We start from the raw sequence: 288,358 nt of genomic DNA, 5'->3' as shown, positions 1-288,358 counted from the left end.
ATAGCTCAAGTTAATAAAAAGAGCCCAACAATTTGCAGGGATAGCCAACTATCTTTCCAGACTCTGCATTCCTATAGAAAGCCTTGACAGAGTTCATTTACCACAGACATGGAGAGGGCTTCAGCAGGCACTTGAAAAATGAAAAAGTTGTTGCTGTCCCAAAGTCTTTATAAACTTGAACAGCAGACTTGTTGTTAGAAGAACAGTTCTGGTAAATCCAGGAAGCAGGATGTGGCCTGCTAGTGCATAACCTTCGGCAAGGAAAGGATCACGCTGAGAGGAAGGTACTGGCCGAGTTCTTGGGACTGAAAGACATCATTAGCTCATCTTTGAATAAGAACTGAACAGGAAACCATCAAAAAAAGGCATAACTCTCCCATTATTCAGTTCCCATGAGGAAGGAGAGATGAAGAAGAACAGGAAGTAATTATAAGTAAATTTAGAATGTAATCCTACATATATAAAGTTATCACATTCATCATGACAATATTATGGAGTGTCTATATACAAGGAGAGAAGAGGTGAAAAGAATAAAGGCTGCAGCATCATGGAAGGACAGATAAGGATTTACACTGACATATCCGTAACAAAAATTATTAGTTTGCGTAGATAAAAGTAAACTGCTATAAAAAACATCCTTTATTTCACAATTTCATAGAAGTTGTTTTGCTTGAGGTTTGACCAATGCTATCTTAAAATATTCATTGTCAAGATTATGCATGCACATGTGCACAAACACTCTGGAAGGATGGTAATTCTGTCTCTACATTTAGTTTTGAACCTTATTCAGGTCATCCTAGCCCCTGTGGCACTCTGCTGTTGTTTACTGTCTAGTAGCTCAGATATTATTTTCTCTGGAGATAGCTGCCCAGAAAGAGCCTTTCAACAGAATGGAAACTCTCTACCAAGAAACCCTCAAGGGAAGACCTTGAAGATCTCCATGCCGACAGGATAAAAATGTATAATAATAGAATACCAGACCTGTCCTAATTGAAAGCATGAATGTGTTTAGTTTCAGTTTATTTGCTCATTTGTTTGCTTAAAGTGACATTCAGAGATGTGTAGCTTGAAAGAGGGAATTGTATAGGGAGATCTTTTCTTCTCCTGCCCCTTTGCAGCTTCAGTCTAATGCTGTATCGGTAGAAGAACAAAGGCTCAGCAAAAAAATCCATACATATCCACACAGTACAGCAGCTTATCCTTAACATCTTCTAAATGGCACTGCAATTAAAAAATAAAGCTCTTGCATTGTAGGAGGTAAGACTGTGATATAAAAAATGGAGGGTATTTGCCTTGATCCCTTAAGGAGTTTTCAGGGTGACAAGCATGTAGGGTAATTAGTGATGATGAGAGGAAAACAAATTCTAAAACATTCCACATCAGGAAGGACCTGCTGGAGATGCTGCAACTTTTTTTTTGCATGCTAGATGTCACTCATCAAATCGTAAAACATGTCCTAAAACACTAAAAGGGCTCTGAAACTGCACTTCAGAGCTGACAGGATGAGTAATTTCTTTCCTAAACTGATTCGTTGTTGCTATTCTTGACCAACAATATCTGTAAAAAATTAGAGATTTATTTAAGATTTGAAAGTTTGCAGAAATCTTTAAAGCTAAACAAATTTAGAGTGGGAACATGTAATGTGATTTTATTTATCAGCTTTGAAACAGTCTTACTAAAATCCCATGCTTCTAGAGGTCTTTTTCTCAGGGTCACTGTTCACAATAGGTATCCTATAGTGTCTAATCCCACGATATTCACCAAAATCACATTTTTGTCTGCACTAGCATCCAGGATAGTTCTTGTTTTTAATTGTGCAAGGAGACGCACTACTTTTGCTGGTTTGTTCTTTTCCGCATGAAAGCATGAAGCACTTAAATCACACCTTAAAATTGTTTATTCCTATACAAATAACAGCTCTCATGAGCTTCTCCACAGGATTTCTTTTTCCCCAGAGGTTCTAAACAGCAATTTAACATTTCCCTTTTAGGCACGCAGGAAAGGATTGACTTCAGAGGTGAAAAAGCTTTCAAGTCAAATGTGGAGCATGTAAAATGAATACCACAGAGCAAACAGTTCATGAGAAAACTTACGTATTAGTAAAATAAATGCATACAGACTGTAGGACAGTTGTAATCAAACAACTTCATACAACAAATTAACCAAACTCAGCTACTTGCCGAAAACAAAAAGCATGATGGTTTCCAGAAATCGAACAATTCTAGATTGTCAATCCCAAAGGGATTATCTACTGTATGAACACATACAAAGAATTTCAAATACAGGTTTGAGAGTGAAGTCATCACTAAGTCAAACACTGGAATATCAGTTTCAAGGAGTAGAAAGGATTTACTAGGTGGTATGCAAAGAAGTAGAAGCACCTTACAGATGTAGTAAGAAGCCTTTCAGCAAGTCAGCTTTAACTTTTCAGCCTTCTGGCCCCAGCAACACCTCCACCACCTCTGCCCTTGCTGTTTCATGGTATGGGAACAACATACTGCTCTGGACCTATGTGCTGAAAAAGCAAGCAAGAAAATGTGAGGAGGAAGCATTTGTCAGTGGACTTTATATAACAACTTCATTAGAGTCAGGCTGATTTCTTGTTGATCAAAGAGACAGTGGTGACAGCAAAAGAAGTTTTGTGAATATGTGTGTGGCAATATCTGTATTGGCCAGCTGACTGAGCTGTCAGAATTCAAAGTACGAAATACTGACTGAATATATAATAGCTTTGTATTCTTGGTGGATCAAAGGTAGAAAAGGCGCTGTGACACTGCCACAACCTTCAATAACGATATATACAATTCATAAACCCAGATTAATGTCTGTGCCACGTGTCACCTCAGCATAAAACAAAGATCAAATAGAAAAGAGAGAGGACAGCCACTCAAACAAACCAAGTAAGTGAGACTACAGGTGAGGTAAATAGGCCAGAACAACTCCTTTAGTGATGACTAGAAGACATGGCAGGTACAGGGACCCAGCCAGGACCAAGGGACTGCATAAGAGAAAGTACCAAGCAGTGGCTATAGGAAGACAAAGATGGGCAGAAAAATGATAGGAGCGTTGGGAGCAGAAAAAAATAAGGAAGAGAAGCAAAACAAAATAAAATAAGAATTTATGGAGTACAGTGAAATACAGTATGAGTGCAGTACAATGCCAGCGAAGACATCTAAGAACCTGGGGAGTAGGTAATGCTGAAGAATGTAAGTTCTTTAGTAAAGGTGCTCCTTTATGTGGACTGAGGGAGCAAGGCTGATGAGAATGCAAAGTGAGCAAATAACTTTATAATCATTGTACGTACCTTTTTAAATGTTTCAGACAGTGATGGGGGGGACAAACAATCTGGTTTAATAGATTCTCCTTGCTTGAGACGCACTGTCATCTCTGTGTAACAATGGAAGCCATTAAAACCTGAAGAAACTGGTAGCCTAGAAAGTCTCTTCAAACTCTCTCTACAGCAGTGTTGGAAAGATAGCCACTAAAACTACAATCTATTTAACTCAAACAGGTTATCTCACTTAAATAGTCTCACAGAATAATTTCTTGAATTCCTATTTCATCTTCTAGATTACCTTGGAGTAGCAATGTGAATACACGAAGATGACAGCAGGCTACATGCTGCAGAATGAACCATTTGTTGCAGCAAGCTGTTGTCAACAGGCCTGGTAAAAGCATATGACCTACCCTGCAGAGCAACAGAGTGTTCCCAGTCATTCACATCTTTCAATCGTCTGCACGCACTGGGATTTCTTTTTTTTTTTTTTTCCTTCATTGCCAGTAGGAATCATCAAGAAATGTTTAACTGTGATACCTCAGATCTACAGATTATCTCTGGTGCTACCTCATTGTATTGAGGTATCTTTCAAAACAAAGAGATTGTGTTGTGTGTTTGTCTCTCTCCCTGTGGGTGAAACACAAGATTAACCCTTTTTAAAGGGGTAAATAGAAAGGGGTGTGAAAAATTAGGGTGTTTCTACACTAGAGAGTTTTCTTACTCTCTGTAGAATTTAATATTAAATACATTTCAGAGACGAGTCAATGTAGTTGCTAAATCTGTTCCTATAGCTACATACCTATATAGACAACCACCTTTGCAGATACCTGTTCATACAGGCAGCAGAAAACAGTACATCTCAGCTTCACATTGAAGCCAAAATCAAGCTAGCAATATTCAACACAGAAGCAGTGCTCTGTGGTCTAGTGACAGGCAATATTTCATTTTCCATCTTGCAGGAAGAAAAGTTGGACTGCAACCAGGGAGCACACGTTAGTCAACCTTCTTTAAGAAAAATTATCCCTAAAATCCCAAATGTCCAAGTACAGAGATTTTGACAGTGGCCTGTGGTGGTAGTGCCAGAGCCAGGAGAAGGTGAAAGTAACACTAGGTCAAAATCTCCTAGCATTCATGTACAATTAAAAATGCAGACAGCATTCCCTAGCTACTGAAAAAGTTTCTGGGGCTTCATGATCCATGCAGCTGACTGTGGCCTACAGGATTACACTGTCCTGTACACTTCCCAGTGGAAAGCTTCAGTGCAGATTTCACTTACTACTCTGGCAGCCACAGAGGACAAATATGGGAAACACTGAAATTGTAATTACAGCCCAAACATGCAATGCAAAGAATCTCTTCCACAAGGTGTTGAACTTATCCCTGTTTTCCACGCACTCTTCAAAGGTCACCCTCCTTCCCTGCATATTTATTGAGCTATAACTAGCTTAGCTGAAGTGTCTCACCTTGGATTTGGATTTATAGCCATAAGTAGAGATATGAGAGACTAGAAGTTTTCCTTTATCAATACTCTTCAAAATTTTCTTACCACTGAAGCAAGGCATGCCACAATCTAGTTCAAGGCAGTATACCTTGTACGCATGACTCAGAAGGATGTTAAATTCAATGGTAAATAGTCCTTCCTTTTTTTGACTGACAGAGAAAAGACTTCAGTTACGAAGACTACAATTCTGCACCTAGTAACACCTGACGCATACCTATTTGTCAGGTATTTTGAGACTGAAGTTATCAGGTAATTGCAGGTAAGATTCTTCTGCCGAGAACTTCTGTTCTGTTCTTCTTTTTCTGTTTCTTGTTATGATTAATAGAGGAAAAATCCCAGTATTTGTTAAAGCCTATGTATGTGTGAAATTTTATTAATTGCTTGAATAGGTATAGGCAGATTTGATGAGCAATAACAAGACAGACAGGGATTAAATCTGTGGGTGAAGGGATTATGTCTGAGGAAATCAGTGTTTCACACAGATACCTTCAGGCTTTGCAAATATTATTTGTGGAATGTATTTAAAATAGATCATTCACAATACACTCACAATTCTCACTACTTCATGAAAATATTCCACTCTGGAGACTGGCCATGTTGTATGTGTCCTTTCCGTGCAGGCTACTGTTGAGTAATAGAATCAGACTAACAATGACCTTTGCCAAATCCTTTACTATTGCTAGCTCTTTCGAGATCAAACTAAAGTGAAATCAGCTCGTCACAAATGCTGTTCTTTTCCTTCATTGCTGCTGCTGATGGTGGTCATGAAATGACATGTGAAAAGAGAGGCTGTAAAATCCTGACCCCAAAGAAAAAGCCTTTACAGAATAAGGGGTTCAAAATGCAGCATCAACTTTCCTGAAGAGAGGTGGAGAAGAAGGAGGTTATTATAGCATGCTGCTGGCTCATTCTAGTAGCAAACTAAACTAGTTTCTGTTTGGCTCTACTGGCCAGCAAGTGAGGAAAGGAGCCCAGAGTCTTCACATTGTTAAAGCACGACTGCAGAGGTCAAAATATGCTTGGCAATCTCCAAAGAGAAATGAAGATGACTCTTCTACTCCTTTACTTTGGCACATAGAGTACTAGAGCCTACTTGCACAGCAAGACTGCACACTAGTGGAAGAGTTTCACCCAGAAAATGAGATTTTTCCTGACTAAAAGTGGCTTTCTGCCAAGTTCTTTATCTCACTGCTCTGAACACATTCTGTTACAGGCAAATTTAGAAAATATTTTGTGATTTTAATATCTATCTTTTAGAAATACACTCTTCAGAAAACAAGACTAAACATGAGCCAAAACTTGTGTCTTACAGCTGTCTCTGATGATCTGTGGATTTCACACTAAAATTGGCAACCAAACATCTCAGGCTATGTTCTGTAATAAATGGAGAGTACTGTAAGTATTCTAGTAAACACTCTGTGTTGGATAACATATTTTTTAGCATTATGGAGAATATTTTTAAATAGAAATTACAACTGCTCTAGTCAGTTCTCTAGGAAAGGCCAAATCTGCATGTAAGTTCTCAGCTACAGAAATGAAAAAATGTTTACAGATGTCAGTAGTCAACTCTATGTTTATTACAACTAGATTTAGGAAAAATTCTGGAGTGAAACAATGTATAAAACTGTTAAAGCTAAATGGACAGTAATGTGTTATTTAATGGCAGGCCTTCCCAGGCTAACAGCAAGGGTAACAGGCAATTAAAGAACTCTAAAATGCCAAGAAATGTAGTACAAAAGGAAAGTGTCCAGAAAAAGAGAAGAAATCAGCTCCCAGGGAAGAGATATATCACTCAGTAAGTGACAAAACTCCAGAAGCATCTGCCTGTGGAGAATCAGCATTTCCAACAATGTCGGTATAGGGCCAGAGGTGGTTCAGCAGTCGCATCAGTTACCTGGGAGCAAAATCACAAGGTATGTAAGTAATACAAAGACTGGCAGGGTGGTACGTACTGATGTACATAAACAACAGAACATCAGTGCAGCCAAATCTAGAACAAGCCAGAATGGTGACAATAATAAGAGGATCACAGTGGACAAGAAATTGAACATATACTCTCAGGTGGAAAACTGAGACTGAAAAAAAATCAACACGGACAAAGCGGATGCAGAACTGTTATGAAATCTCACAAACCCTAGATAGGGAACACCCAGCGAAACTGGGAGATCAGTTACAAACACACAGAAAAAAGTAGATTTTTTTTTTTTTTTTAATATACAGGGGTTAACAAATACTGGATGGTCAGAGAGGTGGACAGTGTCAGCCAGTTCAGAGAGAGAAGTGGGAAATTCATAGACCATAAGTCCATTAAAGAGACACTGGTGGAGTAGGCCATGGATTTTGGGAGAGTACAAGGGGCATGGGCTGCAGATAGTAACCAGGCATGTACCCACTCACATGAAAACACGTGTCCGACTGCCTCCAGAAACATAGTGTGGTTCTAGATGGATCATTTGTATAACCCAACAAGGCTTTCTCATCTGGTCTTTGATAAGCTTTCCTCAGCAAGGTTTACTCTAACCTTTTGTACTCTCAAAACCACCATATAATAACTAGTAATAAAAACTCAGTCTGCTATCACATTTTTTTTTATTCAAAGTATGTAATTGCCAAAAATCACTCTGCTGCACTGCCTGTAAAAGTGACACATCTTCTAAGGACGCAGAAAAAGATATAGTCTCAAAGTAAACTGTTCTGTGGCTTTGTAACAGTAGAAAGCTGTGCCTTACACAGTAGCACTGGGAAAAGAAGACAGAAGAATGCTGCCTCAGATAAGGCAAAGTTAAAAATATAACAACTATTATTAAAAATATATCAACAATTATTAAAAATATAACAACAAGTCTGACATTTAAAACGTAAACTTATTATAATTATCAGAAGTACTGGCAATCAAAATTATTTATTTAATATATTTTTTGTTTAATATTACAATTAACATTATATTACAAATACAATTAATATTAATATTACAAATGACATACATGGCCATTGATAATCACTGGAAAATTATCATTCCAGACTCACTGACAAAGTTTTATAACTGTATTTCATTTTGCTATATACACAAATATGATATAACAAGACTAATGCCTATTTATCCATTCTCCTTACCTTTTGCTGTCTTTCACCTAATAGAATCTATTTAATTAGCAGCATTATTTAGCAGACTGCTGACAACCATGTAGCACATATCTGATAAAAAGCAGAAATCGGGTGCCAGGCGATGGCTTACTAAGTCACACTTCAGTGGTGAACTCAAATAAAGGCAAGTATAATTTGAAAAATAATTTTAAACGACTTCAAAACATGCCCTACAAATACAGAGATGCCATTTTAAAATTAGGTGTACCCTGTTCTTTTTGTCAGTGTAAAAACTGTTAATCTTCTACATCAAAGTGATACTTTCGTGAATGTTCGTGTTAATACATGCAACACGAAATGCATTTTAGCAGTCTAACAGAGAAATGTATGAGCAGGATGGCTTACTTTTCTCCCATGCCTCCCTTATCACTGTTGCCACCAGTTAGGTTCCCACCCAAGTGAGGACTCCCTGGGGATAGGGAAACATGCTTTCTTCCCTGAGACAGACTTCTCCCTTCTTATTTTATAGATTATCTTTCTGGTCAAGCAAAATCAACAAAACTGTGTTACCAAAACTTCATCATGGCATCAACACTTTTCTAGGCAGCAGAAAATAACTAAGATGGGGAGTATGTGGGCTGATCAGGCCCACAGTGTCCTCCCAGTTATGTTCTCTCACACACAGAAACAGCCAAAAGACATTAGATTTGAATGCATTGTAGGTCCTCAGCCCTTAACCACAAAGCAGAATTTGGCAGCTGATATCTTATGCATTAGCAGATGTTCTCAACTAATAAGGGAACTCATTCAAAGATGTTGATTTAATAATATTAATACACTTCCTTTTTATGACAGTAGCTTCTCATAAACAAACTTTTTCAATGCAACTTTTTTCTGGTTATCTGGAAAAACTACAACTTGACAAAAAAACCCACCAGCTTTCAGGCTCAATCCTCAGGTGTTTATTATGCAGGAAAGACTCAATTATTAACAATTTAACAGGAAAGTCAAGCTATAATTATACAGAGAAGTCTTAGTAATTACATCTTTGGAGACATAATCGGACTAAAAATAATAGTGATAGTTTAGCTGGAAGAAATGCGAAAATGAAGCAGTCAAATTAGTTGTGGTCTTACAGATAATTGGCTGTGAAAGGAGTAAATCTAAGTATAACATTTTATGCAATGTAACCGTAAAAACACTGTAACATTTTGAGTGAATAATTACACAGTAATATTAAGCAATAATTGATTAGGGATATAATTTAAAAACTTAATGTGCTGTGGGAAAGAGTGACATATATTACAAGAGTAAATAAATCCTCACTTAATTTTTACCGTACTGAGGATTTTAATTCTGTTCATGCACCTATCTTTTGTTCATTAAAAAAAGAGATCAGAAAAGAAGTGATGCAACTGGTAGGAGAAACCATTATTAGGAAGCTATTGACAACAAAAATTGTCATTTTGTATCCAGCCAAATACCTTAGGCCCTTCTGGGGATAAAACTTTTCTTAACATCTAATCAATCAAAATAAGCTTGATCACACTTATATGCTTCCATAATACTTCTGATTTCTAGATTGAACCAGGTAAGAAAAAGCTGAGCATCCACCCAGAGCATTAGCTTCCTGGCTATAGCATCCTGGTTCCCTTCCATAGTTTTGAGAATGGAAAAACATTTGTATTAGGAATTCTCCAGCCATCATTAAACACGCCATATTCAACCCTCAGTTCCCAGGAAAAACATTTCAGCTGGTGACCAGTAGTCCATCTAACAATTCCTCCACTTTTTCTTTTTCCCAAGTCCTAACTGAATTTTCACTGTAGATATTCTAAAGTCACAAACAATGCAATTTTGAACTGCTTCATACTTAAATGACAGAAATATTTAAAGAAGGGAGAACAGCTGCATTCTGTTATGAGTTTCATGCACAAAACATTAGTGCAACATATAATCAACTTAAACCACCCTCAGCTGCATTACCATGCAGTTACAAATGCTGTGGGGCACTGGGCCATTCAGCTGTGTGCGCATGCATTGAAATTGTAAAACTAAATCAACATTAGCATGGTTTCACACTGTGTAACACCTCTATAGTGTGTGTTCAGACTCTGGAAGTGAAGACAGAAAGTGTTGGACTGAAGTACTTGAACTAATTTCATCTAAGAGGGCTTCAAAACTTCAGCTGTATAAAGATATATTTTAACTTCTGGTCCCACACACAGACAAAATATCAAGGACAGAAACATCGTTCTCTGATGACCTCTGTTTATTCCAGTTATTTTTTTAAAAAGCTTCTTAGCAACCTTGAAAATAATTAGCGCTATGTGCGAAAAACAGGACAACCACAAAAAATTCATATTGGTTTGTAAAAAAAAAGTATTTGTATCACTGTATCACTTCCCCATTGCTTTATTTCAGTTTTCTCCTCTTACTAATCAGCCCACAGTAACACTTACCATATACTTTATGCTTACATACAGATCACAGTAAATAATTTAGCTACCTTACAGACTCATTTCCAGTTAAGAGCCCTATAAAATTATGATGCTTAATTTGTTGAGGCAAGTGACAATTTGTTTTAGTTTATTTCATGATACTAAGGTGCCAAAAGAAAAACATAATACTCATTGCCATATTGTTGGTTTTAGTTTGCATTATAATTTCCTGATGTTCTAAGTCACAGCCTCTTGTACAATTACATGCTGTTCTTTAATGTTTGCAACAACTTGGTATTTGTCATACAATATTGTTTCTATTACCATAGCATATTGGAGCAGTAGTAATGCGTTAGGAATATACCATTCCTTTACAGTCATTCCTAAGCTAAGTTAAATGTACCTTGCCTTTATTATCTTTCTTTATAAGTTAACAGTTCAATAGCTCAACAATTCTTTTTTCTTAGAATTCTAATAATTCTTCGTTGCCTTATACATGAAACTTGAATGCATGTTACATCCAAGACTGAGATTTTTTTATTTTTCTGTTATGAATCATACATTTAAATACGTAATTCTGATGTATAGCTCCTTTTTCTTTTCAAACATGAACCCTGTGAGGGTCATTCCACAAAGAGAGCTGACATAGATTGTTAATAAAGCTAAATATCAGTATCAGAGACATTTCTGACTGAGCTATTTAAAAGTAGATTCCCACCATTGCATTTTATTCTGCCTTTTAGATATTGGTTTTTCTTATAATACAAATGCAGAAACCAAAATCGTTTTCATTCAATAAGTGCAGATATGGAATGGTGTACCTTCCAATACCCAATGTCACATTAGTGCTTTTGTAAAGCACTATCCTGCCTAAATCTGTTAACATCTGCGTAATTAGAAATACCTAGTACAGAGAAAATAGCAAGGGTTTACTTCAAAAAAATAAAGTTAACTTTCTAGGGGAAAGGTAATTTCTTCTAAAGTTCTCTAAATCCTTTCAAAAATGATTGCTAGTAGCATTAAATCAATAAAATTTTAGAGTTCTTTTTCCCCTTCCTCTCAATGGGTATAATTTTCTTACAAGCTGATTTCACCATTGCACATGTCCTAGCTGTACTTCTACACTTTATCTTCAGAAAAAAATCTACTACAGAGTCCAAGAACAAAAAATAGTATTTCCATTTGAAGACTAATAATTAATGAAAGAGTGTCATCATAGTGGAAGACAGGATGCATCTGGAAAAAAACAGAACCAGCTCTGCATGAGAATGGATCCTATGATTTTGGCCAAATGAGTATAAAACATGTAACACACATCAGCTTTTGAGAATGTGGCCTTGCTGAAATAAACAAGTTCTGACAAAACTCTTTTGTAGAAGGAGTATTTATTTTTTTCCCTCAACAAAATGCAAGCATTTTATAAGAAAAACTGAGTCCTGTAAACCAGATGGATTTTTCTGTCATACCACCCACAGTAATATCAATCTGGTACCTGGAAAATTATATGGTTTAAATAATACTAGATAGCTATAAAATAAAATAACAATTACACACTCTTTTTGAGTTGCTTCCAGTTTTCTGGCCTCTAGACAGAAAGCTCATTCCCACTCAAGAAAGAAAAGGAATAAAGTCTCCAATTGTCGTTCTGAGTTCAGTTCTGCTAGAAATTTTAAGAGACAATTCCTCAGTCTGTGAGGCATGGTTCTTTTTCCTACGCCAGGGAGATTTCATCCTGTCCTTAGAAGTACCCCCACCATCAAAAATGGGAACGCTATAGTACTGACACAGAAAGAATGTCAAATATTTTCATGCAGATAAAGTGAGAGGATTTATTACTTAGTCTAAAGCCAAGTTTCTATATAACCTGATTTTTTTAAAAAAACCCTGCTATTATTATCATCAAAGTTCACAATGCCTAGAAGCCTGAAACAGAAGAGGTGCTGTATAAACATGTCAGAAGAGATAAGCCATTTAACCAAAACGGAGTTTATAACTCAAATGTAACAGAACAAAAAAAATAAAGGAACGATAAAGCTGTGGGCTGTGCTTTCAGATGACAAAGGAAGTGAATTGGCTCTGCCCACCCTTGTATGGACTGCGTCTGCAATAAATAATCAACTATAATGATCTTACTTGAGCCCAGAAAAACAGCATCACTGTGTTAACGCAGTTAGCAGGGCATTATTTCAAACACAGAGCTGCCGTTTTGCACCTCTCTTGAGAAGAAGTGATGTGATTTCTGCAAGAATATAGAGGAGTCAGGGTCATAGGTAGAAAAACAGCACGATACCTCCCAAAATCATTGCTGATTAGCTCTAGAAATTCAGTCATATTCACCCACACATCACAGATCATGTTTTTGAGAGGTACATCAGAAAACATTTCTTCATTGTCAGACTCTTTTATCATTTTAAAAATTACTTCAACTACTTCTCAGAAAAGTAGGATATGCATGTATATATCACTTCAGAGCAAACAAGGGGTATGTGTGCCTTGATAAACCTCACAAAGCTCTTCAGTACCTTGACAAAGCAAAAAGAAATTTCACAACAAGGCATGTTTTGCCTTGCATTATTTAGCCTGTATTATTGGAAACAATGGGTAGGGATAATAACATCTAACAGGGAGACAAGTTTTATACCATCAAAGCAGGAAAATTATCCAACAACATTACAATTAACTGAAATCCTACCTGCTTTGACCTACATTTTTTTATCCATCTCTAGATATTACTTGCTTTTGATAACAAATTACTTTAAAAATTTACTGATATAACTGAACTTATGACAGAAAACCACAAAATGCTATTGTAACTGTGTGTTCTCATAAACACTCCTAAGTTTCTTTTTTTATGCTACAAAGCTTCACTTCGGCTGGCTGCTACATTAAGCACAACATTAGTTTTTCAATTTATATATTTCATAGCATTATCAGTGTCATTTAGATATAGCACTGAGAATCAAGTTCCATTGGGAAAAGTTTAAAATTCAGACTCTGATCCTGCAAGATAACCTGTGCATGTAAATCCTGTCACTCTTAAGGAAGTTGTTAGTTGATGAAAACGGGGGAAATTACTGACAGGAAAGCAATTATTTCACTAATTATTTAAAGAAACTCTTGTGACATTTAATTTACACATAAGTAGAACAAATTGCAATATCCTCTCAAACCAAGTGTGCTGATTGCTAAGGGTGCACTGAAAACAGTAGGTTTTTTCAAGTTCACTCCAAATTTATTTTCGTCAAATGACAAAATGAAAAATCCTAGTTTGGCAATAAAATCATATAAAATAGCACATTTCTACCAGTTTCACAGTAAAAAAATATTTGTTGAGTTTTGCAAAAAGTTGTACAAATTTTGTGAAAATGATCAGAAATAGATATACAACTTTTAAGCAGAAGACCTTACAAATGTTCTTTAAAGTAAACAGTAAGCAGATGTCAAATAGAAGAAAAAAATTATGAGCAAACTCATGGCACTGATTGTAGTACTTTCTTAGTCTTCTGCAATAAATAAATGAAATACTGTATTCTTTCCATAGGCGACAGTGTAAATATCTATTAAATGGTTATGTATCATTCTCTTTTTGCAAATGCTGCTCTGTTTTGTTTGGATTCCTATGAAATCACACTGTGGAAGAAGCAAGATGACAGAGCTCAACATTTTCCAGCTAATTTTATTCTGTTTAAAGCATTTCTTTTGTCAGTAGGAGTAAAACTTACTGCCAAAGAAAAACATGGAAAAGTCAAATATGCTCTTCTAAAACTCCTATAACTTGCATATAAATGAGGCCACACCTGTGAAGGTCTCTCTCTTTCTGTTCCCTGCAGTAGTCATCACATACCTGTTGTGGGGTGGAAATTGGAGTGCCCCTTATCATCCTTTTATTCAGCAAGAAAAGAAAAAGAAGGAAGAAAGAAAGAAAAAAACCCTCTCACTTGACAAGGAGAAATTCCTACGCTCAGCATTCACAAATAAAGCCAGTTACACTAGCAACTGCCACATTACATAGGACTTGGCTTATTCGAGGCTCCACAGCATATTACATATTACAGAATTTTATTGCTTTTTGTTCTTGAGCAATAGTTTACATTCACACAATGCAGACACATAAACACACCAGAAGATTGATACCCATGGAAGGAGCACATTAATGTTTCTAAATAATGCTTCACATACTTTCTAATTTTACTACTTAGTTCCAAAATTTTACTACTTAGTTCCAAAACTGATTGCATAATTTGTTAACTCTGAATTTGAGATTAAGTTAGGGCTGTGTTGATACAGAGAAAAATAGCACTATTTGAGAATATTAGGGTAATGGGAAAGCAAAAATTCCAAATAAACTACAGGAATAATATGTACAAGGCTGTTTCAGGATACAAGTATATCAGTGTGCCTCTCAGTTCAAATCCATAATTTTTCCCCAGATAGTTCCATTTAATTACTGTGAGTAAGAAAGATTTTATGGTATAAAATCAACAACATTTTCCCACTAACTATTAAAAAACACTCCCATTTATGTACAATTCTGCTGTTACTAAACTCCTGGATTCACTTACATGGCAACAGCTAAGACTACATAGACATGACTTTACCTCTATTTCCTCCACTCCTGCCCAATAAGGAAATTTTTTTTAGATACTTTACCACATTAAGCGAGGCAACTTTGAGAAATCTGCTTTTACTAATCTCCATTCATCCATTTCTGCATTTGTCTTAGTTTTCATTTGATAACATATTGAAAATACTTGGAAATTGTAAACCTGTATCAGCTCATGTTTCATAGATCAATTTAACAATTTTTGATAGCGTTTCAGTCTTTTATCTAGATATAACCTAATTGCAAATGTTCATTAAATCAAAAGCAGAGAAATTAAAGAACCCATAACACTTATTTAGAATGGCACTAAATTCAAAATGTTTATAAAAACCTCTAGCAGTTTAATATAGTATATTTCATGTCCAGAATCTACACTGAAATTAAAAAAAAATGCTGACAAACTCAGTTGAAATCCAATATAATAAACTCAAAAGACAATGAATACTTAATCTAAATATAGATTTGAATAAATGCAAAATATATCTCCACCTCATTTGTCTTTTTATTCAGTGCATTTGTGTGCATCAGTACTAATGAATTTATTTTTACCCTGTATGCCAAGGATAACATAATTAATTTATTTCATGATATGGGAGAAAATCTAAAATAGATTACATCTACTTTCAGTCCAACACTAACTAAAATCCACTAGCATTTTTTTCATATGCATAACAGGCTCTTCTGACCTTGTCTCATAAACTGTTCCCAGATTCTGTCTTCAGTTATTAAATATTAAAAGTGAAAATAGCACTAAACAAGAAGAAAGAACACATGGCACAATAAATTACTGTATTCTGTCAAGCTGGACATCAGGAAAAATTTTTTCATGGAAAGGGTCATTGGGCACTGGCAGAGGCTGCCCAGGGAGGTGGTTGAGTCACCTTCCCTGGAGATGTTTAAGGGACGGGTGGATGAGGTGCTGAGGGGTATGGTTTAGGGATTGTTAGGAATGGTTGGACTCGATGATCCAGTGAGTCCTTTCCAACCTAGTGATTCTATGATTCTATGATCTCTCAAAAATATGTGCCTGTGTGCACACGCATATCTCCAAAGAAAGCTCTCTCAGCACAATTGTTTCCTTTTTCACATAATAAATACAGTTAATTACAATGTTAGAACATTGGAGCAAAATATCTGAATGTGTGAACCAAGTAGTAGAGTCACAGCAGTGCTTGCTGTTTGAGCCAGAAAAGAACACCCTTGCCCCTGCAATGCTGATAGCTGCAGTGCAGTGGCTGACGCTCTACAAGGCATTTGGATGACACAATGAGACACTCACGGAGTAAGCAGAATAGCATTACATGGCAAAACAAAACTATTTTGACACCAGACCAGCTGGATTACATCCCTTGTTCCCCCTGATAGTCCCATAAAGCAAAGTTTAAGTAATAAAACACGATGTCTTAAAGACAATTTTTGTTAAAGGCCTGTAGCTAGATGTAGTGTCTCACAATCTTTTTCGGAATTCAGTTACTGAAAATAACTGCTGTTGCAGTGACTTGGACACTGGGCTAACCTGAGACCTTGCTGCTGCTGCTTAAAGCCTCTGCTTCTCCTTCCCAGCTCACCTTTTTGCACTAACTCTAGTTCCAGTTGGACTCTACTTAGCCAGTTTAAGCCAATGAAATATTATGGTAGAAAATGTGCAATTTTTATTTCTGGATTTATTTTGTGTGATTCTAGCAAGATAAAGCAGCTAATAGGCAAATGAACATTGTGACAGCTAACACAAAGGGAGTAGTGGGAACATAATGGAAGGAGTCATGAGTTAACATTTTAATTCATGAGAAATACTAACACAGAACAAATAACAAAACTCTCAGTTTTCATGGATTTGGCAGCAGAGAATAACATTTCTTTATGGTTTAACACCTTTTTTAAGCAGATGTGTGTTAAAAACCCCTTTTTGAAATATTACTGTGAGCAAATCTGGTGCAGGCATTAATTTATAAGGATCCAGTCCAAATTTAAATTAGTACCGAATACCCTATGAAACCTTATGTCACACAAGAAATATTTTTAAATATAAAGCTCCCTCCTCTCAGTTAGAAGAATGCAAGCTTGTAAGTGATTATTACATGAGAATTAACCAAAAGAGACTATCTTGTATGTAAAATTTCACTCTGAACTCTATGCTATAGTAGCTGTTTTCATAGGAACAGGGAGTTTTCGAACACGTGTGAAGTGTACTTCTAGCCATTTAGAATACAGACTGCACTGCCATGTAACAAACTCTTGGCTACTTCTCCTCTACTTAAACACCAGCACAATGATTCAGAGAAAACTATTTTAGTAAACCAGACCATGTAGAGTCCTCTGTTTAGTCCATAATTGCTGCTTGAGACTGGGAAAAAGAGTGGAAACCTTTAATGCAGTCCAATGTCTTCTTCAGGCAAATTTAAACCCTAACACTGTGTATTCCTGTCTAAGAAACACCTGGCAACTGTGAGTTTTAAAGTTTTTATTATGAAAACAAAATTCATCTTTTAATGAAAAAAAGTTATTTCAGTTGAAAAAAACAACTACAAATCTATGCTTTAATATGCTTAGAGACAGTGAAGTGAAATAAGAAGGCACAACTTAGCCAATGCCTAAAAATATAGTTCAGTTTAATGTGAAGTTCAAACAGAAGTTATGGATCCAATACAGATATTACTGAATATCATATTAAGATCAGACTGGACAATACAGTGGTCTCTCACAGTCTAAAATCTTTCAGCTTGATAACTGCAAAACGCAAATATATTCCTAAAACTGTTCTTTTTAGACTTTCTCAGAGCAACAGCAGTGTGACTTCAGTTATTTCTCACAACTTTAGGTCTTCTCCTTTTTAGGATCATTCAACTGATTTCTAGGTTTTGCTTACTCTTCACATATTCAGACTATCCCCAAACCCCCATAATATTAACTTCAAAAACCAAACCATAGGCTTTGCTCCCAATCAGATATGTAAAAAAGTCTATGTCTACACTTAGTAGCCAAATCACATACACCCTTCATGGATAGCTAACAAAAGAAGTACTTGTTTTTGTAAGTGCTGCTGAATTTGGTCAAATTTAGCTCAAAGTTTTCAATCATAATTACTTTTGGACTGGTAACAGAACAACATGAATTGCAGTACAAGACAGAAACAATCTGATATGGAAAGCAAGAAAGGAAAGAATACATAAATTCAATCTTTACCAAAAAAGTTTCATCAACCCAAGATCGAGCTAGCAGAAAATACATTTCAACCCACAGATATATCTTTAAAGACACTCAAGAACATTATAAACAAATCATGGATCTGCTTTCAACAGAGCTGCTTGAATTAAAATGTTTCATTCAATGTATGTAAAAAAATTATTAATCACTCAAGAATTTTCCCGCATCTTTATCCATTACCAGAGTTCAAGGCAGTAAGAGCCAATACAACAACCAAGATGTTGAAAATAATTCAAGTTATTAAGTGTGACATGAGATAAAAGGTACAGAGTAAGTTTTACTTGTTATTTTCCATCATAACCTCTAAGGGAGTTTGCACTCAACATTAGTAATTACCTCTTTTCATAACTTGTTACCATATTATTGCAAACATCCACAAAAGTGACAACCAGATTTCTCAGTAGGTAAGAACTGTCAAAATATAGCTCCTCTAGGCCACTGATTACTTAAAGATATCATCAAGTTTACTTTTAGTTTTAAAAAACACCTATGAACACATAGAACCATAGAATCACCAGGTTGGAAAGGACCCACCGGATCATCGAGTCCAACCATTCCTAACACTCCCTTAAACCATGTCCCTAAGCACTTCATCCACCCGTTCCTTAAACACCTCCAGGGAAGACGACTCGACCACCTCCCTGGGCAGCCTGTTCCAGTATCCAATGACTCTTTCTGTGAAGAATTTTTTTTCTGATATCCAGCCTGAACCTCCCCTGGCGGAGCTTCAGGCCATCCCCCCTTGTCCTGTCCCCTGTCACTTGGGAGAAGAGGCCAGCTCCCTCCTCTCCACAACCTCCTTTCAGGTAGTTGTAGAGAGTAATAAGGTCTCCCTTCACCCTCCTCTTCTCCAGGCTAAACAACCCCAGCTCTCTCAGCCGCTCCTCGTAAGACTTGTTCTCCAGCCCCCTCACCAGCTTCATTGTTCTTCTCTGGACACGCTTCAGAGCCTCAACAGTCTTCTTGTGGTGAGGGGCCCAGAACTCAACACAGTACTCAAGGTACGGTCTCACCAGTGCCGAGTACAGAGGGAGAATCACCTCCCTGGACCTGCTGGTCACACCATTTCTGATACAAGCCAAGATGCCATTGCCCACCTGGGCACACTGCTGGCTCATGTTCAGTCGGCTGTCAACCAACACCCCCAGATCCTTCTCCTGTAGGCAGCTTTCTAGTTAGTCTTCTCCTAGTTGGTAGCACTGCACAGGGTTGTTATGCCCCAAGTGCAGGACCTGGCATTTGGCCTTGTTAAACCTCATACCATTGGCCTCAGCCCAGCCTGTTCAGGTCCCTTTGCAGAGCCTCTCTACCCTCCAGCAGACTCACGCTTCCACCCAGCTTAGTGTCATCTGTGAACTTGCTAAGGGTGTACTCAATGCCTTCATCCAGGTCATTGATAGAGACACTGAACAGGGCTGGACCCAGTACTGAGCCCTGAGGAACCCCACTTGTAACTGGCCCCTAGCTGGAGTTAACTCCATTTACCACCACTCTCTGGGCCCGGCCATCCAACCAGTTTTCAACCCAGGAGAGTGTGCACCTTTCCAGGCCAGAGGCTGACAGTTTCTGAAGCAGAATGCTGTGAGAAATTCTGAAGGAGAATGCTTGGCTTTACTGAGGTCCAAGAAGACTACATCCACAGCCTTTCCCTCATCCAGTAGTTGAGTCACTTTGTCATAGAAGGCGACATCTTACAGTCTTGTTCACAACTGCCCAGTCCATCTCGTATTGGCTGCCTTGCCACCTGCATTTAAGTAGGCTTTTCATTTCTTAACGTCAGCATTTCACCTACAACAGCTATGCGAAGTCTTCCAATGAGTCAAACATGGTTCTATTGGATCAATCTATTTGTATGGTTCTCGCTTTTTAGACAGTCTCGTTTTTACATAATTAAAACACATGCTAGATTTATGTGGATAAATTCTGCATGGGTGACATCTGACCTCCACTTTCCTATTACAATTATAAACCTAATTGCATTGTGCTTGTTACTACAGAGGTCTGTCAGTAATATGTCTTGAGGTAAGTCTTCAGTGTCTCCTGGGACCAAATGCAGAAGAGCATCTTCCCACAAATCACCCAAGAATACTTCTAGAAAGCGGGTATCTACTAAGCCCCCAAAAATTTTTACTATATTTAGCATACATTCTAATACATAACTTTTTCCTCAGGTATAGCATTTAGTTACAGTTCATGTTACCTAGTGTTAAGCAGTAGTTAATTAACTAGAACTGAAAAAAAGCAGATTCTTGGTTTTCTAACTCCAGGACTAAGTTTGCATTTGACCACAGGCATTTAATCTTTCCAGCAGTTTATAGTATCCCAATGATGTCATCTTATTTCGATGATTACGGACAGATTTAGTCTTCCAGTCAGAGAAAACATTCAGTCTTAAAGGAAGCTTTAATAGGAAGAATTACTTGCTGTGTTAAAATTGCCCCAAGAAGCAGCAATGTTGACCTTCCATCTGCAGGAAATGAATACTTCTGATAATTGATCAGTCAGGATTACTACCATCTCACCCTGACCAGGATTAAATATGGACTTCTAAGATCAAAGATACAATAAAAATTCTCATTTGTGCAAGTAAAATACTGCACATATCCATTCTTCTTTTTTTGTAAGCTGTCTTCAAAAGATACCTTGGGTATGCCCTGTGGTTCCAGTTACTGTCTGAAGTCATTCCCACCTCTCCTCTGATTAATCATATATGCTTTTTTTTTTTTCTGGTAAGATTTCTATAAATTAGTATTAAGCATTAACTGCGGTTAATGCTTTCTTCTTGCAGCTCACTGTCAAATAAAAATAAAAAGCCAGTTACTGCCCCTGCCAATTTCCCTTGAGACAGGCAAGTCTCAACTGAGAACATTTTTCAAATATATAGGCCAAGTAAGATTTTTTCCCCTTGAAAATTGCTAATTAAGACAACCTATTCTTTCAAAAGATGTATTGCCCTCTGGCTGAAGCTCTCCTAAACTAATCAATGAAACCCTCACAAAACCGGAGGTGGGGAAACAGGCAGCTGATTGAAGATTTGACATCAAAACTAAGCGATACATCTTAATTCTTACAGTCCTTTGATATTCAAGTCAAGATCCTCTATCATTAAAATCAATAACAATTTTCCCATTAACTTGAAGTCTAAATCATACAAGTAGGAAACATCCCATCAATCATAGGCACTTAAAAAAAAGCCCTGACTGAAAAAGGACGATTTGGTTTAATTAATAAAATCAGTTTAAGAAAAAAAAATTCAGACCTTTGGCTTTAGTTTTTTTTCATTCTGTTAGAATTTCAATATTCATTCTGCAAAGCTACCCTCTAAGATAAAGCATCCTAAAATTCACACTTCTGAGCAGTTGTTACAAATCCCATAATTCACCATGAAAATTCCTCATTTTTTATACTCCTTTCCTCTCACAGCTGGCTATTTAGCCTTCTAAGATGTTTTAAAGAGGGTTATTTTTAGTTCATGCTTATAGCTGCTGGAACACCATAGGTACCATGAGGCTACCTTGGGATGCAAACATGCGGAAGCTTGTCTCTTCGACGATTTCATTCTTCGAGAAGGAAATCTTAAAGCTGAAGGAGCAGGCTGTCCCTATGTGCTGGAAGACAATCTGGTGGGGAGTAGTATCAGCCTGGCTGAACAGAGAGCTTTGGCTGGAACTCAGGAATAAGAGAGTTTATGGCCTTTGGGAAAAGGGGGAAGGCAACTCTGCAAGACTACAAAGATGTCATGACATTATGCAGGGAGGAAATTAAAATGCCCAAAGCCCAACTAGAAATTAACCTGAATACTGCCTTTAAAAAAAAAACAAACCAATAAAAAAATGTCTGTATAAATACATTAACAACAAAAGAAGAGCTAAGGAGAATCTCCAACCTTTACTGGATGCAGGGGAAATACAGTGAAAAATGGTGAGGAAAAGGCTGAGGTACGTAAGTCTTTAATAGTAAGGACAGCTCTTCTTGGTGGACTCAGCCCACCTGAGGGGGAAAAGAGAGAAGAGGCGCAGAATGAAGGCCCCATAATCCACAGGGAGATGGATAGTGAACTGCTACACCACTTAGATGCACATAGGTCTATGAGGACAGATGGGATCACCCAAGGGATCTTCCAACTGAAAGAGCTGGAAGAAATGCTCGCCAAGTCACTTCCCATCACTTAACAGCAATCCTGGAAAACTGGGAGGTCTCAGCTGACTGGTTAGAAAATGTGACACCCAAGAAGCACCAGAAGGAGGACCCAGGAAACTACAAACCTGTCAGCCTGACTTCAGTACCAGGAAAGGTTATGGAGCAGATCAGCCTGAGTGCCATCACATAGCATGTACTGAATGAACAGGTGATCAGACCCAGTCAGCCTCGGTTTACCAAAGGCAAGTCCTGCTGGACTTCCTTCTATAACACGGTGACTGACTTCCTGATTGAGGAGAAGGCTGTAGATGTTGTCTACCTAGACTTCAGGGAAGCCTTTGACACTGTTTCTCACAGTACTCCTCTGGAGAAACTGGCTGCTCATGATGCTGGTGGCCACACTCTTTGCTGGGTAAAGAATATGACTGCATGGCCAAGCCCAAAGAGCTGTAATGAATGGAGTTAAATCTAATTGGCAGCCTGTCACAAGCCGTGTTCTCCAGTGTTCAGTGTTGAGAGCTGCTCTGCTTAATATCTTTACCAACAATGTCGCAGAGCTGATCAAGGGCACCCTTGGTAAGTTTACAAACACCAAGTTGAGCGGGAGTATTGATCTTCTTGAAGGTAGGAAGGCTCTGCAGAGGCATCTGAAGAGGCCACATTGAAGGGCCAAGGCCAACTGTTGGATGTTCAACAAGGCTAAATCACAGAATCACAGAATCACAAGGTTGGAAAGGACCCATTGGATCATTGAGTCCAACCATTCCTAACACTCCCTAAACCATGTCCCTAAGCACTTCATCCACCCGTTCCTTAAACACCTCCAGGGAAGGCGACTCGACCACCTCCCTGGGCAGCCTGTTCCAGTGCCTAATGACTCTTACTGTGAAGAATTTTTTTCTGATATCCAACCTGAACCTCCCCTGACGGAGCTTCAGGCCATTCCCTCTTGTCCTGTCCCCTGTCACTTGGGAGAAGAGGCCAGCTCCCTCCTCTCCACAACCTCCTTTCAGGTAGTTGTAGAGAGTAATAAGGTCTCCCCTCAGCCTCCTCCTCTCCAGGCTAAACAACCCCAGCTCTCTCAGCCGCTCCTCGTAAGACTTGTTCTCCAGCCCCCTCACCAGCTTTGTTGCTCTTCTCTGGACACGCTCCAGAGACTCAACATCCTTCTTGTGGTGAGGGGTCCAGAACTGAACACAGTATAGAGTGTAGAACTCAAATGTTGAGTTCTACACTTAGTTGAGTTCTACACTTAGGCCACAACCCCATATTGTGCTACAGGCTCGAGGAAAAGTAGCTGTAATTATGGTGGAAAGGACATGGGGGCACTGGTCAACACCCAGCTGAATATGAGTCACCAATGTGCCCATGGGGCCAAGAAAGCCAATAGCATCCCGGCTAGTACCGGAAATGGTGTGGCCAGCAGGACTAGAGAAGTGATCATGCCCTGTACTTGGCCCTGGTGAGGCCATACCTCAAATATTGTGTTCAGTTTTGGGCCGCTCACTATAAGAAGGACATTAAGCTGCTGGAGCATATCCAAGGAAGGGCAATGAAAATGGTGAAGGGTCTAGAAAATAAGTCCTATGGGGAGTAGCTGAAAGAAAGCTGTTTAATCTGGAGAAAAGGAGGCTGAGGAGAAACCTTATTGCCCTCTACAACTACCCGAAAGGAAGTTGTAATAGGTTAAGTGCTGGTCTCGCAAGTAATGAGTGACAGAACAAGAAGACATAGACTCAAGTCGCATCAAGGGAGGCTCAGACTGGATAGGAAAAAATTCTTCATAGTAAGGGGTGGCAGGCAGTGGAATAAGCTGCCCACGGAAGTGGTTGAGTCTCCATCCGTGGAGGTATTTAAAAGACATATAGATGTGGTGTGTAGAGACACAGTTAAGCAATGGACTTGTCAGCATTAGGTCTAAAGTTAGACTCAATGATCTAAAAGGTCTTCTCCAACTTAAATGATTCTATGAGAGCTAGTAATCCAGCTTTCTAAAAACCCTTCTGAAATGCTGAGACTAATTTTCATGAAACACTTGATCACCACTGCATCTCACAGAATTTACAGATTGGAACAGTCTTTATGTATCATCTTGTCCCACCTCTGCTCTCTGGAGTCATGAGTGATTTTTTTTGCTGTGTTTGCAGTTCTACCTCGAATTATATGAATGGGACTGCCACCATTTACATGAAAGCTAATCTACCATTTTAACTGTTATACCCATCAGCATTTCTTTCCTCCGTCTTCAATCATCTCTTTACCAAAATTAATTCTGAAATAATATCAGCTGAACATTGAAACACTGATAAAAAAATAAAGATAACTAAATTCTATAGAAAACATTAACATAGACAGATAAGTAGAAATCTTGCATACAGCCAGCTGCTTGGAGCTGTAGCTATTCTGGATATCTTCAATCTTCCTTCATAAAAATTAGAAGATGATGGTTGCCCCAATTAAAATAAAAAATGTTAAACCACTGAGACAAGACAGAAAAAAAAAATATGCTTATATTTACTGTGTTCTTCGCCTCACTCTATCTTATCTAGCTTAAAATGTTGATGCTCTGCCATGCGATATTCCAGGGCACTACATTACGTCTCCTCACTGTACTTTTATCCATGTGCAGATTATAGTTAACATTGTGAAGCTCTACACTCCAGTATTTCTGGCCTTAATTAGACTTCTTAAATCACCTTAGTATCTAACTCTTTTCAACATTTTTTGAGTTTCTGAAAAATAGGTTAATGTAAGCCACTCCAGTGAACCACAGCTTGCTCCATTTTTCATAGGTTTCAACCTGTTAATGTTGTTCTCAAAGTTCTTGCATATTTTAGCGCTCATGCCTCCTTCACCTTCACAGAAAGAACAGGTCATCAGAAGTTTCATCAGGCAAGAGTCCAGCAAAATGAAAGAGGGAAATAATCCTACCGAACATCATAGCTGGTATTGACACCAGAATGCATAAAGGAGACTGAAGCTTTTCTCTTTTCCTTTTAAACACAGAATAATAATAAAGGAACATAACATACAAAAGTTTTCTTCTTGCTTGGGCATCTTACAATTTTCTTTGTCAAAGAACTATGAAATTGCACCATCTACCTATTACCACTGTGTAGAGCTGCAGAATACCATCGAAACACACAGGATTTTAATTCAGACCATATCTGAATGGCATGGATGATTATTTCATTCCCTCAGAACTCTCTTCTAAATTTCACTTAAGCTTAGGAATACAAGGTAACTTCGATCACAGCTTTTTGCTAAAGTGTCCCATCAGTCTCCTTAATCACCCACAAATATGAACAATCACTCTCTAGAGAAATCTGAGACCAGTACACCATTGCCTTCCACATATTTACTTGACAATGAAAACATACCGTATTTCACTCTTGCAGCACCGCCCCGCTGAGATTTTCTATTTATTTTTCCAGCCTTCCCCCTGACAGTCTGGTGAATTCTTTCTGCTTTCCCACACCTCACAGAAATAAAAGCACTGCGCAACTTTCTCCATCGTCCTCTGCATCTTTTCACTCCAGATCAATTCTTTGATAGGTAAGGTCAAGCATATGGAAGTTCAGATAACTACCTCACCTGCAAAAGTAACTCACAAAGATTTCTGTGCGTAAGTATCCTATATTTAACGATATCAAACTTATACAAGATCAGAAGTAAGTACTGCAGAAAACTAGAGATCCCTCTTGCTCCTTCCAAAAAAAGGAAGCTTTCCATCTTCTATAGGCCTGAACCTACAGCTGAAACTTCCCTGACTGCTTTTGTGATGTAATAAAGAGAGAAGAGGAAAAGAATATTTCACTAACAAAATCACTGGGGAAATAAAAGAACCAAACCAACATGAGCTGTCTGAAGATTTTCAAGGACTTGGAAAGGCAGAATTAATCTCTGGCTAAAAAGTACGGTGTGATATAGACAAAAAAATTTAAAAAAAAAAAATCAATAATCCAAACTTTATCAGCTGTGTTCTTCTGAGCATCCACCTATCAGATGCATTATTTTTGCCACTCTTTCAGTGTTCAGTTTAATTACCCATCATGGAAACTGATGTCCCAATCAATAAATCACATCACTGAAAAACACTCACGCAAACGGTCCCCAGAATCATCAACAAAACTATTTGCCAAATGCTCAGACAACATGCAACGAAATGCACACTTTTACTGTTGGCTGCCAAGCTTTACACTGTAGTTAAAGTTATTTGCATTGTAATAAATCTACATTTTTCAATTTTATATCTGCATTTTACCTACAACAGCTTAATGACTTAGGTAATTTCTCCAATGTAGCTCCACTTTAAGAGCAGTCTTCCATTAAAGAGTTCGTCTATTTTTTTCTGCTTTTATTCTCACTGAAGACAACATTTTCCTTTTCTTTTTTTTTTTGCATACATTCCTCTTAAAGATTAAGTTAAACATTAATAACTGACTTAAGCCATACCACCCTCCCAAACACCGAGAACATCAACATTTGACTATGTTGGAAAAATTCCGTGTCAGAATCTTTGGTACCAGTGAAAGAGTTAAAAACAATTACTAAGTTATCCATTAACTCCAAGCCCTGAGCTACTGAGAACATTCCTCCATGTCCAGACACTAAGGTCTCTGTTTTCAGTAATTTAAAAACAACCTCTCTCTATTCCTGTTCTTTTACACACACACCAAAAAAAAAAAAAAAAAAAAAATCCAGCAGAGGAATTTTAGAAAATACTATAAGCTTGTCTGTTTACAATACTTATTTTGCATTCTTGTCTAGTAAGCCTAGATTAACAATCCCCACTATGGTAAATATGCTCAGCAAGAGAGATCATCACCCAAGAGAACCTATTAGAAATTAGAATAAAATGGACAAAGACAAGGTAAAAGAAACCATCAGGTCAGTTAGATATTGTGTACAGCTGTAAATACAAACCATAACACAGCAGAATGAGAGTAGTTACAAGCTTATGCCTGAAATAAAGAAAGAAAACACTGAAATAAAGAATGGATTTGATACCACTCCTTTTTAGGTATATTTTTTTTAAAAATGCTAGCCATGTGCCTGAATTTAAGATCTGCCTCAATATCCCAGCTTATACACTGGTACTTGGATCCAGATCTGCCTTGGTGTTAACAACGTGTTAAATGGAAATTTGTGTTACTACACTGTATTATTTCTACCTTCACTCTTTTGATCCTCTGGAAGATACCTAAAGGCAACAAGGAAACATTTTTTTGAGGCTTTTTAAAAATTTTATTTTATTACAAGAACAGTGAGATCTCACTTTGAAAGATCATATTCAATTTCATTTTAGTCATCTAAAGAACCATCTCATCTTTGATTTTAATAGATTAGTTCAGTGGAAGACACAGGCAGCAAAATAAGACAAGATCAAAAGCTTCCATTTTGCCGAGATTTTGCTCAATTTGGAGATAAAAAAAGAAACTGTATAAGAATTCTGATAAAGAACGTTACAAATCAAACTTGCAAAACACTGGATGCTTGAACGAAGATATGCAAGTGTGTCTGAGTTAAGCATTATCACATGCAAGCACCTTCAAGAGCGAATCACCAAACAGATATAATACATTTTTTATGTTTGAACTTAGCTAGATAGTCATCAACCTCTCTATTAGCATAACAATACAATTACAGCACAGGATGATATCAGAAACATGCACAAAACATTAATAATTGCATGGCCTATTACCTGAAACAAAGAAACAAACCTAAGCATCTGTTTCACAGAAGTCCAAGATCTCTGCTTTAAAGTTGTTTTTAAATGATCCTTAGTCTAAAGTTCTATTTTTAAAAAGTCCTCTTCCTCTTACATAGCAAAAGACTCCACAACAATAGGTGTTTATACAACCTTTTTTATTTTTCAGCCAGAAATAGTTTCACAGAGCACTTCAATAACCAGTGGTGTTCATTCCTTAAATAAAACTCCCATCTCTTTGGCATCTGATAATATTCTGTTTTTCAAACTAAAGACTATATAGGAAGATTTTACCTTCAAGATCATTGTTCAATACATTAAACTTACAGAGGTGTAGTTAACTTTTAAAAATACACATCAGTTTCTTGCAAAGAATCCAATAAAACATAAAAAAAGATAACCAAACCAGCAAAATACAGACTATTGGGCTGTTTTCATTTATTAGTGTGGAGTAAGTGACAGAATGAGAACTCTTCATTTTCCACAGTGCATGCGCTAACTAGTGCTTTTCATTAATTCTGACTGATAAACAAACCCAAAATCTTAATACTACCAGAAACAACTGATCAAACAATTTATGTTTCAAACCAATCTTATTTTTAAATTCTTCTGCAGAGGTCATCAGCTAACAACAAGCAGCAGACTGCTTCAGTAAAAGATGGCACCTAAAAGTAAGTCTGAACACGTTTTTTCACTTTCAAACATAATTTACTGAAATGTTTCAAATACATCTAGCAAAACAGCCGTCAAAAGTGCATTTGATGTTAAGTTTGGATAAAAAATTCTTAAGTAACAAAACAAGACAGTATATTAAATCTAGTCTGTTGAATAATCCAGAAAAGTGTTTTCAATGCTGATACAGAAATATTTCACTTGCACTCCACCAAAAAAATCCAGCCTCCCAGATCACAAGTGTTCAGTGCTTCAAATCAATTGAATTTCTAAAGCAATGCTGAAATTGACAGCTTCTGTTACTATACATTATACAGAAATCATAAATTAAAATAAAAAACTATTGGACACACCGATACAGACATTCCAGCATATCCCTTTATTCGGAAGTGAATCCTTGCGTGTCAAGACAATGTGAAAAATAAATCTCACTAACAAAAAATATTATCTTCACTGCCCCAAAGATTTGGGTCTTATAACACAAATGCTTCCTAAACAAGTTTTATAAAGCAAACATAACAAAGCAATTACTTCTATGCAGAAACCAAAAAATAATTTAACAGGAATCAAGTAGCAAAGTTTTGTTTTATGACTGAATCTCAACTTCATTGCCAGTGTAAGCACAGTTTGAAAATGTTTGAGCTGGACTGTTTAAACAGCAAGTGATCCAATTTAGCCAAGCTCACTTTCCTCTCCATGACGTAAAAAGAAATACCATACATTTTACTGCAGAATATAGAAACAAAAATGAAAACCAAAAAACCTCTTAAATTTGAATACTTATCCAAGAGCAGTTTCTAATATCAAGCCAAAATTAGCAACAACCAAGCAGACATCAACAATTTTTCTGTGTTAAATTACTGTAAATATTAGATCTAACTGTACAAAAAAATAATATCCCAAACGTAAAAATCAAAAGCATTTTTTTTTGTGGGTTTTTTTTTGTTAGAAGGCATTCAAAGAAATATCCACCAGTTGCAGTCAAATTTGCATCATAAGCTGCTGGCTCAGGAAAGATTTCTCCCTCTGAGTATTTGTAACACATTGCATTGCCAAGATTCTAGTCAAATAAATTACATTCAGGTAACGTTTAGATAACAACCACCTGCAATGTAGACAGTCATGTACACAGTACAGCAGTGGATTTTCGCAGCAACAGAGAAATTATCAGAAATTGGTTCTGAATTCAAGCTGATAGCTCATGTGTTATTTCTTGCAAACATACGGTCCCCTCTAAGAGTAAGATGTTGGAGTTGGTATTGTAGCACTTCTGTGTCAGCAGGTTCCTTAATGCTCATTTTGTCTAAATTGAGGTAGTCCAGGGATTTGGAGTGAGCCCTTTTACCTTTTAAAAGGCAGAGAGGCAGGGGACTGTGAAGTGCTTTGTAAGGTTCATAAGGTAAAGCCTTAGTGCATTTATCCCCTGAGCTTGGCATCCGCCTCCTCCTCCTTCCATTTACTGCTGGGATCTCATATGGCTGATAGTACCTACTTCTAGTTTTGTACAAACGGGAGGAACGTTTAATTCCTGGATCAAGCTGTTTAGAGCGCAAATTCGGCTCCCCTTTATTCTCTTCACTCCCTGAACACTTCTGGGCTAATTTTAGCAGCTCCTCTCCAGTTGTGAAGCCAACCAGGTAGTTAGAATCCATATGAAGGATTTGATATCCTGCAACTGTCCGTCGCATTGGTGAGCAGGGGGTACTGGAACACCGGGGCTTCTCTGCTTCCATCCTACTGGCAGGAGTCACCTCTGCAAGAGCCACAGGGAGAGCAGACAGAGTAGTTCTAGATTCTCCACTTATGTCAACTTCCATTTTAATCACAATGCTATCCTCCTAAAAACAAAACAGAGCTTGATGAGTAGAGTCTTTTATGCAACATGAGAAGCTGAGACAGGATTGCAGAAATGAGAGTTTGTATCACCCAGAAGTCATGAGCAGTATCTGTTCAGCCCATGCCTTGTATGCTCTGCTGGGTATTGTTGTATGTGTACTATCACCAATATCTACCTTTTAAAATCATCATTTTTTTTTTCCAATAAAAGATACCATAAATATACTCTTGATATTCTTAAATGTTAAAAATATTCTTGAGTAGTATTATACACAAAAAAGAAGCATCTTTCCCAACCATTTTTTCATCTTTTTGATTAATTTTCAATACATTTGATTCCTTACACCCCCTAGCCTCTGAGGTCATCTATTGGGCCAGTACAAAACCAACCCCTGTACTTGTCCTTGGAAGCGGTGATGCTTATTTTCAACTGAGCTTCTATTTAACTGTTCATGTAATAGACTATTTTAAAGTGCACAATGCCCTCTACTTATTTATGCTAACAACCTTTTTTTCACTTCTTTTTTTTACATTGCACTGTCAATTAAATATGAAAACAAAGCAAATTCAAGCTATTTTGTTGTACAAGTTCAAAAGGGGATGCAAAGCAACAGAAACTGCTAGCAACATCAACCAAGCATTTGGCCATGGAACCATCAACAAATGTACAGTTCAATATCAGTCCAAAAAATTTCAGAACAGATGTAAGAGCCCTGAGAATGAGAAGGGTTGTGGGTGTCCTTCTGCAATAGATGACAACCAACTGAGCATCATTATTCAAGTGGACCCATATGAAATGACAAGAGGTTGCAGAAGAACTAAATGTTGACCATTCAACAGTTTTTCAACATTTGCATTAAACAGGAAGATCAAAAATGCTCAGCAAGTGGGTGTTGCAGGAGCTGAACAAAAACCACCATTACAAAATTGGATCCAGGCTTCTTTTACACAGTAAAATCAATTCATTTCTTGGTCACATTGTGACATGTGATGAAACATGGATTCTATGTGACAACCGATACTATTGTGTGCAGTGGCTGGATGAACATGAAGCATGAAAACACTTCCCCAAGCTGAAGCTGTAGAAAAAGGTTATGGTCACTGTTTGATGGTCAGCAAGTGCAATCATCCAGTACACCTTCTTGAATCCTGGTGAAACCATAGTAGCAGAAAAGCATCATGAGAAAACTGACAAAATACACCAAGAACTGCATTGTTTACATCTAATATTGGCTAACCAAAAAGGACCAATTCTTCTGTGACAACACCCAACTGCATGTCTCGCAAATGACTCTGCAGAAGCTGCAAAAACTGGTCTACAAAACTCTTACCTCACCCACCTTACTCACCAGACCTCTCTCCCACTGATTAAATTTTCAAGCATCTCAATAACTTCCTGCAAGAAAAGGTTTTCCACAATCAAGCAGCAGCTCAAATCACCTTTGAAAAATTCATCAGTTCCAGAACTCCAGAATTCCGAGCTACCAGAATGGACAGACTTATTTCTTATTCGTAAAAATGAGTATATTCTAATGTTTCTTATTTCAATTAATAAGTTTTATTCTTGGCTAAGATACACTGCTTTAGAGTTGATGGTTGAAAATGAAAATTATTTTCACATCAACGTAAAACATCCATTAGCACATCCACAGCAACTTCTCCCATATTCAGTTGTGTATTTTTTTATTAACAATCTAGTAAACAAAGCTTTTAAAAATGGGTTTAACAGCTATAACCTCAGCAAGGCACAACCACCAACCACACTTGACCAGCTGAGGGTACTGCAATACTCCCCTTTTCCAGATGCAAAGACTGCTTGTGCTAGATTCAAAGAACTGCATCCTGGCTGTTCAACAGCTGTCTTTATAGGTCAACAGCAATCCTCTCCCACAAAAAATCCCTATAAACTTATTCGCAATCAAACTCACATTTCTTATGTCTTTCTAATAAAGGAAATAGTATACTAGCATTTAATGAACATAGCATAAGATTCTTGTAAAGCATCCTAAGAATAACCAATACTCTGAATTTTATGGTATTTATTTTTCTATTTCTTTTGTAAACAGACTATTTGTCGCCTTCCCTGGAGGTGTTTAAGGAATGGGTGGATGAAGTGCTGAGGGACATGGTTTAGGGAGTGTTAGGAATGGTTGGACTCATGATCCAGTGGGTCCTTTCCGACCTGGTGATTCTGTGACCTTCCTTCCCTCACAACTGTCCCAAATATAGAGTTTGGTGCCTTTACAGACACAACTGTCTGTCACAAGCCATTACCGTCTCTAACATAGAAAGATGAGGCCAATATCACAGCAAGTATGTACCAGAACACAGAGAAGGCTTAATTCTTTTAATTTCTTTGTTTTCAGCATAATGCATACCATCTCAGTGACACAGCTAACTCACAAAACAGGTCACATTTGTTTCAAAATCTATGCCTATGTTGGCCTTCCCTATGCCCTAAGCAGTAGCTCGTGATTCTTCAGCCAATACAGCTCACACAAAAAAAAAAAAATCAGCATACCTTTGAAATGGTTAAAGGTAATGAAACTCAAAGTAAGTAAAGTTGGTATGCAAGGGTCAAGTAGGTATGTCACAGATATGTGAATTTAATTTTAGGTGACCACAAAGCATATCCAAAAGCTCAAAGTTTCACAAATGAGATTGACTTAAAGCTGCTACTTGCTGCTATTCCAAGGCTTAGGAAGCCAAAGGCTGAGGAGCAAACATGCAACAAGCAAGGGAATATTTTCTTCAAACTTCTGCAATTAGACACCCACAGGAAATCCTATCAAGATCAAATTTGATTCATTTGTCTGAAAATAAGAGCAGAAGTTGTGTGAAAATCTCACTTGCAAAAGAAAATAATCTAGCCTCATGCAAAATTTAAGCCTACCTTGTTTCTGTTCATGGACTGGGAAGGAACAATTTAAGTAATGTTCCCACCTATGCTTCCCTGCTTAGTTTCAAATCAACATGCTGCTCCCATCCTACGCTAATAAACTTGGAGTAATCAAAATCCCCATACTTTCCCTGAAGAGAACTTCTATTATGAGGAGTCCATTCTAATGTTCCTTTAGTCTAAATGTACTTTTTCAGCTCTCATAATTGTGATATACTCAGGATTCTTCTTTACTGGTTTTGTGTAGCATCGTTTTTACAGATACACAGGTACATTTCATTCAGTTAGCTTTTAAGCATTTTAAAATTAACAATACAGGTAACACAGCAAAAGCTAATTAAGGAATTAAAATACCAAAGCAAACCAAACACCAAAATTTTTCAGTGAAAAACACACCCACATAAAACTCAAAAATGTTACTCATTACATTGAGTAGAATCTGGAATGTATTTATGGAGTCAGTTAAAACTTTCAGAATATCAGGAACAGCTGCTTCTTACTTAAGCAGTGAAGCAAACATGGTGAGGTATCAGTGACTGAGTTAAAAGATATTCAATAAAATTCCTTACGTAGAAATTACATTTCCTGTAACATCAGAAACACGGTTACTGGAGGCATAGTACTGAAAAAGACTGCATTTTTAAATTGCAGTTAAATTAAAACTTCCGGCTACACGGCCCTTTTAGCCAAGAAAACTAAATATTTAACCTTTCCTGTTCTTTTGATTCCTGATTTTTACCCTGCAGTTCAGAAATCTATCCAGTAATCTTCTAGAAAGACTCAACATGTTCTGTTAAAATGCCGAAATGCTAGAAAAATTACAAATAAATGCTAGAAAAGGTATAAACAAAATATTCACACACCATGGTTAGAAATTAATCATATTATCTAGTCACATATAAACAGCAACAATAAAAAAAACACAACAATCACTTGCCACAGAAACACATGCCCTAAGGAAAGGAAAGGAAGAAGAGATGTCTTCATGCATTTTTTTAATTAAAAAAGCCTTGAGATCTGGAATGCAATGCAAAGGCTCTTCTCAGGACATAGCTTTTAAAGTTAATTTACTTCTGTTTGAACACGGCAACAGAAGGCAATCAACTTTGAAGAGTAATTACAAGAAGGAGGGAAGGAAGCAGGAGTTAGCTGCCAAACAATTACTCCTCACCAGCCAAAAAGAGTACAAAGGAACATCAGAGCAGAGAAGTCTTCAAGTCAGCAAGCTCCAACCTGAAACTGCTGAAACTCCTTTTCCATGCTTCATTGCAAAGAACAGCCTTAAATCCAAGAAATCCAACAGACCTTAGAAAGCAGCAGCTATAAATACCAGAAGCTCAAGTGAACAGTACTGCCAACTGGTAAAAGGAATGACTGGGCAGCTCTACAGGCAGAGGTCCAAAACTCTGCAGGGATGTGTTCCACTGTTCTTTCCCAAGACTTTTAATGGGAGTTACTCAAGCAGCCTTACGGGTTCAACATGCTTTGTCTCCTTATCTCATAAAAAAATAAAAGAAAGTATACAGAATCATTATTTAACAGAATTCTAACAATGAAAATAATTTGAGAGATTCACAGTAGCTGTGAATGTAGACATGATTACCTACAAATATGTATTTAAAAGTTTTACACTGCATTTTTAGGCCACTTCCATGGTTATAAGGCATTATATGACAACTACTAGTCCTTGCTGTGTGACGTAAGCTCATCAGTAATTTTCAGTATTAACTATATTACTGGAAAAAAAAAACCAGTACTTCTGCTTAACAAGACTATTCTTTCAGATGACAGCTGCCTTGTCTTCTCAAATAGAGTGACAAAGTAGTGATGCCAATTCAAGACAATTTATTATTAAAGATTTACTACAGAATCAAGACAAGGAGAAGAGGAACAAGATGGCATATGCTTTTTTTTTTTTCCCTGCTGCTTCACATTTTTAAGAAGTATGGAAAATAACTGAAAATCGCAGTTACCAAGAGGTTTCACTTGACTTATACACTCCAGAAGTACTTCCAAAATACAATTAACTACATTAAGATATTACAAGATTTTATAAATTTTCTTTATAATATAAAGCAGGCTCTGCATATAAATTAATGTGGCCTAATCCAGTTAAATATTGATACAACTGTCTAAAACACAAAGAAAAGGAATAATGACTAGAAATACTAGGTTAATCACTATAAAGGACTGTATTACCTCTAAGAATAAATTCACATGCTTAGTGTAGTTCTTCGAGGGTGAAGACAACCTGTACATTTTGCAGATATAACGGTTTTCTAATTATTGAATCCTTCATGAAGGTGTCATGAGATACCACTCAAATATTAGCATGGAACAAACGAAAAAGACTTGTACGACACACTAAGGTCTAAGATGATATCATAATAATGTATGCACTGTAAATCATTTGTTGTCGGAGTGACTTCTCATCTCTCTTACTGTACCCAATGCCATCTTTTGCTTGGTTTTTTTTTTCCCCTGTGCATTTATTATTTTTTTCTGAAACCTGTATTAGTTACTGTCTTTCTGAGGAGAGAAATGTGACTCGAACTATATCAACTTTAATTATTCAATATTTAAAGAAAATAAAGGTGAAGAGGGGCTTTCCATGAGACCCTTACGCTTTGTAAAAACTCATCATTTTGAAACCACCACAATAACCTGTTGTCAGCAAAAGAACTGGTTCTCTATAAATTGGTATTTCAGTTGTTACTTATCTTCTCAACAAGAATATGAAGTGGTTCGAGAAGATGCCTTTTTTTAGGATGAGCATTAGATGTCTCACTCTCTAACTGATTTTATTTTATTTGCATAAGAACAGATTCTTAGTTTCTTCTACATGACAAGCCAGGAGGTGGTATCATGTTAAGAATCACAAAGATCTGCATCATTGATAAAATTATCATAATCACAACAAGCAACTGGAAGCATGGAAAGATGGCAATAGACTCAGTAATACCAGCTCTCTAAGGGTCAAGCATATTAACGGGAGATACCAAGCCAGTTTTGACACTTCCCCTTCTTTATGCTGCCATTACTTAATATATACAATACCCTTAAAACATAGCTGTTTCTCTATCAAATATCAGGAAAAAGTGAAGTCACACAGCATATGTGAAGCCAGCACACATTTCTTATTATTTCAATTGTTTGTGAAGGGGAAGAATGAAGTCTACATCTTTCCTCTTTCAGTCTGAAAATTAAAATCCACATACGTACAGTATGCGCTCTTGGAAATCTCATCACTCTGTTACTGAAATATGCTGATGAAATTACCTACTTGCTGAGCAAGTTTTCTGGAAATAATTATTTTCAATCTGCAACTAAAAGTGAAATCTACACAGATGCCACATATCTTTTTCTAGGGCTGGGGCAGACAGGCCATAGACTTTGAGATGTATGCAGCTTGTAGGTTCCTTCAGTGCAAGCTGGTGATACTGCTGCACGCACTGGTTGTTTTTAGCTATGCTTGTTATTTTGAGCTGAAAAGACTTAGACTGATGTCTGAGGACCCCCTACAATAATTGTGTTCTATTTTACAGACTGGTACCATGTTTGTAGAGACAGGAAAGAGAAGTCAAAAAACAAACACAGAGAACAAGCTCATTACAGGTATCTATAAACTATGCACAGTTTCTCCACCAGCTTTTGCTGTTTCTTAGGAGAAATTCCAAATTAAGCTAAAGAAAACATGAATGGATGCAATATTACACTCTTGCACCACATGAGACAATATTAGATGGAGTAAGTTGAGTAGAGATTTTTTTCTCTAAATTAAATGCAAGAAAATGAAATTGTGCATAAGGCATATATTATGACCCAGTAGGCCTTAAGAAAATAGATTAATTAGTATTACTAAACTAACAGAGCCAATGCAATAACTTTAGGATGCGATACAAAACAACCAGTAAAAATGATCTCTACAGAATAGTCAGGGAGTATAGGCTGGCTCCTGGTATTAAGCCTTTCAGCAATCTAGTATACTTGACGATAAATACCACATGGTTTATACAGAACAAGGAACTATTAAATGTTTTGCAAAAGAAGATTGTAACATATTCTAATAATAGGTTACTACTGCAAGAAGAAAGCACTAAGAACTACTTAACTACTTTGTTGATTTGGATTATTAATGCAGCCTTAAATAGAAACCAAAAAAACCTACCTTTTAAAAACAAAAATGACCTCAAATGAATTACGGAGAAACTACATCTGGCAACTCCAGTGACTGGCTCACCCTGCAGATGTGGCAGCCAGCAGACCAGATCAGCAACCCAGAGCATACAATTTACACAGAAAAGAGACAGAATTTCAAGAGTTGGTCCAGGCTAAGGAATTCTGTATAAGCAGACAGTGTAAGCATTGAAAGTAAAAGGGAATGGTGGGAAAGAAGGCCATTTAACTTCTATCGTCTCTTCACCAAGCAACTTCACATGGCAGTTTTTAAACAGAGGGTAACTTTTATTTAAGAGTCCTTTAAATAAACAACATGACTTCCCTGCTGGATGGAATCACACATGAACATTTCCCCTGCCACCTCCATCAGTAAGCTGACGCTCCTCGTCAGCATAAAGATAGTTCTTTACTACTGTAAACATACTACAATCTAGCTTGTCAACAAAATTTAAATTGCCTTTCAAATCTAATACAGAAAGGGGGGGGAGAGAAGGAAAGGGGGAAGTTTTTTAAAGTATTACAGGTTTCACTGAATAAATACTGATTTTTGTCTTTAAAACCCAAAATGTTAACGGGAATAAGGGTCTCCATTGCTTTTGTGTCAGACAAGAAATGCACATGTGGTAGCATTCTATGGTGCCGGGTCTGAAAACACAACTCTGCAGATATTATTATAAAACTGACAGTGGAAACAAAACCACAATTATATTGAGCCTTTACCTAGGAACAGGTATTCAAAGATACTACTTAAAAATAAGGCCTACTGGAAGACGTAAGGAAAAATATGTTCAACCAATGCAATTTAGGGGGGTTGTTTGTTTTTCTTGTTTAACTGAAACACTTTAAATAGTAGTTCTTTGTCTTAATGTGATGCAATCTGCAGCAGGTGTTTGTTGGAAGTGTCACATTCACTTAAACCATTCACATTGCTAAAGGTCACTTCAAGCTTGCTATAGTTCCATACATAATGCCTTTAAAGTTATGTTATGCCTCCTCCTCAAATGCTCCTTCCCATATTTAAACAATACCTAAAAATAAATGCAAATACGGAATAAAAATTCAGACCCCAACAGCACATGTAGGTACAGTAAATCTGTATTATATTTATAACTACTGCAAACAGAAAACTTTGACCCTGAACACTCAAGTTCATCTGACTTCACCATAACATACTGTATTTGCATCTGATTATGCAAGCCTGATAGCCAAGAAGAGATTATAAAGAAAGCAATACTATGATTTTAGTAATGTTAGGCATGAACTTAATTTCAGTGATCACACTGCCATTGTCTCACTTCCCTTCGTTGCAAAGTCATTGTGCAAAGCCTTGTTCATTATTCTAACATGCACTCTTCCTCAAGGGGAAAAAATAAATTGGAAAAAAAAAGCACTTCACATAAGAGAGCATATAACTCAAAAGCCACCAACAGGATGGGGTGGTGAGCGGAAAGCTTACAGTAAGGAAATTGGGAAAAGTAGGAAGGAGAATCAATGCTGCACTCTTCTCACCACAAAACAAAAAAACACGGGTTCTCCAGTTCTCACTACATTCCCCCTGGAAATGATCCAAGGACTTCTACTGTATTCAGGACAAGATATGTCAGAAGTCAACCCAACTGATGGTACAAGCAGCAAATCCTTCTCCCCATCAAAGACACTTTCCATCATTACTACTGATATCTGTGCAACTGCAGGCTTCTGCCACCAATTCATTTCCACACATGCAGCTATACCAGCAGGTATGTATACATCTGTGTACTGCACCACTCTAGAGCGTAGACTAACAAGCAAAGACATATTCACAAAAAGCGTTTGCTAGTGCATACCATTTGCTGTTTTCTTTATAATAGGTATACACGCAGTCACACTTAAATGCCACCTAACAGTCCTATCTAAAATACCATACAAATAACGTATAAAGAAATTAAGATCTGAGACTATTTTCCTATATGTCAGTAGGTCACTCAAAACAGGATACCAACTGTTCAGAAACACTGCCTTAATATCTTAAAATGCAGAGGCAGAAGTGGGAAAACATGCCAGATGATACACCAAAGCAGCTTAGCAAGCCTCCTACTCTGCAAAGTAACGCTTCAGTGCACATCAGAGCACAGTCAATGAGTACCATGAGGAATCGGCATTTAAACAGAGCTTTGCACCTCTGTTTACCTTTTACTAAGAAAAACTTGTTACAGAGAAATACAGAGTTGCCGACAGAAAGCCCGGCGTTAGTACACTTTGTTGTTCCAGACTGAAGAGTGAGGTCACGTTCAGTTTTAACACCCTTTTAGAAAGGCACAGAGCTGCTGGTGGTCGTAAGTTACAGCTCAAGAGACGGCTACGAGCAGGAACAGGCGCAAACGCAACTCCGTCTCCCACCGCTTAGGTCGCGGCTGACAGGCTTGGGCAGCCTCGCTGCAGGGCCCAGGTCTCCAGGCTTCCTCCTGCACGCAAGCCCCGGGACCGACCCCGCCCTGGCCAGGCACTGCGGGGGCCGCGCGGCACGCCGGGAGCGGCTTCTGCGGAGGAGAGCGCGGGAGGCGCGCGGAGCAGGCCGGGAGCGGCCACGGCGAGGGGCGGGCACGCCGAGAGCCCGGGCGGTACGCAGCGACTCCCTTCCGCCAGGGCCCCCGCTCCCGCCGCCCCACCCCGGTCCCCGCTCCGCGAGGCGTGGGCAGGGCGCGAGGCCGCGGTGGCCAAAGTGCCGCACCCGCCCCTACCTGCGCTCCGAGGGCGGCGAGGGCCGACACGCAGCGAACGGCGAGGCGCCGGCACCGGCGCGCGCGCCGCCTCACGCACCCCGCCCTGCGTGCGGGCCAAGGGCGGGGCGCGCCGGGCGGCGGGGCCAAGGGCGCCGGGGGGCGGAGCCAAGCGGGGGCAGGGCGGAGCTTGGCCTGCGCGGGCTCTGTCGCCCCGCCCCCTCGCCCCTTCCTATTGGGGAAGCCTTCGGGGCTGTCGCTACGCTGGAGGAGGTGGGAGGTGTGGGGGCGTCTGCGCTGTGAGGGTGGTAGTGTGTTGCTGGAGAGGCGTCCGTGGAGTGTTGGGCCTCGTGGGACCAGATCCACGCGTTGCTGACTCTCTGGCTTAATAAGTTTTATTCTCACTTAACTTTTCACTGTGTACAAAACTACAAGTGCTCAATTAACAACCTATTGGTGATTTTCTCTTCACTGAAACACTGTCCATCTCTATCTATAATCATAGAATCATAAAATGGTTTGGGTTAGAAGGGACATTAAAGATCATCTAGTTCCAACCTCCCACTAGATCAGGCTGCTCAAGGCCCATCCAACGTGGCCTTGAACACCTCCAGGGATGGGGAATCTACAGCTTCCCTGGGCAACCTGTTCCAGTGCCTCAGTACCCTCACCGTGATGAATTTCTTCCTAATGCCTAATCTAAATTTCCCCCTTCCAATTTATAGCCATTGTCCCTCACCATGTCACTCCATGCCCTTGTAAAAAGTCCATCCCCAGCTTTTCTCTAGCCCCTTCAAGTACTGGAAAACCACTATAAGGTCTCAGAACCATCTCTTCTCCAAGCTGAACAACCCCAATTCTCTCAGCCCGTCCTTGTATGGGAAGTGCTCCAGCCCTCTGATCATCTTTGTGGCCCTCCTCTGGACCCATTCCAACAGTTCCATATCCTTCCTAAGTCAGGGATTCCAGAACTGGACACAGGACTCCAGGTGGGATCTCATGAGAGCAGAGGGGCAGAATCCCTTTTCTCGACCTGCTGGCCACACTTCTTTTGATGCAGCCTAGAATACAGTTGGCCTTCTGGGCTGTAAGCACACACTGCTGGCTCATGTTCATCTTACAAATGAGCACCCCCAAGTCCTTCTCCACAGAGCTAATCTCAATCATAGATTGCCAATGTGTAGGATCTTGCACCTGGTCTTGTTGAACCTCATGAGGTTCGCACACGCCCACTTCTCCAGCTTGTCAAGGTCCCTCTGGATGACATCCTATCCTTCTGGCATGACAACTGCACCACTCAGCTTGGCGTCATCTGCAAACTTGCTGAGGGTGCACTTGATCTTACTGTATGTATCATCAATGAAAATACGTATTTCCACATTTCTGAAGTTTGTCCACTGATGAGATATACACTAGTAATGGCTTTGCCAACAACCAGTTAGATAATTTCCCTATTTTATTTTGCTACTCAAAGGTTGAGCAAAGTTGCTATTATTGCACTGAGCTCTGCAAACAATTGCCTAACTTTTCTCCTGTAGATAAAAATAAAAGGGAGGGGGAAGAGAAAGTGTAACATCATAGTCCCTTTTTCCTCCTCTCAGTAGTAGGTTGTTGGGAACTGAACCACGCAGCTGGTATTTCTAATCCTTCTGGTGTGGAGTTGATCCAGTTTTTCTTTCTGAAACTGTGTCTTTGAAGACACATTCTTAAATACATAGCTCAAGTTTATTCCTTGGGAATGCATGGAATGTACGAAGGACATACTGTCTCACGAGGAGCGGCTGAGAGAGCTGGGGTTGTTTAGCCTGGAGAAGAGGCGGCTGAGGGGAGACCTTATTACTCTCTACAACTACCTGAAAGGAGGTTGTGGAGAGGAGGGAGCTGGCCTCTTCTCCCAAGTGATAGGGGACAGGACAAGAGGGAATGGCCTGAAGCTCCGTCAGGGGAGGTTCAGGTTGGATATCAGAAAAAAATTCTTCACAGTAAGAGTCTTTGGGTACTGGAACAGGCTGCCCAGGGAGGTGGTCGAGTCGCCTTCCCTGGAGGTGTTTAAGGAACGGGTGGATGAAGTGCTTAGGGACATGGTTTAGGGAGTGTTAGGAATGGTTGGACTCGATGATCCAATGGGTCCTTTCCAACCTTGTGATTCTGTGATTCTGTGATTCTTTCTCTGGTGCAGTGGTTCGGTGCAGTTCACCTGGTCTTACATTACAGAAAAAGAGTGTTGGCAATAGGCATGCACCCAGACTAGTCACACATTGTGCACCCAGAAGCACCTGGAATTTGCACTTCTTGGAAATTCTCAGCTAGAACAAACAACAGGGAAACAAAAACCAAGGGGGGTTGTGTCTTAACTACTACGTCTTTAGCTCCGCAAGCCCTTAGAAGTCATAGATTTCACAAGTTCACAGAAGTGTTCAAAAAGCTAAATTAGTAGATCTAGTACAGAACATGGAGAATGTATCTGGTTAAGCAACAGTGTAATAAAAGTTAATTGGAGTGTAATTCAGGGTCGTTATGATGCTCTACATTGCTTACAGTAGACAAAATCCTTTGGTTCATCTTCACATCTGCAATACTATTTTTATCCTAAGGCAGAAATCTCATCTTCGTCTGTTGTCCTGCAGAATGAATGTGGCTATAAAATCCTGTGAGTCAGTATAGCACAATTTCTCCCCAACAAAGATCCATCCCCCAACTTCTGCCTGGCCCTTTCTATTGACTGAGTTGTCATTCAGTCCATGGTATGCACTTCCAAGGTTGAGGCAGAGCAGGGAGCAGTTCTGAATGATTTGAGGAGATAATAGATGTTTGGAGGTGATCATAATGTGTTCTAGTCAAGTAACTCTTTAAAATGAAACATGCTTTACTAGCTTTTTCCCCCACAAATCAAGTATTTCAACATTTTTTAAATTTTAATAACGTTTATTGCAGAGACAGAATTAACGTGGAGCAAAATTATGTTTTTAATTTCTAGGTACCAAAAGAAAGGTAGACCCTGAAAACGTCTCCCAAAGATAGCATCCATTCTCCACACTAAATATTTGAAAATAAATCTAGACCTTAATAAAACCCCCATAATTTTCAAAGTTATGCATTTTCCATGCAACAAGTGATGTCATGAAGATTTTGCTAACACTGACTACTGTATTTCACTATTTTTTGCAGTACTCTTCAAGTTATGCGAGATTTTACATGCAGTACAAACATAAGTGTTTGGCCTTTATTTTCCACACTTAAGATCTGGTTAGCACTTTTTAATTCTGCTTCAGCACCAAGAAAAACACAGACAATTATAGACCATTTTCTCTGCATCGTCACTCTGACCAGAATACGATGACCGTGCTTATCAGTATGTTCCTTCAATGACAGTGAACTAGAATGTGAATATAATTCAATTTTAAAAAGTAACATAGTGTTAAAGGTAAAAAACACAGAAAAATGACTCAATTTCTTTTTTTTCTGTAAGTTCTTCCTTATTTTTTATCCTTAGAGAGTTTTATCAAAAGACTTTTTTTTCCTTACTTTTATATATTTCAGGTTTGTATATTGAAAACTGGCTATGGTGATTCGTGCATGAATGAAGTTATTTAAATCACAAGGGGTGAAAGCTGTGCAATTGAAAGAATATTTATAAAATGTGTTTAATTCTTTGTTTTTGTGCATGTGGATTTAATTCCAAAGCATTGTAAGACAAAAAAAAATCAGTTCTTTTCCCTTATTAAGGATTTAGCCATTATTCTGAAAATTTGGATTTTACTGGAAATCCATAACCACATTCAGGATGAAATAAAAGTATGTATTTGGCTGGGGAGAGAATCCCTGAGGTAGTAGTATAACTTTTACACTGAAAAAAAATCATTAAACCTGAAATATTTTTATATTAAAAGACAAAAAAAAAGAAATAATGTATTTTGCCACACAGTTTAACAACTTTTGCCATCCAAAACCAAAAGCTTATTCATTTTTAAACATATCTTAAAAGGCTATTTGGCTAAGTTAAAAGAAAATACAGAGAAAATTTACTTAAGCCTGAACAGAATGCCCTAAGTACACCATTTAGTAAAATCCTACCTTTATTTTTTATATAGCAAGTTAAAAAAATTAGTTTTAGTGAGTATGAAAAGTATCCCTTGATTTGCTTTTTGTGGCAAATTCATGTCTTGCCTAATTAAGCTGATTTCAGTAGGAATTATGGCTCATTAAGCAAGGCTGAATTTGTGTCCAGATGGAAGAAGCACAGAGAAGAATGTGAAAAAGGTGGTGCTTTTAGAGCTTTGTGTGTTTTGCAGATATTCAGCTAGACCAACACTGATCCAGACCATCTCCAAGCAATAAATAGAAAAAAGCAACATGAAAAGATGTGCATTGTCCTACACTATAAACCAGAAGAGTTACTGGGAAAGGGAAGTGAAGGTTTGAACCAGTCTTAGATAAATGATGCATTAAATAAGCATATGTGTAGGAGAAGGCAACAGAAAGTAGTTGTTACCATTTTCTAGGTCTGTTAAGTGAAGCTAAATATTTTTATCAAAATCTAAATCTATTGAATAGGCAAGAGGAGTGATGAAGACGTGTTCATGATTGGACTAGGTTGCTCACAGAGGCAGTGCATTCTTCAAGGTTTTCAACCCCAAAGTGGTCTGGTCTCACAGATGAGCCCAGTTTGAGCAAGAGGTTGGACTAGCAAACTCCTGAGACCCTTTCTGTCCTCCTTTAACCTTATTGTTTTTGGGTTGAAGTAAAAATTTATGGGAATTAAGAATAGTATCCTATCATATAGTATAGTATAGTACAGAACAGAATCCATCAGTTGGAAGAGACCTACAGCAATCATCTAGTGCAACTGCCTGACCACTTCAGGGCTGACCAAAAGTTCAAGCATGTTATTAAGAGCATGGTCTAAAGGCCTCCTAAACACTGACAGGCACAGGGCATTGACCGCCTCTCTAAGCCTGTTCCAGTGTTCGGCCACCCTGATGGTAAAGAGGTATTTCCCAATGTAGTCTGAACCTCCCCTGATGCAACTTTGAACTATTTCTAGGTGTCCTGTCATGGGATCCCAAGGAGGAGAACAGCGCCTCCCTATCCACTTCCCCTCCTCAGGAAACTGTGGAGAGCAATGACGTCACCCCTTAGCCTCCCCAAACTAGATAAAGCCCTTCTACCAGAGTCCTTAGCCATGCCTCCTGACCAGAACATTCCTTCCAGCCCTTCCACCAGCTTTGTTGCCCTCCCCTAGACACATTCAAGGACCTACTCATCCTTCTTAAATTGTGTGGCACTGCACTGCGCGCAATTTTAGTGAGTGCTTACTTATTAATAACTAATATTCAAACTAGAAAAGGCAGGGATCTCCAATATTCTTTTTATTCTATTACAAATATAATTTTACTTCAGTCTTTTGAATTATTTTGGTTTGATTTTCTCATTGCAGACCTTAGCAGTTTGTAACTCTGCTTACTGTGCAAGTGCTCTTTAAAAATTACAATATGCTGTAATACAATATTACAAAAATGAACTGTTTTATAAATAGTTCATTTCCCAGAGTAGCCTTCTAAAATAATTTATAGAGGCTTTCAAAGCAATGTTTTACACCTAAATATATTCCCAGCCCTCAACCAAAAGAAGAATTTTAAAGTTGTTAAGAATCTGAAGACAAATAAGACAGGAGTTCCAAACATGCTTATACTCAGTTTTTAAAAGACTCACAAAGGTTTTAGCATTTATATTAGTATACAATAAATAATAATAATCTTATGGAAGGAGCATTTAGTATACAATTGCATACTAAAATTAGGTTCAAATCAGCTTAGTATAGTCTGCATTCTGCCTTACTGCTAGAACAGCAATAGTAAATAGAAGAGCACTCACAGTGGTTCTGTATTTAATATCACCATGTCGGAACATGAGGAAGCACTGCAGAAAGTCTGACTACCATTTAACTTCAGTATAAAATTATAAACTCTCATTTCTTATAAGTCATGTCCTTCGCTGCCAAAGGAAATTTTGGCTTCTTTGTATATTAATGGCTTATCTGTAAATTTTTTTCCACCAAGAATAACTGAGTCAACTTCACATATATTTTTAAAAGAAAACAAAATGGAGAGAAGTTGCCAGAGACCTTGTTTTTATTTAGAAGCACATAAAAAAAAGTTATTCCACAGCTTTGGTTGACTGGAATGATACGAATACTTAACTTTTAACAGTGTTTTTTCAAAAACAGCAAACAAGTGTACATTCATTTGTGATCCACACCAACACTATCAATAATATAATTACACTACAGAAAAAGAAATGTTTTAAGTATACAGCTCTGAAACCCTTCATATTTTGGTATTTCACCCGCATTTTCAGAATTAGTCTGCTGAAGCCATTTCACGTGTTGTGAACACTGAAAACAGACCTTGTGGCAAAGTGAATGTAATTCTAGTTGCACCGGCTCTAGAAGTAAGAGCCCCTACCTAAAAATTTTACTTAGAAGCTATGTGTCTGCAACTTAAATATAAGAGGAATTATCTAACTTGTAGTTTATGAAGTCAGTTGTTAATAACCGGCCACTGGAAATTACAAAATTGGGCAATATTTTCATACATTTGGGATAATTATAATAATCCAATAATTTTCCATGCCACAGATAAAATCACAAAAACTGCTGAGACTGGAAGATTATTCTACATAATCCAATAACTCAAAGTTCCACTGACTTACTAATGCTTCTCACAGCTCTTATGAAATTTTTTATTTTTCTTTATGAGATCTGTTGTCAACCACCTAGACTGGAAGGGGAGAGGTATGAAAATTCCTAGGCCATGATGAATCCTGAGTGTTTTGCAACAGTAAACACTGAGTTCAGGTAGACCACAGTGTGTCTCTACTCTGAAGGGATGATAACAAAGCATAGATGGAATATTTACAATTTTTACGATAAACTAACTAGCAGACCAGCTGTAACCATTTCTCTTCTTATAAAACCGGCTTTTTAATATCATCTTTTTGTAGAAACATATGGCAAAGCAAATAAAATCATCTTTTTAGTAGACAAAAGAAGTTCTTGATAAAAACATATAAAAGACCGTTTTATCTGTTGGATGATAAACAGGTACCTGTAGACACGCATGTATACTACAGAACAAAAGAGAAGGTGTATTTGAATGTTACAGGTCTGATGTAAACACAGACTACAACTGAGGAGAGTTAAAAGTAGAAATAGATTAACTCATATCATCATGCCTAATTATTGCAGCTTGTATGATACAAAAGAATTCAAATGCAGAAAACATCTGCTTATCTTCAAAACCAGGCAAAAGAGATCTCTTTGGAAATGAAGTTACATTAAAAAAAGCTTCTAGTCAAGATGTGTTACATTTCAGCCCACAGAAGAAGTTCACAGGAAGATTATAAACTCCTGAAAATAGAAGTTTATAATGACAACAGACAATGCCTTCATTACAGTGACATCAACAGAGCCACTGTAACACATACTACTACACTGGTATTTTCTTTTTGTACAAGTTTACAGTAAATATTTGAAGACACTGAAAAGGTTCATGAGCAGCTTTTCCATGAAAGGTGTGCAGTTCAAATTGATAAATAAATGTTTCCTGAACTATTTTAGAAAATGAGAAAAGACATTTGATATAAGTATGTAGTATGCACACTAGTTAACCATGTACAAACTAAGGATGCTTAAGTGCACTATAAATTGCAGACATGAAAGCTTTTGAAAGCTCAGTAATTTAGCTGAATACACGCTAAGAATTGTTTAAGAAGTTGCTTCCAGTTTTGTCTGATCAACTTCATTTCTTCTCAGAAAGAATTTCACCTCTAAGTTCTTTCTACATCTAGTGAAGCCTCGTCAACAGAGAGCTTAACGTTAGATACACAAACAGAAGATCCAAGGGTAGCTATAAATAAAAATAAAAAATATTAGGTTTTACACTTAAGAATATCCATGCTAAAAACATTAAAAGCAAGAAAAAAAGCAATTTACCTAACACAGAAACACATACAAAGCCACATTATATCTAGTGAGATCAGAAATGCAATGGGATTTTGTTCTAGAGGCTCTCAAAACACCAGGACTACCCAAAAGCAGACAATGTAGCTGGCTGACAGTTCAGACTGAACGTACTGATGATTGTATGCTGTCATCATGTTAGTGGCAGCTTTAGTCAGAATCTGATCACAGAGCTCTGTGGTAAATGTTTAGAAAACATCTCAGAAATTCTACCATTTAAATAGATAAGTGAAGGTCCTTTGCTTGTCTTACTTGAAGATACCTGGAAATACTGTCAAAACCAAAACAAAACTCCATGAATTTTCAGGCCATAGAAGTTTTTTCAAACACTTCACAGGATAATAGAAAGTAACTATCAGCAGAGTTTTACTGCTAAAACTGTTTCTGAAATGCTACTGAGTTCTCGCTAGCCAGTGAAATTATGCCACTTGCATAGACAGGGAATGTTAAGAAACAGCTGCCCTAAGAAATTATGTAACATTCAAGAAAGAATCCCACTGCTGGAAATAACGTAATGAAGTTAGCCATTCTACCTCTGACAAAACTTACTTACATAAGTTTGGTTTCTCTGTTGATATCCTTTCAGGCAAAGTTTCAAGTGGTGTTGGCTGAATTTTCGCAGGTGTATATGTATTTAAAGAAATTTTTCTTCCTGACAGTGGAATCATATAAGTTGGAGAAGCTGAAATGAGGCAGGGAAGACAAGATAGACATCATTAATAATAAGAACACTCTCACCTGCGCAAAACATCCAAAATAGCAGCCACACAATTTTATATCAGTCCAGCAATGCAGATGTCACAGTTATACAATCTGCAGCTCAGCTACTGATTGACTGTTGACTCCAGTGTCAAAATGTCAAAGCAAGTAAGACAAATCAAAAAACCTTTTTGCCTCATGAAGTGATGTGGTAACTGCTGCTCAGGCAGCTAAGTTATAGTTATATTTCAGTAACAGCTGCCTTGACAGAAGACTGGCAAAAGCATTAAAGCTACTTCTCATATGTTATTAAGATTGTACTGGGATCAAAAGTGCATACAACAGATTATTTTGTAGAAAACTTCCATATGTTATAGGAAAGCAGTACAAGAAAGCAGCTATGGCCTCAGTTATATCAGTTCTAATTTCCAACCACACCTTTGTATAAAGGTGGCAAATAAACCACCACAGAAGTATGACAGTTTTTAAAATATTTTTTTCATATTTTGTACTCCAAATTTTGAACTAATTTTGAAGAGACACAGACTTCCCTAACCACTGTAACACAGCATTTTAAATAGCTAAGAACTTTAAAATACCTGTAAACCTCCCTGAGTTCTTTTCATCAGTTATCATCAGTTTTCTTCTCTTCCTTCTAAGATATAGGAGGCTCACCATATCAAATTATTTGCTGATTAAAATCTAAACTATATAAAACTAAAATAACAGAAAAAAAGGAAAAATCCTATAACAGAAAAAAAAGGAAAAATCCTATAACAGGAAAAAAAAAAGGAAAAATCCTAACCTAGGTAATGTTTGAATGAGTTCTAGCAAATACAAAGTTTCTGATCAAAGCATGAACCTTTAGAAATATCCTGAAAAAGAATGATTTTCAATCACCTGACACATGAATTAAAAGTATCCTAATACATGGTAAATCTGACCTTACTAAAACTGTTTCCAAAGACACAGCAGCGGGATCACAATGTCTTTTCCTAGACACATGCACATGGATAGAACTCAGTTTGCATTTCATTTCAAGATCACTTAACCATTAAACATGCAGCACAAACTACTTTAAAAAAAAATAACTGCAAGGTACTCCACAGGTGAAATCCCAAGTAATATTGAAATAAGCAGGAAATAACACAGTTTTAAGATGTAAAAGGCAACACTACTCTGCTGAGATTACCATCCAGACAACAGTACAGTGCGAAGCTGGGAGTACTCCATGCTTACTTGAAAAGCATTCCTTGCAATTCAGCAAAGCCCAGCATGGAGAAGTTCTTAATGTGAGGAAATAAATGAATTATGATTTTATTAAATCCTTGATTTACTGCCCCAGTAAACACAGACTTTACTTCAATGAATTATGACAGCATCCATACTACAAAAGGATATTGCAAAAATTAAGATTTTGGTTTAGGGACATATTTTGGGTTCTTTTTAAAGTAACAGGCCTTAGTTTACTTGTTAGCTGTAAAATACTGGAAAGATTAACTAGACAATATTAAAAAATTTTAAATTAACGTAATTACGAACTAAAATCAGTACATGTCTCCTGTAGATTTTCCCTTGATGGAGCAGCAACAGAGGCAAGAAATTCATCCACCTGCTTCAGAGACAAGGAGTTGTGTAGAGTTTCCAGGGGGCAAATAGAAGGCACCATGGAATATAGTTCAAAACCTGAAGGAAAAATAATGTAAAAAAAAAAAATTCTAAATGTTTAAAGACAGGATTTAAGCAACTGTATGGGCAAGTGTGTGCAATATGTAATGCATGATAAAAAGTACTTATTTTAAATCAGCACATGCAGACATAGTACTCTTGAAATCATGGACAGTAAATATTATAGGAGTTAAACAAGATCTGCCAGATTACAGGATATAATAAACTAAAGGTACCACTTAACATACCATGGGATTCAAACCCTTGTACACATAAAGTGATCTTAAAACATCAAAACTGCTCTCTACTCCCAAATCAGTTCATGAAAGTTAACTTTTCTCTAAGACAAACTTAGTAAATCACTAAAATTAGAATAATCAGGAAATGCTGGTATTTCTCCTAATCATTCCCATACCTGTCACAACACTAAATACGTAATTGATTCATGCTAGTCGAATAGGATGGCTATGTTGTCAACTGTTAGCAGATAAGAGGTAAAAATGCTACACCTTCCAAGAAATAAATTTGAAGAATTCACAAATTCTATCTTCAGTATTCTGTGAAAACAAACTGTTGCTTTAAATACCAAAGGAAAAATCACTGTTAGCACTTTTGTACCTTGAGGTTACTTTTTAACTTTGTTAAGACAGATTTAGACCTACCTTTTAGGCATTTAAAAACAGTACTAAAAAGACTGGAAGTCTTAGAACAAGTATATATATTAGAACAAGTAAGTATAGTAACCTAAAATCTAAAAATTTATTGGACTTCGCTTTTCTACATTAGAATCGATCATATACCAACTCTGCATACCCATATTACTAATGTACTAAAAAGCATTTAAACGTCTTGGGAAAAAATTGCAGTTCTCTAAAGTGATGCAAGTTTGATAACCCAATGAACAGCTCTTCATCCAATTGCATTTCAGAAGAGGAGAAAATGTGTCCACTCGTGTGTTCAACATACAGCTGTAACATTACAACTTTGCAATTCAACACCAGAATTTTACAGTTGCTACATTTCTTTTAAGATTGTTAAATGAAGAAACAATAGTGAGTGAAATAATGTTTAAAATTTCAGTTCAAGGTACATTTATTAAAGATAGCATTATGTGAACTGTTCCGTCCCTAAAATAATAAGCATCAATATTCCAGTATTCCCCATTCACTCCTCATTTAGTATTTTGCACAGAGAAGTAACTCAAAATTTCAACCCTCAAATGTCTGTATTTATTTGGATCCATCACCCTGGCCATACTCAAATCTGAGGGACAGTTCCTTCAAATATACGATCAGCTTAAGTGTACTTATGTAGGCTACATTTACATAACAAATAAAAAGTTGCATTTCATGGAAACTTGGTTTTCATATACAAAAGAAACAGCACCACATACTTAATTTCTAATTTCCTATAGAGGCAGTAGCTAAGCTTCAGTGTAAGCACTATGATGTCTGGCATACATATTAATATCCTAAATAACTATGCATGCATGCAAAGCGCAAACCCTTTCTTTGCATTACAGTAAAATATAAGATTTATCTCTTTACCCTGACAGAAGTCACTATCACTTGAATGAAAACTTATTTTTTTTTGTTTTGCGAAGAACATAGTGGGACAATGTCAGGTTTTTAATCACTAGTACTGTTATGGAAAACTAGAAAGGAATTTAACAATACACCCATGCCCCTTAAAAATAAAGAAAAGGAAAAAAGTTTTCTTCTTTCAGGAATTTCCTCTCCATAGTTTTTTGTTCAGTTATGACAATTCTGCTGTCAGATAGCCATATCCCAAAATGTTGTTGTAGTATCTCTACATCTAAGGGATATGACCCTAGAAATTTATCTGCCATGCTTTATCTGAATATTTGAATGACAAATATTTGATGATGTTATGAGAAATAAATTTTAATTTTATTGATGAAGAAGCCTGACAGTATCCCTTTAAAGAAAAACTATTTTCTGTAAACAAAGAGCCTTTGAATTTTGGCAATATTTATTCTTAAAGCACTGTCCCCATATAAAAGGCAAGACAATGAAAGGGTTAACGCAGCATCTAAAAAAGCCACCCTGCTGTCTTACATTTAAAAGCTATAGAGACATACCACTGGAGCCTAGAAATTCCACAGAGGAAATGGACCAGCACCTAAAGAGGTGTGGGTGTTCTGCACAGAGGCCCAGAAAATAAGGTAAAGCACTGTCAGAAGGTACTTGTTTCACCATGTTCCTTGAACTAAAGATGGTGGGGAGGGTAGGCTGAAATGAGCCAAAAGGTATGATAATGACAGAAAAATAAGAAAAAACAGAGTGAAAGGGACAAGGAGAATCAAAATGATAGTCCAGAGGACAGACAAAACAACATCAATATGTACTTATGTTAGTAGAGAACCCTTGGAAACCTGCAATATACTTTGGTTTCACAGGAGCTCACACAGCATGCATTAATGTAAAAGATATGTGGTAGCACTGCTGTATTAAACGAATCAGAACAATCAATGCATTCATTAAAATCAATCTAGATCCTTTTTTAAAGAATGCAGTCACAAAAAAGATAGTGCTAAATGGAACACAAAGTAATCATATTATTAGATCTTGAAACTCAAATGCAATTCTTACTTTCTGACCTTGAATGTTTTAGAATAATATTTGGTTTGAGTCTAAAGATAAAAAGTGGACTCCTAACTTTCCTACTTGGAATAGAACACTAAAAAAAATGCAGCCTTTATGGTATTAATTTGGCCTTCCTATAGAAGTTTCCCTTCAAGAAGCATTGCAGTGCAGAAAGTCATGTACATTCCACATGAATGTAACAAAGGACTACTTTGCCTCTCAGCAAACAAAAACTCAGTCACCTTGTTTCTAAGTGAATACATTTTGTATCTAACGCAAAAATGCTGACAATTTCCACTGCACTATCAATAATATCACCCTCACTATACTCAGCCAGCAGTCATGCACATTTTAAAACTGCAATTAGGAAATCTGGAAAAGTTCCCTTAAGATCTGGTGGATGCTGAAGACTGAGTCTGGTTTTCATGAACAGGATACATTTTGGAGCTATTTAATCATGTATAAAGGTAGGCACAAAATAGTTTGCTGAGGAAGAGAAAGACATACCTCTGTCCTGTGCGTTAACTCAGATTTTTTTTGTAACTATGGTAGACTGAAGACAAGTTAACTCTCACTCTTGAAGCGCAAGAGGTCAATGTAAGCAACAGGCAGCTCTCTTGCTCTGACTTTTAGTGCAATATTTAAGTAATTTGCACATCTGATGAACAAAGAAGTATGATAAAGTAAAATCAATTTTTGTCCGATGCTAAATGTAGCAATTTAGCAGGAATGGAACCAAAGCTTCCTCTTTATTTTTTTAATTTAGCATCACTTCAAGAAGATATTAATAAACTCCTGTTGTCAATTCAGTGATTTATTTTAGAATCAGGAGACTCAGGGAAAGAGCTCAGCAGAAGAAAGACAATGAAGAAGCAGCAGCTATCAAGAAGTGTATGCCCAATAAAGATCAGATTTAAATCTGTTCTTATCTTGTACCATACGGTCTGATCACACAAGAAACTGGGGAGAATAATTTATTAAAGATCACGATTAACAGTAGTACTTCATTTTTTTCAAGGGTTTTTCTAAAGAATGAATTTTGATGTTGTATTTATACTAATGAATGGTAAAGAAGGAATTTAGGATATCTAATGATTACAAATATATTTGGAGTTGTGCTTGAAGTTAGGAACGACAGATGGCTGGATGATACTGTACACCCCGTATTTGAAATAAAAATAAAAGGGATGAGGCAAGGAACCTTTTGTTTTTAAAAAAAAAGCAAAACGTACCATTGGTTGGGTGTCGAGCAAATGAGATAGAAAACCTTTTAACAGCAGAACCGCGTGTGGTGTCTGAGAAAGAGAAAAACAGGTACCTGAAATTCGTAACAACTACCAAAAGAGGGACATTTTAAAAAAGGAAAGGAAGAAGAAAGAAAAGATAGGGAGGTATTAGAGCTGAGTGGCATGCAGAAGGGACCAAGGAAAAGGGCTAAAATCTAAGTAGAGGTTAAAAAGAAGAAAATTTGGATTGTGGTAACTACAAGATGTTGTCATGAAGTATATGAAAACAAGCAGAATGAGCTCGTGATTCTGGCATACAACGTTATATCAGGTTAGAGTCGAACACTGAGTAGTGAATTGGGGCGAAAATAGAATGAATACTGTTTCAACTCAGACTTATAAAGGTGTGCTTTGGCATCTTTCCATTCTGAAATCTAGTCAGAGAGTTTCTTCTTTACCCCAGATTATCCAAATGAGAAAATCTGCTCCTTTGTAATCCAAACTCCACTAAAAAAAGGTCAGGAATCCTAAAATTTTCACCATCAGTATTTAAGTTATTAGTATATAATTTCTCTCATTCCTTGTACGTGCTCCTAGTAATTTATTTAATTTCAAGATCAATGGTACACCCTGAAGTTTAAAATGAGAAAAGAATTTAACCCCCAAAATTTTGATTTACCTAAAAAATGCACTTGCTGAAATCTCCTGGCATGTATTACAAGTCTGTGAGCTAGTGTTCAATTCAAGACAGAAACAAGAATTAACTATGCTATTAAGTTAAACACAAGCAAGCTACGGGCAGTAAAGAAGCAACAGAAACTCATACAATTAATACTAAGGCAAAGGATTCTAGGATTCCATTAAAATCAGTAACCTAGAATTTATCTTTAGAAGTTTAATGTGGCACATGGGTTTGTGCGTGCATGTGCGAAAGTGTGCACATACCATCTATGAAGCCAGAAGAAGTCAGCTTTTTACGATGAGTACGAGCATAATCCTGTAGGTTAGGTGCACTTGAAGAACCCCCGAGCACTGAGGTGCTAAACAGGCCCGCACAGTGAGACCCTGATGGGAGTTAGAGAAAATACATACAACAAACCAGGTGTTTGTCCATTCACATTGGGGATGCATGCAGCATGCAAGCACATGGCTCTTACCACACAAAAGGCAGCTTTTGGCAGTGCCTGGGACAGGTTCACAATATGCTTGTAATGTCAGAGTGGTACTTGTAGGCTGAAACTATCATAATTTATTATGCTTCTACTCATGACATAGCACCCTCTGCTATATGTGCAAAGAGAGGACTGGCTTTAACAAAGCGAGTTCTTGTCCTGTTTTCTCTTTTGGTAAAGAAAAGTTACCAGTTAGCATCAAGGTAAACATAACCAAAACAACAAAATAAAACCGAGATGATGATGATGATGATGATGTTAAAGTTGTGTGGTTTAAATTCTGCATGTCCGAAACAAATATTAACTAGAAAAATACTGCTTATTGCTTTCATCCAAATCAACCTTTGAGATGACAGGCTGCAGTGAAGCACTCATGCATTTCCACAGACTCAATATGGAAATATTTCCCTTCTAACCCCAATACACTGTTAACCAAATTGGAAATACTCTATTTGTATTTCAGCTGCCATTATTAACAATATTGCAAACTGAAAATGCCATCAACTGAAAGTTCCTTCAAGTTGAGCTTGACTTCCTACCCTAAGAAGACTTTTGCAAATCTCCATGCAAGTGAGAGTACTTTTGTTACAAGTCATACATTCCTGCCACTAGGATGGGAGTTTTAACACATCACTGAAAGCCACAGACAGAAATATAAGAATAACTTTTATAATCATTAACCATAAATGAAATTTATATACAACAGTGAGCATAGCGGAAGAAAATGTTCCGTTTTTTCCCTTTAGTTTTTACTACTTATTGAAAGGAGAAATGTTTTTTCAATCAGAACTTATTGTTTACATTTTAGATAAGTAGCAGCAGATTTTTTTTTTGAAAACCAAATATCTATGCAGTGATATTTCCTGTCACTACTTTTAATGACCCATTGAGAGGAAACATTACTAGCACATGTGATCAATCACAGCCAAAATAAGTTGGTGCCTGGTCTGTGGCAAAAGCCTTTCACACCAAGTGTAATACCTTAATCTATGCACAGAAATACATCAACTTCCACAAACTATATTGTGTCATACGTTGGCAAAAGAAAAGTTGTTTAACTTAAACAAGCACATGATAAAAAAAAATACTTTGATAAACAAGTGCACCTAATGTATGCATTTTACAAAGAGAAATATATATAATAGGGAGAAAAGTATCACAGAAAGCTTAGACATACAAAAAAATACAGATCTTAATAAAGAAAAGAAAAGCGTCTTCTAAGTTTATGCATACACCTTATGCATTTTCTACACTTCATTTTTCTCCATGAAAAGACACACTTACAGAAAAAAATTTAATACTGATTTACAGGAGTGCAAAATTTCCTGTCTTTGCATATCAGTCATATGCATGCCTGTTTCCAAGAAGCAACTGAAAAGCACTAATTGAATTAAAAGAATTTGAAACAAATAATTGAATTATAACATGACTCACTCTTAATACTGAAAGAAAGAAATGGATTTTAGGAGAGGGAATGTCTGCAAACCCCCTGGTATTTTGAAGAAACTCGAGGTTTTTTCTTCATCCCCCTACCCTCAGTAAAGCACCTTCAATTCCATCAATTACCCACAGTAGGAAACATTAATTTTCAAGAAAAGCGTTTTAACAGTTTCCAGTGCAGGTCATTTCAATCCAAAAGATTCTTGCAAAACCCAAAACCTCAAGTAATGAAACACATTATCTTAAAAATCTATTTTATGTTAAAATAATCCTGTGTACCTGTTGCAAGCACAGTTAGTAAAGTGAACAGTCTCAAATAATCTACTCTTTTGAGCAACAATTTATTTAAAAACTTTTGCTTTTTCTCCGGTTCATAGGCAAACACTCAATATATATTATTGATTACAAGTACTATTGGGTCCTGTTAACATAAAAGATATTCAAAGAATGTACAACTGTGCAGAACAATGGACAAATGAAACAAAACATCAAACAAAATTTCAATTGTAGGTACGTACCTAGACCGCTCTGCTTTTGTTCCAGAATAGTTCTTGGTGTTCGTAAGCTACTATTGCTTTCTGATAGGACCTGGATGTAAAAAAAAAATAAAAATAAGGTAAAGTAGAACAGCAGCGTGAAACATCCATTTAACTTGATACAGCAGCCTGTTTCAGACAGACAAGTGTTAATAAGCTGTATGATAAGTGTTAGTAAAAATATGTAAAGGAAACATGAAAGATCATGCAATATCCCCTTCTGAAGGGAGTCCATTTCATATATGAGTTCCTTGCAATGAAGTGGTGCAAAGCAAGCATTCAGAATGAGAAAGGACACAGACCAAGACAGATATGAGAACAGACATTTGAGACATTTTATTTCATTTTACCGAATGCACTCTCCTAAACTGCGCCTGTATTGAAAAAAGGAGGGGAGGGAAGGAAAGACAGACAAGCTATTGAGGACACCATAAAATCACTGATCCATGCACGGCCTCAATCAGTGTAATCTTCAGATGCTCACAGCCTTTACTGATATAAAATTTTCCTATGTAAACAGTTCTAGAATTTTCCACAATAAAAAAGAAATTATGAAAATCTTCAAAGAAAAAGGATCTGGTTAACAGAACACCATCCATTGTCATATAAGTAAACAGTATCTTGACATACGAAACCATTTTTAGATCTTCACTGGTACTTCAAAAAAATTTACCAGTTTCTTATTTTTCCCGCCCCCCCAATATTTAGAAAAATCCTCAAAATATTGTACAAGCCAATGGATGGTGTACTGTGTTGGGAATTTCAGATACCTCCGGATACAGAAGGCAAGAATTATTAGTGCTAGAGTTTGTTCCCTGCAATAGTTAATACCAGGCCACTTAAAATATGATATATGCAAAACAAGTTTTGAATAGCAATATGAAGTACAAAATAAATTATTTTTAATGGCATTGGTTGCAATTATTAAAAAAAAATTGGGTTTTTTCAATTTACCTACCACCAAATTAAGCAATGCTGTTTTTAAAGTCTTAAAGGACAACTAAACCAAAGCAGAAATCTGTTTCATTAGGCAGTAGACTGTCTTTTTTACTGTGGTAACATTTGAAATTCCTATAAAGAAACCAAATTTTTAGGAAAACGTGTAACACATTCAGTGGAAAAACATGCACTTGCTCTTTTTCCCCCAAACATTCTCGGGAAGTAATTTTAAGAAGTGGAAGGATTTGCTTCAAACATAATCCATAACAAGGGATTAGATGTCCTTAAAGACAGTTGGTTGCTGCTTGGAATGCATAATAATGTTTAATGAAGTAAAGTTTAAAAACCTGTTGCCATGAGCCAAAAATACTGGATGTGAAAGCCAATGATTTAGGGGAGACAGGGGAAGAAGTGATTTGTTCCCCTGATCTGCGTCTTCGACGCCCAGTACCCACACCACTGGTATAATGCAGCCAGGTACCAATACACTCTGGGCTAGACACACTCAGGGGGCTCTCTTCCTGGAAGTGAGAAAGGGGGCAAAAAACAGCAAAGCATGCAAAGTTAGATTCAACAGAGCCAAATGAACAGAAAAGAAAAAAAAAAAAAACAATCTGCTTGCATCCTTCTATATACTGCCTTGCAAACTATTAAACAGTGAATAGGGAAGAGTAATATTACAATATCATGAAGTTATCAGTTCCACTTATATCTTTTAATCCAGTTATATCTCTTAATACAACACTTCAATAAAATTTCTAGTAGACTAATTATTAGATATATGAGAGAAAAATAATTGCTATTAATGACTGATTCATAAGTTTAAGAATTTCCCACATATCGGAAACAGAACATCTGTGACCCTTGATATACTGTTTAATAGCTTTCCCCCTCTAAGTACATTAAACTTTCCTATTTATTACTTAATAGTTTTAATTTTTAGTCTATATCCTTATCTAAATGATTCTCATTTTTAGAATTGCCTTTGAGACTTCACAGCTAACTCATTAGCAGTAGCACCAAACAGATCAATCTTAAAAAAGACCTAAAAATTATATGATGCTGGACACCTACTAGGACTCCAAGGGAGGACAGTGTCAGGCTGAGTCATCCGTGCCCTACATCATCAGCAATCAACTTCTTTAGCAATACAGAATTTGATTCCCAATGTCAATGAGCTTTACTGTCTCATTTTAATTTTCATTACTCAGTCACAGTTGCAACCCTTTTGTAAATACTGTGACGATACCTTGGATTAAAACTTACATGCTATCTCACACCTGACAGTGTCCTTTCAAATTAATGGACATAGGTGAAGAGAGTGTTGCCTTATAGGGAAAACAGAAATGGTTCAAGGCAGTTGCAGTTTAAATTGCAATGACTTTTTCTGAACACTTGTAAATACCATTTAGTTTAAATATTCCAAGTACAGGTTCTGCAGATTTCAGTAAGCCAAATGAAACTTCCAATTCTACTTTCTAAAAAAAGGTTTCATAGTATATGCTTTCTTCAGATGGGCTGTTTTCTTCCGGCAAATAAACAGTAATTGAATGCTGAAACATATTCCATCTGAGCATATTTTATCTACATAGTCAAAAGTTAGCAATTTATGTTATTGATATCTTTTGAACGTAACTTCTACATAATTTAAGGAAATGAAAATGGTTAGAAGTTTGAAGTAATGGACTATTTAGTTGTGTGAACTCATAATTAGGAGGGGAGTTTGCATGATCATAGCGAAAACAGCTTTTAAAAATCCAAATTACTGATGTTGTGAGCATTAGTTTATGATAAAACTTGGAAATAGAAAATGTAAGACATTCACATTTATTATCTTGGTTAATTTATGGAAGTCATGTGAAGTTACATGGATATCCTTACAGAAGGGAACCATGCATCTTTTTCTCTCCACACTACCAATAACCAAGTTATTTACAAATCTTTAATAATTTCAGTGCATATGAGCAACCCATTCCCAACACAAACAGGAAAGGAGAAGCTTTTGGTATGAATCTTCATTTCTGATGGTTTTGAGCAACTGAAAATGAGGCAACAAGAAGCTGTTAGTCTGCTTCTAGTATTAATATCACAGAAGTGCCACTATGCATCATCTGAAGCTTTGCCACTTAACCATACAAATGATACCAGTGAGTGTGCTGTGCATTCCTTCACCTCTGTGATATTAAAGCCATATCTGTGAAACACACCTACATGTCATGGCCTTCAAGGCAGGAGACTAGACTTCCAATATGTTATCTAAACAATTCAGGAAACATAAATCCCACCCATTTAAAGAAAAGCTTCAAGTTTATTCTCTTACCTTCAGATGCTTGACAAGTGGAATCACTTTCACCCCACATGAAAGCAAATACAGCAGAAGACATGTCTCTCAACTGCTGTACCATCCCTACCTCCCCCAATCCCTCTGTTCCCTCCCAGCATGATCACCCTGAAGGTTTGCTTAATTCCCAATAGTAGCTGTCTTGTAAGGGTGAACACAAAAGCAATATATGTTAGTTTGAAGATGTAGGTTTAGACTGAAAAGGTCTTCATTTTCAAATATCTTTTCTCAAATGGCTTAAAAAGAAAACAGGAAATAAGTCTATCACAAAATAGTAATTTCTTTTTTTTTTAAATATTTCTCCAGACAAATTACTGCCAAGGTCGATTTCCCATGGAATAAAAGCCTTTTGTGAGGCATAACATCATACTGTTTCTGTGTAATCAAAAGCAGAGTTACATTTGATTTTGTTTTGTTAAGAGTAAAGAAAAGTCAGTTTCTGTGCAAGTCATTATCTGGAACATTAACACTTACTTCAACAGAACCAATCTTCCTGGATCTTGGAAGGGGTGACTTTCTGTGTATGTGAATTGGGTCTGATACCATTGGCTTGAACATCACTACTGACCGATCTGTTTCATCTCTTCTGCAAGTATGTGCCTCCTCATCACTGTCATTTCTATGAGAGGTTTTCTTCGAGCCTTCATTCTACAAACAATACATAATCAATTTTCATTGTTAGCTGCACACCTTGCAACATATTGACAGAAGTGGCGGTTAAATAAATCTTCTGTGTAAAAAGAGCAAGCCAATTTTGAAAATACAAGATGTAAATCACATACTATTGAACAAATTGCTCTGGACTTCAAAAATCTATGTGTATTTGCCCCTAACCAGCCACTGATATGATAGTGTGGTCCTAAGTAATCACTCTGTTCATCCAACATATCCTACTCCAGCTTTCTGCTGACGTAACAATAAAATTCTGGACCCACAAGTCAACAGAAGAATTCCACCCAAGCTTTCCTTTCATTCATCTCTCAAAAAGCAGGTGGTTAACTCCACAGACCTGCCCATATATCTTTGAAAATATCAATCCTTCCTCAATAATCTGGAATCATAAACATGCAAATCTACTTTACTTTCTTAAAACATTTTTTCAGTTGCCAAAATATCACTGATGTGACACTTACATTGGCACCACTTTTCTTAAAATAACTATGTCATATTTATAGCAAAAATTCTGGCAAAGCAGCTTAAGGTCCAAATTACCTGTGCCCATTACCTCAGTGTCCTTTTAAAATGGAATAGTACATTGACACTGCCTATATTTTAATAAATATTTTGCTACCAAAACAAAAATCATATTTGTATTTTTCACTGAACAATTTTCCAGTGTTTAATATATCCACATCCAGAAGAACTAACATTTGCTTTAAAGAAAAGCATAATTAGTACCTCTCTGGAGGCAGGTCTGTATCCATATCCAGCTGGTAAATTTTTATCTTCCTCACAGCCTTTCGCTCCTGGACTAAAGTGCAGCTCTACATGAAAACGTTCCTCTGAAGAAAGTTCCTGGAGAAAAATTATTAAACAGGTTTACACTTTAATACATAGCTCAGTACTACTTGTTTGTGAAGATATTTACAATGAATAAATACCTTGTTTGGATCCTCATAAAGCATGATAACAATCTGTGTCATGTAATTGAGTTCATTGACAACATTTAAATAATCCATAGCTCGTTTCCACTGTTCATCTTTTGATTCCTTATGAGAGAAAAAAAAAATCAAAACCCAGCTATTTTCTTTAAAAAGACTGATGATCTCCCTTTTTCCCCCATTTACATGGATTATACACTCACAGCAGAAGTATGAAGCTTTATACAGCTAAGAAAAAAACAGATATACAACCAGAAAAAAAAAGTGACTTAGGTTACTCATTGAGTTAATGAAAACTGGAGATCAGAACTTTTCCTATTTCAAAAATAATATTTCATATTTCAAAAAGATACAAAAAGTGTATCTTTTGCCCATGGTGATACATGTCTTGTAGAGAAAGGCACCATTTTAAACTCTTCTGATGGGAATAGTTAATTTTTGCAATAAACTCATTTCGGCTAGTATACTGTGGAAAACGTTTCTAGATATTGCTCTACTAATTAAACAGACAGTAAATGAAGACTTCTAGCATACAGAGTAAAAATCACCGTCACATCCTGAACTATTTAACATGAATATTCACCTTTTTTCATACTCTAGAAAAAATATATTTAGTAGTAGACCTTAAAGGAAACTTAGAAGTTTACCAGCGTAAAACTAGAAGTGCATCTTCATCTGCACATCTCACAGAGATCTAGGATTAAAAACGCTTTTGCCATCAGTGAGTTTAGTCTCCATTACCAGAAGCAAGTACGTCAATACAGCCATTTCAGAAGTCAGCATACCAATCAGCCATGCAGCCATGTAAGCTTTGTGGTGCTGCACTTATCCTCTCCAGTAGCTCAGTTAGGTAATTTCTGAATCTGGAGACCTTGCCTTTTTCAGTCCTTGGTATCAAAGCCAATCAGATGCAGAATAATACACTACCTTCAACCACAGCAGTATAGAAAACTAAGGCAATCCATTGAACATGAGAAAACTTGCATGAACATTCTCCTCACAATATGTCAATGACCAAAAATAGTAAACTAGTCCAAATAGTAAACTAGTCCAAAAGTGAATTCAAGAGAACCCTGAATGATAACTTGAAGGAAAAGACTTGGAAGAATTACCGGTGACAACATAAAAAAAAAAAATGGATTATCTACCCTTTTCAAATCTCCTTGAGAGCGTTACACATAGCCGAAAACACCAATGGAACTTAGCATTGTTTTAAAGGGCATGATGATTTCCACCAATGTGCACATGAACAACTTGAAATATATCTCTACACATACAAAATGACATCAAATGTTTGAAAAAGTGTAATAAATTTCAAAGCCACTTAAGAAAATTAAACTCTTAGTTGATACTATTTTCATAATATTAAATCCTTTTGGTTCATCTCAAAATACAAGAGTTTCAACAGAAAGAATGTTCAACTTACATCACATAAGGCACCATATCGAAGGGTGGATAAGAGGGAGTGGACATGAGACTCACTGGTGAAATACAACCGTGTACGAACATGGCGTTCAGGGGACATAACACCCCTGGAGTAACTTGAAAAAAAAAAAAATCTCATTAGACCATAATGACATGTGATTCTATTTTAAAATTAGTTGCTAACAAATAAATACATCACATTTTTTAAATTACTATAAGCTAGTAAGACATTTCAAATATAAAAGCTATGAAATATCCCCCTTAAGTCTTATGGAAATTAATTTAACCATGTGAAAATGTAGAAGACTTACAGAGGGTGGAGCTTATTTACAGTATCATCATCTTGAGTTCTCTGAAGGTCAGAACGTATTTTTCTAACTAGAGGAGTGCAGTAACCTTTGGCAATCTCTAGTTTCTCAGCCTTAGAAATACCATACTCCTGTCCAAGAAGAAACTGACTTTAAAATTCAGTTAAAGATTAAGATGCCTTCTAATTTAAAGCTTGTATATTAAAGCAAATGACTCATCTATTAGTTTGCTCTGTCTGCAAACTGTTGTGGTTAACACTTTCATTACATTTGATTCCTAATGCACCCACAAGTAATAAGGGGCTTGCCTTTTTCTTGTTCAATTTGATACAGAGAGTTTTTCATTCACTAGTTAAACCAACAAAAGTGGACTCATCTTCTGGTAAGATGAAACTCTCTTCTTCCCCATCCTCCATCCCTCTTCCCCCTTAGACATCTATGATGAATATAATCACACCTGATTTCAAGTAAATTTGGGGTTTTTTTTAAACAGTCATTACCTATTTAATATGCCTAATTTAGTGTGGAGTAGACCACTCCAGAGAAGATCTCCTATTCACCTCAAATAATACTGAAATTCATAGTTAAATACAACTGGAAAAATATCTGTTACAGTATCTACAATGTTTAAAAATCTCCTCTTCCAGAAGCCTCGTGCTTCTTAGTTTTAAACGTGCTTTCATCATTATGCTGGATCTCATCATTACACTAGAAAGTTCTCCTTTGCATTACGTAGGCTTATCAAGTTTTCTGTGGTTTTCTTCCTTCAGTATGTGTCCTCATTTTTACCTACTCAGTACTCTATTCAAAATTTAAGCTCAAGAGGCACATGTAACACAACACATACTTAGTATCATTGATCTTTTTGCGCTCCTTGATGTCAGGGGGGTTTTATAGACTGGGAAAGGAAGAACTTCCCTCACTTGCTGCATACAAGACAAGCAATAACTCTCTTACAACAGCACTCTGTAACTGCAGGGACACTTGAGGAAAGCCCTAATCTTTTCTGTCCCTTTACCTTTCCATTTACCACAAAATAATTTAATATTCTGCAGCCCACAACATCTTAGAGGTAACCTGAGATTAACAGTATATGGAAGTTTAACTTCACTGCTTCTGGTCTGAAATTCTATGAAACTTAATGTGTCCATTTTTTTTCAGGGAGCATTAGCATTCTGAAGCAGCAGAAAGGCCTTTTTACACTTAAATTGCTTAAAACAAGTGAAATTAAATAGACTAGGATTAACATTGTCATTTGCACAGAGCTTGAAAATGAAATTCCTAGGAGCAGGAAGAATTAAATTAAATGCAAATTCAGAATACACAGTTGTTCAAAGGGACTCCACTCAAATCTATAAAGAATGGCTGAGATGAACCACCTTAATACACTGCAGTAAAGGAAGCAAACATGTTTACAGCTTAAATTGCTAGAAAAATTCACTTTGAACAGAACTTCATGATTTATGAATCAAATCCTCTTTACAAAAAATAATCAGCTAGATACCAGAAAATAAAAAGCAATGTTAAAGGCTTCTACTGCAAAACACAGGAACCTTCAATAGAAAAGACAGCCTAGAAGTTTTCACAAAATTTTAAAAAGTACTTATTCTACGATTTATACTATCTAATAACTGAAAATGGTTACCTGAGGGATTACAATATCAGCTAAAGCCTTTGAAAGCCTGTATAATTCCATTGTGTTTTCTAATTTTAAGGAGCCATTGTGCTGCACGTCATATTTTATACAGTCGTAAATATCAGGAATTTTGCTAATATCATATCTTCCATTTTTTGTTTTGAAGTCTTTTTCCAGCTTGGCCCACCTGCGCAGCATCAGTTCTAGTGTTTCACTGTGGTACAGCTGAATATCTGGGTAGATACATATATCACATAAGTAACCAAGACCATCCAACTGACAAAATGGTGATTTTAATTGCATAGCAGTAATAGTTGAATACAGAGGCCTAATATGGATGAAATAAGTTAACTGCATTATTCTAAAAGAGTGAGCAGGAGTGCACATGGTTAATTTTACTGCTGAAAGCATCACAGCAACATAGCTAAATTAAGATAGTAGGAAGCTTTGCAGCAGAAATGCACCACTGGCCCTTTAAGCAAAGCTACAGCACCATTAATGAAGCATCAAAAAGATCACGTACAAAAAAGGCCACAAAACACAACTGTAAGAAAATTCTAGGAGGGAGGGAGGAAGAGGAGCAGGACAGCATCTTGGTTTTAGAACAGACCACTTATCCCACTTCTTTCTCTCTCTCTCTCTCTCTGTCCTGCATGTGTCAACAGCAAGAGTCAAAAGACTGGTAGAAAGGATGGGTCATGCCCCAGGACAGAAGATTAGACCAAAGAGACAAAACTCACTGACATTTTGCACAGCTGACACATGGACTGCTCAACCTCATAACAGAAGCTGTTTTTCATGCTATACATTGCGAAGAACACTGAAAGCAAATGTTCCAGTATTTAGCTAGTACAAAAAAACCGCACTGTTGTCACTTCCAGCTCTATTTTTCCTGTGTCTCTGATTCACCACCATTAATATTGAGCATCATCATATGCAATGCTACTACACACCCTAAAGCAAGTAAGAGATCTTCAGCAAAGATACTTAAATATAAAAATGTACGTATGTAGCTTAGCTTTGCTGTCATCTGCTTTTTCTATTACTTTTGTGGACTGCTGAGTTTCAAATAAGACAAGAATTTCTGCAGACATTTGAGGACTAGCCTGGACATCCGAATGACACAAGAGCCCTTGCCTGCAATATGACTATGTTTTCCTCCTCCTTTTTACACTGAAGTAATGCATACAGAATGAGACTGAAAATTCCTAACCCACCGTTGACTAAAGTTCTGCCAGAAGTGAGTTTAATGAAGAAAAATTATGTCACAATTCTCTGCGATATAAGCAAGAGAAACTAAATACATCTACCAAAATGTTTAAGTACCTGCAGACTTTGGATCTTCCATTCTTTGCCTGATCTGAGAAGTCAAGCTCTGGATCAAGGAATAGACCTTGTCACATGTCTTTACAGGATTTTTAATAACTTGCATTGATTTTATCAATGAGATGCTTCCAGATGGAGTAAGCTGCAATTTGAGATAAACACAAAATTATCTAAACAAACTGACTAGATTTGAAAGAACTGGGGAGATAAGATGGAATGTATGAAAAATTCCAAGTATTGCAGAAGAAGCATTCAGGCAGGTGGCTGTTAACTTTTGAAACCATTTTTCAATAATCTACTCCTTTTGAGGCGTTAGGAAAAGAAAATACATTGAAAGGTTGTAAGATTTACTAGGCATTCAAAGGTGACAAGAAATTCACAATGCAACTAATTCTGTACAGTAAACATGAACATTTTCAGGAGTTGCTAAAAATCCTTTTTTGTTACAAGACAGGAAAACTGGAAAGACATTTAAAACTTTGTATATATATAGCAGTTTTCCATAACTTCCTTTCAAGTAAGTATTGTATTCAAAAGCTTATGAAAAAATCTGTAAGAAATGTTATTATAAGGCTATATGTGCCACAAAATAATTCTTGTTCTACAAAGTATCCTCCTTAGTGCTACGGAAGGAAGAACCAGATTGGCAATAGTAACTGATACCTGGAAAAATATTTGTCTCTTCCTGCCTTAGGTTTGTGTTTCTGTATGACTGTAGCACACAAACACAAACAAAAAGAAACCCTTTAAATGCACATATATCAAGAATATACAAAATAACCTTTACAGTTGACCTAATTCTAGAAATTGTAGATGCTACAAATAACCAGCATCAAGTTGAGCATCACTAAAACAATAGTCAATATCCATGTAAATAAGGCTTAGCGTCATTTTTTCAGAAGTCTGCATAATGCAAAGTAAGCAAATAATGATATTAAACAACAATTTATATACATAACATGCATACATATTTGCACTTCCTCCAGTTTCCTCAAATGCATAGGATAATTTGGACATGGAAAACTTCTGCATTTTACCTAACAGTAAGTAGTTCCTACCTCCAAATCACGACCAAGTAAATCAAAAGGAAAAGTACTCTAGCACAGAAAAAAACCCCGTATTGTTTTTCCAAAAGCAAAAAAAATTATTATCACTTTATAATCTCAAAGGTTAGTTACTTTCAGCAACTGTCTCAGAAAAGTGTGCTCTATTATTTTCAGCCACCCATCAAATCCCATTATATCTATTTAGCAAAAAGAAGAGGGAAAAAAATAAATCCTTGAGATCTTGTACCCTTGAACTTTTTTCAAGTACTGCTGAATCCACTGCTGGCCACGGTTTGGATTATACTTTTTATCTATATGCTTGAACAAATCCACATGTAGTACACATTCAGGGTGGTAAATTTACTTTTCAACAATTTGCTCTCAATACCTTTTTAAAAATACCACCTTAAGCTTAAGCCTCATTTCAAGACTTGTATTTAGTTGTTATACCAGATGGAGTGAGGCCAATTGAAAGAGAAACAAGCTTCTTAACAATAACAAACATTACATACATTTAAAATCCAGAACAATTCTGTGAGTTCTGTACGAAGTCAGTGTAAACTATATTAATAGGCACTAATATAGCATGTTAATGACACATTTCCTTTTATGATTAGAAAGCATTCTACTGATTCCAGCATCTTAGTATTGTTATAGTTAAAAGGGCCTTTTAGTAGTCTAAATTGAAAAAACTGCTTTAGGCAGGCAATACATTTTATAGTACCTGACACTGTCACAATAAAGATTACAGAAAGTATAAACAGTAGTTTTATTTCTTGAATAACTAAAATATTTGTAATAGAACAGTGAAAAAGATTAAAGAATGATGTCCCTATCCACTAATATTTCAAAAGTTGTAGCTATTCTGATTACTCAAAATTCAAGACAGCTTAAAATATCTTATTTCACCATTTGTACAGTTTCCTTTGCAAACTATTTGCAAGCACATACAATTTTTCAGAACAGATACAGAAACCCACTGCTCATTACTTTTACAAAAGAATTTGTGATGCTATCTAATTTCATAGGAAACCAATTATATGCTAACCTTATCGTAGTCATCAGCAGTAAATTCTCTGTCTCTTTGGAGAATTTCATGGAGCCTTGCTTTAACTCGATGCTGACAGCTGCTTAAAGAATCACTGTCACTGTCCAACAGACCATTCATATTAGCACTTTTTACCATCTGGACAAGAATAGGAGTCAGCTCACCCTCTAAGGCCAATAGTCCCTGAAGCAAATAATACAATTAATCAGGCAAACAAATAAAGATGAGAGTATAGGAGTATCTTGGGAAAAAAAAAAAAAAACCAAAACAGTTATTTAAATTCATGATTCACTTGCCTATGGGTTAGATAAACAGGGAGTTGGCAGACAATGCAGCTGTTTGCATAGAAATGCCCCCCAAAACTCTGTCTTGGTTTACAGGATTGCTAAAGCTGGTCTAGTAGTGATAGTGACATGTGATGAAGCACGCTCCTCAGCACCAGCTGAAGTGACCCTAGCATCTCAGTGGTGCCTACACTGCTCCTGGCAGGCCACAGCTGTTCAGGCCTTGGGCGCCTTCTTCCTGAGGCTAGGAGCAAAGCAGCCTGACTTGTGGGCCACACTGTCTTCTGAAGACATTGAGTAGTTCATGGAAGAGTTAGCAAACCTAACATCTAAGAGGATAAATGGGAGATACACAAGGTCTTTGTAGAGACCCTACAGAGGCAAAAGCATAAACTCTTAAAAGTTTTAAAAGCACAGAAGGAAAATCAAATGCTACAACTGAAAAGGAGGTGAATGGAGACTTCCAGGATGGAGGAGGCTGGAAACTTTTGTGACTTTTCTGCCCACAGAAGGGCTCTGGGATAAGGAATGAAATGGGGTGGTGTCTACTCAAACCTGCTGACCAAGGAGAAAACAAGGTAGATGGCTGAAATACTTCTGCACCAACACATGCAGCATGGAAGTAAACATGAGTCTGAATACTTGCATAGCTTTAAGTTCATTAAGATGACAGATATGTGGTGGAATAGTTCACAAGAATGGAGTTTTGCTACAGCTAGATGCAGGGCCTTTTGGAAGCTAAGAATGCAAGGAGGCAGAATTGGCCTCTGTATAAAGAAGAGGCATAAATGCCAGGACTTTTGCTTTCAAAGCAGTGACAAACAAGCTAAGATCTATTATCTTATTTGCAAGTATCAGAGGACAAATAAACACAGCGTTCTGGTGGGCCTCTGAAACAGAATACCTGATTGCACAAGGAAGTATTCACCTAAGAACTATTTATGTAACACTTGCACTGTGTCCTCTCACATAATTGAAAGATTTGTACCATTGTAATGAGAAATAAGTGAGTACGTTATTAACAAGAATTATTATGCATGCAAAGGGTTACCTGGGAGGAGCAAAAGAAGAATTTGCTTAGCACAAAGTGAGGTAAAAGAATACTTTGGCAAGCACTATAGATGTATGAAGTTCTGAATGTCATGTTTTTTATAAATAGTTCCTGTAAATTCATGTTTGTACTAAAAAAAACTCAAACAGTCCATGCTTTTTAAACATCATCATAAATGTTTCTAGTTTCACATAAAAAAGAAAAGTAAAAACATATTTTATAAAGTGCCAAGAAGTAGTACTGCTACCACGTCTTACTTATTCAATATCCTTGTTGACAACCTCAAAGTAAAGTTTCCTACAAAAATTTCAAAAAATTTCTTCTATTAATTCAAAAAAAGTATGAATGTATAGTCGATACAATTTCTCATTAAAATACATGCAAGTTAATCAATTCCACATTTCTGATAGCTTCAAAGCCTATAATTTCCTCTATAAAGTTACAAATCATTGAATCAAAGATGGTTTCAGAGAAGAGAGTGGCGTTTTGAACTCCAAATCTTCTGGTCCAAATTGATGAAGTGACTGAAAATTGCAATTTTTGCTCATGTAAAATGAATACATTATCTCAAATCAGTTCTAATGTCTGTGCTTTAATCACCATACAGACAACCCATCACGGAAATCTGACAAAATCTGAGGAAAGTAAGCCCTAAACAAATAAGCAAGGTGAAAACTAAAAATGTTGCAAATCACATCCTGGGCTGTATCAAAACAAGCGCAGCCATTAGGCCAAGAGAGGCGATTCTGCCTCTCTACTCCGTGCTTGTCAGATTCCTGCTGTGCAGAAGCATAATAAAGACATGGACCTGCTGCAGCGGATCCAGAGGACTGCCATGAAGAAGACCAGAGGGCTAGAGCACCTCCCATACAAGAACAGGCTGAGAGAGTTGCTTAGCCTAGAGAAGAGAAGGCTCCAGCAAGACCTTATAGCAGCCTCCCAGCACTTAATGTGGCCCTATAGGAAAAATGGGGAGGGGCTCTTTTATCAGGGAGTGCAAGGATAGGATGAAAGGTAATGATTTTAAGCTGAAAGAGCATAGATTTAGATTAGATACTAGGAAGAATTTTTTTTCTGTGAGGGTGGTGAGAGAAAGGAACAGGTTGCCCAGAGAAGTCATAGAAGCCTCACACTGGAGCTGTTCAAGGCCAGGTTGGACGAGGTGTTAACCAACACGATCTAGGGGGAGGTGTCGCTGCCCAAGGCAGAGGGTTTGAAAGTAGATGATCTATAAAGTCCTTTCCGATCCAAACCATTGGGATGGATTCTATAATGTTGGAGGTTATTGCTAGAAAGAATTAAGGTATATTGATAGGTCTGTACAGTTAAAATGTGTCTGCACCTGCTCAAAGAACTCCAAATGCTTGTCACATTAATTGGATATTTTTTCACTTAACTTCACTTTTCCACTTCTCTGAAAATACATTTCTTTGAAAACACAGCCTCATTGTACCCTGCGGACTCCAATAAACCATAAACCTCCCCCAGTATTCAAAAGAAGAAACAAACTTCAGAACATCAGAATTTTTAAAATTGAAAATACAATTTCACATTTTACCTTTGCGAAAGCTGCTGCAGTCATCTGAACTCGCCCCTCATCGGAAGCATAGATTTTGAGATCATGTCGGTAAGTGCTATGTAATCTAAGTAAACCACATCCAGGAAATCCAGCATAATCTCCTACCAAACAAACATTTTGCTTAAAGTCTCATTTCGCACTTGACTATCTTCAAGAGCTTCATGTCATTCAACACTTTTGTTTTTTCTTTCTTTTTGCTTTTACCTTGTCCACCTGGATACATACACCTGAAAGCCCTTCCAAGCTCCTCTGCTTGAACCCTGCCTGCAGGGGTCAATTCTCCTCCCCATTTTAGAACCAGAAGCAAGGATGGCTCATTTCTTCTATTATCTAATTGCACACAGAGAGAGGAGAAGAGATTAGTATTGAACTATATTGTAAATATGAACAAAAATATTTGAACTATGCAGGGCTTCAATAAATACCCTAAAAATATAGAACTGAAAAACTAAATGGGCACATAAACAGAGAAGCCTGAAGTAGCTGAATTACAGAGAAAAGATATTTACCATGAAATCTAATACAAGTAAATTGAGACTGAAAAACTAAAAGTAATTGCGTGCCAAATACCCTACAGTTACATCAGTGAATCAAGTCAAGGATTGTAAAAGCTTCTAACATTTTTAAAGATAGCAATAAATTATTTTTCCCATCCTGACCCCAAAACACTGTTTTTGGTGAATCACTGAAGCTTCTTTTTACTTTACTTTTCTGTTACAAAAAAAGCAGCTAGAATACAAATTTACTACACGGTTTCAGGTGCATGATTCAGCAGATTAAGAGACTGAATGTCTGCCAACAATACAAATATTTATTCAGAACAATATATTCCCTTCTTTAAAGATGAAGACAAGCTATACCACAAGTCCATGATTATTCAAGCAGATGTAATAGTAAGCAATTAGGTGCAAAAGTAATACAGTACCTTCCTCTTCACTGGAAGTCTTTGGGCAACCATGAGGAAGATATGTTAACTGAACTTTGCGATTTATGCCTGAAAAATGCCCATACCTAAAGTAGGAACCAGGAAAAGCGAGAGGGGAAGAGGGAGAGAAACATATTAAATACTTTCCTCCAGACCTTGCTCCTATAACAAGACATAATATATCTACGCTGGTCACTGATTTGTGCATTTGACCACCATTTATTGAAGCAGTGCTTAGAACAAACCTAACTCAACAAGCACAAAATGACTATAGAAACATGAACCATTTTATAATGAAGCTTTTAAAAAGACTACCTTCAACTTTTTTTTGTAACACTGAACATAAAGCTGGAAAAAAAACCACTTGCAGATCACATGAGTAATGTATCTATTCAGATCCACAACTACAGTAGCCATCAGCATCCAGAATCTGATCCTTCAGTGTAGATAAACTTTTTTTTTTAACCAATTAAGTTCTCAAGCACAGAATGTAATAACTGTCATAAATTTCAATAATAACTCTTTGCCCTGATATTTTTTTTTAAATTATTTTCGGTTTTCGGTTTGGTTGGGTTTTTTTAATTATTAAATATTTCAGGCTTAATAAACAAAGCCACAATTACTTGGAATAATCCAAGTTTGCTGTAAGTACATAGTACACAAGGTGTACTATCTGGCTTCATGAGACTTTGTTATGCCACACACTGCAAGAAGCAGAACCTGCACTCAAATATTTGAAATTTTAAAGACAGAATTCAAGATTAAAGAAAGTAACCTTTTCATGTAGAAAGTATAATGAGACCCTACAAAAAGCAGAAAGTTCAATTAAAAAGATGAGAAAAAATAGAGATGGCCCAACTCTCCTTCATAACCAAATGTGACATCCTTTCTCTTGATAACCCTTGTGCTCGAATTAAGATATCATTACATATTTGATAATCATTGCAATCCAAGCAGTAACTGGTCAAATAGGTCAAAATAGCAGATACAACTTTGTTGCTATGAAGCCTTAAAATTGTACACTTACATTTCTAATACAGTCTTTAGCTGTTCCAGTTTTGCTTTACTTTCTTCAATTTCAGAGTCATTGTTTTGCCCCAGTTCTACAAGGAGTTGTCTTGCTATATCAAGCACTTCCTGAAGAAAGGAAACATAGGAATTACTTAAATAAATATTATTCTACTTAAAAATACCATAGAAAAAAGAAAAAAAGACAAACTTGCCTGCAACTGTTTTGGTTTTTTCAGTTTTAGTTTTCCAGATTTATATCCATCACATTTTTCAAAGAGATCAAAAAACCTTTAAGAGAAAAAATACTGATTAAAAAACACAGTTAGTAAGTTAAAATATCACTTGAGGAACTGGATCTTAAAGTGGTCTGAAATCATCACCGTTACACTATTTGAAAATATGTTAAGATCTACACGAGAGGTCAAACCAACATTTATTTAAATCCCATTTCCCAAGGAAGTCTCCAACACTTTACAGAAATAAGCAAAATAAGAGCACTAAAAATGTTCTCTTACTGACTTGCTAAGAAGTTAATAAAACCAAAGAGATACTGTATCTATCAAAGGACACAGTATTTAAATATAGAGCTATGTCAATTCTTAATCTTCAAGAATGAAGCTGAATGGAAGTAGAGTACCACATGAGCAGTCCTGCAGATTTACAGCATGTATATCTGAATGCAAGAGTCTAGTACCAAATTAAATAACTTCTTTTTACTGAAATTGCACCTAATTCCAGGTCAATTATGTAAAGCACTTTATGAATGCTAACATAAAAATGGTATCTGCAAGAAATTCAGAGTCAAACTTTGACAAAAATAAAAGACGAAAATTGGTGCAACAAGATGACAGTTCACACAAGGACAATTATGATAAAAAGAAAAAAGCAGAATGCACAGTCAGATGGTGAACCACAAATATTCTCTGCTGCATTATTCTGAACAAAGACATCCATAGAGACAAATATATTTCCATTAAAATCAAGCAGGACTGTCAAGAACGCACAGTGTGTGGTGAAGGAACTCTGTACAAATAATTTGACAGTCTTGTTAGAGAGGTATGTGCTCGTTAACTAGCTGCAACATCAGTTACACTTAAAATACAACAAAACAAAAAAGAACTTGTATGACGCAACTCCTGTTCAATTCAGTGCTTGCATATTCCCAACAGGTAAGCTCTCTCATCCTACTTACTTCTGATGTTTTACTTCCATTTTCATTTTTTGTTTCGGTGTTCGGTCCCCATGGCGTATTACAGCTATAACACACCGAAGCTCCATCCTGAAATTCCAAGAATTATATTTCATAATTCTATATATAAGGATCTTTTATTTAATGTTAAAACCATCACAAATCAACAACTGATGAAATCGTACTTATGTCACATAACTACAGAAGTGATGGAAGGATATGCAAGAATAGAAGGTTAACTGAAAATGATGTAAGGTAAAAAATATAAATATTGATTTTAAGACTCAAGTAAGTATAGAAAATCTATTTAAAGTAGTTTTTGAAACAATTTTGAGGTTCTTTAAATGAGAGAGAATGTTTATTAGAAGCATATATTAAGTTGGTGGAGGAACAATGATTAGCAGTTAAGGAAGCTGGGCATAAAAGACTACACTTGAAAATTTGCTGTTCTATACTCAGCTTGACTAACTCTGATTGCTGGCATAGCAAGTGTGATTCCTTCCTTGTTTTCATCACACAAAACAAGTGTTCACAGGCCAAAGTGGGCATACCTTGTGAAAAGAAAAAAAAATTCACACAAAAGTTACATTAGAACGTTTAATAATTCGTGCATAGCCATTACTTTCTTACATTGTTCCAGAAGTGGTTGGTACAATAGGGATGTCTTCAGCTTCCAAAGGAATTGACCATGGTATCTGAAACTGGGGAGCAAGTTCTCTCATTATGATATTTCTAAATGAAGGGGTTAAAAAGAAAAAAAACACTTAAGTTCAAAGCACAGCTTATACAACATATATAAACTCCTAAGCAAACAGAGACAATACAGATGCACTTTTATCAAAGTGGGTTTGGTGTACCTTGAAGTAGGATAAGTCAAAATTTAATTTCTAAAAAGCTCAAAATATCTGCTGTTACTTAAATGTACTACCTTAAGGAATAAAGCATAAGGAAAAAATTATGAGATAACTTTTCCCAGAGAATTCAACAGCTATAACAATTTGAATAAAGAGAAATGAAAATGGGTCTGAGAATTGTAACTTTAACTCCAAAAGTGTCCTAAACCAACTGGACTACAGCTGTTATCCAGGATTTCAGCTTAGCTCTTCCTCCATTTAATAAGATCCCAGATCATTTGATAATGCAGAAAGTCATGCTCTATCTTATCAGTGCAATCTTACTGTAAAGCCAGCTTAACTGACCAAAATGAGTCAGCATACTTGGAGAGCAACATTTCACGGGCACAGAGCTACTAACACAGTTCTGTAAGATCCCCTGTTATATCTCTTTTTGCTCCCAGTAGCAGAGAGAAGACAGTATGACAGAGGACAAATCAGTTTGGATTTACCAGTATGAAATCCACAAATCCACAACGATGTACATTAATTTGGGCACACATTAAACAGCAGCAAGCATAATCATCCTGTGGTGCTTCTCTGCTTGGAAAAAAACTGAACTACCCTTAAGAACTTAATCTGGCTTTCAAAATACTTATTCAGTTAGCTCTAAGTGTTGACAAAACACTCAGACTCAGAGGGTTTGGGTAATCTTAGGAATAAGTAATTTATTTAGGATTTATTTATTTATGATTCTTTTTATTATCTTATTACTTAATTTAATGACTTATTCTATGTGATATTTAATTTTAAATAGTTAATTTAACAGTAAGAAGTAAGTAGCACATAAACTGTAGTCAGATAAAACAGAGTGAACAGGCAAAACTCCTGAAATAAATCAGTAAACTCTTACCCCAGTATCTTAGCACAATCATCATAGTATTTCATGGAGTTTTTCACAAAACTGAAGCCATTGACATCACAGACGTAGGACTGTCCATTAGCACGCAGCAAATCAAAGCCACAAACTGTTTGCTGTTTTTAAGAATAGAAGTTGAAGACACTGATCACCTTCCTTAGGACTGTTTATTCTAGGTAAATTTTATATATTAACATGGCATTCATCTAAAAACATGAAAAAATATGACAGCTTTCATACTAAATACCTTTTGCCAGTTCCATGTTAGGTTTGCTCACATCATGCAAACTTCCTCCTATTTTTAATTTTATACCCCTAGTTTGATATTACCTTTCCTGAAGGTCAAGTTTATATGTACACAAACATAACCTTCAAGATTTACATCATAAGCATTGATGTGCCTACGTATTCCTTATTGTGACAGTGTTTTCTGCTACACATAGTTTTTAAGGGTGGCAGGCTAGACATGACAAAATATCCATGAAAATATTTTTGTCCAAATTTAAATCTGACATGATAGTTTTGACATCAAAATAATATTGACTTTATTAGTACAAGGTACTAGATGCTATTCCAATAGATTACTTTTTTAGATCTCTAAGCCAACTTTGCTAGCTGATAGATATTCAATCCCACAGGCTCCAGAATGCTGTCATAGTTACATGCAGGTAATGAGACAGACTGAAAGACAGACTTTTAATAAGGCAGGTGAAAGGGGAGTAAGAGATTGAACAATGTTTTGAATAATGGAATCTTAAAACTATACAAAAATGGAAACTATCAAACACTTCAAATAAGGACCCAGTCACGTCACTAACAAATTAACATTTAATTGGGCCCAAAGTAAACACTAGGTAACAAGAGTTACAAAAACTTGACTACTGAAATGAGTTTTGCAAACCTTTAACAAAACGTATGAATGCACTACGTATAGAACAAATACACCACGACCAAGTAAAGCACAATAGCAACATGTGAATTGAGGAAACTATAATCAAACCATCCAGAATTTTTCAATTCATTAAAGGAAGAATTCTTCTAGATTAAAAAAAACTATGTGGATAGGAAAGTTCAAATTTTAATTTTCCTAGGAGTGCAGCAATTATTGCTAGCTCTGTGCACTAAAGTCCCGTGCACGTTTCATGTAACAACAATTAATTAACACTAAATGTTGGATCAGATATGAAAGTAATCAGCTTACTTTAAAGGCAAGGCATACTTTCCAAGCAATTAACTTCTCTCTTGCATTCAGGATGACTGGATACCTCACTTCTTTTCCTTCACTATCTCTTTCTACCTTGCCATCCAGGGCTGGAGACTTCCGAGCTTCAGCATGTGCATAGTCCGGACCTACTGTGTACACCTTGATTGGAAAACAGGAACTCTTGATAAAGTGCAACTAATTTCTATTACAGATAGGCATACATTTTGCTAAATTTATCTCAACTGTTATAATGACTTTAAAATATACTAGCTGCTTTCATCATTGAAAAGGTCATTCCAAAGTACTCTCCTCAATGACATTCTCTGCCTCCAAAGAACACACATCATTTACTGACAGCCAAGGATAAACCACAAGGAAAATACAGGTGGATACGTGTAAAGAAAAAATTATTATAAAACCTGATGAATAAAAATTCTTAGCTATGGTGGTACAGAAGTAGAGAATACCATTTTCCTCTCCATAACATCTGCAGAACTTGGAGAGGAGATTAATTTGAGAGTTATTTCAGTTTACTTGATTATGGAAATCTGGCTGCAGGACTACACAATTCTCTTCATTAAGAAATGCTCTCATATTTATGCAGCACTAAATAAAGCAAAGATCTGCCCAGTTTTAGCATGACAAGACAGGCGCTTCAGACAATGATTGTGTTATCTACTTTGCTGCAGTTTCGATGCTTACTGAAACAACTGAGGCACACGCTAGATGAAACTTGCCAGCAGCTCTCAAAAATGGGTTACTATCACTATAATTAAAAGCAAAATTCTGTTTTTTGATAAAGAATGATTTGACTAAACCAGATGATTGCAAATACTGGCAATTTTGTCATTTCAGGTAAGAGGACCAGTTGGGTGAAGCTGCCTAATATAAAGCTAAAGTCTTGTTACTGGAAGAAAATCCATTATCTATTTTGTGTGTCAAAAGTTCCCAGCTTCTGCTTGAAAACTACAGTACAAGTAGTTAAAATACTTGTACTGTAGTACAATTACCACCCTCAAGTAATTCACATCTCTTCACGTTGCAAGAGTTTTTGTTTCTGGGAACAGTTTGCACAGGCCTTACACAGACAAGAAACTCAGGATGATCTATTTTGGGTGCTGCACAGTATAACTACCCAAGGAGTATAACTTATGAAAACACAGAAACCTAAAGAATGGGGAATTCGCCTGAAATCACTCCCCTCATGTATCACCAAGCTGAAGAAGCTGACTGCAACTGGTAAAAGGTCTCTTTGGCCTAAGATTTTGTCTAAACATGGTGACCTCTGATGCATATTACAAGACAATTGTTTCATCTTTTGTTATGGGCTTTGAAACAGCCCGAAGGAACATAAAGGGAAAGAAAGCAATCTCCCTATGTAGCTAGCTTAACATCTATTCTGTTACTGCTCTACTTCAGCAATCTTTTATGATACCTAACCTTAACACCTGTTGAGTAAATAAATAAAGAGTGAAAACAATTACAGATAAAGTCGATGTATTATTTTCTGTAACTTCACATAATTCTAGTAAGTAACTTTTATTCATTAATTACAATACCAAAATAGTTGGTAAAATCTATTTCAATTACAGATTTCTTTGCAACCTTCAGACAAAATACCTAGGTGGCATCTATCTGTTTACACAGGTAAGTACTTGCTGCTCTGCCACTAATACAACATGAAAAAGACAGACAATATCCTGGGTAATAAGCCTGCAGTAGCTGATTCTAACGACATAACTGAAGCTACTTCAGATTAGAAGTACTGTGTTTAGCAAGAATAGGAATTGTATTTTTTACTTACGAACTCTATCAAAACTTCATTAAAATCAATCCTTGGCACAAAGATATAATTTTACCTTTAAAACTTACAAGCTCTTGGAGCACATGACTGCGTTAAAGATAAATACGAATGTGCAGTTGTCATACCTTCACATCAGTGCCATCAGTAGGCATGAATTCTTCATAAATATAGGAGCCTGTTTTTCTCACACTGCTTTCGGGGGAATAAACGCTGCTTCTGCTGCCAATCTGAAATAAATACCTTTTATTAATGAACTGTTAATAGCTTCAACTATCAAGCTGCACCAGGTAGATTCAGATTAGACATCAGGAAAAATTTCTTCACTGGAAGGGTTATTGGGCACTGGAACAGACTGCCCAGGGAAGTGGTTGAGTCACCGTCCCTGGAGGTATTCTAAAGACAGGTAGATGAAATGCTCAGGAACATAGTTTAGTAGCGACCAGGTATGGTTGGACTTAATGATCTCTAAAGTCTTTTCCAACCAAGAAATTCTATGATTCTACGAAATTCACAAGCTACTGCCTGAGAAACTTCAAAAAAATCCTTAAAATAATACACCCATAATGAGAAAACACTTCTGTACCAAACAAAGCAAGGTTTTGATCATTCCCAAAAGATTTTTGTAAGATTCTAAAAGTGCAAATAGTGTATGCTTCTTTTATCTGTAAGAATCTGCAGTCACTGACAGTCTACTACTATAAGAAACAAGCGTCTTCATTTTATCTACATGTTCTCCAGAAATTAATTTCTCTTATTTGCCACTATTCCTACAAAGCAGGACATGACAAAACACGTCCCAGCTAATATATGGATCGGAGAGAATTAATCTGCAGTTCTGCTAGACATCTACAACTTCTCAATAGCATCAGTACAATACCCTTACCTTTCGAAAGAGCCTCTGGCTTCCACCTCCAGCAGACGTTGGGTAATAAATGTAAACATTGTGGTCCTCAGCACTAACTGGCTTTTCTACAAAAGGCTTTTGAAATATTTCTCCATTCACTTCCACATGATCTTCTCCTTCAATCAAGTTGCATTCTGAAGAAACAGTGCAAACAACAAGAGATGTTATAATATGTGCATGGAATGAACTTATTAGAGATTTGGGGTAATTTTGTAGATTGAAATGAAAAGACTATATTAGTTTTTTGGTTCACTGATTTGTTACTGACTGCACAAAGATTTGATGATTGTGTGCTGAACATGTGAGCTCTACCATGTCTATTGGATACGGATTATGTCACTTTAATACTGTGTTCCAGGATTTCTGTTGATTCCCTTGGTGCTAGAAAACGTCTCCTACAGACACATAAGCTTGCACAGGTGGAATTGTTTTGGGAATGTTGCGAGGGTGGGGGGAAAGGTAGGCTGTTTGCCTCTTTCTTCAGTGCCTTTCTCTTAAATATCAGAGAGCTGTCAGATGGACAGTGAACATGGTGTGGTGCCAGATGCAAAAGTACTTTTACTAGGCTGAGAATTGTCTCATACTATGTGACTGATGCACCTTGAGAAGAGGATTAGGTCCTCTGGAATCAGAAATCTCTTCAGTATTGATCAGCTGCATGCAGCACCTTTTATTTGACTTTTGTAGCACGAGTCCTTTACCCCCTTGATTATTATCTTAACCTAAAATTCTCTACCTCTTAAGATATACACCACAGTAATGCTTCAATTTTTCTTATTTTTTCTTATCTCTCATTCTTGTGTCTTGACCTGTCATTTTAATCTTCTGTTGTTGCTGTAAGCTTTCCTTTCAGTAGAAAAAGCCACTACATTTGTTTTCAGGTATAGAAAAAAATATTTCAAATTTATATTCAGTTAACCATCTGCAGATCTGTCTGGACTAGATTTTCCTTACGTGACTGCTTGTATCTAGAAGACAAAGTATTCAATAGTCTGACTTGTTTCTGTCAATATCAATATCCCTAAGTGGAATTACTAATTATTGTGGGTAATGTAACAACATGCATGCTGCTGTCTTTGGGAATCTCAGTTTGAGTTTGGAGACTGTTCTATTCTAGTTGTTCTATGATGGCTACAAGACATCTGTGACCTCAGTCTTCAGAATCATGCTTTTCATATGCATATTTGTGCTGCCTTTGGCTGGGACTGCGTTAATTTTTTTCACAGCAGCTAGTATGTTGCTATGTTTTGGTTTTCTGACCAAAATAGTCTTGTTGTTTTAGTTATTACTTAACAGTACTTACACAGTGTCAACTCCATTTCACACGCTGCCCCTCCAGCCAGAAGGGGTTATTCCACAACATTGGAAATAAATACTGGAAGAGAAATCAACCTCTGCACCAAGGAATTAATTGTCTAGCAAGTGAAATTCAGCTTTCCACTATGTATATACTATGTTTCTCCAGTGGAAACAAAGAGATGTCAATGATACTTTAGTCATAATTTTTTACCTTGGGGATTATTTGGATCACGGTTTAGAACTGCATAGCGAGGAAGTAAAATGCCTTCAGCTTTAAGAATACCATATACTTCTCTCCTAGATGAAAAGAACAAAAGCTGCACAGTAACAGTAAATACTGCCAATTTTTCTGTTTCACAGTCCATGAGTAAGGGAGGAAAAAAATACATAATTTTTTTTCTTTAAATCACACAGGATAAGATTACATATATAACACTGTACTTATTAATATAATGCTTTAAAAGTCACACAGCTAAATCTTTGCAGTGATCTCGTCAATATCGGTAAAATGCAATTCACAATATCAGTCTGGCAATCCAGCAGCAATTTACATAGAACAGTTCTCTTGTTAAAAGAGACTACTAACATGAAGACTTGAGAAAGTTTATACAGGAGAGCAGCTGAAGGGATATTAAATAGCAAGTTTGCTCACTGTGCAGAAAGCTCCAACGTTTAGGTATTTTGTCTTGTTAATATTTTCTATGCATAATTGCAGCCCCAAAAGAAAATTAACTTTGAATAACCACACAGTCTTTGATTACCAAAAACTTCTGTTCCACTTAACAAAAACTTCTTCCACTTAACAGACTCAGTAATTCTACAATTATAGGAGTCTGTACAGTTGCTATACATACCTATGTTAAATATATTTCAGAGTTTAAACTTTTTTATTTGCTAGGCTTTAGACAGAAGTATCACCAAATTTCTAGTTCGGTAATCAGATGTATCAATATCGAAAGAGTAAAAGAAAAAACACACATAAAGACATATCCCAGAAAACTACGCATGCATTAATAAAATGTAACATTCACTATAATTTTATTTAGACTACTGGACAATATACTGGAACTGTTGCCATGCAATACCAACAGATTCTCACAGCTTCCTACTTAGACGTAGCTTGCTGTTTACAGGTAATTAGCATTTCTTACCTGTCTTGTATGTGATACTGCATATTCAAGTCATTGATTATGAATGGATTCCTGAGTTTTGCATAGGCAACTGCTTTGTCCAGTGGAAATCCTAAAGTATTTATTAAGGCAAATAAAGTAAAACTACAAGACATAACAACACAATTAAATAGTTTAGAATCTTCATATTCAAGCTTCAGAGAAAAAACGGACGTATAGCTTAAGTAGGAGGATGCTCCCTCAACTACAGACACAGACAACACCAGCTTAAGACAACCATCAAACTACAGCCTAATTTCAGCATAAGCTAACAAAAGTTGTGGTCCTGTCTCCAGTTCCCTCCTTCTCATTCCACATGTCCTCCATTTCCATAGGGCCATAAAAAGGCTCTTATTGTGTCTACCTGAAGATATAATTTTTAGCTTCAGTCTGCTCAACTTTGTGTCACTGCCTAGCCCTACAAAAAACACTAGACGTTTACAGAGATACATGAACAAGTGGCCAGAGACCGAACACTCCAACTGAGAAAGTAGCACATCTTCACAGCTCTTGGACCAAGTTAAGTATTAGATCACCATTTCCACTAACTCCACAGATACTTACCAATGGAATAGCTATTTTAAATACTATGTCAGACATGACTATGTCGAACAATGTAAACAATATCTTTTTAAATGCTTGTATTTTAAAAATCAGTTCAGTTAGATTAAACAAGACAAATTAATCACTTCCTAGGAAAAACCAGTACAAGACAAAACAAAAAGAAAGAAGACCTTCGAATTGATTAAAGTATTTAGATGTAAAAAATATTTAATGTAAATGTAATATTAATGTAAATGTAATATTAATGTAAGTGTAAATTACATTTACCTTTAGAATGGAAAGAAATGAGACAGTCACATAAAGGCCAGTTTTCTACTGGCTCGTTCAAGATGACATCCTCTTCAAATACCACCACGGTTATGTACTTAAACATGGAAAGGCGTTCAAGAATTTCTTTCATTGGTTTGGACTTAGATTTCTTAGCCATTGAACAAATCCCAACTGCAATTTGTCTTTCTGGTGGCTGAAGGGGTGGGGGGGAAATTATTATTTTTCAGCTTTCTCAGAATACAAGAGTTTTAGCAGCGTAATACTACAGCAGATATTTTCATACTACCTTTAATTTAACTTTTAATCAGGTAAATTGCTAGCAAGTAACAAAACGCAGCACGAAAGCACACCACACTGCAACCGTATGAAAAACACCTCAAAAATGAAATAAATAGCTCTACACTACGTTTTGTGAGTATCATTTAAGGAACATATACACAGGATCAGAATCTAAGCGAGAAATGGCAACTCTGAATGAAATAATATTTATGGCTTATTCAGAAATAAATTAGCAATTTGTTTTAAAACTATTTAATTTTTCTACACCTACTTAGTAGTCACAAGACCTCTCAACTTATTACCTAATACTTAAATTGTGTTTTCTGGTTTACCAATTTTCCTTTTCATAATTCTCTTCTAGATTTCAGAGCTATGTTGTAAATAGACAGTTTCATTTTTCTTCCATATGCTCTGTATTTTCTTTCAAGTTGGAAGCCTTTAAAAATTTCTCTATCGCAATTGCATTCCCAAGTGCAACACCCAACTTACTCCTCTGTCTAACAGAAAACAAACAACCCTCAAACCCAGAACAACCCTTTAATTCAACTTGTTGCTCTTTTAAAATAGCCAATTACCTTCTCTTGCTAAAATACCCTGACTGAATTGAGCTCTCTGAGGAAATAATTTTGCACTACTCTGCATTTCCAATTTACCTTTAACCATGGTGAAGCGTTTTATTAACACCTCTTTGCATTTAATTTTTTTTAGCTTGCAACCAGTGAAAATTTAATCTGACTATTCCTTAAAGTGAAATGTTACAACTAAAACAACAGCAAAATACAACTAAAAAAATGACACACCTTGATGACTCATGCATAATAAAATCAAGAGTGTGTCTTAAAAACCCTAAAAAATGGTAAGCACAGTACTAAAATACAACTCAACACTCTATAAGGATCATAAACTAAGGTTTAACTTAAGATTAACTTAGCCTGCACCTTCTACACACTAAGACAAAAAAGAAGAATGAAAACCTGTTGGATTTTAATGAAACCAACATTCAGATGAATAAAGAAAAGCTGATAAAGAACAAAAACTGAAAAATCAGAAGTTAACTCTGTTGCAGTTGATAACACATACAAAGGAAAACTCATGATCATCTTTTGCTACTAATTATCCAAAATAATTAAACAAAAGGCTTACACAATCACTTTCATTCAAAAATCCAAATCAAGTCTGCAAAGCCAGCAAATTAACCTCAGCTTCACTGAAACTCTGTATTAAGGTCAAGCATATCTACTTCAAAGTTCAAGTTATACTTACTTTCCAAGTGTACTGCATTCCAAACATAATAACTGACAGATCATTACCTAAATATGAATAATTTCCCAATTCATAACACCATTTAAGTATTAGGTTTTGGGTGACCTAATGCTACTTCAAAGTGAAATACTACTAGTGAATATAGAAAATAGTACAAACATGCCCCTATAGTACATACAGAGTCATACTCTTCCTCTTCTTCTTCCCCATGATCATAGAAGTGTTCATAATCTGTAGATCTGGCTGAATCCAGTAATTCTTCTCCATCTTCTCCACCCACGAAAAATCTAGGAGGATCGTTCTCTGTTGCATTAACAGACATAGTCACAAGATCTACAGAGATCTATGTAGAAACTGCAGCCACTTTGGCAGCTGAGATACTGGGCATATTTCACGTTGACTCAGGAACATTAAAGTTCATTGCTCTTTGATGTTGATTGTGTGGTGTTGCCACTGCGATGACGTTGTCTGCCAGACACTGTTTAACTGGTATCATCTGCTCATTACTGGTTTGAGTTGCTGGTCTAAGAAACCCACAATATGCCACTGCTTCCCCTGAGATGATATAACTTTTTTACCTAAAAGAAATATAAAAACAAACAAGAAAAACAAACCACACTTGATAAAGGCACATAAAAACAAACCCTCCTCATTTAGAAAAAGCATTTGGACATTTACATACCCCTGAGCAAAGCACCACGCACACTACATGCAGTCTACACCTTTATCTGTCTGTTTAGAGCAGGGGAAATAATTTTAAGATATTTCGAAACTTCTGATGCAGACAATATAGCTCACAAAAGTAAAAACTGTCAAATGTATTATTTGTAACTGAAGAATGGTAAAGCATAGCACATACCTTTTATACAAAAAATAAAACAACAAAAATAATCTCCAATATTACAATATTTAACTCACCATTCCTGTCATCTGCTGTTTTTTCCCCAAAAATTTCCTGATGAAATGGCAAAGGCAAACAAACAAAAAATGCTAATGAAAACTTAACAGCCTCCACTAGGACTATTCTTAAATAGAAACCTATTCTTTCAAGAACCGACTGAATCTGTAGTGTGAAAGCAGACTGTATCTGCCAGCTTGATGCTTGCTTATTTATTTCCAACAAAGCATTGCTTTATTTTCACAATGAAAAATTATTAGTTACAGAGATGTACACTAGTATTGCCTCTTGTCAAAAGCACTTCTAAGCACTAATATGCCAGTGAAGTAAGCACAACATATTTTACCATTTTAACCAGTCCTGGAAAAAAAAAAAAAAAATTGGCCAAATAACTTCTATAAAGAAACAAAGACTCACAGCTCAGTCTTCTTTGGTTTTAACTAATAAATCTTTCTTGATCTAATTTGTGCATGGCTTCATACCACTAATTATAATCTATTTGTTACTACTTTGAAAATTAATAAGCAGTTACTTGTTTAGAAGCTCAACTGACGAAATGCATTAAGTTGTTTATTAGTCAGATCATTATGTAAGTGCCATTCAACAATGATATCTCAGCAGAACTGAATTTATCTGTCAAAATGACTTTGGCTGTTTTGTTGAACAAAGTGAAGCAATAGTAAATGCCCAATGGTAATCAACCATTCAGCTTCTTGTGAAAGAGGGTGGTACGGAGCAAAAGTTACCCAGAAAGAATTTGTCCTAAGTCAGAGAGCAATAGGTTAAGCGTGGGTAAACAACGCAGCCGTTACTGATCTAGAAGCAAAAGATGAGCTCCAAACAGCAGACACATAAGGATTGTGGAGTGACAGTAGGGGTTTAAAAAGATTCATTTCTTAAATATATCTGTTATGCATCTGCTCTCCCTTAATTCTTCTAATGAAAAATTACTCTCCCTCATAATATCCAATTGCAGCCATTTGTCCTTCAACCAACAAGAAAGTGAGATTTCAAACACCTAATTCATCAAGCTTGTTTAAGAATTAGAAATTAGGTACTGAGAAAAAACAATGCTGCTTATGAAAGGGTGGAGAAAAGTGCTTCTCAAATTCTATTTCTATCAAGCTTCAGAAAGGACAGAGGTTATTGCTAATACATGCTGGCAACTAATACAGAATCTGAAATTGTATTAAAACCAAAAAAGACTCAAAAAAACTGGTAAGGTCTGAAACGAAGTTTAACAGTTCCTCTTGCATCACCTTCCCCTCCGATCACTCAAATTATGCAAATTGAAAACAAGTATCTCAGCAGCTTTTTAGAACCTAATGTTTTCTCATAAAGAAGGAAAAGCAATCACTTCAGGCAGATAAGCAGGTTATCAGAAGATGGGGGGTTTAAGCTTTCTTTCCCCTACCTATTCCTAGAGTGCACTTTGTGAGAGCAGCAGAAGTTGTCAAGTTTGTGTGCCACCACTGACTAGTTATTTCATGAGGACCTCTGGAATGACCCGAGGCTCTCAGGTGGTCACTTATCAAAGCACGTAGAAGACCCACAAAAAAAGACTGAAGGGAAAGCACAAACTATTTGTCCACAAATGACACAACTATATAACCTGACAAGATTAATTCTCTAACAAACCTATCTGAAACAGTGTTTTTCTGCCTTCTTGTCTCAAGAATATGGAGGCTGTTGATGTTATAGTGAAGTGACATGGCCTGATCAGCAGGCCAGAAATTATATAGGTGACCCATAGATGATTTGTGTTTAGACCAGTTAGACGATTTTTATATCGTACTTAGATTGTGAACGAAGGAATTAGTCAGGGTACGAATCCTCCATGGGTCAGAGGACCAAATTAAGTTACAGGGCCCCATCAACAGGCCTAAAGTGATTTGGGTGACCCATGGATGTTTCATATTGCATTGCTGTGTGTTCTGTTCAGTCTGTAACTTTCCACATTGCTATTATCAGTACAATTGTGCTGCGCTATTTTTAACACATGAGGGTGAGAAAGCGTTTAAGTGTCGTATTATCAGTGTGATTGCGCTGTGCTATTCTCAGTGCAAGAAAGGATGAGAAAGAGAGGCAGTAAGTAGCTGGGACCAGAGACAGCATTTTCCGGGGTGATGCAAGTTGTTTCTTCAAAGGTATAACAGCTAAGACCCTCACAGCAATAGTGGGGAGACCTCACCTATGGGTGGACACACTGCATGGGTTTCTCAATTGTTGAGATAACCTCTCCAAATTCTCACTATGAAATAGAAACCACACACCCCCAGCAACTGGATCTACATGATGATAAGAAAGCAATTGGTGATGTATCTTTCTTAATTACTATATGTACTCTCTTACGGTAATGATTAGACACACTGCCTTTACACGCTGTTGCTGTTAGCTTGTTGTTGATCGCTACTAATAATTTGTTTTCTTTCTTGCTGTAATGACTTGAGTAAAATTTGATTTCACAGAGTATTTGAGAGTTTGCGCTTTTATGATGATTTTTACTAAAAGTTCCTGTGGTAAAACATATTGGTGGCAAGTACATGTGTCAAGTGGACCTTCCATTGTGGAAAACAAGACTTTGAACAGTCACATCGTCTGCTTGGAGCTAACAGATTATTTTCTGCAAGGTTTGCTATGTTTTTCACATGTCTGAAGGTAGATGAATTACTAAATTGCTACTCCATGCTGTTGTCACTGGGTGCAAAAGTTTTCAAACAGTTTGTAAAAGTAAGACCAAAGACATAGAATCAAGAAAAGATACTGACACATTTCAGGCTACTGAACTACTGCATGTACTCAGTGAATTGCATACAAATCGCTATTTTGACTGATGATGGTTACGAGCTTATCTCCCAGATAGCAGGTGCTGTAAGCCACTGTCATTAGCAGAATATATTTGAGTCAGAATATAATGAATAAATCATTTATTTTTTAGAATAATGCTTTCAGAGATAAGAATTAGAATTCTTTGCTCTAAATGCTTTGACTGAAACTACAGTGAACAACTTAAAAAAGTCTTTTAAAAACTCCTACAGTTATCTGATGTAAAAAATGCAGGAGGACTGTGCTTGGATAAAACTATGGTTCTCAAGTTGTACACCAAGGAGAAACAACAAATGGCATAGCAAGAAGACGGAGCTATCTTCCCACATTAGAAGTCTTGTCAATGCTGATAGGAGAAACCTCTATGCAGAATTCCATTTTGCTGCCCCTGGAGCTAGGAAGATCTTTCCAATACCATTTCTTTGTATTAAGAAGAGAGCACCAGCAGTGACACAGAGTCAGAGATGTTTTATGTTAGACCTTCATACTTCACACACGAGCATAAGCCTCCTCAGACAGTGAAGATTAGATTACACACACGCCTTGACAACAGAAGATTACAATGTAAGCAAGACAAAACCCAAGCCTTCATGTTGGAATATACGCTAACCCACTTCCAAAGAGACAGCCCCAAGACTATCCAGGCCACAATCCCATAACACTGTGCAATGACCTTTCCAGGTAAAATTAGATTACGTTTCCTTCACATCTCAGCTATTACACAAAGCTTCTGTTTTACAGTTTACAGATTAAAATAAGTCCTTAATTTTGAAAACAACAATTTAACCAACACTGTTGTTAAAAAAAAAGGAAAAAATAAAGTAAACATTTAAAGAAAACAGTAAATATGCACATTTACATTCTCATCTTGAAATAAATGCATCTCAGGTTTCCCTTAAAAAGTTAGGCAGCACTAAAATAGTGCACTGCAAAGGGTAAGTAGAAATCCTTCAGTTTAACTGATATCATTATCAGTTACTAGTGGAAGGTATGCAAAAAAACATTCTATATAGAAAGTGACACATGGACAAACTTAACAGTAACATACAAATAGGGCTATATCTGAATCACAGATGTTGGTAGCCAGCTAAGCACTCCAAGCCCAGCACTATACTACAGACTTCTTTTCTAACAAAACATTTCTCCACAAGTATATCATAAAAGAATTCAACAAGTATATTATAAACCAAAATAACAAAAATGTAGTCCTTACTAAATGTTAACAGATATTCCCACATTTTTCCTAGCATTGGTTTCAGCATTTACCATGTTTCCCAGGTTTGCTTAGACTATAAAGATTAGCATTCCAGTAACTGTGAGCAACAGACCGGCTCAACATAGCAGCCAGCAGTAGTTTTGAACAGTCATGTAAAAGGCGCTCAAAGTTTTAACAGTCACGTTCTGAATGCTAACAAAAACATACACAACTTTTGTATAAACAGAAGCATTTCACTAGATTTTCTTTTGTGTTGCTACAGCTAACAGAACACATATATACTGCCTCTACTTCACTCTAACAGAAACTAATGGAACAAAGCTAGACTAAAAATGCTTTTCATTTGTTATCTCAAGTAAAAAAAAAAACAACACATCATACATTAAATAGCTATAAAACATTCCTAAATCACAAACCTAAATCACTTAGGAAAGCAATTTTTAGAAATGCCATTACAACAAAAACAACTACAAAACATTTTGTGACATTCACATTGTGGAATTTAACAAACGGGTAACTGTACAGGAAGTGCAGCGGTGCTCATCTGTTACAAGATTCTGCACATACAAATATACACAACAATAACAAAAAAGGCCATTTTCCTGCACTTTCTCTCCATACTGTTCCTTTAAAACTTTTAGTTCTTACTGCTCCAGGGATATTCCAACTGCATCCAATACCAGTTTCTCCTAATTCAAATTAAGTAGTTAAAACACAAGTGACTTTATTATTTCTCAAGTAGTCCTTCATGAGATGACAAAAAGCTTTCAACACCTTCCTTCTATGCCTAACTTTTTTATTAACAGTACATTTAAAAACAAAAATGTTTGCCTCACTGCTGCTGATGCATTTTAGTTGTTTCAGAACTCCAATTCTGCAACACCATTTATGGTATAACAAACCACCAATGACAGCCAGTTTGTTGGTCTACTGGTGGAGCAAAAAGTATGGGAAGGGGACAAGGGGTAAGCAGAGGGGATACAGGAAGAAGAAAGAACTCATCAAGTCTATAAACTCTGAGCGAACTGACAGCAGCAACTGCAATCCCAAGTGCTCTGAACTGATGCATAACACCTTTCTACAGATGATTCAAAGAAACTCGGTACTTCAGATTTTAATGTGAGACTTGAGGACTACTATTAAGGCCCATACTCAAGAACAGCATTTCCTCAGCTCTGACAGATGACTAGGAAGAAAAAGGAGACAGGACAGGCAGAAGGTAGAAAAAGAGGGAAAGGATGCCAAAAAACAGAAGCTGCTGAAAACAACATTCTGAGTAAACCATACATGACTTGTTTATTGCTGTACCTTACATAGCACAATATACATATCCTCAAAAGAGAAGATGAAGAGTAGCCTTCCTTTATTTGTTGCTTTTAGCCAGACACTTGGTTGTGCCTACAAGCCAAACACAACCCTCAGATCATCAGCTGAAGAGCCATAATCTATGCTAAATAACTGTGAACATGCTCTGTTCCTTATGTTTACAGGAACACTGCAAATATTTTGTACAGTATTCCAAAAGCATTACTACATGGTACTTCATGCATCATTCTACAAGAAAAATTATAGCAACTGCCATTCCAAAACAGGCTACTCACCTTTCAGTTTTGCTCTACTGAGGCTTGAAGAAACATTCTGAAAAAGAGCTGTGAGTCTTCCTTGCCAGCTAAGTGCTTGTATTGTATTTACACGGCAAGGCTTTGGTAGCAGGGGAACTGCAGTGATGGCTTCTGTGAGAAGGCGCCACAAGCTGCTCCCATGTCAGAAAAAGCCCATGCCAGACGGCTCCAAGAAGGGCCTGCTACTGCCTAAAGCTGAGCGTGACAGTGATGCCAGTAGTGCCTCTGCAATAATCCATTTAAGACCACTGGGCATCTCTTTAAAGGAGAGCTTGCTGCTTCGGATTCCTGGCAGAAGGCAGGTACCCGATGTGCAACATCTTACCAGTGAGACACAATCTCAAGCAACAGGAATCCAGAAGTACCCACCTTACTGGCATTTCCTACTGAAATAAACTCTCATAAGTGTTACTTACAGGAACACTTGCATTTCTTGAAATACTGTGTAGCTAGGCTAACCAACTAACCGCAGTTGCCTAAATCTTCTCTCTAGACCCGAATTCTTTTCCAAGAACTGTGCCACCTAAATGTTTGTTCTTGAAGTAGGATTTCAGTCTGACCCGCCGTGCTACAGGAGCTTAGCCCAGAGGACTAAAAATGTAAGGAGTTGTCTATGCCTGAACAGGACTCAGTTCATAAATCAGCTTTGCAGTGAGGAAACACGCCTTTTAGGCTGTTGATGACTGGGTTTTCTAGTCTTAAGCCACAATTGTTACAGTTTTCAAACAGTAATTACCTGGCTGATTTCCCCATGCCTGCTCTCTTTCTTAGTAATTACACAATTAATTAAGCAAAATATTTCCAGTCATTTAGAACTGCCAAACTTAAAGCGAAATACATTTTCAATGCAAGTATTTTAATCTTTCACTTATTAAATTCTTTGCTTGTGCTGTAGTTTGAGGTAAATTATAGTCAGTTTTGTGCCTGAGTTGCTGTAAGCAACTTCATTTCTCTGAAAACTAAGTGCATGTTTTTGAGATAGTGTTCTCCTCTAAAGGGATAACACAGGGCATTGGTATGCAAAAAGGCCAATGCTTATACTTAACCAAGGCCATCCTCAAGCCAGCAGGAAGGGGGCCACCAACCGCAAGGAGAAGCGATTAGGGCAGGTGGCCCTAAACTAAACAACAGAGTACTCCAGCCCACACACGTACAAAATTGGTACAAAATTGAGAGACCACAAGGGTCTCGCTCTCTTCTGCAATGGCCTATGTCCAGTGAGGACCTCATTATTCTGGTTGCTCCTGATCCTGATTCAGGTGTGTTCCTGAATCCAGTTCCTGAATCCAGCTCCCTCCTAGCTGTGGACCATTCCCTGCTTTGCAGTATTTGTGGAGACATACAGTTGTCAAGGAGTGGGGTGGGGGCGTGATCTCGTATATTTGTATATTTTCTAATTATTTGCATTGCTATCACTACCATTATCATTTAATTGAAGCTGTATTTCTAGTTTCCAACATGTAAGCCTTTTTCCTCTCATTTCCCTCTCCCTTTTCATTGAGGGATGGGGGAGGAAAGGATTTTAGTACTCAACTGCACAGTTTAGCAGCTGAAATTTAGCTGGGTGGGGCTCAACTGTAACAGCTTGCAGAATTTGTTTTTCCCAATATCTCACCAGCAGAAATGTCACTTTTCAGCACAAGTAATGGCATCTGCTAAAACTTTGTCACTAAAACATAAACTGCAAAATGAACCATTACCACCCTTCAACAGAAGTGTCAGAACAGCCTTAAGAGTCTAGAAAAAAACTGTCTGGTAAATACCCTTGTCTTCCCTTTAAGATAAAAAGACAGTATTTTTTTAAATTGGCAAACACTACTACGAAGTGACACCTGACGTACGTTACAAGTGCCGCCTGCACAACCACAGAAGAGATAACCATCACATTCACTAACCTCCAAGTTCCTTTCAAAATCAAGGCATGTTAAATACATCATATAACAATACTTACATTTATGGCAAGCTTCATAGAATCATTAAGGTTGGAAAAGACCTCTAAGATGATCATGTCCAATGACCAGTCCAACACCACCATGCCTACTAAACCGTGTCCCAACGTGCCACATCTACACGCTTTTTGAATACCTCCAAAGATGGAGACTCCATCAGTTCCTTAGGCAGCCTGTTCCAATGCTTGACCACTATTCTGGTGAAGAAATTTTTCTCATATCCAGTCTGAACCTTCCCTGGCACAACTTGAGGCCATTCCCTCTTGACCTATCACTTGCTGCTTTGGAGAAGAGATTAGCACCCAGCTCCATACAACCTGCTTTCAAGTAGTTGTAGAGAGCAGTAAGGTCTCTCCTCCCCTCCTCCATGCTAAACAATCCCAGTTCCCTCAGCTGCTCCTCATAAGACTTGTGCTCAGGTCCCCTCACCAGCTTCCCTGCCCTCCTCTGGACATGCTCTGGCACCTCAAAATCTTTCTTACAGCGAGGGGTCCAAAACTGAACACAGCATTCAAGGTGTAGCCTCACCAGCGCCGAGTACAGTGGGATGATCACTTCCCTAGTCCTGCTGGCCACACCATTTCTGATACAAGCCAGGAAGCTATTGGTCTTCTTGGCCACATGGGCACACTGCTGGCTCATGGTCAGCCAACCATCAACCAGCACTCCTGGGTCCTCTTCTGCCTGGCAGCTTTCCAGCCACTCTTCCCCAGGCCTCTAGTGTTGCATAGGGCTGTCATGATGAAGTGCAGGATCCATCTTGAATGTTTCAATGAAGGCTGGCTTCCAAGCTTTTAGAAATTCCACTCAAAGATGTCAAAATAGCTTCTCCATACTCTCACAAAGAATTTGCTACTTCAACTTTATAGAAATGAGAAAGTTTTTTGTGAAGACAAGAAGTTTTTTGCAAAGAATTCTGTACCAAAGTTCATCAGACTCAGCTTCTGGAAGCCTAATCTGTTCTAATCACAACCACCAGAACGATGAAACTTTTCAACAGAAAGAATCAGCCAAGACAAGAAAAGCAGTATAAAAATCAGTAGTTCCCACATGTTGAACAGTAGAAACGGCATATAACATCAACCAAATCCTTACGCCCAAATGAGTTCAACATAGCAAGAATAGTTCTGTTGTTGGTTGAATCTAGAATTGTTGAAAGTGATAAGGTTTAGCTTCCTCTTGTCATTTAAAATTGTGAAATTGTGATTGTGCAAGTTTTCACCAAAACAAATGATTTAATTGGAACTTTGATATTCCAGGCAAAAAAAAAAAAAAAAAAAAAAAAAAAAAAAAAAGCTTTGATTTGCAGCTTAAACAACACTTAGAAAGAACAATGCAACATGATGCAGAAATACTGTAGCAAACAACTATAAAGTGTACAAATAACTTTTCAGTTTAGGGCACTTGCTACAAGTGGTTTGGATAAGACAGGAAACCACTTACTTCACTGTGGTTGTGATACTGATCTCCTCCAGTCTTCCTGCTTGGGTAAGGAAAGTGGCAAACTACAAGATCAACTACTACAGGGCAACAATAAAATTGCCAAAACCGCAGTGTACTCAAACGTCTTCAACACTCAGCCAAGTCCCCCAGTTCAGGAAAACACCGTCAGAGCAAAGAGAAATGTTAGACAGGCCACTCTTATCTGTACATCTCTTCCATCTCAGCTCCTAACAGGGTATTTTCTAGTTACTACACGTAACCAATCCTCAACTCTTAGACAGCTGCTGCTTTCCTTTCCTAACTTGATTACAATGTAGGCAGCAATCACCTTTGCCCCAAGTAATTTTACACTGAGTTTATCATCAGTTTTCGGGATGTTAACAGCCCGTCCCAAATCCAGTGCTTTAAGAGATACCGTATCACACCCCTGTATAGGAACGCGGCCTCTCACTCCACGCACTTCTCTGTAAAAAAGCTCCACCTGCCTTTCCAATAGCCCAGCGCGGTACAAACACACGTCCCCGCTGCTTCAGTAAAGCCGTTTCGGATAACAGAACAAACCACGAGATCGGGGGAAAAGCCAGACGCGGCTCCGGGACGCACACCCCGCGCTCCGCCGGCGGTCGCGGCGCTCCGACCGCACCTCGGGCCTGCGCCAAAGACAAAAGGCTCTCCCGTCCCGCCCGGGGCGCCGCCTCCCCACAGGGGCCAGTCCCGCCGGCGGGAGCAGAGACAGGCCCAGCAGACACCGCTTCACCTGCCTCTGCGTCCCTTCGAGGAGGCGCCACTGCTCCGCTCCGCTCCGCCCCGCCCCCGCCGCCACTTCCGGGGGCGCCGCGGGACCGGCCGGGAAGGGGCGAGCGAGCGCCGCATACCTCTGCCAGAGCAGGTGCGCCCGGGGCCCGGCGGGTGTCGGCGGCACCCCGCGGAGGCGAGAGGCGGGGGCGGCGAAGGGAAAAGAAAGCGAGGGCGGCTCTCGGCGCGTGCGTGAAGCTGGCGGCGCCAGGTGGCTCGAGGCTCCCGCGCACCCCGCCCCGCGCGGTGCATGCTGGGGCTGTGGGGCTGGTGGCGGCCGCTCTCCGCGGTCGCTGTGACTGCTCGCTGCTCCTCGCAGGTCGAGCGTAGTCAGCGAGGAATGGGGTGGCCAAGGTCAGGATGGGGGTTTAACTCGCTTGCCTGCATCTCCAGCCATGCTGTCTCAGCTGCAGCGCAGCTTCCATCCTGACCGTCCGCCTGTGCTGATCTCGTGGTGCCAACCAGCGGCCGGTTGGGTGGTGTCTGTCTTGAAGGTGGAGATACCCAAGAAATCATGGAATCATGGAATAGTTTGGGTTGGAAGGGACCTTGAAGACCATCTAGTTCCAAGACCCCGCCATGGGCAGGGACACCTCCCACTAGGTCAGGCTGCCCAAGGCCCCATCCAGCTTGCCCTTGAACACTTCCAGGGATGGGGCATCCACAGCTTTCCTGAGCAACCTGTGCCAGTGCCTCACTACTCTCATTGTGAAGAAATTCCTCCTTATGTCTAATCTAAATCTGCCTCTCCCCATTTTATAGTCATTCCCCCTAGTACTATCACTACAAGCCTTTGTAAAAGTCCCTCCCCAGCTATCTTTTAGGCCCCCTTCAGGTACTGGAAGGTCGCTATAAGATCTCTTTTCCTGGCTGAACAAGCCCAACTCTCTCAGCCTGTCCGCACACGGGAGGTGCTCCAGCCCTCTGATCATCCTTGTAGCCCTCCTCTGGACCCGTTCCAACAGTTCCATATCCTTCTTATGTTGATGATTCCAGAACTGGACACAATACTCTAGGTGAGATCTCACAAGAGAGGACTAGAGAGGCAGAATCACTTCCCTTGACCTGCTGGCCACACTTACTTTGATGCAGCCCAGGATACTGCTATCCTTCTGGGCTGCAAGCGCTCATTGCCAGCTCATGTCAAGCTTCTCATCAACTAGCACTCCCGAGTCCTTCTCTCAATCACATCATCATCCTCATCCTGGACTGAAATCAGGGCTTGCCCTGACCCAGGTGTAGGACCTTGTTCTTGGCCTTGTTGAACTTACAAACCTGTTCTGCAATGATAGGGGTCTCTGTCAGGATGTAGGCTACTGTGTCCATCTTACTTGCAGGTTTCAGGAAACGCTTTGTTTAGAAAAATTTTATTCAAGGCTCCATTGGGAATTCCCGTTTGTAGTGGGAATTGTAAGCAGAAGTAGGGAAGTACTTGAAAACTGAACTTAAAAAAAAAAAAAAAATTCCCCAAAACCCAGCTTTGCAGTTAGGATTGTGGTTGTGTACTGTCAAAGTAGTCATTAAAAAGTAAACCAGCTAAGTGTTAACAGGTATGACTGTTTTGTTTAAGACACTGAATCAAAAAGAGCCCTGGTTATATGAAAGATTCACTCTCTGCTGAAATACTTTCCTTGACTGTAAAATGGTGTATCCTTCTCTGGCTTCAAAGATTAAAAAAAAATTATTACCGATTGTAAAAGTCTTTGATTTTTAGAGACTATCAGATACATTTTGAGTATTTATAGAGATAACATATGAATTATCTGAAGTATTTATTCTAAATAACAAAACCAGAAAATTTTCTAATCTGTTACTTTCAGTTTGTGGGTGATTGGTTGTTTTTTGTTTTTTTTTCAAGATTGGGCCAGACACAGTAAATTAGGTATTGAGGCGGAAAAATTAGTAGGGACATAGGAAACTAAATATCTGGGAATTAAGCTCACTTAATGTTGTCTTCTTGGGCAATTATCTAGCAGACTGCTGAAGCATGTAACAGTTTGCTGGATCAGGATTTTGATAAATACATTGTCTATGGATGCTACGTAATGTGTTCTTTCTTTGTTGCCTTATGTACAGTCTTCCAGACTTTTATAGTAGAAACTGCCATTGCAGGAAAAAGGATAGTATTTCTGTTCAGCTGAAGTATAAGTTGTGGTCCTGCGCAGATGTATCTTACTGCTGTGCACCTTCATTTTGTTAGAACCAATAACCATGTACTACATGATGAATATTCACTGTATCAAGCAACAGTTTCACAAGACAAAAGTACTGGGAAAATAATGATTGTACCAGAGCTTCTTTTCTTTCTGTATCAAGCCATAAAATGGTCTGTCGTCCCAATGGTTAACACTTGGCTAGTTTTGACTTCCTGCCATGTTTGAGTGACTGGAGTAATGGCCTTGAAGAGACCCCTGAATGAAGCTTGAATATATCCTAAGTCAGAAAGGATGGTTTAATTGCTCTCCACCAGTACTCTTTTACTGTCAGAAATGCTAGTTAATTGATTGGTTTGAAACAAGCGAAAAATTAATTTTATCATGGTGGCCTCACCTTCCTTTTTACTGTTTGTTACCCAGTTTACCAGTGGGTTGCTTTAGTTTGTGTTATCAAATGTAAATTTGCAAGCAACTACTGTGCCGGTAGGATAAGGAAGAAGTTTGCTTAATGATGTGGATAACCAGCATTCATTAAGAAATTATGACATGGCAGACCCTAAGCCTGACCCTACTCTTGTAGATGTCAATTAGAGCATGATCAAACTGCCATTCCACCTACATCTTCATTGCTGCTGGAGCAGATTTGTTAAAAAATATATATCACTGAAATCATGTAGAGCCTGCATAAATATTTCTGCCTGTGAATATTTTTTCTTGTCATTAATTGCTAAGTATTTTGCTGCTATTCTTGCTAGACGTAAACTGTTCCTGTACCAATGACGCATTTTACTAATTACATCTTGGTTTACTAATGTGATCTCTGAAGTCAGCCTGTGTCAGGGAATGAATTGTCACCTTACATGCAGAGTCTGGTTTCAAGCTTCAGAATCTAATTCTCAAATGAATAAAAGAACAAGATAAATTTATATCAGTTCTGTAGGGGGAGTTGTTTTTTCTTATTTGTCTTTGGGTTTGGTTTTTTTTCTAACTAGGGTGGCTCTTTGACACATCTAATCTCCAGCACACCTGTGTTTGATAGATATCCAAATGTTTAAGAATGAGAAAAGCAATTTCTTTCTCTCTGGTCTCATTCCCTGGGCCCCCCTTTCCACAGTGAATATAGTGGAAGTCCCCATTGTTTGGAAGTTTTAAAATATAGGTTGACAAGAACAACTTTGCATAGAACCAAAGTAATGTGTCAAGTAGTGTTCCTTACTGGTTAAGTTGATAGCATGGGGACATGGGTGCAGTGCATTGGATAGTGTAACAGCCTCTTACCTGTGATTTTATTAGAAGACCTCTCAACTACAAAGAAACCAGTGAAAACTGAAAATGTGTTACTGTGACAGTTGCTTTATTTAACAAATACTGTGTATCTTGTTCAGGTTAGCAATGGTCCCTAGTGGAAAAAATGGTGGGCTCCACCTGAAGCAGATTGCTTACTACAAGCGACCAGGGGAATATCATTCCACAACATTATCAAGTGAAAGAAGTGGAATCAGGAAAGCAGCTAAAAAATTTGTTTTCAATGGTAAAAATAGTCTCTTAAACTACTCTGATAATAGGTTTTTAGGTGAAGATTTACTAGTATGAAGAAAGAAAGTGAGGTCTTGCACTGCAATATGCTGTGATTTTAATATGCAATCTTTATGAAACAAACACTCTGCTTAACCCTTGTTAATATATAACAGGATGTTTACAGAAATGGAAACTAGATCTGATTTAGTCCTTTCTGTGAGGAATTTGTATGTCTAAAAGCCATACATTGTTCTCAATACTGGGGAAATGCATAGCCGTTGCAATTCTTAAATCAAAGTACTATAGAAAGGGAAATCCAGATTTGCAGCTGTAGACAAGGAATGTTCAGTCCAGTTTGGAGGATGTTCTCTGTGGCTGGGCAGAAGTGCCAGGATGGCCATCTGTCACCTTAGAGTTTCCTGGCCCTTCCCAGCTTTATTACCTCCCTATGAGGAGCCATATGAACCTTTGTAGTCTGCTGCAGTCTCTCAATACTTTCAAACCTGTCAAGCCTATGTATAGAGAAGACAGGGAGGAGCTAAAGCTGCAAACTGCAACATCAGGTTGCTGGCTGGAAAACAATAAGTCTCATAACATGACCTGCCTCTCCTTCCTAACCCAGCATTAGCTTGTGTTTCAGGCAAATTTCTTGTGGGAACATTGTTTGCATTCTGCTTTGCCCTTGTAATGCCTCATGCCCAGATTAATAAACATAGGTGAACAATTGGCTCTTTGGAGGAAATAATTAAAGTATTTGTAAACAAAAAGCTACATTTAAGCAGAAGAGAATTGAAGTTGATTTAATAAATTCTTTACTGAAGCACACCCAGTAGTTTAGTAAAATAAATAAAGCACTTGCATATAACTTGCTCGTACTTTCTTCTTTCAGAAAATAAATTGTTCTATATTGGAAAAGACAGAAAACAAATGTGCCTGGTGATAGTTTCAGATGAAGAGAAGAATAAGGTGCTTGAGAAATACCACGAAAATGCTGCTGGCATTCATCATGGTTTATCAAGAACGCTGACTTTAGTGGAATCTAATTACTACTGGACCTCTGTAACAAATGATGTCAAGCAGTGGGTATGGTCTAATAGATACAGAACTTTTTTTTAATGTAGTCTGTTACAAAAATTTTGTGATTGTATGACTTTGATACAGCAAGCACACACATCACTTCATGCCGACAAAATGTAGGCTTACAGTCAAACTTTAAATGGTCTTCTTGCCAAAGTGTAATTTATTTTGTTTTGTTTTGGTTTTTTCCCTTTTGCTACTGACCAGATGGCTTGCATGTTGCTGTGTGTTACCCAGTGGCAGGGAACCATACTGCCTTTAAATATACAGGGCACATCTGGTTTTTAAGAGGGATTTCTTTTGCAAGGACTCGTATCTTTGTTAGGATGCAGTGTACCATGCCAAGAATATGTATCTGGAGTGGCTGCTGGCAGATAAGAATACAAAAATGTTGTCTCTGTCTTACAATTACGTGTGTTCAGGAAATAGTTAAACAAATCACAGAATCACCAGGTTGGAAAAGACCTCCAGGATCATCACGTCCAACCATACCTACCAACCACTAAACCATGCCCCTGAGCATCTCATCCACATGTCTTTTAAATACCTCCGGGAATGGTGACTCCACCACCTCCTGGGCAAATCACTGCTTGGGAAAGTTCTTTCTCCTCCTTCACTCAAAGATACGTGGATATGATCCCCAGGCAGAATCTGATCATTGAGTGAACAGCATCTACGTGTCCTTTATGGCCATATTACTGTTGCTGTCAGCTCACTGCATCACCTGAATAATTTGAGTTCATGTGTAACTGTAACATAAACTGAAAATGAGTCTTTGCTTTCAATTCAGATTTGGACAAGCAGGTAAACCTGATCTGTGTTATGCATGATATATTATGTCTACTGCCAATGTTTTTCAGCCACAGCATACATGGTAGAAGCCACAGTATACACGGAAGAAGGGACTTTCTTTTGATCCCAGCTGCCTCATACTTCCTTTAATACTTACAGTGGTAGTGTATGTTACAGTTCTCCTGGAGAAAGTTGCTGTTCATGGCTTGGACAGGTGTTCTTTTCACTGGGTAAAAAACTGGACCGAAGAGTAGCAGGGAATGGAGCTAAATTCAACTGGTCACAAGTGGTGTTCCCCAGGGCTTGGTGTTATGGGCAATTCTGTTTAAGATCTTCATCAATAATCGGGATGAGGGGTTCAAGTGCTCCCTCAGTAAATCTGCATAGGAGAATCAAGTTTGGGGAGAGTGTTGATCTGCTTGAGTGAAAGAAAGCAGTACAAGGGTATCTGGACAGGCTGGATTGATGTGCCAAGGCCAACTGTGTGAGGCTTAAAAGGCCAAGGGCTTGGGTCATGCACCTGGGCTACAAAAACTCTATGCAACACTACAGGCTTAGGGATGAATGGCTGGAAAGATGCCTGGTAGAAAAGGACCTGGGGATATTGGTCAACAGCTGCCTGACCATGAGCCAGCAGTGTGCCCATGGCCAAAAAGGCCAATGGCATCCTGGCTTTTATCAGAAATGGTGTGGCCAACAGGACTAGGGAAGTGACTGTGCCCTGGTACTCAGGACTAGTGAGGCTGCACCTGAAAAACTATGTTCTGTTTTGGATCCCTTGCTACAAGAAAGACATTGAGGTGCTGGAGTGTGCCCAGAGAGGGCAAGGAAGCTGATGAAGGGGCTGGAGAAGAAGTTCTGTGAGGAGCACCAAAGGGTACTAGGATTGTTTACTCTGAAGAAAAGGAGGCTGAAGGAAGCTTTATTGCTCTCAATAATTACCTGAAAGGAGGTTGTAGTGAGCTGGGTGTTAGTCTCTTTTGACAAATAACAAGTGATGGCATCTTGGCTTGTATCAGAAAGGGCATGACCAGCAGGTCCAGGGAGGTTATTCTGCCTCTGTACTCAGCACTGGTGAGACCACACCTTGAATACTGTGTTCAGTTCTGCGACCCTCGCCACAAGAAGGATGTTGAGGCTCTGGAGTGTGTCCAGAGAAGAGCAATGAAGCTGATAAAGGGGGCTGGTGAACAAGTCTTATGAGGAGCGGCTGAGAGAGCTGGGGTTGGTTAGCCTGGAGAAGAGAAGGGTGAAGGGAGACCTTATTACTCTCTACAACTTCCTGAAAGGAGGTTGTGGAGAGGAGGGAGCTGGCCTCTTCTCCCAAGTAACTGAGGACAGGGCAAGGGGGAATGGCTCAAGCTCTGCCAGGGGAGGTTCAGGCTGGACATCATGAAAAAAATTTTCAGGGAAAGGGTCATTGGGCACTGGCAGAGGCTGCCCAGAGAGGTGGTTGAGTCACCTTCCCTGGAGGTGTTTAATGGACGGGTGAATGAGGTGCTGAGGGGTATGGTTTAGGGAGTGTTCGGAATGGTTGGACTCCATGATCCAATGGGTCCTTTCCAACCTGGTGATTCTATGATTCTATGATAGGACAAGTAGAATTGGCCTCAAATTACGCTGGGGGCGTTTAGAATGAATATTAGGCAAATTTCTTCACAGAAACGATTGACAGGCATTGGAATATGCTGCCCAGGGAAGTGGTTAAGTCACTATCCCTGGAGGCAATTAAAAGACATGTAGATTTGGTGCTTAGGGACATGTTTTAGTGGTGAACTTGGCAGTATTAGGTTTGCAGTTGGACTTGATTATCTTGGAGGTCTTTTCTAACCTAGACGATTCCATGATTCTATGATTTATGCTCTGGACTTGAAAAAGCACAATACGTTCAGGATGAGGAAAGTTCAGCTATGAATTCCTGCACATGTTCTTCTCCTGACCTTAAGTGTTATTTGGTTTTGTTTTGTTTTTATACTGAGGCTGAAAAATCTAAAATTAAAAAATGATAAGAAAGATGGTAAAATGAATTTGGTTTGCATTGCCTGGTCTGACCTAGGTTAGGAATGATAGAGATTTATGATCCTGCTGATCATCTTAAACCTTCAGCATTGCTTTTTATTGATAGTGTCTTCCTTGATTTTTGCACTAGGTGTATTCTTGCCAGCACTGCCAAGTGGCGAAGAATGCCACCTCCACAGCACCCAAAACACAGCCTGTCAAAGCAGAGGACCCGTTGACAGCAGTCACTATAGACTTAATGGGACCTTTCAATGTTACCAACAGAAGCCATAAGTACATCATAATTATGATGGATTTGTTTACAAGATGGGCTGTTGTCTTTCCACTGCATGACACTTCAGCAGCTGAAATTGCTAAAGCATAAATGTGTTTTTCTTGTATGGGCCACCTCAAAAAATGCCTATTGATCAAGGAAAGAAGCTTGTTCATCAGGTGGGTCTTTACGTGGCTGTTTGGTTTTTTTTTTCCAAGAAAAAAATAGATATTACTGTGTGTTAGATTTGAATTTTAGACCATTCTTGAGAAAAACTGTGCATCTATTTTTCTTTAATTAAAAAAGTAGAAAAGAAAAAAAATTACAGAAAATGACAAAGCAATTATTTGTAATTGTAATTGGATGGAAAACTGAGTTTGTTTTCTTGATCTGTGACACAGAAGAGGGAAACCTTCAGTAATTGCGTTTTTTTTTCTTTTGAAGATAAATGAAGAACTATTCACACTATTTGGAATGAAACAGATTGTATTGTCGTACCCTCAGACAGATGACGTAAATGAAAGAACATGCAAGACTATCAAAGCTTTCCTTAACAAATACTGCACTGACCATCCAAATGACTGGGATGAACATTTGTCTGTTATTCCCTATGCTTTCAATTTGACAGATTTGGTATGTGAAGATTCTTTCTCTTTTGACTGAAGTGCCCCAATGTATCTACAAAGCTGTGTGCTAAATTTCCTTGCTTTTTGCTCCCCATTTAAATAGGAGCCAGGTCAAAACACGCCATATTTTCAAATGTTTAATCGTAACCTACATGTTGTTGAGTCAATGAATATATGTGTGCAAGGAGAATACAGTATGTTTGACGAAATATTTGAAGCAACTAAAAATGCCAGTCAAGGGCTGAAAGAAGAGAAAACCTCAAGTTGACAGGTAAATGTTATATATTCATATTTTACTAGTAGAAGACTGAAGATTAAAAAGATGGAAAGGCTTGAAATGTAATGTATAACTAACCTTTTAAAGCGATGTGGGGTTTGGAGGGCTTTTTGTTTGTTTTTTTTTGTTCCTTCACCTATGATCCCTCCATTTCAGCACACATTTCTTATGCATTTAGAGGCACTAACCTTAACAGACACCTGTTGCTAAGAGATTCATATGGGACTTAGAGGTCTGCATACCTATGGAAGCTCAAAACCATTACCTAGGGGCTGTTGGTTTATGAAGATAAAATCAATTTCTCTCTCCAGTCCTACATCTGATGAGTTACACACATCCAAAACCACCTTATGTCATGCTTCTGCATTATTAACCAGTGTTATTAAAATAATTGAATATTTTTGGAAAAAGGAAATGTAATTCATATGTATCTATCCGTAGGTTGAGAAAAACACTTCAAATGAACAAAAAATCATAACTGAAATCACAGTTAAAAGGAAGCCAAAGCAATTAAATACCCTTCAACTTAAAGTTGGTCATGAAGTCCTCAGGCAGAGAAAAATCTGGTGGAAAGATGGTCATTTCCAGTCAGAATGGGTTGGTCCTTGTGTTATAGATTATATCACAGATAATGGCTGTGCAATACTAAGAGATGCCACAGGATCCAGGTTGAAAAGACCGATCCCAATGTTTCACATCAAGCCATACATAAGAGGGTCCAGTGAAAAAGGTATATTTATGTGTGTGTATTTTTATATATACAATTTTGGTGGGGGTTTTTTTCTAACTTTTGGGTCAGATCTTGGTGATAGGTTAACTGAGTGAACACATGTTCATCTACCAGCGTGAATCAAACTAACACTGGTAATAACGAAATAACTGTAGTTTTCAGTAACAGGAACAGTGACTATAAGTGGTTTCAATCCTATGAGGAGCATGAAATACAGCTAATGAATCATGTTGAAAGTCTACTTAAAAATAGCTTCCATTAAAGTTGCTTCTAATCTGTCATTTGGCCCTGTTCATACTGGCTGGTGAAGACTTGCCAGAAATATAATTAGGCTGACCTGTATTCAAAGAGCATTTTCTGACTGTGTTTGTGTTTTGATGTAGACAGGATTCACATTTATTTTGCTTTTGCAATGGAAATGCATGGTTTGGGTTTAGTGGCTTTTTGCATAGTTTCAGTAATGCAGATGGTACACGTTTAGATTTTTTTTTTTTTAACAATAAAAGAATGTCCTCCAAAGCTTTAAAACAGAAGGACTACATCAAAGAACCAAAGACTTGGGTAATCAACTCCCACTTTTTTGTTACATATTCAGCACGTCCTTTTGCAATGCTACTGTGTTAATCAAGCAGTGGCAGCTGGTTTTGTTCCATTGATTCTATCTTTCAGTCACTGCATGCATTTTGAGGAAAATGAATACTTGGTGTTTAGAATATTTTTGTCATAAAACAAACTGCTTTTTGGTTCAGGGTTTTTGAAAAGTAGAATAATTCCCACCCTGTTGGCATGTATTGTTAAGCTTTCGTTCTTCAAAGTGCATAAACTGCCTCGAGATTGCAATTTCTTCCATCCATTTTAAAATGGAGGCATTTACAAAGCTGAAATTAATGCTGGAATTTCATATGAGAAGCTGGTATTTATGCAAGTTGTCAGCTGCAGATTTTGTAGCCAGGACACTGATACCATGTGTCATGATACATACCACCTCCAGGACAGTACTTTTACTGTTCAATGTTACTCTGTGGCTTCAGTAGGATAAGAGCAGGGAAACTGGGCTGTAAATGATGTAGTGAATTACATCTTTTTCATCCGTAAAGAAACATGTGTATCTTTGTAACAAAGGGCTGTGCTTTATTAGCAGGGATGGACAGGATCTGCAACTCACTTATTTTTCCTATTGCTGTGGTGTAAATTTAGTGGCTGTCCCACCAGACTGGTGGCATGACTTTGGATGGGAACAAAGCATTTGCCGTTCTCTCTGAAATAAATGCGGGAAAAAGTTCATCTTAGGTGAGGATATTTGTGGCCTTGCCTACCAACTTTGTAAGTCTTAAGTGTTTTGCTTACCTTGCCCCAAAATTCAGAATTGTATCTTCTGCATCATGCTTTAGACATGTGAGTTTGGGAGTTTTAAAGAGGAAAGGCAAAGCCTGAAAACTGAAAACCATTTTACACAAGGAAAAAAATCATTCGCAGATGTGAATGGGCAATCAGAAGCAAGGTATCTTTTCATGGCCTTTTGTAACATTCTTGATCTAAAGATGAATGCTGAGTCAGTGCACTAATACAGCCCTTAGAACAGGCATCACAGATTTCCAGCCTGAGTGTACCTGTTTGCTTGCTGGTGTCCTTAAGCCAGGCAGAGGCCACACAGGGCACCTTATGCATACATACATTTATGTGTCTGAAGCAATGTTTTGTTTTTCTTGTTTGAGTTTGTCAAGACTTAACCCTCGCTGGCAAGTAAGCACCACACAGCTGCTCATTTAGTTCCCCGAGTCCCAGTGGGATCGGGAGAAGCGGGGAAAAAAAGAAACTCGTGGGCTCAGATGAAGACAGCTTAATAGGACAGAAAAAGGGAGATAGAATAATAGGAGCAGACTACGTAAAACAAGTTATGCACAGTACAGTTGCTCACCACCCAAAGACTGATGCCCAGCCTGTGCCCGAACAGCAATCATGTGATGCAGCCAACTCCTCAGTTTATGTACTGAGCGTGACATTGTATGGTATGGAATATCCCTTCAGCCGGCTTGGCTCAGCTGTTCTGCGTATATACCCTCTCAGCTTCTTGTGCACCTCCCCACTGGCAGGCCGTGGAAAGCTGAAAAGTCCTTCACTTAGTATGACCATTACTTAGCAACGACTAAAAGCATTATGTATGTTATCAAAGTTGTTCTCATACTAAGTCCAAAACTTAGCACTGTGCCAGCTAAAAGGAAGAAAATTTCTGCTTATGTAAATTGTTCTGAAAAGTAAGTTAGCACCTCATGAGCATTTTAAGTATGGCTTTCAGTAAAGCAGAAGGATCTAATTTAACGTCTACTTTTCTTTTATACAGACAAACATTACTTTTTACAAGGTGCAGTAGTTGTTGATCACGATTATATTGGCTTACCTGAAAGATCCTATAATCCAAGCCAAGAAGACTGTTGCTGAAGTAGAAATAAATGCTTATACAAGAGGTACATCTTCTGGGCAAATGCCACCTGCAGCCAAGAAAGACCAAGAATCAGCGCGTGGTAAATATCAGTCTGAGCTGACAGTAGATCATTGCATTGAATCAAATAATGCAAAGCTGGAACAATAGCCTTCACCTTGTTGGACTCTTCAGACCAAGATAGAGGATACTTAAGTGTAGTTTTACGTCACGCTTCATTGCTAAATGTTTTGGAACTTCTGTGGCAGACTGAAAAAAATTGTAATAGCTCCAAATTCCTTAGCCATATTCATTTTACTGCTTTATAAATATAAGAGGATTGCAGGTGTCCATTGGTTAATTTGTATGGATGTTAAGAAGGAACTTCTCTGTCACCAAAAACACAGGCACAACCTAGTAAAAGCACGTTCTCATCATGCATTCGAATTTCAGATTTTGTTGTAGAAGGGCAGTGTCACCGTACCTTACTGTTAACGTTTCATGACAAAATGCATCATTTCATTGTGATGACCTTTTCATTGATTCTTAGATGACTTATTCCTAACGTACAGAAGATACTGTGGGATGAATATAACTTAAGCAACTTCATGTGAATTTTGCCTCCACTGTAGGAAAGCTCATGTTCTTTTTCTGTTATAAAACAGTTTCCTGTTCTTTCTGAGAGGCTGCAAACTCTAGCTTTTACAGCTTTTGATTTCTAGTCTAAACTACAGGTCTGAAATTTCACAGAGCAGTAAAGCTGCCAAAATCAAGTACATGTTATGTTCTGCACCTGAACCAACAAGGCCTTCAACTGCTCCTCGCTCATCAAAACCAGTTTTAATTTCTTGAGCATATTGATCTTAGGAGCATTTATTATTCATTTGTGCTTTCTTCAAAAAGAGCTGGTTTCCCTGGTGGTTACGTTTTCCCAGAGCCAGTACAGATTTGGAAATTTCCACTGACAATGGTCTAGGAAAGTTGAAGCACTGCTGTAACTTGTTCTTTAGATTTCCTGAGTAAGTTGTTACTGGTCTGTGGAACACTGATGAGTGTAAATCAGTTATTTTTGTACATGACTGACAGAAAGAGTTTAGAAATTTAGAAATTTGACAAATTCTCTCTGATGCTGAGGAAGTTTTGCTTATCTCACTCTCTGAATGTATGCATTTCTCTGCTGCTGAAAACTGTGCAACTTATAACACAGGTAACAGGATGTACTATTTATTAAGAGTTTTCAATTAATCTTGGATAATGAGGTATGGTCCTCAGGGCTGATAAGGCATGAATTTATCTATGAGCTGTGTACCTAACGTACAACATTTCTTTAATATGATGGGACACAGCTGTGTAAGGAAAGAGCTCAGCACTGTGACGGGATCCTATCTTAAAATTCATGTTAAAAATGCCTAACACTCAAAGTATTTTGTGTCTTCTGAAAGTCCAGTCCTACACACTTTTCTCTACTGAGACTGTTTCAGAAAAAGTCCTGGGAGGCAGTTGGGGATGCTGGCTTAAAAGGCTTCTCCTCTTTGTCAGCTGCACAAAGCACTTGGAGATGAACAGGCTTTGTGTTGATGGTTAACAAACCTACAGAAGCTAAGAAGCCTATCTTTGTTAGCTACAGTTATCCGCAAATGGTGCTGTCCTCTGAGAAGGGCTGGCCTTTATAGTCATCAATCTAGTGCAGTCAGGGAAGCAAAGAAAGTGGGCTTGGTGAAATACATTTATTTTAAAAAAATGCTAGTAAATTTCTTCAAACTAATTATGGTAGAAAGAAAAACCCCACATGTATCAATGACATAACCAGTAACTATGCAGATTTGCCTTATTTTAATTTTTTTTTCCCCAATAATAAGCACTGTAGCCATGCAGGGTTTTTTTTCTTTTGTCCTGGAGTAGTAGCTTAAAGACAATAATCTATTTGGAAGCTGTGTGCCACGGGTGCTGGAAGTTCATGTCATGGTAATGACATGGCAGGCTAAATTGTTCCTATGCCAATTCTTAACAGAGGCCTAGGCTCTTTAAGTCAACTCCTTCTTCCCTGTATGTACCGTTGTTTCTTCCATGATGATTATTGCCTGATATGCTAGAATGGATTTTTTTAGATATATGTGTGCGCATGCATACTATTTGTATATGTGTATATATAGTGTGTGTATGAAAAAATAGTGTCAGGGATAAAATCAGATAATTTAAGAGCTCTCTGCAAGATTCTTTTCTGCTTTGATAGGTGTAAAAGAAACCTTTTTTCCTGCAACTGACTTGTACCATATGCAAATAAGAAACTACAGAGCTGTTTTCTGGGGAAGCTCTGTGGCAGCAGAAGTGCTGTGTAGCTGTTAAGGCTACAGTGGAGAGAAAGGAAATGCTACAGGGGCAGTGGAATGGGAAAAGAAGCATTTAACATGCAGTGTACTGATGATCATTCAGGCTTCCTCCTGATTTTGATCTACTGTTCTAACAGGTAGGCATTAGTGCCTCTTCAGTGTACTTAAATGGGGCCTTCTCTGCATGTGGGAGATTCACCGAAGTAAAATAAAGGGGTTTCAAATTAATGACATGAAAAACAATAAATAGAAACTGAAAAAAGTCCCACCGGGAAACCTGAGACATTAAAAGCAACACACTGTATGTGTAAGCTTAGAGAAACCCCTCTCAGCCTTGCCATAGCAGAGGGTTGCTTAGTGTATCCTTGTGACTCCAGTGAGTCATGACCTGCCTACATTTGGTTTGTAATTTAAACAATCTGGATAAATACACCAACATCTGTCTGTACTCTTTTTCACTGGCACACAGGTTTGATTTATGACAGGACAATAGCAGAAGACTGTTTCGTAAGATTGCTTAGAAATTATGTTTTCTGGTAGACCTTGTGCCCCCTCATGGCAAGTTGTTGAGAGGGGAGGACTTGAAGGGAATACAGCATGAGAGAAAAAGCGCTAGTTTCCTTATACCTCCCAGCAAAGAACTACTAATGTTTATCCTCTGGGCTGCTAGTGCCGCTAACTACCAGCTCACAGTTTGATGAAAAACACCATAAAAAAAATCTGCTAGTGAAAACACTCTATAGAAACACTCAGAATATTTTACAGTGGAATGAAAACCACACCTCTCTTGGTTTTAGTACTTCTCAACTTTTGTATAACACGTGACCATTCTGTGTTAAAAGTGTTCTTACTCTCCAGATACATATTTTGTCATCCCCCTAGACCGAATGTTCCCTGCTGGAGGGCACCAATGAGATGTGATTTGTTTTTCACAGCAAGCAGTTAACAGATCTTTTGAGTATAGCAATATAGCCAGATAAGCTAGGCTCATAATCTTTGCATAGTAACCCTCTAGGTGTCTTCAAAATATGTAATAGAACATTTTTTTGTGGATTGGAGTGGATGCTTTCAGTTAACTTACTGAACTAGCTGAAAATATAACTAGCTAGCTCTAGAATGGTGGAAACTCAGCACGTTGCATCCGCAGCTGTCATCATCTGCTGGCCTGAGGCTATGCTGCCCACCTGTGAATTCAATGGAACAAAATGCCATGTTAGAAGTCACAGAGACCAGATGATGTTTCAAAGTAAAAGACTAAAATTGACACAAATAAACAGGATTTGGCCATGTCCTCAGGAAATGGGTATTACACATCATTCTATTAGAAGACCTGCCACCCTGCTGTGGAAATCTTGGTAATCAAATTATGTAGACATTTGTAATGAAGTGCAGTACACAAAAAGCTCTAATTTGAAAATGAAAGCTCTTCCTGTTACAAGTAATCAAACAGTAACTTAATCTTGTTATAAATACTCAGTCAATTGTAATTTCTGCAAAAGATTGCTTTATTATGTTTATATGGGAAAGCATAGAAGCAAACAGTGCTGGGTGCGCTGGGGAGTCTCTGCTCCACCAACAACGCACACCTAAGTCCAAGCTCTTAGTTCCTTTTACATTATTCTGCAGGTCGATATTGTCCATGTGGCGATTTCTCAAGAGTAGGTTTAAGCTGGTTTTAAGTTTGTTAGTTCCTTTTAAGGCGATTTCCTTTTGTTCTTCCTTATCTTCACTTCTGTACTTTGAGCTCAGTTTCTTGCACAACGTATCTTTCAGGTCGTTATCAAGTTAATCCGCAGTCTCCTGCTGTTGTTCCATGCCTCCCTAGGAGGTCCTTCACTCAGGCTCCGAATCATTCCAGCAGGCCTTTTTCCCTATCGTCTGTAATGCTAATTTGCAGGTCGTGCATCAACAGGCATAACACTGTGTTTTCTGACACGAATTACATCTACACTCTCCACAATCTCAAATAATTTGATTCAAGAATGATTAATTCTGAGAGATGCATTCCCTAGTCAGTTTTCCCTTCCTCCTTTTCCTACTTGAACACAAAGACCACATTTGCAAATAAAAGAGCACTTACATTGCCTTAGCTGCCTACTTGTTTGTCCCTTTATAGCAGGCATTACTACAGGCTCTGAGGATGGTTTCATGTGTCTGTCATTTTCCAACAGAGGTCTTGGCTGCAGTAACGGTGCAGTCCATCTTACCTTCATGCTGTTTTACAGTGATGAAGGAGGCAGGAGCCTTGCTGCATTGGTAGCAGAAATCAGTAGACCATTAAAAGAAACAGGCTGTAGGAAATAGAGCACTCACAGTCTGTCAGGTAGTGCTGGCCTGCTACAAATTGCTAGTGCAATGGTCCACAGATCACTTGGATACAACATCCGGTAATTTACCAGTTGTTCCTTGTGTGGTCGTTTTCTGGACAAAAACCTCCTGACAAGCAGAGCTGGAGTACTCAGAGCTGCAGCTGGAGGCAAGCAAGCAGCAGTGCCTTGAACACATAAAGTGATATGCAAATGAGTGGATTAAAAGGGAATAAATCAGATTCCACAAAGTCTGTACTTAAAATTAGTTGATATTTTTTGACAATTTAGTCTCTGTATGCCTCACTTTCCCCTTCCACACAAAGTGAATAGCAACACATCAATTCCCAGACATACTGAGTATTACTGGCAGGCATGGCAATGAAAGCCTCAATAGAAAAGTCCACCAGAAAACAAGTTATATGCATTTTGTGCAGAATTACTGTGATATGTAGTAAATAATACTTGGGGTTTCCCACCAGACTGATTTTGAATGTTTAGTCAGAGATGTCATCCAGCGCTTCCACAGATCAAAGACTCAGGAAAAGGAGAGTGGACCAAATAGGAACAGAACAGGATTTATTGTATAGTTATTGTACTATAATGGCAAACTTAGTTTTTTAGACTCTTAACTTCAGCGTGTTCGGCTTCAGAGACGTTAGGGATTTACTGAGCCTTAACTTTCCCTGCCCACTGTTGTGGTCATAGGGTGGCAGCCTGTCCACACAGGAGCCTGCACACCCTGCCCCGGACTCCACTACCAAGGCGCAATGAATGTGTGATGCTTATACAAGGTGCTGCCCAATGGGTTGTTTCTCTGTATCTTTCCCAAACTACATTCTCAGCAAAGTTATCAACTGGTTACAGTAAAAGGTGTGGCAAACATTCAGTATAGCTTTGTAGCCTCCTACGAACTGTTCACCTTTCATTACTCCTTAAACTCGATTGCTGTGAGCTGGATTTCACATACAAATGCCTGGCAAAACGTCATCACTCCAGTTCCATGTGTGGCTCAGGGTCTGACCTGAGACCCAACTCAAAGAAACACAGCAGAATTGTGGGATTCAGTCTTCTTTAAGACAACTGATTTTCTCTTTTGAGGTTTTAGGTTGCCATGGATGAGGAACGTAGTCACTAATGATGGGTGGAGTATATCAAAGCATTGAGGAATGCAGCAGACAGGGCAGCATGCTGCTCTTAAAACCTACAGAAGTAGCACCAGCTTTAGTCTGTTATGGCTGGCTGTGTGGCTGGCCTTATGCTCATTCTGACAAAATTCTTAAATTGTAATTTAAAAAAATAGTAAGATATTTCTCATATGTTTCAGTTGGAAAAATAAATGTAGTTGTTAATTGATAATTTCCTTGGTTTGCTTAACTGTTACCATTGACTATTTGTTAGGAACAAATGGCTCCACTGCAAGTTGTACAATAAAATCAGGCAGATCTTCACTCGCAGATGTCATGCTTCACATGCAACTAATTAATAGGAAACATTAGTGGAAGGGAGATGAAGAAAGGAGCAGTCTTAACCTGTAGTATTTAGAAAATTGTAGTGTAGCTTTCAGGTTGACCTGTATGCAGTTCTCCCTTGTACCTTTTTAAATTTGTGTGTAACAAATCCAGACGGATGCTCCTTCAAGTTTTCCAGCCACCATATCCAGAAAGAGCAAGGTCATGTTTTGCTTGGATAAGCAGCTGCCACTGGAAATTTAAAATCCCCCTCTACACTGTTAGCTCTCCTCATTTCTTCTGTCAGTAATGTTTAGCTATGCAGATAAGTCTAAATTTTCATACGTATTGGAGAGGAGTTTGATGAGCTGTTATAGTGTAAATTTTGATAACAAATGTTGATAATTCACAATGGAGAAAAAATAATTTCACATTAAAAAACAGGTAAAGGAAAATCAGGGTGCCACAGCAGCCGGGTTTACTAGCATCTATGTTGCATAGATAATATAGTGGTCTAATTCCAGCCTTTATTTTTAATTGACCTGGATATTTCATTCTGTTGTTTCTTTTTTTTTCTTTGTTTGATTAGTATATGTATCCTCACAAACTATGAATTATATCATAACACAATCTTTCAAATTTAGAAGTATAACCTATTTAAATTATAAAGCTGCTTTTGAATTGCTCAGCAGTGATCTGCTTCCCAAAACTTGTATTGGTAATACATACGTAGTCTTTCAAACAAGTTCCCACATGCATGTTTGAATAGCAAGATGGGGCAGAAAAGGGATTTCTGTGACCAATACTTAATTCTCTGTAGCATGAAAGACATTACAGACCTAGAAGTTCTGATAAAACACAAATAAATCTAGCTTTGGCAAGGAAGAAGCTGTTGCAGTTTACTACACTTATCCTCATTAAGCACAACAGTGTACTGTTTGATTAGAGAACTCTGCCTAATCAAAATGCTTCCTGTGGAATTATTTTACACCTAATAATACTTGTGGCAAAGACAGCTGCTTAATTGAGATGCCTTCAGTTGACTTGGGTGACAAGCTGCGTGTTCTGGTTCAGTGTGTTCTTCTCATAGCAGCTTGAAGTTGCCCCAGTCTGCCCCCACCTACAGTTTCTCACCTGTTCCAGTGTCTCACCACCCACATAGCAAAGAATTTCTTTCTCAAACACAATGTAAATCTCTTTCAGTTTAAAACCATTGTCCTGTCCCTCAAGACCTCAGTAGTCTTTCTGTGTCTTTCTTATAACCCTCCTTTAAGTATTGAAAGGCCAAAATAAGCTTTCCCAGACCATTCTCTTCTCCAGAATGAACAATCCAAACTCTCCTAGCCTTTCTTCATAGGACAGGTGTTTCAGCTCTCTGATAATTTTCACGGCCCTCCAATGGACCTGCTCAAACAGGCCCATGTCTTTCCTGTGCCGAGGACTCCAGAGCTGAACACAGTACTCTAGGTGAGGTCTCACCAGAGCAGAGGGAGAGAATCACCTCCCTTGACATGCTTTTTATGTGGTCTCGGATTATTGTAGAGACCGACCTCTGAATTCCAGAGAGTAGATTAATACTAATGCTGAATTAATCTCTCTTACTTTTCAATTAAACTGTGTTCAGCTACTTCCACCTCAACAAAGCATTTTTTTTTAATCAGAAATAAGGATCAGGTAAAGGAAAGGAGGCAGCTGCATATTATCTTCATCGACCCAATACTATGGAAGCAGAGTACACCCAATGTCAGATGGATATTGTATAAGCTATCCAAATATTAGGGAAATACACATCTACTCACCACTTTTTGAGGAAAGCCTGTAATCTTTTAGAACAAATGCTATATACATCACGTATGACAGCAGTGCTACCACAGCTTTCTTAATTTCTGTCATTGAAAACTTCCTGTAAACTAGCAGGGGATCAAGGCCACAGCTAAATATAACAGTGCCTGGCTTTCAAAAGTGAGACAGAAACAGGCCATTCTACTTGCAACATTAGGAAAACAAAGTAGCAGGAGAAAAAAGTTGCATGCTATAAATACAACCAAATGAAACTGAATCCAGCAGTTTAGAAAGCTATCCCAGAGTATTTTCTATACTTGAGAAAACCAACCTGGCAAGGACTAAAAGTTTTTTTCTGACAAAACTGACAGTAGCCAAAACACCTGCAACGGTGATAATGAAAGCTGTTTGTCAAGCACTGGAACAGGCTGCTCACGGAGGTGGTTGACTCACAATCCCTAGAGGTGTTTAAAAGATGGGAACTTGTACCTGGGGACACAGTCTAGTGGTGAACTTAACAGGGCTGGATCAATAGTTGAACTCAAATCTTAAAGGTCTTGTCCAATTGCAACCATTTTGTGATTCTGTGAAAATTGCAGTAATTACAGCTGTGTACACTCTGCTTGTCATAAAGATTTTAAAAGATTAATCATGTTCTGATCCTCAAACTAGACTGATAAATCATCATGATGTCACAATGATTCACACTTCAGATGACTCATACAGTCAGAATAATCATCTAGCAGGTCTTCTGCAAATCTCCTGTTCAATGAATAAACATATAATTGGATTGAGAATTCCTGTTGTATGAATGAAGAAGGAAGTGTGGATAAACAGGAAAATCAGTACTACTGATCAGGTATACTAGATGCCTGTCCTGACTAATTTGCATATTTAATTTGAGACACAGGTTTCCTCTTAGCTGTGACCATGTTCTACTAAAGTCAACACTCTGCAGTTTTCCTTTATAAGTAAAATTCCTCTTTAAATGCTTAAGGTTGACTTGGTATATGTATGTAAATTATTAGTCTTTAAATTAATCCTTTGTGACATAGCAAAAAAAAATTTCCAGCTTCCATACAAAATAGCACTTTTTCTCTGCTGTTAAAAGGCATGAATATTTTTACTGTTTTAAGTGGGTTGAGTAACTTTTATAAAAATTTTATACAAAAAACTTTAAAGTATGAGAAAACTACAAAGTACACTCCAACAGCTAATGCTCTGCGAATACTTTATTACACAAATTACATTCAGCTTCTGAAAATAGTGTTCTAACAGTGATACTATCTAAAAATAAGACATCCCAGAAACACATCAAGTTAGGAAGAAGAAAAAAAATTAAATAGAGACTTTTATCTTTCCTTCAATGCAATATAATGCTAGTGATTTTAAAAAAATAGAAGATTTAGCAGCTTCATTTTCTTGTGGCACTGTGTTTTCTCTGCAACAGGCTAAGGACAGAATAGTAAAGGCACAAAACAGAAACTGGCAACTGAATAGTTATGGGAAAAATATTTTGATGAAGCAGATAGTAAGACTTATTTACAAGATCCCCAAATTCAGATGAGAAAATACTACTGCTTTAAATCAGTGCTGCAATTAGAAGACTGTTTTCTCAATTAAGATGTTCACATAAAAACCAATGGCACTGATAAGGAACATCCATACATTCCTCTACTTAAAAAAACGGAATTGAAACCAAACAAAAATTAAAGGAACTAGTGTACAGCCCCACACAGACTAGTACAGTTTACAATTAAATACACAAAAATCTTAAACGTGCTTAAGGAGAAAGGAATCTGACATTCTTTGTTGAACATATAATGGAGAACTCAAAGGCTGGTTTCAGGATGATGAAGGTGCTGGTGGGAGCGGAGGTGCTGAACACTCTTCCTCTGAATCTGTGCCGTCATCTTCATCTTTTTCTTGATCACTTCCTTCAGTGCTCAGTCGGTCAAATCCTTTTCGGCTGTAGCCTTTGTGACTTGCAAAGAAGTTCCCCAAGTTAAGGCCACCACCGCCTTTCCCTGTGGAAAGGAAAGGCTTGTCATAAGATTTGTTTTACTGTACAAGGGGAATAAAACTCTATCTACTTATTCAATAGCATAACGGAGGTTATTTTACGTGTCTTTCTGTTTTTATAGATCAGCACATGAGCCATAAGAGCTGAGTTTAGAGATTATGAACGAAGGAAATTAATCTTTGAAGTAGAACTATTTTTTCAGCATCCATTGCTGTATTAAGTCATTACACAGGCTTCTTATGTTCCTATCAGTCCTTAGTCTCAAAGTGCTCTCATTCACCAGACCCGCAGATAAATAACATTTATAACTTGTTATAACAGATACTGCTCTCTCACTGATAGTGACACATCCTCTCCAGTAGATAGGTAATGACGGATGAAAAGTATTATAAAAGACATCTCCACGAAACACCTGAGGTTTGCCTCCAATCTTCCCTCTGAGGAAGTTTTATCAGAACTGTTATTCAAAGAGAAGTGACTATAGGAAAAAACTCCAGTTACTGCATTCTTGAAAGATCTCCAAAGACTTAGACTTACCTCTCAGGTTCCCTAAAATTCTGCCTGAACTTGAATTAAGTTTGTGCTCCCCATCAGCTGAAAAATAAGGTAGATTTCAAAAATAAGCTAGAAATGTCATTCTATGATTAAATAATTGTATGTATTTTCTGATACAAAGCACAGACATTCAATAAATTGATAAGCAGCTCTAAGAAGGAAAACTGGTACTTTTCAGCTTCTTGATGAAGATGAAATTATAATTCCTGACAAAATTATCATACCACAGATTTTCAATTTATGCCAATTCAGCCACTAAGAAGATTTATATGTAAGTTATTCCTAAGAATTTCATTCCCTCAGATGTCTACTTATGTTGGTATGAAGACCTCACAGGAAGTACAAGAAACTTGTCAGTTATAATGTGCACAACTACACTCCAGAACACTGCAAGATACAGCTTGTCATTTGAAATGGTAATGTTTCCCTTCAGAGAAGACTGGCTTTCTGGAAGACAGTGATCTGTGAATTTCTTCAGATGTTTTGGAGGAACTTTCTCTCCCCTGTTATGAACTATATCCTTCTCCCTGGTAACTCTTTGCATCCTTCACATGAAGAAAAATTAAATGCCATCAAACTGTTTTTTCCAATATACCACTTGGTTTCCATAAATCTGAGCCAGAACCTTACCTATGTAACTGTATCATTCTCTTTGATACAGTAAATTCAAGCACTGCTTTAATCCAAATGGAATGCAAAGATGCTTTTATAAATCATATCCACTAACGATCGTACTCCAGTAGTCTAGAGTGTTTGCACATTTGATATGCTAAACATGTTTGAACATAAATAGTCAAGATGCTGCACATGAAAACTGCAAATAAAATGCATTCAATCCAGTTGTGCAGTTAGATCATTGAGTTACTTATTTTGTTACAGTATGTTCTAGCCAGTGAACAAACAGTAACTTGTCTATCTCATGTACCTTTTCTTCTCTCGATAAGAGTATTTTGATAAAACTATTCATACCATACAAAATAACAGGTATAATAATCAAACTCCTACTGCTGTCTACCAGTTTCTCGAAAATAGTATTACATACTAATAATTAAGAACAGACTGCAAGTACCAATTAAAGCTCTTACAGCAACAGATGGAGGTGCATTTCTGACTCTCAAAATGCACAAGGTAGTACTAAACAATAAGACATAATCTCTTATAAATGTTATCTGTTTGCATTTTGCTTATACCTTTATAATACATATAGAGTCCTTTGTTCTCAACAATTTAAAGATCCCAAAGAGAAAATCAAACTTCGCTCAGACTATTATAATTTATTCACTCTAGACAATAATGTGAATATTCTAGTCATTTCTGAGATATCAATTTTTGGCTTGACACCTACTACGTTCTTAGATATATGACCTGAAAAGAAGGTGGCTTGGTATGTAATATAAAAGGCATAGAGGGATGCAGTTGCTGTGCATTCTGCTTCTTAGTTTGTATGAAGCATCACAGTAACTGTTCAGAGGGGTAAAGAGACAGTAAGTCTCTCTCTTCATACCCTTGCCTGTCAATGTTCAGTGATATTTTGAACTGGAATAGTAAAAGCCCGTTCTCTAGAGTTAATCATGGTTACCTCCACAGACAGTTGTCTTCCTCCACTGAATAAATATTAAAATTGCCAGCAGGACAACAACAGGGATAATTAGAAGAATTGTAATAAGAACAAAGGAAACTCCAGTGCTGGCCTGTCGGACCAAATGTTGTTTTTCCTGCTTCTTTAGAGGGCCTGATGATTCTGGGTTGTTTTTCAATCTGGCTTCTACAATTGTTTCTGGTTCTTTAAAAAGAAGAAAATTTCAATATATAAACCATATGCATCAAGCAATACAGAACAAGGTGATAAGAAAAGAACAAGGCAGAATAACTGAAGCATTGAGCAACAGGAAAACAAAAGACAAACACTTATGGAGAAATTTTTCGTTCTCGCTGATATTGTCTTGAACGTAAGGCAGAGAGAGTCTGATTGATACTACTCACTAGCAAAGATGCTCTCCCCATTTCTCAAATGGTGAGAGAGCTGCCAGGGAGAGTTTTGTCTTAAAAAGTATCTACCACTTAAAATACAAGAAAATCCCCAAAAGATCTATTTTTACAAATAGACGGGTGAAGTAATATCAATTAAATATCTCCTTTGGATAATAACACTTGTACAAGAAATCCAGAAATCCAGTACATGTTGTATTGCCATAAAGCAAAAAGGAAAAACTTTAAAGTTTTTTTCAGTAAACTGCAACAAAAGGTTGAAGTTTCAAAACTGTTATATTCTGTGAAAGAACTTTGGCTCTGTAAATCTGGAGAGTTTTTGAAAATGGCATTCAATCATTCCTGACTAATTTTTTACCAGCAGAAAACCAATTTCAATAAAACTCTCTACTGCTGTTTTGTATGTGCATAAAAGATCACGTTTTTTGGTAACTTTCAATGAGTAAAACCATCTAGCTTTATATTTTGAAGTGTGACTTTACTGCACCTCTTAAGAAGTCGCTGCATCAGAAATACTCTAAATCAACTCTGCTTTGATCCTGTATCAAACTCAAAATGGTGTACTATTCTAAAAGAATAGTAAATGCTTCTGTTTATACTTAACACTAATACAATGATAACAAAGGTAGAGTGGTAACATGCTGTCTGTTCAAGTAGTAGTTATAGCCAAGTGCAATTTTCCTCTACCATCTTGCCCATCTCTGTGGAAAGTTACAAATCTCTACACTCCACTTCACAGCAGTGCAAGCAGTAGTAACAGTCTGTCATCAGGAGGCTGTGGAAGTGCAGGTCATAAAGTGTCCATTTATTAAGCAGAGGATGACACAAAGATCATTTGCTATCTCTTTTCTTCAAGTTGAGTCGAAAGATGTTAATTTCAATCTACGAACTCTAAGCATTTTCAGAGATTGTTACTAAAAGTTCTTTTGTGATACTATTGCATTTTTCTCTGTAACAGTAGAAGTGTCAGCTAGCATGGCACCTTCCTACAGAAAGCTGACATGCATTACTATACACCTACATCTGTTGTACTGGGCATGCTGTAAAGTCAACACTTCTCTTTTAAGTACTTCAGGAGGACTGATGTACCAACAGAAATAAAACAGAAAGATAATGGTTTTGATGATAGGGATTTAATTATTTTATGATGTCGGCTTCCTTTATTTTCTTTTTTTAAAATGCTTGTAATTGGCAGATGGGATCTTTTCGTATTTGTCTGCATATACATGCCTACAGCAAACCACACAAACTCTGAATTCAACCTAACAAAAACAGTTAGGAACACTTGAACATTTTATAAAGGCCTCTCCATACCCTGGTACTGTTTTTCTGAAACAGAAACGAACTTTTCTTTTTCAACACAGAAGAGCTACATAACACAATATTACAGTTAATGCTAGTTTTCACCTTCCTGAATTGCTATTTTACCCTTTTCAATCTTCTCTACATGTAGTTTTTATTTCCCTACATTAAGCTTCTATATATTTTTATTTACTTTTTTAATTTTTAACATTTTCCTGCAGATAAATTGAAAAAAGAAATCAGTAAATCTAAGGAAATAGATCTAAATAGAAAAATATATATATTTGCCATATGGTGTGACTGGCAAGGATGTGTGCTGAAAGACTGCAGAAAGATAAACTATCATTTCAAATAACCCTTTTTTTGGTGGTTAAGGGTTGCAGAGCAGGGCGAAGGGTGCTGGAAAGTATCTATCAGTTATATTTCAGAGCTTCTCCTGCATCTATGAAGCTGACACAGGTATCAATCCAGACCACACTAGATGGTGATACAGAATTAATCCATTAGCTAAATTTTTATCTTAGCATCTGTGAAGCACTTATCATCACTGGAAATAAAATATTTAGATTGGCTGTAAAATAGCACCTACTAGATAATACTGTTACAAGCTGCTTTCTAGTGCTTCCTATGCCATCTATTCTAACTATATTTACTGTATAAAGTGATTGTGAAAAATAAAACAACACTAAAACTAATCAGCAGTTTCCCCTCTAACTTGGCAGAAGCAGTGAAAATATCGGTATCTAGGCGAAAATATTGGTTAGTTCTTTTCCATAATGAATCAGACTAACCTTTTATTTCCTGGACCTCAATACCAGCCTTTTTAACTGACCGATGTTCCATTTCTGTAAAACAAAATTATTCTTCAGAACAACTGACATTTCAGAAAAAGACTCAGTTACATTTTACTGCTAGCTTTCTCAAACAATCCCATCAGCATCTAAAATTCACCAAGGAAAGTCAATATAAACCATTCAATAGCTCATAAGCCCATGGGGGAAAAACAAAACCAAACAAAACATAAAAAAACCCGAGACCTGGATTCAAGAAAGGTGTTTGGAGTAATTAACTATCATTCCACAGAGACATTTTGTGGGTATGTAAAGGTTCAGGAATTTCCACAAAAATAAAACTGTTAATTATAATCAAAATCCCAATGGATTAAAAATTATATACAAGGGCTTTCCTCATCTAACATGGAAGTGATTAATAATTTCATTATTTTTTGTTCTCATGTTTCTTTGAGTAAAAGCCTTGAAGCATTCTTCTTCAGGTTACCATATGCAGAAAAAGCCATATTCAGTCAGAATTACAGTTGATCTGGTTCAGTTTCCTGTTATTAACAGCAGCTGATACCAGATGTCCCAAAGGAAAACTCACGAATTATAAACAGACAAATATGGAAAAACTGACTTATTCAGAAGTTCATTTATAACAGTAGGCTCTTAATGGTTGACTAACACACTAAAGCCTGAGGCTTTTCCCCTCTCATGCATTTTTTAATCCAATATAATGTACCAGTGCATTGTACTTTTATTCCTGCAAAATACCTAATCTCTCTCTGAATCCTACTAAATTGATGTCTGACTAAACAGGTCCCTCTCCCTGAAGTCAGATTACTTGGCTTGGGGTTACTAGTTTAAAACTGGGAAGTTCTTCCAGTTCATGGAAACAGAACTTCAAATTATACTAGATTAATATTCTAATGACGAATACTCCCAATTAAATGAATATAAATTGTAAATCGACTTGTGCTTTTTCTTTAGCCCCCGGGAGTTTCCGATATCATAACCTAAAAGTAAGCAACTGACTTGTCAACAAATGATATATTAAAATTACTGAAACATTGAAGACTCATGCTTTTGTTTAAGAAGGTGTTGACATGACAAGTGATATATCTACCATGAGGCAAATGCATTTTGATTCCTTCTGTGACAAATGAACCCATACGTTCAAGACTCTTCTTTGACAGAGCTTGCAATAATGCCGAAGAATGCTCTTTTATTGAAAACTGAGTGGTAGCACACAGCTTCTGCAGGCAGACCTTGTAGTGTATTTAAATCACTGTCATTAAGCCACAGGGTTCTTTTCCAGTGGTACTAGATAAGCAGTACTGATGTGAAGATACAAAATGTGAAGTTGTAACATTAAGGACAAAATGAACATACTTTCTGTGGATGCAAACTTCCACACTGCTCTGGCATGAACATCTCCAACGAATACTGTTTTATCTTCTGAAGCAACAACATCATGTGGCATCTCAAAGCTCTGTGAAGACAAGCAGTCACAGATTACTCTTAGGTGTCTACACATTCACAAGGCTTTCTTCACCCTACTTGAGACTGGTCATGTTCAGACCTTAGACTGGAAAATGCAGCAGTTGCTGGCGCGAAGGCCTAACATGAGTGAAGGAATACCATTGCTATTGCATGTCTGTCTTCTCCAGGGATGACACTGGAGATTATTAGATGTATTAATGCTAAGTAATTGTTATATTTATATTCTTGCATTCAATCTTATCCTGTGAAATAGATATTTAAAAAATGTGTTTTCAAGACCACATATTTAATTTTTATCAGAGTTTGTATGCCACACAGCTTTTTGCAATACTCAGAAAAAAATAATGCTTTCTAATATAATTTAAAACTGGACAGCAAATAACAGAGCATACATATTACCAAGAAAATGTAATCTTAACATTAATTCTTTAGTCTATGATAATACATGGAAACTTTTTTTAAAAAATAAACATAATTTTTATGTATAATACTGTATGACCAACATTTAGCTTTAACTTCCACACTAATCTTCTGTAAAAAAGAGATATAACCATACAGTCGAATTTTATTTCTGCTTAGGAAATAAATTTCTGATTTTTGAAGTATTACTAATATCTAAATATATGAAAATTTCAAGTCATTCATTGTTCTCTTAAATGAGCTTTCAAGAATCAGATGCCAGCAACAGAGTAGGTTTATCCTGACTGAAGATTTGATCTGTAGGAATCACCTTCAGGGTAGTGTAATTTTCAAAAGTGTACCACATGCAGAAACTATGACCCCAAATGCCAGTGTCTTCATTAAGTTAATATTATGAAGAATTCCTTTTGAATACCTTACATTATAAAACATCTTATTTCCTGTTATAGTCTTACGACAGTTGGAGAAGTAGGATGTTACCAACATTCTCATATAACTAAAGGCACCAGGCACTCTATGCAGTACTCCACCTTTCTAAGTGGAATGAAAGTATCAATTATTTCTCCAGTAGAGAAGTTCATTACAAATCCTTGCACTGGTTCTGCCTCTCCAGGATAAGGCATTCCATTAATTGCGAAGAGGAGACCACCTGCAATAACAACAGATTTGCTTTAACAATTCACACATCACAAACTACAGAAAGATAAATTGTACTAGTATAGATGAAAAAAGGCTGCTGAGATAAAGGCAAACAGAAAAGTATCTTAATGGGAAACTGAATCATAAAAGAGTAGTAAGGTGTAACAGGTGACAGTTAAGCGATGCACACTTTGTTGAAATGAGAACAACAAGGAAGGCAATATTTTATTGATTGATTAAACATAAAAAGAAGGTGAAAGGATAAAAAAAAGTCTGAAGAATGCTCTGCTTAATCTGATAATGGAAATTTCTTTAAATGCATCAAAAGCAGATAGTATGCTAGGGAATCAGTGGGACCACTACATGATCTTTATGGTGGGAACTAGACAATCTTTAAGGTCCATTCCAACTCAAACTATTCTATGACTCTATGACCACAAATGGAGAAAGTATGAAAGGAGGACACAGGGAGGAGGGATCTGTGGCAGAGCAGCTCAGTTTTTGTTAGTGTTTTTCTGCTGAATACGTTGTGGACGTTCTAACACTCCACTTTTTTTTTTTTTTTGTAGCAAAGAGGTCAGCAGAGCCAGCTCAACTGGAAGAAGATATACAAAAGGTCAGACAAGTTGAAGGTTAATACACCAGGGCTGCATGGTATTCACTCAAGTTCAGAAGGAACTCAAATGTGAAATTGCAGATCTCAGGGCAAGCTGGTAACCTAGCACTGCTAACAGCCACTCCTCCAGAAGACTAGCAGACTGAAAAAATAATGTCCATCTACAAGACGGGCTCAAAGGGAGCCTGGGAATCACAATTCAACACCTCTGGCTTCTGTGCCCAGTAACATGGTAAAATCCATATTGAAGAATAAGAAATGTAGCCTGTTTGAAACAACTTACTATGGCTTCTCAAAGGGCAAATTGTGCCTCACCTCCTAACAAGAAAAAACTGTCAGACACAGACCACTCGGCTATAGGTATCAAGTACGTCATCCATTACAGCATTTCCTATGTTCTTGGCAGATATAAGAGAGATAACCTCAATATTAAATTTGGTAGGAACTACAGCGTCAGAAGCTTGACACTGCTTGTACATTTCTTAACATTTACATTACCTTCAGTACTGGTTGGTATTAGAAATCTAATCTCAAAACCCAACACAGCAATTTTTAAAACTGTATGCTTTCATATTTTTTTTTGTTGTTGTTGTTTTATGAAACCCAAAACTTTGTAGACTGGGAGCTCTTTATCTCGTTTTCTTCAATGCAGCTTGAAGTGAATATTTTAAAACATTATTATTAACGAACCACTGACAGTGCTATCACTAGGAAGCAAATCATCTACTTGTTGACATTGCATTTAGGGAGTCTAATCAGTCATTTCTCAGAAGCAGAGATTATACGCAAGCTTCCCTCATCCTGCAAACAGGAAAACAGGATAGTTCTAAAATTTTCCATTACATCAACTCTGCATCTGGCCTAAGATAACCTAATAGCACTCTTCATGAAATAACACTGTCCTGTGACACAGTAGCATAGAAAACTACTTGAAATAGAAAAAACAGGCAAAAAGATTACCTGGCACATATGAAACTGCAAACAACTCTCTTCCAAATGATTTGTGCTTGATTTCTCTTATGAACTCCCCAGTCTCTAACCCAAAGCACTGAATTCGACCATTTTCCCTGTCTGCAACGCATAGCTCACTGAAGTCAGGGATTAGGGCTAAGCTGTGAGGGATACGAAACTGTCCAGGTCTGGCTCTGCCTAAAGACGTCTCTGCAACACAAAATATTCAGGTTTGTGTTAAAACTACACACCGAAACCACCTTTTGCTTACAAACAGCAGTATGTCACATAACACTACAGCGTTGGGAAAATAATAAAGTCAGCTTGCTAGCTCGCAAGTTTTACTCATTTAGCTAGGTAAACTGTGCTAGTCTTTTGTGTTGTCTTTGTAAATCCTGAATTCATGAATTTATGAATATAAAACTGAGCTAGGCAGAAGTGTAATTACTCACCAAACTTAAAACAGATAGAATCATGGCATAAATTTTGTAAAAATGGTAAAGGTTTATACTACTTGATCAAATGTTTAAGAAAAAAATGTTTTTGCATCAGAATCTTTTCTTGATATGTCAATACCTGTACTGAAAGCATGCTAACAAAATCCCTTTTTTACAATTTTTAGTGAATATATAACTTCTACAAGTAGCTGTACAAATAGAAGAGAGAAAAGTGGAATGCAATGACAAGGCTGAACTTCTGCTAGGGCCTGGAAGGTATTTTGGTAATAGAAATTTATAAATTACAGTAGTAACAATATCAACAATCCCATGGTTCATGATGAGTTCATGAAAAAAGCAGTAAGGGTAAAGTACCAAGAGCTCTGACCTGTACCTTCTCCCCACTGCATCATGTACAATCCACTTGGAGAGAACTGAATGACTCGACTGTTACAGTAGCCATCAGAGACATAAATACTGCCAGTGATTGGATCCACAGCCACATCAGTTGGTTGACAGAAATGATTTTTGTCACTGCCTGGTTGCAAAGCCATTCCTAAGACCAGTAATGGTTCTTTGACATCTGCTCCTAGTTTGAAAACCTTGTTTTTATTCAATTGGAAAAGAGAAGAGATTTCAGTTATGGAAAGTGAAATATAAGAGGGATGACTGCCGATGGAAAAATATCTATTACTACGTGTAAAATAAATATACACTCCAAACAGAGCCTTAATATATTGACTATGACATCTATTACGTGTCTTTCAATAGCACTGATTCTAGGAAATTTCTGCATGAAATATAAATTTCCTGTGATTACAACAAACAAGTTTGTTACACATTATGGGCTTAAGTACATGAGAGAACTGATAACCTAAGACACAGCAAAAGAATCTATTCTTTTTCAAAAGAATCATTGTTTTAAACCAGATGCTTTTATTTCTGAATACTATATCCATGTTGCAAATTACTCAACACAACTATATTCCATGAAGGCCACAAGAATCAATTTCTGTAGGGAAAAACATACCTGATGGAGAGCTACATCAGTGACCCAGTAGTAACCATTTTTATCTATACTCAAACCATGTGGTAAATAAAATCTGTAAGCATAAATGTTGAAGGCACAAGTTAAAAACACCTTTCAAGAAGAATGATGTAGATGTGAATGTTTCACTTTTTATCTACAGATTAACAAATGCTGTACATACTAATTACGTGTACTATGTTATGAAAAAGATAGCTTTATCTATAAGAAAAGATAGGATTTTCTTGACAGTAGTGTCTCAGCTCTGAAATACAGTTCCCTGGTATCACACTCAGGCTTATATTTGGTATCTTTAAGGACAATACACAACAGCCATAAGCTCTGCATTTCTGTTAATCTGTCCAGCAAATGAAACTGTATGAATTGCTAGAAGGCAGAGGCGGTAAAGATAGCAAATTGTTTTTATTTGTTGTTGATCTTGTAATTTTTATTTATTTATTAATTTAAGCTCAGAGGCTACAATCACACAATGTAATACAAACCACATGAATATGAGTTTGGGGGCTTTGGGGAGTAAAATATGCAAAAATGTTATTTCTATTAATAAAAGCAAAAATAACTTACAGACTTCTGCCCATGGAATGAAGCAATTTTGCATTACTTGGATTCAGGACAAGAATTGTGCTCTGTTCAATTGGTCCAAGTCCTCTTTGCTGATAAACAAATTTGCTGTCAAAAGAACTAAACAGAAAGAGTGGAACAGAAAGTCAGCATTAGAAGATTCCACTGAAGAACAATACACAGGCAATATAAAGTGAGTTTTGTAACTTAATTACGGTGTGGGCTTACTGGTTTCGTTTTTTCCTTAAGTAAACCTTATTATGTTCCTGCGTGATTGTAAGAGTTACAGCGCTGGATGTCTGCATTTCCTACTGAGGTTATGACTTTCAAACTAAAGGTGTTCTAAATCAACACAGCAACAATTAAGACAATCCTAAAGCAAGAAAAAAATTTCTTCGTTTTTTTCTTTTTTTTTTTTTTTTTTTTGCTGTGGCAAATCAGAAATGGGAAATCAAGCAATACAGCCTAAATAAAATATAGCTAATCACGCAGACATAATTACCAGTATTAACAGGTGTACCTCATGCTGTTTAAGGCACTGTATGCATGCTAGTGTCTTTTTAAAAAAAAAAAATTCCAACCCAATTTTATAATTAAGTATTTATACAAAATTTACCACTGTAAGATTCAGCTCTTCATGCTCTTATCCCTTTCAGAGTGTGCTTGCAGGAGACTAAAATATGATATGTATTTTTCCTAACCCCATAATTCTACACTCAATTTTCAGGGTACATGGTACATGTTTTAATAAACAATTTTAAACATGTCATTATTTCAGGCATCAAGAAGCAGATGAACTTTCCAGAAGACATTTACTCTGCATAAAATTATCATATGCTTAACAAAGGATAAAAAATATTATTGTCTGTGCCCTTGTGGAGAAGTTGGCTATTACTCTATGCTGTTAAAATATAAGTCCAGGATTTGATGAAGGTATATACAGTACAAATGTTAGAAAATGGTATTTGACTTGGATGAAAAACATGTGAATACAAGACATGCTCCGCCCCTTCCACCTTGTATTTTTAAATCTGTTTGTTAATCCCCAGAGAAATCCGGCTATGATTGATGCAACTCGGTAAACAAGAATATACTTCATAGTCACTGAGAAGGCTATGAATAAAGCTATTAAAACTTCACATTGTACAGTCTAGCAGCCTCACCTCTTCATAACATTAAATATTTATATGTCTAGCATTTTCAACGCAGAAAAGCAGAAAATGACAAAAAAATATTTACATGCTGCCATTACATACGGTAACTATCTGTGACTAATCGCTGATACAAATCAGCAAATCCTTTTCACTGTGCACGGCTACGCAAAAGATGACAGTTACTAAAATTCTATGAGTCTTCCTAAATGCTCTGTCATGATGCTATAGAGAGATGTAGGGTAAAGGGTAGTGGCACACAATGGCCTACTGATACAGGCTTGTTTGACATGATCTGCTTGTTTGACTGTGGTTCAGCAGGTGTTGTTTATTTCTTTACCATTACTGACAGCAGTCTTCCATAACAAGTTCTCTTGGTTTTCAGCAGTTTTATTTAAAAAACAGCCTAATACTTCTAAGGACTTGCTCTAGGTAAGGATGACCACAACTGGACAACCAACATTGGACAGTCCTAAATAATGTTATTAATCAGCACAGCTAATAACAGAAAAGAATCTTAGTGATGATAAACACTGCAGAAAATAACCCTCAGAAAACAGGAGTATATCGCTGGAGAAGTGACTAGCTAGACAACTTAAAAAAATTATTGGCTTTCCTTATTCTGATTTTTGGGTTTATTTTTGTAACAGTGCTGTCCAGACTTCTATGTATTCCCTGCCTAACAACTACCCAGCTCTTCTGGGAACTGAGTGCTTTCAGTGTACATCAGAGATTGTATGGTATTTTATGCTAAGGAATCTTACTGAACACTGAAATGAGTTTATGGGAATGATCTTCCACACATCTTCTCCCTGTTAAATATCCTCTTCTAAGAGGAAGAGTACTATGCTAGAAAATCACAGTTGCTCTTTCCTTCCCAGGGTCTGAAACCAGTTTCCCAAGTAGTCAATGCTCCTTGGTTTCAGGTGATGAATGAGGACATAAAAGAAACAAGATCAAAATCAACCAAATAAAAACACTGAACATCTATTATATGATATACTGTTCTGCAGGATGGTTTTCTAATAGGTTCTGCAGTTTGTCATCAAAGCACGCTAAAAAAATGCTGCATATGTCACTACTTCTGATTTCAAATCCCGATGTAATTCCACTTCTATTTTTCCACTTCACACTAACATAAACAATGTACTGCTAAAGCTAATGTCCTTCTAGTAGGTTACATATGAAACTTAGACCACTTGATCTCATGACCCAGGAAGGCACAGCCTTGAGCTATACTCTTCATCAGTATCTATCACTATTGTGGTACTGTGTTCAGTCTAAATTAACCTGCCTAGTTTGTTAAGAATGCAGTAAAAGGAATGCAGTTTATATTATGTTTTTTATAAATTGTATGAATAGTATGTATTTTTAATCACAAATGCAAAATAATTTTCAACTGACACGTTGCTCAGCCAGATCAATAGTTCTAATTTTTTCATTCTTAACAGCACAGACTGCATATAGCAAAGACCATTTTGAAAGTGAGGACATGATGTGGTAAAAGAACTCGACTTATTTAAGAGGATTTTTTTATTTTAAATCAAAAGGAATGCTACAGCCACTGAAAAGCTGCTACTGTATTATAGGACTTGACATTGTATAACTGCTTTTGTGCTCTAAAGCAGACTGAAGCTGCCTTACAAAACAGCACAGGCCATTTACCAAGCTATATTTAACTGGTCAAGAATCCAGCTTTCATGGCATATATTAATAATGTATTGGAAACATTTGTGCATTGGCTAGCCGTACAGGTAATTTTTGTTTAATTTGTTTCTATACTAATACTATGCTGGTGAGGTATTGAAACACATAAAATAAACCCTCGGCTTCCACGCTTGATTGATTCATCACTTTTATGATTTGGTAAGCTGTGTAATTGCAGCTAATTACAAACATTAACTTACAAGTCTGATAATGACTTATCCCTCCCCATTCAGTAGTCATGATAAAACCCTTTCAAATATTCATCTTTTTATTCCTTTTATTTATTGAAAAATGAGAACACATATACTCCTTCCTTTTCAGCAGAAGCCATGAAAGTGCTTCTAATGATATTTACAAGGCCAGGCAGCTTCACTTTGTTCCAACTTCAATCCACACTTGACAGCAAAGATGGCGACATCCCACACAGGACTGATGCACAGATCGTAGAATCATAGAATCACCAGGCTGGAAAAGACCTCTTGGATCATCAAGTCCAACCATTCCTATCTGACACTAAACCATGTCCCTGAGCATCCTGTCTACCTGCCTTTTAAATACCTCCAGGTATGGTGACTCAACCACCTCACTGCGCAGCCTCTGCCAATGCCCAATGACCCTTCCTGTGAAAAAGTTTTCCTGATATCCAGTCTGAACCTCCCCTGGTGCAGCTTGAGGCCATTCCCCCTTGTCCTGTCCCCTGTCACTTGAGAGAAGAGACCAGCACCCTCCTTTCTACAACCTCCTTTCAGGTAGTTGTAGAGAGCAATAAATTCTCTCCTCAGCCTCCTCTTCTCAAGGCTAAACAACCCCAGTTCCCTCCGCCACTCCTCTCATTCTCCAGATGAACACTACTAATACAAAATATAAGATTTTTCTGAGAAATCTGATAATCACAGGCTAGAACTACTCAGAATACGAACAATGCCTCCTGTGAGGGACCAGGCTGAGTTAAGTGAACCTGTAGTGTCACCCAGCACAGCTGGTAACTACATGGATTTCCAGACTCCAGATCACAGCTCTGATCTTCCACACTCACACCACAGAAACCTGAAGTTTAATTTGTCTCTCAACATGGTTGATGCATGGTTGATGCTCTAGGCTGTGGATATACCTCAGCTGCCAGACACTCATGAATATATATTTCAGAAGTAAGAAATTAATACAACTGCAAGCTTGAGTAATACAAGTTGCAGCATGCGTCATCCTTTCAAATTTCATAGTCTATATTTGTATACACTTGAGCTGTAGAGATCACTGATATAAAGCATGAGACATAAATGATTGCCTTATATTCTGCATTATGTTATTTAGCTAAACACACACAAAAAATATTTTCCTCCATAAAACGTTATTCTTAGCATAATTTGTTATTACGAGGTTCAGAAAAACAGCCCCTTTAATTTTCAGAAACTGTGTTATCTTAAGATGAATTCATCAGGAGTGGAAAAAAACCCTACTGTTTACCCTTATAATTATATACATGGAGAACAGAAGCTTAGAAAGAAGATTTAAAAAGCACATTTTAAAGACTACTACATAATATCCTGTTACAGGCTAATACTATCTCCATCCAGTGTTGTTACAATTTAATGGATTTTTTCCTAAAGTGTCCATTTATAACAGTTAGATACATTATCTTAAAGCTCAAAAACCATAAGGGCACTGTACAGATAAGGACGCTATAAGTTATTTGGAATGTTCTATTCTTAAAATAATATATCTTTGAGTATATTACTTTACAAACCCTGGAAAAATGACCATTATAGTTTGGACTTAATTGTTTGAGTGACACTAAATGCAGTAAATTTTTTCAAATAAGTAGAACAAAGCCTGTTTTGACAGAATGCCCTGCAACAATCAAATTTTGTTCAGTGGATATAAAGACAAAAAAGAATGAGGATACACAGCAGAGAGTATATCATACCAAACCACCATGGTCCCAGGCTAGCTAGTAGTACTGCTAAAAAGCATAGAGAAGCGGGGATAATTAATCTCAATGAATATCATACTAACACAGCTATACAGTTTAAGGACTTAACGTACTGTGTTCTTTTGCTGTGGAGACACAGTCTTACTGTCTAAAGACCTAGTAAACTCATCACCTTGAAACTGTCAGTCACTACATCCATTCTGAGTCTCCTGAAGGCACTTTCAGGCGAAGAACTGAATTTTAAATTGAAAAGAAATTGCTATCTGTCTTGTCTTTCCTTGAGAAGATATATAAATACCACACACCAATTTGACCTCCTAACATGCCATTTGGCAGATTATCTACTTACTTTTCATCCCAAACATGATCACCTCTGTGGAAGATAACCAGGTTATTTTCAAGGTCCAGAGCCAAACCAGAAACTTGACCTAGTTTCAGGTCTAACCCAGGCCACTCCATGGCCTCTTCCATGTGGAAATCTGACCAAAGAAACAAACAGAAGACAAACACTCGTGTAGCATATTTACAAATTACATGGTTAACTGGCTTTTGCTATAGGCTGTTGGGAATTACAGCAACATTTTCTTGCATGCAGTACTTCCATTAATGCATTGCAATTTAAATCCAAGCACATTTTTTTAAGAGTAAAGCATGCACAAGCACTGGTATCCTGTTACATACAGGATGATAGAAACTTTAAAACTGCTTTTGACTTCATTTTTTTCGCCATCATATATGGATACAGATACACAGACTCTAGAACTTTTAAGAGCTGTATGAGTACCTTCTACACTGAAGCAGTACAGAAACATACAACTAATACCCAAAAATCAGCAAGCAAATTTAAATACTGACATACCAGTGTTCTATTAAAGCATGTGTAACAAAGACAATGAATCACTAAACCAACTACATATCAGGAGTGGCTGATTCATGACTTTTTTTTTCCAAAAAGCTTTTAACACTAAGAAAAAAAAATATGAAGAAGGAAGAAAAACGTAAAGGAGAAGTAAATAAAACAGTAATTCCATGAAGTCTGCCTGTGATATTTCTTACAGCCAGCATATGCATTAGTGCTGAATAGTGTTCATATCCTAATACAAATATTATATACACAAATAGGAAATAGATGTGTAAATCTGAGAGAGATGAAGAAGGGTATAATATTCGTCATTTTTTATGCCTTGCATGCTGTCTGCAAGAATACATATTAGATAGTTTTTTTATAACACAAATCTGATTTTCACACTAAATCAACAGCACAGGAAGTGCTGTGAAACAACACTACAATGTCAAGATACTTCTTGCGTTTGCCCTAAATTGTAAAACTCCTCAATTAAGGGATGCAAATGTAGTTTAAATTTAAAGAAGTTAAAATTAAAAATGTAAAAAGACGTTTACTTCAACCTGTTTTATGTAAAAATAGACATAACACTAATTGAAGGCATAAACAGCCCAAAATTTGAAAAAGTTGCAGAGCATTGTATAAAAGGATTAATATCTCATAAACAGATTGCTTAAATGCTCTTTGGAAGAAGTTGGTCTGTTTACTGCTCTGGCAGTATCAAGAAACAATTAAAAAATATTCCCAAAAATAAAAAATGGAATGGCAAGAAAAATGTCACTAATTCTGATTAAAAAAACAAACAAACAAACCTAACATGCCTTCTACATGTTAGAAAATATTATATTTAATATAAAATTAATATTTCCTTCTGAAATTAATTTATTCAGCATAATTCAGGTACTTCTAACATGCAGACTTCGTATGTAGGTATCTATAGCTAAACTGAAGTTGAATAGAAAGCATAATTGCTTTGCAGTTAAATGGAACTAAAGCTATTTCACTGGTGTTCAATGTGTTTGATAGTATCATTGCTGTACTCTGCAACACTCACTTAACTCAAAGTTTCTATGCTCCTAAAATCCAGTTATTGAGGTACCATATAGCCAAATGAAACACCTATGCACAAACTGCCAGGGCATCAGTGTTTTGAAAGAAGGTAGATCACAGACTTTAACACACAGCACCCAGGGAATCTGAGAGAGTTCAGCTGGAAGAGATCTTCTAATGGAAGGAGAAATGAGAAGGGAAAAAATGCCCAGAATCTTCAGATGACCTGTGCAACCTAGCTGTTCTGATAAGCACACCCGCCCCTCCCATTTCACTTGGAAGGATGGGATAGAGAGAAAATAATTTTCTACCATCGTCAGAGCAGAAAGATAAAACCAGTGCTGAAAACCTACTACAGGCTAGGAACTATTTTACCTTTTACTTTTATACCATAGCTAGAGTAGGTAACAGAGAAGCTCTAAGCTAATACAGATCTAAGGAAAATCTAAGGCACTTAGTAACTGCAGCAAATACAAGACTAGTAAACCAGGAAATTCTACTGTGTGGCAATTTTAGCTGAATAAAAGTTTCAAGCCATTAAGAAAAAAATTATACATATTCTTACTCCTGTACAGTTCAGTTGGCAACCGCAAGTGCAGCACCAGGTATAATCACAGACATTAGCATTTTGAAAGGAATAAAAGATTGGAAATCCAGTGTCTGCTTCCTCACTTGCTTATCCCATATCAGTCTAAGTTAACTCGCACATTTAATGTTGCAGTGCCCCTTGGCCTCTTAGTCTTTTCAAAAAAGGCTAGAAAAATTAAAATGCTGAACACAGAAAGCCTAAATTTTGGCCTTTGTAAAATTCAGTTTCTCAAAAGCCATGTAGTATGAAATACAAAATGTTTATACTTGCATGTAATGGACTAAAAGGTTTCTGATATATCAAAACAATAAAGTGAATGTACCGTGAAACACAGTCTAAATACAAGAACTACAGCCCCTACACAACATTTAGATTGTCTCTCACTTTTCCAAAATTGGCTTATTATCGTTATCTTTTCTTTCCCTCTGAAAGTCTCACACTGCAAGTCCTTTGATACATGTTTATCTTAAAGCAACCTGCTTTTCACAAAAACTTACTAGATTTCAACTTCAATTATCTAATACTGATTATTAGTTCCATACAAAACTAAATGTTCTATGGAACAGTTACAGGTGAAACCAAAGAAAATTATTTTTCCCCATTAGGGATACCTTACAATTACCTTCCCAAAAAATATATAATCATCAGTATCACTTTTTTGTAAGTGAGATTCCTAAACTAAGAACCAGACCTCTTACCTTGCGGGTTACACTAATTCCTTTCATGATAAAACTAAAAAGAATTACATACATTTAGAACAAGAAAATCAGCCTCTAAGCAAGTGAAAGAATAAAGCCTTATTTATTTGCTAAACTGTAACTTGCTGTCCAGACAACTCTTGATTCTCTTGCTAACTTTCAATGTTAAAAATTTTAGTCGTGTTGCATTTACTTCCTGCTACCAGAGTCACTTAAACCTCGACTGACATAAGCACTGCAAAAAGGAGTTTTAAAAGCAGAAAATTACACTGTTTTTCTTAATTAGAAGGTATAATTGTACTTGTAGCAGAGTTGAAAAACCTGACTGATTGATAACAGTCACCAGTCTCAGGGCAATAAGATGATAAAAGTGCAGAAGAGCAGCAGGATAAATTTATAAAATATAACAGCACTACTTAAGATATTGGTCACCTGCTATTTCAGGTCAGTTACACGTTAAAACTGGAATATTTGCAAGATTGAAAATATTATCTTAATTCCAGTAATTTTTAAACAGTTAAATGAAATTAATTTAACAGCAACCAGAGTTTTGTCCTAAGAAACTCTGAGATATTTTAAAATTCAACAGTACAGATGAACGGTACCAATTTTTTAATTAAATCAAGACAAGTTAAAACACATTATGTCTCACTTCTTCTGAAGAGGAGAACTCTGTAACGGAAGGTTCTGTTATTCTAATACAGAAATACTACACAAACTAGAAACTAAACATGTACTTTAAGATTTTATTTATAAAAGTTGTTTTGCCAAAAGATGCTGCTAAAAGCTTCTGCATTTCAGAATTTCTGTATTTAACAGTGTCACAAATACGAAAAAAAATTAAGATCAAAGCTAATTAAGATATTCAGGTTTTCCTTTCGCTGTAACTCAAAACTGCATCATTTCAAAGCGCATTTATTAACTGGTCCTCTACCAATAATTTTTCCCAAAATGAATACATAGGTACTAAAGTAGCTGAGAAAATGCTTTCTGAAGTTAGAATTCATGCCATATGGTGTGCCAGCTAAGCCATTTATTCAGTTCACTTGACACTCCTTCCTCTGGATCAGTTAGAACAGAAAGGAAAAGTCTTTTTTTCCCCCTTTACACCAAATGCTATTGGTCTGAACAGAAAAAACTTGCTTTGCAGAAACACTACACTCTACTCAGTCAAGCATTTAATTCCAGTGTTGCTTATGGATTTATGGTTTTCATTTGTCAGGCACATGTTAACATCCCACCTGAATTTTATGCTTACGCCAATAACTTGACAGGCTCTCACTTTGCTGAGTAGTATAACATAGCATTGGAAAGTCCTCATCCAACAAAATACTGGAAAGTTTTCTGTTAAATACAAGCCCAGAATTTTGCCAAATTTAAATATTGTAAGAGTATCTCATATAAGCGGAGACAATATGTGTTAACATTTTGAACTGAAATAAAAGTCAGATGGATGTTGAACGACGTATATTTGCTCACAACGCTACTTGGAAACATCAGGATAGCTGATTGCAACATAAAAGCAAGCATGTGCTGCTACAGTTTACGCATACAGATGACTTGCATGCATGCATACCAGTTTCTTTTATGAGATATTTGTCGCATGCTGTGTTATCTGGCTTTCCACATTAGCAAGTATAAGACTAAGCACAACCATACCACAGAGACCAAAATGCAAGTAAAACAAACACATTACTTCCTTGGTTTCGGCTGTCATAGAAACCTGAAGGGAACGGACTATAAACTTAGTAAAATAAAACAGCCTGTCCATATATTTGGATAGCCAAGTCCAATTTGAAATAAATATGCAGAAAATTTCACTTCAAAAGAATTTTTCAGGATTAACTGTAACCCCTTCTGAAAGAAAAAACATCTGACAGAATTACAGCAATAGATTTTACAATATTTTTTAACTGACAAAACAGGCTGATCAGAAAACTCAAAATGTTTACCCCAGTGACCATTTTATAGTAGTTACTTGTGTTAAGAAAATTCTTCACTTCCCATGACTACTATATCCTATGTTAACTTTGTTTTAGCATAATTGACATCAAATCATTAAGTAATAACCTTCAAAGTAGAAAAAATACCCTATGTTTAAAAAAACTCTCATATTGTGCCATTGGTAAACATTCTTTCTTTACTCATGGAGGAGGGAAAAACCTCACTGAAATATTTCAAATATTGAGGGAGAAGATTTCCGTAATTAGGAAAATTGTCACATAAAATACTTCCAAGCAGCAACTGGTATTCCCTTCAGATTTTGCTAATGTGGATCACAGCTCTTAAAATACATTTTACTGTATAAAATTAACCCCTAACCCACCTCCTGTATGTTCTTTTTCCCAGCTTCCCTCACCATGTTTAGGCTGCTGTAAAGAGAAATGTCTGCTTTCTGGTGGCCTCAAAGTAGACTCTAGTCTGTGAAATTTGTGAATTCTGTCTCTGACAAGAATAGTATTGTCCCTCTCATCATAATACGTGATCCCTCTGTCAAGATCCTTCTTTTGGACTACATTAGCAATCTCAGCTAAAAGATCTGATTCTGCCTTTTCTGTAGGGTTATGCTTATGCACATGCACGTCTTCCCCTTCTCCTAGCAGCCTGGAAAGGAGTGAATAGAAATCACCTGTACAGAAAAGAGAAAAGATAAGAGGAAAGGAGGGAAAAGACCCAATTATAATAGATTGTGTTGTTTTAGAAAGCTTAAGCAAAGTATAACGTAACAAAGTTATTCAGTCAATTGCCAAAAGTGGTATACAAGGAAACTGTTTCAGCCTCAGGAACTGAATGAGCCAAGCCTCTGGTATGTAAAGATAAATGTCAAATCGTTATCAACTTTAATTTATATATAAATGTCCACTTTTACCTGACACTCTGGCACCAAAAAAATCATCACCTCTGCACAGATGTTCTTGGGAACAAGGGGGCAGGGGAAAGGTGTGCAAATTTCAGAAACAGCATTTATAATGGAATTATCTGGATTTGCCAGGCTACTGCAAAATTCTATCTTTATAAAACAGAGATAAAATCCTATAGTTTTATCAATTTATTCCCTTATAAAGACAGTAACAGACAGTCATGATGCATTTCAAAATATACTTCTTTGAATTCTGTCATCACATAAGAAGCTTGGGCTGTAAGAAAACAAACTTTCATATTTGCAAACAGATCCCATAAAGCATGCTGTAGAAAGAAGACAGAGTAGTAAAACAGAGCGATCCATTAAATTTTCATTTATTTGTTTGGTCTGGGTCCAACCCTTTCTCTTCCTCCAAAAAGCAGCATCCCTTAGTCACAATATCATCTGGCAAAGCAGAAACCAGTATTTTCACAAGCTGCTTGCTAGCAACGTTATTATCATTATAGCTTTCTTAGGCAGTAACAAGCATTCCACAACAATACCTCAAAGCAAACAACTGAAATTAGGAATGCAAATTTCAGAACCACAACTTTCTTCACAAAATACTCAAACCACCCAAACAGATCTTGATGTCAGTGTTCAATTCTTTTTGCAGAATTAAATAAAGTGATAACATGATGACAAGTATATTCCTCTCTGGGGATTCTCTGCTAACCAGTAAGCACCCAAATTGTTAGAATTTATTAACGAAATCTCTAGGCTGCTTGAAACTATTACCAGTTCTGTTGAATGCAATTACACCATTTGAATGGAAAGAGGCATGCCATATGCTTCGAGATCTATAGCAAATAGGTATACTTACATTTCATTTTAAGTGCATTACATTACATTTCATTTTTCATTTTAACTTTTAATTAAAGAATTGTTTTATTTTATGACAGGTTATATAAGACGTTATTTAGAAAAGCAAAACTATAAGTAATGAAGCTTTCTTAAAAAAAAACCATCCAGAACCAGAAACTGTGACCTGCAGCCTGGGAGAAAGGAAATAACGTCTTTTGGAAATGACCCTAAGAAGTTCTGTCATGTTTAGAAACGGTCCTACAGTTCAATAATTTTTTGTAGGATTCCATTCTTTGCCTTTTGAAATGAAATATCCCAAATGAAATCTTCTGTCTGAAAATAATTACTGAAGTAACAGGGCCAATTTCAATGAAATGAACAAAGCAGACTAGATAAGAGAGAAAACTGTTAAGCTACATAAAAAATATTAATTGCTTGCTTAAAATACAATTATGAAGCTAGAATGCTTCATAATCCTGTTATTAAAGTAGTCCACCTACTGATTCAGAACAAATAGAAATATTCAAAAAGTATGATTATAATAGAAGTTTTGGATAAAAACCATATTTATTCTGAGAAATTACATTAATCAGGTTCCCCAACCACTTAAAAGCATGCAAGAATTACTGCTGATGTAGAAACACATCTGGAGTTTCCTTTAGTTAAGAAACATTTGGTATTAAAATAGTCTCTAAAGGCCTAAACTATCTTTTAGCACCATTTTAAAAAATCAAGTTAATACTTAAAAAAGTTTTGGTTTGATCCCTGGCTGGAGACCCTACAGATGAGCAAAGCCCACTAAACTCTCTATATACAATCATTTCCAACATAGAGCTCTGAACAGTAAAAGCTGAATTCTGCCTGATGAAACTGAAAAAAGTCTCCAGCAACCATGGTGCTATTTTAAAACGTACCTTTCTAAGCAACTTTAGTAATCTTTGCCCAGTGCACCCTTTTCTAGTTCTGCATCAATGCCAGATTAATTAACTTGCAATTCCTGGTCGTAAAAGAACAACACACTACAGTTTGTACAAAGATTTCATATTACTAACTCACAACTCATACGATCATTTTGTTTGAACAACGAAATTGGCCAGATTTCTGCTTCAGTCAAAAGCATGGCTTTCTACCTCTAATGTGCAATGGTTGCCACAGAACAATGAACTCTTTCTCTAATACAGAGAAGGCTTATTGATTGTATAAGAAGCAACCGAACAGAAAAGTGCTTCGGTTTACCCGTCTGAAATTCACTTCTCTTAGTACAAAAGAAATTGCAAAAAAACAGGACTTGGGGAAGGACAAGAAAAAAAGACGAGGCAAATCCAGATTAAAAGCAACAAAAGCCCAGTGAACAATTTTTAGGACAAGGTGCTTTTACAGAAAATTTGAGTGGCCGTTTGGGAGCTACTATGTAGGGACTCAACTTCAGGATCAGTTTTGGTATTCTCCTAGCACCGAGTCTATGATCGTAAGATATAAGAGGAAATTTCAACCAGTGGACTACTGTGTAAGGAGGCTTGACTATTGCTATAGATGACATATTTTCCAAGTGAAGATTGTCATGTTAGTGCTTTCATTAAGCACTAACTAATATTCTTAACAACAATTAAGAACATCTAGGAATTATCTGAATGTATCAAAAAGGGCGTGCCTCAGAGTGCAAGTGTCCTGAAGTGTAGTTGCTCTGAAATTGTGATTTTGACCTTAAGTAAACGTGTTGAAGAAAACTAACAGGAAATCTCCACACCTTAAGTTCAAAATATGTTCATGAAGCCTATACATCTGCCCGACATCTCTGTGTGCTTCACATAAATAGCAGGCTGAGGTCTTCTATCAATTTCTTGGCAACTGGACACGACATAACTCAGAGTACTCACAAATTGGAAAGTAAGTGTGCAGATGTGAAAGGTAAGAATTGAAGCTTCCTGATTATTCAATTTATGCAACTGTTCCCAAACTCCACACATTGAATGAAGGTCCCGTATTGTTTGGGATCATTTTTTTTTCAGCTTTGTTCGTGATATCCAGGCAGATTCCAATAAATTTCTAAGCAGCGCATTTTTAAGCAGTAGTTCAGAATTCACTACAGATAACTGGCAAAGAGCAGACTCATGCTGTTTCTGATTAACAGTTGCTTCCTGCAAAGCAATAACCATCAAATGGGGCAAAATCTAGTGCTGCTGCTTTGTAACTGTCATGTACTTGCTGAAACCGTTCAAGTATGTCGCTTGCCTGAAGATACTCAGTGGGAAAGAAACATCAGAAAAATGCACCATGTTTTTCGTCTGAGATGAGACAGCCTGGCCTTTAGAATACCTGGGTATGAGTAGAAGACAGAGGTGAATGAACAACTTGATATGTTTAAATAACTCAGGTCTGACAGTGCAGTCTCAGGGAAGATGACGGATTAGGCTGGTATCACAGAGAACACTCATATGCACTTCGTATGTGTAAGCTATCAGGACACCTCCTTCTGTGTTACACAGTAAAAGATGATTTGCTACAAATACCTAGTTTATTCTATTCTGGAGGAAGTGGTATCTGTCAAGACCAACATTTCCAGAACAAAACAATGCATAAGCATATTCCAGTAAGTTTAGACTTAACTACTATACCAGTTCTACAATATGAAAATTCTTCTACAGAGCAGTGTTTTAGAAAACAGTCATAGAAACAAATAAATTCATAACATTGGTGACTTCATTGCAAACCATGAGCTGAACCTCACAGGATTTAATAAAAGACCAGATTAGTTTAAGGTTAATAAAGCAGTTTAAAATATTGACCACCAAGGTCTGGGTAGAACCTTAATCATGTTGAACTATCCATGTCTAAAAACAGTCCTTTTTTCAGCACTAGAGCATGATTTCTCCAACTTGCAGTGAGCAGTTGCTGTTCCTGCACACCATTATGCTGTTGCAAGTACCAGTTTCCAGACTGGATGAAGTACCTAGCCACAGTGCTGCAGATTCAATCTATGAGACAGATGGAAAGTTCAGCTATTGTAAGACTGTCCACAGATTTTGAATGTACAGCCATTAAGATACATATGTGAAAAGTCATTTCACTGCATTTTAGAAAAAAGGCAATAATACCCTAGTCTGAGAATTCTCATCTCCAGAAAAAACATTTGCGTCACAATGTCTGTACAGTTTCACTGAGACAGTTCATATAGGCTCCACACTGTCAGTGACTTTCCAGACTTCTGTTAGGAGTCAGACTGAACAGCACTTAAAACACGAAGCCACTACAGCAGCTCTCTGACAAAATGATGTCTTAGCAGCAAGTAACCAGAAGTGATGGATTAAGGCAAAAATCTAGCAAGCAGATATCTGTGTTAAGAGAGGACTGTTACTACTAAGTTTAGCTCTGTGTAGCTGCAGCTCAGATGGTGTGAATACTTGTATTGAAAACCTCCTTTTCTTGAGCGTCTGATCTGACATGGAGCCAGTGTATGGGTTCCTCCAAACTAATGTCTCAGTCTTCCTATGATTGTAAAAAACGAGAAGTTTTCACAGCGGACTTTGGTTTTCTTAATTATCTCTGAATAAAATGAAGTGTTTTCTAAGACTTCATGTTTCTTTTTTATGAGGATGTACTTCTGTTTATCATGTTCATCTGGCAAAAATAGTCCTTGCTTTGCCTTTTTAGAAGTGCTGAAAATGTGATCCAAATGATATGGACTCCAACTATGACTTCACCTCATCCTAAACCTCAGGTTATATCTACATAGCATATTAATAGTCACACCATGGAACATGTACGTCAGCTAAAGAACTACCTCCCTGATGAAGACATGGAAATTTGACTGCAAGTATCACCTACAAGACTATGCCATCATGAATAAATGCCTTCCAAATAAACATTTATCGAAAGCAAGGGTTTTTTTCTTGCCTTCTTTGGCTCCTAAATGAAGCTACAAGCCCTTCATAACAGGCATACACAAGATAATATTGGTGGTAGAAAAGAAGTGGAGAAAGATGTGGAAAGACAGTGTGGAAGGTGACACTGCACACAGTTTGACATAACATGCCAAAAAAACCTGTCAAAGTGGCTTCTAGTCTGACACTATTCTTCTTGCAAGTCCTACCATACTGGTTTAATCTGTTGGTTTGACAAACACATTGGAAAGATTTCAGAGAACTAAAAAATAATAAATTAAGCTGTCTTCTTTTTCAAGGGATTTGAGGAGCTGGGGGAAGGAGGCATAGACATAAGGAACTGAAAACAGTTAAACTGCTCTAGAGACTTCTGGTCATTATCAAGTGACAGGCACTTTTAGCATAGCTAACCTGATGTGTTTGAAAACCAGGAACTGGATCTGCTCTCAAGGGATTTCTAAGCACCTTACAGATGAAAAAAAAAGAAGATGGAAGAAAAGGTTAAAAAATAAAATCAATAGCTGTTTTCTTCTAATTTTGCACATCCCTAAAAGGGCTTTTGCTACTATTGCAATGTAAACACACTATTTTTAATTAATTGTTAGGATTTTTCCTTCAACTGTAAAAATGTTTTAATTTACAAATGTTTTGAGAGTCCAAACATAGTTTATAAAACTATTAGGTTAAAGGAGTTTGTCATCGGGAAAAGGGAGTGTTAAAGGTAAGAGCAAGTATGAAAGAAGATGCCAGAACCTCCAGAGAGGATTACATTTTGTTACAGATGTGTATTTTTCATCAACAAATCAGAACCTGACACTCAAAATGCAAGCTCGTTGAAGTTTCCCAATTGCCCTATTCTTACCTTTCCTTCCTGACCAGTAATAAGTTCCTGACAAGCATCAATCACTTTGTTACAATAAAATATATTTATCAGCTACTGCTAAATAACTAGCAATAAACACAACAGTTTTACTACATAGGATTTTGCTGCGCTCATTCAGATATATTATACACATTTGTAATTCAGGCACACAGTATGACAGCTCCACCTCAAATCTCTATTTCATACAGTATACACTTGTAAATACATTTCTTCTCACAAAAAGACATATAGGAGACTATGATTATTAAACAGTAAACTTGCTATCTTCAATTAATTTCTTTAAGGCATCATCATATAATTATCATCACCGTAGTTTCTGGTGTGTTTTCTGTTTGTGCTCTGACCTCAACATTTCTCCGAACTCTTCCTATACTAGCAGAATGTCTGTGGCCCATTTATTCAGACACATTAATGATATTATAAGCCGTTTTCACAGCTGTTCATTGATGAGTAGTCTTCTATATTACAGAAAATACCTAGGAAAGTGGCTTTATAATTTTAAGGTCTAAAAACATAAACTAGATGTCAAACAGTGAAAACTGAAATATTCAATTTAAAATGCTTTCTCTCCATGCTTGTTATATTCTTTTCCTGCTTAGGTATGCTATCTAGAAAAATGGCAATTTTCTTGCCTAGATCACAGAATGGTTTTGGTTGGAAGGGACCTTAAAGATCACCCAGTTCCAAACCCCCTGCCATGGGGGCAGGGACACCTCCCACTAGATCAGGCTGCCCTCACCACTCTCATTGTGAAGAATTTCTTCCTAATGCCTAGTCTAAATCTTCCCTTCTCCAATTTATAGCTATTCTTCCTTGTCATATCACTACTTGCCTTCATAAAAAACCCCTCTTCAGCTTTCCTGAACACCTCCTTCAAGTACTGGACGGCAATTATAAGGTCACCCTGGAACATTCTCTTCTCTAGGCTGAACAGCTCCAACTCTCTCAGCATGTCCTCATATGGGAGGTGCTTCAGCCCTCTGATCATCTTTGTAGCCTTCCTCTGGCACTGTTCCAATAGTTTCATATCCTTGTTTTGATGGGGTTTCCAGAACTGGACACAATACTCCAGGTGGGGTTTCACAAGAGCACAGTAGAGGGGCAGAATCACCTCCCTCAACCTGCTGGCCACACCTCTTTTGATGCAGTCCAGGATATGGTTGGCCTACTGGGCTGTGGGTGCACATTGCTGGCTCATGTTGAGCTTCTCATCAATCAGCACCCCCAGGTCCTTCTCTCCAGGGCTGCTCTCAATTACGTCCTCTGATGCTCCTTTCTGTATTGTGCTGAAGATGCTTTTCTAAAGATTATGAGCAACCTTATTCTAGTCAAATCAAAGGCTCATCTTTTATTTACAACTTCAAGTACGATCTTCCAGTGTTGAAACAAGCAAATCCTTTTCAGTTTTGAATGCTCCTAATTATACTTCTCTAACTGTAAATATTTCTCTTAATATCTTTCAGCAGCATTTTATTCCAAGGTTTAATTCAATCACATTTTTCTTACTTCTGTAATCTATTTAAGGGACCTCAAATAATCTGAGTACCAGATGCGCATTGCTAGCGGAAAAGATCTAAAGATTCTCTCACATGCCTGGCCTTAATCTAAAAATGTCTCTAACACTTCATTATAGGCACCCGACATGAATACTGGAAGGTGAATTTGTCTTCAATTTCAAGCCTCGTCCTTTCTCCATCAACCTATGAAATTTTAACCACCTACAAAATGGAACTCTTCTCTTTTCTTACAACCACACACAAACTAGTAAAGGTAAACTATGACAGATTTATTTTACAGAGGAATACAATTCAGGGCTACATGTGCTGGCATAAAAATACATACAGACTTACTGGTTGACTGTGCTATCATAGGTTTGTCATGCAATACTGTAACAGAAACACAGCACCTCATAATCAGAAATTTCTATCCCAGATAGAAAAAACCTTATTCAGTGAATTTTTTTTGTAGTGAGCTCTTCCCAGAAATGCACAAGTAAATAGCAAAATACACGACTGAAAAGACATTTGTTTCTCATCTCACAGATGCAGCTGCAAGCTAGCAAAATATTTCCAGCTGTGTAACAAAAATGTTGTGTAAAAGTATTTATCTGTTTGTGTGTGTGTATGTTTGCACCTAATAGTAACATAAGGGTGAAGCAGCTTGTCAGCATAAATTTTGATAAAAATTTGTAAGCAGTCAGCTCATTCTGCTCTGGGATAGGTTTAAAAAACCCAAGAATTATATTTCTTTCTAAAAAAAATCCAAATTGAATTGACTAAGATAAATTTCACATATGAAATTTTAAGTGTTATCTCAAGTAGTTTAAGGTAATTTCAGTTATGCTGCTCTTATGGTCTAGAAGCTAGTTTTTATGTAACTGTAACTTAATTATTTGAGTTAACACTGCAAAGCAGAGTATATAGAAAATCTAACTGCTTTGTAAGATGTTATCAAAAAACTCTGAACACTGGCCTAATCTTTGCTCTCATTAAAGGCAAAACAAAATTTGTCTTTAATTTATTTATTCCTTGAACATCAACATTGTCCAATGAAAACAGTGGGAAACTGTAGCTGATGACATCTTCTCATTAGTATCAAGAAAAACACTGACACTAAAGTAATATTTGTCTAAGAATATGACAACAACTTTAAACAGTCTTATTTTAATATATCTTTGGAACATGTATTTCTAGAATCTTTATAACAGTCATGGATTTTTTCCCTGCAATTAAATACTGCACACATTTTTGCGTGAGTTGTTATACGTATATTCATACATACACAAATGTAGTGAAAAAATAATCCAGAATTAAACATTAGCTGCACTCAACTCACTGCATGTACATCCAATATTGGAGCATTAGAATGTATTATTCCCTGATGCATACATAATAATACAAACTGAGAAATAAGCAAAGAGCTGATGGCAGGCAGTTACATAAAGAATATGGAATAGTTACACGCTACAGAACTACTTGGAGTTCATTCTTTAAGATTCCACTTACAGATAAAGGACAACTGTTTTAGCAAATTAGACCCAGAATAAGAAAATCTAATGACATTAAAACACAGTAATTAATTTTACGTACAAGGCTAGACATCAGTTGTACACTACTAGTTTTCTTTCTTTATTTATATATATTCAATCCTATTACCCGTACAGAACATTGCAAATTGCATCAATTAAAGATAAATAGATTAAAAGCTTCATAACTCATTAACAATCAGGCTATAATTAATAAGTAATTTAGATTACTGAGTACTTGACATAGAAGTAAAAAAGTACATACCCTGATCCAAAATCTCCTCTTCTTTTTTGGCCTGCTGCACTAAAGAACTTTTATCAGTATCCATGGTTTCTGAAAAATGGATTTCGTATACAATGTTAAACTCTGTGTGTGAATAGAACCGAGTATCTTCCTACTAGGAAAAAAAAAAAGCCCTTCGGAAATGAACATCTGTTATTCTTAAATAGCTATAGTAATTGTACCAAACAGTGCAGCAGTAAAAACTTGGAATAAAAACATTAGGATTTCTACTTTGCTTCACAGATATACCAGTCAGATTACTTCCGGTTAATACTGCTGGTACAACTTATATGCCTACTAGTGTTCAATATAAACATTTGACTCCTACTGTAACAAGACAGCTGTATCCAGAAAACTATGGAAATGTTATGATTCAGCTTTCTATTAAGAAACTGTTAATAAAATGTACTGATATTTACATAAATATGTAAATAAAAAAGTGGTCATAGGTAGACAGTTCACGTAGCTATAAAAACATGCTTGAATTTGAAATACAGATAATTATAGGAAGAAATGGACAAAAGACTATGGCAGACATTTCCACTGAAAACAAGAGCAGAATCCCATGACGGTCTATAATTAGCAATTTCATTCAGAATTGCATTAACTTTTTATTAAAATTTAGCATATCTAAGTAAGACAGACAATCACATCAATGAGCACAGAAACACCTGAATAACATTGATTACAAGATGTTCACCTTCATGATGTCCGTGTGTCATCTTTAGCATATCAGACTTGATTGGAATAGGAATATTTGCCTCCTGTGGTATATCTCTGAACATTTCAGGATTTGCATTCTGTGTGCAGGTCATATATGACACAGCATGTTTGGCATCCATATAGTACATAATGTAAAAATTACACATTTCATCATTGGCTGTTCCTCTACACAACACAGAAAAGATGCAGCAGTTAGGAAAAAATGAGCTAAATAAAGCTGTTATTCAATTCATCTAACTTGTTTAACAGACTATTAAGAAGTTGCATTGAAATATAATTTGTAAGTCCCATATTAAAATATTTAATAGCTTCATTACAGTGACTATGAAAAGTTTCTTTCTGTTTATACTAGAGAATACCAGTTTGCACAAAATCCCTGGGTATCATTGAAAGTCCTAACAATTTGGTTCTGACTCTGCAGAAACTTGCATCAACTACTTTAACTGCTCTTTCTTTTGATTTCCCTAGTTTACTTCTTCAAGCCCCCTGCGTATCATCAACTAAGCACCTTTCAATGACATAAAACAGAACTCTATCAGTCATTATGTTACCATTTATATACTTCTCTGTCAGTCTTCGGCAAATTTAACCTAAAATTGCTCCAAAGAACAGCTACGTCTCATTTCAACAGATATCTTTTATAACAGTTTTTCCCTTCTATGTCAAGAACATGCATTTACTGGCCAATCATACCGGTTCTAATGCTTCTGTAAGGAAAACATGAGTGCAAGAGGAATGATTAAACACTAGCAAAATTCAGTTCTTTGATAAATGCTATGCAGGTACTTGAAAGAGAAGTGGCTCTTCTCTACTGCTAATAATCCTGTCTTCAGAAAAACAGCTGGTATGAGAAACAATTTTTTTTGAAAAATATTACTTTTTGAAGCAGACAATACAGGGCCTCTTTGCAACTGTGAACTGTTTCTGTTTCTTCCTCCCATGCGATATAGCTTGATATCTTTTATTTATAGCTACAGCCCTGACAATGGAATAAGCTAGGACCCAAAGAAAGATTCACAAAATGCTTTACATTACGATTTTTTAATTAGCTTTTGCAACTAACCAGTCAGCCCACACTCGTTAAAAGGACACCAGGGTGCCCTATTAGCTGTCTGCCAAAGACATTGGTACTGACTTTACCAGCAGCATCCTGCAGCATTCATTTATTCACCATAGCAACAATAATGACACCAGCCAGAGGGGAGACAGGGAATATGGGAAAAGAGACTATTTCAAAAGGGCAACTAGTATTCTTCTATGCATTGAGAATCTAGCGTCCCTTGGAGACCACAAAAATAAGACTCCAACTTGGCAAACTCTGCTTAAGCTTTTAGAGAGTATTAACTTCATTGTTAGACTCCCAGTATCTGTCACTATAATTGCCCCCTCTTTAAAACTCCAGCAGAACAGGGGGTGTGGAACCTACACGAACTCTGGCTCACTTGACACATTACTGTGTCTAAACATTTAATAATTGTTAATTTTAAATATTTACAGTTAAAAAAAAGGAAAAATACTGTTAGCAACAGTTTAAGTAAATTCAAAGAAAACCCAGAATCCTTCCATTAGATACCTGAACTCCCAATTTGTGAATTAGTTTAACTAGTAGAAATCCTGATGTACAAGTTAAAAAGAAATAAAGAAAAAAAATCCTGTTAATCACCTTCACAGCTCTGCTACAGATATCTAGAACTGTATCCAGAATTTGGTACACAGTGAAGCAGAATGAAACAGAGGGTTTATCATCAAAAAGCAAGGTAGTGTAGAATCTTAAATACTGAATGGGATTGTTTTGCAACAGGCACATAAACCTCTTGAATGACACAACACCTGTTAAACACATCGTGAAAGGGAAAGACACAGGCTGCACTATTTTCAGTCTGTTAAGAGTTTTAAACAATACATTAGATTGCAACTGGGGAAAAAAGCAACCACCATGCCTAATAGCACTTCCCTTCACAAATATGTGATCTTTACACTGAATGAGCTCTGGTTCTTAAACATCCTTTAGACCAGTAAGCTATAGAGCACTTAACACTATTTTAACTCTAATGTTTACTCTGAAACACCATTAAGTTTTTTGTTATAAACATGCAGTGGCTGCCTGCATAGACTACTTACTGGCAGCAAAAATGAGAAGAAATCTTGCTTTATAAATTACGAATAGCTGACGTTCTTCTTATTTGAGAAAGTATAATTCAGACCTTTAATCATCAAAAGCTTGAGTTTGAGGAGAAATCCAGCTAAGTGAAATGGACAATTTATGGAACTCTTGAAGAGATGACTCCTGCCCCACCTCTTTACATCAGTACCATTAAGTCTGTGTTCACACAATTACCCTGAACTTGTATATAGTCAATCACACAAGCAAAATGAGGTTTCAATCCTGAACTTTGGTTTGCCAAGCTCAATACATTTAAGACACATGCCTCCACACCCAATTTAATTTCTCAGGCTAGGAAAGGAAGCAGAATGAAAAATGTTAAGTGTGAACCATGGGGGTCATGAGAAACTGTGGGATAATGGAAGGAAATTAGTGTAACTAAAGAAATACATGACAAAAAATCAAGACCAAATGTAAAGAAGCAAACAGCACAGTAAGGAAGTAAAACTAAAAAAAGAATCTAACCTTCCTCCCAAACTTGGACATAAGTAATAGACTTGGCCAAAAATGACCATTCATATAAAGGGGATTAGTTGACTATCACAGAACTTACTACACAGTTTAGAAAGCATAACATTGAGAATTAAGTGAGCAGTTATTATTATGAACAGTTAGCCTTTAACTGATAAGCTTTGGAAAAGTGAACGGGCAAAGCGAACTCTACATTTGTTTTAGCTCTGCCTTTTACGCATACTAAAGATAAATCATGTAAGGAATTCAAGATCTTTTTTCAGCTAGTCTGAGAAAAAAAAAACATAGGCAGAAAATTAAATATAAAAACTGGAAAAGTGAACATGCAGACTTGATCTTTTTAGATATATATTATTTCACAGCTTCCTTCCATATTTGCAATTCCCATTCTTTTCAGTGTTTACACTTGGCTCTAAAGGGTTCTTTTAATATATCTCTTTTGGACGGATGACTCATTCCGAAAGAGAGCAAGACAACTGCTCCCTTTCAGGGCAACATTTTCCAAGACTGCAACAACTTTCATTTAATTTATTTTAGCTGTGCATCTTTCCTTGTACCAAGCATTGTTAAGAATGCATTCCTTTTTGTCCATTCATTTCATATTATGGTGACAATTATTTTCCAACCATACATACTTCCATATTATGCATCAGTTTTTGTGCAATAGTTTACGTATTTGCCTAAGATGCCTATGTGTTTTCACTCAAAATTCACATGCAGAAATTATGTAATAAATATGTAAAGGTCTGCTTCTTTATTTAATTTCTGTTCCTATTACTTCCCCATTGAAAACATATTAGCACATTGATAAAAAAGACCATAGTAGTCTTAGGACGTTTTCTTAAACTGTAAGGATTATTCAACATCAGAAACTACTTTGAAGAATGTTACAGAAACATTACAGAAGCTTTTATAACTTGTATAAAAAGATCTAATGTTTTGGATATATTTTTTTAGTGCTACGGCTTTTGTAAAAACCTCTTTTCAAACAACTAACTTTGCTTCAGCTGCTACTCATAACTATTTAACTACCCACTGAAAGGTGACAAATTTGTGTTGAAACCTTAACCATCTACCAAGATGCAATTTTAGGGTGCTCAGTGCACTAAAAAACTCATCCCTTGTGGTGCTGCAGCACATAATTCCAGAATGGATATGTTTCTGCAGGGTGTCTTCATGTGTCTACATATGCAGTTAAAAAGTTCAAATTACAGTTCAAAGAGTGAAGGTCGTTAAGAGAATATTAATATTGCACCAGTTTTTACAGTGATTTTTGTCTACTTGATCTTATAGAGGTCTGTTTGTCATCTTCAGCTGAATAGCATCACTGAAAAACACAGTTCAGATTTTCCTATTTATCATTACTACTCATTTCTGCTTTCATTGTTTTTCATAAATACCTGTATATTTTCACATCGAAAAAAGGTAACTGGTACACTATGACAAAATTTTAAGGCTACATTTTATGATAAGTTAAAATTTATCAGAATTTTTTAAGATTCCATAAATTCTCTTTCTGAAATAATGAAGAGAAATTCTGAAGATTTATTTTGTTTTAAACAGTAAATAACCTCAACTTATTAAAACACACACTGTTTTTGGATTGTTAATCTGAATCCTCTAAGTGCATAGCATATGAGCAAGGTGACTGGCAGCATAGCTCTACCTGGGATGGGTTCTGAACACTTATTCACATAAGTAAAGACAATTGAACATTCTGTAGAGTTAAATCTTTAGCATACTAGATGGCAAAATACAGCATTCTGGTAGAATTTAACAGTTCACTGGAACTATCATGGAAGAAGACAGGAAGCAAATACACTTCAACACATAACAAATACTCTGGAAAAAACATGGTTAGGGAATGGAGCAAATAGAGAAAATTTACCCTATATGTGTCTCTGTAGTTCTGCCTTCACCACTGAACACACATCTAGCTGCTAGGATATCATCATAGCTAACATCTACAAGATGTTCTACTGGATAGAATGCCTGAAAGAGAGGTCGATGCACTCTAATTAGTGAGAGCAACTCATATAATTTACATCAAAACACACACACACACAGAGAAATGACAGTGCTACTGAAAAGTACTGAAAAATTACTGAAAAGTAATTTTGTAATGGGTTTTGAATCATAAAGCAACGATGATAATACTTGGCAGTATTACCTTCCAGTGGCTCAATAACATGTACCAGTAGAAACGCCATGAGGCAAATCTGTGGATACATGACTGCCAATTCAGCTTCTCAGTTTTAAATAAAGATAATTAAAATTTACATTTAGGATTAAAAAAACAACCAACCTGTGGTAGTTGTGGGCTCTGTCTACCAATCAACGTCCATTGACCATTTCTCACTCTGTATCCACTCACTACTTTTCCTATAACATACCAATAATACGTACGTGAACATCAGACATCCTTCTAAAATAATCTGTTGTAGTGTCAGCATTTTTCTGTTAAATATTTGATATTCTTATGTTGCAATAAAAAACTTACCTAGTCTGTGTGTATGAACTCTGTAGGCAAAAAGGTGCATTGGAAACCTTTTGTAATGGCAGGCAATGTCTGCATCAACCACTATGAAAATACGATGGCAATAAACAAAGAAAAACATGTTATTTATCAGAGAGAAACGTTACACTACTGTAATTCAGTCAGTGTGAAAGCAGCTTACAAAAGGTACACGTGCACTGGACAACAGACAATTTCAAAAGACACTGCATAATATCTCATACTTCTGCAGTGTCTATCTCAAGACACCTGTAAAGAAAACCTAATAAAATATAGCACATGCCACTTGCATATTACCTGCTGTGATGATATCATACAAAATGCGGCTGAAACTCAGCAGCATTTTTTCCAGAGTACACTACTGCTATGTAACAAAGAAAAGTAATACATTTGCTTAGAGACTAGGCTGATGGACGCTTGAAATAAACATAGCTATGGTAAATAACCTCCCTAGGTGAAAACTAAAATAAACTGATATAATTTTAAACTGATACAACTTATACCGAAAGCTTGATTTTAAGATCTTATAGTTCTAGGCCCAGTCTTAAAGATACAGGATTAGGTGCAGAGCTAGGCAGAGAACTGCTGTACAAACAATGTTTGCAAGCTAGTACTTGTGTTAGGTGCACTAACATAGCTAAGGAAGAGACTAGAAAGAAATTCCTCTGACAATGCCCCTCCGAGAGGCATCTAGGGACTGGCTGTATTTTTCCTATTATAATAAACTTCATGCTTTACTTAAGAACATGCTTTACTTGAGAACTGGAGAAAAGGTAGTTATCAACAGGCACAGAACTATTTTTATTCCCCTCTCCCTGACCCCTCTAGCTAAAAATCGCTCATTTTTTCAGTTTGGGGGGAGGGGTGAGTTTGATAAGTCTTCACATTGAAGAGTAGAATATATTAAATTTCAATTCAAATTAAAAAAAGATTTCAAGTTGGTGAACTCACCAAACAGTTCAAGTCAGTCGAACATTTGACTATCTCATCTTATTTAGGCAGCTACCTGTAAAGGGTTAAACTGTAACTGGTGTTCTCAGATAGCTAATTTACAATTCTGGTGTAGCACAGGAAAATTTAAGGCCAGTGCTAAACTTCCTTAAAACAGAATATTCCATGCTAGTTTGAAGCAAAACTGGGACTCTCCAAGCTGAGTTTCAGACCAAATCCACTGAGTAGGATTCTGAATAGAAACTATTTGGAAACTTTGTTTTACAATGTTTTTTCAGCACTGTGACCTCATCAGCAACTAGGAACACAGCAATAAAATTTTTCATGAGCAGTTACTTACCAGTAGAAATTCATTTATTAAAACTGAACTCTTAGTAAATCACAAATGCAGATGAGGAAGAGTAAAAAAAAAATCACGTGGTATTTTGGGGGAACATAAATAAGAAAACAGGCAGGGCATTTTTGGTAAAATAGTATTATGAAAATAAATCAAAGAAATACTCTTAATTGTCCTAGAAACTTCAGTAAGGCACAGATTATTACTATTTGTACAATATTGTTTTCTACAACACTGATTGCCTTTGCTGACGTAGTCACCAGGAAATATGATGCAATTTTAAAATTATGACTGTTTTTTCATAAATTGTTTAATTAAGCAATTAATTTGCCCATCTATTCAGTAAGACTTACTATATTTTCTTCTTCAGTGAGCAGTAAAAATAAATCAGAAGCTAAAATTATATAATCATTTTGTAGAATTATTACTTACCTTTCTCGCCTGGTGGTATTACAGTGTTCACAGACATCATAAGATACATTCCAGCAATCAAAGGCTGCCTGCAATTCAAAACCCAAGCTCTGCTAGACAAATCCTTTGTAAAAAAACAACTGCAAGTGACACAATATGCAATACTATTTAATACCACTATTTTCTAAAAGTTGGATTATATCTGAAACTGATCTACTGAGAAAGAAGCTATTACACAGCACTTTCCTTTCCTCACTTTTTTTCATACTGAGCTACAATTTTTAAAGCATCATCTACAAAGTATGTGAAAGAAGACAAAATGATCAACTACATACCTGCTGGTCTTGTCCCAGATATCTAAACATGAAGCTCTTAGGCTGGATTAATTTAGTCTGTATTATTTTCATTTCACATATTTTCAAAGGAATCTAAAGGAGGGGTTTCAATGCCCTCTGTTCTGACGAAAAAAGTCAGAACAGTTAAGTATTTTTAAAAATACTTACTTTTGATGCGTGAGATGTAAAGTCACACCAGAGCAATCACTATGTTTATCTGTACAAACCACAAGACAGTTGTTTTGTTAGCAAATGAACCCATCTGAAATTATTCCATTTTAATAACATTCTTCTGCTGTATAAAAAATACCAGAAGACAAAATAAATTTTAATCTTACTGGTTGCAGCAATATGTTCATACATCATCATTGTTATGACCAATTATCAGGGTACATGGTGGCTTCTCCTACCCAAAGGGCAGATTCACGAACTGTGGCAAAAAATCTACTTCGAATTACAGAATCATAGAATCCCTAGCTTGGAAAAGACCTTTGAGATCACTAAGTCCAACCTCACTTAAGGAAGTATTTCCTAGACATGGAGTATCACAGTTAATAGATTCAGGTAGAGGTTGATATTTTGGAGCATCTATATGCATTCAAGTAGTCAAGGCATTGGGGATCTTACAACAATTACATACAATGATGAAAAAAAAAAAAGAAGAAGAAAAAGACCCAGAGGCTCTAAATCTCTATATCTAGTTTTATGGAACATAAGAAATACACCCAAGCAGTACCTGGGACTTCTATCCCAGCAAGGACCAGCCTATTACATAGAGATGAACAAGTGAAACTATATGTATTATTTGTGCAACAAGATTATTGGTATTAGGGAGCACCACTTGAAATAGAATTATAAGACATTGAACCTGGAGATCAAGTACGTGTAAAAAATTATCGGAGGAAAATAAATTTGAACCAAAATGAGAAGGTCTTTACACTGTATTATTGTGTACTTGTGCACTTACTAAGCAATTAAGGTTGCAGGAAAAGACTCTTGAATTCATCATTCGCACACGAATGGTGGAGGAAAAAGGTGGAGGAGGAAACACCCTGAATTTATTGTTCTCACCTAGGAGCCACAGCCAGTTTGAAACTGGAATTCACTTATTTAGGGTTTGAACTTCTCTTTAACAGGCATACCATTCATCCACTTCTACTTATCACTGCAGAAGGCTTCCCTTACAATCTCAATACCTCTGTTTGCTATAGAAGGTCTTTTAAGAATTCTCTTTTGCTGCACTTTTCTCACCTCAAACTAAATATTTTTACTAAATTTTTGGCTATTCATATAACACAGCTGATGCTGCAGAAATCAACTTTAATAAGTTTAACATTGTTAGAAAGTGTGCACTAGCAATTTTAAAGAAAGTTGAGAAATGCTTGCTTCCTTTCAGAACATTTTACTTTGTTACTTAAAATAAAATTTTAAATTTAAAATGCGATCAGTAGTTTTGTCCTCAGTTTTCTAATTTATAGTTCAAAACATCACCATCCTGTCTTTTAAATATTCTTTTTCAGCCGACAACAATAAAACCAAACCTGTCACATGCCAAATGAGTCATGTCTGAAAAATCTAACCTTTACTCTGTCAAAGTATCTCTTTTAAAAATATTGCAGCAGGAGGGAAACGACTCCAATATATTTCACACTATTTAAATTTTCAGATAACTGGGAAAAAATCAATATTTTCATCTAAATTGAGTCATTTCAAAGTGAACTGGAAACAGTGGGAAAGTTATTGCTGCTACATGAGGCAGTCATATTAATCAGTATCAGAAGAAATGTACATCAACTCCTGGCACAAGAAGCCGATTTGTAGTGGTCTGTCAACAACAGACAGATCATAGAATCATAAAGTCACAGAATCATAGAATCACCAGGTTGGAAAAGACCTTTCAGATCATAAAGTCCAACCATGCCTGTCCACTACTAAATGACATCTCTGAGCACCTCATCTTACCCATCTTTTCAATACCTCAGGGGATGGCAACTCAACCACCTCCCTGGGCAGCCTGTTCCAGTGCCCAATAACATTTTCAATGAAGAAAATTTTCTATCAAGCCTGTTTTTATCTATTGATGAGCCCTGCCAGCTTCTTAGTAAGCATCCTTTTGTCCCTTGGGGACAAGAGTACCCCTTCTTTTGTTAACAAACCTGGTGTCATGCAGGCCAAGCCATGGTCAAAGAACCCAAGGTTTTACTGCTCACATCAGGCTCAGAGCCCTTGCTCGCTTGCCCTGCCCATACAAACTGCCTCACAAACTGCCTCGCCACACCCTTCTGACATGCCACACACCTGTTTACCTGCTCCTGTTCACTGCAGTCCTGTCACTGGTGTTCCGTATGGGCTGTTAAACCTCCCACAGATGCTTCTCCGAATGCCACCTCCCCCTCAGCTGCCCACACGGGAGCGGACACTCCTGGTATTCAGGAGCTGCCCACGCCTCACTCCCTCTACGGCTCCCCCCACTCTAGGTGGAGTTCCCTTCTGCCTCGATGTAGCGCCTGGCTGCAGAACTTTCTGTCCCTGTTGCCAATTCTCACCGATTGTGATACGTTGTTCAAGACTTTCAGAAATCCCTTGACACAATAATTTAGTCTGTGGTTATATTTAGCCATGATTGAGCTAAACATTCTTTCAAGAACAACAGACTTATGCTTGAAACACTGTTTCCTTGCTTCTCCCTACAGCTCAGCACCTTGAAAATTCAAAGCTGCTGAACCCTCCTGGGTGCAGCCAGACCATGCCCATTCCAGTGAAAACTCTTTTCAAGCTCCACTACAATATCCTTAAACAGTGCACAAACCAAGCATAATCTTAAAGACCTCCCAGTCTTCCACTCCAGCTTATCTAACTACTTAGATTTTTTTGTTTCAGCTGTTCAGCAAACATGTAGTGCTCTGAGATGAAGAACATGCTAGGTACTATTTGCCATGTGGCAATATCAAACCCCAGCACTTTTATATACCTGAGAAACAGGTTTAAACAAAAGCCAATTGTCCATGCAGTTTCCAACTCAAACAAAACTAGAAGCTGTGCTTCTGACTGCCTCTTGTGTGGCGTGCAAATATGCACAATCACATCAATTATTCTCTGCTTTTATTTACCCATGTCAAACAAAACCAACAGTGTATATTCTGATTTCAGGTTTAAATAGATCATTTGTTTTCAAAACTGAACCAGACAACATTGTAATGGCAATTACAAGTCTAACTGTCAAGAAACTGTTATATTAGTTAAAAAGAATTGCCAATGCTACTCCTATTTCTCATAGAAAACAGAATTAATATCTCAAATAATAGAACTACCCAGAGTTTGTCAAATGAAATTAAGGAGAAGCCAAATCATCCTGAACAGAAATACTGTCATTCTGTAGACTGATTTTGCTAAAATTTCCGATGTGAGTCTGACAGGCCTCCTGCCAGTCTGTCTATGTATACTTGCAATCCTGAACTTCCAAGTTACATCTATGATAATCTGCTATAAAAGTCGAGACTTCTATGGCTTCCTAGATACTTAAAATTCTAGTTTTTTTAAAAATAAGATTTAGAAAAATAAACACATTTCAAAACCTATTTTCTTTCAACTGGGTACATGGATTATAAATTACAGAGCACATAGTTCAAACGGTTTCCTCAGATTCTTCAGTGCTCTATTTCTTATATTTAACAGGAATAGTATAGCACTCAAATACATCTGCTAGAATACTTAAACGCTTTCACTGTAACAGAGGCGTGCTTTTTATGAAGCTCCAAATTTCTTGTTATTTCAAAGTCACTCCTTTAATTTGTACCAAGATGATCACATACGGTCTCAGAACTGGCTTTGCCTCATTACACATAAGAAGTAGCCCCAAAGTTAGAGTACAACCTCTGAGCAAGGCAATTCCAGAGCCAACGCCCACTGGGAAGTAACTTTGTACAAGGTATATTTAAAAAGACAAAGGCACGCAGAACAAAAATGAACCTGAAGTCTTGGAAAAAACACAAAAGAACAATAGCTGAATATTTTTTTAATGAGTCAAGGTGTTTGCTCTTGCTGGTCTGTTCACTCACCTAGAAGTAGTTCAGAAAAATTTATAAGTCTAGAATAAAATTCTTATCTTCAGTTTGTGAAAAACAAAACACGAGCACAGACATTCCAGTGCCATTTTCACAATTTACTTTCCAAATAGAAGAGAGAGAAACAATTGTTGATCCTAGTCTGGTCTAATTCTTTTAACAAATAAATATCTTGTAAGGGTCACAGATGACTGGTGTGCTGACAGCATAGCATAACATATCGTAGACCTGAATAACTGGGAATATGAACCATAGAATGCCAGATTGGAAGGGACATCAGGGATCATCTGGTCCAACCTTCAAGGTGATATATAGTTTAAATGAGATGGCCTGGCACCCCGTCAGGCTGATCCTTAGAAGTGTCCGATGTAGAGGAATCTACCACTTCTCTGGGGAGATTATTCCACTGTTCAACTGTTCTCATGGTCAAAAATTTTCTTCTGGAATCCAATCAGAATCTCCCTAGGAGCAATTTATACCCATTACCCCTTGTCTTTTCCTTGTGACTCCTTGTAAAAAGGGAGTCTCCATCTTCTAGTAGACAACCTTTATGTACTAGTACATAGTAATGACACCAATGTTAAGCCTTTTGGGTATAAACAAGAAGCATACTGAATCCAGACTTCAAATTAGGCTAGAACCTAAATGACAGTTTACAATTCACATGCTTATGAAGAAGTTTTTAAGACATCTAGCAGCCTCGTGGCCAAAAGTAATTACTCTCCCCAACCAAAAATAACAAAACTAAATACAACTCTGAGAACCGCACACCCATGTCACAAAAGCACGTATGTCTGTGATATTATAAGTAATGTGGGTGACATAATTCTGGTAGGGGATTAAATGAATCTACTCTCAGTGAATAGGCAAGGATTAGGAGAAGGAGCTGAGAATGCAAATATTTTGTGCCTTACACAAGAAAAGACAGGGAACAAGAAAGGGAACAAGAGAGGAGCTAAAATTGAACAAGAATTAAAGAATTTACCAAAAGTTTGCTCCAAGTGCAAAGAAAAAAATATTAATTGCTTCAAACAATGCCACCTTTACATAGAAAATGACAGAACGTGATTACCTTTCATACAGGAAAAGTTACGAGATTATTAGTAATAAATTTATTATTTTGATCCTGGATGATAGGGTCTGTATTCTTATATGTGCTGGAAAAGACTAAGATATTAATACAGTGTGTTAGAAACAACATTAATCTTTGTTATAGAGAGGACAGGAAAAAAGAAATTCTTAGTATTTGAAAAGAAAAACTCATATACTTAAAAATCAGATGTGAAGGCATTTACAGGGAAGAATAAATTCAGAAAAGTATGATAACTGCATTGCATATCCCTACATCTCAAGCTGAAAGCCGACTGGGTGCCCTTATATATCTAATGATGACTAGATTCATTTTTGAATCTGAATCCTAAACACTAATGAACACATAAAAAAGACTAATTTCTGACAACTTTTCACTTGTCACATAACTGTATCCATTATCAACCATAACTCCAAACCAAAATCACTTTAGCTTCTGCAACATAGAAAGTGCAGTCAAATAAAGCAACTCCTATTTTTCCAAGAGGCTCTTTGAATATATTCCCTATTTTTTTGTAGAATTTTTGTTTTCCAGCTTATTTTTAATTATGTGTATTTTAAACAAGACACCATAAGCTTTATTTGTGTATCTGAGCATGAAGTGCATACATAGTTGTGGATTATAGCTAAGAAGAGAGGGAAATAATAATTCACAGAATCACAGAATCACAAGGTTGGAAAGGACCCATTGGATCATCGAGTCCAACCGTTCCTAACACTCCCTAAACCATGTCCCTAAGTACTTCATCCACCCGTTCCTTAAACACCTCCAGGGAAGGCGACTCGACCACCTCCCTGGGCAGCCTGTTCCAGTACCCAATGACTCTTACTGTGAAGAATTTTTTTTCTGATATCCAACCTGAACCTCCCCTGACGGAGCTTCAGGCCATTCCCTCTAGTCCTGTCCCCTGTCACTTGGGTGAAGAGGCCAGCTCCCTCCTCTCCACAACCTCCTTTCAGGTAGTTGTAGAGAGTAATAAGGTCTCCCCTCAGCCTCCTCTTCTCAAGGCTAAACAACCCCAGCTCTCTCAGCCGCTCCTCATAAGACTTGTTCTCCAGCCCCCTCACCAGCTTTGTTGCTCTTCTCTGGACACGCTCCAGAGCCTCAACATCCTTCTTGTGGTGAGGGGCCCAGAACTGAACACAGTATTCGAGGTGCGGTCTCACCAGTGCCGAGTACAGAGGGAGAATAACCTCCCTGGACCTGCTGGTGACCCCATTTCTGATACAAGCCAAGATGCCATTGGCCTTCTTGGCCACCTGGGCACACTGCTGGCTCATGTTCAGTCGGCTGTCAACCAGCACCCCCAGGTCCTTCTCTTCTGTGCAGCTCTCCAGCCATTCTTCCCCCAGTCTGTAGCGCTGCATAGGGTTGTTGTGCCCCAAGTGCAGGACCCGGCATTTGGTCTTGTTAAACCTCATCCCATTGGTCTCGGCCCAGCAGTCCAGCCTGTTCAGATCCCTTTGCAGAGCCTCCCTACCCTCCAGCAGGTCGACACTTCCTCCCAGCTTAGTGTCATCTGCAAACTTGCTGAGGGTGCACTCAATGCCTTCATCCAGGTCATTGATAAAGACATTGAACAGAGCTGGACCCAGTACTGAGCCCTGAGGAACTCCACTTGTGACTGGAGTTCCTTTAATAACTGGTTAATGAAAAGAGAAATATCCTTCTGATAAACAGTGGAAAATGAGAGTTCTTACATTTTAATATGACATTTTTTTAAAAAAAATTATAAATAGTAATATTAGGTGCTAATATGTAAATAATTGGTACCTCAAAACAAATATTTTATATTTGCAGTAATCCGTAAATCAGAAAATTAGAAAAAAATCAGAAAATCAGTAAATCAGAAGCACTGAACAGTGCTTCTGAATCTTCGATATGCTACTAAAAGCATAGTTAACTAAGTATATTTCATAATTTCTTCTGTTCTGAACTGCAACAACACGTGCTTAAATACAAACTGCAATGACTATACTATTATACTTCGACGAGTCCCAGTTATGTACAGACACCTCATTCATACAAAAGAAGCTCTCTTCATGTCATTCCTGAAGTTTAAAAGTATCTGTAAATCTACTCAAAGGTTATGCATTAAAAATAATTGAACACTACTATGAAGGTTTACAACATTTACATTATTAGGAGATTCAATTTATATTTTTCTTTACTGGAATTTTTACAGGTAGATTACATTAAAAACGTTTTTCTCACAAAAATGGTAGAAAAGCTAACATTATTTTTCACTTTGAAAATAAGATATCAGACTACCAAGTAAAATGCACTGAAATGAAACAGAGGGTATTCTGTCACACTTCATCTATTGAAAAAATACATGACACTACTATCACCTCCTAAATTATAGGCCTATCAGTTGACACTTCTTCAGCCATCACAATTCTGTAGGCTTACATCTATAAATGAAAAAAAAAATTAAGCTCCTACCAAAAAATCTCACATCACCAATATCTCAATGTGCATTAATGAACCTCAAATTTTGTTAATCCAAGCATATAAAGTATGGGCTGGTTAGGTGGACTGAAAACTGGCTGAAATGGTCAGACCCAGAGAGTGATGAATAGAGGCATAAAGTCTAGTTGGAGGACATTAACCAGCAGTGCACCCCAGGGGACAGTACTGGGTCCAGTACTGTTTAACATTTCCATTAAGGAGCTGGATGATGATGAGGCAGTGTACTGTCGGCAAAGTTTGTTGATGAAACCAAATCTGAAGGAAAGGCTGATTCACCAGTGAATTATGCTGCCAGCCAGAGGGACCTCAACAGGCTGCAGAAGTGAACTGACAACAACCTGAAGTCCAACAAGAAGTGCAAAGCCTGGGAAGGAATAACTTCAGCCACCAGCACATGCCAGGAATCAGCTCAGCAGAAAAGACCTCTGGGGTTCTAGTGGACACCAAATTGAACATGAGTCAGCAATGTGGCTTTGCTGCAAAGAAAGCAAATGGTATCCTCAGCCGCAACAGCTAAGGTACTGTCAGCAGGTCAAGGGAGGTGACCCTTCCCCTCTTCTCAGCACTGGTGAAGCCACACCTAGCATGCTGTGTGAAGTGCTGAGCTTCCTAGTACAAGAGACATGGAGGTACTGCAGAAAAAGTCTAAGGAAGGCCCACAAAGATCATGAAGAGACTGGAGCTTCTCTCCTCTGAGGAAAGGCTGAAAGAATCGGGAGTGTTCAGAAGAAAAGGACTGGGGAAGATCTTATCTATGTACACAAGTACCCGAGGGGAAGACGCAAAGAAGATGGAGTCATCCTCTTCTCAGCAGTGCCCAGTGACAGGATCAGAGGCAATGGGTACAAACTGAAAGAGAGAAGGTTCCCTCTCAATATCAGGAAACACTTTCACTCTGAAGGTGACCAAGGAATGGCACAGGTTGCCCAGAGTGTTCGTGGAGTCTCCATCCTTGGAGATACCCAAAAGGTAACCTAGGACCTAGCCAGTCCTGGGCGACCGGCTGTACGTGGCCCTGCTTGAGCAAGGATGGGTAGAACAGATAATTTCCATAGGTTCCTTCCAACCACAACCATTCTGTAATTCTGACAAACACTCACTGAAAACAACAAGCTTATTAGCAATGCTTGAAATGAGTGGGTTTTTTAAAAGAAAAGATCCTGTCTCCACTAGTTACAACTTTTTCCAAACACATACACTGTGATTGACTGGCCAGTGCATGTCATCTTTTTGACCAGCTATTCACATGAGGTGGACAGGTTAAGGGTGTTCACAAGTATTTGTTTCTACTTTCTTAAATAAAAGACTGAATTATACAGGGAAAAACAAGTTTATTTTTACATTTAAAATTATTAATCTGCCCTTTCATTACTTTAAGGAATTTGCTCTATATTTTTTGAGGAAAAAAATCCATTCACCTTTCAAATGTTTATAGAGATAAAGCAAGCTTATAAAGAAGTCAAGTTAATATACAGACCTTATCATAAATTTGCCCATTGATCTTTACCTTTGTGGGTGGCACTACCAGTAAAATTCTTTGTTACAAGTAAAGTAAATATTTTTGATGCTGTAACTGATAAAACTTACAGAATAGATTTTCAAAATACGTACCTCTAAATGCACTAATATCCCCATAGTGTACCTGGAGCACAAAAAATCTTCCACCTGTTTCTCCTCCAACTCTGAATCCAACACCTAAAATAAGGAAAATGCACTATTTTCAGAAAATGAGAGATGGTTCACCACTGCTAACCGTATCTAAAAATACAAATCCCTGCAGTAGCATACAGTGAAGGGGTAGAAAATTTCACCAGGGCAACACTGAAGAAAACATTGGCCTGAAAACTGGGAAAACCATCACAAAACATGTTCCCAAACAGACTAAGAAGCAATGACCATAGCTATGCTATTAATGAACAGATACCTGCATTGAGCAGAGAATTTTCTCAGTCAAGAATATGAATATTGATTTGATGTATTATATATATAAATAAAATAGAATTTTGCCATCCTTGTAGGATTTGGTAAAAATTTCATTTCTTGTACAATCTATGAATTATATAAACTGATTAACAAGGACTTACTAAGGATACACAGAGAACGAAAGGATATATAGATCTGTAATAAAATATTTTGAGATGCAAACTAATATTGTATGCAGTAAAATCTTGTGGAAATCATGAAGCTATGTTACTTGTTAACGGAAGTTAACAGCACAGGCACAGAATAAAACAGAGGAATCTGAAACAATTTGAAAAATTACTCGAAAGAAGCTGAGAAAGCAATTCGGCTCAAGCAGGGTGTATCAGCGGCAGACACAGTAAGTGCTGCAGCCGGGCACTACATTGAAGCAAAGGGGCAGCTGGCAGAGCCGGGGAAGCCCAGGAACCCCGGACGGAGCAAGGCAGGCAGCTCTAGACTCCCAGCTCCTACATGGCGGCTGACACACGGGGTGCGATCCCAGGATCAACCGTGGGAGATTTAAACAACCCCCTGGGAGTGCCAGCAACTGGAACGCTGCAAACAGGAGCAGGCAAACAGGTGTGTGGTGTGTTAGAGAAGCATGGTGTGGCAGTTTGCACACATAAGGCAAGTGAGGAGGGCACCGGAGCTTGGCCAGGAGCAGCAGAGAACCACGGTGGCCACTCAGCAGAAAACTAGAGCTGCTCCAAGCTCTGTACCAGCCGGGACTGATGAAGCCTCCCAGACAGAGCCCCCGAGGGTAGATGCTGCCACTCAGATTGCAGGCTACAGGACGTGTCCCCCTCCTGCTTCAATATCAGATACCAGTGGGGAATTCACTTGTGAGAGTTGTGCTCAAGTGGAGGAACTCCTTCCACTGGTGGCAGAGCTCAGGGAAGAGGTGAGCAGGCTGAGGACCATAAGACTGTGAGAGGGAAATTGACCATTGGAGTAACACCCTATGCTCCCTGTTTAAGATCCAACAGGCAGGCTATATGAAAGAAGAGTCCCCATCCTCTCTCCATTCAGCTGAAGAAAGAAACTTAGGAGATGGAATGCCTGCCCAATGCAACAGGCATGTCTCCCCTGTGTCAGCCTCAGCCCCCCAGGTTCCCCTGCGCAACAGATATGAAGCTCTGTTCCCTACATTAAGACACAAGAAGACTTCCATTAAAACAGCCCCTGATAAGAAGAGGAGGCAGGTTATTGTCATAAGGAACTCTGTTCTAAAGGGAACAGAAGGACCAATCTGCAGACCAGACCCATTACAGAGGGAAGTTTGCTGCCATCCTGGGACCTCAGTTAGAGATGTAGTGAGTGAACTACCAACTCTGGTCAGGCCCACTGATTATTATCTATTCCTGATCTTCCAATTAGGTAATATCAAAACCTCAACAAAAAATTTACGAATAATTAAAAGGCATTTTAGGGCCCTGAGAAGTATGGTGAAGGGCTCGGGGGCACAAGTTGTTTCTTCCCCTGTCATTCCTACTACTGGAGTGATGAAGGAAAGATTAGGAAGAGCCAGGAAATAAATAACTGGCTCCGAACCCGGTGGGAGGAGCAAAACTTTGGGTTCTTGGATCATGGGTTTATGGGCAAATCACCAGGTTTGCTATCAAAGGACGGGGTACACCTGCCTCCATGGGGCAAAATGGTACTCACCAAGAAGACAGCAGTGCTCATTAACAGAGCTTTAAACTAGATGTGAAGGGGGAGGGGGACATAACCAGGCTTGATCGAAAAAAGCCTGGGAAAGGCACTCCATTTTATGAGGAATGGTGTGCTGGCAAGGACCCTTGGTCTGCCACCTCACAGAAAGACAGGAATAGTACTTCAAATGGCACCACAGAAGGGTTAGCTAATTCAGGGAGTAGTTGCTTAGGAATTAAGACTGTTCCCTTCAGACCATAGTGGGATCAACAGCCCAGCTGAAGTGCATCTACACCAATGCACACATCATGAGCAACAAAGAGGAAGAAGTAGAAGTTATTGTGAGGTAGGAGGACTATGATATAAGTGCTCTCACAGAATCGTGGTGGGATGACTCACGCAACTGGAGTGCTGCTATTGAAGGCAACAGACTTTTCAGAAGGGATAGACAAGGAAGGAGAGGTGGTGGGGCAGCCCTCTATGTTAGAGACAGAATTTCGACAGCCTCAAGCTCATTTGGTGGTGATGACAAGGTTGAATGTCTATGGGTTAAAGTCAGAGGTTCACCTAGTAAGGCACATATTGTGGTGGGAGTCTGCTATAGACCACCCAGCCACGATGAGGAGGCTGATGAGTTAATCTATTAGCAACTGGGAGAAGTCTCATGATCACTAGCCCTTGTCCTTGTGGGATACTTTGAATTACCAGATGTCTGCTGGCAGTAAAATACAGCAGAAAGGAAATAGTGTAGGAGGTTTCTGGAGTGTGTGGAAGACACAACTGGTGAGCAAGCCAACTAGGGAAGGTACCAGGCTGGACCTGCTATTTGTCAACAGAGAAGGACTTGTGGGAGATGTGACAGTTGGAGGACACCTGAGGCATAGCAATCGTGAGATGATAGAACTCTCAGCTGTAGGAGAAGCAAGGTGGGAGGTCAACAGCCACCTTGGGCTTCCAGAGGGCAGACTTCAGTCTATTCAGAAGGTTGCTTGAACAAGTTGATGGGAGAAAGTCCTTCAGGGCAAAGGTGCTCACGAGGGCTAGATACTCTTTAAGAAGGAATTCCTGACAGCACAAGGGCTAGAAGAAAACCAGCCTGGCTGAATAAAGAGCTCTGGATAGAAATCAGGAAAAAGAGGAAAATATACAAACTCTGGAAGAAGAGGCAGACAACTCGTGAGGACTACAAAGATGACGTGAGATCTTGTAGAGAGAAAATCAGAGGGGCTAAAGACCTTGCTATAAGAAGGATGTTGAGGCTCTGGCATGTGTCTAGAGAAGAGCAACGAAGCTGGTGAAGGGGCTGGAGAACAAGTCTTACGATGGAGCAGCTGAGGGAACTGGGGTTGTTTAGCCTGGAGAACAGGAGGCTGAGGGGAGACCTTATTGCCTTCTACAACTATCTGAAAGGAAGTTGTAGAGAGGAGGATGCTGGCTTCTTCTCTCAAGTGACAGGAGATAGGACAAGGGGGAATGGCCTCAAGCTGTGCCAGAGGAGGTTCAGACTGGATATCAGGAAAAAAATTTTTAACAGAAAGGGTCACTGGGCTCTGGCAGAGGCTGCCCAGGGAGGTGGTTGATTCACCATCCCTGGAGGTATTTAAAAGACGGGTAGAGGAGGTGCTCAGGGACATGGTTTAGTGTCAGATAGGAATGGTTGGACTCAAAGATCCAAGAGATCTTCTCCAACCTGGTGATTCTATGCTTCTATGATTCAGTTAGAACTTGGATTGGCCCATTCTGTGAAAGATAATAAAACATTCTTCTGCAAATATATCAATAACAAAAGAAGGAGCAAGAAAAATCTCCATCCTTTACTGGATGCAGGGGGAACGATAGCAACAAAGGATGAGGATAAGGCTGAAGAGCTTAGCACCCTCTTTGCCTCAATCTTTAATAGTAAGGTAAGATATATTCCCTGGGTACTCAACCTCACAAGCCAGCAGACAGGGAGGAAGAGCAGAACACAGCTCCCTTGATCCAAGAGGAAATATTTAGAGACCTGCTAGGCAAATTACACATTCATAAGTCTATAGGGCCGGACAGGATTCATGTAAGAGTATTAAGGGAGTTCATGGAGGTGCTTGCCAAACCTTTTTCTTCCATCATCTACTAGCAGTCCAGGCTGACTGGGGAAGTTCCATTGGACTGGTGGCTGGCAGATGTTACACCCATTTACAAGAAAGGCCGGAGAGAGGATCCAGGGAACTACAGGACTCTCAGTCTGACCTAGTGCCAGGGAAGGTCATAGAGCAGGTCATCTTGAGTGCTATCTCACAGCACAGACAGGACACCCAAGTGATCAGGCCCACTCAGTGTCGATTTATGAAAGGCAGATCCTACCAAACTAACTTGATCTCCTTCTATGACAAAGTGATATATTTGATGGAAGAGAGAAAGGCTGTGGATATAGTGTGCCTGGACTCTAGCGAAGCCTTTGATACAGTATCTCACAGTGTCCTGCTTGAGAAACTGGCTTCCACCCTCCTGGACCAGTGTAGCCTATGCTGGGTTAAAAAATGGCTTGACAGCCAGGCCCAAAGAGTGGTGGTGAATGTAGTTAAATCCAGCTGATGGCCAACGATCACAAGTGGTGTCCCCCAGGGTGTGTTGCTGAGACCAGTTCTATTCAATATTTTTATTAACAACTTGGACGAGAGGATCAAATGCACTCTCAGCAAGTTTGCAGATGACACTAAACTCGGAGGAAGTGTTGATCAGTTGGAGGGTATGGAGGCTCTACAGAGGGATCTGAACAGGCTGGATCGATGGGCTGAGGCCAACAGGAAGAGGTTTAACAAGGCCAAGTGCAGAGTCCTGCACTTGGGACAAAAGCCCTGTGCAGAGCTACAGGCTTTGGAAAGAATAGCTTGAAAGCTGCCTGGCAGAGAAAGATCTGGGGGTGTCAGTCAACAGCCAACTGAACATAAGTCAGCAGTGTGCTCAGGTGGGCAAGAAGGCCAACAGCATCCTGGCTTGTATCAAGAATGGTGTGGCCAGCAGCACCAGGGAAATGATTCTTCCCCTGTACTCAGCACTGGTGAGTACACCAGTACAGCAGTACCTTTAGTAGTGTGTTCATTTTTGGGCCCCTCACTACAAGAAAGACATTGAGGTCCTGGAGCGTGTCCAAAGAAGGGGAACAATGCTGGTGAAGGGGCTGGAAAATGAGTCTTAGGAGGAGCAACTGAGGGAACTGGGGTTGTTTAGCCTGGAGAAAAGGAGGCTGAGGGGAGACCTTTTTGCTCTCCAGAACTACCTAAAAGGAGGTTGCGGAGAGGTGGGTCTCTTCTCCCAAGTGATGGTGATAGGACAAGAGGGAATGGTGTCAAGCTGCATCAGGAAGTTTAGATTGGCCATTAGGAAAAATTTCTTCACAGGAAGGGTTACTAAGCACTTGAACAGGCTCCCCAGGCAGGTGGTTGAGTCACCATCCCCGGAGGCATTTTAAGGGCAGGTAGATGAGGTTCTTGGCAACATGATCTAGTAGTAGACAGGTACAGTTGGAGCTGATGATCTCCAAGGTCTTTTCCAACCTAAAGATTCTATGATTCTATGAATTTCTTCCTATTGAATCAGTTAACCCCAGTGCCTCCGGCAAAGCATACGTATAAACACGACTTGTAGCCTTTCTGTGCGCAAATGTAATAGCATTATGAACATCCCTGCCCTGCCAAGCCTTGTATTTATGGACAGCTTAGAGACAAGAACATTAGGACTAGCTGGAGTTTAACAGCAAAGTAACAGGCTTCCATAGAATCCTCCAAGCAATGTTTTCCTCAAGTTGATATTCTGATAACCAAATCACATAACTTCTGTACTGGTAAGTGTATCAATGGATTGTTGAAAATAAAGCTCTGCACGATACTGTGCACTGTTCCTGGTTATGAAAAGAGGCAATAAAATATGAAAGAGTTTTTTTAATTCAAGGTATTTTCAGACTTAGCTGTAGGATAGCAGGTACTTCTAGGACTCTTAGTGGTTATTAGAAAGAACTACTTCTCCCTGTCTTCCAGATAAATTACTCCAAGTAACTTAAAGAATGTTGATTGAATTCAGCAAAGTCATCTATCTTACAAGAAAATGGGTATATAAATATGTTGCTCAACCACATCAAAGCATCAAGAAATTAAAAGCATTAAAAATTGCTAGGTATACTTAAGACACAGAAAAATGTCAATATTTAAATTGAACTCATTAGTGCTTTCAGAATATTTTAATGCAATTTGTGTGCTGCTGTAAGATATATAAATAGTACCCTTCAAACAACATATAGTAAAAAATGCAAGATTAATGCTATATAGAAATATAGCATTATATTACAACAGTTATCGCTCCCCTATTGAAACCCATAATGTAATAGTAAACACAATGACAAAAAAAACCCAAGTACATTAGCTAGTATAATAAATTAATAATGTATGGGTTGGTATTTATACAGTTTCCATCAATTAAACATAATAAAAATATTATAGGAGGATCCCAGATATGCCAGGTGCTTACTTCCTTGTCATCTTCTCTCCCTTGCCCCCACACGTAAGCACTTCACTTTAAAGCCACAATACCTTTGGGTAGCCTGGTGGGTGGAGCATTTCTTGCCCAAGCATACAAAATGTTTGACTTGTCTTTGCATGTTCCTTCATCACAGTCCCTAAAAATATAAGGAAAGAAAGCAAAAGGAAATACATATATATTTTAATTCTGAAATCAGAAAACGGCAGATGAACTACATGCAAAAGCACTGATTTTAAGATCTGTGAAGATGGTTTGTATGTGTGTTGATTAAACAGAGTTCTTTTAATGCAGACTGCTTTCCCAGATATCACCACAACTTTCATTTTTGGTTTTTCTCTCCCTCTACCTTAAGATAGGGTTAGGCAAACAGGGTCAAAAACCAGAGTTTTGATAGTCCCTGCAAGCCTAGTAGCCAGTGGTGAAAAATATAAAGGAACCTTTTGTGGTAATGGACCATACTAAAACTTATAGCACTATCAAAATTACAGTGGCTGCCATGCTTACACAGAGAGACATCAGCAGAAAAAAAACACAAGACATCAAAACTTGATGTAAAAATCGTTATTTAAAATTCTAAAATCATTGACAAAAAAAAAAGTTGTTAGGAAGCTGTACACTCATGCCCCTCCCTGTACTTAGTGCAAGCTCACTGCACGTCTTGTTTTTCATAAACAGAAAAATAACAAACACACATATAAAACCCGAAACAAACAAACAAAACAAGGGAAAAAGAAACCAGAAGTGTTTGCTAAGTTAAAGACCACAAACAGGTGACAGATGTTTAATAACTGAGTGCTGTAGAGTTTTCCCTACTCTCTGCAGCTAACACCTTGCGAGTGACGGAGATAAGTGCAAAAGAATCCCAAGGACTGCTATCTCTAGATACCTTGAATCTGCGAGAACTGGTAAACTCAGGGCACATATTCTACCAAACATATAAAGAGACAGTCAGACAGAGTTGTACATACAGCACAAGGCACCTGGACCACATCCAAGAACGTGTTGACTGCTATATGTAGACAGGCTACAGGATGATATGCAACAAACAAGGTACGCTGAGGGGCTTTCCAAACACTCACCTAGAAGACACTTCTCTCTCTCAATCCTCTATTAGGAAAAAGGGTTATTTACAGAGTATATTTCTATCTTCTTCACTAGCAAAGCATTGTGGTACTGAGCACAGAGGGTAAGCCATTCTACAGGTGCAACATACACAAAAAGCCTCAACCTGAAACTATTCAGACTACATCAACCAATTCAAGAAATTGTGATACCAGAAAAGGGTTATGTGTGGGAGCAGCTAGCAGAAGAAAAGTTATGTACAATAACAAAACCAATTTGCAACTCTTACCAGTAACTGTTGGTAGAAGACGGTTCATTACATCCAAAGAGTAACATGTGATGGATGGTGTCCATGCTGGCATGAGGCTTAAAATCAACTGAAAAACAAAATGATAAAAAAAAGAGCAATCCTTACTCTCACCATAAGTTAGGTAAGTAAGAGCATTTTGCTCCATTTTTTCTCTATAATATTAGAAACAAGGCATGTATATCCCCACACCCTTACTTACTTCCTACATACCACTTACAAGCTTTCCTTAAATGTCCATTCAACACCCTGTCTCCTTACCTAAAACACTGTAACTCATTTAGTCATGAACAAAGAGAAATTCCAAGTTCCCACTCAAACCTGCTGTGTTTTTCCCCAAAAGTTAAATATGACACAAAACATATCAATGTATCCCTAGGCACAAAATTATACTGTAATCACTATAATTTCAAACTAACTTCAGAATTTACACTTCTGATTTAGAAATACTTTCCTACTTATTTTGTACTTCTTCATCAAAAATACAAAAGTAAGCTATAGTTAAGAGCAACTAACATCTTCTATATTAGCTGAAGTGGTATCTTCTTCCTGTATTCCACCTGGTTTACATTTTTTCTGTCTTTCTTTGGACAACAGTTACAACAAGGGATTATGACTTATTCTGAAAAATATGTCCAACTGTTTGGAATGGAAAACAAGATTTTGCTCAAAGTTACCACAATCTCATTATCCAAATATTTCTCATTATTAGAAACTTAAACGGAAATTAACATTCAGTACTTAAATGTCTCTCCATTACCCCATGCCACAAAAAACCCACTTTCTTTTTTTCTCAAATGTTCATGATCCTATTTAGTATAGGAAAAGGTTACCAACATCACATTAGTAATACTGAGCATCAATGTACAATGATGGCATTTCTAGAAATAAAACAGGCTAAATTGTGTATTTTCTTTTATTACTACTGAAATAACGTGTTAAATGGAGGGAATGCAATGGAAGTTTTCTTAAGATAGAGAAGGACCTTGAAGGGTTTCCAACCTTATTCTACAGCAAAATTTCCAAACTCAAGTCACTCCTGCCCTTACATGTACATAGACACTAAGGAGCCTTCAGGTAACTCTTCAAAGAGTCTTAATATCAGCAGATGGTGAAGCTGTAGACCACTGAAAACACTGCACTCGGAAATCAGTATACTACAATGTGGCTGAGGCAGAGTTCCTGAACTGAATGATGTGGATTACTGTCCCAGTTTTATGAGGGGGGAAAAAAAAAATCAAATAGCTTCTATCCCTATTTTGGAGACTGAGGTTTACTGTGAAAAGTGAGGGAAAACAGCCACAAGGCATGCAAATAAAATTCTGGCTGTAAGACATAAGGCATTCAGACACATTGTAAGGAAATGGGGACACCAGAGGTGAGGGCTTGGATTGGGAAGTAAAAGATGCACCCACATGCCCTGGAAAGTACTTTGAGTACTATATATGAATTCAGAAGTGCTAAACTTGCCAGCATGAATAAAGTCCAGATATAGAACATCTTCTTCTCCTACAAGCAAATTTTACTCATTCCACAGCTAAAAAACTAACAGAAATATTTTTCACTTCAATTAGTAGTGAAATTAAATTTAACTCTTGCATAGGAATCATAGAATCACCAGGTTGGAAAGGACCCACTGGATCATCGAGTCCAACCATTCCTAACACTAACTTAAACCATGTCCCTAACACTTCATCAACCTGTCCCTTAAGCACCTCCAGGGAAGGTGACTCAATCACCTCTCTGGGCAGCCTCTGCCAGTGCCTGATGACTCTTTCCATGAAAAATTTTTTTCTTCTGATATCCAGCCTGAACCTCCCCTGGCAGAGCTTCAGGCCATTCCCCCTTGTCCTGTCCTCAGTCACTTGGGAGAAGAGGCCAGCTCCCTCCTCTCCACAACCTCCTTTCAGGTAGTTGTAGAGAGTAATACGGTCTCCCCTCAGCCTCCTCTTCTCCAGGCTAAACAACCCCAGATCTCTCAGCCGCTCCTCATAACACTTGTTCTCCAGCTCCCTCACCAGCTTTGTTGCTCTTCTCTGGACACGCTCCAGAGCCTCAACATCCTTCTTGTGATGAGGGGCCCAGAACTGAACACAGTACCCAAGGCGCGGTCTCACCAGTGCCGAGTACAGAGGGAGAACAACCTCTCTGGACCTGCTGGTCACACTGTTTCTGATACAAGCCAAAATGCCATTGGCCCTCTTGGGCACACTGCTGGCTCATAGGAAACAACGTATGATTTTATGTGGACTTCCTACCTTAGTTTTCAGGTGTTTCAGATGTTTTATGCTGCTTGTACCAATTTAAGTGAGACATTAAATTTCTGAAGGAATTCATAAGAAGTTGACAGATGTGAAATTTAATAAATTTTATTGCTAAACTTGATACTTGTAGAAAATATATGATCAGGAACATCTAGAAGCCTTCAACAAAGATAAAATTAATAAAGCAAAACAGGACTCCTGCGTAAGCCACTTGCATACACTGCTTTAGCTCACATATCTTATCATTGCTTGTGAAAGGAGTTGAAAAACCTCTCAGTCTGGCTGTGATCTTAAGAGAGCTTTGTAAAGTCAGTTATTCTGTTCCTGCATAGTTATTTTCTTAGCAGTATACCCAAGCTATATCAGACTTTCAAACAGAGGGTCAAAAAATCCCCCATTCAGAAAAATCCTCTGTTGTAAAAGCCATACACATTAGCAAGAGATTCAAGTCAAATGCAGTGCCTGTCACTACAAAAGGCTTAAGAAATACCAAACAAAAGCCCTATATTCCTGACTGACAGACTCCACATACTATAATAATGATCAGAACATTAATCAATAGTCACCTACTTTTTATGCATGGAGCAGTGCTACAAAATGATAGCTAAAGCAACAGTAACAGTTTTGGTACGTATACACACTAATTCTGAATGAAATCTCACTTTCCTGACCAAGTACGACTTTTAATTATGAACTTCAGGAGAAACAGGAATCAGGAGAACATGACATCAGTTTAATCTAAACTAGACAATTAAGATATGTATTTGAAAAATAAATTTCTAAGAAGTTTGCATTTGAAAATAACAATTCAATGACATAAAAAATCCTTTTTTTAGAAGAAAATTTATCAACATATCAGTCCACAGTTTAAGATTACAGAGACAGATGCCTTCCAGACATGCCTTATTGCAACAAAGGACTTCCCATCCTCTCTCCATTCAGCTGAAGAGAGAAATTTAGAAAACGGAGGGGAATGGCAGTAGGTTCCTGTCCAGTGCAGCAGATGTGTCTCCCCTGCTTCAACCTCAGCCTCTCATGTTCCCTTGCAGATATGCAAGGTCTGCAAGTGGAACCAAACCTGAATGAGGATGATGGGTCTCACAACCTAGAAACATTCCCTAGATTAAGACACCCTAAGCCATCCATCAAAACCGCCTCTGTTAAGAAGAAAAGATGGGTCACTGTCATAGGGGCTCCCTTCTAAAGGGAACACAAGGCCCGATATGCAGATCAGCCACATTACACAGGGAAATCTGCTGCCTACCTGGAGCCTCTGTTAGAGACGTGGAAAGAAAATTCCCAGCCCTGGTCAGGCCCGCGGATTATTACCCACTATTGATTTTCCAAGTAGAGAGTAATAAGAAGCCAACAAGACATCTGACGGTAAATAAGAGGGACTTCAGGGCCTTGGGATGTACGGTGAAGGGATGTGGTGCACAAGTAGCAGGCACCTCTGTCATTCCTACTACAGGGAATGATGAGCGAAGGAGTATGAAGAGTCAGGAAATAAATACCTGGCTCTGAACCTGGTGTGAGGAGTAAAACTTCGGGTTCTTTGACCATGGGTTGGCCTGTGCGACACCAGGTTTGCTAACAAAAGAAGAGGTACTTTTGTCCCCAAGGGGCAAAAGGATGCTTACTAAGAAGCTAGCGGGGCTCATCAATAGATAAAAACAGGCTTGCTAGAAACCAGCCTGGGAATGGCACTCCAGTGCCTGAGGGATCGTGTGCTAGTGAGGCCCCTTGGTCTGCCACCTCAGTGGGAATGGGGGATAGCACTTCAAATGGCAGCAAAGACAAAAAGGTTATTGACGGGTTAGAAACTATAGCGAGTAGTGACTTAAGAATTAAGACTATTCCCCTGAGGAGAATCACAGAATCACAAGGTTGGAAAGGACCCACTGGATCATCGAGTCCAACCATTCCTAACACTAACTTAAACCATGTCCCTAAGCACTTCATCAACCTGTCCCTTAAGCACCTCCAGGGAAGGTGACTCAATCACCTCTCTGGGCAGCCTCTGCCAGTGCCTGATGACTCTTTCCATGAAAAATTTTTTTCTTCTGATATCCAGCCTGAACCTCCCCTGGCAGAGCTTCAGGCCATTCCCCCTTGTCCTGTCCTCAGTCACTTGGGAGAAGAGGCCAGCTCCCTCCTCTCCACAACCTCCTTTCAGGTAGTTGTAGAGAGTAATAAGGTCTCCCCTCAGCCTCCTCTTCTCAAGGCTAAACAACCCCAGCTCTCTCAGCCGCCCCTCGTAAGACTTGTTCTCCAGCTCCCTCACCAGCTTTGTTGCTCTTCTCTGGACACGCTCCAGAGCCTCAACATCCTTCTTGTGGTGAGGGGTCCAGAACTGAACACAGTATTCAAGGTGCGGTCTCACCAGTGCTGAGTACAGAGGGAGAATAACCTCCCTGGACCTGCTGGTGACCCCATTTCTGACACAAGCCTAGATGCTGTTGGCCTTCTTGGCCACCTGGGCACACTGCTGGCTCATGTTCAGTCGGCTGTCAACCAGCACCCCCAGGTCCTTCTCTTCCGTGCAGCTCTCCAGCCACTCTTCCCCCAGTCTGTAGCGCTGCATAGGGTTGTTGTGCCCCAAGTGCAGGACCCGGCATTTGGCCTTGTTAAACCTCATCCCATTGGTCTCGGCCCAGCGGTCCAGCCTGTTCAAATCCCTTTGCAGAGCCTCCCTACCCTCCAGCAGATCCACACTTCCTCCCAGCTTAGTGTCATCTGCAAACTTGCTGAGGGTGCACTCAATGCCTTCATCCAGGTCATTGATAAAGACATTGAACAGAGCTGGACCCAGTACTGAGCCCTGAGGAACTCCACTTGTGACTGGCCTCCAGCTGGAGTTAACTCCATTGACCACCACTCTCTGGGCCCGGCCATCCAACCAGTTTTCAACCCAGGAGAGTGTGCGCCTGTCCAGGCCAGAGGCTGACAGTTTCTGAAGCAGAATGCTGTGAGAAACTGTGTCAAAGGCTTTACTGAAGTCCAAGAAGACTACATCCACAGCCTTTCCCCCATCCAGTAGTCGAGTGATTTTGTCATAGAAGGTGATCAGGTTAGTTTGGCAAGATCTGCCTTTTGTAAACCCATGTTGACTGGGCCTGATCACCCGGTTCTCTTGCATGTGCTTCATGATAGCACTCAAGATTACCTGTTCCATGACTTTCCCTGGCACTGAGGTGAGACTGACAGGCCTGTAGTTCCCCGGATCCTCTCTGCAACCCTTCTTGTATATGGGCACAACATCAGCCAGCCTCCAGTCTAGTGGAACTTCCCCAGTCAGCCAGGACCTCTGGAAGATGATGGAAAGGGGTTTGGAAAGGACATTCGCCAGCTCCTTCAATACTCTTGGGTGGATCCCATCCGGCCCCATAGACTTGTGGGAGTCTAGCTGGGCAAGCAAGTCTCTAACCGCCTCCTCTTGGATCATGGGAGCCTCAATCTGCCCCTCTAACTCTTGGATTTGTAAACAGAAGGAACAACTTTCTTTGCTATTAAAGACTGAGGCGAAGAAGGCATCAAGTACCTCAGCCTTGTCCTTATTCCCTGTCACTGTTATTCCTTCTGCATCCAATAGAGACTGGATATTCTCCCTCGTCCTCCTTTTCCTGTTAATGTACTTGTAGAAAGACTTTTTGTTGTCTTTCACAGACTTAGCGAGTTTTATTTCTAGTTGGGCCTTGGCCCTCCTGATTTTTTCCCTGCACGATCTCACTTCGTCCCTGTAGTCCACCCAAGATGCCTGTCCTTTCCTCCAAAGCACATAGAGCTTCTTCTTATTATTGACACCTCTTGAGATCTCCCTGCTCCACCAAGCTGGCTTTTCCCCCTGCCGGCTCCTTTTCCGGAATACAGGGATGGCCTGCTCTTGAGCTGCTAGGATTTCATTTTTCAAGAGCGCTCAACCATCGTGGGCTCCCTTACCCTGAAGGACTGTTTCCCATGGGACTTTGCTAATCAACCTTCTGAACAGGACAAAGTCTGCCCTCTGGAAGTTTAATGTGACTGTTTTGCTAACCCCCTTCTTAATCCCACCTAGAACTGAAAACCCTATCATCTCATGACTGCTTAATCCCAGGCGTCCTTCAACTGTCAAATGCCCAACAAGACCTTCTCTATTCACAAACAGCAGGTCTAGGAAGGCACCCTCCCTTGTTGGTTCGCTAACCAGTTGTGCAAGGAAGTTGTCTTCGATGCACTCCAGGAACCTCCTAGACTGTTTCCTTTCTGCTGTATTGTACTTCCAGCAGACATCTGGAAAGTTAAAGTCTCCCACAAGGACAAGAGGCAGAGATTTAGAGACTGTCCCCAGCTGTTTATAGAAGAGCTCATCAGCTGCTTCTTCTTGGCTGGGTGGTCTGTAACAGACTCCTATCACAAAGTCCCCCTTCTTGTGGGCTCCTCTGATTTTAACCCATAGGCACTCGATCCCATCCTCACCGTAATCCAGTTCAAGAGTATCAAAGCACTCTTTAACATAGAGGGCTACCCCACCTCCTTTCCTACCCTTCCTGTCCCGCCTGAAGAGTTTATATCCCAATATAGCTGTAGTCCAGTTATGTGAGTCATCCCACCACGTTTCTGTGATGGCAATGACATCATAGTCACCTTGCCCTACAACAGCTTCCAGCTCATCCTTCTTATTGCCCATGCTGCGTGCATTGGTGTAAATGCACTTCAGCTGGGCTGATGAACCTTCAGCTCTCGTAAAGTGAAGAGAGTTTATTCTCGATTGACTGGTCCTTGGAATAACTAATTCCACAGACCCAGTTACATCCTTACTGTCCCCACTTGTACTCACCCTCACTTGCCCTGTTGTGGTGTACTAGTGGTCCTCTCCAGCACACCATTTCTCAGCCGCCGGTTTCCCACTTCCAGGCTCATTCCCAACTAGCCTGGTCTCCTCCCCTTCCCCCTTCACATCTAGTTTAAAGCTCTATTTAAGAGCCTAACTAGATTTTTAGAGATAACTTTCCTCCCCCTTGGAGACAAGTATGACCCATCCCTAGTAAGAAAACCTGGGGGTGGGTGGGTCACCCCATGATCAAAGAAGTCAAACCCTCTCTCCTCACACCAGGAGAGAATGGCAGGATCAACAGATCCAGAATGGCAGGATCAACAGCCCAAGTGAAGTGCACCTATGTTGGGAAATGGTTAAGTGAAAAAGGACATGAGAATGTTGAAAAATGGATCGAGGAATGGTTAAGTGAACAAGGACATGATTTAACAGAAAAGCTTTGTGAGACACGTATTGTATAAATGGAAACCTTGTTAAACTCTAGGTGTGGATATGGACTGAAAGAACAAGAAGGCATACAAGGAGGAATCTCTAAGAAGAAACTTCTGAAGGACAAGTGAATCTTTCCCAAGGGAACAGGACGGAGCACCAAGCCCAGCTGCAACTGTAATATAACTGCAAGTAGATAAACGGAACTCGAAGTAGCAACATAGTATTAATGAATTAACAAAGGACAATGAATCAATAGAGAACAAATAGTTTTAAGTAACTAATCATGTATAAGGTGTAACAAATTATAAAGCACAAAGCATCTTTTGAATGTTAGGGTATATAATCCGGGCTGATTTTGAATAAAGTCGAAGCTTGCTTTATCACTCACACTGAGTTGTCCGCTTGCTTCCCTCGCCGTCGACAAGTGGCGCCCGAACAGGGACCAAAAAAAAAGAAGCAGAAGAGCAAGGGACAGGGACCCCCAATCCCTGTTACCTCCGGACGGCGAGCTCGGCAAAAGCACTGGTAGCAGCGACCAGGGGGTGAAAGATCGGGAGCACTGAATCAGTATGAACGATCCGCGCCTGAACCCAGATATCTACGTGAGGAGGTTCGCCGGCCGAGTGAGAGACTACCTACTCGTGAGTAAAAAGGCTGCAACCTTTCATGGCTGGATCATGAAAGAGGGTCCGGACCAGATAAAATAAGGAACAATTTAATATAAGAGGGTCCGATAAAGCACGTGCAATGGAATGAGAGGTAGCATTTGAGATTTTACAGCGCTTTTTAGAAAAGCGGGGAGTAGGTCCTATTAAAGACCTTGCAGGTTTAATAGCCCTAGGGAAAACAAAAGGGTATTTTAAGGATCCAGAAGCTGTATTCGAAGTAGAGGAATGGAGAAATTTGGGAGATACTCTATGGGATGCAGTATTAGATGATGATAAAACAGCCAAAAAATTAATGAAATCATGGAGGAAGGTTATAAATTGTTTAAAAAAATATCAGGCAGAAAAACGAATTGCTGCAGCCGCTACAGCACGGCTTAATGCCCCCAGTCCTCACGATGGTCGTCTTGGCTTTGGCAATGAATATCTCTCTCCGCCAGCCCACCTACACCAACACATGCAGCAAGACAACCAAGTGATCAGGCCCAGCCAACATGGCTGACTGCCATGAAAGGCAGGTCCTGCTAAACTAACCTGATCTCCTCCTATAAGAACGCGGACTTGCTTGATGGACTAGGGAAAGGCTGTGGATACAGTGTACCTGGACTTTAGCAGAGCTTTTGACACAGTTTCTCACAGTATTATGCTTGAGGAAATGGCTGCCACTGGCCTGCTGGTTTACCTTCTCCTGGGTAAAAGACTGTCTGGATGGCCGCGCCCAAAGAGTTGTGGTAAATGGAGTTCAATCCAGTTGGAGGCCGGTCACAAGTGGTGTTTCCCAAGGCTCAGTGTTGGGTCCAGTTCTGTTCAATACCTTTATCAATGACCTGGATGAGGGGATTGAATATACCCTTAGTAAGTTCACAGATGACACTAAGCTTGGGTGGAACTAAGGGTTCAGAAATGGTGTGGCCAGCAGGACCACAGAAGTGCTTCTGCCCCTGTACTCGGCATTGGTGAGGCTGCACCTTGAATATTGTGTTCAGTTTTGGGCCCCTCACTACAAGAAAGACATTGAGGTCCTGGAACGTGTCCAAAGCAGCTGGTGAAGTAGCTGGAGAGCAAGTCCTATGAGGAGTGGCCAAGGAAACAGGTTATTTAACCTAGACAAAAGGAAGCTAAGGGGAGATCCTTTCACTCTCTACAACCACCTTTCAGGTAGTTGGTCTCTTCCCTCAAGTGACAGACTATGGGAGAAGTGGGAAATGGCCTCAAGTTTTGGCAAGGAGGTTCAGATTAGACACTAAGAAAAATTTCTTCCTTGAAAATGTTACTGGGCACTGGAACAGGCTTGCCCAGGGAGGTGGTTGAGTCGCCATCCCCTGAGGTACTGAAAAGATTAAGATGAGGTGCTCAGGGATGTCATTTAGTTGTGGACAGGTACGGTTGGACTCTATGACCTCAAAGGTCTTTACCAACTAGCAAGGCTACGATTTACTCATAAACACTAACCAAAAGTGAGGTGGAAGAAGAAAAGCTCCATATGTTTTTAAAATGTACCTGGAACAATACTTTCTTGAAAATTACTTATTAATGTCACTCAATATCATTAACATATTAATTTCACGGCCATTGCCTTTCACAGGAGTAAAAGTTACGTTCTTTACATTAACCTAAACACAGAACAACCCATTCCACAAACAAACAATGCCCCCACAGCCATTTGATCAGCACTTAAAGCCCTTTGGGACAGAAAAATAACTGTTCCAAACAGAAGTCCCATCATTGACCGTCTGACCCTCCACTAAAAAAAAAAATCATACAGAAAACTAACAGCATCTGCAAAAATACATAGATGCATCTCTGAATAAGACCTCTAAGGCAAAATGTGCTCTACTCCTCCTTCTACTTGGCAGCACTTAAGTTTGATCAGAGTTCCTTTTGTTGATAGTGCCTGAAAACTGACATTTGATAAATTCTGGTCCAACATCCTTCCAGCTTTGCAGTATGAAGTTATACTCATTGTCCCTGTGCAAACATGACTGTACTCATTTTAAATTTTTAGGGGAATATCAAAGCTGAAGTCTGAAATAAAAAAGTCTCAGAAAATATTTTCTACTTGCTAACAAATGAAGTACTGCCCGCATGCACCACTAAAAAAAATGTTCTGTCTTCCAAGGCCCTTACGTTTCACCAACATGCACCCAAAACACCCTGCTGCAGGTTCTACAAATAGAACTTCCTGTTCCACACTGCCTTAGAGGAGGGAGGAAAGAGGGGTAAAAATAGGAAAAGAAAGAAAAAATAAAAGGCATAAACAAGTGATTTCTGGTCAAAGTGTAAGGACACTTGGTCATAGAAGTGTCCTCTTAAAATGTAGAAGGAAAAAAACCCCACAGTACAAAGAAGGCATTTGCTTGGCAGCATTACGTGCAAATAAATTGAAATGGAGGCAGAACATGTAGGTTCTGGTCTCAGCTTTATCATTCTGCATATGTACACCTCCTCACGCTGAAGCTCTTCAGAATACAAACTGTCGTCTTAACACACCACTGACGAGTAACCTAGAGTGACAGTACATCTTCTAGTTTGTAGTTGCTTCTATCAAAGTAAAACAGTAATTAATGAAAGTTAATTACATCATTTACTGGCAATGCAAAGAATGCAGATTCTACTTAAACCATAAAAATCTATACACTATCCTTTTAAAAATAAGTATTTCATTCTCTCTATGTCAATCTTCTATTTTTATTTAAGCCACGCAAAATACATGTCTACAAATGAGTTCACTGTTAGCTTCACAACACTTAGTTTTAAATAGTAATTAAGATAAATCCCCACCAAGCATCTCATTTCTTATATGATAATACCTGTCGTAAAAAAACTCTTTACTGAGAAGAAGATTTAATTTGCTATTTAGATATTGTATAAGATAGGTGAAATTACATTCTTTCTATTCTATACAACTGGATATGTTTGAGTCTAGCCTTGGCAATGATTAGGTGACTTCTGTTGATTGTAAAGACTCCAATCTGACAAATCTTTTCTGCTGAAAAACCTTCCCAGTGACTCTACTGAAGCTAGAAGAAGCCGATCACAAGCTTATGACCGACCACATGCCCACCCATTTTGGCAGAAGGGACCAAAGAGAAAAATAAACACAAGCAATTTTGGTTTATTTTCAAGGCATCAAAATAGTTGTAAGCAATCATGAGAAAACTTTATCTTCACAGAATAAGTTTTTCTTTAATTTTCTCATCAAGTTCCTCTTGTTCCACCTGGCAGCTAGAATGGGTTCTTTCTCCAGACCTTAAACACGTGCTAAACACAGTGATCACTGGAAAGGTGACCAAATTCAATAAAAACTGGTGAAGACCACGTAAGCACCTATAACCTAATGGTTTTGCAGTCTTCAGAACAAAAAAAAAAAAAATGTGTTGCCCTGCATGATCCACACTGAGGCTTTGCATAAATACTACTTCTAAGCAAATTCCTTTTCTAGGTCCTTTTAAACATATACACCACTGAAAGAAGTTCATACCAATTTAAAACATGTAAATACCAAATGACAGAACTAAGTGTACAGCAATCTAATAAAGAATCGAATTACGCAGTTTTGCAACTCAGTGAAGCACTAAATGAAAATTGCACAAGCAGCAGGTTAGTAGTATGCCTTTCTATCAATCACTTGAAAATAGAACTGTCCATTGCACACACTGCACAGCAAGTAGTTTGTCAGAGAATGAACACTCACTCCCTTTTATGCTCATTCTTCTTTCTGAGTTCAAACCCACTGCCAAAATATGGAGTCAGGTTCTGAGTTCTTTACAAAGCACACATTTAGAGAAAGCACTGAAGAAAATTTACTCAGTTTAGTTACTATAATACCACATGAAAAATCTAAGCACAGTAATCTGCTTCTGAAGGATGTCCACGAGGAAACCCACATGGCACAATAGTCTCATAATATACTACAACTAAACCTTCATAGGATTCCCACCATTTTTATTTTAAGTACAGACACTCTCAGTTCCAACAAATGAGCAAAGGAAGAAAAGCATAGGTATTTTAACTTCTCATGGTTTTCTTTTACACAGTTTATAGCATGTTCTGATAGTGAAACTATCTTCAGCGAGACGAACAAACCTGACCAACTGTATGTTCACAAGCAAGGTAAAATAGAATCAAAAGTACCTCAAAGACCTCCTGCGTAGATGATGTTGGTTTACTGCATTTGTATAACAGTACTATTTATCAGCCATCTCATTCATGCTCCAAATTTAAAAAAAAAGGAGGGGACAGGGTCTGATTTTTTGTGGTCTCCCCCACAGGTAAGTAAAACCTTACTGTAGCTAGCACTGACTATAAGTACAAAGGATCTACAGCCTGTACCAGCAGGCAAATAAACAGCCTGCTCAATGGAGCAGAATTAAGTATCCGGCCAGAGACAGAAAGCCAATACTTTACAAACTGGGCTGTTTGCTACTGACTGCCAGAGGCATCTGCATGCAGCTCCTTACCTACTATTACTCATGAATCTCTCCACATACAGTTTGTTATCTTGACTCTTAAGTAGCTCTCTCTAGTTTGTTTCTGCATTAGCCATGATGAAATCATTCTAGAAACTCTGCCAGTCAAAGATTAAAGCAATAAAAGAGGGAAAAAAAGTGCTGAGTTTCTTCAAAATGTATTGCTTAGGCTCTTTCAGTTAACCAGTACTCACCTACGTAGGCTTCATCACCCACCGGCAGGGGTACCGACATGCAGAGGTATGTATCGGACTATTAAAAGACAAAACAGATATTACCTTTAAATTTGGAATATTTAGAATGAATAGAACAAAATATCAAAATTTTCTATGCACTAGCTAAATAGATTTCTACTTATAGCAGTACTTCACTCTATTTCAAGATTCATAAACCGGGCAACAAAGTGTAAATATATTGTGCCTTTGAAATAACAATCATAGAAATGCATTTATTTTTGATTCATGCATCTAATTCTTCATGATAATGCAAATATTCTTTCCTGGATATTCTAAGGAACATCACATTTCCTTTAAAACAAAGAAGACCAGAATCAATTAAAAAAGAAAAAAATTCATCAGTGATTTTATTGCCTAAGCACTATAAAGGACTAAACATCTTCCTGGGCCACTTGGAGAAACAATCTGCACAAGATACAGAGTAAAGGGCATTCCGGCCAGAAAACTTATCAATAATAACCTCTTTGTGATGCTAGTTGCCTTTGCTGCCTAAAAGACTTTCGGTTTGAGTTGAAAATGATCAGCACGTAAGCCTGGTAAGTATTCCTGAATTAAAATATGAACCAATTAAAATGTAAACACAGTAAACTCAGAGCAATGATCACAAACAAAACCCACATTTTCCATCTACAAGCACCTCGGTTATCTATGAAAGAACCTGCAATATAAAACAAAGTGCTTGGCAAGAGTAAAACCTAAATATAGCAATCCTATTGAACGGAAGGATCTTACTTTGCACCTCAAAAAAAAAGCAGTCAGTAAATCACTGGAGTGGTAGAAAATTACATTTTTTTAAATGCATATGAATTAAGCAAACAAAAAGTTAGTCTCATCTTTGTCAGCCAGATGAGAGGTGCTATAAAAACACCACCTAGAAAAAACACCACCTGCTTTACTGAGATATGTGGCAAAGATGATGTAGGATAACTAGATTATTATTGTAAAAAATAAACTCACTGATACAGCTTATTTACATGTAAAAGCAACTAGGCTGTAAAGTCAGCAATGTAGCTATTAGGTTGAGAGCTACACTATTAACTATTTCAAATCTTTTTTCAACTTTTAAGGTTGTTTAAGAAAGAAAAGATGTCAGCACTGATATTTTACTACACCTATGAACTCAAAATCTAACAGGATTTTCGCTTTCATAAGCACTTGCTAAATAGAAAAAGATAGAACTTCTACAATTAAAAATTTCAAACCTAATCTAAAAGAAGACATTACAAATAGCAGCAAATGACAAATTCAACTGAGAAGGAAGGACAGGTACAATCGTGATAACAATATGTGTTTACAGAAAGCAGTGATGTGCATAGATAATAAACCATTTTTGGTATTTTTGCTAGAAGATAGGAAGGATGAACAGAGGTCAGCCGATACAACTGATGTGAATACCTTTATGTACTCTAGTTATATGTGTTTACAGAATGAACATACTAAAGCCTTCTGGAAACTGAGAAGGAAATATTCTACCTTTTCTATTTAACTGGGGTTCTCTTTCAAGATAATTATCCCCTTTCATGTTCTCTCTGCCACAAAAAAAGAAGTTACAGAACTAACAGCACTAGAATCGCAAAGCTGTAGGTTATCTCATTTTGTGAACTGCAAGAAAAAGATGACTGTCTTTTCTTCCATTGCTTACTGAGTAAATCAGTGTTTCACTTATCTAAATGAGAAGTATGTTTCCTGTACAGTTAGTGTGGGACACTGTGGAAAGAGGAAGGGAAATAAGAAGGCTGAGCGAGAGCAAGTGAGGAAAATAAAACCTAGACTTAAAATGAGACATTGATTATTTTCACTTACCTTGTTAGGAATTAACTCGGCAAGTTGATTTCTGTTTGCTGTCTCACCCCATCATTTCCCCAAATCTAAAATAGACTGTAGCATTTCACTTTATTGGGTGCATAAGGCGGTGTGCTACTGGTACACATGAACGTGAAAAATATTAAGTCTCCTCTATTAACTCTCACAGTATTTTGTTTGTGGTGTTCAGTTTTATTTTTCTAACAGGAATACGAAGTGACTGGCCCCTTCATATGTGTTTCATATGTCTTCAATAAATAGCTCCGCAGGAAAATCAATAAAATGTAATTACAAATGTGCACCTGTACGAACAGAGAGTACTTTCCACTCTTTCTGAAAGACAAGTTTAATATTTTTCTGCAGAAAAATAAGATCTAGTAGAAACTACATTTCTGTTTGGTACTCGCTGCAATGACACCATTTGCTCCATACTACATGTTCCAGAGAGGTGCTCCTCAATAACTGAAACCCTTATTTTCCTTTCAGTATTTTTTGAAAGTGCTATCTGCAACAATGAGTCATCATCTACCGCAGCACATCCTTCTCTTTCCAAGCACCTGCAGCCCTCTAAAGAGAGATATAGGGTCTTTTAATGACATATATAAACCCCTGCATTGCCTTGCTGCAAAAGAAACCCCAACTCACTAATCATTGTTTATCTTGCGTAATGAAACTATATGTGAAAATGACAGTAAAATCTCAGACTTTCATGTGAAACTTAAAATGCTAATGCTAATGTTAAAAATCTTAACTACTGTCTTCATTTTTAATCACTTGGCTCAGCAGAAGATAACCAACTTCAATCCTGAATAGGTATACCAATGTTCATAGTAGCTCTCCTGGAGTATTTTAATTTACTAGGTCAAAAGTATTACACTCATACAATGGTTTTTGTTTTCCCTCAGCTTGTTAAAGTTCATGTTCAATTCAATTTAATGTAACTAAAGGCATTTGAGGCATCTAGATGAGGCATCTGAGATTTGGTGTAAACTGCAACTTTAAATAAATTTGTCTTACTTACAGCTGGAAATATTTCATTCTATTAGAACAAGGAATGTGAGTTTTATTAAAGTTCAGCAATTCCATTTATGAAACCCATGTTTTACAAATAGAATTAATCAAATGAACATATCCTTCACTCATTTCAGATTATTCTTCAGTTTCCTAATTTTCTTTAGACTTACATGAAAGTTACCCTGGGGTTTCTGTTCACTTTATGTGAGTGATCTGTAGGGAAGACTTTATTTTCCTTGCTTAGAAAAAAAAAAAAAAAAAAAGGAGTAATCAGCAAAAAGAAAAACTGCATTTCTCTCACCTGCTTAGGTGTTACCCCAGGCATGCGAATGTCCAATGCAAAATCTGACAGACCAAGTGAAATCACTGGCCGGTCACTTCCAAGGCATTCATTGGAAAGAGATCTGGTTGCATCTTTATACCTAAAAACAAGGAGTAAAGTTTTTTAAAAATATTGATTTCCATTATGTCTTTCTAAAAAAAGGTTATTCAGAATTACTAAAGAAGTTCAACAATGCTGAGTAGCTCCAGCACTTATCTAGAAATTTCATTCCTTCACGAGCTGAGGAATAAATCTTAGTTACTAAGCATTAACTGAACCAGTTCCTCTGAGCAATCAGACAGACTAGTTTGGAAAACATTAGCTGAAAACATAACCTGTTATTGCATCTAAATAATTGTCTGTGATACATGGATGTACAAGCAGAGAATTAATTCACTAGAAAACGTCAAACACTGTTAATCATTCAGGACAGTTTGGGGTTTTTGTTTTTTTTCAGACTATGTGCTTGATGTATAACTCAATACAGATTAGATTTAAATTATGTGTAAAGGGGAAATTTTTAATTGCAACATCACAACATCTATCGCAACTATTACAAGCAGCAAAGTAAAACAGTAGATTTTACAACTTCACATGGATATCAGTGTCTGTATTGAATGCAATGTAAAAACAATTTATAAAAACACGTAGAACACTAAAGAACTAAATGGCGAGACATCTGAAAGGTGATGCAACATTGATACTAAGTCTGAATACGTATATTCATGTGTGTATGTAAATATATATATATAAACACAGCAATTACACAGTAACTACACCGTCCAAAATACCTCCCAACCTTAAAATACTTTTTTTGAGAGTTAAGAGGCTACTCTCTTGCCCACACTACATTAAAGTTTACTTATACATTTGTGCATTCACCAATTTTCCAGCTTTAAAATAGTTGATGTTTCTCATTAAAACATAACATTATACTGCAAGCTAACCCAAGCAGTTGAAATATATTACTTCCTTTTGTAGACTAAAACACACCTATAGTGTTATCTATTAACTGTTGTTTTGTCATACTAAATTCACATTTTATAGGGCAACCTATAGATAAAACAAGAATTTATCTCTTCAGTATGACAAAAGTACCATTTCAAAATTTCAGAAAGAAAATTCAGAGTAAGTGAGCAAAATCAAACAAATATCAAACACACGCTTATCTAGGACATTCTTTTTCATACTTCCACCCTAAGTGATTGCACGCATTCAACACAAGGTCTTCCTGCACAACCCACCTCTTGAAGACAGAGAGTGGGTTTCTGAAACCCGAACAGACGTTTTGAAACACAAGAAACAGTATTAGCAGGTTGTTAGCGAGTCCAGCCATGTCCACCCTGCAGTTCCTCGACTGAGTAAGGGAGCAGAAAAAGGGCAGTGCAGTTCTATTGGCTGTGATCCTAGAAATTAGGTGGCGGCAGCAGCAGTAGTATCAATTCACTACTTCATTATTATGTGCTCTGCAGGTATCCTCTAGCTTCTGACAGACCATCTGTCTTGGAAGGTAATGATGCACTATAAATCAGGAAGGTGGATGACACTATGTTGTCTGTATTATTAGCTGTAAAAATCTGCTGAAGAATCTTTCCTTGCAGATAGATGACACTGTACTTCCATCCACTTAAGGACCTGAAAAGAAGCACGCCCGATGTTTTTTCCCCAGGTTGTGCAATTAAATTTGAGTGTTACTTATCAATCCACAGTACAGGAGACTCCAAGCAGCATTGCAGAAACCAGTATAAGTCATCCTTCACAACCTGTAAAAGTAGAAGCAAGTAAAGGATGAGGAACATTACAGCAACAGTTCTCAGCAAACCCCTGTTGAGGCATTTTAGTACATTAGCAAGTCCTTTCACAAGCTTTAACCCAACCAAACAAAGATTGCACCAATCTGTTGATTCCTGCTTTTTCCCTCCTCCCACCCATACAGGGTCAGAAGCCAACACATTTCATATTGATATATAAAACAGACTCTCAGAACACATTTTATTTAACAGAAAGAACCATAGAAGTCCTCTGATATGCAAAAGGCAAAGCACTGAGTATTTCACACACAGGAACACTGGTACAAGGTGTTCTGCAAGTAGCAAAAAAAACCCCAAACAATGACGCGCAAGAATGAAGGTTCGTAAATTTTATCAATTATCACTAAATGTTTCTGCACATACTGCAGGCTGGAAGAATATTTTACTTAAAATACAACACAACCTGTAACACACCTGATGTCATTAAGGTATGTTTTTCTTATGTGCTTTAGTTACTTTTTATATCCATTTCAGAAACTGATAGGAAATTATTTCCAGAAATACCATCTCAATAACTATTGAGATCAGACTTGATTATATTAGTTGAATACTCTTCTAGCCTTCTATATACCAAGGTTATACCAACGTAAACCAATAATCTCCTCATTGCTTATAATTTTAACTGGGGTTTTTTTTTCAGTTTTAGTTGATGTGACATTTTAATTTTTTATAAGTATGCTAGAAAATCAGTGTGTTATGGAAGACATTAATATTTTTATTGAGCATTCAAATTCTGGTAGAATAGAAATTTTTAGTTGTAACATAATTAAAAATTTTTAAAATGTATTATGCAATCCTTTTTCCACATAAATACTAATAGGAAAAAACATCCCAAATCAACTATCCCCAGCCCCTGGCACATACAGTCGAAATAGAAAAGAAGGATGAAACAGAAAAGAAGGATTCTTACATGAAACAAAATTTACATGTTTTACGAAAAACCACTTCCACCTCAGGGCACACGTACCAAAATGGCTTCCTGAAAACAAACGTGCTTATGCGTAGACTAAGAAGCCATGTTGGACCATTGCCTGTCGTTCAGCAGCTAAGCTAGGTTTCCATTGAACTATTTTTAAGATCTAAAAGTCTGATTACATTAATGACAACTGAACTGGCATATTTTATTCATTGAAGGATGGCACATAAGATTCACTCACAAAAAACTAATAAAATAATAATAAAATAACATAATAATAATAAAATAATAAACTAATAACTTCATCTTAGTGTTCAGCTTTCCAAAACACACCAAAGCTATAATCATTCATGCAAGCACCAATACAATCCAAATTTATTTTTTTAATGTAAATGTCTTTATTTCTGTGATCTAGATCGTCTTAGTGAACTACAGAAATCTGCAACACATACAAAGGACTGTACCATAATGAAAACCAAAAATAAAACAAAAAAGGCAAGTGTGATATGCTTCCCAAAAAGTTAAGACAACTGTAAAAATAGGAATCCTCATTGTTTTTACTCTTCAAGGTATCATTATGCAACAGCAACTGTTCAGCATCTTTGTAAACCCCTCGGCTGGAAGTTCTAGCACATTTTCATTCGTATTACCCAAGAAACAGAGCTTTTATTTTCAGGCCACACTATAAATACATGCGAAAAGTAAGAGCTCTGAAGAACAGATACAGGAGGAAATACTGGATTTTAACATACATAGAATTACAACATTATGACCTTTTTTTTTTAAAATCTGAAAAGATATTTTCCAATGACTACAAATAGAAAAAAAAAAATTACTTTTTGCCTGCAAGTCTGTTACAAGCAGCTATCTACCTGGCATACAAATTAATAAAAGAAAGGTACTGAGAAACCTGATCATCAGTAGTCCCTTCTAATCTGAGATATGAGGGTTTCTTTACTGCAGTGAGAATTAAAAGATGCTGAGTTAAGCGTTCTAATAGCAAAAATAGCCAATTTAATCTACAAGCTTTGTTTTTAACTACAGTTTCATCACTCGGGTGGATATGGATAAAAGTTTAATGGACCCAGTACTTAAGATCAGAGCGTTGCATAACTAAGCTTTACATTTCGGAGAAAAGAAGGGGAAAAAAAGAAAAGAAAAAGAAAGGCAGCACTGTCCTGAGATATTTCAGAGTAATTTCAGATATGATGCAATAAACAAGAATACCAGACAACAAGACCTTGGGGGTCTTCACAGAGACCAAATGGAACATGAGCCTGCAATGTGGTCTCAGTGCGAAATAAGTTAATGGTATCCTCAGTTCCAACAGCTGAAGTACTGTCAGTAGGTCGATGGAGGTGATACTTCCCCTCAACTCAGCACTCATGAAGCCACACCTGGAATGCTGTGTCAGGTGCTGGGCTTGCTAGTACAAGAGATATGGATGTATGGAGAGAGCTCAAGTAAGGTCCATGAAGATGACGAAAGAACTGGAGCACCTCTTTTCTCTGGGGAAAAGCAGAAAGAATTGGGAGTGTTCACCCTCAGTAACACCAAGCTGGGTGGAAGTGTTGATCTGCTTGAGGGAAGGAAACCAATACAGAGGCATTTGGACAGGCTGGATTGATGGGCTGAGGGGTTCAGTAAGGCTAAGTGCCAGGTCCTGCACCTGGGCAACGATAACCCCATGCAATAATACACACTTGGGGAAGAGTAGCTGAAAAGATGTGTGGCAGAACTAGTACCTGGGGATACTAGTCAACAGCCTGCTGACCATAAGCCAGCAGTGTGCCCAGTGGGACACTGCATTTTCCCTGCAGAATGTGGCAGCAGATGATGAAAACTTTCTGCTACCAAAGTGAGATATCTTTGTTACTTTTACAACTCCACTACCCCTACAGAGCAATGAACAGGTAAGAAAATGCCAAGAAAGCCAAGGAAATTCTCCACAGTTTAGCTGCTTTTACAGCTTTTTTTTTTTTTGTCTTTGGACACCAATGAAACAATCATGACAGAAATCACAGGATCTCCATAACTTTAAATGCAATGTATGGTCAATCAAGTATAGCCCTACATTTAGAACCCTGGATTATTTTTTTTTAAGCATCAAAAACCGTCTTGATTTCCGTGTCATGTTTATACTACACTTTTTGGATTAAAGAATACATTTAGCACCTTAGAAAATTCTTCCTTAAAGCCTTGTCATGTTGTTTGCTGGAGAACTATCTACTTTCCTTGAATTTTTTTACACAGTTTATAGAAAAACACTCAGAACACAATTATAAATCATCCAACAACTAGTGAGTTTATTTCAGAGTAGAAGCTGCTGCTTCAAACCAGACTTCATTTCACTGTTCCTCCAAAAAGAGTTAAGGTAAATTTTCATCATTTACAAAATCCTTTTTAGGCTGTCAATTTTTCCTCCTCCTCTTGCCCTGCATTGGTTCAGGAAGCTGATGCCTTCCTCGCTGCCCATGCCAGCAGTATGTTAATTTTTCATCAGATCAACTGCTCAATGTGCCAGGAGGCAGCTGCTGTACTTCTGTTACAAAAGAAATGGTGCAGTCATACAACTGGAAAGGAATGCTCTATTTTTGCAGCAATCCACACTGGATTTGGTGTAATATCAAAGACACTTCTTGAAGAAGAGAATTGTTGTCAAATAAAGCTTGTCTCTTGGTTTAGTTTAGATTTTACAGATTCATATCTTCTGCTACCAAAACATCTTCTGGATACAGATACCAAAGGAGAAAAAGAGGAATATGATTGCTCATATTGTTTTTATGAACAACCTTTTCTAAAATTTGATTTACGGAGCATCAGTACAGTGCTTATTTTTAAAGGAAATATTTCATGATAAGAAATCTATCATCCACTACATCAGAGGAAGCACAGTATTTACAGATTGAATGAAGATGCAAGAACATAATTTTCTTGACTATATTACACCAGTTACATTGGATGCTTTCTAAATGGATTTACTCACCATACGCTTTCCAAATACAACGTGTTGCATGGGGTTGTTATGGCCCAGATGCAGGACTACTGAGAACTTCACTTTGTTGAACCTCATACAATTGGCCTTGGCCCATTGATCCAACCTGCCCAGATCCCTCCATAGAGCCTTCATTCCCTCAAGAAGACGAACACTCCCACCCAACTCGATGTTACCTGCAAACTTACTGGGAGGGAGCATGTGATCCCCTTGTTCAGATCATTGATAAAAATGCTACACAGAACAGGCCCCAACACAGAGCCCTGGAGAACATGGGTTTAATACTACGCTATCTAGAGATACATGATGGCGCATTTCAGACCAAAATAAAAATAATAATCTTGTAAATTTTATAAACTTAAATAAATTTTTGAATTCTCACCTAAAATTTACAAGGTGTGATACACTATTCAAGGCAAGATTTTTGTTCATCTCTCCATCACCAGACTGTAAACTATTAAATATAAAAATGTTTATGAATGACAAATTATATTTCTATTAATAGAACAGAAATATGTAAGCAAGCTACCTCACAAAATCCTTTCCTCCTCACATTAATATAAATGTGCCTGCTTTACTAAAGCATTAGAAGATTTCCAGCAGAAATAAACTTTTATAACCCAATTTTTCATTATTGCACATCCACAGACTAGAAACCCTGTAGTCGAACATCAGGAAAGTTGTATAAGTTTTTCAGAAAGGCAAATTTCGGAATGAAAGGCTTTTAATTTTTTTTTTCCCTCCATCATCTCTTACAATTAAGAATGGTCACAATTTGCTAACCTAATAATAATGACTAAATTGATAATAAAATCTTTCATCACTGTGAAACAAACTCAAATTGGTTGAAACACTCCGTATTTGAAAGAGTAAGATGCAAATCTCCGGTTTCTTCTGTCGGAGTCAGAGATATTTTTTAGACATGTGAAGATCAGAGGAAGTACTAGTCCTCCCATTCTGCATTTTAATAGAATTTGAAAAGCATTTTATTCACAAGAATTCACCTTTTAATCCTTCTGCTTTGACCAAGTATCAAAACAGATAAAACTTGTCAAGGAAGATCAAAATCTTTCATTGAAAGATGACGTCTTAAGAAACTGCTGATTTCATATTCTGAAAAAATGAACAAGTGGGATGGTACTAATTACTTGATTAAAAGGGAAAACACGTGAGAAGCCTCCACTTTCATTTTAATATCCTGATCACTCTCAGTAGCACAATGTAATAAGAACAAAGATTCATTAAAGTGTCCTTCATTTTTAACTTTGTTATGCAAAAATAGAAAATACTAAAGGGAGAATGTTTTATAGAGCTACTATTAGCCTCCAAGGATAAACCAAAAGAGAGATCACTTAAAATACTTAAGTTCAATTACACATTACCTATGAACTATGAACTGAATTCATTGTATGTTCCTTCACTAAAAAGGACTTAAATCAGACTGCCTGAGCTCCTGCAGGAGCATGGTCCTGGCAGGAGCTACAGCGTAAGGGGGACCCCATGCCTGAACAATCCATTCCCGAAGGTCTGAACCCTTGAGGAAGGCCCATGCTAGAGCACTTTGCGAGGAACTGCAGCCTGTGGGAAAGACCCTCGTTGGAAAATGTTGTGAAGACCACATCCCATGTGAAGGGCCCCATGCTGGAGCAGAGGAAGAACCTGAGGAGGAAGGAGTGGCAGAACCAAAGCATGATGAACTGACTGCAACCTCCATTCCCCATTTTCCTGCACTGCTCATGAACATGAGATAGAAGAGATGGGAGTGAAGTTGAACGTGTGAAGAAGGGAGAGGTGGGGGAAGGTGTTTGAAGACTTGTTCTTATTTCTGAGTATCCTACTCTGTTTAATAGGAAATAAATTAATTTTCCGAAATAGAGTCTGTTTTGGCCATGACAGTAGTTGGCGAGTGATGTCCGTGTCCTTATTTTGTCTCCTGAGCTTTCAGTCTTATTTTTTCCCCCATGACTTTTCGATAAGGGGGGACTGATACAGAGACTTGATGGGCACTTGCTGGTTAGCTAAGATCAACCCACCACATACAGCTATCAGTCTATTTTAAACTGCTTCACTCTAACCAATATAAATGGGGGTGTAATTAGGTGAACAGGTGAACCTAGAGAGCACAGGCAACAGATAATAGAACACAGCTGCTGCTCAGAGTACCTGTAAGCACAACCCTACTATGCCATTGATGAGATTATGGGGCCATGTGAGTTGCTCACGGTCAAAGAGGATGTTCCTATTCTCTCCTCCTTTTGTGTCCCTGGCCACCACAATGAGGTCAAACCTAGGCTAGTTTTCGGTTCAGATTAGTGAGCTTGTTTCCAAAGGTGCCGGATGAACATAAATACTGGAAAAAAGAAAGAAACTGCAGTGTGCAGCTAGGATTGAAGACAGCAGCAGGAATGGCAACAACTTCTAATGCTAGCGAGCTTCTAGCTCCACTTGGCTACGTGATTGTAATGTTACGTTATGCATAACCATGTTATGCATAGTGTTCCGTAAATGGTGTTTCCCGGTTGAGTAAAATATACTTCTGAGTACACTGCAGTGATTTCTTCCACTGTTTCCATTCGCTTAACACGTGAACAGGATGCTGGAATGTCCTGTCAATACAAACGCTATCCAGGACACACCCTCACACACACACACTTCCATAGAAAAACCCTCCTAAATAAATTTTCTTCAAGGGGTATATACCTTTAGATGGATGAAACGAAGGGGAATATTTTCAGTAAACCAAAGAAAAGTAGAATTACTATTACTTGGGAATGTACATTGAAAATAAGTTAACCTTAATAAATAATGAAAGGTATGGGTGCTATAAAAAAATTAAGAAGAATGCTTGTTATCAGAGAAGTAGTTTTCGTATATTATAGCTTTGTTATGAGTGATGAATATTATAACAGTATTTTGTTCGAGAGAAATGTAGGGGAGAGGGTTGTTGGCATTTCCCCTCCTCCAAAATACAGAACAATTTTTTCTTAAATTGTATGTGGTGAGACATACTTAACAGCCATCCCAGATTAAAATCTGGAATATCCTCCCACAGATCCAATTTAAGTGATGCAGTTAAACTGAGATTTATAATATTGTAGCTTCAAGAAAAAAAAAAACAACCAACAGAAAACAAGCAACTTCACCTAATGAAAATGACTCAATAGAATTTTGTTGGAGTTCAATACAAAACTAATGTTGAAGTCTTTGTTCCAAATGGCTCACATAACACCTAAAGAAAAATGAACATGAATTCTTTAATGAAAAAAGTGGAAGATGAAACTAGGTCACTGTATTGAATTCAGTTTAGTATTAGTTAATAATTGAGCAATTTAAGACTCATAGTAAAAGCAGATAAATAAATTCTCAACTACTACAGTTCTTTTTATGACAAACTTTTTTCTTGCAGAATATTGCCCCAGTAAAGTCCACTCTTCTAACTGGACATCTTTCCTTGTCCTTTGCCAGTAATTAATACAAAACAAAATCAGCAAGACAGATACCTATACTTTCACAATCTTTTACCAATCTTTCGACTAGATTATTTAACATTCTAGTTATTTCAAAAAAAAAATAAAAAAAACCACTCATATTTATAAATCTCATGACACCTAAGTTACAGTCCTTACTCTTAAAGGGAATGAATGACAGTAATTTATTCAAATTTATCAAAACAAATTGTGTGAATCTATATTGCAGCAACATATTTAAGGCTGAAATTGTTCTGCAAACAATGAATTGCCAGTGCACACAGCAACAGCCCAAACCATAAATCTTTAATATATTAACTTAAGTATGAGCTGTAATAGTACTGCTCTACTAATCCGAAGTAAACAATTCTACATGATGAAATGGCCGCAGATAAAAGCCCTGCCAAACCTACTCCCAAATAAAATTAATTATTAATAATCACCACATGTGAAATAATCATGCTGTAAAAACAGAGGTAGGAATCAAAGAGAACAGACTACTTCCACTCACCAATTCGCCCCCTACTTTTAGAATACTGTAAAAATTCAAGATATAGCTACCTATAACTAAAAATAATGGTTACTACTTCCAAATATCAGATGATCAGTTTGAAGTTAGGAACAATTCATTAGAGATAACCTAAGACTGTTTAATTAGTTAATTGTCCAGCATTACAAAGAACTCTAGAGCGTAAGTTCATCTCAGACTCAGCCACGGACCAGTAATAAAACTATGGCAACAAAAGCAGATAATTGAAAACTAAAGCAGAATAATAATGGACAAAAATAAACTATGTACATATTGTATTTTAGCATTTTGCCTATTTTGAAGTTGAGTTTTACAGTCTTGGTGATACAGCAAACAGCCGAAGAAGCTGAAGTTAGAATTTGTAACTAACATCTTAAGATAGAAGAATTACATATACCTAGGCTCAAGTGACTCCTTCCTTTTAGAGGAATACTTTATCAGTTTTCAACCCATAAAGTTAGAATCTTAAATACAGAAAATGAAAATGTATAATTTTTAAGCTTATTACCACCAGGTTATAAGATTAAAGATTTTTAACATAGTAGCATTGTGCATAATTTTCTCAACCCTCTAAAAGTTTGTTTGAAATTGGCCAAACTGGAAGGCTACTTCAAAATCCTCCAATATCTCCAAAAACAAGAAAAAGAAATTGATTTGGTCCTTCTTCCCACCTGGAGAAGGGCTGCAGCACTGTGGCAAGACTTCTATTTAATCCTTTCTGCTGGTTCAGCCCCTTCAATACCACATCCTGTCCCCCACTCAGGAGTTGTGAGAGACAGTCCCAGGAGACCTGGGATCTCTGGCAGGGACTTTTCAAGGGAAAGAAAATGAAGGTACTGATCTATCAAACTGAGTGTGGTGTGGTGGTAGGTAAGGACAGAGAAAGCCAGGGCATGCTATCCTGCTGTTGACAGCTATAAATTTGGCTTACAAGACCCAGACATGCTAACAGAAAAGGACATGAAAGCTGATGAACAAGCCACGTGTAAGCTTTTCCAAAGCTCTTCTGCAAAGTGTTCAACAGTTTTCAACTTTCCTGTTAACACAGTATCGCTGCTCAGTTCAGATCACAATTTCTTCCCTCAGGACTGTGCCACAGTCTAAAAAGTGTCAGAGAGGAAGGTAGTATTCCTTTACCTGGATATTTTCAGGTCTAATCTGTTTAAATTTCAAATAAAATGAACATGAAAGGAAAACGACTAAGCCTGTTTTTTTCTTCATCAGTCACAGATTTGAGTTTGTAATCAGAAGGTCTTCAGTCTGATTAATCTTCAATCTCTACATAAAAATCAGTTTACTGTGATATGCCAGTCATTTTAGACATGGCAGAAATGCCTGGCCTTATGGTAAGAACGTTAATTTCTAGCCAAACTGGATGCTGGGGAACAAAGCAGCACTTCTGGTCAGAAGTCCTAGAGAAGAAGTAATAAGATCTACCATGTTTCTGGGCTTGTCAAGAGATGACAGGGACAATCTTTACCAAGATTTTTTTTAAAAGACAAAATTTTTTTTAAAAGACAGAAATAAAACTACTGCAACCCCTGAAAGGGTATTAGAGCTACTGCAAACCACAGACTCATCACTTTGATGTTAAAAAAAACAAAAGGACCACAAACTTCTCTTATTCACATAAGAATGCCTTTATTTTTGCACAAGTTCTTCAAGTAGCAAAAAAAAAATAAAAAGGAAAAGTCTAAGACTGACAGTTCACTATTCAAAGTAATCAGTATATGGAAGGTAATTCAAGTTGTTTGCACAAATATCAACAAGGTAATCATCATACCAAATACTCTTAAAAATACAGCCTATAGAAAGGAAATCAGCAGAGATGTGATTTGTCCACAGGTATGCTTGCAGAAATGTTGGAATGGTTTTTCTTTGTAGTACAAAGACACTATTTTTTCTGGTTTGCATTTTAATAAGCAAGTTCTCATAAAGAAAAACTCTGGGTGCGGGTCAAGCTGACAAGAAATAAGTCACTCATATGCTGTACAGAAATAGCAGTAAGACGCAGAAAAGCTTAAAAAACCCCAAACAAACAAACAAAAAAAAGCACCAAACAAAACAACAAATGAAGAACAGGAATTTTGAATGGAATCTTCTTTAACTTGTAGTGGTTATTTACATGTCTACTACTCTAAGCAATGAACAGAGTACTTTCGGTTTTGCTCCTCTTGGGACGAGATCACTCATTTTTGCAGGAAAAGAAAAAGTAAAAAATCACTACAGAATTACAAAAATGCTCAATTAAGAATATAAAGAGTACTCCATACTGAGGTAGTCATAGCTTTTCTTCCCCTTCACCTGCCCCTAAAGTGCTAAGCAAAACATTACACAGTTTTTACCATAGGTTACTTCTAGTTTCAGCACATTTTTCTCAGAAGTAAATTATTCAGGCTGAGTCCCAAAACCTGAATCCCAAAAGACTTCAGAGATGCAGTAGCTGAAAGTAATCAGGCAGAAAGAGATCTGAGTGCGAAGTGAAAAAAAGCTTCAAAGATTAATCGTTCAGGTAAGCATTAAAATTGTTCGCACAAACATTTCATTGTCACAGTTCAAGTGCCCCTTAACTATTGATAAAATAGAAAGAAAACAGACTTTGTGTTTTAGCGTGAAATATAACAAGAATTCTTTACAACAAAATTTGCTTCGTTTGTGAGAATGGAGAAGCAGGTCACCTATCCAAAAACATAAGCACACTGTCAGAAAAGGTCAGTATCTAAATTAGTTGTTAAAAGAATTGTTAAAAGTTTTTAACAGTATTACTACCTCAAGTGAGGAAATGCTTGTTTTTCCAATGGATTACGTGAACTGACATCAAGTTTCCTTCTCTGGAGATATTCAAAACCTGTCTGGACACATTCCTGTACAACCTGCTCTAGATAAAGTAGCTTTAGCAGGAGGGAGTGGACTAGGTCTCCAGAGCTCCTTTCCAACTCCTGTCAATCTGTGTTTCAGTGACAATTTAATATAATGCAGGTTACTTGACTAATAAAATAAATCAGTATAAACTAAACTCTGGAGTCCTCAACACAAAAAAAGACATGGATTTGTTACAGCAAGTCCAGGAGGGCCACAAAGATGATCAGAGGGCTGGAGCACCTCCTATATGAGTCGGGATTGTTTAACCTAGAGAAGGCTTCAGGGAGACCTTACAGCCGCCTTCAGTACTTCAAGGGGGCCTACAAGAAAGATGGGAAGGAGCTATTTATCAGGGAATGCAGTGATAGGAAGAGGGGTAACGGTTTTAAGCTGAAAGAGGAGATTTAGATTAGATTTCAGGAAGAATTTTTTCACTGTGAGGGTGCTGAGACACCAGAACAGGTTGTCAAGAGAAGTTGTGGACATCCCATCCCTGGAGGTGTTCAAGGCCAGGCTGGCTGAGGCTTTGAGCAACTTTGTACAGTGGAAAGTTTCTCTTGCCATGGCAGGGGGGTTGAAACTAGATGATTTTTAAGTTCCCTTCCAACCCAAACCACTCTATGATGCTATGAAAATGAAATAAGGAAATAATTACAATGAAGTGCTTTAAAAATATCTGTCCACACCAACTAGCCCAGAGAAACTGAGCAGCCTAAACATCTGCCATGGCAAGGGGAGAAAGACCTTAGTATTACACATTAATTCCACTTCTAACACTCAAACATCCATACAGAAGCCTAGAGCTTGGCAGGGCACATACAACATACTTCAAACTCACCTTGGAGGAATACAGTGCCTACCCGCCCCTACCTTTTCAAATTATATTTGTAAAGTCCACAGTTATAAACATACCATAAATCTGATAGTTTAACCGAAACTGCTTTTTGGCAATACAGACTTGAAATCAAAGTATGAAAAAACATGTTGTAGTGAGGTGAAGATCAAGTCCAAGTCAAAGATGGAAGCCAGATGACCAAAAAACAAATAAGAAAGCAATTGCGTATTAAACATTGTAATTAGCACGGCCTTTTTCAGCCAGAATCAAGACGTTAAGTGTTAGAAATGAGAGCATAACTCATACAGCAGTAACTACACACCACTAGGGAGAAGTGGTTTTTTGCAGGCTCCAATTGCATCCTATACTTACCTTCCCTCTTTTTATCCAAGGTTCACTTTCTGACTATTAAGAAAGACTGCAGGTCTGATGACAAAGACAACAGCCACAGTGACTCAAATTATTTTACTTTGTATTTCTGTTATCCTTCAGAAGGGGGCTTCTATCTTTCATTTCAGACGTTAGTAGTGGGAGGGAATTATATTAATATTTCTGTTTCTCAGAGCACTCTTGGCAGAGTTTTGGTAGCATCTATAAACTACATCATAAACAAAATCATCTGTCCTAGTTTTATTCAAACCTATAAAACGTTACTGTCACAAAAATCTACACGACAAATCTGGCTTTTGGACTGCCTTTCAAATAATTTTCTCAGCAACATTTTTTGTAAGGGACATCTTTCTTTGTATCAAGACACAATTTGGTACAGTGATCTGTAAGAGTTCCAGTGCACGCTGGCAATGTACCTGCTCAGTAGGCTTGTGCTCACAGCATCTCGAGGATTAGGGTTCACACTCTTCCACTGTCTGTCTAGAGGATCCACTGATGCTACAAACTTAAATGTGGATGTTTTAAACTAAGAAAGAGAAAGTTGGACTGGGAATTGCTGTGTGATCGCAAAATACAATTATGTGCCAGAGACACCAGAGAGGAAGCTGGAAACTGGAAAATGGAAGACCTCACCATTAAAACTCTGTACTCTCAACTGCACTTTGTAACCCACAATAGGGGCACTGCAAACTGTTTGCAAACTAAAAATAAAATTAGAGTATTGATTATAGATACATACATTCTTCTGAATATTAGGCCGGAGAACCCAATTTTAATTCTCTACACTCGAAGCTGGACTACTAGTAAGCTACTCATGCCAGCCCAGTAAACATTCACAATTTACTTCGTTAACACATTTTACAATCATCTCTGTATGCTTATGTAATGGCTTATTTGAAGTCATGTCATTTGTGAGGAACACAGAATTTCTCCACAGTTGCACTGGGGAGAGAGCGAATAAATATAATCTAGCTAAAGCCTTCAAGGAAGAAATAGCGTTCTATATCATCAAAGACCCCACACATACCACCTGATATAAGAATTCACCACAGTACCTTATTAGATCTTTATAAAACATGCTAATGCTGGTTTTTTCCTATAACAGGTGAAAGCAGAGGCAACTCAAACACTTTGTAACTGTTTGGTATCCCATCAGAAAATTTTATAATAAACTTCTTGTGCAGTTGCATAATGGAGAAGTTTATAAGATCTTTATGTATGGTGCCTAAGATTAAATAAAACTTAAAAATTAAGATTATTAGCAAGATAATAGTGAAAGGAAAAAGAAAAAAACGGTCATTACCTTGTACTGAACCTGTTAACTTTATCCGTTTCTTCCAGCATTCAGTCTACGTTAGTGCCATGCTAGTCTCTGGCCCAGGGGATTACCAAAATCATCTCCTTTAAAGAAACAGGTGCAGGTACCAGTAAGCCACCCACCCCAGGGAGTGGCAAACAAGAAGATGGAAATTTGTTACATTTTGCATTGAAAGCAGGTAGCAAATCAATGTCCTTATCTGGTCAGCATTCTTGCTAATGATTAATCTACGCTATTCTTTTTGTACAGTACTATCCTTAAAACTTTATTACATTGTGCTACCACTACATGTCACTAAGTAAAGACTAAGAATGTTTTTAGTAAGGCTTGTAGAATTTTATGTAGATGGATCCTGTTATTATTGTGAAGGTAAGAGCTACCTTAAAAAAGATTAAGCTGAAACTGTCAGTTTAAAAAATATTTAATAAAAGCAAACAGAAACAAAACATCACAGATATGTTTTAGTATCCTAACCTGTAAACAAACAAACTGAACTGTAATATTGTTTAAGTTGTACCTATACAACTTCATGTAAGCAAGCATTAAATGGGTCATTGCTTTACAAAGAGTATTCTAAATGCATGTTACTTCTTCTTTGAGGTAGGGGGGTACACTAGGCAAAGAACCTCAGTTTCAAAGGATTCTTCCTCCCCAGTGCAACAGAAGTGATTGTTTTAACAGTGACGTTACTCTTCCACTCAAGACAACTAGACGAACATAAAATCTCCTGCTGGAAAACCAATTGCCTTAAAGTTTGCATATTTTATTTCTTGAGATCTACTAAAACAGTAAATGGAATTAAAACTTATGGAGAAACCCAACCACCCTTACCACTGAATTCCACAGTGTTTCACCCTGAGTGGATCCATCATCGCATACCTAGATGTGTAACTCCCAGTTCAGGTCTGTACACAGTGCTTGTTTCTTTCATGTAAGCTATCTGAATCGAGAGGTTTAATAAAATATTTTTTGTAACTGCACAACAGCGCACATGCAGCTCCATGGGCACCATGAGACAAACTGTGCCAGGCTGTCAGAAGCCCGAGCTGCAGAGTTCTGTTGGATTTCCATGGGATTTCAATCATAGGTAAAGGCTTACTTATTAGTTCTGTACATCAACAAAATTTCACCACCAGTCATATTGCTATAGTTCCCTACAGGTAACGTGCTGAACTAAAACAAACTATTCAGACCAAGTTGAAAGAAGCAATTTTGAAGAAGCAGGCACTGGTGCCACCATTACCCCTGCAACCAGATGCCTCAGAGGCCACAAACTCTTTTTATTACTTACTTAGGCTCCATGCTCCTTTTAAAGGCAGTTAAATAAAGAGACAGCTGCAGACAGAGCTTAACTTTTACAGAAATGAAGATGGGCAGTGCAGAAGAACATTTGGGCAGAATAAAGATGGCATAGAAAAGAGAAAAAAAACAACATTGTTTAGTTGCATGTACTCTTCAAGCATTTTTAACGTAACTGCTAGAAGGAAGGTAATCTTCATTCCCCTACCACATACCCAACAACACAGAAGAACTTTCCAGAAACTGGCAACCAGCAGTTGAGTCATCTCAAATTTGTTTTAAAACGGTTTTAAAAGATTCTAAGTATAGATTCAAAGAAATTACCATTCAGGTTTTAAAGGGGAACACAACAACAGGATACTGCAAGCATTCTCTACTAAGAACAGGAAGAATTGGTTCTAATACTGCTTCTGCTTTCCCCACATGTGAATTTTCCTATTCATCCCTTTCTCAAAACAGACAATTCTATTTAATATCTAATGACTTATCCAGTACTTTCTTAGGTGTTTTGTATCAGGTATACCAGATGATAAAACAGCTGCATTGATTATCAGTCTTAGCACTGTAATTTGACCACAGAGAATCAAATCAGATTTTGCATAAAGCTGCAAAGAAAAACATTTTCTATATTCTTAACATATTTAGCAGTCAGAGAGGCCTGATACAATTTGATGATCATTGTGACACTTTTCGTAGGGGAAAAAAAACCACCCCAAAATACCATCAAACACAGCTGTATTAATACAAGCTTTATTTAGCACTACACAAATAAAAGCCAATACTGCTTTCTTTCACGATACTGACAGCTTTCAGCAGCTATTGCTGATGTGCTGCAGACAACAGATACACACAGAAGCATCTCTGCACCATGTGGTTTCCTACCATCCAGCAAGAAGACTTTGACTACAACTGCCCTTCCAAGATGCTACCCTAAAATTATATGCAGTGTGTCCTTGAGAAGTTTGCTTTCCTGTTAAGCACCTATTGGTTTTAAAGGACAGGAAACAAAATAATCATAAAAATCCATTACCAAGCAGACTGCAAAACCAGGTATACAGTAGCAGTCCTAATTCCAGTTTTGTCAGTCATAATGTTGTACAAATTAAGAATTAGAATCATAAACCAAATCATAAACCAAACTAACTAACTAAAATCTCACAACCTTCTTTCTAAAAAGTGGGTTTATAAAGCAAATCTACCAGTTATTCATAAAATTTTACTTGTTGATATAAACTACGCAGATGACTTTTAAAAATATCATCAAAAAAGGTCAAGTTGTTTTCTTGTTCAAATCAACCATACCAGAACAAATACTTGCAAAATTGTTTTCCACTAATAGCTACAAACATGTCCACTAAAAGCCAGAAATCACAGATTTTCTTCCCACACCGTTGTACTTCACCCATAACAAATCAAATGCTTGTTCGTTTACTGTGGCTATGAGATAACAGAAACATCTTCACCCTTAAAACACCTAGCTGAATTCACTTAAGAAGATTTTTTTGGTTAGTTTTCACTTGTTTGTTTTGAATTGGCAGTTTATTTAAACTGAGGCAAGTCCCTTCCCAATTCTGCACAGAGTTGTTGGTCCACCCCTTCAGGATAAGAGAGAGGGAACATACAACAGGGCTATAGAATTAAACAGCTTTATGCCGACTGAAATGAGAACACATAGATTCCACCTAAATAATGCAATCTATGAGCAGACTCAACACCCTTAATTAAAACAATGCAAACAGCAATTTCAATTTTCCAATGACACCTACTCTTTATAGTGGAGGGTGGAGGGTTTTCCCAGTTAACAGGTCATGATTTTAAGTTCGGCTCATTTTGAAAACTGTACTACACCTCAAGTACTAACATCAAAGAACTGCTTCAATTTCCACTGCTTGTGATGGTCATGAACATGGCCTGAGTTGAGAAAAACAAGCTGCCCGAGAAAACTGTTCTGGCTTCCCAGTCCAGACAGCAACCTGCTACTTATAAGTTAAGATCTATAAAAACAACTGAATTTCAAATAGGGAAACTGCAGCACAAGTGTTTTAACCTTCATCTAGAGCACCTCCTCTGTGTCTGCTTTGATCAGCAAGAAAATATTTATTTTTTAAGTTTAAAATATTGTACTTCAAAGTTCATTGTATGTTTCCTTGAAATGAATACTTAACCTTTGTCTTTGATCTTTTGTGCCAGGCTGTGAACTCTAATAGACATGACTGAATTGTTTCTACTTAACACCTATTTTTAAAGATGTCCAAGAAAACACAAAAAGGACATAAAGATGTTATATTACATAACAAAGTAAAACTAGAGATCTGACTACATAACAGATTAAGAAAAAAAAACTGACAAAGGATAAGTTAAAGACAAATAAGTTCCCTACTAGTGAAAAAACATTTACATTTCTGTGGGTTTACGAAGACTTTTTCGTCAGTGTAAATTTGATCTTAAACTCTCTCAAAAACTTATGAACATTTTCTTACACAGAGAATTCTGAATTTTACAAAATATTATCTGCAAAACAGAAAAAAATAAAGAAAATCTACAAAAAAAGTCTTCGGCATTGCCTAAAATTGGAAACATTCTCACTTCTATGTTACCGTAGTACAAATTCACCACTTTCTAGAAGCCATAGTAGACACTAAAGTTCAGAAGAATGTTAGTGACCAACGGCATTATTAATAATTGTTACTTTAGTAAATATTACAAGCTTAAAATTTCTGTCTTATTCAAGAGTATAGATTTGTTTTCCATTTATCTTTAATAACTTGGGGCAGGGGATAGACATTTAACTAATTAGAGAACTTAAAAACAATCTCATAATAACCACAAAAGCTTCTCCTGAGAACACCCTTTCAATTAGGTGAGATCACGCTTATGTTCAGCGCCAATACTGACAGCACTCAAATATACTTAATCTATTGAGTTCTACTGGCATTTTAATTGCTATAGCAAAACAATCTATTACATCTACAATGGCTTCACAATTTTGTGACATTAAAAGAAAAATGCAAATTCTTTCACTCAGAAAACCAAAAATGCACGTTTTAGGCGTAAATTTTGCACTTACGTACATCACAATATTACATATGAGTATTTGTTTTCCTTTTCATTTTCGCAGTATCATTATCTAAAACACAGCATAAAGTTTTTAAGGCTACATTGTCACCAAAGGATTTCATGATCTGCTACCCCACATAAACACAACAAAAAAGGTAAAAGATGGAAGATGTAGCTTACCTCTGTTAAATTCAACATAACACAAACACCTGTGCAACATTCAATCCAACTTGAAGAGTAATACACACATACGTACCACTTAAACTGCAAATAAAGCTAGGAAAAAAATGATAGTACACTACTGAGTCACAAAATCATTCCAAAAGAATACCGAGGATGAAAAGTACAAAACACTTACAAAACCTATTTTTTTTGGTACTTCTGTATAAATGTGGATATCTCAACTAGTATATCTAAGTCTATATCTAAGACTACTTCACAAGCAATCTCTAAATTGTACAATTTACTAAATTGTACTCCCAGTGCTTCCATGATACAAAGAAGTAGCTAATTTACCACGCAGATTGCCAACTGAAGCGCAAGTTTACCCAAGCCATAAGCTGCAATAAAATTCACCCACACCACAGCACTGTTCCCAACAAATCACCACACCAGTTCTATTAAAACCACACCATCCTCAATAAAACTCATGAGAGCTACTATATGCCATCATTAAACAGGACACTTATAAAGGCTTATATTGGAGTCAAGAGGTAGGTACAGCATTTTCCTATTAGGCTATCACATTTTAATCACAGAAGACAAACAAATACTTTCCATTCATAATTTTTACATGAAAAAATCTATTACTGGTGACTTCTTCTATATGGTAACTCCTATTAGTGGTGAGCTACTAAAACCAACAAGTAAAATAAAATGTACACTGCATACTTAATTCCTTGAAAGAGTACAGATTTGTAACATTTCATTAAGTCTGAAGAACAGAACTGCTGTAAGATTTCATATTTTTAGGCTGATGAATTGAAAAAACAAAGATAGTTTTGCACCAAATCAAACTCGAGTTTTTCCCCAAATAATAAGAAAATCCCAAATATCACTTTCTCGGGATGAAAGAAGCACATTCGACTTCTTTTACTGCCCCAAGTACAGTGACCTTCCATCTCTCATCTTCCAGGACACAATTTTCTATTTGACACAAACATACACAAAACCAGACAGATGTCTTTCCTGAAATCACAAGTTAGGGATTAAACAGTTTCTCCCTTTTTGTTGTAGAACTAATGGCATGCTTAGCTGTTTGGGTTCTGCTGTGTTTCTTTGAGGATGACATGACAGCTAGACAAAAGAGGGAACTTAATCAGTCATCTCTCTCCCCTGTGAAACCAGTGCTTCTTAAGAAACCAGTCAGTTTAAAAGAGGGAAGAGCCACTGTTATTAGCAGATCTGCACTGATCTACCTTCATACTCAGCCAAACTGATGAATTGTTTCAGGACTACTTAGCAAATTCAGCAGCACCTTGCTCTGATATTCACTGAAAAGTTATCAGATCTAATAGGTCTACAGAAGTGATTACTCCAACATGGCACTGAGGCCAAACTTGGAGTTATCAGCCCAAGGAATGCCTGAGACAGCCCTGTTTCCAGGTAAGTTTCCTCCAAGCAGGAAAGGGAGGGAAGGCACACTACAAAATACTTCACAACTCTTTGGATCTAGGTTAGGATATTCTAGGGAAACCTCAAGGAAACGTCACACTCTCCGATCTCTTCCGATTGATTACAAAGCCGACTCTAAATAATAAGCCACTGCAACACTGACGTTCTTGATTGAAGCAAAAAGCCTAGCATGATGAAAATTTGCTAGTTAAAACAAGCAGAAGCAGTAAGTCAAGTATTGTGAAATGTGCACTGGAATACTACAACGTTAATTTTAAATAAACTTACTTCCAAGAACAGGATGATGCCTTAAGGCCACTGGAGCATGCTAAGCTGGCCAGAGCTAGTTTTATGGTTTTAATAGCAGAAACAAAGGAGCAGAGAGACCCGAGTTCACTGAGAGGACACAGTGCTGAAGAAGAGAAGATGAAGTAAATGGCCACCAGAGTCCTCTGAGGATCACCAACAGACTGTCACCTCCCCAAGGGGATTTCAGCAATAAAGCACTACAGAATAAACTACAATCCACTTTTCATTAGTATCTTTAATGATAAGGCAAAAGCCCTCGAAGCCTTCAAGTTACATTAGGGATTTGGTTAAAAAAAACGCAACCAACGAACCAAAAAAACTCCCCATGTTACAGTGATTGTAACAGCAATACAATCCCCCTTCACTAGTCCATCAGCAGTGTTTCTCTGCGCCTGAAGCATTTAAGTAACAGAGCAGTTGATCCACCACGCTCCTCATGCACTGTAGTTTCAGTTACGTTCAAAGGACAAAAACAGCTGATAAAAGTTCCCCTTCGACAGCATCAATAAAAGGTTCATCAGCCTAATTCTACCTCTTAACTCAAAAAAAAAAAAAAAAACCACAAAAAAACCCCCCACCAAAAACCCCAACAAAACAAAAACCAGAGCTACTGGCCTTGCTCAAATATTGGAAGTCAGACACAGAATTCAGTCTTGCAGAGAGGTTCAAGACTTTCAGCCAGATGGTCTGGTTTAGTTCTGAGCTTAGAACTGCCTCCTGACTCTCACTCTCTTCTACTGAAAGTCACTAATGGATTTACATTCAGAAAAATGAAAATCAAATTAATTCCCAGTATAAACTGTGCAACTTTCACTGAAGTCAATATATTCTCAGCAACACATTCAACTGAAATCCTTTTACCATGAAATTAATTCTAGTGCATTGGAAAGAAAAACAAATCAAAACAAAAATAACAACACAAACCTCCCGTCTACAAACTCTGAGCTAACATATGATGGAACTGCAGGAACAACAGTACCTTACTGAACCATAAATTAATGCCACTGCTAGGTGCATAGCACTGCTCCTATTCTGAGGTTAAATAGTCAAAAGAGTGAGACCAAGAAGGCAAGTTAACTGTGTGACTTCAAAATTTTGACTTTTAGTCAGGAGAAAGAAAAAAAAAAACCCACATAGTAAATCCTGCTTCCCACTCAAGCAGAACAAGCTAAATATACTAATATTCCTAAGATCAGACAGCAATATTTTTAGAACAGGAGAACATAATTTCAGAAATAAATGCACTAGTGGAATGCAAACATGTTACACATCAATATGGAATGGAAGTACTTATAACCCCCCCAGAAATTCAGGAATCCATTCATAAGAATAATACCAGTTCTGCCTGTTTTATTACTGTTTTGTTTCACACATCTACACCAACACGTACACATGGTTCCAAAACAATAAAAAAAAATTAAGTCACTTAAAGAATTTTATGCAGTCAATTTTCATGCAGCTACATAGGGGAAAATCTGTGCCTCAGGGGCACAGTGGAAGGCAGATCTCTGGAATAATGCCAAAAAAATAGAGAGACACACAAGTGTCATGTATGGATTTTTCTACATTTGTATCCCCTTTGATTAAAGGGATCAACCTTACCGAATTATGTGAGAGCTTATTCCCAAGTAATTTTATTTATTTTGATAAAACAAAAAATCTTACACACATCTGGTCAGCAAATCTTCACATGATTAGGATGCAACTTTCCTCCTGTTGACTAAAATGCAAGCCACGTGGCCTTCATCTCCCCATCCCACATTATAATGATAAAAAACAGGAGGAAACTAAGTAAACATCACTAATTAATTCTAAAAACATTCCTTCCATTTTAATTAACTTATTTGGGGAAAAAAGGCTGAAGATCCATTTTGCTATACAAAGTAGCTTAAACCTTTGTGTTGGAGGAGAACCTGGCCAGATCAAGTAGGCCAAGAAAGGCAAGCTGTCCGCAACTCTGTGCCCCCACATCCAAACTTAGTAAGGTTACACATGTATTCTCACTAAGCACATACACACAAAGCACACATATATACCACACATGTAACTATAAACTTGGCCAGTGACACAGATCAGACAGACACAAAGAACACCAGCAGCCTCATTCTGTTATACTCTCACTGAGCAGGATAAAGGTTCACTGACAAGAAGATTCACTGTATGCAGTATGGGTACCTCCAGCAGCTGGGTTCAGACACTCATTCTGCCCAGTATCTCGTCCCTGGATCCCAGTGTCCCCAGTTGCTGGCACCTGGACCACATGTGCACTGCCATTGCTGTCACAGTCTCACTCATACACATGCAGAGATGGCTAACACTCCTTGGGTCCCCCAGTAGCCAAACGCTTGTGGTCTCACCCACAGAGACCCACAGTAGCAGTTCTCACCCCTACCGTCCCCTAGACCTACAGTCTGGCTGGCATCTGGCTGGCACCCTCCTGGTCCCCTCACTAGCCAGCTTCTCCCATGGCCTTGAGAGAAATGCAGCTGCATCTGTCTCCCAGGCCACTTCACCTACTCAGTAGCTAGTCTGGCTTTACCTTTACTATCTGTCATACTCCCACTCACACACTCCTACTCAATCCCGTTGCTGATGCCAGGGACACACGGGGCCTCATGACCCTACGACACACTCCAGTTACTGAAATCCATTCACTCCGGTCTCTCCAGCCTCTACACCACTGCCACATGGTCCCTCCAGCCTTCAGTGTGACCCTACTGGCTGCACAGAACAAGTGCCCTCACTGGGAAAGAGTTAGAAAGGAATTTAACAAATAGACAGGAAAGACTGAGCTGTAGGGCGTATCCAGACAAGCATATGCACAAGCATACTAGTTGCAAACTGGCCCTTTTTTAACCCCTCATCCCTCTATTTTCCCAACCTCTGTTCACCTTGCAATCGCCTCACTCCATTCTTTCTCCTGACTTTGGTTCCTGCCCTATACATCCCCTAAGTAGCCTTGTGCAAACCCTGTAATGTGTCTCACGCCCTGGGTGGCATTTTCCCCTGATCTTAAAGGACTTCCCATGTTGATTCATCTTGATGGATTTCATATCTGGACACAAGAAAGCTCTGGGAGGCTATCCAGGCAGGGTGCTTTCCTCCTTTTGAGTCCTTAATATGAGGTACCCCTACTGCCTACCTTTGTGCTCTTGTGCTCTTCCAAGTTTGGGGAGACCAGGCCTTTGAAGTGCGGATGGCTCCCGTGAAGGGCCAGAGAACAGCTGCAGCAGGATGTTATTTGGGTTCTCCCATCTACCATTGCTTCTCTGCTCTTTCACAGGTGTGCAGACCACCTTTTGTCACATAACCTAACACTTTAGATTTTAATCAAACAGATAGAAAATAAATACTAACATTAATCTTGCTGCAGTAGCCTTCTATGCCACTCCTGCTTGAAAATTTTCAGGGGTAAGCGAGGGTGTTGTTATTTAAAAACAACACACCCCTAACATCAGATCTTGAACTGAATTCCTGTGTGCACAAACAAGGTCAAACATTTCTCCAAGATCTCTATTTGAATAATAATTTTCCTACATTTTAGGCAAAACATTCAGAAACCATCCATCTAAACTACCTAAATCAATTAAATAAAATCTCCTGAGCCAAGCAGCTCTTCTGCTTCACAGCTGCACTTCAACAGAGATATTGTAAAAATTATAAAAGCCCACAACAATTTTACAGTGTGGTTCCATTTTATGGCTAAGGTAATCAAGCAGGGCGTGCTCAGAGCTCATGCTCCATACGGCAGTTGACACCATCCTCTCTATCGTGACAGACTTTGTGAGTCCCCAGCTTCAAGTAGAATAGGTTCATCTCACTAATTTAGTGGAAAAGCTGTTTGTTTTGTTGGAGATCAGGTTTCTGTTACATTGGTCAACTCGATGAACTCATCCTATGACTGCTGTAACGGAGAGAAGAGCACCAGGAGAATGACGCCAAGAAAACCAAGAGCAAAACTACTCTTTTTAGTAGTATCCAGACAGTGAACCGATTTAACATCATCAAAATTATGTTTTTACATAATAAGCATCAGCTTATACAATCTTGTTCTCTTGTTAAGTAACAAAGGGTTTCCAATTTAACCTGTTCCAACCTTTTTTTTTCTTTAATAACTTCTCCTTCAGTCCATTTTTAACTTAACTACCTCAGTCTCTCCATTCTCAATATCCTTTTGAAACTCCCTCTCATTCTGTGATGTCCTTCTGTATTGCCAGTATTACAGACTCAAAAAAAGCATGTTTGTTTTGGGTTTTTTTTTCAAAGTAGTCTTTAACATTTCCCCCAGTTCCCTTAATACTGCTTGCTTTCTGCTCAGAATGAAGAAAACATTGAATGATTAATGACACCACTGTAACCGAAGATCTCAAGTACCTCCACAACTATAGCAATACAAATAGAGTATATCCAAACATGCACCCCTATAAATGACCGAAGAGCATTCTGGTGGAAAAACAAACAATAAGTCTTGTTTCTGTAACAAACTGTTTGAATGTGCAATCTTAACATATAGTCAAAAGCCCTGGAGGGGAAAAGATCTCCCATAAATGAAGAAGAAAAAGAAGCCCTCAATCCAAAACTACTGCTATGTCATTAGACAGAAGGAGTCAGTAAAGAAACAGATGTCACTTTTTCCTTGCTACATGTACTACTTATTGAATGGATGTGTCTTATGGGCAAAAGCAAAGAAAATTCTTAAAACTGCTACTCAAAAATAATATTAAATAGTTTCCACTGAGTACAGAATTCTATTTTTTCTCCTCTGCCAGGATACACAGCAGGAAGAACTCTCAGAAAGAAGGTAAAAAAATAAATAAAATCAGGATTCCTCTCACACAGGAAGTGCCAGTTGTCTGCAACTAGCTGAACACAGCTTACTTTTCCTTGCTCTTTTTTGAGGTCATTTAAAGAACTGCTCAGGATATGATTATGTAGAATTAAAATGGACTAGAATTGAAATTTCATGTCCATCTATGTACGTACACAAATTGTCAGCAGACCAACAGTGTGATGTGTAGGCAGATCATTAGCCTTCAGAACAGCATTCAACAAATTTCCTCCAATGGCCAAAATGTTGGCTTTCTTTTTTTTTAAAAAAAAACTAAAATAAACAAAATCTTTGTTTCCATTCAATGATAACCACGTAAAATTGTTCCCATACACAAACTAACAGAATCAAAGATACTTAAAAGCAAATTTAGGAAGTAGTAATGAATAGCTGTCATTTTAACACACTTAAAATTATTTCTGGTATGCTGCTTTTAATTGAGACCATAGTGAAAAGCAAATGCATCTGCTTGAGAGAAAATACAAACACAAAAAAGGTAATTAATAAAATGGTGGCTTCTGGGACAAGAAAACAGTCCAAAAGATTATAACAGTGTTACTTGCTAGCATATACTACAAAAAAATAACATGTCAAACTACTAATTGCATTTCAAAGGTTAAATATGCTACAGCAGTTGTGAATATCTAGATTCAATGCAGCAAAATTAAAAATTGTGTTTCTATCTGAGTAAGATTTTTTTATTACTCATTTTAACAACTCTAAAAAATGTTATAGTGGACTTCGACTTACGGCCAGAACACGGTCCATCTACATTTAAACACAGAAAGTATTCAGTATTAGTGGTAACTGGACTGGCAAAAATGAAGTATTTTAAGTTTTTATTTCATTTTGCACATTTGCTTACTCAAGAAAGATAAAGAGGTCACACTTTCTATGATAAAATATCCTGTTAATTTTTAGCTTGAAAATGACAATATTTATGATCAATTTAGAATATAGATTTGAAGAGTAAGACTTCCATTTTTCAAAGTATTTGGTTTGTTCTTTTGTAATTCAACTTCCAGATCAGCTCCATAGGTACAGGTTCACTTTGCCTCACTGAAAAAACATGTCAAAAAGTACACAGAAAATTTAATAAGAACAATTCACAAAGATGAAAACCATACCCCCGTATACACAGCCTGCTCTACTTACATAAATTTTTCTTTTCCCTAATTGAAATCTTCACTTTTCTTCCAAAACAGTCTCTGGATTGTATTCTTAATATTCAGAATCATAATTTTGTTTGCATTTAAGCCCACCACCAAGCCTCTCGACTACGTGAGATGCTATACGAGATGCATATATACGTAACTTATTCATATAACACAATACTGCTCAAATTAAATTCAACAGAAAAACTATAAACACATTGTAATCAGCTCTTTTTCCAGAGTCTTCAGGAGGGGAAATGAGTTGATATTTAGTCTTAATTTCTTCTGCACAATTAAGTAAAACTTTCGACATTTAACTAATCAGTTTCAAAGCTCTGGCTTTAATACTTTCAGGGTTGCTGCTTTTTTGCCCCAAATCTTGAAATGCAACTTTAAAATAATTCAAATTCTAATAGTCAAACATAGTCAAAACAGTTAAATATTCTGTTCCGAAACATTTTATACATCTTTTTGTCCTTACTTGCTGAGTAACCTTCCAGATTAGAACAGAAAAGATGCACATCTAAAGTCATAAAACAAAGGACTACACTATGACCAATACAAGGTTGTGTTTAGTACATAAAGACTTCTTTTTTAAAAGAAAAAGTATGAAAGATAACATACACCAGCACTGGAAGGGGAGTTGGCTTCTTCAGATTACCTAAAATATTCTTCTCTATATTACTATCCAAATAGCTAGGCAGTCAAGTAGAGAAAAAAAGTAGCACACATCTTTATACTAGAAAGCAAAACATCCTTTACATAGGCTTAAAAATATCCAAGAAAAAAAAAATATTTTTCACCAGACAACCTTCCTCATTCTTCTAATGCAATACATCTATCGTGACTAGTAGTATTTCTACATCTCGCGCGTAGTATTCCACTGGCTAGACACTCAGAATAGGTTCGGTGTCCAAGTGGCTAAGTGTTTTAGTAATCAGTGCATAGTAAGCACTTTGCTTAAGAAATGTCAATAGACGAGCACATTTCCAAAGACCTAGTGGCAAAGCAAACCAATGGACATGAAAACAAAAAACAAGGAAAGAAAAATGTATTTGTACATTTGTACAATGCATTTTTATGATGTATACTTAAGGGCAAGGAGGTGGGGGGGATGGGGAAGGTGAAGGGTAAATTGGTGGGCTTGTGCAAAAAAGACCATCTCACAGAGAACTTCCTGCAGCCCCGAACTCCCTTTCAACAAATTTGTTTCCACTTACACTAACAGTTCTTTCCTCCATTCCCACCTCAGTCCCAAAATTCTTCTACTTTTAAGCATCAACTACATAGATTGTTTTTTAAGCAAAACATCATCAAGTTTTCAGGGTGGAGAAATCAAAATACAATAAACCCAAGATGAAGTTACAAGGAATTAAAAGACTTTGAAAAAGACATTTATTATAGTTCTGCATTTATTATAGTTCCTGCAGTACTGGGGCTTTTTGTTTTATTTTGGAGCGGTTTCATTTTTTGTTGCTTTTTGCTAAAAGACAGAATCAGATATTTACATACTGACCGTGACTTTTTGCAACCATGGTAATTCTAAAGCAATGCAGAAAACTAGACCAGGAGAACGAAAATATCCAACTGTGAAACCAAACAGTTAACAGCTTAGCATCTCAGCCTTACAAATAAGCATGGCTTGCAAGGCCAAAATGTACAGGAGTCCCCCAAGTTTCTCACAAAATCAGTTCCTTCAGTGTTTGATTATGTTTTTTCACTATCCAAGATAAACAACAGAACCTTTGCTTTCCTAAAGAGTAACAGTATATTTCAATAAGAATCCACATTTCCTTATACAAGCAAAACTGAATGCAGAATAGTTGCATAAGAGTATGCTCATCCACTACTCTAATATGCACATAACGAAGACAAGAAAAAAGAAAAGGTAATGTGAGCTAGGGGTTGTTGTCTTGTTTTAATAAAAAAAGCTTAAACATTTTTCTCTTATGTAATGCTCCTATTACATAATTTGTGTTCTCTTATGATTTGAAAAAGGCTCTGGGAATTTTAATTGGTAAGAACTCCCTAATTACTACATAAACCATTTTTTAACTTCAGGCATTTTTACTTTGCCTTTTTTCTCATATTGTTGAGGATCAGCTAGACTTCAAAGAGTTTAAATAACACAAGCTAAGCGATTAGTTCATCAGAAGCATACTTGGTGCATTTAGTGAACAATGCAACAGAGGATAAAAAAAGCAACCCTGACACTCACAGTATAAGGATACATAACAATTACTAAATATAAAGTAAAAGCCACTTACCTTCCAGTCTCATGATTTCCTAAAATGACAGTAGATAACAGAATATATAGAGAGATGCTTATGATCTTTAGCAAGGGCTGAATCATCTTCATGCAGATGCTGTGAATAGCCCATGTATGCATACTGACATCATCAGTAAAGACTTGGAGGCAGAGGATACTATGGTAACCATGCAACGTGCTGACAGAGAGAAGCCTTTAATTGCTTTAACAACTTCCTGAGGCTTGTGCTACTGGGCCTTCCATTTGTTCAGAAGGAAATGAAGGTTGTCACAGAGGCAACGAGTGTGACACTGTGCAGAAAAAACCCACCAAATCCTGCATTTATTAATTGTGATGTGACTTTTTAAATGACAAGTGTCATAGCCTGAATCCATTACCGAAATTTTCTGACATCTGCAAGCTCTGCCAGGAGTCACAAGTTCAGAAGTAACACTGTCAGGTAGCAATTTCATTGTTTTGTTTTCTCTATTTGCACACCTTGGTATCAACACACTGAGATGTTCTGTTCTTCAAGTCACAGCATAGTTTTAAGTATAGGGTGCTCTTCTGTCTTAGAGGGTCAAATATCAATCACAAAAAAATCTGAAGTTCTAATACTAAGGCTCAGGTACAATATAAACTGACATGCTGCAAAATCAGGTATTTATCCTAGTATCATGAGTCTCAACCTCAACGACCATCTGCCAATATATTTTATGCGAAGGACAAAGTTCAAGTGAATATTACCATAAGTGAAATGATATGCCAAGAGTTAGCTGAACAAGAAGGTTTCGCTAAGCTTTCCAGAAAACTGCAGTATTAGCTCTTCATTTTGCACACAGATAGCTCAGCTGGGGTTTATTTGGTTTTCAAAACTAAAAAATAATCATCAGAATTACACAAAACCAAAACGGAAGTGCAGGGGATGGAGGGGAAAAAAGGACAAAAGAAACCACCAAGTCATATTTGCTTTAGTTTTCAGCTCCAATAAGTCTGGGGTTTTAATTAAGGGTGTGTAGGGAAAGAAATCGATACCTATAGGTCTCCCTTAACTACAACGGGGTTATTAGAAAAAAAGTTTCACTGCTTTAACAAAAATACGATACAAATTAGAAAACAATGATGCAGACACTTCAATTTTTAATTCCCTAGGCACTCAAAAGTTCCCCTTACTGGTCATTTCCCCAGATAATGCTCTGCCTTAGCAATACAATCAATTCACAGTTATTCTTTTAGAAGTGTACTATTTCCCCAGAAAAGACAGAATCAATAAATTTAGTTCTTGGGTTTGGCTCAAAGCTGGAAGTTAGAATCTTGAAATTAATTTTATTTTCCCTTTAAAGATCACATTGAGTAATCTGACAGTTTCTATTTCAATCTAATCCTAACAGCCCCTTCCCCACAACTATTAGATATTTTAAACAAAACACACCAAAAAAAAAACCCAAAAAACCCACAAACAAAACTAAACCTCAAGCTAGGATTTAGCTAGGATTCCACCAATGTGGAGTATCTAGCTGAGCAGCTGTAAACTGGTTGCTCAACAAACACCACTGTTTCAATTCTAACATCAAACCCTTTTTAAGTAGCTGCCCTTCCCACTGTTAAGTTGAAAATGCTGATCATGAGATGGCAGATTAAGAACACTGCTAGGCCAAACACTTTCACAGTTAGTTGTCATTCAATATGGCTGAAGTTAGCATTTTGTTGGTTTTCTTTTGCTTTTTGTTTTTACAAAGACACACTTTGTGGTGCCCTTCTCAAATAAAAGTGCAAAATGCTTCAGATACTTCACATACGTAGAGTGTTTTTTATAGCAAACTTTCTGCACACATACCTGGTTTCAAAACCATTGATCCAAGGTACAAAGAAGTATATTGCTATCCATTCACAGTCTCTGTTGCATTATGTGTCTAATGCTATGCACGCTTCAAGAAAAAGAAAAGGCTCAGAACAGAAGAAAACAGTTGGAGAATGGTCTTTATGATGAAGTTATATATAATCAAATAAGCTCCCTCTAACTGCAGCAATGTATAAAGCTATGACTAGGATTTTTTTTTGTTGATTCTCTGTTGAGACAGGTATTAGTTCCCTAAGGGACACTAACAGCACTCAAGTATGTGGATGTGTAGATAAACAAACAGTAGCTCAAAAGAGTAGTTCAAAGAAGCAGAAAATTGTACCCACTCTATTCCCTCAAACTCCACCTTTAGACATTGATGTGAAAAGCTACTTAACTATTGTTAGGAAGCCTAAAAGCTGAAAGGGCCACAAGAACAGTAAAGGTTCTTCTAAAGCCAGGGTGTGAAAAATGCAAAGGTGTTCACCATCTCCAATCCATTCTCAAGTGACTAACTAAAACAAAAAAAATCAACAACCCTGCCCAAAAAACAGATCAGCCTGTAGCCAAATATAAAAGTTCATTTAGAACAGAAGCACTAATACCTTGACCAAAGCTGAAAATGCAGTTACAAAGGATGAAAACAAAAACAATCTGAAATTGCTAGATAACACATATAGCTCTTACAGTGGCACTTCTTCAAAACACCATATCCACACTCATTTTTCTATTTTCTGAAGAGGAGGAACAGACAATATCTGCCATGTTTGGTAAATTACATCTATCCACTCAAAGGATGTGATAAGAAATAAATCCATGACCTCAGAGTGATTTAGTAGCTAAGTGACTGTCTCATTTTTTTCAACTAGAATCTCACGTGAAAGCATTTCTCTGGGCAAATTCTATCTTCGATTTCAAGCTAGCTAACTTGACTTCTTTAAAAACTAAATAAAAATAAAGACTAGCTTGTTCATTCGTAGAATCATAGAATGGCCTGGCTTAGAAAGAACCCAAAAAAGCAATAGGCAGTCATGTTATTTGTATGACTGTGCACAGGAACAAGCTTAAGATATCAGCATAGGTTAGAATGGGGCTGCCAACAACGCAAGCACAATACACAGATTCTTTAAGACCAAAAAGTCAAGTACTAAAAAAATTAAGTCTAGTGTACAGAAGAACAATCTTGACTTCATTTTTGCAGACACTTGTAATGGTTTTCTCATTTGCTAAAGATTCTAAAACTATTAGACTAAGACTCCAAAAATTTAATTTCTACAGCAGTGAGAATAATGAGACTAGCTCAATCACAACAGTATATTCTGAAGTTCTGTTCTTAAGAGACATTCCAAGCTACTTAGTCCCATCTCTTCTGCAGATCTGTTCTCCCACCCACAGTTTCTGTGAAAGAGATGAAGAATACACACATTCAATTAACCATCATTTACCCAGAACATTTTCAGCAACTTTTACCACGCATCCATTCTGAAATCTAGGCATAAGCCTTTTAAGTCAGTAACTGCTAAACAGGTAGGTACAATACAAGTTATAAAAGGAATCAGGTTATAAAGCAGTGATTATTTACCACATTTTAGAATATTGCTGAAAATAATGAGATTATCAGCAAAGCAAGAAATTATAAACTGATATTACACACAAAAACATATACTGTTAGTGTGATGGAATGTAAGAGATTATGGATACCAAATTCAATTAGAAAACATTTTAAATTAGGGTTCATTATGTTTTATTTCTTATATGTACATCTGCAACTGATAGGTTTCTCTAATTTTCTACAACATATTGCCAAAACAGATCACAATTCCTTTCAACATATAATTCCTTGCCAGAGCACAACACATAGAAAATCACTTTTAATGAGTATTTGTCACTTAAGTGGAACTTGCTTTGGAAGTGTGCAGAAAATAAAAAGTGAATCAGTGAATGCAGAATCAGTGAAAAGATCTTCTTTAAAGTAAATTGGAAAGATTGAGTATGCTAGAAAAAGTAGGACTTTCACAGGTCTTCAAGCAAAGCACCTTTTTGCTTATCTTCAGATAAATCTGTTAGAAGATACCTCAATGTACTTGTATTAGCCCTCCCTTAAACACAGCAACAAAACCTCCATATGCAGCCCAGTTTAAATGAAAACAAAATACTGCACGTAAAGCGAGTTTGAGTTTCACCAAAAAACAGCAAAACAACTCCAAAAAAGCTATAAATAATCAATATGATGCTACTGCTCCTAAATATTATCAGGAACCACAGGCTGCCTGGGAAGTAAAACAATAAGCGAACTAATCATACAACATGAGCTATCAGATCTAATACAGTAAATCATATTTGGCTTTGTTTTAAAGAAGAGTTGTAAAGTGCTACCCAGCAGTACTACAGTAACTGAAATATTCCCCTAATGCCCACACAGAGGCAAATCTTAACAGAACATGTTTCTTTTCCAGTGATGAAAAGGAGGATGGTTGAGGCATTCCTTCAAGCTGCATGCATCACATCAACAACCAAACATCTCACCCCTAGAAAGTTCCAGCATTTCTATTTGCGAACTGCCACTGCTGTGTCAACACGGCACTTAGAGTACCACAGGGTACCTCCTGTGCAGCTGCTTGGTCTACAAAATGAACCTCAAGAAATACTAGAGAAATAAGCATTAAAATTTTAGCAAAATCAGGGAAAGAAAGGATGCTTTGACACAGCCCATAAGAACGTAAAGAAGACACTCTGACTTAGAATTTGATACAAAAAGAAAATATATATCAAAGTATCATCACAGTATGCTCCTACTACACATATCATTCTTCATGTCCACGGTGCAGCATGATTGCTTTGTATTTTACTTAACTGTTGAAGTTTCATTATACTACCAAACAATAAGTCTAAACGCAGATACGTGACAGGTCTCGCTTCTAAAATAAAGTTGTAGCTTGCAAATGATTTACTAAGAATCACAACACTGGATACGCTAGTCTAATCATATCTGATACTGTGCAATTAAGCAGAAACAACGTGATTTTCCCTAAACCTCCCTTGAAAGAAGGGAAATAAATAAGGTACAGTTCACTGGAAGTTATAACTGTATATACTTAAGATTGGCCAGAGACATCTCAAAGATTAACAGTAAGGAAAAAACATCCACCTGACAGCTCACACAAAAGAAGGGGAATGGCATCAGAGGTTTCAGATACGCAAGATACTAATATGGCTTTTAAGATGAGAACTCATTTACTCCTTTTCAGAGTCTGTGCTACCATTCCTTGTTGGGAAGCTATGTTAAATCAAAGAAAAAATCCTGACTGTAATAACATTTGTTCTAATTGGGCTCAGCGGACATTCTTTGAATACACACAAACATTTGAAATCAAAGAGCAGGCAAGGAACAACTAAGTTACTTCTGTAAATATGCAGCTGATGAGCTGCAAAGGTTGAAGCAACTCTCCATCCACCTGCCTCATGCACATGCCTTGACCTAAATATCACATTTTCACTAAACGTATATTCTTCTCTTGTGTTTCAACACTAGACTGACACTCAAAGTACTGCTCCAAGGCAAAGAGCTGACTGCAGCTGTACTCTCTGTACACTACTCTCTGTACACTAGACAAAAGCTGACCAAGATCAGGAGCCGATATTGCTTTTAGCAGCAACAACCACTATTGAAATAAGTATTACGTTGGTACAAAAGTAACTGCCATTTTTAATCATCAACCTTAAAGCAGTATATCTTAGCCTAGAATAAAACTTATTAATTTAAATAAGAGCCATTAGAATCTAAGCATTTTTGCTCACAAGAAGCAAGTCTACTTATTCTAGTAGCTTGGAAATTATGAATTATTTGAAGGTGTTTATGCTGCTGCTTGGTTGTGGAAAATCATCTCTGCAGGAAGTTAAAATGCCTGAATACATGATAATCAGTGGGAGAGAGGGGTCCTGTGAGTAAGCTGGGTGAGGTAAGAGTTTCATAGCCCAGACTGAATAGCTCCTGCGGAGTCATTTTGCAAGACATGCAGTCAGACACTGTTATGGAAAAGAACTGATCCTTTTTGACTGACCAGTGTTGGATGTAAACACTGCAGTTCCTGATGCATTTTGTCTATTTCCTGGCAATGCTTCTCTGCTGTGATGGTTCAAGAAGCTGTAGTGGGCAATTTCACTTGCTGATCACCAAACAGTGATCATAACCTTCCTTTGATGCAGATTTATTTTGGGGAACTGTTACCATGCCCCATATTCACCCAGCCACCGTGCAGAATGCCATCAAGTGCCATATAGAATCCATGTTTCATCACATATCACAATATTATCAAGAAATGGATCATTTTTGTTGCGCAAAAGAAGCACAGAGCAGATTTTGTAGCAGCAACTTCTTGATTTTCATTCAGCTTGTGAGGAATCCATTTATCAAGCTTTTTTGATTTTCAAACTGGATGCAAATGTCGGACAACTATTGAATGGTCAATGTCTAGCTCTTCTGCAACCTCTCGAGGTGTTTTGTGTGAGTCCACTTCAATAATGGCCCTTAGTTGGTTGCCATCTATCACAGAATGATATCCATGACCCTTCCCATCTTCAAGGTTCTTATTTCTGTTATGAAATTTTTGCAACCAATGTTGAGTTGTACATTTGTTGACAGTCCCCTGGCCAAATGCCTGGTTGATACTGCTAGCAGTTTCTGTTGCTTTACACCCTCCTTTTGAACTTGTACAATAAAATTGCTCAAATTTGCTTTTTTTCTATCTTTAATGCAATGCAATAATATGAAAATGCATAAACAGCAAAAAAAAACTAGCATAGAGAAGTAAAGGGAATTTTGTGTTTTAAAATGGTCTATTACATGACCTCAGTTAAATAAAAGTTTAATAGAAAGTAAGCATCGCAATTTGCTACAAAAACGGCAACTACATTTGTAGTTACCTGAATGAAAAAATAGGAAAACCATTTTTCTCCTAATTTCCCCCCTCCCCTCACTTCCTTGCCATTATAGCAGAGGAAAAATGCCCAAATTTCAAATCAGAGATTGCCTGCTTAGGGCAAGGGAGAAAAACTAATGGGAATAACTTTGGGAAAAATACAGTCTACATTGAAAGTCGATTAGTTGAAGACATGAAAAAATGAGACTGGCTAAACAGAGACAGAACAAGGCAGAGAAAAGTCAGCCCGGGTAAGGGCCAGCAGGGAGGATCGGGATCTGGAGTCACAGAGACAGGAAATAAATAGCGTAACTGGCAGGTAGCTCTGCCCACAGCTAGAAGGGTCCACTAACCTGCATCCAGAAAATCTTGGCAGCATCAAGAGCTTCAGTGACAAAGACGGCTTTAATCCATGCTTATCCCTTTTTCTGGCATATTTGTCCATCAAGATTATCAATAAACCTTAGTAACCACAGATGGTATCCTACAGTTGAAACTGCCAACATCCCAAGAAACATGAACCTTGAGAAACTTCTATATAGTATTTCACAGAGAATACAAATTCTACAAAAAGCACTCGACAATAATTTAGTCTGTTCTGCAAATGTATTTAGTACAAATGTGTTCACTAAATGAGTAAGTCAGAACAGAATCTGAATTAAAGAGGTCAGTAGATTAATGAGAACACTATTTATAGCAGCAAAAACCTGCAAATTGCCTGAAGATAGGAAATTGCACTTATGTAAATAAAGAGTTGTGTTTGAGATTAATTATATCATTAATCCCTTTTGTTTGCAAGTCATTTTCAGAAAACACTTCAGCTCGACATTAGTGCATGCGCAATATTTTATACAAGCCACCCTCAACATTTTGATGTCACTTTTGTATTCATAAGAAAAATACTTAATTTGCAGTTCCTGAAGCTTTTTTTTGGTCAATTATTTTTGTTATTTAAGCTTATTTTCCAATGCAAACTCGTATTAAAAGAATAATGTGGTGTCAAGAAGGTTTAACTCCTTACTGTCATACAGGATGCTGAAAAAAGCAGTTGCTAGGCTATGAAGACCTCAGAGGTAAACTTACATCAATCAATAGAATATGCTTGCCCAACGCCAGCTCCTCTTGATCCTTGTCAGGCTCTAATACTAGATACCACAGAACAATATTAACCCCACCTACAGGTAATTCCCTCATGCAAAAACACTACTTCCAGCTGTTTGTGAGGAGTATGATGTGGCAACTGTAAAAGCCCCAGTGCAGACTTCAGGATATCTAAGCACTAATGTTGACTTTGGAGCATCTACTTAATACTGCTATACTATGCTGAAGCTTTATTTCACTTTGCCTTTGAGATAAGACTGGTGTCATTGTTCTTACACTGGTAATGTATTTTTCCAGCTTTAATTTTACACAATTCAAGTATCAGAGATGTCAATAAAAGAAGCACTTGTAATAAAAATTGATTTCCCTAAAGAAAGAGTTATACTAGGTCTGTAGATTTATCCCCTTCCATAGTTTCTGGATCCACAGCACAATCATTTTAAAAAATAAATTTAACCAGGGTGTCCTGGGGACACAGGACAACATAGCAACTACCCTGAAATATGAAAAAAATAGCAAACAAAAAAAACCCCACAGTCTGCACAAGTACATACTTGAACTACTGTATTAAAATACTTTTTAATCAGAACTTATAGACCGAGTGACACAGTTCTCATGGAACACGCATCTTTTAAAGACATGAAAATCATTAAAATCCCATGTTATCCTAAAAAAAAGTGCAAGCAATCCTGATGACATACCTGCTCAAAATATGTCACCAAATCTCCCAACTACAGTCAACTCTACACTTACGGGCTCATATCCAAGTGTTGCACAGCTAGCAAGTTTTATACTGGCAACAGTGAAAATAACTCCTTTTTTAAAAGCATAAGGATATTTCCAGTAAAGCCAAAGATTAGTTACATAGAAATATTTACTCATATTTGGACTAGTACAGAAAAGTAACAGAGAAGCTAATGGTTTTGGAATCTTTCACAAGCTCAAGGCTGTAAAACACAATATGGTTAAGACTAAAACATTTGCCTAATGAATCTACTGAGAATATCAGCAAGTTTTCTACTACTTTATTAGCTAAAAAGTTAAAGAGCTGGTGCTAGAAGCTAATTATTTACTCCCAAGCAGCAAGTACAGGATAGAGACAAGCCTCAATATAAGCCAGAGTAGAGCCTTGGGAAGAGAAAACAACCAAACATTTCCACAGATCCTCTCCCATGATCAAGCAGTAATTGGAGACTAAGCACAGACATTTGAGGAAAGCTACATCATTTCAAAGCAAGTTTTCTAAAACAGATGGATTCTACTCAAAATCATGCTAGCAATTCATTTCTGAACCAGCAGCTACTGCAAGAAATAATCACAAGTCATCAAATGAACAACTTCCTTGCTACAAAAGCTGTGGAATATCTTTACTAGCAGGCAAAAGGACAACAAAGAAATACCACAGTATTAAAAAGAATCATTACTACAATGGACAAACAAGACCCACAAGGTTATCACAATGGTACAATTATACCAAACAAATTGATCTGACTTTTCCAAGTGACCAAAACACACACTGAATTTCTTAAAACACTGCTAGGTCTGATGCCTATTAAAAAAGTTTGCAATTTTGCTTCTGGTCTGATTGGATTCAAAAGGCAACTAAGTCAAACAGAGAACTGAATTCACTACACAAGCTTACAATTTCCATTGATACATAACATGAATCAATACTATAATATAGATAACGTAGTATTGCACTGTCTATCTGCATTACCCTTACACACCCTTAGGGAAAAAAGGTGAAGTATCACACGACACTGAGGCTTCCATTAGAAGACCAACATCCAAATGACAGGTGTGTTTTGAAGACCACATACAAAGAGTAATGGGTCTCCAAATGTAGCACTGGTTTGGGTTTTTTTCAATTTGGGTTTTTTTGCCACAAGGATCTGCAAAGTTTTGGTAGCTATTAATTTTATTCAATTCAATTTCTTCTGAAGATGAAAAGGGTGACATTACATGAAAGCAGTTAAAAAGAAACAATGAGCGTTCCATATCTCATGGTGGGAAAAAAACAATATCAAACTTCTCAGGACAGAAGCAGAAAACCAAAACCAAGGCAGACAAATACAATGTCCTTTTGTTTGATCAATGCTTTTCAGAAAGAAAGATGAGAAAGTCTGACTGCAACATGCTCTTTTTCATGACAATCATTACTGATTTTTTCATGTCAGAGTCTCATCTTTTTCAACATACAACATCAATGTATAAACACTCATTAGATGCACTTCTGTTTTCAAAACTGATATAAGCCTACTCTTTTTTAATACTAAAAAGCAGCCTGCTCCCAAATGCTCTGTTCACTATGTCCTCTTGAAACACTGGCCCAATAATTTCAAATTCAACATACTACAAGGCATATTGGTAGCCCTGTGGAAGATGCTAAATTTGTGGTGTGAGGGATCTTGGGCAAGCTACATGTCTCTACCAGGCCTTACCCTTGAAGCTTGGGAAGCCTGCGTGTTAGCACAGTCAGCTGCCACAAGGGAATTTGCTGGAGTGCCCCATGCTGTGCTCTGTGCTGATGAGTATTACAAAAGAGACAACCTTCCTGCTTGTCAGGGGAACATACGTGTCTACATTCTGACGATATAACCTCTGCAACAGAAAAAAAATACTCCAAATGAGATTGGTTTTGTTTTACTCCAGTCTGGAGTCTCAAAAGACAAGACTGATATGAAACCCTCTATTTACACGAAAAATACAAACAAGTGAAATTAAAAATGGACCATGAAAGGAGAGTACACTAGGACTACTTAACCCAATCTGTGGCTCATATCCCAAATTATATCTGGATCTCCCCCCAAAAAAGGTGCAATGGGGGTCCCATACATTGGTAACAAACCATATATTCCACTGATAGTACATTGGAGCAATCATAGCCATCACATGCTGATGGCTTTAACGGTTACAGGCCTGAGGTCACTGTAATTCCTGGAGACCCACTCCTATACCTGAAAAAAAAAACTTATCAAAATTAATCCCTTGAGGGGGTGGGGAGAAAAACATGCTTGTTAAATTTCTTTGCTGTTAAGGTCCTACCTGCCTTTTATGGCCAAATTACAGTTACCTGAAATATGTGAATATATTACTGGGCATAACTCATTGGTAGGCAAAACTTTCATGACAACAGGGGGCAAGTATTCCTTTGAGGTTCATGCTATCATCGTGGGACAAGTGGTTACAGTTCCTGATTATTTGGACTCTCTCAAAATGGGCTGCGTCCAAACAGTACAGGCTGACAAGAGGCTACAGAGAGATCATCCAGATGATTATCCCTATTAGAGGCTGGCGTTATTCAGCAGCCCCATCTGGCCAGTGAAAATGTCTGACAGCTCCCAGAGAATGACAGCTGGTTAATAATCACTAAACATGTCTGCCCCACACTCAGAGAAATAAAATGCAAGCTTTTAGATGTCTGTATTGGTCAACATATGAGAATGCCATAAACAGGAGCCTTGGAAATAGAGGTGTGTGGGAAGACCTCCACGCCTTGATGATGCCTGCAGCGATTGTTTAACGACCTCTTACAGAAAGAAATACAGATTATTCTCATTAGTAAGAGTTTCTTTCTTTCATACAAACTATAATGTTAAAACATCTTTGGCATAGTAAGACTTAAGGACCATTCCACAAAAGAAAGGCCACAATAACTAACTGGCACTACCATCACAGCTTGTGACTTACAGAAAGTATAGAAGATAGTTGTTCTTCCTGAGTAAATTACATGGGCAATATCTTACAGAAATTAGAAGGTATTTAAACATAAATCACTTAGTCAACTAACAAATTACGCCTACTTTAGATTTTGAGATTTTCAGGCCTGCCAAAGCTATTGTCAGCAAAATCAGCCTGAAGCCACTGCAAGACTTGGGCTCTTACTGTGTAGCAGGAAGTGGATCTGGAACCCCCGGATAAGCTTTATCCTTCTCTGTCAGTCTCTAGAATAGCCATTCAACATGCCAGATCAGAGAACAATTACAATTAAATACATAGTATGTGTGTTTTACGCTGTCTTTCCTATCATCCTCACAGACAAACTGGTAAAATATGGTCTACAAAACCAGACAGTGAGATGCACTGGCTGAAATGTCAGTGTGAATGGGCTGTAGCAATCAGTGGCACAAAGTCTACCTGAAGGCCAGCCACCAGCTATCCTAGGAGTCAATCCCCGATCCAGTGTTGTTCAACAAGTTCATTAACAGTCTGCATGGTGGGGCAGAGTCCACCCTCAGCATGTCTGCAGATAGCACCAAACTGGCAATAGTGTCCATCAGAGGCCATGTGGCCATCCAGAGGGACTCCAACAGGCTGGACAAAGGGGCTGACATGAACCTCCTAAAGTTCAACCATGAGAAACATGAAGTTCTGCACCTGGGAACAGACAACCCCATGTACTATTACAGGCTGGGGGCTGACCAGCAGGAATACAGCTTTGCAGTAAAAGGTCCTGGTGGACAAGGTGATCCTTCAGCTTCCAGTCAGCACAGGTGAGGATACATCTGGAGCACTGTGTCCAATTCTGGTCAATCTAGTATAAAAGAGACATGGACATACAGGCACTAGTCTAGAAATGGGCTACAAAGATGATTGAGGGATGACGGCATCCTTCATATCAGAGGAGCTGGGAGTTTTTACAGGTTGAAGAGCTTGCCAAGAAGGGGATGGAACCTAACCAATACATATAAATATCAGGCTGATTGGTGTGGAGTGAAAATGAGAGTGACAGACTTTTCTCAGCAATGCCCATTGACAAAACAAGACGCAATGGGTATGAATTGAATAACAAGAATTTCTGTCTGAACAAAGGAAAACGCTTATTATGACGCTGGTCAAACACTGGAAAAGGCTGCCCAGATAACCTGCGGAGTCTTTATCCACGGAGGCATCAATGGCACAAAACCCGACTGAACACAGTAGTGGGCAACCTGATATAGCTGACTCTACTTATACCGGTGGGGTTATATTACATGATCTTCAAAGGTTCCTTCCCAACTCAATCATCCTGTATTAATCTCACAAGGATAAACTGGAAGAAGCAGTCAATGAAAAAAAAAAGTATCAGTAAGCACATTTTTTCACCAAAAAGAAACAAAACTAGGAAACACTTTTTAATTAACATTCTCATAACTGTCATGTAATAAAAGATATGACATATAGGAGTAACTTCTATGGGAATAACTAGGTTCTTTAAAATCAAGTATCACAGAAAGTTCTTCTGAAAGGAATATTCTAAATTGACATGCTTAAAAAAATAATAGTTTTTTGATCGAAATATATCAACACTATTTCTATACAAATGTCAGCAAGCAAGCAGAAAGCAAAAGCTATTTTAAGTTAGGATAAAAAATATGCATTAAAATCCACCAAAAATCCTTAATCCTTTCTATAATGAGATTGAGATTCTTAGTACCATGCAATCCAGCTCCTTAACTTGGGTTCAGGGTATGACACGCTTGTGAAAGAATTAAAACCAACTGAATTTAACCAGTCTGAATAAAAACAATCCATGGAAATCCAAAGAACATAGCTTAGAAGTCCACTTTAAATCAACAGTGCTCAACTGCAAACTAGCTTTCATTTTTTTTTTTCCCTCTTTAAATTGACTGCTGCAAGTATGTAAGGCTGACTTGATAAGTTTTCAAGTTCCTTTTCTCCACTTCTGAAAATATCCAGCTCTAGGGCTTGTGAAAAGGTTCAAGGAGTAAAGAACTCTATTAAAGGTAACTGACTTGTAAAGCAAAGTCATTACTGGCGCTCCAGAATCAAAACCAGTTTCAAAGCAACAAGCACTGTTGTTGTGGATAAAACACTGGACTACAGCCATCTTCAATACCTGAACAGATATAAAAGTGCAGTTTTCATACGGAGCTGACTCAACTAGGATAGGGTACAGGGAGGAATCACAGATGACCAATGGTTTTCTGCTTCTAGAAGAAAAGGCTATGGCTTCCTGGAAAGCTGTAAATGAAGGTACGTATAGTCGTGCATCACTGATGCTGGATTATGTATGCATGTTAACCAACCTCACAGAACAAAAAGTTCAACTCTATTCAATAATCAGTGATATAACCTTCTAAATACCTGTTAACAAAGACATGAGGAGTAACACATTTGCTGCAACAGGTTTGATACACAACCCATATCCCAGTCTGCCTTTCCTGTCTACCTCTCTTTTCTACCTCACTCCATGTTAGTATAATCTTCAATCTAGTCTTTCACTTCTGCTTATTGGGCAATAGTTCACATAAATCCTTCTCCTGTTCCAGTCTTCCAGTTACTTACCTGATCTAGATCCTTGTCAGCCCATCCCCAGACTTCAGAGGATTCTTCCCTCTCCTGGCTATATGTCCCCCAACTGCACCTAGAGATGCCACATTTCTCTGCACACTGGCTTGCTTCAGCTGACTTAACTCCATCTCAACTCCTTTTCTCCTCAGTTTACCTACTTCTCCTCAAGTTTTCTCCTAATCTCATCTTCTCAGTCCCCTATGTTCTTCACAGCAAAGCAATACCACAACCCTGACATGGAAGGCCTAACCATCAACACTAAACAATTTTTCAACATTATAAGCTACAGATCTCAAAGTTATTGTGGGAAATATGAGAAAGCCTTAAGTGTACAAGGCTGACCACCATCCTGTAGTTCAGAAGTGTACCTTGGAGCTCTTTCTACTTCACATCTACACACCTATGCACGAATTAATTTTTAGTTTCACTGAAGGTGCTTTTAATGAAACAGAATAAAAGAGAAGGGGGAATTATCAGATTCTAAAGTAAAGAATAATTAGAGAGAGAGGAAAATGAAAGAGAGAGTGGCAGAAGAAATTGAATATGAATTTACTTACACTACCTTGGCAGATTATACCACCTTTCTTGGATGAAATAAAACATCCTTCCCCCAGACAAAAGAAAATACAGTAGACTTGGTCAGGGGTGAAGGGAAATTCAGTACATTTTAATCCATACTGCAACATGGAAATTATTAAACTTGAAGAAATTGAACCAGAAGATGGAAAACAAACAAACAAACAAAAATATCAATTACTATGAGAGCAGTTAAGCAAAGACAACTACAACTAGCACTGAAGCAAAAGTAAAGTCATAGTGTTTCAAAAACAGTCTTAGTATTTCAACATGGGAAACTGGCACAAAATATGGGAAAGAACCTATGGAATCTGCTGAAGCAGGGCTGAAGAGATACTACTCATCTAGAGTAAGATCAGAGAGCCATAAAAATAAATGGATAATTCTGCAAATCAAATCAACAGAAGTATCTTTTTTAAAAAAAAAATTCTGTTTTTACGTCAAATACTTCAGGATTTTCTGCCCCTAGCTTCCAGTTTATCAGCTGGAAAGACCAGATGTATGGGGTGACTACATGATCACAGCTACTATGCTGCACTTAAAATAACAAATAGCAATAATAAAAAGCAATTGAGTATTTGAGCAATTTGAGCAATTGGGTATTGAGTAATTTCAACTTCTGTCCATTATAGATCTGCTTGCAGCACTGTCACTGTCTTCAGGTGCATCATGTTAAAGAAAGATGTATTTGAACTGTAGGCAGAAGGACAAAGGGCTACTGGTATCATAGAATCACAGAATATCTCAAGTTGGGAGGGATCCATAAAGATCATCCAATCCAACTCTTTCCTCCTCACAGAAAGACTTAAAACAAGAGCATAAGAGTAAGAGTATCATCCAGATGCTCCCTGAACTCTCAACAGTCTTGGTGCCATAACTGCTTCCCTAGGGATCCTGTTACAGTGACAGACCACCCGCTCAGTGAGGAACCCTTCCTTAATGTCCAGTCTGAACTTCCCCTGACACAGCTCAATGTGTCCTATTCCTGGTCATCAAGAAGAGATCATCACCTGCCCCTCCAGTACCCCTCTTGAGAAAGTTGTAGACTGCAATGAGGACACACCTCAGCCTTTTCTTCTCCAAGCTGAACCTTACAAGCTCTTAATTTTCCATGTACATAACAAGAGAAATACAGCCCAGATTGTTCTGCCTAGCAATGTAAAGTCTAAAAGTAAATATGATTGTTCTCTATCAATAAACATAAGTATAAACCAATCACAGGGAAATAACTAAGAATTAAGCTACTGAATGATACTAAATAAGAATAAATAAGCATATGAAGGCCATGAGTAATTTAGGCTGGAAATTAGATATTTTTTAAACAAGTCAGAAAAAAAAATTACGATTAACACTATACCCCAAGAAGAATAATTGTATTATCATATGGATTGAAAGACATTTTTTACAGGTCTGCAACAGAAAGCAAATGTACAGCTACTAAAAAAAAAATCACTTTTATACTAGGGTGAAAGAGATAAAAGCAAAACAAATCTCCTATAATTTACACTGGCCCTCTACTGTTAATCTATTCCTATGCCAATGACAAAAAAAAAAAAAACAAAAACCAAGAAAGGTTTCACAAATCTTAAGTTCAATATACGCATTTCTCTATAGGCCACTTACAATATCCAAAGGGCGTGTCAGAAGCAAACTTTTTTAAAAGTTTAAGCCTTGATTAGCCCTACACACAAGGTACCACGACAACGACAGAAGATTTTACAACACATTAAACTTTTTTGCAACATTCTTCTTCTGTAGAGATTTATGCAGTAAATATTGTATTAGTAGACTAGGACCATGAATGTATAACAGCACAGGTTAAAACATCAGAGCAGGAGTAAGAACAGCACACCTGATAAACAAAGAGATCAAGTGGAGTCATAAAATCCAAGAAAGAATACTGATAACAGAAAGGAACTGGTAGGCACTGGTGCAGAATGAAACTGTACCACAGACATGGAATTACAAACACGCAATATGACATAACATAACCCTCAGCATTCTTTGTCAAAAGGGAACATAAACATAGCAAAGATAATCCAACATCATTACCAGTCGAGAATAACCCAAAAGACATGATGAGGACCTCATAGCCAGCATCTTTTGCTTCCCTTGTCACTGCAAATAATCCTGGCCAGACTGACGGGATACCCATCTGCCCTCATCTTCATAAATGAAGGACTGCAAAAGCATGAGTATTAAAGGATGAAAGAAATCTACGATATAAATACAAGTTACTGAAATTGGTTTTGTTCAAATTAAAAGTCATGTTTCCTTCTATCCAGCGATCCATTGTGAGCTGCTGCACTTTAAATTCTTTCACTTTATCTGGTCACACATCCTGTTCGGCTGTTGCAGAAATGCAGTATCTTAAAACAAACAATTTGGCTTGTGATACATGTTCCATAAAATGTAGGAAGTTCATCGCTGCAGGAACAGGATAAGAACACTTATTGGGTTTGGTTTTGGCAAAATGTAATTCTTATCTTTGCATAAAATGGTGGATTTTTCCAATTGAGTATTTTGATAAACAAACCCATAATACATTGACAAGTGGAGGGAGAGTGAGAAAACCCCTTCCTATAAAAAAATACAGTTAGAAGTTCACAGTGCAAGGAGTGCTATTAAAACAGAACTCTTTCACCTAATGACTGTGAAGTATCTTTCTTGGACTGAGGTCAGGCGGCTTGCTTCTATTAACTAAGTCAGAAAAGCTCTTCACGCATAATCTGTATGTATCATTTTAAAAGCTACCTTGACATTTCATTCACATTCTCTAGTAGAGATGAAAAAGAGACTCTAGGCTACTGGTGTTCCTCAAAAATACAATAATAACAACAATATCAACTACAAGTATAGCTGAAAAACACTAAATTTCAAAATTCAACACTAACCATGAATTTTGCTTCCCATTTACAAGTACACTACTTTTCTTTGCTCATATGGTCACAAGTTATATCTCAATCTTAACTTCACCCTATGCCTCCAAATGTTTATGATAATCTCAATATACAAAGCACTCCACACTTTCATTCACACATACTTCTAATAGCAAAATTACAAAACTGCTTTAAAATATTTGTTTTAACATAAATTATAAAATAATCATAAAAGGTAGGAGATACTGAACAAAAATATTTTTCAAGTAAAGTTTTTAGATCTTTCATTAGGAACACGTTGATTCATTATTTCAAAAATACTCCTAGTTTGATTCAGCACCTCTGGACAACACATAAGTAACATCCTGTTCTCTTTATGTTGGCCAGCAGAAAGAAACTGAATCTGAATACAGGTTAAGACTGACAGGACATTAAAAAAGACCCCTCCGCTTACCACAAAGAAATGAAGGAGGCTATTGATGTATGTTGTAAATCCTAACTATGTTTCAGCAGTCCAAACCATTTAAGCATTCCAATTTTATACGTTCTCACCGCCTGACAACAACAACAAAAAAGGAAATTAAAGAAAAAGAGCAATATTAAGCAGAGGAAGGAAAGCTACCATGCACTGTCCTAGATATCAAATGTCTCAATGGTTTCATCTTCTTCCAAACTACAGTTTTATGTAGTCAAAAAAATACTTAGTTCTGCCCCAGGAAAACACCTCGTATTTATTTTATTGATTCAAGTACTGCAGTTTGAAAAAAAAAAAAAAAACAACTTCAATGAGGCTCACTAGTTGGAGAATGTCCAATGTTTCTTTCTGTCACTTTTAACATTAGACTGAACTATGAAGCCTCAAGTAGAGTTTTTTTTTTTTTTTTTTTAATTCTTTGTTAGACTTCAACTATACAAACTGTCAGTCTAGACCAGACTGGTAAATCATTCTAGCAACAATCTGCTCAGAGCTGTATCAGCTATCGTTCTCAAGATACAAGACTGCTAATAGGACAAACTGCCACACAGAATACAGCAGATACGGCACAAACTACTGCATAAAGTGTTTAATACTAATCATTATAAATTGTTTCCAGATATAAACCAAAAATATTTTCTCTAGCTTGCTTGATTTATTACACTTCTCAAATCTTTGTTTATACTAATAACTGTAATATTGGATAGTACTATTGTAGGTATAAGCATTCTAAGAGATTTATTTCTCTCAAACACCACCAGTGATGGTCATAGCCAATTAAATGATAAACAGAAGACCAGGTAGTTATAAAATTACTTTTAAATATAGTCTTATTTTCACTATACGTGCCATTGCTCCTGAGTATGCAAAATGGATACTTCTGTCTATCTGTAAAATGAGGACTGCAGAGTCTTGGCTCCCTTTGAGCCATGACTACATGTAAAATGGATGCAATATGCTGAGAACAATTTTGCCTTCAATATGTATGCATTTTACAACACAGTTCCTTAGGACTCACATGTAAGGAATCAAGAAGAAAACGCCTCTTGAGCTGAACATTTTGTGGCATCAGACACACGCAGGGAAATAACTTTCAGAAGAGCAGATTCAATCACATCCTGTTTTATTTGACACTCGGCAGCCTGGAGATTATCTCACTTGACAAGGAAACAGATAAAGCAACAAAATGGTGGGTCTGTATTCTGGATCAGATCTCTGAGATTATTTTGAGCCTGCTTGCACAGACCTATGCCTTCATTTGCTAAAGGAAGAGCAGGGTACTCCATATCCGCTTTTGGCTACTTGTTAGCTCTTACCTCTTACGGGGTAACCTTTTTTACCAGCACTGCTGCTGATATTACCACATCAAAGAAACTAGCTGAGGAGGTGAGGATTAAATTCAATTTGCTTTCGTTTTTTTTCTGCAAGCACTAGTTGGCAAAAATACATCAATCTTCTACTAAATTTATTTTAAAAACTATCTCCTGATTTCAGATCTACAGTACAGAATAGATAATTAAGAGCCCAACATACAAAGCATCTTTAAAAATTAAGTTTGGTTAAGATTTTGGGATTGAACTATAATCTTCTGAAGGCTAGATTTATTACCAATGCTTTTAATGCCAGAATATTGGTAAAGACACAGAATGAGTACCCCAAATCAAAAACGAGACAAAGGGTCTTACTCATATCAAGTGACATACCACGAAAAGACTTGCGATACTAAAATGCCTGTCTTCTTATAAGAAAAATTCAATTTCCATGCCAAACAAACATTTAGTCTTTAATAAGCAGCTTAAAAAATATAATTAACGCCAGAAAATTATCCTTTTTTTTTTTTATTGGAACGTGTAAGAACTCTCGTCCACAAGCCTACAGCAGGCAATCAGAAAATAATATATGATAAAACATACCAACTTGTCAACGCTGGTACCTCCGTGTTGGTGCTCCAGACAACAGTCTGAGAACCTACAGTGGTTTCACCATTCCAGAAGGGCTTGGGACCCACCCATGCGCGCACGCACTCTCACAAGCACAGCCATCCATCGGCTGGCGAGTGAATAATTGTCTGGCATGATCAAAAACACGTGCAAATCAAAACTATGAGGGACCGACACATACGACATACACCTTTCAAAACTCATACTAAAGATCTAATATAGGAAATTTTAAAGAATTAACAGAATGTTCAGCGGAGGCTTAAAAAACCCCAAACAACAAAAAACGCCACTCCCAGGGACTAACGGGAGCCATTCCACCGCGGATCGAAAACAGCGGGAAGTCGAGACTAACAGAACGTAGACACCCGAGCGGTCGGCCGGGGCGGCCACCTGGAAAAGCAGAAATGACGATCTGGACCGAGCAGCGCCCAACTCCGCGGCGGCTCGGGCTCCGCAGCCTCCAGCCATCTTCCCCGCAGCGCCGCGGGGCCGGGACGCCACTGCTCCGCTGCCCCCGCCCGGCCAGGCCCGTCCCAGCGCCCACGGAAACTCGGGCGGGCGGCGCGCCCGGCCCGGGGAGCGCCGGGACCCCGAGCGACCGCCCCGTCCCTCGGCCCGGGGCCGCGGCGCAGCCGGCAGGGAGCGGCCGCGGCCTCCGCGCGTCCCCGGGCGAGCGCCGCGCCCGCGGGGGCTGTCCGGCTCCTCCGCGCGGAGCGGGCGCCGTGACCGGGGCCGATCTGCAGCGGCTCCCGCTCCCGCTCCCTCCCCCTCCCGCAGCCCTTCGCTAACGCGCGGCTCGCAGAACTCACGAAGAGCGCGAGCCGCCGCCTCCAAGCCGACCTGTTCCAGCGCTGCTGGCGGCTACGCTGCGGGGTACCGCACTCCCGCCCCCAGACCCCCTTCCTGCCGCCGCGCCCGCCCCGCGCCCGCCCCGCCGAGGCCGCCGGACCGCCCTCCGCCCCGCCCCCGGGGCTGTGGGCGAGGCGCCTGGCGCCTGCCACCGCTTTCCTCCGAGGCGGGGTGGGGAGTGCTTCCTCGGTCTCGGTTCGAGGCGGGGGCACGGGGAGGGTCCGGACGGGCGGGCGGGAACAGCAGCCCTTTCCCTGTGAGTGCGCGGGGAGGCCGCGGAATGGTGAGCGGTGGGAAGTGAAGGGAAGACGCGCTCTGCTAAATCTCCTCTGGGGCGGGAGGGGGCGCGAAGCTGGCGCGCGAGTGCCTGGTCGGCGCTTGCTCCTCGCACAAATCACACACAGGCTTTTGCTAAGGCTGGAACGTTTGCCCCGTCTACAGCGGAGGGAATTTCAGTGGTGGAGGAGTGACAGCTCGTGGGAAAATCCCAGGAGTGCCTCGCTCGGGATAATGGGGAGCTAGAGGAACACAGCCTCCGAGAGCTGTGTGCCGAGAGTAGCGCAGGCAGAATTACTGGCTGTGAAGGATGCAAATAAGACGTGCTGATTGTTGGGAGCTTGTTGAACTACAGTGTACTTGAGTAAAATCATGATCTCAATGGAATTCGTAACATACAATAGGACCATGAAGCTTGGGCATGTCTCACAACGATCTTATTGCCATATACCCACGACATGTGAACATTGCTCAGCATCACTGGCTGAAAGGTTTATGCAGGCATAGAAAGTGTTCTAAATGTTCCTTTTTCATAAAAGAGCACTTATTGCAATGGTTTTGTGGGAAGTAAAACAGTGCCGAGTTTTCTTTGGCTTGCAAATCCTGCCTTTATATCTCCTGCATTAGGTCCCAGTTCAGCAGGGACTTCAAGCATTTGGAAATCAGATCCATGCTAGAGGAACTAAGTTTAGAACTTTGACGTGGAAGATTTCTTTGGTCAGTGGTTATGATCACATGGTAATGTACTTGGGCTTCCTTGTATGCAGGAATAAACTTAATCTAATGTCCCAAGCTCTTGAATTGTGGCAAACTGGAGGATTTTTGTTACCCATGTCTAAGCCATGCTGGCAATCATCACCTGCCATTTCTAGATGTGTAAGAAAGTATTGTTTGAATGTGTCCAAAAAGCTTTTGACTCATGCAGTCCTTTTGTTTATAGGTCCATAACACAATAATATCGTTACTGGCTAACAATTAAAATAAATATTAAATCATAAAGGTCAGTAGCATATATCTTGAAATATAGGTAGATAAATACATTGATTGATTGATTGATTGATTGATTTCAGGCTTTGAGCTCTTTGTTTTGAGCACTTCTTACTCTATTTTCGTCACAGTTACATATTTTCTTTTTTTCTTTCTTTTAGGCAAAACAAAATCACACCCTTCACTTTATTTCTAGCAGATATAAAAGCACAGATTGCCTTAGACACTGGAGAGCTATGCGGAGATTTTACTTTGCAAATGGAGCAGCATGCTGGCAGTATAAAGGACTGAAGACTTTGAAGAGCTCTTTTGAGGATAGAAGTCAGCTCATGGTCTCCTTCAGACTGCAATCTTATTCATTGTTCTTTCCATGTTTTTTTTTTTTAAACACTTACCAAGATGAATTTCAATTTAAGAAAGACTCCCAGTTATCTGGATATACATTATATAGATAGGTAACACAGCTACAGTTAATGCACTTTTTATACCTCAATATAATGCAAAATACTACAAAAAATACCTTTACATTGGAGGCTTAAATTATCCAGACAAACAGAAATATTCCACAAATCCAGTTACCTCACTAGCACCTTAACAAAACTTTAACTACTGTGTGCAATAAATAGTCTCTGCAGATGGCAGATGAGGTAAGCTTTTGGGGCATTGCTGTTTATATAGTGCAGAAGATTTTAATCTCTAGCTCTACCAGACCATTACTTAGAAAATAAAATAATAAATCATATCAATGTTTTGAAAATAAATTGTTCATAACACTGTATTACCTGGAGTGATGCCATATTTTACATACCATTGAGAATGGCTTCTAGTAAGACATAGTTTCAGAACAGAAAATATTTGTTGTTGTATCTATCTTATCTATTTGTATGTTTCTATATTTCACTAGCCTTTGGATCTTAAAGCATAAGAGAAATCTGACATGGTTGAACATATTTATGAGTGATTAATGATACCTCAGTGCAGGTAATTGAGTTAGTTGTCATTAACCTAAATGTGCCAGCTCAAATAACAATCACTGGATAATTATCTACATTTCTCCTGAGGGGTTTTTTAGGTGTCTTTAAATAACCTTGCTGTTGCCCCTTTGCTTCTTGGATGTCTATGTAGGTCTTAACTGAAAGGTTGGGTTTTTTCTATGTACTAACCATTTTTTAATTAGTTTTGAGAAAATACTTGCCAGATGTCTATGGTAACAATGAAAGGAGATATGCTAAAACTGTTAAGTGGGTTTAAATGAGACCTTAGACCCCATCTTTGAATTTCCCCCTAATAATTAGGTGTAGGAAAACAGTGATTTAACATTCATTGCTTGTACTTAATTGTATTAAGCAGTGACTGGTGGTAGTTCCCACCTCACCCCTAAATTCTGCCCTATTTTCTGAGAGACCTGATGACTAAGCTGTGGAAATGGTTTCTAATGGGATACACTCTAAAAGGTTAATTTTTCCTAGTGTGAAATATAGAAAGAGAATTAACAGTAAACTTTATATTATTTTGAGAAAGTCTGGCAGTAGTCTTTTCTGCTTCTTGGAGGGGTTGCGCTGCTGCTACATTCTAAGTATGTAACAGGTACTTCCCTTACTCAGTTTTAAGGTAAAACTTCAAAATAGTCCCAGATTTCAGAAAAGTAACTGCAGACATGCTGAAAAGAAGGGAGGTCAAATGGGGCTTTTTGTTACAAAAACCTTGAAAGAAGAATAGTTACTGACAGAGGAGATAGAAGATAAAAAGAGAAGAGTAGTGATACCAAATTATCCTTTGCATACACTCCATAATTGACTATAGATATAAATGATTTGTTTGCCAGGAACAAGACAAAATCTGCCACCAAGGTATACCGAACAGGCAATTGTTTAACTGACTTCTCAAGGCCATTTATTCTATGATAACATTGCTTTCTAAGGTAACTGCAGCCAGGTACACTTGAACAGAGAGGCATTTCTTGAAGCCAGACCAAATCATGCTGTGACAGCTGTGAGTAAAGAAGCAGATTTATGTTTTAAAGTGTGGGAAACAAGAACTGAAAAATAACCAGTTGAAAAAGTGGCAACATTTAGCCATGATTTGTCTAAGGGTAAGTTTTCCAGTGTCGTACCAGGCTTAGAGTACTTTTTTATGGGTCAAGTCATGCCTTCATGCCTCTTTAAAATCCAGATACCTGGATTTGCTATAGGCTAACTCATGATGGGTTCCTTCCAAGCTAATTGTTACACACAGAAAATGAAAACTATAATAAAATTTCATATTCTGCACAAAGATGTAGCCTTAGAATGAAAGGAAGATTATTAAGCCACAAATATATAACACAACCAAGAGTATGTGCCACAACAAGCAGTGTGTTGCAGGATAGATGCCAGCTCTTGCTTTGCTTCACTCAGTAAAATCAATCATCTGTTAAAAATTAATACAAAAGAATGAAATCATGACATTGTAAGAGAGACAGTGAAAGAAATAAAATGTTTCGATTAAGTATTCACTTCGTACTATAGGTTTATTACCAAGTATTTATTTACTAACTAACTGAGCAATGTAACAAAGATAAGGCATTTTTTACTCTATTCCTACCATGGTCCACAGACTCTGGTAAACTCTCCATTTCTCTAAGACTAAAAATCTTTAAAGATAATCAGTTGTGGATATAGAACAAATTAGATCTTCCAACTCACCATAGTATAACACCTTTATTGAACTGCCAGTCAATATGACCCTGGATTTTAGGACCATGAACTTCCAGTAGTTCGAGGAGTTAGTGAATGGGACCCGCTGTGAAATTGCCCTCAGGGATATTAAAGCAGAACAGAGCTGGCACTTGTCTTAGAGCACAAGAGTTTTTGACTCGTATCTGTAAGAAATCAGGCAGGGAAGGCAGGAGACAAGTGTGGCTGAGTGAAGACCTTCTAGTCAACCCAAAATGTAAGCAGGAAATGCATGGGCAGTGGAACCAAGGACTCATATCCTGGAAGGAAAATAAGGACACTGCATGGATGTGCATAGTTGTGATCAGGGAAACTATTTGGCAAAGAATGTGAAGTACAATAAGGGGACTTCTACAGGTATGTTGGTCAGAAAGGAAGGTTAAAGAAAATGTACTTATGGATGAAAAATTGGATATGAACTGGCAATATGTGCTTTCAGCCAAGAAAACCAGACATATTCTGGTATGCATAAAAATCAGCATGGCTGTCAGGGCAAGGGCAGGTGATTCTGCCTCTCTACTCTATGCTTCTGAGATCCTACATGGAGTACATAGTCTAGCTCTGGGGTCGGCAGTACAAGAAAGACATGACCTTAACTATGAGTGGGTCTAGAGGAGGGCCACGAGAAATGGTCAAGAGGGTTGAAACACCTCTCCTATGAAGAGAGGCTGAGAGACCTGGGGTTGTTTAGCCTGGAGGAAAAAAGGCCCCAGGGAGACCTAATTGCAACCTTTCAATATGTAAAAGGAGCTTATAAGAGAGGCAAACGAGACCTGTGGTGACAGGACAAGGGGCAATCATTTTAAACTGGAAGACTTGATTCAGATCAGATATAAGGAAGAAGTTTTTTATGATGAATATGGTGAGGCGCTGGAACAAGGTGCCCTGAGAAATTGTGGATGCAACATCACTAGAAGTGTTCAACATGAAGTCAGATGGGTCTTTGAGCAGCCTGGTCTAGGGAAAGATGTCCCTAGACCCCCATGACAGGGGTAGGTGGACTAGATGATATTCGAAGGTACCTTCCAACCAAACCCATTTTGTTATTTTGTGATTCCATGATTCTATGATTCAATTATTTTAAGAATATTTATTTGTCTTCTAGAGAGCAAAAGAGTCACTAGGAATCGTGAGAAAGCAGAATTCTCAAACTATTTCCCTTTTCCAGAATAAAGGAGCCAGGATCCCACCAACATGAAATGTTCAAGGATGATGTGCAAGTTGCTGTTTTTTTGAAAAGACAGCAACCAGTTCAGACATCCACTTTCACTTTGACATCTTACAAAGGAACCCATCTTTTGCCTGTGGTCTCTAAAGAAAGATATCTAACCATTTTTTTCAGACATTTACAGCATTCTCTCTAAACAGATCCTTAGAAATGCAGTTAGTCCTTAAAACAGGAACACATCTTTCCCATTCTTGTAATATATTTACTCATTCTCTGGTTCACTTCCTTTATATCTCATCAATACTTGCTTGCAAGATTAAAAAACAGCAGGAAAAAGTGCTGAAGTCTGGCAGATGGCCTTCAGGTTAATTATTAGCAGAAGTCATTGCCCCTCAAATGAACAATGATCACCTGCAGAGAATGATAGCAAGCCGTTGAGTGATTTTAGAGTATGTTTGGGATGTAACTCCACAGGAGCCACCGAAACCAGCTTTTTCCTGGCTCACATGCAGAAAACTGACTGGTATGCGAGCCTGCTTGAGATTCCCTCATGCATGACGTGCTCGTTTCTGTAGCCCATGAACCCAGGTTTCCAGAAACAGAATCCTTTCTCTTGATCCTGCAACAGATCAGGTAACAACGTACAAGACTAAGTTTTACCTTGTGAGAGCCACCTAAATTGCTTTTCAGCTATTTTAATTTCTAACATTGTGGTAGATATAGCCATTTATATTATGTGTCTAGAGTTCTCTAGAGGTAAACAGAAAGATTTCATTCCATTACGAAATCCATTTTAACACTATTGTAACCTTAAACCTGTTTATAAATTGCCTTTTTGTATGGGGAAATGTTGGACTAAATCTTAACAAAAATGCATTTATTGCTTTTAGTGCCTGTTGTTGTCAGAGGTGCTTGATAGTTTTTCAACTACAATCAAACTGAGGTTTGAGTTTTGATTTTTTTTTTTTAATGACATTAAATCAAGATACCTAACCCTTGTGAAATACCTGTCCTTGTCTTGTAGGTATCAATATTTTTCCCTCTGTTTTTTTCAGTCCTCTTGGAAATAATAATGTTGTAAGATTTGCTCTCAATCAACCTTCCTTACAGTTTATAAATGGAAAAATTATATCCAATTCACTAGCGGATTAAATACCTGCTGTATTGTGTGATTCTCATGGCAATGAAGACCTGAAACATATATCCAAACATAACTGTCATTTGAAGTACCACATTACTTCAATTGCATGAATTTCCTTTGGCATTCGATGAAAGTTCCTAAAAGTTAATGAGCAATGCAAGTGTGGGAATGTTTCAGTAGTGCTTTTATACTAAATATTCTGTGCATTCAGAGCATATGTTTGTATAAATGCTTGTAATAAATTCCTCAGCCTCTGTGTCAAGATGGTATTTGCTTGCATTTGAATAAAACCACATCTTCAGTCAAAGCAAGGCAGCAGAGACTTCTATATTTCCATCAGGGCAGCTACTCATTATGGATGTGAAGTTCAAGCAGGAGCCACAGTTGTGCAAGTTTAGGTAGACTGCTGCTGACAGGCTATAATTGACTGAACCATTATAAAAACTAACAGCAAAATCTTGTCTTTTTTTCGAAGGCTAGTAAGTAATACTTGTCACCAACTTATTAAATCTCTTCCATGTCATGAACTGTTTTAGGAGAAACCTAGATGCTTCCTCCACTGCCAGGCAAGTCAGTCCTCCTTTGCCGGTTGTATAGTGTTTTTACTGAGGTTTTGGAAAGTGTGCCCAGGGATGTTTCCACCATGATTCTGGACTGCTCTGGATGTAGAAGGTACAGCGATACTTACTCAGACCCCTCAGGAAAACAGTAGAGGAGACCCATAACCTTGACTGCAAAGTAAGTGAAACATACAGTGGATCAGTAGAATTATGTGTGCTTAAGCAGATTCTTTGGATCTTACGGAAGCAAGTGAGGAGGAGAAGAAAATACTGCTGTTATGCTATTTTTCTTGCATTCAGGAGCTGATAGTTAAGTAGAGGTTTAGTGAAACACCTAAGTAGCATCAGTTATCAGTGGTCAAGTGATGCTTTAGCCATAATCTCCAGGTAGGAGGTCCCTCAGGAAGTAATCTTACCACTAAATACGGCAACAGCACCCCAGCATGCATGTTGGATAGAAAGTTGTGTAATAATTTATTAACTAAAGAAAAAAAATTAAGTAAAAATATACACTATCCTTTTGAGAAGATTCCAGTCTCTAGATTGTTAGGTTTAAAGATGGGCCTTCAGCTCTGATTCTGGCATATAAACTTTGGAAAACTGAAACGTTCAATATGTCTACCTTTCTGTTCTCCTTTCCTCGTATTACCTATAGGTGAAATTTAGAAGATTTCTCTATCAGAATGTAGAGGTTTCAAGTCACCATTTCATTACAGACTTTTTAGGACACCTAACTCTTTCCCACATCATATATGGAGCCCAGCAAGCTAACCCTAACTAATCTTAAGTTTATAATTCCATTAAGTGCTGCACTTAACTGCTAGGTCTTGTCCTAAACCTGTATAATGTTGCATTTATACAAGTTATTTTCCCTTATTTTCCCTTATGTAAACTTTCCTTCATACCACAGATATAGTCATAGTTTTAGGAGAGAAAATATTAGTTCTATTAAACCACAGTTTCTAATAGCAGACCTCTTGTTTGGGGTGGCAGAGTGACAAAATACTAACACAGTCAGTTTCTTTGTGAACTTTATACCATAGATCATAAAATGAAGTAGCTACATTTGCATTAAACTCTACTAACTGCAGAGGTGGGGTTGCATAATTCAGACAACCTACCATTAAACTCTTCATTTTAACTACAGGGGAGAGGGCAGTGTGAAATACATCGTAGAAAGTTATTCTATTCATAGCTGCGAATTAGTGTGTCTATTAGTATGCCCTTTGTGTAAGAAATAAAAAAAAAAAAAAAGTGTTAAAAGAGAGGTGTTGCCTGTAGTATACAATGTAGTCTTCAATGATTAAGAAAGCAAATACTCATCTTCTGAAGCAGCAGTCCTATTGATAAAATTGCTAACTGATTTCTCAAAAAACCCTCAACCTAAACAAGACAAAAACAGATGAAACACCATGAGAACTGAGAAACAGCTTTAACATTTTGGCAAATTCTCTGAAAACATATTTGAAGACTTCCAAGCTATCCCTAATGGGTGCTCACTTATTTTTTCACTAAGGTTTGGGAAGCAAAAATCTCCTGAGGAACTTGTGTCTGAGTTTTCTGTTTTATTATACTGAATTTTTCTTAAAGTGAAAGAAACAATTCTGTTAACACATTGCAAGGACTTGAAATAAGCCTGATCTCACTCCCTGAAAACACATAAGCATTGCATTTGACATATAGAAATCCTGACTTATTCCTGCCCGTGAGCTTTCCTTAATAAAGACTCTTAAAACAGAGAAAGTTTGTGAAAATACAGATTATTTCAGTGCTCTGAATGCAAATGAAAAGACATGATTTTGCAGATAACATGCTATCAGTTCCATGTCTTTGTCTCCTGAGCTGCACTACTCATTCATTGCAACACTGTGAGCATTATGTTTTTAAAGAGAAGTATGAAGAAGTATAAAGTCTCTTATTTGTTCATGTACCATAGCCAAGTCCTTTCATGAAAGTAAATTGAAAACTCTGTGTCATGGTTTAGCCTTCATCTGGCCAATTTTGGCTGGTAAAACCGAGCAGTAAAAGCTCCCAGTTTCCTCCCCCCTATGACTATGGAAAGGGGAAAGGGAAATGAGGAGAAAAACACTTGTGGGTTGGGAATTAAAACTGCAGTTTTAATAAATAATAGTAGTAATAGTAGTAATAATAAAGTAGTAAAATATGTACATATATATGAGATCACGCCCTCACCCCTCAATGACTGTATGTCACCACAAACACTGCAGAGCAGACACAAGGGTCCACAAGGGAGTGGGTCCACAGCTAGGAAGGTGCTGGGCTCAGAAACTGGATTTAGGAAAGCACAGATCTGGGATCAGGGGTAAACAGAGAGACGAGGTCCTCACTGGATGTCGGCCATTAAAGAAGAGAGCAAGATCCTCATGATATTTCAGTTTTATATCGAGTATGACATATTTAGAATGGAATATTCTCTTGATCAGTTTGTGGACACCTATCCTGTGCCCCCCTCCCTGCAGGTGTGACTTCCCATCTTTGACTTACGGCATTCCACCAACTCAAGGATGACCTTGGTTAGTATAGGAATAAGTATGAGCGTTGGCCTTTCTGCATACCACTGTCCCGTGCTATCAATTCTAGAGAGAACCGTGTCTGAAAAACATGCAATTAACTTTCAGAAAATTAAGTTACTTCAGCGAGACTTAGATAAAATCACAAAACTGATTCTGCTTTAGCTCAGCCCACAACAATCTCCTAATTACATAACATTAATAGACTAATGAGAATGGCCAGGTTTTTCTAAAGCTTAGAAGGAGCTGAAAGGTGTCTGAGGCCAGCTCAGGCTTCCATTACTGGGATATCCAGAGTCAGCTACTCTTAGCTGGAACAAACTGTCCTGAATGAATACATCACTAGGACAGGGGGATTCACTATTACAGACTGGATCAAACCTGTTAACAATGTATCTAAAATGCATATGCCCACCATCTCTCAGTTATTGCTGTGAATTTAATGCTGGAGAATTTAATTCTAGAATCCTACTACAAAATTCTATGTGAATCTAAGTGGTTGCACTGCTGTGCTATGCTGAATTTCGATTGTAATTTTTACTTTCTCTGGAAATCACCTAGACAGATTTCTTCAAGCATCCCTCTAAAATCATGAAATCATGGGATGAAGATAGTCTATAAAAATAGAATGTCAAGTTTGAAATGCATTTTAAACCATGTTCTTTGTTTTGGTTTTTTATAATTTGTAACTGAGATATTGAGCAGAAAGTCCTAATGTTATGTATATCCTACAGATTCTTCTATCAGTTCAGCCTGTTCGACACCAAGTAGTATAAAGATAACCAAATTATTAGCAGGAACAGTAATTCCTCAGTAAAAGCTTAATGTCTTGGTTGTGAATCCTTTAATTATGTAGAATCACAGAGTGTAAGAGAGCCCAGAAAGCCACCTGTTCCATTATACTCTCTCAGAGGGGTTACTATGCCTAATATGAATTCTTTTTCATTTAAATTCTTTGGAAGATTATAACCAGTATAGTTTCGTAAGTAGTGTTCAAACATCATGCTTTAATGCTCTTAATTAGACAAAAATTTACAACTGATATAGCGAACTGAAGACATTTAAGATAATCCGTACAGAAACTGGCAAATTCTGTTGTTCTTAATAGATGTACATTACAATCTGTCAGAGGATTATATGACCTGTGATAGGTAAAGAAAGAAAAACAAATATGAAATTTGAATACTCACAAGTAGCACTGGCAGAGGCCCAGTTAAACAAAACTATAATTTTCAGTTCGATGTACTGGCTTCTCAGTGAAGGGGAAAAAAGCAAACTAAATATCCCTAGAATAAATATGCGAACCTCAAATGTTGCAGGACAGAAGTGTCTGGATTATTTGTTGTGCATTCTTCATTTCGCCTGTGATCACTTAGACTGGAGGCCTTTCTCCAGTGCCATGGTTGCCAGTGGTCAATCTTCTTATATCAAATGTATGGGAAATTGTACACAAAGCTAAGCTCCTAGATCAAAAATCAAGGATCAGTTCCAGGTTTCTTAATGTGCAGATTGCCATAGAAACATAAAACAATGAAAGGTTAAGATTATTTAAATACTTTAATTATGTGATGAAATCCCTAGCAAAATGCCATAATAAGTGGTAAAATCTCAAAATCACACAATTTTTTAAGAGGAAAAGAGGATAGTTCTGCCATTATCTTTGTCACTGGGGTAAAATGAATCTTTTGGGAATATTTTGTAACAACTTCTTATTTTCCAAGAAGTTTTCTTTGTAAATATAATTTTTCTATCTCTTCTTTCTTTACCCTCAGTCTGAGGTCCCACTCTGAGATAATCTAGGAGCCATATAGGAAAATTTCAGGCAGCTTCATTAGCTAGTTAAAACTTTATTTATTGATAGATTTTAATTTATAAGAGAAAAGAATGAGTGAAACATATTTTGTCAACCTTGTCACACTGACAGGCTGTCAAGCCCGGGAACCACAAGCTACACACTCGTGTTCAGGCCTTCTTTTCACCTGCAGAGTCAAAAGAAGGTGGTTTATCTGTGTGGCGATCCGGAGGCCAACAAGGTCGTTTTCGGGGCAAAAAAATCAAACCCAAAATTTATTCTGGCTTCGACCAAAATAAACAGATCAAAATACTTGGGTTCACAGCCGAGATGTGGGGGTGCAACTTCCCAAAGCTGCAGAAAACGGATTTCAATCTGTTCAGATCACAGTCTGATCCCTGGAACAGCCAAGGTCACTCGGATTTGATCCAACAGACACCGATGCCAGTCAAGACAACACAATAACGTAAAGGATACACACAGAGAGAGACAGAGAGAAGGGAGAGTCCTTACATCCATGGGTGGCAGCAGTTCCTCAGAGCACGTGGTCGCTGCGGCTTCTCCCAGGCTGCGTGGTCCTGGCTGGTCCCATTGAAGCAATGGGCACATGCGCCGCGTGGCTCCTTGCGAGTTTGGGCCACTCCGAGCACTCTCAGCAGGTGTGGGGGTGTCTTACCACGTGTGCAGAAACTCCTTTGGGAGTGTCTGCCCTGGGCAATCCGGTGGGTGTGAGGAGGCGAAGGAGGCAGCGCCTACTGCTGCAACCCCTCACCCCCCCAGCAGCCGCTCAGGACCCTGAGCTTGGCCAGATAGGGGGAGCGAGGGGCCGCCGTGCTTACTCCTGCATCTCCCTTCGCCACAGGGGAGGCCCTCAGAAGATATCCTAAGATCGGTCTTTGGGGAAAGGCTGCTGCTGCACCCGGCACCACAAAACAAGGGCACAAATGGGCAGCCTTCAGACAAAATGTTTAAGGCAAACAAACTTTGCTAGAAGGAAAGTCGGACTTTACACAGGTTGAAATACTGATACAGTTTCTCATAGACAATTGTAGGAAGTCAGAGGCTTGACTGCCTGAAAAAAAGAAAGACTTAAAAAATTGCCAGGTTGCAGTATCTGAGAGGGACAGAAATAGATAGTAACTTTTGTTAGGGGAAAGAAATGAGCTGAAGCATCTCCTTCTGCCTTGACTGCGGCTTGTTCCAAAGGCCCTGAAGTTTGGTGCTATTAGCTAAAGTATATCTAGCAACTATCAGAATGTTAAAATAGCCATTATCACTTTCCTTCAAAATAAATTACTTGGAGAAAAAAAAATCCCTTTTGGAAAATTGCTGTGGCTTTAATACAAACCTATTGATAATTCCATTAATATTTTTGGTTGACAATGTACCATTAAAAGGCAACATTAAAACATGTTTCATTTATTTATTTAATTTAGTTTGCTATTTTTTAATTTTTTTATATATCTCGGGCTAAAAGAATGTAGCTGTATTTTATATTGGTGTAGAACTGCAGTGCTGAAGCCTGAACACTATATATACTACTACATATATACTTTCCCTTTATTTCAGTCATTTGAGATGGCAAATGAGGCAGCAAGACAACCTTTTGCAAGTTTTTACTTAAGCTAGGACATCCTGGAAATCATATACCATGTTTCTAAAAGCGAGTTATCTATATTTGTTTATTGATGATTCAGAGGACAAGGATCCCGTGTTTATATCTGATGGCTGATACCGTATGAGAAAAACGGGGAAGAAAGGTTGGCTTTGTGCCAGTAAACAATGCCAAATAAGGACATGTAATGCTATCCCTAAAGACTCTCATGATGAACTCTGAGGTGGGAAGGATAAAACACTAATGATTTTTTAAAATTTAGTGGATTGTTCATGTTTTAGTTCAGACATGGGATGAGTTTTACCATGAGTTTTACCCATGAGTTTTACCTTTTTCTTTCTGAGTTTCCTGCCTATCCCGCCAGGGAGAAAGGAGTGATGAGCAGTTGTGTCATACTTAGTTGCTGGCTGGTGCTAACCATGGGAGAGACTGGAGGCCAACTCCTAGAATTTCAGGTCAGGCATACAGGAAGTCCACGGCTCAATACACTCTAACTGAAAAAAATATATTGGCAGCATATGAAGGGATTCAAACTGCTTCAGAAGTGGTTGGTACTGAAGCATAGCTCCTCTTAGCACCTTGACTACCGGTGCTGGGCTGGATGTTCAAAGGGAGAGTCCCCTCTACACGTTATGCAATCGATGATATTTGGAACAAGTGGGTTGGACTGATCACCCAGCAGGGTTCAACAGGCAGACTCAGACTCCCAGGAACTTTGATCACAAACTGGCCAGAAGGCAAGGATTTAAAAATATCTACATAGAAGGAGGTGATGCAAGCTGAAAAGGCCCCACTGTGTCATAAACTACAAGGAAAGGAGAAGCAAGATGCCCTATTCACTGATGAGTCCTGTCGCATTGTGGAGAAGCATTGGAAGTGGAAGGCTGCTGTCTGGGGGTTTGTAAAACAAGTCTCTCAAACTGCTGAAGAAAGTGAGTCAAGTAAATTGGCAGAGCTGAAAGCTACTCAGCTAAAACCTCTGTGGCATGAGACAATGGTTGAAATATCAGTATTGGGAAGTCTTGTATATTGATCATGTCGTACTCCCACAAACCCACCAGGGCATGCTTCATGTACTCAAAATGGCAGAAGCAACCACTAGGTGGCTGAAAATACATCCTGTGCCCCATGCAGCTGCCTGAAATACTATCCTGGGCCTTGCAATGCAAGTCTTATGGTTACATAGCACTCCAGAAAGAATTAAGTCAGACAACAGCAATCATTTCTGAAAAAAAACTCACATACATTTGGGCCAAAGCACATGGTGTTAAGTGGGTATACCACATGTCCTATCATGCACCAGTCTCTGGAAAATTGAATGATAAAATGGACTGCTAAAAATTACACCAAGGGTAATGGGTGTGGGACCTTTGAAACATGGATATACATGTTTAGCTAAAGTCATGTGTGTAGTTAACACTAGAGGATCTACCAGTTAAGCTGACCCTGCTGAATCTAAACTTCCACGTGCCCATAATGCACACGAAAAATATGTTAAGGAAAACAGTCTGGGTTAGTCCTGTTTCAGGCAAAAGCAAACGTATCTGCAGGACTGCTTTTAGTCAAGGACCTAGATACACTTGGTGAGTGATGCAGAAAGATGAAGGATTTGATTTTGGGTGAGCATAGGCGATTAATAGAATTGTATAATGTTAACTGTTAAATAATCATACCACTGTATGTCAACACTACTAGAGTTGCTATATGCCATATCAAACTTATTACAGTCAGAGTCACCCTGATTAGTGAAGAATTTGCTTGATGAAACTGGAGCAAATTGCAGCAGTGATGGAACCAGAAACGGCTTCAGCAACTAGTGCCCAGCCACTTCTTTGTGATTGATATTTTCAGCCTGCAGATCATGGGCATGGCTTCTCCAGATACACTAGATGCAAGCTTCAGATGCATCATTCAATAATCTGACACCACACACATCATTTCTCCTGCCCTGAAAGACTGTTGTGACAGGTGGAGCCCAAAGTCATGGGTTAAATGAACTCAACAGACATTGTAGAAGGATGGCCTATAGACTAAGGGAATGATATCTGTGTGTGTGCATATATGGATTGATAAATACAAGGAAAGCTGGTGGTGATGAAATGTAGGACACGGGCATGATGTTTGTGGTGTAGAATAAGGGGTTGATACTATCTTGTGTTTAGCTGGGATAATTTTCTTCAACTTCTTATACTGGCCTGCCAATGAGAAGGTGGGGAGCGCACAAAAAGGTTTGAGGGAACACAGCCAGGACAGGTAATTCAAACTCATCAAAGGGGTGTTTGATATAGTACGATGCCATACTCAATATACAAACTGGGGGAGTTTGCCAGGAAGGGTGGGGATTTCTGCTTTGAAATGGGCTGGACATGAATTTCTAGGTGGTTAGCAATTATATTGTGCGTTACTCACTTTGTATATTCTTTCATTATTGTTGTTATTATTTTTCTCTTCCTTTGCTGTTCTACTAAACTGTCTCTACCTAGCCCATGAGTTTTACCTTTTTCTTTCTGAGTCTTCTCCACATCGCACCAGGGGAGAAAGAAGTGAAGAGTAGCTGCATCATACTTAGTTGATGGCTGGGTTTAAACCATGACAGTGCAAATTATTGTTAACTGGATTGTTTTTGGCAACGTAGCCTCATTTTCCCAACTGGCATTATATAACACTCATCAGTTAGTGTCAGGAACTATATGTGTGGTGGCAGCAGCTTCTGGAACATCAGTTGCCATATTTAGTTGCTGTTCAGTGTATGAAGGGTAGTCATCCACTGTTAGGGAATGGCAAGGCTGTGTTTTTATGTTGCAACAACATCCTCATTTGTACTAAGGTGTCTGCTATGAAGGGTTCTTGTCAACATGTGTAACTAATGAAAAATGTAATTTTTTTTCAGAAGTTTAGAGTTAAGAAATAACGATTAAGAACATTTAACGTTTCTGCAGTGCTCAAATCTTTCCTCTTAATGTTGTTTGTGCATCTGTGTTTACATTTTCTAAAAAGAGCTTGTAAGCACTTAAAGAAGGTCCCTGAAGGGTAGTAGTATAGACTTTTCTCCAAGACATCAAAAAACCTCATCAGTTTCTGTCAAAATGCAGAAGAAACAGAGGCAGGTTTTGGCAAGACTCTTGGGGCAAGTGTAGAACTTTTTCAGGTTCTGCACAGTAATCTCTTAATGAGTTGGCAAAAATAAGAAAATGCTCAGTCCTGGAGGATATTGTACAATATAACTGTTCATGTACTATGGACTTTGTGTACTATATCAACTCACCTTCCCTTCAAGTTTCTTCCTTTACTGTCTCCAGTGTTGCAAAGTGCTTCTTTTGGGGTAGAAGCAGGAAATATGATGGCATTCTCTCCGCCTCAAAGCCAGCTGCTTCTTGAACCGGAACAAAGAGTCAGCAGCAAAAAACCTACAGTGCAATAGCTAATTATATCTCTTTTAAAATAATCATCACTAAGCATGTACATTTGTTTGTCATGAAGATAAATGAAATACATTACCCCATTTTCTCCTAGTATTGCATATTCATCCCTTATTTGGTTTAATTTACAACCTGAATTGCTGCCATTTAGGAGGAAGACAGAGAGAGAGAGAGAATGAAGATGAGCCTGGAGACTGGAACAGTAATTTCTTAGCCCGTATTGCATATATTAACTGCATCAAAACTGAGCCTAATACAAGGCTGAAACATGAGCTGAGACCCTATATGACTGAGACACCATTAAGTTTGACATTTCTAGCACTGCATGGAGTCAGGGTTAATTTGTGACTTGATACTCTGATTGCATTGGTATGGGTTAAACAAGAGAAAGAACAGTTAAAAAGGAAGAGGTGGATTGCAGGCAGTTACTGCACATCAAATTGATCTACTTTTTCTTCAAGTGTAAGTGTGTAGAAATTTGCTAGAAGAAACACATTGTACCGGTGTATGTGGAAATAAAGAGATATTACACAACTTTTCAGAGGCAGACTTCCAGTCTTGTGAAATTCTTTATACCAGCTCCCCTCTAATTTACATTGCTCAGTTATTCTGTTTTATGTCTCTAGAGGACAGAGTTGTAGTTTTTCCTCTTCAAAAGAAGAATTCACACTTTCATCATACCCTTGTTATTTAACTTATTGTACTTACGATGTTTCAGTTGCTGGTTGTTTTCTGTGGCAGAAATGTACCTCTAACCTCTGTCTCAGCAGTTTATGAGTTTCTGTATGCTATTAGAGAAATTGAGCTCATGCCTTCTAGCCTCTTTTCCCATGATCATGGTTAGTTTCTATTAGTCTGCTTTCCTGCCTGAGTAGATCAGTAGTTTATTCCACAGGTCATATTTAAACAACTTTTCTTCACTTAAAAATGCTGTAGAAAAAACTGCTATCAAAAGCAACCACATCACCTTATACTGTCATAAACTTCTCCATGTAAGCTGAATCACTTTCCTTCACGATTCACTTCCATGCAGTTTTAGGATTCACTCAGCCTGACTGTTATGTTAGATATGGGTATTCATTTGTGGGCAGATTAAAATAATTTGTTTTTTCTTCTCCAGTTCACAAACATTTAAACATCCATCCTAACACATGCTGTTTGAACTGCTTTACAAGGGTAGACATTTGATTTGAAGATGGCTGGTAACTAGACAGAGACTCTGAATCCTTGAAAGCTGGTTTTCTTACACTACTCTGACTGTTACTGCGTTTCTGTGTTTTGTGTAGGATGTTACAACAAAGCAGAGAACCTGGAGGACTCAAGACATTTTGTAGGAAAAAACCCACTCCACACAATGACAATTTAAAGACATAAAGTTGGTGACTGACAAGGTATTCTACAAGATGTCTTCAAGAATGTCACTTGGTTTTAAAAAAGAAATAACAGAAATATTCCAGTTTTTCCTCTCAGAGGCAGAGCAATCCCAGAAACTTGTAAGGTACCATGGTCCCAAAAGGCACAAAATGGTTGATGAAGAAGAAAAGAAAGCATACCTTTTCTAAAAACATAAGCAAAAGACTTAACAATCAGAAAAGCATATTAAATACCAACTGAAATTGAAAACTAACAAGTTTTGAAGTTGACTTATAGCTGTGCTCATTGAGAAGACTCAGGGATTCAGAGACTCTCTAGCAGAACTCAATCATGCTTATTTTAGTCCAAAAGAAGCTTTGATACAGAGAGGAGAAATATTTGATCCAGTTTACTCTATTTTAAAGGCAGTGAATGACGAAAATGAACCTCTTTCATAAGAATGTGTGTCAGTGAAAATGCAAAGCAGCATGATCCTCTTGTCCTCTCAGTGTGTCTTCTGTGCATGCCATATACATACACACAGACACACACACCGACACACACGCACACACATATATAAGCTTTTTAAGAGCTTGGTGTTTGTACCATTTAAGCTCAGAGAAAATTGCTGTTACTTAGCTAATAAAAACAATAAAAAAACCTAGGTACTCTGGTTGTTATTATTACCTCTTAAGATGTATCAATTCTTATGTTCTGATTTTTTTTCCCTTCATTCTTTCAAAATTGTGGTTGCAGTTGCTGGGATTTTCTCTGCAGGACAATCAAGATGTCTGCATGTCAAGTACAGCAATGCAAATTCCTTGTAAGAGGAACGCAGATATCGGTCTGAATCTCTTTTGTCTGTCCCCTGTATAATCAAAACAGCAGGAAGAACAAGCAGGACTAGATTTATACAAGGTATTAATGATGCCATTGTTTTCTCTTCCCTACCTGCTGGTGCAATAGGTGTACTTGATTGCGTGTCAGCAGCATAGCTGTGCACCCTCTCCCATCTGTGTGAAACAGCCTTGTATGACAACATAATGTATTGTTATACCTTTTTAAATTTTTAACCTTGAATCTGATATTTTTTAAAAAATATTCCCTGATTTATACATAAAACTAAAGCTATAGTTTTTAGGAAGAAATGTTTTGAGGCCTGTTACAGCTCTCAGATAGTCTCAAAATGTTTCAAAGTGGACATCTGAGGCTTACACAGCAGTAAAACCAATGTGCAGGAGAAGAGCAATCTATTCCTTCTGTGAAACAAGATATTTTACATGTGTTCATTTGTGTATGAGTCTGCCTGCTTTTTGTGTTGGGCTGGAGTGAGAACAAACATCGCACAGCACATGTAGTTCTATATAAGTGACACGACCTTTGCTACCTTTTGAAATGGTATCCTGGGAAGATTTAATCAAAGGATTAACTAAACCACTGGGCCACTTCAAATTGATACTGGACAATTTGTTATCAGGAGGTACCATAACAGTGGCAATATTGTTAAACATTTACTTTGCATCTCTCTTTACAGAGAAATAGAGAGAAGATCAATTCAAGCCAGGGATTACTTTACAAGTAATGACAGAGAATGAACTAGCTCATGTGCAGATTAGAGAATTGCTTCTTAAAAGCTTAGATCCATTCAATGCAGACAAAGCATGCTGACCTGATGGCATGAAACTGTAAGTCTTAGAGGTTACAAGCGAGAAAATAAGCAAAGCAGTAGCTTTTTCTCTTGCTTGTGACTTGGTTCAGGGGAAAAGAGAGAAACAGACCTCATTATTTTAACTTTCTGAAAAGAAAGCAAAATCTAATAATAACAAGAATTAACTTCAGAGTGATTTTCATTTTGAGGGAGTTTTGAGGACCATCTTAAGGAATGAAAAGAAAGGACGGTAGATAAGAAGGGGAAACAACTATCACAGAGAGAAAGTTTGACTTAAAAACCTACCACACTACTTTGAATGTGATGAAATACCTGCTAAGTACTTGAACATCCATGAGCATGATAGACTGCAGACAAATTAAAGCAAATCTGACTATTCAGATTTCTTATTTAATCTGTGTAAGTACATGTCCACTCTCTTTATGGGATCAGTGTGGGCTCATTAACTAATATGCCAGCTGCTGCTCCTTTTTTGAGAAGTCATCCTGCTACCCATTGTATGACATTACTCTGGCAGTGATCGGGAGGAAGTCTCCAGCAGACAGGATAATCAGTTTTTAAGATTTTCAAAAATTTATTACAATGCAGTATTAATAATCTTAGTCCTGACTTCCTTTGTGTCAGAAAGGAGCAGATATTTGGATCAGTAGATGAAAAGCACTGATACAAGCATAGGCCTCATCTCAGCTGGTCCTCCAGTCTACTGGAGGTATGGTACTAAGTGCCATAATCGCCCCATCTGTTTTAAAGGCATTTGGAGACAAAGATGAATGAGTCATGAGGAAAAGCACATTTCTCACCAAATGACCAGACTTTGCATGTGTGCATTCATATCTCATATTCTCATTTTAATTTTATTGTGACAATTGCATTCTCAATGTTGTGTTGTCATGCCTTGATGCATGACAGCATCGTGGGGGAAAAGACTCACGAGGACAATGAAATATGAGTCAGTCTCTTTCCATCCAGTATGTGACCTACTTCCAGCTCGTTCCATTCAGTTTCAGATCAGCAGAGGAAAAAGCAATCCTACAATTAATATTTTTTCAAAATTCGCAATTTACACAACACAGGTAGTTTTTATGAAGCTGTGACAACACCAGGAGGAATTACAAGAAAGCTGTACAGCTGTTCTGAATAAACCAGAAGCAAACAGTTTTTCTTTAAGATGACATAAGTGCACAACAATACAAAGAACTCAGTAATAGGTATGAACATGCCATAGTTAACAGAAGTGGGGCATTTCACCCACCTCCAGAATATCTTTGTTTTAGACAACTCAGGAGACTATCTCAATGCTGTATCTCTGTGTTGATAAAAGGTGATGCATTTGAGTAGAACTTTAGGTCATCCATTTAGTCTAGTTACAAAGCCTAATGCCAAAAAGTCACTAGTGATTGATGCAGAAAGAGGAATGTATTTTTATTTCCATCACAATTCTAGGTTTGTTCTGCATGGATGTGACACAGATGGATAAACCAATGCAATGATCCAAAAGTAGCCAGCCTACTTTTTTTGTTAGCTTTCAGCCTTACTTGCTTCTCTGGCACCCTTTCTTTCTCCACATCCCTCTGCAGTCATGTCTACTCCCCCTCCTATACACAGTGCAGGTCATGAGCAGAATGAGTTCACACTTCCCACATGTCCACATAGCTCTTGCTAGTGTATGTCAGAATGGCCATCCTGAATAGTATCATCTGATAGCATGATACTGAGATACATGCCAGAGGTCTCTCATAGACCTACAGCTCCGTCCTACCACATCAGCAGCAGAATGGTCACATTAATGAAGTTGTTGCATAAATATATATTAATTACATGATTCAGGGTGCCAAATAAGCCTTCTAAGAAGGAGATGCAGGAAATTAGAAATAAATTTTGCTATGTCCTGCTCTTTAAGCTTTCCTCTGCAAATGGACATCTTAAGATGCCATGCAAATGCAAAAAATAACTCCTATTGACCCAGCTTACTTCACTAGATATTTTTTTTTTTAATACAAGCAAGTTATTTGAGCAATATCGTGGTACGGAATGCAGTATCTCAATTCTTGATCTTGCAAAAAAGTGCAAGTTTCATTAAATGCAATGTAAATTCAGTGTTCAGCAATTTATATTGATCCAGAATATTACATGGGTGATTCTATAAGAAAAGGAGATGGGAACCATTACTATTTTTCTTGTTTGAAATCAGGAAGTTTTGACAAGAAGTGCTTTCCAAATGTGTGGAATTGCTCTTTTCTCTTGCATTTGCATTTTTTTGTTTGGGTAACAGAAGCTGTTTGTCTGCATTCAAGAAACCTGCTAGTTTAGTTCGTAGTTACTTGGTAGTTGGTAGTGAAGGAAAAGAACTGCTTTTCTTTTCAGTTCAACGTGAATTTGCCTCATAGAAGATGAATTTTTAAAATGCCGAATGTGTACTACAGGAGCATCCCTGGAAGGAGAGAGGGTGACATTTGTGCTGCTGTGCTAGTCTTATCAGCCTGAGAAGAGGAGTTTATCTGACATCACATTTAGACTGATAAATATGACACTAATGGGAAAAAAAATTCCTTACACATTGATAGGCTGTATTTACTGCTCCAAACCCATCACGGCTGTAATGTCACATAAAATAGTTGCAGGGAACAGACTATGTGAGGAGATTAGACAAATGAAATTCTGACGTCCAACTATGTCCTTCAGGAGTGCAAATTGTCTTCTTATCTATAAAATTCCTTTTCCTCCCTTTTACATACATACTATATCACCTACAGCTACTGTAAAAGCCACCTATGCGCAAGGATAAATCACAGCAGTCCCTGGCTCTGCAGCACAAATCACATTGAACTTCTTGAGGTAGATCTGCAAATGAAAGAAGACTATGCTTGTGTTTCTCCTTCCTAGTATTTACAAAAAAAACAACAACACAAATATGAACATCTAGTCTTTGAAATAGAAAATCATACAGCTGACAGTGGGATTGGGAACTAATGAAGCAGGAAAACTACAAAGTGCAAATGAGCAGAGCTTTGGTGGCATTAGTTTGATAATTTGGCCCAACAGAGATTATTATAGAGATATCTAGCAGCAGATCTCTGCTTAGGGGCATATGCTAAAGTTTCCATTATCCACCACATTTTTCAGGGTCACCAGTTTCAGGCAGAGATTTGCTTTTGATAATTTCAGTTCAGGAAAGTATTCTTCTTAATTGGAAGTTAGAAAAAGCAAGGAACCGGCAATGTTTCCTGGTATCTGGTTCAAAAAACTAAGTGACAAACCATAGTATAAACTCTATGCAAATATTGATGGTAGGAAGAACTTCAACAGTAATCTCTTCTGTCCAAAATAAGGAATTATTTCACAGAGAGTAAGGGCAACATTTTCAAAAGCTTATCTGAATGTAAATAATCAAGTAGGCAGGCAGCTGGGAATACAAACAGGGATTTTCAAAGCAGGTACACTTCAATTGCACGTGTGCTTGATCTTGGGTATTCAGTCTCAAGGAAGCATGAAATGAGGATTGGGTGCAGAGGCAGGTTAATCTATGTTTATATATCTGTTCTACCAATTGTCAAAATTCTGGTGTATAAGCCTTGTAAAGGCTTCTTTTTTTCCATGAATGTCACAGAATCCTGAGTAAAGAATGCTGAGGTGTCCCATCTGCTCCCATCCCTCCCTCTCCCGCCCCTGTTTCATATCTAATAATTCCTCTGCACAGTGATTTGTAATGGCAGGTTTATAGCCTTCTAAGACAGCTCCATTGAAGACTTTGGAGTCCTAGTGCTGTGGCTGGGTGGCTCTCTTCTTGTCTTGAGCTGGAATGAGTTGTCTAGCAACAGACAGGTCTCTTTGCCACACTAGAAGAAATACGATGCTTATTTCAGCTATTGTCTGTTCTCCATTTTTCTACCTGCCACAGAATAAAAGAGTGGCTAAGTGTAGGGAATTTTAGTGGAGAGTGCTCTATCTATTGAGTCACAGACATTAATGCAAGAATTTTAGCTGTGTTGAGACTATACACTCGTTCAGTAACTATGCAGGTCAATCTGAATTAAATGCTTTTTTTTACCAGAAGATAAAAACTTAGAAGGAAGTAGTCTGTGACATAATTTCAACAAGACTAATTTCTTCCAAAAATTAGAGTTTCTTTCGGGATGAATAAAAGTTTTGCCAGTAGTCATCTTAGGTAAGAACATACAGACTGTGTGATTGTCCATGCAAAACCTTGTAATGGAAACTAGACAGGTAACAGAAACTACCTCCATACAAAGTGAAAACACCTCGCCCCCTGACCTCCGCAACCCCCTTCCCCTTCAGATTTTAAAGCACAATCAAAATATTACAAATGTTGCTGTGTTCTGAGAAAGTTTACACGTTTGTTCGGGAGGTATCTTTTAAAATATAATTCTAAATTATTACGCTTCGCAGCAGTTTCTTGTGTTTGACAAAATATTATGTTCTATCCACACCATTCAAAAAAGATCAGCTGCATTACTGAAAGCAGCATAAAGAGGAGCGTGATGAAAATTCTGCCCTCTGACCCAATGGTAATAGTAACCACAACTCAATACTTCCTCAGGCCAGCAACTGAAATAAATGAGCATTGAAATGCTCATGTAGTGGACACTTATCAGTAAAACATTATGCAGGATAGCATGACTGCTAATCCTTTCTCAAGCCTAAGGCAGCAGTGAGCATAAATCATCCTTAAGATGCTTTGGCATACTTTTCCAAGATACCTGAAAGATCATGTGTAAAATCAGTTCCATCTAATGTAATTGCTTCCTCCTCTTAATGAGTAAAAAAAGAATAAGACAACATTTAAAATGCAAATTGCTTCTTAAATTTAAATTATAAATAAAATAACACCCATTTCAGTGTTTTCAGCTCCTATACATCAAATTAGTTGTTATATCAAATTTAAAGGCAAATCCAATGCCTAAGTGCTTCTCAGGATTGCACACTTAAAATTTGCCATTTTCATTAAATCTCTAAGCTCATGCTTTCAAATACAGTTGAATTTGATTACTATGCATTTACAGTACAATTAATTCATGTTTTTGACATCCTACCTCTTTTAGCATCACAGTGGCTCTGCTTTGTAAACTACATATGTTGCAGTACCTGCTTAATCTGATAAGACTTTAAAAATTACTTAGACAATTCTATCCTTTCTTGCAACTACATAACTCTAAGGTGTTTTAGTTTACTTTGATATTTCTTTAAATGTTAAATTCAAAATATTTTCTAAGCCTGGCTGCTGCCTCAACAAATACAGTAGCATGACTAGTTTGTGTATTAAAACACCCATGGTGAAAATGAAAGAACAAAAAATTAACCATGTAAAAAATGGCTGAACAAGATTTTCGAACAGCAATTCTGGACTTGATTTAATGTGTTTCAGTGAAGTAGGCGGCTTCAGTGAAGTAATCTGCATATTCATTAGAAATATCCCTGGATTTTAATAGTAGCTTCCATCAAAAATGCAAGGAGGACACCAAGGGTATATTCATGCAAGTGCTTTTCCAGCTTTGGCTGCTCTGAGTCTTGCTCTGAGTACCATTTTCTTTTCAGAATCTAAATTAAACTTAAAATAATGCAGATCTATGCAATATTTGAATGCCTTATGCCATGGTCAAGAGTCAGGTAAGCCTGGGGAACTTAATTATTTCCTTAATATATCATGTGCCTGAAGCTTAATAGAAGTGTAACTAGAGATATATGCCTAAAAGCACCTACTACTTTGCATAAGACTAAAAACTAAAATGTTGACTGTGATTTTCTTTGAAATTCTCTATTTCTATCCACAGTGTTTTTGCTTTATCATGGTAGTGTCATAAGGAGAAAGACAACATCCACACTAAATAAGAGAAGCCAAACACTTAGTACTATCCATCCACAGGGAGTGGCAAAGTGCCCGCTGACATAAAATTCAGTTTGCACAGTTAACTACCACAGATAGCAAATAGGAAACATATGCATTTTCATGGAGCTTCTGATTAAAACTTAATCCAGAAAAGCAAGCCTTGAAGTAAAAAGGAAGAGATTAATTAAACAGAATAAAAAGAAATATGTTTCTGTGGCTTGAAACTGAATTAACACCAAAGCCGTGAACAGCCTGACAACCAATTTCATGCTGTTAGGCAAATGTTAGTAAAGTGAAATGTTTTATAAAGATTTTCAGTAGAGGTACTTACATATACCCTGAGGGCTTGTAAGATATTATTTTTTTCCATTTCACAGACAATGGAAATGAAGGTCATTAAACTGCTTGTGCCAGAACATGTGGGTTAAAATAGTATTGCTTTTATCCTTTCCAACGCTACGGTACTAGCTGTCCGTATGTCTAGCTTGCACATTTCTGGATGGAACTAAGATATATTATACCCTGGGTACTGTTGAAAATTTGTGAAGTCTCTATGTTGAATTCCCTGTTTTTTTATTAAAGGCAATTAATGTCTATCATCGTGCCAGCTATGGCAAGCAGCAGTAAAACAGCCATTTCGCGTATGACAATAATGATACTGATATATGTTCAGTACATTTCACTGAGCCCTCTGGAAATCAGATGCGCTCAGGAGTAAATTAGGAGGCAAGACGAATCTGGCAACACAAGTCTCTGAGGCAGTACAGGAACAATGAAGTGTAAGGAGATAATAAGCCAGTCACCAGTACCTTCTGTGTGTCCCTTCCCTCCTTTGCAAATTACTGCAGTGGTTCAGAGGAAGAAACAGAACCACATCTCTCATGAAGGACAGACCAGGTCATCTCTTGGGATATTTGAAAGTCTGGTTACTACATAAAGGATTGTTACAAAGTTTCTGACAGTTGCACGGGTTAAGATGAAACTCACCCTTCCTGCCCTTTCCCAATCAATTCTAGCACAAAAGAGGAAGTACCTTCTAATATGATCTTTCCTCTTTTCCTTTGGCCTGAATGTTAAGCATCTGTTGAAATGAAGACATAACTGCTAGATACCTATTTTGCACAACAAACAGAAAAAATATTGCATAACCAGAAAATGTTGAAATGCTCTGGAAAATGCTGAAGCTGTTGTGAGGTAAGGCCTGATACTCTGAAACCACAGAATGGATTGCATATCAAAAACCTGTGAAAAAGAATTCCATTTCTTGTCATGTAGTTCTTGATTAATGTCCATAGTTGTTCATTAACCTACTGTTGCACTAGCGACTTCCTCAAGGGCTCTTGTCTTAGAAATACAGCAGATGGCAAGAAGATCCTCACCTGCTCTGTTGGATCAGTTAGAAACATAATATATCGCTTCCGTAAGGACTCCTTTCCAAGCAAATGGAAATAATCTACAGTTATTTGTCAATCCTTTTTGAGTGTCTACTTTTAGAGCATCTTTTAGTGGCTGTAAATAATTGCCACACAAAATATTTCCGCCCATTTCTATGTTAAGATGGCAGCAAGCAAGTTGATGAAAGGTCAGGAATAATTCTGGGCTAATGCCATCACTTCAGATTGGGTGTTTGATTCATAAACCTAAATTTGTGTGCTAAGCAAAGGTGTCCATCAAAATTGCTGTAGTTGTTTGCTGGGAAAGCTTTTTGAAGTTCAGAAATAATTTCTTCCAGAGAAAGTGGTTCTAGCAGACAATTTGTTGTATTATTTTCCCTCAAATGTATAAATATTTAAAATGCTAATGTCTATTATAGTAAATAATTCTTAAAAAAATAGTATGGAAAAAGGTGATTCATTTAGTAGGAGTGAGTGTTCACACACTGGAACAGGTTTCAGTGATTCTCTGGTCAATGCCATTCTTCAGAATAAACCCAGCCTTTGCAGGAGCCGAGAGACTGCTGTGAATGCATGAACCATGGCTTACACAGAGGGGAACATTTGTCACCTGAAAGGCAGCAAAATGTGGGATTTGGCAAAACTACCATTACATCCTAGACCAGGTGACTTAGTAGAACACAATGGTGAATTTATAGCTAGCTCCCAGACTATCAGATAAACCTACCCTTGAAGCTTTCTCCTGTTTTCCCTTTCTCCATTGGGAGTAATTAGGAAGAGGGACTTCAGAAGCTAGAAATCAGACTATGTTCTTGGGAAGCTTTGTGGAGTTTTCCTGGTGGCTCATGAATGTAGTTTCCTTTCTGCTTCCTCCCACTAACAGCATCACCCATCTCCAGAATGCAGATGCCAAATTGCAAGGCAGAGAAATGGATGCTCATAATTGGTCATTTTCCATTACTGGCAGGGGCAATGTGTTGAGAAAGGTGAACAAAGCAAGAAACTGCATTTTCTTCAGACATCAAGCACAATATTTTTCTGTATCAAATGTGACATTCCTAATGGCAAGAATGACTGAGACCTTCTTTAAGGAGTCACACAATGGAAATTCTCTCAGGCTCTGTTAGGATAACCATGATTTTATATCTAGTGGTCTAGGAAAAGACAACTAAGGTCTCCTGGCAATAAAAGGCACTGCTGAGACAGGGCCTTACATAAAAAATGATCCCCACATTGTAAAAAGGAACTTCTACATGACCATTTTGAAGACCAGACTTTTGATTGTTTGGGCCATGTTGAGCTATTCAGTGACAGGAAAAAGAAATTTACAAGCATCTTTCAGTAATACAGGGCCAAATGCTGCATATGCAGGGTTCATTTTCTTCTAATATTTCCAGAACATAATTAATTCTGTGGTACTTTGTGGACTGGTACATTAATTACTGTCATTACAACAGCCTTGTAAGGAAATTTTAGTTCATGAAACCTAATATAATAATTAGTATTATAATCCTATGAATTAGTTTAATTTTATAATTGACTGTAAGTAATTTCTCATTTGATTGGTTGACAATTTATTGTGTTTATGCATTTGCTACTTGGGCTCAGTAGGAAAGGTAACTCTGTACTGGTAGCCTATAAGTCTGTTCAGATTATGCTGTAAGTGATCCAAACCAGGAATATTATTAGCTTTTGCATACACAGTTCAAAACTTCTGAGTCTCTGGGTGCATACTGTTTAAAAGCTGATCAACTTCCCCTGGTAATTTCTATTCTCCAAACATTTCTAAAGTCTTTCTAGTGCTCGCTCTGTTGTTCTGTTCTATAAACATGATCTGGTCCTGTTGGACTTTTTCAGTCATATGATAAGGGCAGCCCTACCAAATTAGTGGAGGTTAATCTTACTTACAGAAGTTAGCTAATCTGCCTGTTTTTCTTTGAGAGTTAATTTATTAATTAGAAATCCAGGACATCCACTGAAGAAGATGGGAGATGTTGCAAAAGTAAAGTTGGATTATGGTTTTGATACCTTGTTAAAATCCAGTGACGTGATTTGCTGAATGTAAAATATTGGAACAAAATTTTTTCAATCTTGAAATAGCCTCAGTGGTTCTGTGGTACAAAGCAATGTGTTTTTCTATTACATGCAGAGTAAAGTTTAGCTCTACTAATAGTAGCCTAAAAGAAATTCCTGCTAAAATTGAACAATCAAAGAAGATATGTGAGGTGTGACTTTATCTAGTAAACAGTGATTGAGGAAAGAAGGAAAACAGCAGGACTCTGCATCAAGCAAATTAATTTATGCTGGAGTTCCAAGCTCCTGAAGAAATTAAATTGCCGACTTCGTATCTGCACAGCTCCCTGCCATGTCAATTCTTTTCTTCATACTTCGTCTCCTTTATTCAGCTTAATTTGTTCTGCATGAAAGCCCCCTATTCTACGCTCTTACTAGATTTTAAATATTTTTTCAATTATTCTTTTCTTTGCTTTACTTTGAGGAAATCACTGTACAGTTATGACCATTCCTTTTTCTCACTGTTGAAAATATACCTTAATCTTCGCCCCTGCTTTCTTTTATTTCTTTTCTGTTTACTTTCCATAAAAGTGAAGTATGAGAATATGCCACTACCGTATCTATGAAACACAGTAATGCTTCATACCTTTTTAGGGATTAACATTTTCAGTAGAGGGTGCACTACTTGACGAGTATCAAGACAATCAACTTTTAAATCAGATACAGAATTAATATTCAATCAAGGACAGATCTTCAACTATAAAGACACAAACAGATGATGAGCTAATCTAAAATACTAATTCTAAACAATACTTGGTTTTGAGTGACTTTGGAACTGAAAGATGAGTTCCAGACCTTAAATTAGCAATTCATTAATATGCAACTGTTGTGACTGGAATCAGGGAGAATTATTTTGCTTCATCCAGCTGAGACTCTAAATTTGGCAGCATGAGTGATATCAATTTTTCTGAAATGGTAGCAGCTACTGCAGAGAAAATGTAAACACTCATTATATGCTGGAAATGGAGTCTGGGATAAATCAGAGTATTTTGGAAATGGCATCAGTTTTAGTCTTCGAGATAAAATACAAGCTTTGTACTGTACGTAGTTCTTTCAGTTTACTTTGTCAGGTATTGTTAAAATAAAACTGTTATACATGCACTCAATTTACTTGCATGAATTATTATAATTATTTGTTCTTCATAATACAAAATCTTTGTTAAAAATTATAATACTTTGGTTGACAGGAACATAGAAAGCAAATGAGATGGTCTTGCCAGAACCTTGTTTCCCAGAATCAGGCATTGATTCAGGAAAGCACTTTAACAAATGATTAAGTATGAACAAGTTCTTCAGATTGTACTCCTTTGGTTAGGTATCAACTTAGGCATGTACTTCACAGAATCACAGAATGATCTGAGTAGGAAGGGGCCCGCAAGGATCATCAAGTCCACCTCCTGTCCCTGCAGAAGAGAACCTCAAAATTCACACCATGTGTCTGAGGGCATTGTCCAAATGCTTCTGGAAGATTGCTTGGCTTGGTGCCATGACTACTTTCCCAGGGATCCTGTTCCAGTGCTCCACCACACTCTGAGTGAAGAAGCTTTTCTTAATATCCAATCTAAACCTCTCCTGGCATATCTTCCTGCCATTCTCTTGAATCTGTGATTCTCTTGAATCCACTGATCACCAGAGAGAAAAGATCAGTGCCTGCTCCTACTCCTCCCCTTGTAAGGAATCCATAAACTACTATGAGGACCTCTCTCAGTCTCCAGGTTGAACAAACCAAATGAATTTAACTGCTGTTCATATGACTTGCCTCTAGACCCTTCACCAACTTTGTGGCCCTCCTCTAGACGCTCTCCAGTAGCTTGATATCCTCTCTATATTGGAGCACCCAGAATATCCCATAGTATTTATTATTCAAGGTGGGACTGCACCAGTGTGGAGTAGAGTGGGACAATCAAATCCCTCAACCAGCTAGTGATGCCATGCTTGATGCAGCCCCAGACATGGTTGGCCCTCTTGGCTGCCAGGGCACACTGCTGTCTCATGTTCAACTTGCCATCAACTAGAACCTCCAGATTCCTTTCCACAAGGCTGCTCTCCAGACTCTCTCTCACCAGTCTGTATATATATCCAGGGTTGCTGTGTCCCAGGCACAAAACCTGGCACTTGCCCCTGTTAAACTTCGTGCAGTTGACAATTGCCCAGCTCTTCAATTTGTCCAGATCCTTCTGCATGGCCTCTTCGCCCTCAAGAGTGTCAGCAGCTCCTCCACATTTTTGTGTGAACTTGGCCAGTAAACCTTGTGAACTTTCAGTGAACTTGGCCAGTAAACCTTTGAGTCCTGCATCCTTTGAGTACTGGTCCTAAGATGGATCCCTGTGGAACCCTGCTAGTGACTGGTCACCAGTTCAATGTAGCCCTTCCACTATGATCCTTTGAGCCCAACCCATCAGCCAATTGTTCACCCACTGCATTATGTGTTTATCCAGCTGTATGCTGATCATTTTCTTTAGAAGGATACTGTGAGAGACAGTACCAAAGACCTTGCTGAAATCCCAAAACATCATGTCAACTAGTTTTCCTTGGTCAGCTAGCTGAGTAACCTTATCATAGAAGGAAATTAAGTTTGTCAGGCAGGACCTTCCCTTTATAAACCCATGCTGACTGGAATTGATGACTGTGTTGTCTTTCAGATGGTTTTCAGTAGCTCCCAGAACAAATTTCTCCAGCCACTGATGTGAGACTAGCAGGTTTGTAGTTACTGGGCTCATCCCTGCTGCCCTTCTTGAAGAGTGTGACAATATCTGCCAGTTTCCAGTCCATTGGTACCTCTCTAAATTCCCAAGAGCATTGAAAAATCATTGAGAGAGGCTTCGCTCTGACATTAGCCAGGTCTTTAAGTACCCTTAGATGAATCCTGTCAGGCCTCACTGATGTATAGGGGTTCAGGTGCAAATCCAACACAAGTTTGGGGTTGTTTGGAAGATTATCATTTGCACAGTCTGGGTCGTTCAGCCCAGGACTCAGAGGGTACTAGAGGGGGTGGTAAGCCCATCATCATTATGCAAGACAGAGGTGAAAAAAGCATTAAATGTCTCTGCTTTGTCTATATCCCTCTTTACGAGGTGTCCATGATCATCACATAATGGGCCAGTGTCATTTCTGGCCTTTGTTTTGGTATTAACATATTTTAAAAAGCCCCTTTTATTAACCTTCACAGTGCCGGTCAGCTTCAACTCTAACTGAGCTTTGACCACATGAATTTCTGCCCTACAGTGGTGAACAGCAACCCTGTATTCCTCTGAGCCGAGGCCAAAGATTTGTCCATGGCCTTTTAAATTCTGTGCTGTTTTGAGGGTAGGAATACAACCCACATGCAGCAATACTGCCAGATATTGTTAGGTCTCCATTGTTTCAAAAGGGTGTCATATTTAGTTGAGACTTTATAAGATGAGCTCATCAGATTTCTGTAATTGGATGTGAATACTAGCATAATCTGGCCTTGAGCCCAGACACTAAGCTTCAGCTTAAAACTTGATTCAGATCTGAGTCTGAACACTTCCTCAGCTTCTTGCTGATAATGCGGTATGGAAAGTGAATTATCTTGTAGTCTGGAGAGGTGGTTCATCAATACAAGGATGATGCATGTTGTGGATTATCACCAAAATGTCTGATAGGGAAAAAAAGGGAACAAGTCCTTGAAATTTCCATACTTGCATCTATTCCCACCATTAGAATTCTTTTAGCATTTTGTTTATCTGTTTTAAGGCTTAGCATTTTCATTGTGACATATACACAAAAAGATTTAGAACTACCAGTCCCATTCTCATTTTGGTGTCTAGCTGTAGCCTAAGTTTCTAGAGATCTATTCAAATCAGTGCTCATACATATAACTTGCTAAAGGCTTCCATAGTGTTTGCAGTTTGTTTTCAAATTAATCACCTCAAGCCTTCTTTTCAGGTAACATATTTTAAATATTTTTTCCTTAGCGTGGGGAATTGCCTTCAACATTTTTTTTTCCTTGTACAGAAGAATAAACAAAAAATTTGAATTCTCACCCCACCCTTCTAATTTATTACTCTTTTGACAAGTTAACCTGTGGGTACCTTCAAGTTGCTGTCTTCCCATTACTTGTGACATGATGAACTAGTGTTTCCTTCTATTCCAACAAGTAAAAATCCAAAAAGGCCATATGATAAGACTCGTATCTGACACAGTCAAAATGAATTGACATCAAGTATGGAAGACTTTTAGTCTCAGTTCTGTTTCCAAAGTAAGACACGTGGCTCTTGTGTTTACTCATTGTTGCACATTCAAAACTTATGCTATTTTGTAGCTCATGGAAAAAAAATTTGACTACATGTCTAAAAAACCCACCAAAAAAACCCAGATCCTAAACACTCTATGGGAAGGATCATGGCACTGTCTTATATTAGCTCAAGTAGCAGAAGCCTTGATTGATTTTGAATATACTTCTGATTCCCCTGTGCCAAAGGATGCTTTTGGCTGCATTGAGTACTTTCTTCTCTGATGTGTCAGCCCAAACGTTCTACTCTGGAACACAGTGCCTTTATATATATATGCCTTAAAATTTGCAAACTAGTTATGCCAATGAGATTCATAATGCTAAGTCACTATAGTAGAGAACTTCAGGATCTACATGTGATATCCTGCCTCTCTGTGACAAAGTAGTAGTGTAGGTTTAGCTTACTTTGGCATTATTTTCCTATCTGCTGTGTTGTACATGCATGCATACCTAAGTAGAGGAACGCAGTGGCAGAACATACATTGTCAGGTGCATATTGGATATGTCAGGAATTTTATGAGGTCGGCTAGCACTACTTACTCATTTAATTTAACAGTCTGGTAACCTGCTCGTGCCATTTTTGTCAGCTTTAGCACTGTATCATAATTTATCTATACAAGAAGAGAAGCACACATTAAAAAAGAAAATAAGAGTGCCCCCAAATATTTTCAATGAGTCAAGCAGAATAAACACAACACATTTAGTTTCTACACAATTTACAGAAGTTTAGAGCAGGAGTATGAGTATTAAATTCTAGAGTGAATGTTCAATAATCAATGTTAATTTCACCAAGTGTAAAGAAATGCATATTCCATCTCAGTGATCCAAAAATGCAGTTGAACATTATACCATCAGTCTCTGCAACTTAGACAAGAACCACTTGACTTGATTTCCAATAAACATTGCTCAGAAATACTTTGAATTATCCTGTAACAACAGTCTATACTACTAGCTGTTTTTTAACAATATGCTAAAAGTATGAGTGTAGCAGCTACAGAGACTAGAAGTGCATCAAATGCAATGCACAGAGCCTTGGGAAAAACAGGGGAGGAAGTATTATCCTAGGGTTCATTGCAAGCTTTCTGGCTGACTAAGAAACATTATTACCTGAAGCATTTGCTCTCAGTCATGAGTTAAAGTGCAATGATGCATATAGGAAGACATGACTACAAAGGAAGTCTCTGTTGGTGAGGTATTTTAGTGTAAGGATCACAAACTTTGACACTGGATTTTTGATACCAACTTCCATGTCTTAGTAAGAGATTTCTGAAGGCAAACAGCCTCAGATATCTGTATAGCTGTCTGCAGTATCATCAGGATAGCATCAGGAAAAAGTGTAAAATACAGAAAAATAATAATCTTTAATTTCATATAAGAATTGAGTTGTTTTTGTCAAAATCTATGCAACTGTAAATTACCTTTGATTTTGAGTAAATAGCTCACCTTACTTTCAGTAAAACAAGGTGTCTCTTTAAGAACAATAAAAAAGATAATAAAAAAGCCCAGCTTCTTATATCTCTATTTCAATACATTTCACTATTAGCTTTTTGTTTCACTGTAACCACTTTTACTTTTAAAAATTTGCTGTTGTACCAAGGGACATTGCAATAACATGTTATGCTGCTGACATGGCTGCATTTCAGTAGGAAGTAAGCAATCCCTGAACAATGCAGTCAAAGAAAAGATGAAAAACATGCAATTCTATTATTACTTGTACTTTAATGTAGGCCTATCTTGAGTGATATGCCTACGTAGATGGTCAGAAATCTGTCCTGATAAAGCGCTTTCTTTTATTTTGTTTTGTACGTGCTTATTTTTGAGCACGAACGAATCACTGAATGAATCACCAGAGCTGATATTTAGACTCTTAATCAGCCAATGGATTAATTTCTTTGTTATGCAGAATAAAATATGAAACTCTTCCAGGAAATCAGAAGAAAAAATACATTCCATTTTAAAATAATTTGCCTTATTTTACAATGACTTGTCTTCATGAATTTGGACTGTTTTATATTGAGGAATATTAGAAGTCTAACTGCAAAGCATTTTATTAATGTATACTTTACTGATTTACTCAGCAGCTCTAGAAAACTGCACTAAATTTGGAGCAGGAAATAGTCTAAAAGTCTGTTGATTAAATTAACCAGAAGGGCCCCAAAATCTCTTGAATTCCTTAAGGTTAATGTACTTACTGTGGATTTATTGGACTTAGTATTTTTACAACATCCTTGAAAACTTACAACAAGAGTAGCTGATGGATGTTTAGTTTCTGAAATGCAACTTTTATTAATACTTCGCATTACCCAACTATTCTAGTTAAAAGTAATTCCTGCTGTTCTTTGAGTGCCATTTAATGTTACTATGAGATATTTCATGCCATAAGTAACTGTCATGGCAAATGGCAGTCTTGTTCATAATCTGAAAGTAAAGGACGAATAGCTAATTTATTGGTTCAGCAAGCAATTTGTTTGAAACAGAAATGTGTGAACTTCCTAGGGAAAAATGAATCCTATACAGTATTAAGAAAGTTATATAGCAATGTTTGTAGTCTCATTAAAAAATAAAAAACATTGGCAGACTAGATTTTTGGCACAGTAAACCCTGAATGAAATTTCAGACATGACCCATATGAAAACAAACCTTTATATTTGCCAGTTATTACACCTTTCGTGAGTGGTCTAGAAAAAGAGAGTGGTGGGAGTGGTGGGACTGGCTGGAGTGGTGGGACTTTTGGACTGTTCAGAAGACTGGTTGGCAAAGGCCCATAAAGGACAGTCCTTAAGGGCAAGGGAGCCCACGAGGGCTGGGTGCTCTTCAAAACTGAAATCCTAGCAGTGCAGGAGCAAGCCATCCCCATGTTCAGGAAAAGGAGCTGGAGGGGGGAAAAAAAACAGCTTGGTTGAATAGGGAGATCTTGAGAAGCATCAAAAAGAAGAGGAATGTCTATGACCTTTGGAAGAAGGGACAGTCGTCTTGGGTGGACTACAAGGAAGAAGTGAGATTGTGCAGGGAAAAAATCAGGAGGGCTAAGGCCCAACTAGAAATCAAATTGGCTAAGTCTGTGAAAGATAATAAAAAATCTTTCTACAAATACACTAACAAGAAAAGGAGGATTAGGGAGAATATTCAATCCCTATTGGATGCAGAAGGAACAACAGTGACAAGGGATGAGGACAAGGCTGAGGTACGTAATGCCTTCTTTGCCTCAATCTTTAATAGTAAGGGAAGTTGTTCCTCCTATATATACAAACTCAGGAGTTACAGGAGCAGAATGAGGCTCCCATGATCCAAGAGGAGGAGGTTAGAGACTTGCTTGCCCACCTAGACATCCACGAGTCTGTGGGGCCGGATGGGATCCATCCAAGACTATTGAAGGAGCCGGCGGATGTGCTTTCCAAACCCCTTTCCATAATCTTCCAGCGGTCCTGGCTGACTGGGGAAGTTCCACTGGACGGGAGGCTGGCTGATGTTGTGCCCATCTACAAGAAGGTTTGCAGGGAGGATCCAGGGAACTACAGGCCTATCAGTCTGACCTCAGTGCCGGGGAAAGTCATGGAACAGTTGATCTTGAGCGTTATCATGAAGGACATGCAAGAGAACCGTGTGATCAGGCCTGGTCAACATGGGTTCATGAAAGACAGGTCTTGCCAAACTAACCTGATTGCCTTCCATGACAAAGTGACTTGACTACTGGATGAGGAAAAGGCTGTGGATGTAGTCTTCTCGGACTTCAGTAAAGCCTTTGGCACAGTTTCTCACAACATTCTGCTTCAGAAACTGTCAGCCTCTGGCCTGGACAGGTGCACAGTCTCCTGGGTTGAAAACTGTTTGGATGGCCGGGCCCAGAGAGTGGTGGTAAATGGAGTTAACTCCAGCTGGAGGCCAGTTATAAGTGGGGTTTCCCAGGGCTCGGTACCAGCAGGTCCAGGGAGGTTATTCTCCTTCTGTACTCAGCACTGGTGAGACTGCACCTTGAATATTGTGTTCAGTTCTGGGCCCCTCACCACAAGAAGGATGTTGAGGCTCTGGACTGTGTCCAGAGAAGAGCAATGAAGCTGGTGAGGGGGCTGGAGAACAAGTGTTATGAGGAGCGGCTGAGAGATCTGGGGTTGTTTAGGCTGGAGAAGAGGAGACTGAGGGGAGACCTTATTGCTCTCTATAGCTAGCTGAAAGGAGGTTGTGGAGAGGAGGGAGTTGGCCTCTTCTCCCAAGTAACAGGGGACAGGACAAGAGGGAATGGCCTCAAGCTCTGCCAGGGGATGTTCAGGCTGGACATCAGCAAAAAATTTTTCAGGGAAAGGGTCATTGGGCACTGGCAGAGGCTGCCCAGAGAGGTGGTTGAGTCACCTTCCTTGGAGGTGTTTAAGGGACGGGTGGATGAGGTGCTGAGGGGCATGGTTTAGGGATTGTTAGGAATGGTTGGACTTGATGATCCCGTGGGTCCTTTCCAACCTAGTGATTCTGTGATTCTATGATTCTATGACTCTATGATTCTGTGACAGTCCTGGCTACCAGGGAGCTTCTGGCCCCACAGCCCAAGGAGTTCTTGCAGAACCCTGACATGTTAAAAACAGATGCTTTGACAGTGTATATGCTGTAACATATCTTTCACGTTGGTGAAAAATGGGAAAATCACTTGATAAGATTAAGTTGGAACATTCGATGTTGACAATTTCCTCTCTGCAGTAGGCCAGAGGTGGTGAAGATGGGTCCTTATCTTGTGTATGTTCTGCTTACTGAAAGACTCTCAACTGTGCAAGCAGACAGCATTTCTGTCTTGGAGATGGGACAGAGGGAACAGAGCTCATCTATGGTTGCCAGCAGATAAAGACGATAGTCAAAGAGGAGGAACTGGTAGGTGAAAAATTAGAATCACAGGATCATAAAATTGAACTCATTTCCAATGATGTTCCTGAAGTATTTTCTAGAGCAAAGTCAGAGCAGCTGTTTCTGAGAAGACATGATCTGCTTCCCCTCTTATATCCCCAGGGGTATCCTACAAATCTCAACCTCTCTTTTGGCCACAGCACTGAAAGAGGCCAAATGTTTTCCTATTCCAAGCAATCTCCTGCTTTATGTTCCCTTCTGCCCAGAGCTGCCCTGTTTTGCTGGTAAAATGTCTCAATTTTCTCATCTTTTCAATGTATTCAGAAGAGGTCATCAGAAACACATCACATTTCTCTGCGTGGGCAGCTTTCTTCAAGTTTCATTTGCTGACAGTCCTGAAAAGAAATAGTTGGCTACTGGCTCATCCTTGCTGCATACCGAGGGATGAATTATTGGACTGTTGTACCAGCAACAGCATGGCAAAATAACAAAGATGGACTTTTCTTGAAGACTGCTCACACTGCCTATGGAAGAGTCCACAAGGCAAACAAACGGTTTGATTTGTAAAAAAAGCAGCAAGCCCCAAATCTATGTTACAATTAGGGAAGCACATTATACTGGAACTGCCATTGCAGGGAAGCGGTGTTCTTGTACTGTTACTGGGCATAGGACCTGGATACCTTCATAGGCATTAGGAAGACATCTCTGTTAAGCATGGGCTGGCATGTGGATGGTTCAATGGGATATCTGAATCTAGTAACTGTGCAATATTTTTGTTCACACTTCACTTCTTCCTTACACTGTTGAAGAGACAGATGTAAATAAATAATATTGTTTTCTTCTTTAAAGAAACAAAGGAACTTACACAGTAAAAGCTTAGATCAGCTGTTCAGTAAGAAGTATATGAGGGAGAAGCAAGAGAGGGCTCCGCACAAGGGAACCAGGCACTGAGGGTGGAAGGGAACCAGGCAGGAGAACAGATTGCAGCCCCAAAGTGCCTGGGGTAGGGGTAGAACAGGGAGCAGTGACAATAGCTACGGACAGCCAGTAGCACTGATACAAATGTTGTAATGAGGCAGATACTAACTGAAGTTGGGAAGACAAGTTATTGGGTCAGGGTTGGGTGCAGGGATGTGCAAGTCCAAGCACAGCAGCACAGGGATCTGCACTGTAGCACAAGCCAGGGCCAGAAGCTTGAGCCAGGGGAAACAGGGGCAGTCCCGGAAGCTGAGGCTTCTACCAGCTCCTGCTCATGGCAGCTCTGCTCCCAGTGACTTGGAAGCACATCTGTGCCATATAAGAGCTGGTATGCACAAAGGTGGGCAAACCCAGAGAAGAGATGGATATACAGAAAGAGGTTGCAGAGCCTGTTGTTGCACTGGAAGCTGAGAGTGAGTGCTAGTTTTTCTAAAAATGTCGTGCTTTAAAAATGACTAGGGTAGTAAACGGAGAGTCTATCTAAACAAGCTGATATTGAGAAGGATTACAGCATTATATTCATAAATGTTGGATTGATAATTCCAAGATGGATTTATAAATCCATGGACTGAAATATTCAAGATGGATTTATCAAATGTCTGAACCTCCTGTTCTGTCTCATGGGCAGCAGACTGGGAGACTGGGAGTGACAGGAACTGAAAAGGACTGTTTGAGGAATACCAGGAAGGGAACTAAAAATTAGAAATAAATATGAGTAACATAATATTAGTGTATGAACTAACGCACCGTGAAGTAGGAACAGTTAATTAAATCATAGAATCACAGAATGGTAGAATCATAGACTAATTTTTGTTGAAAGGGATCTTAAAGATCATCCAGGTTGAAGCCCTCTGCCATAGGCAGGGACATTTTCCACTAGCTAAGGTTGCTCATAGCCTCATCGAACCTGGTCTTGAACTCTTCCGGGAATGGGACAGGCACAGCTTCTCTGGGCAACTTGTTCCTCACAGTAAAAATTTCTTCCAAATATCTTATCTAAATCTGTCCTTTTTCAGCTTAAACCATTACCCCTTATCTACCCCTACCACTACAGTCCCTGATAAAGAGCTCCTCCCAAGCTTTCCTGTAGTTCCCCTTTAAGTACTGGAAGGCTGCTAGAAGGTCCCAGAGCCTCTTCTTCTCCAGGCTAAGCAACCCCAACTCTCTTAGCCTGTCCTCATAGGCAAGGTGCTCCAGTGCTCTTGTCATTTTTGTGGTCCTCTTCTGGACTCATTCTAACAGATTCTTGTACTTTCTGTGCTGAGAGCTCCAGGAATGAACACATTTAACTCCATGTGTGGTCTCATGAGAGCAGAGCAGGGTAGCAGAATTACCTCCCTCATCCTGCTGGTTACAGTTCTTTTGATGCAGCCCAGGATACTGTTGGCTTTCTGGGCTGCAAGTGCAAATTACCAGCTCATGTTGAACTTCTCATCCACCAGAACCTCGAAGTCCTTCTCTTCAGGGCTACTATCAACCTACTCTCTACCCAGTCTGTATTTGTGCCTGGGATTGCCTGACCCAGGTGCAGGACCTTGCACTTGGCCTTGCTGAACACCATGAGGTTAGCATAGGCCCAGCTCTCAATCATGTCAAAGTCTCTCTGCATGGCATTCCTTACCTCCAGTGTGCTGACCATGCTTCACAGCTTGGTGTCGTAGGCAAACTCGTTGAGAGTGCATTCAATCCCACTGTCCGCATTTATGGCAAAGATGTTAAACTATACTGGTCTTAATATCATACCTTGTGGAACATCACTAGTCGCTTGTCTCCACTTGGACACTGAGTCGTTAACCACAACTCTTTGAGTGCGATCATCCAGATGATACCTTATCCACCGAGTGGTCCACCCATGATATCCATATCTCTCTAATCTAGAGACCAGAATGTTGTGTGTTATATGTGTTGCACAATTCCAGGCTGATATCCACCAAATCTGTAATCCTTTCGCAGAAAGCAACCAAATTTTTCAGGCATGATTTGTCCTTAAAGAAGCCGTATTGGCTGTCATCACTCACTTTGTTTTCCATGTGATTCAACACATAAAATAATAAATTATTTTCCATATGCCTGTTAAGTTTGACCTATCTCCAATTTGTTCTTTTCCAAAAACAGATTCAGTTTTGTCAGAGTGACCTACTCTAATGTGATCCTTTTAAAGGGCACCACTTAAATGATGGTGTCATACTGAGGGAGAAATTCTGTCCACCAACACAAAAGCAGCATCTTCTGCTCCATATACTGACAATGGGTGATTCTTAAGAGTATAAGTTGTGGTAGTGGTTCCAATTTGTGCCTACCTTACCTGCATCCTTTTATTGGAAAGTTTGACTGGGAGATATTAAATGTTTTCCTTTTCATTTAGTTTAAACTTATGATCTGAAACTTTCTGTGCAGGTGTGAAAAAATATTCTGCATTTAGAATACATGACCCTGTTTAATAGAAAAACTTTAATAGGTGCAAGCAGAACATATTCATTCTAAAATCCAATAATTTTATAACTTGTTAAAGAACCTTCTGAGAAATAATTATGCGTTATCAGGCTGCCAAATGCTCTGCATATAACAAATATGAAAATCAGAACTGGCTGTATGTATAGGCATCATAACATATATGGGATGACATATATTGCAGAGGCATTTTAATCAAATGTATGGCAGAGAAATTAAGCAGTTGCACTTTTAAAGAAAATCTTTCTTCAAGAATCTTTGCTAATTAGCTATTCGATCTTTTTATTGGCGTTCTTCAGGTCACTATTTAAATCTCAAAGATTTTTAAACTGAAATAATAAACTTAGTGTCTAAATAATTATGTTCTTTAGAAGCTATAAGTAATCTGTCTTCTTAAAATAAATAGTCTGCATGTAGATCTTTGTAATGTTTCACTAGTATGCAATTCTAATGCAGAATAGCTTCTTTGCAGGGAATCCAGCCTGTCACTGGGTGTTTAAATTTTCAGTGTCTGTTGTCATGGCAATGGGAATTGACTCTGGTACCCAATGTGTTCAACATAAATTAACTTAAAGTCATAGCATCCTGAAACATTTTATTTTCTAAAGAAATTCCACATGTTTTTCCTTAGATTTATTGCAGTAAAAAATAGTTACACTTGAAATAACATTAAAATGCATTGTTTCTCAGTTAATTATTAGTTTTACTTGCAGCGTCCAAAAGATTGAACTCAATAAATAATGTGTGTATGGAAAATGGGTCCTCCACTTCTTGTGGAACTAATACTTCTCAAATAATGTAACTGATATTTTGACCATTCTTTGCTTTGAATTCTTGGTCTGCACCTGAGACTGACCAAGTCAAATGTTTGTATTCACGATTTCCTCAAATTTCCTGGTTCTTTTGCAGGTTCTTTGTAGCCATGAAAACTGCTAATTTATGTGTTATGTCAAATTTATCCTATTACCCTTTACCAAAAAGTCTGTAAAGCACAGCTATGTGTATATTTAAAAGAAACAGTGTATCATGTGTGAGAACCTTTGGAACCCTCAAGGTTCTAAGGAGGATTAAGAAGAGATGTTAAATGCTGCTAGTAAGCAAGGGAGGATGGTTCCAGCAGGCATAACAAAATTACTTTTTCTCTTGATCTTTGTAAAGTTACTCACTCACAGCTTAATCTATCCTCATATGTCTAACTAAAAAGAATAGCTCACGAAGTACAGTATTGTCTAGAGTTTTTCAGTGCAGGAAACTCTCAATGACTCTTTTTGGCATAACATCATTGACATTTAGAAAAAAACTTCAGTGGTTTATTCTTCCTGATCTGGGTAGGTCCTACGTATATTTTTTCTTATGGTTTCTACAGTACAGTACACTTATCACAGGACTAATGCTGAAATAGTTCTTTGAAAGAGCTAAGTTTCAGTTTTATTTTATGTTGAAAAGATTATTTAATGATTTTATAATGCATGTGAACAAAATGTGATACTTTCAGAAAATGCAGGGATTGTAAAACATAACTTTTCGAAAGAGTTAATTGAGTATTTTCATAAATAATCAAAGCCTTATTTTTATTATTTATTCTGTATATGAAAAAAAATCACAGTTCAGTTTGAACAATTATCTTATAGATGATGAGTCTTAAGAGTTGAAGCACTTTACACTGCAATAATTCTATTTCATTTTTGTGTCAAAACCAGTGATTAATATTTAGCACTTCAAATATTACTGCTGAAATTCAGATGTTAATGTCTGTTGGTGTCTCTATACACCTACCAGTTGTAACCTTGCCGTAATGAACCTACACATGAGATATTTAACAAAAGAGAAATCTGCTGCAGCTCTACATGACTCATTTGCACCAGCCACTCACATCCATTAATAACCCAGCAGACAACAAATATGAATCTAAGGTTCCTGTGAGGACTTGTGTTGCAACATTTTCTACAAAAACGTTGATGGCTGCAAGCTTTCCTCATCTGGACTAAATCTTCCAAACACCTCTATTTCTTAATGACTATGCTGTCACTCATTGTGTTAAACCTTCAATAATAAGCTTCAAAGGAGAAAAGCTCAGATAGCTGTTTTCATCTGTTACTGATAGAACAATTACAGTGTTATAAATTACATTTTGTTGACTGCTTGCTCCAGACTAGAAGTGAAATAGAGTCTTCTCACTCCTTAATTACTGAAAGAGATTTCCTTTTCAGCTCAGTAAGCAGTGAGCATCATAGAGTTCACAGAAAAGCTGTAGAGTCCCGAGATTATTACACAAATGGGGATTTAAACATCACATCAACAAATGCCTTCCATAACACAGAACTCTGTCTTCAAGTTTGCTGTGGACATCCTATCACTCAGTTGATGAACTCTGTTTTTTTGATCCCTCCTTTCCTTGATGAAGTATTTCCAATTCTTTAATATTAGCCAGGTCTTGCAGTAGGCATTGAGAAGATCCCTCAAAATGCCAAATAATCTAGTGTCTTTTACTTGTACTTTACTTTTTAAAGCATCTGTCTGATTAGGGACCTCTCATCTGATTATTGAGATTTTTCTTTTAATGGTGTACTATTCTTAAATTCTCTTCCCCTGTTACAAGCACTTATACAAGCGGTGCCTGTACATGCCATATGGCTTGAAAAGGAGTCTTGCTATGGTTTCTTTTCATAAGTAGGGAGCAGAGTCCAAGACATTTCCAAAAATACGGAATGCTAGCGCTAGGAATATATAGTACGTTTACTTCTTAAAATTTCTCTAAATAAACCATTATGAAGGTCCTTGCTATTACTCTAGGTAAATCTCTCCCCAACCACACACGTTAATGAACATATGCAACTAAATCACATAGCAGAAATCAAACATCCAATAATAATGTTCTTATTTTAACTTATTTGGGAACTTAATATCTGCCAACTTGTAGCTCAGTGATGACTTTTTGTGTCTGTTTCTATGGGCTTTATAGAGATTTCTGTTATATTTTTATACTCTTATAAAGGAAAAAAACAGAATCGCAGTTATAATAAATCTTGATGGTTTTATGTTAGGTCAAGGTTACTGAGTTTTTAAATATGCCTAGTTTCTCCCACAGTCATTGATAATTTTTTAGCTTTAATTACTGAATAATAGTCCTCCCTTCTGATACCAAATGCACATCAGCCTAAGTGAACAAGGCAGTCCAAATTCAGATGTAAGACGGTAAATTTATTTGCAACAGATTAAATAGTTTACCTGCCAACCTCTGTAACATTTTCTTAAGAAATTCTTGAAAATTGTGTCCTTTTTTGTACTGATCTTTCTTCAACACTTGTTGATCGTATTCGATCTGGTGGCAAAGTTCATAATAAAATTTGCATAATCCTGAGTTGTATTTTACTCAAGAGCTGATGAACACTGAGAGAACTAATAACACTTGCCAGTTGCTCTGTGTTCTGAGTTTTCAAGGAATGAAAAAAGAATCTTGAATTTACTATGTGTTTCCCCTATTAGGTTGTCCAGTATGGTTACAATTTTGTGAGCAGTGCAGTCAGGAATGCATTTACTGCCTCCGTGAGTTGAATACTTAGGAAAGCAGCCCCAATTCTTTCAGATGAGATTCACAACAAGATTTTGATAATTTCTGTGAAATGAAAGAAGGCCCATAGAAAATATGGAACAACCACAAAAAATCAGTAGCAGTAAAATCAATAGGTGTAGGTAAAGTAACCTGTACATTACAGAGATAGCTGTCCACGTTCATATTTTGCTTCCTGTGTACTGAGATTCAGAATCTCTTTTGAACTTTCCCCTGTCATATCTATTTCAGGACAACACATTTAACTTTTTTTCATCCCAGGGTTAAATTTCCTTGCTTTCTTTGAACTTAGTAGACCTGATCTTCATTTTCATCAAGAACCTTCTGAGTCACTCTGTTAAATTATTTCCATTTTAAAGGGCTTGTGTACTGTCTGTGTGATGGAAAGGTCACAGTGCAAAGTGAAATATCAAGGCTAGTTTCTAGACATCTTATATGCATCTTTCAAAGCAATCATACATTTTCCCAAACAAATTCTTTTTTTTAAAAGGCTTCTATGCAAAAGCTATAAAAATATGTTTTGAAAGCTATTAAAACCACTTTCAGCATTTTGAAATTGACATCCTTTAAAAAGCATCTGAGTTTATTTGAAGTAAAAAATTCAAAATGCAACTTTCCACTTACGCTACACATTAATTTCTGGCACTCGAAACAGTTTATGCAGTAAAAAATAGGTATGAAAAGGAAAGCCTGATTTTAGTGTACAATAATAACCTCTTACCTTCACAACTGTGATTGGTGAGTCTACTATGTTAAAGATGTGAACCTGGCCCACTGAATACTGTGAAAAATTCCCAGTAAATTCATAACCAGATTACAGGCACTTTTTTCCAAACAGAGCTTGTTTCACATAGTTCTGTTTATCAGAGATCTGTTCAGTTTAACTGGAATAATGCTGTACTACTTTCATATGGAGATTGCTCTACAGTCTTACAGTTAGGAAATTTTTCCCAGTGAGACAGCTTGTGTTTTCCTTAGAGTCACATTAAAATATTTAATTTTCAGTCCTATTAAGGGATTGTTTAATGCCGGGCTATTGTCACTGATACTTGTAGAAAACATTAAGCCTCAGGGATTTTTGAAGAAAGCTTAAAAGAGCTAGAAACCCATTTCTTATTCATATGGTTTGAAATAATAATTTTACTGACAAGAACTCATCAGCAGGCCAATCTACCTCAGAATTCCTTGTTCCAATTTTTTGTAAAAAAAGTATTTGTCTTCTGCTCTATTATTTGCTTTCATGCTGGTTGCCAAAATTCATTATTCAAGCAAGAAGATTTAGTAATACAAATCATAACATACCCAGAATCTTAAAAAACAGGCTTATCTATAAAAAAAGTTGAGGTCTTTGTTTCAGTAGAGACATAGCAACATAAACAGCTGTAAATCATGTGGAAACATACAGACATTTAGCAAACAGATAAACTATGTGGAGAACAAACCCTGGAAACTTGCTGGGGAGCATTTGCAAGACAATTGGGTCCCTTTTTATGATGGAGCCTCTGAAGCATCACACCTACATAAATAATAAAGCAGACCCGTATGATGGCATTTTAAATAGTTAAAGCAGGTGGGGAGATGCTGTAGGCAGCTATGTTCTAGGGCTGTAGAGCAGAGCTGCAAATAACCCTAGAAAAATGGCAAAAGGTTCTGTCACTGTTGTTCAGCCTCAGAGAAATTTTGAGGTCCAGGTTTAGAACCTATTATTTCTATTTTAAGAAGAAAAGCCCTACTCTTCAACAAAGAAAAGGGAGGAATTTCCTTCATGTAGGCTTAATCTGGTTAGCAGTAAACTATACTATAAAGTATCCATGTTCACTGATCGATCTCATTTTTTAACCACCTGCTCTAATAGAAACGGTTAAAATGAAATAATATGCCAAGGATAAATGTCTTCTCTTCAGAAACATTTGCATTTCAGTGTTCACGTTCAGTAAATGTTTTGCTTTCTTAGCTTACATTCAGCAACTGGAGACACTTATCCTGGGACAGAATTGTATGCCACTTACATTATCCCTTAATTAAAATATTGCATGGACTCTGATGTTAAATATTTTTTCCTGTCCCATTTTCAAGCTTAACTGCATGAATAACCCTGTAATTCAACACAGCTATCTTCTCCTCTTTTGACACCATCCCAGTCCCAACTTTAGCAAAAGCAATGGATACACTTCTACCAAATTTACAAATAAAAGAAGGAAATCCAACACATAGGAATGGAATTCTCAGTTCAAATAGAGCGATTATGTTTTGCACTTTTTAATTTTTGTAGGTGTTTTGATAATAGAGTATTTTGCCAGAAGAATAACAACCTATTGATCTCACTTATCTAGACAGAACAAAAGCATTGCATTTGGCCAACTATTTGATTAAAATAATTACAACTAGATTTTCTGTTTCCATTGGGACTTCGACTGAGAATTATATTCTTGGCATGTTAAACAAACCAGGTAACACAATATTTATTATAGGTTCAGTGATATGGGAGATCACATTATCCAAGTAACTGCATCATTTGTTTTGACCCACTAGTTAAAAATTATTTTTATTTGTAATGTAAATTTTACTGCTTATTTTAAATCTAATGCTAGTTATACAAGGTATTACTATCCAAATGAAACAAAGAAATTTTCAAAGAGAAAAAACATTTGCAGAATCTTTAACACTGCAATTTTGCTTACATTTGCTTACTCAGAGATAATTGCCGAGATACTTGTAAGTACACGTACAGTCAGTAAATATAGGTAATTCTGTGCTGTCATTTAGTATAACTGCCTGTATATAGAAGATATGTGTAGTAGTTCAACTGAAAATGATACAGTTATATTAGTCACAGGTATCAGTAGCCTCCAGAATCTTATATCAATCTCCCAGATTTTGTTCTTTGCTCCAACATCTCAGGATGTACCTTTTGTTTCTCAGTACATATCCAAAGAATCAGCCACAAATATTCACTTTTTGCAGCATGAACCATTTCATCCTCTTATCCAGGATACCAATTTTGAGAGCTTCTTCTGAGGTACAGTGCAGCATATAGAACTATTATTTTAAGCCTTTCTTGTGCTTACTCTGTAATATCTAATAGTAGGGGTGGTGTGGGATTTCAGAACTACAGGCTTCTCAGTCCGGAGCCAGCTTGCAGCAACCAGTACTGTCTGAATATTTAACCTGAGATTAAACAAAGTTCTCTTATTCACATGATAATAATGATACTCATACTATTAATAGCCATAGTAGTAGTAGCAGCAGCAGCAGCAGTAGTAGTAGTAATAATGATAATACTAATAGTCATAATAATCTTCA

The 288,358-nt window shown here is 37.8% G+C and overlaps 4 protein-coding genes and 1 long non-coding RNA gene across 15 annotated transcripts; 2 read left to right on the top strand and 3 right to left on the bottom strand.

Annotated features, from left to right (window-relative positions):
* Positions 1-29,585: 29,585 nt before the first annotated feature.
* MACIR (macrophage immunometabolism regulator) lies at positions 29,586-40,394 on the bottom strand. 3 transcript variants are annotated; one of them, XM_054055108.1, is made up of 2 exons: positions 40,267-40,394; positions 29,586-30,470 (listed from the first exon to the last, which is right to left on the bottom strand). In XM_054055108.1, exon 2 carries the CDS (start codon positions 30,447-30,449, stop codon positions 29,832-29,834), a length of 618 nt encoding a protein of 205 aa, XP_053911083.1. In that variant the 5' UTR covers positions 30,450-30,470; positions 40,267-40,394; the 3' UTR covers positions 29,586-29,831. The 3 variants fall into 3 exon arrangements, with proteins under 3 accessions (XP_053911083.1, XP_053911084.1, XP_053911085.1); XM_054055109.1 differs by lacking the exon at positions 40,267-40,394 and adding an exon at positions 39,716-40,161; XM_054055110.1 differs by lacking the exon at positions 40,267-40,394 and adding an exon at positions 31,809-35,178.
* A 7,364-nt stretch (positions 40,395-47,758) lies between these two features.
* On the bottom strand, positions 47,759-96,804 carry PPIP5K2 (diphosphoinositol pentakisphosphate kinase 2). Its single transcript, XM_054053647.1, has 32 exons — positions 96,659-96,804; positions 86,008-86,407; positions 84,285-84,480; positions 83,436-83,526; positions 82,496-82,581; positions 80,965-81,119; positions 80,207-80,308; positions 78,275-78,436; positions 77,068-77,189; positions 75,952-76,053; positions 75,325-75,411; positions 74,345-74,420; positions 74,149-74,258; positions 73,122-73,207; positions 72,401-72,526; positions 72,176-72,297; positions 69,283-69,465; positions 67,189-67,330; positions 65,872-66,095; positions 64,230-64,357; positions 63,920-64,034; positions 62,494-62,601; positions 62,291-62,407; positions 61,367-61,540; positions 58,899-59,072; positions 57,595-57,664; positions 55,410-55,529; positions 54,471-54,533; positions 52,734-52,793; positions 50,507-50,650; positions 48,819-48,947; positions 47,759-48,152 (listed from the first exon to the last, which is right to left on the bottom strand). Exons 2-32 carry the CDS (start codon positions 86,149-86,151, stop codon positions 48,073-48,075), a joined length of 3,798 nt encoding a protein of 1,265 aa, XP_053909622.1. The 5' UTR covers positions 86,152-86,407; positions 96,659-96,804; the 3' UTR covers positions 47,759-48,072.
* GIN1 (gypsy retrotransposon integrase 1) lies at positions 96,561-127,091 on the top strand. Its single transcript, XM_054053646.1, is given in 9 exon segments — positions 96,561-96,672; positions 100,120-100,265; positions 101,142-101,335; positions 104,271-104,499; positions 104,502-104,572; positions 104,838-105,026; positions 105,123-105,290; positions 105,738-106,026; positions 126,091-127,091. Coding segments are annotated over 8 exon segments (1,347 nt in total). The 5' UTR covers positions 96,561-96,672; positions 100,120-100,126; the 3' UTR covers positions 126,159-127,091.
* Positions 117,529-240,523, bottom strand: PAM (peptidylglycine alpha-amidating monooxygenase). 8 transcript variants are annotated; one of them, XM_054053639.1, is made up of 27 exons: positions 238,666-238,784; positions 237,627-237,727; positions 191,176-191,694; positions 189,911-190,031; positions 186,751-186,808; positions 173,896-173,983; positions 172,595-172,680; positions 166,026-166,109; positions 156,957-157,005; positions 156,475-156,542; positions 154,740-154,820; positions 154,545-154,621; positions 154,128-154,231; positions 149,582-149,769; positions 148,864-148,932; positions 139,430-139,732; positions 134,272-134,401; positions 129,138-129,254; positions 128,556-128,628; positions 127,914-128,127; positions 127,098-127,298; positions 125,413-125,531; positions 124,352-124,451; positions 122,975-123,028; positions 120,472-120,675; positions 118,875-118,931; positions 117,529-118,341 (listed from the first exon to the last, which is right to left on the bottom strand). In XM_054053639.1, the coding sequence occupies exons 3-27, from the start codon at positions 191,265-191,267 to the stop codon at positions 118,160-118,162; spliced, it is 2,919 nt and encodes a 972-aa protein (XP_053909614.1). In that variant the 5' UTR covers positions 191,268-191,694; positions 237,627-237,727; positions 238,666-238,784; the 3' UTR covers positions 117,529-118,159. The 8 variants fall into 8 exon arrangements, with proteins under 8 accessions (XP_053909614.1, XP_053909612.1, XP_053909618.1 ...); XM_054053637.1 differs by lacking the exons at positions 237,627-237,727; positions 238,666-238,784 and adding an exon at positions 240,397-240,523; XM_054053643.1 differs by lacking the exons at positions 237,627-237,727; positions 238,666-238,784 and adding an exon at positions 240,397-240,523 and having other exon boundaries at positions 127,920-128,127.
* Positions 240,524-240,614: 91 nt separating this feature from the next.
* LOC128850319 (uncharacterized) lies at positions 240,615-258,545 on the top strand. 2 transcript variants are annotated; one of them, XR_008447628.1, is made up of 4 exons: positions 240,615-240,719; positions 241,861-246,214; positions 247,259-247,460; positions 257,926-258,545. It is a non-coding gene; the product is annotated as an uncharacterized LOC128850319 (long non-coding RNA). The 2 variants fall into 2 exon arrangements; XR_008447629.1 differs by lacking the exon at positions 247,259-247,460.
* The last annotated feature ends 29,813 nt before the right edge of the window (positions 258,546-288,358 follow it).

Source organism: Cuculus canorus, chromosome Z (genome assembly GCF_017976375.1).
Source record: "Cuculus canorus isolate bCucCan1 chromosome Z, bCucCan1.pri, whole genome shotgun sequence".
NCBI lineage: Eukaryota > Metazoa > Chordata > Aves > Cuculiformes > Cuculidae > Cuculus > Cuculus canorus.
The sequence above is the reverse complement of the archived record's forward strand: the minus strand, read 5'-3'. Positions and strand labels throughout refer to the sequence as shown.

Bases quoted from the DNA above. Each gene is read 5' to 3' on its own strand.
- MACIR (XM_054055108.1), bottom strand. From the start codon at position 30,449: ATGGAAGTTGACATAAGTGGAGAATCTAGAACTACTCTGTCTGCTCTC.
- PPIP5K2 (XM_054053647.1), bottom strand. From the start codon at position 86,151: ATGTCTGTTAATGCAACAGAGAACGATCCTCCTAGATTTTTCGTGGGT. The intron at 80,309-80,964 runs GTAAGGGTATTG...TATTTATTTCAG, and splicing joins GCCAGAGGCTCTTTCGAAAG to ATTGGCAGCAGAAGCAGCGT. The intron at 74,421-75,324 runs GTAAGTAGGATG...TTTCTCTTAAAG, and splicing joins ATGGAAGTAAAACATCAGAA to GTTTTTTGATCTCTTTGAAA.
- PAM (XM_054053637.1), bottom strand. From the start codon at position 191,267: ATGGCTGGACTCGCTAACAACCTGCTAATACTGTTTCTTGTGTTTCAA. The intron at 154,821-156,474 runs GTAAGTAATAAT...GTATTTTCATAG, and splicing joins AATACCACCAGGCGAGAAAG to TGGTTGATGCAGACATTGCC. The intron at 148,933-149,581 runs GTGAACATCTTG...TCCATTTTTCAG, and splicing joins GACACACGGACATCATGAAG to AAACCATGGATACTGATAAA.